This window comes from Hippocampus zosterae, chromosome 5, assembly GCF_025434085.1.
Source record: "Hippocampus zosterae strain Florida chromosome 5, ASM2543408v3, whole genome shotgun sequence".
Lineage (NCBI taxonomy): Eukaryota > Metazoa > Chordata > Actinopteri > Syngnathiformes > Syngnathidae > Hippocampus > Hippocampus zosterae.
The window spans coordinates 16,278,950-16,567,307 of record NC_067455.1 but is presented as its reverse complement, the minus strand read 5'-3'; the positions used below and the strand labels follow the sequence as shown (position 1 = coordinate 16,567,307).

The 288,358-nt window shown below is 41.3% G+C and overlaps 4 protein-coding genes across 7 annotated transcripts; 3 read left to right on the top strand and 1 right to left on the bottom strand.

The window, feature by feature from the left end:
• The first annotated feature begins 5,407 nt into the window (after nucleotides 1-5,407).
• Nucleotides 5,408-8,734, top strand: popdc3 (popeye domain containing 3). Its single transcript, XM_052066283.1, is given in 3 exon segments — nucleotides 5,408-6,103; nucleotides 8,195-8,303; nucleotides 8,465-8,734. Coding segments are annotated over 3 exon segments (885 nt in total). The 5' UTR covers nucleotides 5,408-5,597.
• Nucleotides 8,735-11,522: 2,788 nt separating this feature from the next.
• Nucleotides 11,523-17,077, top strand: bves (blood vessel epicardial substance). The gene is made up of 7 exons (XM_052066450.1): nucleotides 11,523-11,814; nucleotides 12,249-12,373; nucleotides 12,757-12,944; nucleotides 13,156-13,264; nucleotides 15,188-15,355; nucleotides 15,430-15,571; nucleotides 16,690-17,077. The coding sequence occupies exons 1-7, from the start codon at nucleotides 11,583-11,585 to the stop codon at nucleotides 16,818-16,820; spliced, it is 1,095 nt and encodes a 364-aa protein (XP_051922410.1). The 5' UTR covers nucleotides 11,523-11,582; the 3' UTR covers nucleotides 16,821-17,077.
• Nucleotides 17,078-18,635: 1,558 nt separating this feature from the next.
• Nucleotides 18,636-52,190, top strand: hace1 (HECT domain and ankyrin repeat containing E3 ubiquitin protein ligase 1). Of its 2 annotated transcripts, XM_052066426.1 has the most exons (25): nucleotides 18,636-18,949; nucleotides 21,064-21,118; nucleotides 21,327-21,416; nucleotides 22,562-22,666; nucleotides 23,818-23,893; nucleotides 27,721-27,852; nucleotides 28,315-28,397; nucleotides 28,539-28,635; nucleotides 28,732-28,833; nucleotides 28,937-29,043; nucleotides 30,602-30,752; nucleotides 33,049-33,111; nucleotides 35,652-35,953; nucleotides 37,967-38,035; nucleotides 38,204-38,291; nucleotides 41,134-41,245; nucleotides 41,618-41,715; nucleotides 41,847-41,934; nucleotides 42,014-42,163; nucleotides 42,656-42,852; nucleotides 43,623-43,754; nucleotides 45,834-45,932; nucleotides 48,348-48,418; nucleotides 48,513-48,626; nucleotides 50,229-52,190. In XM_052066426.1, the coding sequence occupies exons 1-25, from the start codon at nucleotides 18,859-18,861 to the stop codon at nucleotides 50,329-50,331; spliced, it is 2,775 nt and encodes a 924-aa protein (XP_051922386.1). In that variant the 5' UTR covers nucleotides 18,636-18,858; the 3' UTR covers nucleotides 50,332-52,190. The 2 variants fall into 2 exon arrangements, with proteins under 2 accessions (XP_051922386.1, XP_051922387.1); XM_052066427.1 differs by lacking the exon at nucleotides 33,049-33,111.
• Nucleotides 52,191-127,015: 74,825 nt separating this feature from the next.
• Nucleotides 127,016-280,360, bottom strand: grik2 (glutamate receptor, ionotropic, kainate 2). Of its 3 annotated transcripts, none has more exons than XM_052066424.1 (18): nucleotides 280,147-280,360; nucleotides 278,346-278,841; nucleotides 227,426-227,593; nucleotides 225,474-225,731; nucleotides 223,177-223,358; nucleotides 216,632-216,685; nucleotides 215,931-216,104; nucleotides 187,798-187,941; nucleotides 186,672-186,779; nucleotides 183,238-183,351; nucleotides 178,935-179,141; nucleotides 176,655-176,878; nucleotides 171,305-171,423; nucleotides 163,719-163,936; nucleotides 155,115-155,340; nucleotides 146,687-146,937; nucleotides 146,423-146,450; nucleotides 127,016-132,332 (listed from the first exon to the last, which is right to left on the bottom strand). In XM_052066424.1, the coding sequence occupies exons 2-18, from the start codon at nucleotides 278,443-278,445 to the stop codon at nucleotides 132,085-132,087; spliced, it is 2,823 nt and encodes a 940-aa protein (XP_051922384.1). In that variant the 5' UTR covers nucleotides 278,446-278,841; nucleotides 280,147-280,360; the 3' UTR covers nucleotides 127,016-132,084. The 3 variants fall into 3 exon arrangements, with proteins under 3 accessions (XP_051922384.1, XP_051922383.1, XP_051922385.1); XM_052066423.1 differs by having other exon boundaries at nucleotides 278,346-278,731; XM_052066425.1 differs by lacking the exon at nucleotides 146,423-146,450 and having other exon boundaries at nucleotides 278,346-278,731; nucleotides 280,147-280,359.
• Nucleotides 280,361-288,358: the final 7,998 nt, after the last annotated feature.

The window sequence follows — 288,358 nt, the reverse complement described above, 5'->3', positions numbered from 1 at the left end:
AACCGGTGGCTTTAAGTTTTAACTGAGCTTCGTAGGCATGTCTCTTTGTCGAATTTATTTTCAGGGGTTCTTAGAAACCAAAACTGGAGTTGTTTTGCAACAATGCACATTGCCACACGCTATACAAGTGTTGGTACTGGCTTGAGGCGTCCACTTACACGCCCACCCTTCACCATTGGCGGACTAGCTTGTCTGTCCTCTCTCTCCCTCTCTCTCTCTCTCTCCCTCTCCATATATGTATATATACACGCCCACCCTTCCCTGATTGGCCGACTTCTTTCACAGTCACTTCCGCCTTTTCTCTATATAAACAGCGTGTCGGCTGTCAGTCAGATTTTGGAACTCAGCGCATATAAAGGACGCTCCGCACCATAAGGCGTCCTGTCCATTTTGGAGAAAATTTAAGACTTTTAATGGCGCCTTAGAGTCGTGAAAATACGGTAATAACGTCAAAGCAAGGGGCGCGAACAGATGGAAGAAGGCTAGATTCAATCAGAATAAACAAATTGGGAACAAAGAGTTGTTGAATACCAAAAGACAGTTTGTGAACAGCTGTCGCGCCCAGGTGAACATTTGTCATCAGCAAAGTCTGTGACTTGTGTATTCGGGTAGATCAGATCACTACCGAGGGGCCGGACCGGGGGGCGCGGTATGCAAATCTCTGGGGCAGTGTCTTTCTTGTATTTTGCAATAAAAGTTCGAACCGGCGGAGAGGGAGGCGAGTGTGTGATCATCTAAGCAACTACCGTTGTTCGCTCTCAGAGATCCGCTCCTGCCGTAATTGAAGACAATTTTCCTGTGTGCCGAGTCATTTCTTTAACTTTGTCCGAGAAAATCTCTGACACGAGTACATATTCATGTCAAGCGGTGTTTTGAGTTACAAACAAACGATGTGGCATACACTTCTTATAGCCACAGATTTAAAGATAAACAAATACAAGGACATGCTATATACATCTATTATTTTGGTCCTCTCCGTGTGCTTTTATTTTAATTTAACCTGCATGTATTAGGAATCTGGAGGAAGCCGGAGATCCTGGAAAAAAGCCACGCAAGCACATTTGGAACATGCAAACTCCACACAAGAAGGATAATTTTAATTCTGCCCACAACTCTGATGAGGTTAAGCGTCTCAGAGAATGGATGGATTGATGGGTGGATGGATGTTAGTTACTTCAGCATCTTTTTTTACATTCAAATAGATACTTACATTTTTTACTTAGGATTTACATTGATGTGCTCATCAAGATGACCTTTTCACGGGATGTTGTTGTTATTTTATTATTTGTCAACTATAAGCATGTTAACCCTCCTGTTGTCCTCGGGTCAAAATGACCCGTCACTGTGTTAAAAACGCCCCAAAACACCCTAAATGATTTTTTTTAATTGAAATTTTATGACTTTTCCTAGATTGGCCCCCAACTGCAGAAACATTGAAATGTTGTTTTGATTCACATTACAAAAAAAAAAAAAGAACAAAGGTGGTCTTAGGGTCAAAATGACCCATGAGGCAAATAGGGTTGAAATGAAGGTCACAAAGTTATTTACACATCGTGGAATGTTTTAATGTTTTAGTTGTGTCTCTAGATCAATTAGTAGAACACGTGAACAAGACAGTAGCAGACATAAACAAGACAAGATAGGTGGCGTTCTCGTAGATGGCAGAACTCTTTTTTTTGTAGATTTCAAGGGGTTATAAAGGCCCTACAGATGGCAGTACTCCAAATTCTCTCTGTGCTGATGCCATGAGTGTGCGTTGTGACATTGAAGCGGCCCTCGAGCTGATTTTTTTCTGCTGTCCAGCAAGACAACTGATTCAGAAGAGGAAGTAGAGGATGTATCAGAAGAAGAGGGGGAGGAATATAACCCAGAGTCTTCAAAACAATCCCTGAAGCTGAAAGAGAGATTTTCCTTTCAAAAAATGGCACAATAACATGGTCCTCAGCAGCATACAACCAACAAGGTAGGCATGCAGTACAAAATGTACAGGAGCTCCTGAGAAACCTGATGATCCACCTTCCACGGCTACTTCCCCAGCGAGGACAAGTAAAAAGAAGAAATGCCAGTTCTGCCCTCAAAACAAGGACTGTAAAACACATACTGTGTGCTTTAGGTGAAAGAAATATATCTGCAAAGGCTGTGCACTTGCATACTGCGCAACATGTGCTAATTAGTTGAATGGGTTATCTTATTTTTCATATTTTTGTCTTGTATTGCCCTAAATAGTTTACTGGAGGAATAAAAAGAAAGAGACTTTAGTCATTGGAATGAATACAAATGCATCCATAACTCATTTTCCCACATTTTTTTCCTTTTCTTAAGCTATAGAAATCCAAGTGAAGAGGGAGAACTATATCACAAATAATGTGGTGAAGGACAAGTTGTTTCTTCAAGTAATATGAAATTTGGTGTTTAAAATTCTATTTCACTGCTTATTTGGGGGGTTTAGTGAAGATGGGTCATTTTGACCCGGAGGACACGGGGTGTGTACAGGAAATTAGGACAACAGGAGGGTTAAGATTTTGAGATGCTTTTCTGATTAAGAGCTATATGAAGAAATTTGACTTGACTTCAGATTGATACTGATTCTGTTTCAGTCAAGATATAGTAGAACTTCACCAAAACCACAAATGGAAATTGAATTCTTGGAAAATACTGACCCCCAGTGGAAAGTAAGACAAACAGTTATTTTTTCCCCCTTTTTTTCATCATGTAATAAATAAACCTTAAGCAGCACTAAGATTTTGGCTACCTACAGATACATGAAAAAGTAGTTCACACTGCATCTTCTGTTCACTGGGATTATATTTGTCAAACATTTACATTTATTTGAGTATCTTAAAATACTGTCAAAGAAAGGAAATGGTAAAAAAAAAGAGTTACAGCATGTACTGCGAAACTCGATAAGTGTTTTGGATAATGGATGGATGGACATTAGAGTACAGACTGGACATTCAATTGGCTCCACTTACCAAGCAACGTGATCCATGAGTTTTTCAAAGAATGAATCCGTTTTTAATTTATACTATTTGCCTGTATATATATTTTATACTCCTTCTGTGTTTGAACCTCATTTTAACCCACCACTGTGGCCCATGAGGGTGTACTTCCACTTAACGTTTGTTGCTATTTATACTGTACATAACGTGACCAGGGTAAACGTGCTATAAATAGTTGGTGTTGGGTGTCTGGTGTTATCAGAGGACTGTGAAGAGATCATTCCCAATCTATATATGCACACACCTGTGAACATACCGGTACATCATTCTCGAATTCTAACATGTTCCCTCGACCTTGTGAAAATCTGGAATTCCATTTTCTGTTGTTTTACATTGTCATGAAACCCCTGTCTGCAAAAAGGGGTCAGACAGAGAGTATGTATCCCTGCAACAGTGTCTTGCATTAAATGGGTTCACTGTCCTTCTTTTTTGCTCCAGATCTACAAGCTCCTCTTATTTTCTCCATGCAGAAAACAAAAAAAATCGGTCACCTTCATCAGATACACAATGCGGACATCTACTATTCACTCAATACCATTGAGTGATTCGTCACACCCCAAAAATATAAACAAGGTCATAGAGGCTAATATATCGCACATATAGAGTAAAATCGTGTCCCTTCTATTTTGGGTTATGCTATTTAGTTTACTATTGTTGTTGTTTTAAGCTTAAAATAAAACACATTTGATGACTAACATCAATCGCCCTGCCACAGGAAAACAACAGAACCAAGAGCTGTTATGCTGAACAATACCAATGAGAGAGAGACTGAGAGAGAGAGAGAGATTTCTCTTGTATGTGCATACTGCTTAACTCAAAATTAGGTTTTCCAAATGGTAAAAAAAAAAGTCAAAATAAATAAATTTCCGACATTGGTTTCATTGTGAGTAGTATTTTTGTAATCACGTGGACTTGCATTTTTACTCATCATTAATGTTGAGTGTGACACAACCACCTCCTCAAAGGAGACATTATGTCACAGGAGAGGTTTTGCTATGGCGGTGTGCACACAGAGGTCAGGTGGACCCAAGCACAGGGAAGCAGACGAAAAGGCAATAGAGCAGAGAAATGTCCAAAGGTATTTTCAAGGGTCATGGGTGTACTGGAGCCAATCCCAGATGACTTCAGGTGAGAGGAGGTGTACAACCGATCCTGCTCACCACCCATGGAAGGGCACAGAAACAACCATTCATACTTACGGACAATTTAGAGTATCCAACTGACCTATTGGCCGGCAACCGGTTCAAGGTGTACACCACCTACTGCCCGAAGAGAGCTGGGATTGGCTTCAGGACGCCCGTGACCCTTGCGGGGGTAAACAAATTAGAAAATGGATGGGTCGATGAATGGATGTATTCACTGCTATCTGCAGTAGTGATATTTGATTGACAGTTAACAGCTCAATGGGGCATGGTTTCAGCACATTCAACATTTCAGAGCAATGAACATGGATAGATTTTTCAAGATTTTGAAGCCATATTGTAAAGTGTGCCTTCTCTGGTGTTAAATCAAAATAAGAGCTCGTTAGCCTTTATTTTGAGCAGAAGCGCCCTTGGCTAAAGCTAAATTATGGCAGGGTTTTTACTCTCTGGACCTGGTTTTGACACCTCTGCATTCCGAGATTATTGTACATCTGTTTTGGATGTGTACTCATCCTCGAAATTGTGGGAATACATTTGCAGATTTTTTCTTGGCTGGCTGGGTACACCCTGATTTGGTTGCCAGCCAATCCCAAGGCACATGTAAACAGACATTGTATATGTATATTGTTGACAGATTATAACTAATTAATTCATTCATTCATTTTACAAACCGCTTTACCCTAACTAGGGTCGTGGGGGAGTGCTGGAGCCTATCCCAGCTGTCTTCGGGCAGTAAATGGGGGACACCCTGAACCTGTTGCCAGCCAATAGCAGGGCACACAGAAACAAACAACCATTCGCGCTCACATTCACACCTGGAGACAATTTGCAGTGTTCAATAAGTCTGCCATGAGTGTTTATTATTTTTTGAATTTGGGGGGGAAACTGGAGGACCCTGAGAAAACCCACGCAAGCACGGGAAAAACTCCTCACAGGGAGGCCTGAGCTGCAATTGAAACCGGTACCTCTGCAGTGTGAAGTCGACGTGCTCACCACTCGACTATCGGCCGACTAACTAAGATAAGATAAGATAAGATATCCTTTATTTGTCCCACACTGGGGAAATTTACAGTCTACGGCAGGAAGATTGTGGGTAGAAAGAAGATTAATTCATTGGAAAACAAAAAACAAACCAGAAAATATTTAGCAGAGTAAACTGGATAAAACAAACTCTTTTATTAAGCCCAAATATATTTGCCGTTTTTTCATGCTGCCAATGGAAAGTCTATGTCACATCTGCCCAACCTGGTGTATTATAATAGTATCCTTTTTGTTCTTTTCCCATTTAACCAATTTCCGGTTTTGCCGTTGTCAAATTCCGCTTTATTGACACCGACAGGTGTCGACTCTGAGTTTATCTGCCTTGCTGTGCGTGATTCGCGCTTGTCTGCCTCCGCGGAACACTTGACGTTGACGCTGTCATGCGTCGATAGTTGATATCATCATTTTGGAAAAGATGGAGCCTCCGGACTTTAAAGCTACGAACTTCACTGTGGAGCCCGAACAGCGCGCATACCCGTTATGTGACAAATGGATAGAGGGCTCCGAGAGTTCGGTGTACCAGCTCGCCAACATCTTCCTTCTCCTCGGCCTCATGGGTGGTAGCGGTGTTTTCGGACGTTTCTACATATTCACCTTCTTGACTCTGGGCTTCTTCTGCGCCACTCTCTGGGCTTGGACGGACTTGTGCACCATCGACGCGTTCCTGTGGTGTTTGGCGCTGTTCGCTGTGTGTCTCGGCCAGTTTCTCCGTGCTGCCTGCAGAATCAGGAACGTCTCATTCGAAAGGGACTTCCAGGACCTTTATATGTGCATGTTTAAGAAGATCGGAGTTTCACGCTCACAATTTGGGAAAATCGTTTCATGCTGTGACAGAAATATCCACACCATAGAGAAGGATCACTTCTTCGCCATAGAAGGAAAGACCTCCATCGATAAATTATCCTTGCTCATGTCCGGCAGGTGATGCATGAAACTTTTGATGTCATGAATCTGCACTTTTGAAAACTACTCGTTTATGAGCAATTTATTTTCTTGAGAATGCAAACGGACCGTACTTGATGTTATGATCATGTCATGGATAAAATTGGGTTGATGTGAATTCATTACAACGGTTAAACATTTACTTTATTCACTGTATTAATTTAACGTTCATTTATACAGGTAAGAAAATAGAAAACAAATTCTCTTTTCTACTGTTCATCTGGCAGCAGGCAGCCAAGTAAGAAAAAGATTTTTAAAAATGAAAAGAAATATACAGACAACAAGCTGTCCAATTACAATATTACATCAAATCACATAATGAATTAAAGGTTTAAAACACGCTTAAAACCCCCCTTAACTGTATGCAATTCAAAATTATGACACAGCAGAAGCACCCGCAGAACAATTGAACTGTAGGTGACGGAAGAAAATCGACTAAACCTGTGAGTCTAAAACCAATGTTGTAATTGAAGCAATACGATAGGCACTGTTACAATTTACAATTAACTACACCAAGTTTTTTTTTTCCTGTCATGAATGCAGTGTTGTGACATCTGACATTTTTTAGTATTGTTTCATGTGTTCAGTGATAGACCCAGTCCGCATTGGCTTAGAAAACACCAAACAATCAAAATGGCCGGGACCAAAATTAACAACAGCAGCGGCAACAAAAAAACTTTGTATCTTGTCTTCTTTTCCAAGCTTTAGATCTGAAATTCATCATTGCAAAAACATAAACATTGAAAAGCCATTTAATCTTCCTCATCATGTTCAATATCATTAAACATCTGTTGACTTAAAACATCATAAACTGCACACTACAAGAGAAAATGAAATTCACTTTTCACGTCATTGAAGTCACACATTTCACATAATCAGTTTTTGGGGATATTAATAAATTAACCGGTTTCAATGGCCAGAGAGAGAATACCAGATCTCAACTGAGCCATCAAAGAGCTTTGGTTTCTGCAAACAAGATACTGGTAGATATAAAAGATAGAGATAAAACATTTTCCCAGGAGTAAACCTTTTCCTGATCTCCCTGAGCACAACACTTTCAATTTGGGTTTTAACAAAATACTTTGAAACCAGGTTTCTTCAATCTTGAAAAGATTGTTTTTAACACAATTAATATTACAATCGCATATTCTAAGATTTTTAGGTTGTGAAAATGTGTTTCCATTTTCCTCCCCACTTCTATGACATGTTTCGGGTTTATGTTGCCTGATTATGCCACTCCTGGTATTTAAAGATCATTTGTGTCCTCAGTCCAGTTCCAAAACATGTTAACATTTGATTCCAGCTCCAGCCTTTCTGTGTGGAGTTTGCATGTTCTCCCCGTGCCAGCATGGGTTTTCTCCGGGCACTCTGGTTTCCGCCCACATTCCAAAAACATGCATGGCAGGATACTTGGGCACTTTAAATTGTCCCTAGGTGTGATTGTGAGCGCAAATGGTTGTTTGTCTTACGTGTGTACTGTGATTGATTGGCAACCAATTTAGAGTGTAGCTCGCCTCCTGCCCAAAGTCAGCTTGGATTGTCTCCAGCACCCCCGCGACACTTTTAACGATCAGCGGATTAGAAGATGGATGTATAAAACGAACAACTGTAGCATTCCGATTTCATCTCTAGAAACATTCGGTCAACAAATGAAAAGTGCCTTCTCTAGTTCTGGATGTCGTTCTGGATTCTGAAGTCGTTTACAATAATCTTTCAATCTGTTGGCCTCGAACTCTGCCATGATTTTGTTGACATTACCGATTCTCGAAATCATTGACTTTGCCAATTCGTAGTCTCGACTGAGCTTCGTCTGGGAGACTCCCTTTCGTAGGTGTGAGGCAATCTCCGCCTTCAAGAAGAGCAAGATTTGCTTCCTAGTCAATTCCCTTTGACAATTGCTTTGCAATTGACTGCTGATCAGTCTAGACTGGGTGTCAGTCTCACCATACTTCTGGGATTGAAAAATATCAAATAGGCCACAAAAAGGGCTGTAATTACATTTGTTTGAGAAGTGACAGAAATGTTGTCGAAAAATATTCATTTATCCGAAATCTTTGTGTTGTCCTACAGAATCCGAGTGACTGTTCGCGGCGAGTTTCTGCACTACATCTACCCATTCCAGTTTCTGGATTCACCAGAATGGGACTCTCTCAGACCATCAGAAGAGGGTGTATTCCAGGTCACCTCCCATTCACGTACACATGCAAAATCATATAAGTTGTGGTTAAGTCATAATGTCTTCACTGCCACTTTGTATTCTGGGTCAGAAATTTGACTGGTGCCAACCTTTCATGTTGCAATCACATTGCAATCAGTCACCGTGTATTTCTCTGTCTTTAGGTCACGCTGTCAGCTGATAACCCGTGTACATATGTGTCATGGAGGAGGAAGAAGCTCTATCTTCTTTTTGCTAAACACCGCTACATAGCCAGGATCTTTGCTCTGGTTGTGCGGAATGACATTGCAGAGAAGCTATACTCACTGAACGACAGCGCATTCAACTGCTCCGGACATCGCTATGATCTGCGCTTACCAAGTTACTGTCACATGCCAGGGACCGAATTAGAAGTCCCAATGAAAGTTCCAGTGCAGGTTTAAATGTCTGCTTGACCACACAAACACTCTTGCAGGCCAGACAGTTTCCTCATTGGGAATAGGAAGAGGTAATTGTCTGCTTCAACCATCTAGTTTTCATCCATTATCTTAATTTTAAATAAATCACTCTGAATGTAGAGTAGGCAACATAATGTCTCGCATAATGGGATCAAAATGGGATTAACTTCAGTGCTAATGCTAGCAGTCTTGGAGATCTTGGTTCGCTCATTTTTTCAAGCAAGTGTACCATCACATTTTTTTTTTTAGCTGTGGTTTTAAGGTGAATATTTGGGGTTTTTTTTAATGAGAAGTCTCAACATGACCACAGTTATTCATTACGCGGCAGTATTTCCTTGAAAGCACTCTTTGAAGAAGCACAAGTGTTTTTGTTCATGAATTTTTGGGTTCATCAATACAAATCAGATACTTACAAACAGAAGAAACTTTATGCACTTCTAATCATTTTCGTACTTGCCGGTAATTGTAACCTTTGCCAATAATTACCTTTGTTTATGTGTTGTTTGAACATTATGTAAAAACAACACTACCAAAACAGAAACTGATCCATACTGTGAGTGAGCTTATTTGACTACTTTTGTTCATTGTATTTCAATGTGATAAACTAATGATTATTTTGAGTATGTGCTCTCTGGTTGTTTTTAGCATTGAAAAGAAAAGCTTACAAAGTGATGTCAGATGTGCTTCAAGTCCTTTGGTTCGATTTGGTAAAAATGTCAGAAGCCCATGTTATATGAGCCTTTACAATATGGTGAGAGAACTGTACGAAATCAATACAAAATGCACCAATTTAATGCAGAATTTAATGTAATTGTATTGTGTTCGTTATGATACCCATGTTTTATTATTGTTTTTTAAGCCCTATATAAATAAAGACGTTTTGTATTGCATCAGTGACGGTTCACCTGTTTTCTGAAGCTGATCCATGATTGGTTGCTACCTGAGTCTCGAGCAACTGCGCTGTCATTTTCAGTCGACACTAAGTCGCAAAAAGGCTGCCTCCTCATATGGACAAAAACGGGTGAATTTTCACTGGTTAACCCCAATTCCACAAATGCAATATTAATCAGAATTACGTGTTTAGACAAATATGGCTGCATAGAACTTATTGTCAAGAATTTGGGGGGTTGACTTCTACTTTTTACGATCTCTGCAATATAATGAATGACTATCGGTTAAAACCTTAAGGCCATGTACAGTATGCACTTAACAATGTTGAACACAATTGTTGGCACAAAATTGTGTTTTGTAACTAAGAAAACACAATAATTAGGGTGCTTTACTTTCTTCAGCTATTAAGCCAACTGGCTGCTCACATCCACATCACCTGTTCTTGACTTTGCCATATTACAACCCAAACTGGCCCAAATACATTGAACAAAGATGGGCCACATGTGGTATGTGTTGTCCACTTGAGGCATACATCCATATCGTCAAGAATGACCATTGTCTACTCTGCCACATATCTGCCAAGGTGGACTGTATTTTTTATTTTATATTTATGCTAAATGTAGCATTTAGCACATGGGTCATTTTAGTTTCGCGTCGGCTTTGTGAATGGGTCACCAGTTTTAACCCATGCCGCCCACTTAGCCCATATATATACAGGTGTGTATATATATATATGTAAAACATATAATGTCAGTGTGGGATTTTCAAATGGAGGACCATCTAACTGTGTACAGTATCAGTTTTTCCCCCAAAATGTATGTTTAAATGTATTCTGGCTCCCCCTGGCGAATTTTCAGTCACCGCATATGCGCTCCTTGTCCATTTTAGTCTCTGCCTGTCAACCCAGTGGAATGTGCGACGTACATCATGCAGGCACCAGACACCCCAGCCCAGCCACCCCCTACCACACTCCCATCAGAGTGTTCTGCAAATGCTCTGCAGCTCGCTCTTCGTTTGACGTCGTCTTTCAAAGAAGTCTACCCTCCATCGTTGCTCCTCACAAATAACCAGGTCGCTGAATCGGTGAGTAACAAACACATTTTTTATTTTCTCAGCACAAACTCAGAAAGTTGTATGTGTGACAGATTTCACAATGGAAACTGAGCATGTTCGCACGGATCTATTTTTAAAAGCAGCTCTTCCACAGTGTCGGCCACATCAGCTCGAGCTAAGCTCATGCACAGCATCTGACAATACCGGGAAATTACTGTTGTCCATCTTCGGGAAAGATACCAAAACATTGTGAGATGTTCAATCATATTTCTTTTCAGTGCAGACTGACAAATATTGGCACTTCCTGCACATGCGTTCAGCTAACCATCCCTATTTGAACTTAACTCTAAATGAAAGAACATCCACGTACGTTTTAAAACAAACCCAACTTACATCAGTTGGAAATAATTTCACACATGAAAGTTAAACGGCACTTGTAGACATATATAGCGCATAATTTACTTTTTGTGTTTGGTTGATAATTGCATCCATTTAGAATGATTTACTTTCAAAAACATTTCTGTGAGCATTTCACAGTGGTAAAATGCTTATTCAACGTCACTCTGCAATGTAAATTTTACTCCTTTGTGTTTGTGGTGTACTTTTTGTGTCATACTTCAGAAAGGGAAACATGATCATTTCACTGTACTGTATTAACCTCAGAAGAAGATGACATAAATGTTGACACTGTGCATACAGAACAAAAGAACTGTTATTGAAATGCAAATGTTGGCAACTTTGATTTTTCAGCATTCCTGACATCCCAGATAAAATACCCTCTTTCTGAAAGTTATTTGAAAAGAAATCCACTGTGACAATGCTCAATGTTGGAACCCTAAGTGATTTTTCGCTTCCACTGGCATAGGTTTTGCCCTCTATTCCAAGGTGACCGTGCAGCAGGATGTCCTTGACCGTTGGGCCGTCCTCTCCCCTCCTCTTTACAACACCACCCCCATTCCACTCAGCCACCCCTATATTCTCATCTGTGGAGCCCAATGCTACTGCTTGCCAGGAGTGGGAGCACACCCACCATCTTCTCTTCCACCTAGGCAACATGTCTCTGCTGATGGGCCTGGTCATACCCACCACGATTGGTCTGCACATGATCCTGCTTCGCCTTCTTCTCGCGACAGGTCTGTCTGGAGCACCGCCTTCTGATGGCATACTCATTGGAATACTACAGATGTAAGATGCCTTTGTTTGATTCTTTTTCCCCAAGCTCTGCATTAATGGTACCTTGGGTAAACTTTCAACAAAGGAGAGATAAAGAAAGAATATAATGGCGGCTGGAAGATTTATTTACCGCATGTTTATCTTCCACTTGGAACCAGACAAGAGACAGGAAGCAGCAAGATTCATGGGAAATGGTCATTTATTTATAAAGTCTATTCAAAGAGCCATGTCTCAGAGGGATTGAAATAGGGATCAAGTAAGTTAAAGAGAAAATAAAAAGGACACAATGTTGCATAGCGGGATTTCATAGCCAGAGTTCATTTTGTATAGATATTTGATTTTTAAATGTGCTATTTCCCTATATCCTTAAACTGTGTTTCTTGCGCCCTGACAGGATGTGGCTTCTTCATTGCTTGGGCAACTTTGTACAGGTGTAACATGGACGTGATGGTTTGGAATGTGGTTTTCCTGGTGGTCAACTTCATGCACTTGTTGTTTCTCTTGTACAAACGTAGGCCGGTGAGTTATATGTTGCTGTTTCCTGAAAACTTCAGTTGGTGTGGGAAGTATGTCTGTTCATGCTGAGATTTAGGCTCCATTTTTTAGGCACAATTCATGCATTGTCTGGGAAGGAGGTCACAGATACTCCTGAATTTCTTTCTGTCTTGAAGTAATCTGATCCCAGGTTGATAAAACAGAAAGGTACCTCTGGGGGATTTGGAGGAAGTAATGTACCAAGTGACAGAATCAGACCAGAACTCAACAATCCATTACGAAACCTTTCCTCCTCAGCCAAAACGCCTTTCTTGACTCTTGGATGTGATTGTGCGATATATTTCCGTCACTTTGATAAGACCTTGTTATGCAAAGAATAAATGGAGACTGTTTTTCTGCTTTCTCAGATTAAGATCGACAGGGAGTTGAGGTCCGTGTATAAGCGGATGTTTGAACCCCTACATGTCCATGAGGCTCTGTTTCAGCGACTCACGGGTCAGTTCTGCACCATACAGGCACTGAAGAAAGGCCAGGCCTATGCTGCAGAGGACAAGACCTCTGTGGACGAACGACTCAGCATTCTTCTCAGAGGGAAGTATGTACTGTTTCATGGCTGACTTGGGTGTCTTAACCTTACCGAAGTACCGGTAGTCATAGATCAAACAAACATTTAAGAAAAAATAAAAACACTTCCTTTGAAAATGTTTATGAATATATTTAGAAGGAAACGGGGTAAGCTAAACATACTTTTGTACTGTCTTTTTTGTTTTTAGTATTCATTCTGACCGTAACTTTCCGTGTAACAGGATGAAAGTATCCTATCGAGGGCATTTTCTTCACAACATCTACACCAATGCATTTATTGATTCCCCAGAGTTTCGGTCCACTTTAATGCACAGAGGAGAGAAGTTCCAGGTATTCCATATTTTTCATTTTGATATGATGTACATAAAAAAGTAAATAAACATGGGTACAATTACCAATAACAATTTTTTTCAAGTCTATATTACATTATTTATAATAAAAGTGCCAACCGATTTTACATTTAAGTCTAACCCTTCACTTATGTAGTATGAAAAACACATAAGATGTACCGGTATTGTCCTCTATATAAAGAGTGCAACTTGTCAGTATTCATTCATTCATTCATTCATTCATTCATCTTCCGAGCCGCTTGATCCTCACTAGGGTCGCGGGGGGTGCTGGAGCCTATCCCAGCTGTCTTCGGGCAGTAGGCGGGGGACACCCGGAATCGGTTGCCAGCCAATCGCAGGGCACACATAGACGAACAACCATCCACGCTCACACTCACACCTAGGGACAATTTAGAGCAGCCATGTCCAAAGTCCGGCCCGCGGGCCAAATCCGGCCCGCGGTCGAATTTCATCCGGCCCTCGGCCCCTGTCATAAAATCAGTGCCGTCTGGCCCGCAGGTTGGGTGCAATGGAACACGTGTTGCATTGACTGAGGTCTCGTAGACTGGGGAGTGATGTTTCATAGAGTACTGCTTCCGTCTAGTGGCTAAATGAGTAATAGCATTCACTAAATGAGTAATAGCATTTAGACACTAGAGGGCATCACTCACGAGTTAACAAGACATCACTCCGTGTTTATATTGACTGATATGTCATATTTCAAATGATCCTTGCAGTTGTGGATATGTGTATTGCTTGTTCATTTCCCTGTTGTTCGAGTCAAAGGTTTTGTGACTATTGAAAAGTCATGGTGATACATTTTGTTTAAAATCAATCAATTTGCACTCAGGAGACTTCTGTTTAAGAAAAAGTCAAGTGAATAAGCAGTTGCATGTGATATACCTGTTTCAAATGAACCAAAAGAAATTCTTAAAATTGTTGAAATTAAAATAAAAATGGAAATGTGAAACAGACTGGCTTACTAAAATTTGTTGAACAATATTGTTGTTCAATGTAAAGAATGTCAGCCAAGTCGGCCCCCCGACATTTTACCACATAAAATCTGGCCCCCTTGGCAAAAAGTTTGGACACCCCTGATTTAGAGTGTTCAATCAGCCTGCCACGCATGTTTTTGGAATGTGGGAGGAAACCGGAGCACCCGGAGAAAACCCACTCAGGCCCGGGGAGAACATGCAAACTCCACACAGGGAGGCCGGAGCTGGAATCAAACCCGGTACCTCTGCACTGTGAAGCCGACGTGCTAACCACTGGACTACTGGGCCGCCCTGTCAGTATTCTAAATGTTCTATTTCCTTCAGTTATATACATGGTGTTCGACTGATTAGCACGTCTGCCTCGCAGTGCAGCAGTGCAGGGTTAGATTCCAGCGGAGTAGTTTGCATGTTCTCCCCGTGCCTGCTTGGGTTTTCTGTGGGTTATCCGGTTCACCCCCACATTTCAAAAAAATGCATGGCAGATTAATGAAACATCCGAAATTGCCAAGGTGTGATTCTGATGTGAATGATCTTTTGCTCATGTGTGCCATGACAAAGTTGGAGAGCCATATCTGTTGGTTATAAACTGCACATACATATACAAATGCATTATTATGACATATATCCTTGCATATATATATATATATACATATATATATATATATATATATATATATATATATATATATATATATATATATATATATATATATATATTGCTCAGGTTCAAGTCTCAATTGTTATTTCACAGAAACTTTGGTGAAACTGTCACTTCTCAACAATGCTGAAAGCGCATGCTAAGGAACAAATGTGTTTATAATAACAAGTGATGAATGAAGTTCTTTGATTTGTGTTCCTCTTTCCATCTAAATTAAGAATGGGTGAAACATTTATGAATTGTTCCATTGTTTCTATAATATGACTACTAGGTAACCATTGTGGCAGAGGACGACTGCAAATTTCTGTGTTGGTCTCGGGAGAGACTCACCTACTTCCTGGAATCAGATACATTCCTTAATGAGGTGTTTAGGTACCTCATTGGTAAAGATATTACCAACAAGCTCTACTCTCTCAATGACCCCACACTCAACGACAAGGTCGGTACAATAATATTGGGAACAATTCAACATTGTATGGCAGATGATAAAATGATTATTTTGTTGGTTCCCAGGCAGTGAAGAAGATGGACCGCCAGCCCAGTCTCTGTTCCCAGCTATCTATGATGCAAATGCGGAACAGCATGGCCAGCACCAGTGACAGTGATGATGTCCTTAATCAGATCCTAAGAGGAGGATCTACTGGAGCCTCCCTCCGTAAGTCACAGTGAGGTGTTCGTGGGACACCACCAGACACATAGAATATGGCTAATTGAAGATATTCCGCTTCGAAAAAAAATTCTTTCTGGTTCTCTGTAAGTCATATTATACAATTTAAGTGTTTGAATTAATAAGAGATACCGAATTAAACATTAAACGTTTTCCTAAATGTTTGCCCTGATTATCTCCCCCCTCCTGCACAATTCCCCACACCCCTCCACCACAATTTGTTTTTAGCTCAGTCATTTATTCATGAGTTCTTCTGAATCACTAATATTGTTCTGTGTTCTTTTCATTTTGTGCTTATTTTCATTACCTCTAACTTTGCGATTTTGGGCACTTGTTGCCTGATTTTGTTTACCAACATACTGACTAATATTCAGGGGTGGGTCTACGTGATGGCCAGGGGTGGCTAAAACCAAGATCAAGGTCATCTTTATTGTCAAATAAGCGCAATGTACAACATACAGCACAGATTAAATTTCTTTCCTCTCAATCCTCAGTGCAAACATGCTGTGCATTAAAATACACAAATCTAAAGATAAGGCACCGAAAATAGAATGTATAAAAAAGGCATACATATATAAATCAAAGCAATATAAACAACGGCACTTATGACTATTGTGGGTTAACGTGAAGTAGTGCATTGTGCGATAAACAGATCCACAGCCCTGGCGATCCCCACAATTACGGTAAATTTTGATATCCGCAATTTTCCTCTCATTTTTTAAAATGGATACATTATGCACTTTTTTATGCACTTACACACATTAAACCAAATATTTGTTTCAAGTGAAGCCACTCTGTCAAAAAGCACAGAGGATTATTGCCCTTCAAAAGCCTTTTTACAACTGAAGAGCTCTTTTTGTTTATCACAAAGGCTCTTAACGTTGTGATAAAGTAAACGTTGTGTTAATTGACGAATCAAACAGAATGTTCCAAGATCTAGAAGTGGACACATTGTCGATATTAATCCACTGAAATGTGAATTATTTGGTGTGTTGACAACGGGTTACCTTGTTTTGTGTTGTACTAAGATGTCATGCTCTTGCAACAAATGGTAAATTATGTTTTAATATCAAAATACGATTTTTTGTGTTGTTGTCTCTGTCTAGAAAAATCACCAGTTGTCAAGGACTCTGCAAAAATGAAGCCGATTGAAGAAGGTATGGAGGATGATGTTTTTGCTGATTCTCCTCCCAACAAGCCCTGCTGTCCTTCCAGCACATCCACTGAGGAAGTGTAACTGGGGGAAACAAACACACACACACACACACCAGCAAGAAAATAAGACAGCATCCAAGACAAATTACATTATCGATGCCAAGAATAAAAGATGAAAGAAACAATTTAGACTAGTCATTTTTGTTGTAAAATCGTAAATTGAAATGTATTTTGTTTTATATATCGGATGTCATCACTCTTTATGTTGTGGACATTTTTCAATAACTAGCAATATTTTGGTCAGTGCAGTGCCTGTTAATTAAAGTTGATTAAATTCTATTAGCTGTCTAATTTTTATGAAAATGTTTTCCTGACAAAGCTGTTCTGAATTTTGTGGGATTGTGACATAACAGTATGGGTATATAATAATTTCCCCCGCCCATCCGTACCCACCTATTTTCTCCACACATGATGTGGCAGCTAAATTGAATGAAGATTTTCTGCTTTTATCTCACGGCAGGACAACATTATCTTAAAAACAAGGCCAGTAAGTTAGCAGTTTCAATGTTTTTTGATGTCAGTCATCTCGGCACACTGTCCCCTCCCAAGAGGAAAATATTCCGTCATAACACTGGATACACAGATCAGTCATACCTAACCAAGTTAGCCTCTGGTAAGCGGCACATACTTGATTGTCGACTGAGGGAAGTGAGGGTTTTTTATGGTGGGCAAGCTATCCTCTGTGTGCGCCACATATGTTTCTCTCTCGCCCTTACCTTCCATATTCTCTGGCTTCATTCCAATCTCCTGCTGCATTTTCTTCCAAAAATTTAATAATGGAATTGATTAGCTGGTCTCTCAAGACAATTGATCTCTCATGACAATTTTCTGAATGAAAAGGGCAGAAAAGGGGAAAGCTGTTTGTTGCTGTTGTGTATACTTTGGACTTCTGGACGATAGTATACCTGTTGTTACTTTCTGTGCAGGATGGAGAAGATGCATAAATTATTGGAACAGATATCCTGTTGATTGGAGCTAGGAGTGTTTTTCTATTTATCACAAAATTCAGGGGCCGCGGCCAACTTCATTGGACATGGGCAAGTGGCCAGCCATGCTTGATGGTTCGTGGCGGGTGATCAACACTCAAACTCAGGCACAGGCAATGAGTGAAGTCATTCGCACCTTGAATGCGAGTCCCGAAACACTTTGCAAATGGGATTCCAACCTGTTTCCAAAACAACCATGATTTATCTCCTAGATGATGATGCTGAGAGGCTGGAGCCCCCCTTATCTCGCTACCCCCTTAACCTCCTGTACCCCGCATTCCTATTTGGGAGCCAACAGTGGGCACCTCCACGGGAACAATATGATGTGTTGGCATGGAGGTTGGGACAGGGGACACAGAATCACGCATATGCACTCATATGATATTTAATAAAAAAACAAAAAAATGCAATCCAAATGCTAGCTACCTTACACTTTCCATTGGCTTCCCCCCAACCCATGTCCATTCCTCTATTACAGCGCAATTGCAGAGGGGATGCGGTGGTAACTCCATGACTTGCGAAACCTGCGCACTGCATCTGGGCTGTAATGTTCCCCCCCACACTTCCCCATCCCACCTCCACAATCCACATATGCTTGTCTGTGTGTCATTTATTAATGTGGACATGTTTGGGAATATTTTTTAACACACACACACTTATACACGCACTTCACTTCAATTTGGAACATGAATAAATAGTTATAGGTCGTTTGAATTATGATTATTATTTTGATAAAGTTGGCAGCCATGAGAGGATGGAAGTTGGGAACACTGTACGGACACAAACGTTCAACCGAGGAACCATGAAAGACTACATTACCCAGGGAAGACTGCGAATGTTAAACGTCATCATAACAGGAAGTATGGAACTGGGCAGTAAACGTTGGTGTGAAGGAAGGCACCTCAGCAGGGATATAATGAGTTACTGTAAAGCACTGTACTGAAACAGGAAAAAGACCTGTCCCCGCAGCGCCCATGGGCGATGCCAAGGTACAACTTATTCGAATTTGGAATAGATAAATTTATCGGGCAACGCGGTGGTTCCCCGCAATTTCTCTGAGCGGACTGCCCACCTATGATGGAACGGGCGATGGAGCAGCTTAACGTACAGCTCAACCGACTGACCCGCTCCCTCCGCCGTGCCAGGACTGTGGAACTCCCCGAAGGTAACACACGCATTGGCGCTTTTGGCAATGGTCACCAGGCGGAGGTAGCGACGTCACTCTACTGCTTTCTTCTGTACACTATATGAATGCCGAGTGTATGTGCTCCGACCCAGTTGTACAGTATCATTAATTTTGCTTTTAGTCGCTATCATTGGCACCAAATGACGAGACAAAATAAATTTGTCCCTCCAAATGCAGTCCCCCCCCCCCAATATAGTTATTGCACCTATTGAAATGGCTCTTGAGAATATTTAATAGTATCGGGGTTTAAGCAGTGTGTGATGGACATTTGTTGACGTGTTTCCTCGAAAACGTGTACTCGTTTCTAATGACCAAAATAATCCAGTCTGCAGTATTGGCCATAGTATGCGTCATTTTGGACATTGCTCAATTTCCCATATCTTTTTTTCTTTTTATCACAAACTGGTTAGGACGCAATCACCTTTGTCACTGCCGGTTGTTGGCCATTTGACTGCGTCAGGACACGATGAGTCAACAATCATTTCGACACATTTTTTTTAACGAATCAATTTGTTTTGTCTCTCCCTCCACCTGATACAGAAAGGTGCTACGTAAGACCAACCGTAATGCATTCATCATATTGATCAAATATCCTTGACACCAGCGATCTCCAACCTTTTTTGCGCCATGGACCAGTTTCGGGTAGAGACATATTTTGATGGACTGGCATTGAGACCAAATAAAATTCACAACAAACATAGATATAAGGTGTGATACAAAAGGTTCACCACACACATTTAAAGAGCTCTGGCGACATTTGCTTCGTTCTGTGTCTAAGAACAGGGGAGTGTTGTGGCGGGACAACTTGTGACATCTTCATCATGACAATACGCCAACTCGCAATGCCCTGAGCGTCCAATTGTTCCTGGCCTAGAACAACAACAGCATCAGGAGCAACTGGCGGTTCAATATCTTGCCCCAGAACACTGACAAGGCTACAATGGGCTGTGTGCATGCACTGTAATGGATGCACTCCAAGAGAGTATTAGTTCGCATTGTATGAACAACAATTGAAGGTTAATGTAACTGCGTCAACAATACTGCTTTGCAGTAGCGTCTTCCACAAATAAGCATTTACAGTGCGCTGCTGGAGGAGCATAGATGTTAATAACATTGTACATTATGCATTATATATATGTACGTTCCTTGAGAAAAGATATTTTGAATAGTATTTTTCTTGATAGTTGTGTTTTAATTTAGTCATTAATCAATGTAATTGGTTTTCTTTTTTATAAATGTAAAAAAACAATTGTTTATAGACTAATATAAAATATGTACATTTGTGATTCGTCCAACCCTACTCAGCACATTGCTTATTTAATCTTTAAATTGACCAATTAATTTGCCTTTTTCATAGTTGTGTTGACCTCTTACTAAAAGGTTAACTACAGTATACTGAAAAATAAAATTACCGAAAGCTCTTATCCCACTGAGGAGCGAACATCTGTGAGTGGTGATGAAGACAGTGTTCGTTCAAGGTCGTAAACATTTGCCAGATGTTCTTCTATACTTTATTGACAGAACAAGAAAAAACTAAATTTTGGCGATTGCCTGGCAAACAGCAGGAGGAAGTTTGAATTGAAATACTGATATTGGCATGTACTTTTCAACAATATCAGCTTGCCCTACAGTTTATTTACCTATTACTCAAAGCAGAATTGATGCATGCATATTACCCTCGCAATAAATGTGCACCGACCGTGCTGATATTGTAAGGATGGAGTTTTCTTTTTCTTGGGAACTGTAGACTCTTTCTGTTTCATTTGACCCGTTCCCCTTTTTTAATTAGCTTTTTTACTCATGTAGGAAGTGTGTGGGCTTTTTTTAAACCCCTGTCTTGTGGCAGAAATGAGCGTTTTGATATCGGCACATATGGTTGCAAAATAAAACTCATGTCACTCTCTGTGCGACACAACCCCAAATGACCTGGGGACCAATCGATACTCGTCAGCACTCCCCTAGATTAGATTCATGCTGTCACACTGTGTCATCCATGGCAGAAAATAAACTTGGATGAGCAATGTTTGCATCGTTCTGATTTGAAGTGACATATCTACAATTCTCTCCTCCTTTCTTCATTTTTGCGTCCACAGATAATGAAACTGCAGTGTACACACTAATGCCGATGGTAATGGCTGACCAACACAGGTATGCAATTCACCAAATATAAAATCCATTGACAGCTTATTGTTGTGTTGACACATTTAATATAACCCATATGTTACATAACAGGTTTACCCACGATAGCTCCATTGTACAGTATCTCCACTATCTTTGGTCTCTTTATTCTGCACGTTGAAGTCGAGAGTCTGATGTTACCTCAGAAAACAAAATCTCTCCCCCCTCCTTCCTAAAGGTCAGTGTCAGAGTTGCTACTCAATTCCAAGTTTGATGTAAACTATGCCTTTGGACGTGTAAAGAGAAGCCTGCTTCACATTGCTGCCAAGTAAGGCCTTCTTTCTGTCAAATTGCACTTTTCCCACTGCTCAGCACATATTAGGCTCAATACGAGTCTTGGTACGAATGATTTACAATTGGTAGTTTGTGGATATGAAAGGGTTTTGAAAATTTCATGTCACAATTTCACGTCACGGACCAAAATTACCACGCCATTATCACAGTATCGATGCAAATTGAAACGTCAACAACAATACAGACGCACACTTGAATAATAGCAGAGTGTTTTGTTCAGAATTTTTTTTAAATGTAGATCTTCAGTGTTTAGTTTTCTCATTCATCTTCACAGTTTGAGTTGGGGTTCACCATTTTTTTTTTTTTTTTTTTTTTGCTGTTGTGGTGACAGTACACTGGGTGGGCGAAGCCAAAACGCTTTGACTCCTGTCAGAGATACGAAATAGGCCAGTGGTGATAATTAAAAATTGAAACTTCAATACTAGTCTTTTGGAGTTATGTCTTGGTTTATTGGAGCCAGGAAGCCATGTCTTTCCCCGTGTCAAAACTTAAAAATAATGAATGTACTGTTCAAATAGAATGCTATTCTGTAAATTTACAGTATATGATTACAAAAAAGCATTGGCGAGACACCGAAAACCGATGCTTAAAGAGTTTATGAATGGAAAGTTTACTTTTACAACGTTGCCAGATTGCTCCACTGACAAGTCCAAAGTTACCTGTATTATACAGGTATACGATGTATGCCACTGACACAATTGTTACTTGTTTAGAACTATTTTGTGTGGAAGGTTACAGTGTTCCGTGTCCATATAAATCGAGCAGCTGGAGCTTGTTTGTGTTCGTCTGACAGTGACAGTGCGCTGAGGCGGTGTCATAACAACGAAAGTTCAGCGGTGCAGTGACAGTTGTAGTTATGACAGTTGCATTTTTAATTAGATCAAATATTTTAATCGTTTTACAGGTCTAATATATATATCCAATATATATATATATATATATATATATATATATATATATATATATATATATATATATATATATATATATAAATGTATACTTTTTTTAGCATATGCATTTTTTAATTAGTTTAGTGCTTTTTGAATCTTCATGTTTGTTTGATCTTCTGCTGCCATTATTATTATTATTATTATTATTATTATTTTTGTCTCAACATAGCTGTGGATCAGTGGAGTGTCTTATTCTACTACTGAAGCGAGGTGCCAACCCAAACTACCAGGATATCTCAGGCTGTACCCCACTGCATCTTGCTGCCAGGAATGGGTAAGAGTCTGTCATTTGGCGTTTGAATGAAAATCCTGTGAATTCACTTATAAACGTCCCAGGATGAACAATAGCTGCAATTAAGAGCCAGATTATTCAAACCTCGGTCAAGATTTTATTTTTTTGGATTACCGGCACTTCTATTGGTTAAATAGGTACTTCTAGGTCCATGATTTTTCATACTCCATACTAATATTCAGAATTTAAGGAGGATGCTCTACATCATTGCTATCAAATTAAGGCCCCCGGGGGCCAGATTTGACCCGCCACGTCATTTTATATGGCCTGTGAAAACAAACGTCATCCATGCTTGATGCTTGCTCAAATCTTACAAAATCTAAAATTCTCATATGTAATAGATAATTTGTCAGCATTTTCTTGTTACCAAACCCCTCATTATAGTCACTTCAACAATAGTTGAATAAATCATTATTTTTTACTTTCTTATATCGTTTGATGGGCCTCCAAGAGAAACAATGGCGAAAACCGTGACAAAAACTAGTTTTACACCCCTGCTCTACATCCTAAGAATTGACATGAACTGTGTCCTTAATAATTGTTAAAATAAAATAAATAAATAAATAAAACAAACAAAGAAAAAACAACAACGACTAGTATACAGTCCAACAGTTAAATCTCAAAACAGAAAAAGACAACAGTTGGAGTACTGTAAATTTTGGACAGTAAAAAGAAAAACAGTGATTATAAGAGTAGAATCTGCCTGAGAACAAAAAAGCTGATAGCTTTTGATAAAAATATATTAATCAAGATTCAAAATATCAAACTGTATGGACAACTGCTATCCAGCATCAATAAGAAAATAGCAACTCATAACTGGGTTTGAATTCTTAGTTACATTCTAACATTCCTTCATTCTTAAAGTTTGAAGACAGAACGAATTCAAATAAATCTGTCTTGATCCTGAAGAATTAAATCCCAATTTTCAAAATCCATTTTATCTTGGCTTATACAAACTCTCATTTCCTGGTCCGACCAATCTTTGTATTTTTTTTTTAAAGAAAAAAATGGTGAGGTCAAGTGAGGCAAATCAGTGCTTGATTGAATGGTGTAAAAATATACTAAGTAGAGTAAATTGCTCTATTAAAAGCAGAGAACATTTTGGTAATCTGAACTCCAACTATTTCTTTCAGCCAGAAGAAATGTATGGGCAAACTACTGGAATATAATGCTGACGTCAACATATGCAACAATGAGGGACTGACTGCTGTGAGTGACCCATAATCATTTGGTTTATGTCAAAATCTGAGTAATCATCGCTGTTATTTAATTACCGTATTTTCTGCACTATAAGGGGTTTTGGATTATAAAGCGCACCTTCAATGAACCGCCTATTTCAAAACTTTTTTCAATTATAGGGCACAGTGCATTATACGGTGCATAGAATAGAAGCTACAATAATAGCATCCACTAGATCAGGGGTGCTCAAACCTTTTGATCGAAGATCTACTTTTCGATCAGCTAACCTCCTGGGATCTACCCTTAGCGGCACGCGCACGCACACACACGCACACACACACACGCACACACACACGCACACACACACGCACGCCCCGATGAGAAACAGCCTGAAACTGAGGCATGCGACGCACTTTTGCAGCCTGTTAACTATCGTAGCTCACACGTACCGTTTTAAAGTGCTTCCCTGGGCCCGCCTAGATTCCTATTCTTTGCTCGTGCCCTCGGTGAATTGTACACGAAGCAAACTCTGAATGAGAATAATTACGATCAAAGATAGAGCGCAACAGTTCTGATCACAAGCTGCAATTGCAGACTGCTGAGAGCTAACAACCTCCGGTGACATAATCCCGCGCCACCGTAAATTCAAGATTTACCTGCTTTATTTTAGTTTTTCATATTTTTTTGGTGAAAATGAGACTGATAAGATGATTAGGGTGCAGTGTACATAAACACAAAAATATATATTATTAACATGTACAAAGACGCATAAATGGTCGTTTGTTTTTTTTCTCCTCGACACTACTTGGATCTACTTGGGACCTGTCTTAGATCTACCGGTAGGATCTACCTAATGGGCACCCCTGCATTAGACAGACCTACGCTAAAGGGAATACAGTACAATACAATACAATACAGCTTTATTTACATAGAGCCTTCACAACTGCAGCTGTAATAAAGACATAACTAGTCACAAACACAGACATGAATATATATGGAATTACCGTATTTTCACGACTATTCGACGCATCGTACTAATGGCCGCAGTCTCATTAATGGGTGACATTTCTGTATTTTACACATACACGGGACGCATCGTACTAATGGCTGCAGTTTTACAGTGGTAAAACATATGCCAGCTTAAACATACGGCATGCATGCGCGCACTCTAACACGTTAGCTTGAAGCATACGGTAGCATGCCAAGACATACAGATAAGATAAAAACACGTTTTTAAAAAGGCAACGAAAGCAGAACTGAGTTCGGGTGTATTTTATTTAGCCATCGTACAATGTTCTCACGTTTTTCGATCAATCATCACCCAGAAATCCATCAAAGTCCTCATCCTCTGTATCAGAAGCAGAGGACTGCACATCTCAGTTGTCATTGAATGCATCACATGCCAGTGTGAGTTGCTACGCATTGCCGAGCGGAAAGAAGTAGTAACAGCAAAGTCAACATTTCTCTCGTGTGAAGCTTTCCCACATTTGAAAGTAAAGAACAGAGCGAAACATGGTGGCAGCGCGTGTGTGTGTAGAAAGAATTGAACAATTGTGCAAGTACCGTAATCCATCAAAAACGCCGCGTTCCCTCTCGTTGTTGCGTATTGTGGCGTAACTCGCCAAGCGCTGCCTCTCACTCTTTGTAAAGTTGTGTTTGCCACCGATCATCCATTGTTCCCATGCCGTTTGCAACTTTACTTTGAACGCCCGGTTGATGCCAATGTCCAGCGGTTGGAGTTCTTTAGTCAAGCCTCCGGGAATAACGGCAAGCTCATTTGCTTGAACTTGTTTTTTCACCACCGCTGCTATGAGATGGGCACGCATGCCAAAAGCATAACCGGTGGCTTTAAGTTTGAACTGAGCTTCGTAGGCGTGTCTTTTTGTCGAATTTATTTTCAGGGGTTCTTAGAAGTCAAGTCAAGTCAACAGTATTTATAGAGCACTTTCAAACAGCCATCGCTGCATACAAAGTGCTGTACATGGAGCGATTTAACATATACAATAAACAGTAAGACGAATCAGTAATAAGTAATAAGTAATAAGGCGGTAGAAAGCACCAAGCAGTAAAACCAATAGCAAATCTAAGTCATGCTGAGTCAAACGCCAAAGAATACAAGTGAGTTTTGAGGAGGGCTTTAAAGATGGGCAGCGAGGAGGCTTGCCGAATGTTCAGTGGGAGGTCATTCCAGAGAGATGGACCAGCAACAGAAAAGGCTCGATCCCCTCTGAGCCTCAGTTTAGCTCTTGGTACGTCTAGCAAAGACTGGTCCACAGACCTGAGGCGCCGGGCAGGGGTGTAGGGGCGTATGAGCTCAGAGAGGTAAGGTGGCGCGAGATTATTCAGAGATTTGAAAACAAAGAGGAGGATCTTAAAAATAATTCTAAAATGAATGGGGAGCCAGTGAAGGGATGCCAAAGTAGGAGTTATATGCTCCCTCTTACGAGTACCAGTCAAGAGGCGAGCAGCGGCATTCTGTACCAGCTGAAGGCGCTTGATGGAGGACTGGCTGACTCCAAAGTACAGGGCGTTGCAGTAATCGAGCCGGGATGTGACAAAGGCATGAATTACTGTCTCAAAGTGTTCATGTGAGAGGAAAGGTTTTATTTTGGCCAGCTGTCTAAGGTGAAAGAAGCTGGATTTAACAACGGCACCAATTTGCCGATCGAGTTTGAAATCACTGTCCAGTTTAAGTCCCAAGTTTGAGACCGTTGATTTCAGATAAGGAGATAGGGGGCCCAAGTCTACAGGATGGAATGTACAAGGTCCACTGGGGCCAAACAATATCACCTCTGTCTTCTTTTCGTTGAACTTCAAGAAATTTTGTGCCATCCAGGTTTTGATTTCTTCCAGACAGGATAGGAGTGGCCTTAATGAGAAGGTGTCTTTCTTGCTCAGTGGGACATAGATCTGGCAGTCATCTGCATAGCAGTGGAAAGGAATACCATGTTTCCTTAAGATGGAACCCAATGGGAGCAGATATAGCGAAACCAAAACCGGAGTTGTTTTGCAACAATGCACATTGCCACACGCTATACAAGTGTTGGTACTGGCTTGAGGCGTCCACTTACACGCCCACCCTTCACCATTGGCGGACTAGCTTGTCTGTCCTCTCTCTCCCTCTCTCTCTCTCTCCCTCTCCATATATGTATATATACACGCCCACCCTTCCCTGATTGGCCGACTTCTTTCACAGTCACTTCCGCCTTTTCTCTATATACACAGCGTGTCGGCAGTCAGTCAGATTTTGAAACTCAGCGCATATAAAGGACGCTCCGCACCATAAGGCGTCCTGTCCATTTTGGAGAAAATTTAAGACTTTTAATGGCGCCTTATAGTCGTGAAAATACGGTACATACAATAAATAAAAGACAAAAGTTATGAAGACAATTGATGAAACAAAAAGGCACACAAACGTTGTGGGCTCACATCCACAAAGGGCTAAATATTCTTAGAAGTCTTGCCTGTCTCCTTCTTCCTTCGTTATGTCAGTAATTAACTATGGTTTTGGTATTATCTTCTTCATAGTGTTTGAGTGTGTTCGCGAATGCACATGACAATTAGTGTTGGGAAGAACCCTTATTAGGTTACAGTTGTTTCCTGCTAATAATCACCACTGGGTGGCATAAGAACATGAACAGGGAAACAACTCAATGGGGACCGTAGAGAGATTGTACCTAACACCATATATAAGGTGCATCGGATTATCGAGTGCATCGGCTTTTGGGAAAATTGAATGCTTTTAGGTGCTCCTTATTGGGTAGAAAATGCGGTCACTGAAGTTGTTTTATTTTATCTACTCACCACTCGACAGATATCTCTCACTGTCTGTCTGTTCGTGCGCCTTTCTGATTTAGATTCATTGGTTGGCAGTGAATGGGCGGACTGAGCTGCTGTACGATCTTGTCCAGCATGTGTCCAACGTCGATGTTGAAGATGCCATGGGGCAAACTGCATTGCATGTAGCATGTCAGAATGGGCACAAAACTGTAAGCCACTTTCAAGTTTTAAATGTTTTCTGATAGCATTATTTTATATGCTATATATGTTTTCATAGGGTACATATTATAGAAATTCTAATTGCTTCATACATTTTTTTTGGAGTACCTACCCACCGATTAAGTGTGAAATAAATTACACAACTTGACTACATCTTTAATGAGATGCCTATTTCTCAATATGTGTCTGTGAACAAACCATTATGAATTTGGCCCCATCATGACGGTGATTAGTGATGTGCCGTTGCATAAACCGTACACACAGATCTGCACCCAAATTGGCAATTGTAATTCGGCAGCCTGCGAATCAGGGTGAGTGACTTTTTAAAAATAATCAAATTTTGATGCCTCCGCCCCCATATATATATTTTCCTTCCCAGCTTAAATGGCAATACTTCAGTTCTATCCTCCGAAATTCCCCACGTATGACTAATGTGTGTCATGTCCTGTCAGACGGTGTTATGCCTCCTGGACAGTGGAGCTAACATCAACCGACCAAACGTCTCAGGGGCCACACCTCTTTACTTTGCCTGCAGGTTTGCCAACAGTCAATTCATGTTCATGTTATGTATATGCACTGACAGAAATACTATCTTCGATTAAAATCCTTTTGTGAAAAAAAGAAGCATTTCAGTTTTGGTGAGTACACTAACCTTTATACTCAAATAACTGTGCAGTCATGGCCAAAGAGACACAGCACAGATCCTGCTTTCTCGTGGAGCCAAATACCTTGCTGACAAGAATGGAATAACTCCTCTCGATCTCTGTGTGCAGGTTAGCATTGCAACTTACCCAGCTCCCCATTTCCCTTGCTCTGTTCAGTTTTTGCGACAGTTTGTACATTTCTTTTTTTTTTTTTTTTTTTGGAAGGGTGGATATGGGGAGACCTGTGAAATCCTCATTCAGCACCACAGCAGACTCTTCCAGATACTCATTCAGATGACACAGAATGACGACATAAAAGAGAATATGGTTGGATAAATTTGGGACTGGGGAATTCTTTCATTCAACATTCTTCCCGAGTACATGTTAAAAGAAATTTGTGTGTGTGTGTGTGTGTGTGTGTGTGTTTTAGCTCAGGCAGGTTTTGGAGCATGTGTCTCAGCAGAGTGACAGTAATTATCAGAGAATCTTGACTAGTCTGGCTGAAGTTGCCACCACGAATGGACATAAGCTGCTCAGGTAGGATTTTAAAGTCATCTAAGTCAATAGCTTTGCGACTGTTGAACAAAATTATATACCTGTATATTCAGATTATTTTACAAATGCAGACAGTAAAATGCCTCTTCAACTAATGTCCTTTACTAGATGTCTCAGTTGATTCCAGAGCATCGACTTAAACAAACGACACCACCAAATACCGTTTTTTTTTACCCAAAGCATTAAAAAAACACACAAACCAACATAAAATTAATAAATACATTTTTAGCCACATTTTCACTTTGTGGTACAGTTTTGCATGAGTCAAGTGTGCCCTAATTGATATGCACACTCTAGTTTGCGTTTTCCGCTGCATGTGGGTCGGTACCACGCTAATATGTCCGTGAGTTCTGTAAATCATGTGACGTCATAGCAGCAATACAGCATGTGATTTGCCAGTCATTTATCCTTTTTTACCGCACTAATATGGTTGATGGGATTGTGGAAATAGTTTCTTGTAGTGTAAACCACGTGAAGTTCACTGCTTTTCATACCATCATTCAATTCATAATGAATACAACAAACTTGGCCTGTCATGATGACAATTTTTTCTGATTATATATTCCCAGACAGTAGCACAATAAAGAATAGTACCGTTGTTTTTTTAGTCACTGATATAGTGATTATTTTCGAGCAAATGTAATTGAAGTACATCCTTTTGAAGTGAATTTAAGTGCATTCGTGACTGAAATGAGAGTAGACAAGATCATTGTTTCAGTACAGTTTTCATATTTTTTTGATGTTTTTGTTTACTGGCTAACCGTGAGTTTTTATAATGAAAAATACATACCGTGGCTCAGCAATAGTTGTTTTCCAACTAATCTCATTAATGTTCACCTAAATCAAAACCCCAATAAATAAATCTGATACAATGCACATAAACGAACGTGTTTAACGCTCTCTTGACCCGCTACCATTGCAGAGATACAGACAAGTTACGCTGGCCACGCTGTCAATTCTGGCACTCGAATCAGATAGGTGCTGCCAGTCTTTTATTTCCTGGTGAGCGTCATGAATGTTTGCAGAACCAGTGGTGCATAAGCAAGCAATAAGCAAATGCGCATGTTCGTACCGGCTAGCATTAATGCTCCATGGCTATTATTGGTGCTACTTTTATACACTGCCTTGGTTCATTAATAAATGAGAAAAAGAGTTGCGTCTGCCTATGTACAGATGGGACACACACGCAAACCAAACTTTTTGTATAACCCACAGAATCAGCTGGGTCCTTATACGTCACCGTAGGAATTAAAAATACGGAATTGAGGTAGTGTAATTGGAGCCCTCTCATTTGCAGAAACAACATGTCGGGTTACAATTATTTGCAGAATAATAAGATACCTTCACAGAAGGGGTTATTGCAAGACAGATTCCAATCCCATAGTAATCTCGAGAGCAGCATACCTGGTTTCATGCCTGCACAATCATCTGCATCCATACAGGCACCCTTTCAGATAAACACATTTTCCAAGTAAATAATTGGCACTCTTTACAAATGAGTAAATTATCATGATATCTTCCTATCTCCTTCCTCCCACAGCCTATCCAGCAGCTATGATGCTCAGATGAAGAGTCTATTGAGGATTGTTCGCATTTTCTGCCATGTATTCCGCCTGGGGCCTTCGTCACCCAATAATGGCAATGATATGGGCTACAACGGAAACAAGACTCCCCGTAGTCAGGTCTTTAAGGTTGGTGCCTTGTACTGGTGGTGCAGAGTCCTGTAATCGGTAAAGTGTTACATGTCCTAAATGTATGCTCGCTATCACAGACATGCTGCTTCAAGGCCACTGTGTGTGTGTGTGTGCGCGCCCGTGCGTGCGCGCCCGTGCGTGCGTGTGTGTCTGTGCACATCAGTATACTTGTGACCGAGAGATGGCAGTAAAGCACTTTCATTTGGCAAGCCCTCATTGCCAAGTAGCAAAGCATGTTCATACTGAGGACGGCGAAAGATGACTTATTGCGTACCTCCAAGAATACTTGAAAAATCTAATGTTGGTGTAAGAGGACCGAATGATTGAGTTTCGGAATCTATAACAACCTGCAGATAAAATGTTGCCATTTTTAATCTAAGAGTATATTGTTCCTTATTTATATTACAAGTTTGACAATAACTGTACATGCTGTGATTATGAATGATCCACAGTTTCTTGATAAAAAACAAAAAAGTTGATCAGATCCCAGCAGACTACATAACATAGTTTGGAGGCACGTTACTGATGTTAACTGGTTGCTTAATAAGTGGTTCACAAAACACTTAAAACATTGTGTGTGTATATATTAGAGCTGTCAAACTATTAAAATATTTAATTTAATTTAATTAAAAATGCAACTGTCATAATTAACGCAAATGAACAAAAAAATTAATCGTGATTACTCACACATTTTTTATCGTTTCTGAATTTCCGTTTACGTTTTTTGTCCTGTATTTCCCAATTTTAATGCTCTCATCAACATAGGATCATGAATCAGTTTTCTATGTGCCAAATGCAAATATTTACTGAAATAACAATTTCGATTTTCAATTTTACATGAACATTTTTAACTTGGAGCAGTTATTCACACACACAATCTCTCCCACAATATTACTGTCCATCAACAACAGTGAAAAAAATATTTTGTCACACACCAGCTGCTTTAACAGCTTTTTTATGAAATCAAAACAGAGCAATATAACATTATAAAGTGCACATCTAAGGTAAACTAGTACTCAGCCTATAGTGGATTTAAACCATTGTTGCATACTTCGTTTTTCTCAAGTTTGCTTTGAACACAGCAGTCTGTTTCTGTATGTTTGTTGAAGAATATATGAGACACCGGACACCAGTGTTCGTTATGTGCCGCTGTATTCAAAACTGCCGGCCGTACAAACAAACGCAAGCACTGCTGGGGCAAACCATTCTGAAAGAGGGGGGTTTCACTCCCCCTAACACAGTCAGGCTATGTTGATTCTGTTCGTCCTTTGCGCGCAAGTCTCTCCACGGTTTTGTGTAGACCTCATTTCGGATAACTACACTTGGTTCGATGACAACACTGGAGACGTTTTATTTTCTCCAGGTCGCTACCACTGCATCGCACTGTCACTGTCAGACGAACACCGAGAAGCTCCACCCCCTCTATTTATTGTATGTTTTGCAATCGTAAACTGAGCTATCATCATAGCACATCGAGTCTGAAATACCACTTAATGGCCAAGCACACGTGAGTACTCCACCCCCTCGTCTCAGACAGACAGCTATGGATCATTTCAAATCGAAGAAAATGGATGACACGACGAAGAACAAATTTTTTGAAGCCATAGCTAAATATATGGCTACTGCATGCAAGCCTGTCACCATTGTCCACAGCTCGACCGACTCAAGCTGAAATCATTGCATCTAATCATCGCATTGCCAGCGAGAGCCTCCATGACAAGCTGTGTACAGAGATTGTACGTAGCCGAGAAGGCTAAGGGACACCAAGCGGGAGAAGACACTGTTTCGGGAGCGATATAAGAGACTAGGTTGATGAGCATCTGGTGAATAAAGAGCAGGTAGCCTGTCGAATATGATGTATGCCACTGACGCGATTGTTACTGGTTTGAGACTATTTTGTGTGGAAGGTTACAGTGTTCCGTGTCCATATAAATAAAGCGGGTGGAGCTTCTCTGTGTTCGTCTGACAGCGACGGTGCACTGATGCATGTCGAGAGTTCAGCGATACAGTGGTAGCGACCTAGCGAAAATAAAACGTCTCCAGTGTTGTCATCGAACCAAGTGGAGTCATCCGAAATGATTTCTACACAAAACCGTAGAGACTTCCGCATTCAAATACTCAATGCTTGTTAAACTGCCAGAGACCATTTTCAGATGGAAGCAAACATTTGAGCATCCAATATGTTTATTATAACATTACTAATACTGTATTAACAAATTTTTCATGTTATATACATTATGCATCAATATCCTCCAATAACTGTCATCTGGTTGCATTTTACTGCTGGTTGCAGATGCGTATGAGACCAGGGGAGGCTGTACCAAAAGACACTTGGACAGCTTCTGCTATATTAGATGTGAGCCATGGACATTTCCATTTCCTTCATTTTTATTTAATCGTTTTATGAATGGACCCTAATTGGGAGTTTTCATTTCATATAATCAATGAACTGGGCTTTTTGATTTAACCTCTTTTCTCTTGCATTGATTATTTTCAAATACAACCATTTGAAAATAAGATTTGGATTAGGCAATAAGGTCCATATTTGATCTTTTTACAGTACTAGCTCAAGTACAATCATTCAGCATTATTCCAAATTGAAATAAAACTGCAAGCCATCAGTCAAGAATAAAAAAAAAATAAGATGAAACAAATCTCATATTCCACTAAATGTTGTCCTATCGCCTAACCCAAAGCTTTGTCTTCCTTGATTTGTATGATTGCTTGATTCTATTCACAACTCTATCTGATTAAGAATTAAAATAGCGTTCAAAGAGCCTCCAAAAAAATACTTGTGAAGTCTTTGTGGCAATGCAAAGCTGTCAACTTTATAGCACCTTTCCGCACGTGTGAAGAAACATATGAAGTATCCATGTGCATTTTATAATCCAGTGGTGTCCAAAGTCTTTGTCCCTCAGGGGCAACATAGAGCATAATTTGAGGTCAAGTGGGCCAAATCAGTCAAATCAAAGCCTAATAACTGTTAATCACAATCTGTTTCCCCCTTTGTTTTAATGCTATCCACATACAATTGCAAAGCAACTCCCGGCACATTATGAAAAACTTTACATTTAATGAAGTATCCATTTACGAAATCTGAGGGACAACCTCCATTTTTTTTAAAATGAAAAATGTGCAATTTTCTTCAGTTCATCATCTACATCCATTGGTCTTTGTATTAACTGATCACAGTGATCTTGTACAGTATAACGGCATAATAATGTCCAGATTGAAACCGCGATACTCATTGACGGCAATTTGAGGAGTCACGTGCATTGGATTTTATTGACTGCACAATACAGTTGTGATCAGAGTTTTGGATTCACCAGATGAAACATTAATGTTCTGGAAAAGTTCAGCGTTTAGTGTCTCATGTGTTTTGGCATTTCTGCACAGAATGATTGCACAAAATGCATTGTAGCCAGTAACACAACAGGCATTCATAATGTAATAATTTATTGTTCTCAAATCAAGTTTTGTAGGTGAATGGCAGGTGCATATTGAGTGGACAACAAATGTAGTTCAAACTTAATGATAAGTCAAGTGTCAGTTTTCAGCCCTCATTTGGGTCAAAATTTGTTATGGTAAAAATACATACAACATACGTATTTGATGCCACATGGACGTTATGTTGGTGACCTAATGTCAGAACTTTGGTTTGGCTGTCTCTGGTGCCAGCACTCGTATCTTCTCCGTGTGAAGATACTAACAGACACCATTCGGCACGTGTGTGCAAACCTTGCAGAATATTTATAGACACAAACACATTCACGCAAATTGACAGTAAAAAAAATGTTGTGAAAAAAAAAAAAATGGGGGGGGGGGAGATGTGCTCTCATAGTACTCTGTTACACTCAAATGACAATTGCTTTTTTTCATCAGTATAGGAAATATAATGAATGAATTAAAACAATTAATTAAAAATTTGGGGGATGAAAGGTCAGAGGAGCACTCCTGTCATTATTTTAAGCTTTATTTACATGGATATGAATGTTAATGTGTCGTTATGATGTTATAAATCAGACATGGGTTTATTTATTTATTTATTTATTTATTTTTTTAGGAATAGAAGATAAGTTAAATCTAGCATGATTTTAATAGTCCCAAAATGTTGCGCAATACATAAACAGCCAATTGGCACTGAGTATGGTTGCCACAGTCTTGTTTCCTCAAAAATCACATCCATGTTCCATGTCAGCGGTATGTCAACGGTTGACATTTCGAGCCTCTCTCTCCTCAGTTGTAATCATGCGCCCTTTCAAAGGGAATTATACACTCCCGTTATATTAGTACTATTCATTGCAGCCTAATTGATGCAATATTTTTCAGGCATTGCTAAAACGCATTGGTGTTTAGTCTGGCTTTAAGTATCCCTGATAAGAATTTATATATACATGTTAGCATGCATTGAAAACAAACAAAAATAAATGATAAGACATCTATCAGAGGAACAGTGTGTTTTTATCCAGTTGTACGGCCCTGGATTAAATGAAACCAAAAGAGCAACATTGACTTTGTGTTCATTTTGAGTATGATTACAAATGTTCACAACATTAGGAATAAATGTGATTTTCTTTTTCTTTTCCCCTGTTTATTTGCAAAAATCTTGATTTTAAAATGTGTGGGGTGGTGCTGCATGACAGGTAATCTTCAGGACCTTGTTAGTATTGAAAATGTTTTAGCACTGGCCTTTAATGGAGAAAGAGCTTCCTTTGGAATGCTCTCAATTCAGATATTATGAAAAATGAACTCAAGGTTAGAATTCAGCTGTGATACCTGAAGATACCCTGAAAGCAAAATCAGTTCCTCTTTTATAATATTGTCATGAAACATTCCCTGTGCTTTTTTTTGGGGGGTTGATCCCATTCACCTCTCACATTTTGTTTGTGTTTACAGCCATTGGAGCTGCTTTGGCACTCCCTGGACGAGTGGCTCGTACTGATCTCCACCGAACTAGACAGAAACAGGAATCCTTCATCCAGCTCTTCCAACAGCGAGATAGCCTCCCTGCTTCTAAAACAGCGGGAAGTCGAACACTCTAGCACCACACCAAAGCTCCCCACCTCCCTGGACCATCAGATTGTCATGGAAACAGAAGTGTATGCTGATGGGGAAGACGTTATCTCCATGACCGCCAATCGGCTCAGCGCTGTGATCCAGGCCTTCTACATGTGCTGCTCTTGCCAGATGCCACAAGGGTTTGTCTCCTGCAATGACTACCAATCGACAGAGAAGGCATGGTTTTTACTGTAGGGGACTTGTATTGGTACAGAATTACACAGGGTAAAGGTGAAAGCCCCAGTCTAACGTAGGGGACACACTTTGGCCCACAGCATAACTACAAACACCAGCAATACTCATCAACCACTATAAATTAAACATTGTTTCCAAAACGTTTTCAACAGATACGGAACTTGATGTACTGAGTGCACCCAAGATTGCCTCTGCCAAACCAGCAGTATTGCCGTGCTCTCCATTTTGCGGATTACGTAATGGGGTGTATGCAAATTGATTCATTAAACATATGTAATGTGATCATCAAAATTATCGACGTGACTTAGTTTGTCTTTCACGAACACAATTCCAACACTTCAATCTTCAATTTGCCTTTTCAGGGCTCTCCCAAATGTTCACTGGTGAAAACAATTATCACGCCCAAAATTTAAATACAACAGTGGACACCACTTTTTCACCTCTTGCCAACAGTGCGCGATGTTTAGGCGGGCAGAGGTTTTGCTCGGTCTGACAGCTCAACATTGGTCAAAAAACAGATGTGACTTGAAGTCATTTTTCGTATGGGACAAGACCGGAACCAAAGAGCCGACTGAATGAGCACTTTTAAAACAAAAGCAAGGACATAGAATTTTAAACAGAACCCGAACAAAAGATTGTAGGGCAGACAGAGCTCCGGGCCTGAAGGGCGACCGTCCTGCCTGTTTTCCAGCTCTCCCGCCTGCAACACACCTGATTCAGATAATCATCTTATCACAACACACCTGATTCAGATGATCAGTTTATCAGCCGCTCTGAAGCAGCAGTAGAACGATGCTGATGATTTGAATCAGGTGTGTTGCTCCTGGGAGAGCTGGAAAACAGGTAAGACAGCGGCCCTTGAGGACCGACTTTGGACACCCCTGTTGTAAGGGCGTCCATCTGCCACAAAAGGTTGAGATGAGAGTGACAAAGAGGAGAGAGAGATGGAGAGGAAACAGACGTTTTGGCAAGCTTGAAAATAAATGATCAATAGTTGTCAGAGATGATATGTTAATACAAATACAATGCAAATTGTGCAGTGCGCAGAGAATACAGATAAAAGAACTGTGACTGACAAACACAACGCATGGGGCGGTTTGGAAGCGTATTAAGACCACAGTGCAGGCATTTCTTTTGTTATAAATGATCCAGTTGAGCAACAATGAATCTCTGAACTGGAGTCTTATCTAATTTATGTGGAATGATTTCATCCCATTTCAAAATGCTAATGAGTAGCTTTTCCATTATTTTTATTGGAAGGAGCTAACCTCCAACAATTACTGAATATTCACTGCTATGCCACAGGGGATGGTGAACTTGTGATGTAAAGACTGGACAGTTTTCACAATATAAGGAATTATATTGATTAATTAATTTATGGATTAATTAATGGAGTGCTGCTGTGGTCTTTAAAATTAAATGTTAAGCAGTCGGCCTCTTAGGGGATTGTAACAATTATATGATGGACAGTTTGAAGATTGTATTTAGTAAACTACCATTGATACTCTATTGCTATTATGAGAGGGGCACAGCTGCATCTTTGAATACTCTCAGGACTTGGAATATTTTTCCCCTCCCCTTGCCCTCTGTTTGAGTTGTCTTATCTATGTCCTTGTTTACCTCCACACAATATGACATTAAACTCTCCCCCAGTCTGTAATTACGCTCCATTAGATCATTACGTGTACTTAATTAACAGCCAATGGAATTCCAGTACTGACATGCCTGCCAGAATAAGATGCTTGTCTTCCTGTCTTTGATGTGTTTTTCACCCTGCTCTTGATTAGGAGTCTGGTCTTGTTTTGTCTGCAATGGCAATGCATCATATTCAGTGTAGACATTTGGCTTTTTCAGATGAGTAATATATCTCTAATTGGAAAGCAGAGGCTGCCAGAGAATTGTTGCTGCTGTCCATTTCGCTCCCCTTTTTCACTCATTTGTTCTCTTTCCTCACCCAGAATGACATCCCCCCACTTTATTGAGTTTGTCTGCAAGCATGATGAGGTGCTGAAATGTTTTGTAAACAGGTGAGTCAATGTAGGACCAAGTCACACATCAGGCTTTTTATCGTTGATTTAACGACCAAAAAAAGAAAAAAGTATATAACGTCAATTCGTTTACTTCAGCTATTGTCCTTTTGCCCACTGCTCACATCTTATTTCTGTCTTTGCTCATGTGTGCTTATCACTTCATAGAAATCCAAAGATAATCTTTAACCACTTCCACTTCCTGCTGGAATGTCCAGAGCTGATGTCACGGTTCATGCATATCATTAAGGGCCAGGTAAGAAAGACACGATAAACCGACATCTTTACTTATTCAATTTAATATACGTTGAACATGATTTGCAAATCCTTTGATTTTATTTTTATTTATGTTTAACACATCTCCACTTTATTGGAATTGGGGTTTGCCCAATCAGCCTGTGTATCATTTCATTATTCATACTTTTCAAAAACAATTGCTGGTAATCAATTCGCTTTTTCAAATGTAAAACAGATACCGTATTTTCCGCACTATAAGGTGCATTCAATTTTCTCAAAAGCCGACAGTACGCCTTAAAATCCGATGCACTTCATATATGGATCAATATTGTGATTTATTGAACATAGTATTTTAAATGGTCTGTAAAAATCTGGTTTAACTGTTCATCTCCTCGCCTACACTGATCACCTTCAGTTATACAAGACCGCACTCAACTCCAGCCGTTCCACCTACTACTCCAACCTAATCCACACCGACTCCAACAACCAAAAGGCTCTCTTCTCCACCGTCGACAAACTCCTCAAACCCAGCAACAATATTTCAACCTCTTTCACCGTTGACAAATGCAACTCATTCCTATCCCACTTTTTATCCAAAATCGACATCCTCTACAGTTCACTCACCACCTCACCTGTCCCCCCTCCCTTCCTACCAGCATCCATCACTCCAACTACTTCACCTCTCTCTGAATTCACACCTGTCTCCATAGCCGGACTCAACAATATCATTTCAACAATGAACTCCTCCACCTGCACACTGGATCCCATCCCATCTTCCTTCGTCAAGCACTGCTTTCCCACCTTCTCCCACCTCGTCATGAACATTGTCAACTCCTCCCTCAACTTTGCCTATGTCCCCTCCTCACTCAAACTGGCTGCCGTAACCCCCATCATCAAAAAACCCGGACTCAACCCTGACATCATGAGCAACTTTCGACCCATCTCCAACCTCCCCTTTCTGTCCAAAGTCATAGAACGTGCCGTCACATCTCAAATTAAAACCTACCTAAACAACCAAGTTTTTGAACAATTTCAATCTGGATTCCGTACACAACACAGCACTGAAACAGCCCTCCTTAAAATCACCAATGACCTCCTCCTCGCCTCTGTCTCCGGCCTACTCTCCATCCTCATCCTTCTTGACCTTACATCTGCCTTTTACACCATCAACCATTCCATCCTACTCTCTCGCCTACAATCCCTAAACATCACCGACAAAGTCCTTACCTGGCTACACTCATATCTCACAGACAGGAAACAATTCATACACATAAACAACTGCTCTTCCTACACTGCCCCACTGTCCCAAGGTGTCCCCCAGGGTTCTGTGCTTGGTCCTCTTCTCTTCATTCTCTATCTTTTACCCCTCGGCCAAATCATACGTCATCATGGTCTCCAGTTCCACTGCTACGCTGATGATGTCCAATTGTACATATCCACCAAATCATTTACCCCAACAACCCACTCCACCCTGTCTAACTGTCTCTCAGATGTCAAATCCTGGTTGCAAACAAACTTTCTCACTCTTAACTGTACTAAATCTCAACTGCTTATAATCGGTCCTCGGTCCCTCACCCAAACAACCACCAACTTTACCCTCACTATAGATAACTTCACCCTGTCCCCCTCCTCTCACTGTCGCAACCTCGGGGTCCTTTTTGATAATAACCTCTCTTTCAATCAACACATCAACCAAACACCAAAACTGCTTTCTTCCACCTCAAAAACATTGCTCGTCTCCGCCCATCACTTTCTTTCAACGCTGCTCAAACCCTCATCCACGCCTTCATCACCTCCCGCCTTGACTACTGCAATAGCATTCTCTATGGTACAACCTCCAAACTCCTCAATAAACTACAGTACATCCAGAATGCCACCGCCCGCCTACTCACCCATACCCGCACTCGCGATCACATCACCCCCGTCCTTAAAAACCTCCACTGGCTCCCTGTTCCCCAGCGTATTCAATTTAAACTGCTCCTACTCACCTATAAAGCCCTTCACAATCAGGTCCCCTCCTATCTTTCCGACGTTCTTTACCAATACACTCCTTCCCGCAATCTCCGCTCCTCAAACACAAACCTCCTCGCCATCCCCGTGACCAAGCTCAAAACCTGGGGGGACCGAGCCTTCTCTGTCGCCGCCCCCACCCTCTGGAACGCTCTACCACAACACATCCGCAACTGTACTGACCCCCAATCCTTCAAATTATCCCTAAAAACTCACCTGTTCCGCTATGCTTTTAATACCTTTTAATCTCTTTTACCAATTTTTCTTTTGTTCATCCAAATGTGCTTTTGTAAATTATGTATGCTTGTTTTAAATGCACATTTTTATCCTGTGTTTTTATGCTCTTGTAAAGTGTCTTTGAGTGAGATGAAAAGCGCTTTCAAATAAAATGTATTATTATTATTATTATTATTAAAGCGCTTTGTTACAGCTGCAGTAGTTGTGGAATATCTATATAAATAAAGTTGTATTGTAATCCCTTTACCGTAGGTCCATCTAGCAGATGCATAACGCAACAGCAGCCACTACGAAAGCTTCTATTCTACGCACCTTATAATGCGGTGCACTCTATATATGAAAACAGTTTTAAAATAGGCCATTCATTGAAGGTGTACCTTATACTCCAAAGTGCCTGCTAGTATATATATAGTGCCTTATAGTGCGGAAAATACGGTACATTGGCTTAACAAAGCATCCATCCATGAGTATTTCCCCGATGAAGTCCTTTTGGGCTTTTGGTTGAAACTAAAAGTTCAGAGTCTTAGATCTGAAAACAATTGGAAGTGGAAATACATTTAACAGGGGAAGTTGCTCTGTGATTTGTTGTGTTTTTATTTTTTTATTTACTGCAGCCATTTAAGGATCGCTGTGAGTGGTTCTACGAGCATCTTCTGGCCGGACAGCCAGACTCGGACATGGTTCATCGTCCGGTCAATGAGAGTGATATCCTTCTCATCCATCGAGGTGCATAGCCCAGACATTTTTATGGAAGAAACATCCCAACAAAATGAATGTGTTGCTTTTGGACTTATCTGTTCCAGCCACAACATTGAGAAAACAATAACAAATTTAATTCAAGAGTTTTAAACATTCTCATTCTCAGTTTTGGTTGATTCTTTGATTCTTGTGGTTGGAATTTGGAGAAGAACTGCACTGCATCACACTGATATGTTTCTCTCATCATTTTTTACCCTCGAAGAGAGGCAAATTACTAGAAATGTTATGAAAGTAGAATTTTTGTTTATGTTCTTGTTAGGCTTCAGCAATTGTTTGACGTGTGTATTTCCCCTATTTTTCCATTTCTTGTCAAATCCCCTTTTGGAATCCTGAAAGCAGACTCAATATTTCGGAGCAGCTGTGAGATGGTTTCAAAGTCTACCAACGAGAAACTAAAACAAGGGATTGCTGTCCGATTTCATGGCGAAGAGGGAATGGTGGGTTTTTAGATGGTGGCATTCATATATTTTTGTTTTTTGTTTGAGCAAGAAAATAAATGATTGATCGATAAATCATCACTGATGCTGCATGGTGAGAGATCTGTCTTGTCTATTTTGTCTTTTTACAGGGTCAGGGTGTTGTTCGGGAATGGTTTGACATACTGTCTAATGAGATCATCAATCCAGACTATGCTCTCTTCACTCAGTCAGCTGATGGTACACACTGTTCTGAATGACAATGAGACATATTTTGGGCTGAATGACGGAGTATATTTGTGTGCTTGTTTTGTTACAGGTACCACTTTCCAGCCCAACAGTAACTCATCAGTAAACCCAGACCACCTGAACTACTTCCGATTTGCTGGCCAGATCTTGGGTTTGGCTCTGTATCACAGGCAGCTGGTTAATATCTATTTCACCCGTTCCTTCTACAAACACATCCTGGGTAAAACAATTTCTACAGTATGAACATAAAAATATCTGTAGTCCATCAGACTTTTAGAATTGCAGGATCTCTCTGCATTGATTTGCTTCTTTCAAATCAACTACAAAGTTTAATCTGTTGTGAAGTGCGCTTGTGTGTATGGGTCGGGTCGGAGTTGGGGGTGTAAGGGATGATCTTAATCCCTGTACTGTTCAAATCGCCTCGTGTGAGTGCAACCTTAGGCCATCTCCAGATGAAACCAGATGCTATCATTGGACTTCACCTCCCTGTTGATGTCCCGCACTCCTGAGGCAGTTGACATTGTCAGGGAATGCCTGTGACTACAAGCTTCTGGACAGAACCGAATTCCCTCCAGTCCACCTCATACCAATAAAACGATAACAGAATTCTCCGCCATTTTTTCAGGGGTTGCAGTCTTACAAATGTCTAGCTTCTCTTAAATGACCGCTAATGTGACATATTTTGGGGCATGTGTGCATTTGGCTGTTTCAGGAATCCCAGTGAACTACCAGGATGTGGCTTCCATTGATCCCGAGTATGCAAAGAACCTGCAGTGGATCTTGGACAATGATATCAGTGATCTGGGTCTGGAGCTCACCTTTTCTGTGGAAACAGACGTGTTCGGTGCCATGGAGGAAGTTCCACTCAAACCAGGAGGCATAAGCATTCTTGTGACTCAGGACAATAAGGTACAGTAATGAACTGCATACACAAATAATAGTTAACCAATCTGCACACCAAATGCTAAATGTTCTTCATAAGACAAGGAATTTGTATTTTGGCAGTTACTGATACTGTCTATTAGTTTTCACCAGGAGGTTGGACTCTATGGGCAAGTGGCAGGACACTTGTTAATTAATATAACCGGTAGTTTTTTTGTTGTTGTTTTTGTAGCCCGCCACCAAATAAATTACATAAAAATGCTAAATGAGAGAAACTGTTGATTTTTTAAATTTTTTATTTTAAGCTTTGAGGAGGAAAAGGGAATTCAGCCATTCATAATTTATACAGTTGGGTATAACTCTAATTATCTGATGTATGTGAGGTGTTTGTTTTCCGTGTTTGAGTTCTTATAAAGGATTTGAGATAAAGAATTCAAGATTTGTACAATTTAATCTTCTATCAAATAATCACATGCAAATGTTTTGAAGGAGGTCTTTTGTCAATGTTGGTGTTCTTGTTATAGTTCATGAACACTTGAATACATAATTTTTAATTATAAAATCGGGCTATAAGAATGAAACTTGGAGGTGACGATCTAAGACTGTGTGAAGTTCCAATGGGAATTGGGTACATGGGCAGTACCTTTTTCTTTCTCTTGATGGCACTGTACTATAAAGTATGAGCTGTGAAAGTACAGGGTAACAATGAGCCTTGTGTCTTTCACCTGTCTATGTACATTTCCCAAAGACTTTCATCTTTGTATGTGCGTGTCTATCTGTATGTGCATGCATGCCAGGCTGAGTATGTCCAGCTGGTGACTGAGCTGAGAATGACACGGGCCATCCAGCCTCAGATAAACGCCTTCTTGCAAGGATTCCACACTTTCATCCCGCCCTCGCTAATTCAGCTTTTTGATGAATACGAATTGGTAAGTACTTGTCCTTGCCTCTTTTTTCTATTCTGCTCATCTGTTACAGTTGCCATTCTGCTTGTTCGAACCCCTTTGCTTTGCTGGCTTGGTCCACCTGCCTCTGATGTAGGGACTGATTAGCCATGCCTAGCTTGGGGGTGGAAACAGGAGACTGAGGTCACCTTGAAGCCCCTCCTCCTTATTTAGCTCTATCAGATGTTTGTGTGTCGGCAGATTTAGTGTTCCCACTCACAGATGGATCAATTGTATTATTCCACCCTGCGTTTGTTAGACACACCTCGGTCACGCTGTCATTTCTCCTCTTCAAAGTATTGACTGTAAAACCTGTTTTATATTTCCAGAGCACAAAATTATTCATGGCTACCCTGAATGCTACTGACATACGTCCATTTGAAACAAAACCCAAGGTCTTATTCGATATATTTGATGAATTCCGATTGCAAGCGACAAAATGCAACGGTGGATGTATATCCCGAATAACCATGAACACACACAGAAACTGCAGTTTATTTGTTATAGCTTCTTCATTTCACTGCACCGGCTAAATCTACAAGGTGCTTAAAATATTCATTCATTCATCTTCCTAACCGCTTTATCCTCACTAGGGTCGCAGGGGGTGCTGGAGCCTATCCCAGCTGACTTCGGGCAGTAGGCACCCTGAATCGGTTGTCGGCCAATCGCAGGGCACACAGAGACGAACAACCACGCACGCCCGCACTCACACCTAGGGACAATTTAGACATGCATGCATGGCAGGCTGATTGAACAAGCCTGCCATGCATGTTTTGGGAATGTGGGAGGAAACCGGAGTACCCTGAGAAAATCCACGCACGCCCGGGGAGAACATGCAAACTCCACACAGGGAGGCCGGAGCTGGAATTGAACCCGGTACCACTGCACTGTGAAGTCGATGTACACTGGACTACCGGGCCGCCCTGCTTAAAATATTATATCTGTTAAATTTTGGTCAAATTTAAATATTTTGTGGACAATTACTCGCCGTTTGGGTCACGTATGCCAGATGGTGCGAGAAAGGATTATTGGTCAGGAGAGAGCGTAATATCATGTGATGGATTTTTATTTGCTAAATTGTAAATGGATTATCACTTGCCGAGCGCTTTTCTACCTCGGGTACTCAAAGGGCTTCACACTGTTACCTCATTCACCTATTGAGGACATAGCATCAGGAGCAACTGGGAGTTGCTTGCTCAATATGTGTTATCTTGCTCAATAACACTTTGACATGGTTGCAATGGCCAGGGATCAAACCACCAACCTCTGGGTTGGGAAACGACCACTCTACCACTGAGCCCTGCCACCCCCGATTCGCCAAACCCTGCAATTGGCCGCCAACCATCTCAGGTTGTAGCCGCACGCTGCTCAAAGCCAGCTGGGATAGGCTGCAGCACGCCTGCGACCTTCATGAGGATTGGCGGTTTAGGTGTGCATGGATGGATGAATTCTCCAAATATACTACCTGATGCCTGCAGTCAGCTGCTTCCTGGCTGGTCTGAGAGCAGTTTCTTCATTTGACCAAAATGCGGTAACCCTGGCTTTCAGAAGAGATTTTACCCGTTCATTCAGGGTTTCTGATTGGACTGATGTCAGTCTTGGTGTAACATTCCATATTTACGTCGAGAAAAAGCTGAGAACATGTGAAGTATATTCATCCACCTCTCCTTCTCTCAGAGCAGATTCTCTGAATATGTTCCGCTCTGTGCATATGAAGCTGTCCTGCAGCATGGGATAGCATCACAGTGACGGGCCTCTGCTTTGGCCTGCGGTTCTTGTGTGCTTTCTCATATTAATCATCTTAATATTGTTTTGCGTTGCAACTGTTTGCGGCACAAAGCCTGAACGGCATAGCTGCACCTTATTGTTGCTTGTGTGAACAGAACAGCCGGATCAGATGTACAGCTTATTTTGATGATTCACATCCCTCTGATAGTGAATGCTGAATTGCTCCATAAATACATAGATGTCTGTGACATATTACTGGTGATAATACGTTCCGTACAAGCAACTAATCACCGTATAAAATAAATTTCCCTCACTGCATGTTGTGCTTGAGTGCAGGAGCTCCTCCTGTCAGGGATGCCAGAAATTGATGTGGAAGACTGGTGTAGGAACACTGAGTACACCAGCGGCTACGACCCTCAGGAGCCAGTCATCCAGGTGAGCTCTTTATTTACAACTGCATCTTGGACTGATTTGATTTGATGAAACAATCCTTTACTTCATCATGAAACCTACTTTTCTAGCCATACGCCCGCTGCCCGCTCACTTTCAAGCGAAATATACAGTCTATACAGTTAGACATACCGTATTTTCCACACTAAAAGGCGCACTGGGTTATGAGGCGCACCTTCAATGAATGGCCTATTTTTGATTTTTTTTCTTCATACATTGGGCTCATTCATTCATTCATTCATCTTCCGTACCGCTTGATCCTCATTAGGGTCGCGGGGGGTGCTGGAGCCTATCCCAGCCATCTCCGGGCAGTAGGCGGGGGACACCCTGAATCGGTTGCCAGCCAATCGCAGGGCACACAGAGACGAACAACCATTCGCACTCACAATCACACCTAGGGACAATTTAGAGCGTCCAATCAGCCTGCCACGCATGTTTTTGGAATGTGGGAGGAAACCGGAGCACCCGGAGAAAACCCACGCAGGCCCGGGGAGAACATGCAAACTCCACACAGGGAGGCCGGCGCTGGAATCGAACCCGGTACCTCTGCACTGTGAAGCCCACGTGCTAACCACTGGACTACCGGGCCGCCCACATTGGGCTCATGATAAGACATAATCTACAATGCATCCACAAGACTCAAGGAAATGCAGAGAGAACGATCAGATGTCAGTAAAACTTATTTAATAAAGCAGCGACACAGTCGACTTAACCAACAGCACGTTATAACATTGACTCTTTAACGTTGAACTCTCTTGCCGCTGTCCTATTTCTGTTTTCAACTGTGTAACCAGTCACCTTAAGTTTGAACTTTGCGTTGTAAGCATGTCTTTAGCAAGGAGCCATTTTGGGGTCGAAAAATTACCGTACACAAGGCTCATCGGAATTTCCGGCGCGCTGTGAGCGTTGAAGAAAATGGACGTGTTTTATGTGCGCCTTTTAGTGCAGAACGTATGGTATTTTGTGTTTTCATCAACATTTAACCATAGTTACAATTTCGTCTGCGTAGATGAAACGGTGCGATTGGGATTTTGCAAGCGGCACGCAAAGCTCGCCACCTGCACTCATTTATTCTGAATGGAGAGCTCAGTCTCATTCATTTGGCAACCTCTCCGTGACAGTGGCTCGTCGTCCTCACTGTCTGGCGCCCGAAGCCCTCCAGCGGTCGCCTAAAGCCGCCATCCGCGGGGCTGAAGGTACGACTGTTAAGCCAGAGGGGGCAAGGCTCCTGGCTGTGGCTGGAGAAGCGATTGGGACCTGGCCAGCAGTTCATACAATCGTAATAAAATGTACCCAAGCTTCATTCATTTGTACAGATGGCATTGTCAGTATGATTCACCGTTGTTGAAAAACACTATTATGTATATTACTGTATTTTTATGACTTTGGCGGGCTGCTCTGTCTTGCTCGTCTAAAATCAGGAAATTGGCATGTGGAACAGAGTTCCTTGCTGCATCACTGTCGGCCAATCAGATAACAGTGATGACACGGCCCCAGACAGCCTACGCCTTAGAACCATCTTCGAGATGGTTCTGAAAACTGGCTCATTTGCAACCGCTTGGCCCCGAAAAAGTCTAATGCAGGGGTGCCCATTAGGTAGATCCTGATCTACCGGTAGATCTAAGACAGGTTCCAAGTAGATCTGAAGAGTGTCAAGGAGAAAAAAAAAAACAAATCACCATTTGTGTGTCTTTGTACATGTTCGTAACATATTTTTTGTGTTCATGTACGCTGCACCCTAATCATCCTCGCAGTCTCATTTTGACAAAATAAATATTTAAAAAAATAAAATAAAGCAGGTAAATCTTGAATTTATGGTGGCGCCTAATTACGTCACCGGAAGTTGTTAGCGCTCAGCAGTCTGCAATTGCAGCTTGTGATCAGAGCTGTTGTGCTCTATCTTTTATCGTCATTCTTCTCATTCAGAGTTTGCTTCGTGTACAATTCACCGAGGGCACGGACAAAGAATAGGAATCTAGGAGGGTCCAGGGAAGCACTTTAAAATGGTACTTGTGAGCTACGATAGTTAACAGGCTGCAAAAGTGTGTCGCATGCCTCAGTTTCAGGCTGTTTCTCATCATGGTGTGTGTGTGTGTGTGCGTGTGTGCGTGCGTGTGTGCGCGTGTGTGTCACATTGCTGTTGTCAAAATCAACACACGGCTTTTAGCCCGCAAGCACAAAATCTGAAGTTTCCGCTAAAGAGGTACTGCAGCACAACCACTGAATGAAATAAAACATTTTATTTTAGCTCAGGGATTTTTCAACAATAGAGTATGAGGAACTATTTGAATGTATGAAATGTGGAGGATTGTTGGGGAAAACATGAACACATTTGACTTTAATTTACTATTTTTTTGTTAGCATTCAGCTTATGAAACTGTCTATTGTCATCATTCACAGTGGTTTTGGAAAGTTGTGCATCAACTAACTCAGGAGGAACGAGTTCTCATGCTTCAGTTTGTCACTGGAAGGTTTGTCTGCACCATTGACGCTTGTCTGTTCAGAAAATTGCTTTAGATTCTGATTCAGGAATGTCCTTGACCCACTTTCATCCTTCACTATCAGTTCCAGAGTTCCTCATGGTGGCTTTGCCTATTTGATGGGAGGCAGCGGCTTACAGAAATTCACTATTGCTGCAGTGCCATACACCTCGAACCTCCTGCCTACCTCCAGTACTTGGTAACCGCCTTCACTTCTTTTCAGCCCAGTCCACTTTTGTTTTTAATAATGTGTGGATCTGTGTTAGGAGGGTTATATTCCTACAATGACTGCAGATTTTTTTATACCAATTGTTCAATTCCCCTTTGAAATAAATGGCTTTTAAGGGAATCCCAGAGTAACAGTCAAGATGTGAACATTTTTTACCGTAATTTCCGGATTGCAAAACGGACCTGCGAGAACAGCTACTGTACATTTAGCCATAAAAACAAATATGTACAATTCTACATACATTGACCACAGGTCTCCACAATATAATGTGAGACATTTGCAAAGTAACACGTCATGCAGATGTATTTAAAAATACAAAAAAAAAAAAACATATTTTAAATTTCCATTCACACTGGCTAACTTTTTTTTTTTTGCCTCCAAACAAGCAGAACACTTCTAGTTGCATAGATGCCTTCCAGAAAAGTCACTGATTGCCACATCTGATCTGCGCATGCTTTGTCTTGACATAAGTGCGTAGTAATGTCGTCATTTACACACTTAAATTAATTTTGACCAAAGACTAAAAGTCAGGTAGTTGTCAGCTTTATTTTACACTTTTGTTAATTTATTACGAATGACTCCTGAATTTAGAGTTACAGTAGTTGTTTCTGTTTTATTTTGGACACAAATGCTCTTTTGCAGAATGACAAAATTCTACCTTTTGTCAAAAATAAAAGAAAAGTCTTTCTTTAAAAGTATCTGTTATTGATTTAATAGAAATTGTATTCATCAAAAATAGAAGTGATATCGTTTACTTACTTTCGGTATCATTGAGTACTCAATTCATCTAAAATAAAAAAAAAGATCGAACGTGCCGAGGAAATATCGGTTATGGTCTCTAAATTATGATAATAACATGATTTATTGGATTATGTTTGGCACTCTGTTAAATGTTATATTGATTTAATCATGAAAGTATTCCAGTTATATGTCCCTTCATAGTCTACAAATGCAAGATTTACCCTGTAGACAAATAAAAATTCAACTAATCCATTGAATCAAGTGGACCAACTAATCTCTTTTGGGACATCATGTAAAGATAGGGGAAGGAGCCATTTGATGGTGATGTCATTTTCAGCATCTTTCTTCAATTTGACATGTGCAGTTATTTGATTCCAAATAGATTATAAATGCATGTTGTATTCAATAAACATCCGTCTACATTAGGGGTGCCCAACTAATCGATCGCGATCGACCGGTAGAACGCGGACCGGGCCCAAGTTGATCGCAAAGAGTGTAGGGGGAAATGGAAAAAAAAAATTGTGTGACTGCGTGCATGTTATCCATCCATCCATCCATTTTCGACCGCTTATCCAGGGTGGGGTCGCGGGGGCAAGAGCTTGAGCAGGGAAGCCCAGACTTTCCCTCTTCCCCTCTACCCCCACAACCTGAACCCGGATAAGCAGCAGCTGTAGGCTTTTATTTTTAAATATCCATTGTAAAATGTGGACGCTTTTTCCCCCCCTTCTGGACAGATATGAGACACCAGCAGTCCTCCAGTTGCACATATGCTGCTATCATCTGAGTTTTACAATTCTGACCGTGTTTCCTTGATATGTCTCCCATTTCCAGTATCAACATGCTGAAACTGCCCGAATACCCCAGCCAGGAGATCCTGAGAGATCGCCTCCTGGTAGCGTTGCATTGTGGGAGCTACGGGTATACTATGGCATAAACATCAGTTGTGCTGCTCGAAGAGTCTGCAATGTCATGAACTCCTTCCCCTCCAGACATGTCTTTGAATTCACTTGCTATTTTTGCTGGACAAAAAAAAGGGAAATCCAAATTTGTTGAGAAACAAAAGTTAAGAGTCGCACATCAGATTGAAGAGAGAAGAGCTGAGTTGCCTCTGGAATCCCTCCATGCTGCCTGCCTGTCAACCCCTTTGGATCACGCCTTCTTGTCTGTTTTTGCTGTTTTGTTTTTTTTTACACATTTGACAATGATCCAAATGTTTTATGATAGAGTTATAATATAAAGCATTTATTGATGAGGCAGGATGATACTGCATATGTACTGTACATATTGAGAATACATGGTAAAAATAGTGTTTCAATATTTCAGTCATCTTTGTGTTTTAACTGAGATGCAATATTTTACGACCATAAGCAGCTCAAACGTTAGAGGAAAAGGGAGTGTAAAATTAATTTCCACATAGTTATGAACAGTCCCAGTCAAAATGCCCTGACATGGCATTCTGCAAGTTAACATTAACATGTTGATCAAGTCAAATTTATTTACATAGCCCTAAATCATGAAGGCTCAAAGGGCTTCATATATCCACAGTTGGCAAATATTAAAGACATCCCCTGATCTTAACTCCTAGGAGGACAAGGAAAAACAAAACAAGACAAAACAAAAAAAAAAAAAAACAACATTTCGGCAAAAATGAGTGAGAAACCTTGAGAAGGGGCCACAGATGGGGTAATCCCCTTTTCAGCATGACCAGGGTGCGAAGGATGCTGTTGGGCAACATATAATAAAAAAGGATGCTATACAATGTTAGTAAAAATGATGTAATGTAAGAGTCAATTAAATAAGATCAAGCGCTGCAAGAAGATGCCCTCGTACAAAATGGGTCCTCAAAGCCTGGCCTGGTTGGTCAGTGAGTAAATTTTCATAGCAGCGCCTCAGAGGAGGTGGTCCACCTCAGAGCTTCTCCGGATCAGTCAATGCAGTATCCGTACGGCGACATCAAATCGGGTCATCGTCACCTTGTCCCCACTCCAAGCTGGAGGGTGCTGGAGAAAGAAAAGCAGCGGCACTCAAACAGGCCAACATGTCGTTCAACCAAATGCAAATAATTCTTAAGTTGAGTAAATCATTTCCAATTAAATGGCGGCGTTCCAGTCCGTTGGTGCCCAAATTGAAAACGCTCTAGAACGTGCGGACTTTGGCACTTTGGATCACCAAAAGATGAGCGTGGTGTGAACGAAGGTTTTGGGACAGAACTTACTGTACCATAAAATCAACGAGATAGGAAGCTGCTAATATTTTATGGCTGCGTAGCAAAACCTTGAAATCACAAATCAAGTGGACCGGGAGCCAATGCAGTCAGGCAGATTGGACAAACCATCATACATTGTGCTACAATCATGTCATTTGGCCTAAGTATTCCTTATTATTCACTTTTTCAGAAAAGAGTGCCAGGGACGAAAAAAAAATCTATTTGGCAGGGATTTTTAGAGAAGGCCACCGAAGGGCCTATGCTGCATGGTTTTGTTCAAAAGAATCGTGTATAAACCAGAAATTTGCCAGGAGTGTTCCTTTTGAGTCAAAAAGTAATTAGCACATTTTACTGTTTCTATCAAAGCAACCAATAAAAACACAAGGAGCAGAAAAGAAACAAAGGCCTTTTCAAAAAAAAAAATCAACACTTAGTGTCTTACTCATTTGTTCTCGTCTACCATGAAACCAGACTTTTTTATTAGTTTCATTAGCACTCCCACTATTAATTTTGTTCTTATCTTGTTGAAAGCTGCTGAAGAAAGCAGGACCGATGAGAGCAAAGGAATAAAATGTGTTTGAATACGAGAGGTTGTTGCATTTTGCCTACAGCTACACTTATTCGATCCACTCAATGCTGTGGTGAGAAAAATTGTCTTTTTAACATTTTTTATCGCAAGTTTACACCACAGCCACATACTGATGCTTGCAGGAACATTAATCAGAAGCCTCTATCACCATCTGTAGGGAATACGCCAGTTATTGCCAGCCCACCCAGTACAATAAGTGTCTGTCGGGGTTCCCATGTATGAAGCATAATTGATAGACTGCATATAATAATGATATCTCCTCAAACGTTTACCACGAGTTAAAGGTGGCTGTAAAGCAACATACATCATCTTGATTTTCTCAAGAAATTGTTAATGGGGACGTTGTTTCCCCAGCATCATTCTGTTTTGGCTGCAGTTTCAAAACAAGAAATTGGATTGAAGTTCTCAAAGCCTTATGAAGAATGTTTAGGAAATGATTGCTGAAGAGTAAATGATTTATGCAGAACAAATGCAATAACAACATAGCCAGATATCTGCAAGCCACGTGGGAAGAAGGAAATTTGGCTTTGCAGGGTTAAACAGTATGAACATGCCGAAGAATTAGCTGGAAAAAGGTTGCTGCGAGATCAATCGGACATGTCAGCAGCCTGCAGGCCTTTTAAGGCACCCTCAGGGCCATCTCCAAAGACTGAAGTGTGAGAAGAGTGTTGGGGTGATTATGGCAGCCCTGCTTGCTCCATGAGGGGCAACATCACAGCCAATGTCAAACAGAGCTGGAGAGATTTCAAACCCAGAAACATGATTATCACTTTGAACTGCCGACCCCTCCAACAAGCTCCAATACTGATGTGTATTCATGACTCTGAGACAAGGCCAACACGGGATGGAATCCACACACACACACACAAAACACACTGTAGAGTAGTTAATCTACACTTTGATGGTTTTACTCTTTTATAATTCTCTAGGCAAAAAAAAGGAATATAAGGAGAATGACCCTGACCATCACAGTGACCTTTCCTTTGAGATCAAGTAACCTCGAAAGAAGAGGAGGTGGAGCCATGCATGAAGAACATAACCCGGGGCATTTGTTTTCCAAATCTATGCTGCCCTTGAAGGAGGGCAGCCACCAGGACACACATTGGATTGACACAGGCCTTTTTTTTAATCACGGAGTTTGTACATTATGCTCTAGAATTGTTCATTTAAATATTTGCACAAGTAATGTTGCATAAACTATCCAAGGCTAACCAACGCAGTGCGAGAAGACAATGTACTAATACTTACATCCATCCGGTTTCGAATCCACTTATCCTCACAAGGGTCGCGGGGCATGCCGGAGCCTATGCCAATCGTCTTGGGGCAATAGGCGGGGGACACCCTTAAATCGTCAACAACAATGATACATAAAGTACACTTTATAATGTTCTGCATGGTGGAAAATATATTTTTATTTATCATGCTATACAGTACATGTAGGTTTTGTTTACTTGTGGTTTAATGAAAAAAGAACGGTTCGGCTCTCTAGTACACTTAAAAATTGCAACACTTTCCTGCATCAAGTGGAACCTCGGTCCACAAGTTTAATTCATTCCAAGACCGTTGAATTGAATGGAAATGGAAATCATCCATTCCAGCCCCAGAGCCGAGCTATATTTACCTTGTTTTTATTAGCGTTTGGTTCAAAATGAATACAGTACATTATCGGAATAATTGAGAACATTTTATGATGAAGAAGTGGGGATCTCTACGAGCAAACTAGAAACTTTGGATTTCCCAACATCCGGGTCATTTCAGCACACCCAGAGCTGTTTTGTGCCCTCCCACGTTTGAAACGCGATATTATGCAAGATGGCTCGAGACATCCCAATGCCACACATTGAGAATTAAAACAAAACACATGTTGGGGGAGTTTAAAAAATCGATTATTGCTCAAAGCATGAGTCTTATTTTTGAATTGCACATCATTAAATGCAATACAGATTGGTTTACATAGTCAACCTCCATTTATACTACTGTATGTCTCCAAATCTGTTTCCTACACAGACCACAAAGGTCACTTCCTCGTGAAAATGTTTTTTAATGTGTTGTTGCTTTTTCCCTCAGCCAGACAGCTTGAGTTGACAGAACCGATTACACAGAAATCTTAGGATTTGAGAGGAGATTTGCAGCGGCACAGGGAACTGTGAGCACAAACAACTGCCTCTTAAACTGATAAAAAGAATTGTTTGTTTTGTTGAGCAAAACTCTACTGTGTGGCTATGGGATAAAGATGGCCTCGACAAACTTGAAGAACCAAGAAAACGGCCCGATGTTGGGAAATGCCACGAATGAAGGTTCACACTCCCGCAGCTACGTCACTGATGGTGTAGTGCTACATTCACCTGACTTCAATGAAGGGAGCGTGGCTTCACTTTCCACTGACAGTGTGAATGTAAGTGGGAATGGTTGTCCGTCTCTTGCGACCAACTGGCGACCAGTTCAGTATGCAGTCCAACTTTCACCCAAACTCCGCTGGGATAGGCTTCATCAATCCTTGGCCCGAATCAGTATAAGTGGCCTTGAGAGACTGGTTTGAGGAAGTCACATAATACACATGCACATCTTCAGCCTCATTGCTTTGAACTGCCTCAAGCAAATACAAACAGTCTGTGCAATGACTATCTGCCCTCAACATAAATCAGTCTTTTGGCTGAATAGCAACAATGTGGATTTACGATTTTGTATGTGTGCATGCGCGTGAAATGAAGGCAGAAAGTGAATGCAATGATAGGGAATGAACAGCATGAAACGGCACTGGGTCTTTTGCGGAATGAAACATGGCATTGTGCAGGAGAGCTACAATGAGTGAGAGAGCATTCAGTCAAACAGATGTAATCTGCCCGTGTGGATGCAGATGTAATAACTCGACAGGAAGAAGCCATAGAAGCGACTCTGTCAGTGTCGCAAATATGTGGTGCAAAGAAAAAAAGATATACCGGTATATAAAAACAAGCTGCATTAGTTGTTCAGGCAGCGCAAGGCACATTTTAGGAATTCAATGACCATGGTGAATTGCAAATATTACTGTCAAGTCACATATTTAGAGTGTTTTGTGTTTCTATACACAGTATGGAGAAATAACGTTTAAAATTTGAAATAAGATGAATATTCAGTCCTCCGTTGTATCAAGGACATTCGATATACAATTAAATGTTTATACAGTAAAGTTTTCAGAGAAATAAAGACGTGATTTTTTTTTCTACAACTAGCTGTGTACGGTTGTGTGCAAATTGTGCCAACAAAGGGTTAGCTAAACACCGAAGCGTGACTTCAAACATAACCTCAAAGAGGGAATTTGCAGCAAACTGCTCGCAAAATTTCACTTCACTAACCATGAGACTCTGACCAAAGACACGCTCCTCACCAGCGTGCACAAGCACGCTTACCCGGCTTGCAGATGTACGGTGGTCATTTATTACAGCAGAAACAACTTGATCCACTTTGTAACATCATTTTCACCAGTTAGTAAAAAAACAGATATTATCATAACTTTGGAGCAGACTAAAACGTGGCGTTATAGTTAGGAAGTTAGCGGCATGAATGTTACATTTGATTAGAAGCCGCTTACGTGGCACCAACTAGATTCAACTAAAGCTACAACTATCAACGCGCCACTTTTTAGCAGACTAGCCTGGACGAGACGCAAAACAGGTCCCCTGAGAGGCAACACCCTCGGGCCATGAATTTATATATGTGTGGAGTATCAAATAAGCCAGGAGCCAGCCATCTTGCTTTGCCACCATTCCTGACAACCTCTGTTTTTTGTTTGTTTGTTTTTATTTTTTTAGTTGAAACCACTAGAATGCCTGTATGGAATAATGAGAGCTTCTCAAAAAAAAAAAAAAAAACGAGGCTGATTGAACACTAAATCAGGGATGTGAAACTCATTTTTTTCGCAGGACAGATCTTAGTTGCAGTTTCCCTTTGGGGTCGTTATGACTGAAACTATACAAAGAAGTCAAGAATAACGGTTTATTCAGCTGTTGTTTGAGTTACTGAAATGTGGTGTCTGTTTACAAGAAAATGCTTACGATATCACTCTTATTTATTACAAATTAGAATTTTAAATGCTGGTAGACATTTTAGCAAGCATCATAAAAGTTGCCATCTTTGATTTGCTTTCGCGGGCCACATAAAATGATCTAAATTGTCACTTGGTGTGAATGTGAGTGCAGATGGTTGTTCGTTTCTTTGTGCCCTGTGATTGGCTGGCAACTGGTTCTGGGTTTCCCCAGCCGACTGCCCGAAGACAGCTAGCATAGGCTCCAGCATGCCAGCGACCCCCATGAGGATAAGCAAATGAGGAAAGTGGATGGGTGGATGGAAGATCCAACCACCATGAGATCTTGGAAGAGAAAATTGATAGACTGCATAGAGCTACGGATTTATTTGTACTTACAGTCGGTGTTTCCATGCCTTGACAGATGTATGTTGAATGAAATCCGGGCACCTTCCTGACCCCGGAGAGAGCAATGTCATTTTTTCTTATATGCAGTGTTGCAATACAGAGTCTTAAGACCTGGAAAAAAGGGTGGTTATCCAAAGCTGTGTAGCGTGGAAAACAAGGAATCACTACCCTGATCCCAAATGAAAGTACCGGTATATAGTATTAACACAAAACACTACAAATTACACACTTGAACCACATTCCAACTTGAAACTCACCTGCAGTTTCAAGATAAACAGATTTTTGAGAATTCCTGACAGTTGTTTTGTCTCTTTTCTGGTTTGCCAGCAGGAAACCGTTAAGTGACCATGGCAATGCCAGACTAATTGGATGACAAGTAGTTGCCACGGGAAACATCTTGAAAGTAGTGTACAGTCCATTATTTGTGAGGTGTTGCCATGGGGACCAGGTATTGTGTCAGAGAAAAAAAAAGTACAATAGATGATTTACCGGTTTAGTAGCATTTTATTACATATCAAATATGTTTTGTAGAGCATGTGTCTCTTGGGATTGTCTCTATGGAAATGACCCATCTGACATATTGAGTTAAATCTGTGTTTTATTGTTTGTTTATGTTCGCTACAAATATGCACTTTCATGCAGCAGCTTCAAGTATGTAAAGAGCTGGGTTGGAAGGGTTAATTTAAAAATGTATTCCAATTCAGTTACTTGTTCGATACCTGTGAGAGAATGTGGTATACTTAATAATGTAATCCAAGTACCATAATATTAAAATAATTCCACTTGATGACTTATATTTACTTTTGAATTACTTCAATTCCATGAATGTAATAAAATGAAAAGATCAATACCATGTTTATTTTATATATTTGTCTGGTCTTTTCTCTCTTATGGATGTTGAAGGTGGATGGTTTTGGAATGTGGCAAGAAGCCTGAGCACCCACAATTCAAATCCAAAGCACAAAAACTGTGAAGCAGACATGCAAAGCCAGAGGTGGGCAAATCCGGGGACCACAACCCTGCATGTTTTCCAATTTTTTCCTCCTCTAACACACCTAATTCTGCAGATTTTGCTGAAAACCTGATCACCTGAGTGTTGGGCGAGGGAAACATCGAAAACATGCAGGATAGTGGCCGTCGAAGGTTCTGACCGCTTCTGAACAATTCCGCAGAGATTAGACAGGCTGATAGGTGACCATTCCAAGAGATTATTTCATTTTCTCTGCGATTGGCTGGCAACCGGTTCAGGGTGCCCCCCGCCTACTGCCCGAAGATGGCTGGGATAGGCTCCAGCGCCACCCGCGACCCTAGCGAGGATGAATGAATATTTCATTTTCTAGCTTCCGAAAGTCTTTGAAACCTTTCCACATGACCAGTTTTTGTCATAACAAATGAAAGGTACAAAAAAAGTATTTGTCAACTGTGGGCATGTGGAGCACTTTGAGACTCTTCTGTGATTAACCCTTTCAGGGATGGCGGTTACCACAGTGGACAGTTTCATGTTCTCGAGTTACATAGTACATGAAAGGGTTACGTGCCATATAAATAAATTTGACTTGACTTGATTTTTTTTTTAAGTTTGTCATAGCTACGGTGAGAGACTTTCGATTCCATTGGTCTTTCAAAATGGTTTCCTGATAACTTGCGGCAACATCTAATGGCTACTATCTTTGCTCTGCTGAAACTTAAGTCTGCCGATAAGAAACCTCGTAGATTAATGAATGTGAATAGTTTAACCTTTCATTGCAGTCTCTGAGAGAAATGATTGTGGCTTCATAACCCCAGTCATCAATAAAGACTCAGCTCACAAGCCATTTCAGAAAGGTTAATAATAAGAAGTACCGGTAACCCTTTTTCATAGACTCCCTTGCCCATCTTATCCCTCTCGACATTAATGAATAACCTTTGGCGTTGATGTATGTGTTTTCATTACAAATGTGCCTTTTTTTTGAGTGTGCCTATAAAGTGACCACTGTATTTAGAAATCAGATAGGAAGCGAATGTCTGTCGAATATCCACTCTGTTTAATGAGACTACAGGGGACAAACAAGGTTGATTGGCAGTCAAGGATGTCTCTCTTAGGTTTCACATTGATTGGCCTTCCTCATCTGTGTTTTCCTGCTTGTGATCCCATGACTCAATGAAGCTTTTTGAACAGACAGCCCCAGGATCTTAAATGTTTTTGTGGATTTTCATTGCTTCTATAAACTGCACTAAGGTACTTGACGAGCATATCAAAATGTGTTCCTTTCCTTCTGACTGAGATGTGCGAGAATTGGGGAGAGTGTGCGAGGAAAAAGTAACATAGTCAACTCCCTGGCGAGATGGAATAGTATGACATTTGCAGTAAAAAGCTTGATGTCGGATCAACGTCTTAAGACAATCCTGGCATGTTTACAATTGTAGTTGATGTAAATGCACCATCTCTCTGGATTTACAATTGAGTTTGCCTTTATGGGCGCAACGTGTCGCAAGCCTCTCAATGTCAACAATGTGGTCCAGGTTGGTAGTTTACGTCGCTCTCAGAATTATGGTGCAGCCGTTCTTCATCTCATGTTTTCATGTTAGTTTCAACTGCAGACGATCTCATTTGCTCGACAGGGACAAAAGTTGGAGAGGAAGATGAAGATAAGTGCTTTTTTTTTTTTTTTTAGTTGTTAGCTATCGCCCACTAAACATAATTTAATCTTTGCAAGGTGCCCAGACTTTTGCAGTGGCCATATCCCCCCCCCCCCCCCCCCATTTCTGTTATTTTGAAAATGTAATGATGTGATTTTGTTAAAAATGTAAAGAATTGCATCATATGTAACCTAACAAGTTTTGGGATTCATTTAATTTTATTTCTGGTTATCTTCAGTATGATGAATGATAACGTTGCTTTAAAAAAACAAATCTTTTGGTGGCCCAAGTCTTTTGCGCAGTGCTGGATCTACAGTATAAACCTCTCAGTTCTTTAAAAATGTTAAATGAAATGTTAAAAGTGTTCATTTTTTAAAGTGTTTAGAACTGGTGACACGGTGGTTGACTGGTTAGCACGTCGGCCTCAAAGTGCAGAGGTGCAGAGTTCGATTCCGGGTCCGGCCTTCCTTTGTGGAGTTTGTTGTCACGTTCCGTATTTGACAGCAGGGGGCACGCGTTCTTGCTTGCCGCCTGCACACCTGCCACCCATTTGTTGGTGATTGCACCTGCTATATTTAGGCGCTCCGGCAGTTGACTCACTGCCTGAGTATTCCACGCCGTGCCATTGCTCTCACCTATTCATTCTCGCTTAGATACTACCTTAAATGACGATTGTGTATTATTGCGTTCCTAGATATTCCTCTCGTGAGTGATTATAGTATTTTGCTTAAGAACTTACTCCTTGCCGTTTTTTCGCAAGCGTTTTCTGTTGCCTCGTTATTATTTCCTGGTCCTCTTTTTGACCAGCGTTTTAAGTTGTCCGTTTAGACGGGGATTTTTGTGTTAAAATAAATCTCATCTTTTGTGACAAAATACCTTTCTGTGTCTGCTATTTCGGGGATCCACGTATCCAGTTAGTTGCGCACGAAGCTATTCTGTCGCTTCGGGCACAACGTGATATTTGTATGTTCTGCCTGTGCTTGTGTGGATGTTCTCCAGGTACTCTAGTTTCCTCCCACATTCCAAAAACATGCACCCTATGTAAAAAAATACTTGATAGTTATTGTTATGATTGTTATTATTATTTCCCTTCTATGTCTAACTTAAACGCATCTACAGAGAGTGAAGATGAATGCTTGTTTTTTTTTGTTTTGTTTTTAGCTGAGCATTGAACTTAAGCAGAGTGAAGTTTAAAGATTAATTCTGTGGAGATAACTCATTCTTCTTAAATGAATTAAATGACAAGACACAATTTTCCACCCCACTGGTTTGTTACTGTGACAGGAAGGTGAGGCAGATGGGAAGCCGTGAGGAATTGGGGGGGAGCTTTCAATCATCAAAAAATGTGCTATGGCCTCCAGTGAACATTGTCAGGAACCTAATTTGACAAAGCATCATCATAAGTCTTATTTTGGGACTTAATGTGCATGTATCATTTCCGCATTTAGGGTAGGAGGCTTGCTAACTTCCGGTTGCTAATTTAACACATATCGATAGCATGAAAAACTTTAAAATGTACTCACAGTCTGCTGAAATTCCGTCAAGTTACCGTAAATGACGTATTACCGTACTAAGTGCTCCAGTTATCCAAGTGTCGACTAAGTGATCATTTGCTTTTTCACAGTGCAATCAGGTCTGTGGATGTAAAAACATAAAAGACAACCAGTAATGAAACGATAATAATACAGTAATGACAATCATCTACGACGAACGGCAGGATGTGGATAAGTGCTCCCAAGCTTCATGACAGAGCGGCCGACATCAACGGGTGTGAGAAAGAGTGTTGCCAGGAAGCCAAGTATGGAGCCATATAGTCTTTTTTCAAACTCGTGTTATTGTTTGGACGTAACATCGAGTCTTGCTCTCTAGGAGTGTTCCCTTTGATTGGTCGGATGTTGAGTATCCTCATTGCTGCTCTCCTTCCTAAAATTCCGTGTTTATGAAGGGATGGCCCTGCTCATATGTATCCTCAAGAGTGAGCGGTTCTCTTTTCCTGCTCCAGACAATAACGTACAAGTCTGAACAAGGCACAAAAAAGTTAAAAAAATAAATAAATGGAGTTGGTGTAGATCTTTCACGGACATTCTCTTACAGTTCTGTAATGCTTTGCCTCCAGAGGGCTTTTGAGAACACTACATAGACATGACTGTGTAGTGGTCAAAGGTGAAGAAACACCTGGGAGGTAGGTCAGTGAGGTGCGGAGATTGTGGCAGAGACCAAACAATGGCATTTGCCTGAGTGTTAACATTGAGACCAATTAGTTGAATCACACATCTTGTTATGCTGTCTGCTGATCCTCCTCAGTTTAACTCCAAAGCTGAGGACTGCAGAACAGGCAGAAATTGGTCCCTTGGAGGTTCCCGTGGCCTTGTTGTATAGTAGAACTCACATTTTCTCATAGGCCAAAAATCCCCAGAACAAACTACTAGATTTATTTTGCTCTTTAAGTGCTGTTGCCAACTCTGTCTAAGCTTTGTTGTGTAACAACACACCCACCGGTAAGATCCTGTCTGGAGGCTTTCAGCCCTCTCCAGCCGCTCTGAGTGTTGCCAGCAAAGACTGTTGCCTAAGTGGTGACCTGTTATTAATTCACAACACACCACAAATTTCAGCAGATCGGGGAATTTACAATGAATACCTGAACTGACATTTTTATTAGGTTTGACTGCACATTCACATGAGCTGCAATTGTCCCACATGAAAAGACAGTGAATCAATTTAAATGTTCTATGATGGCAAGTTCACGCTGCAGGGCGTGATGCACAATTCAGGTATTTGGTTAAGCACAATATTTTTATGTACTCGTTCACGTGACAAAAACAAATGTGACTTCTAACGTGAATGAAACGCATCCGTTATGTGACATGCATGCGCACAAAGGATGATGTCGAGTGACAAGCAGAAAAGTCATCACACGGCACAGTGTTTACAAAGGTAAATATGGTCCAGCGTGTTGAGGCTCACCTTTTTAGCATTTTGTATGGACAGAGGAACGATGCAGGAGGAGGTAGAAATATTTTGGAGAAATGAAACTACGATCTCTTCATATTATATGTCTCCGAAAGATGACATCACGTCACAGACATCTGCTAAAGATGATATCACAAGTGTCAATTTTGTGTTTCATGTTTCAAGTTGGGTTAAAAAAAATGAATGTGAAGTCAACACTGTTACTTAAAACAATATAGATTAACGAAGGATTCAGTAATTAGTCTCATAAGCTAGTCTTTGGTGACGTATAGACTGGATGTGTGCGGATGGGTGTTCATAGTGCAGATGAATCTCATTGAGATTTATTTCCACATATGGAAGAGGACCAGGTTGAAATTGAAAAAAAAAAACATCTGAATTTTACTGTTGAGACTGCATGAAAAAAAAAAAAATCTGATGTGTGTTGCAAATGGGCAAATTTGTATTGAGCTGCAGAGTAAACATGGCCTGAATTCCACTGCGATAAATGCGATGCGATCGTTATATTACATATTTATGACAGGTTCTTTTTGAAATAACCCTTTATGTTGAAAAAGAAGAGCTAGTAGTTGTTTTTGAGATTGTCCAACAAAGGACAATGCCCTTGCTTGGGTATTATTGTTTTTTTTTCCTTTAATCCGACACCCACAATTAGTTTTGAAGCAATTATGCCAACTTGGAAATGTGCAGTCACGGTCTTCAAGGCCTTTTCTAATGGCCTACTGTAAAAATTATCAGACACTCTGACCAACAGTTACAACTTCAATGAAATTATATTTATTCATTTTCAACATTATGTTTTTGTTTCGGTTACATTTGGTTTTGTGCCCTCATGTGGCCTTTTCGTCTGCATGTGTTCTCGTCATCCGTGTCCCTTGTGTTTAACCAATCAGCTCCCTCACCCGTTTGTGTCTACTCCAGGTGTTTCTCGTTTTCTTGTCACTTTGCTTGTATTTCGTTCCCAGGGTTCTTCTTCGGATCATTGCGTGTGTCTATGTGCCCCTGTTGTGTTTTGTTTGTTACTTTGGTCTCCTTTGGTTTTCACGACTTTGTTTGTATACTTTAGTTAATTTTTTTTCCAGTGTACTCTTGTTTATATTTTTGTTAAATGGGCATCTTGGTCAGTCCACCCTACCACTCCTGCCTCCCTGCTTCTTGGGGTCCTTCCACCTACCACTTGGCTAAACGTGACAGAATGATCCAACACACTACCACCAAGCAAAACGTGACAAACAATCTCATCTTCAGGCTCCCCATCTTCTACTTCTGTGTGCTTTAGATTTTTTTTTTTTGCTGCACCACTCCTTCATGAAATCAACTGATGGACTGACTTGTGCAAGGCTGACTACCATTAGTTCACCAACAGTTCTGTATGGAAGATAGGAATAGTCTTCGGAAAAACTGGATTGAAATTGCAATTAGGAGTGCTTGAGATTTTTCCACTGACTCCAACTCCTTTGAATAATCTCTTTTCACTCCCGATATCATGTCTAAACCATTAAAAGAGATTGGAATTTTGGGCAATGCATTTTGGTGTTCCATAGAATTATTATAACCCTAAACCACTTCTAACACACCAGTCAAAAACTCTACACAGCTCTCCTACACCAATGACTGCCCCCCCAGCCCCGCCCGATTCACCCACAAGGGTGCTGACATGAGATGCAGATTTGTTTTCCTTTTCCAGTGAGGAAGGTCATCTCTACCCTACACACAATTTGAACACTGTTGTGGTGTCAGCTTTGATTTGAATGCTAGAGTTGGAGAAGGTATATTTGCACTGTCGGATTCCATCGAAATAGCCCGATGAATGCAGATTGTTCTCAAATGAGATGCAATCGCTTTTGTGCTTGGGTGGATAAATACCTCGCTTCACATAACCTACCCCTTCAGTGACCTCAAACATTGTCTGTTAAACCAACCTTCTCTCCATGATACAACAATAAAAGTGGAAACGCTACACCGAACAATCTAGGGAACTGCTTCTGAATGGAATACACCCTTTTGACTCGGATGGAGAAGATTCAATTTAGGTTTCCTGGCTATCTTTTATTTGAGAAGACAATTTAGACAATATTACGATACAAAAAAGTATATTTTGGATGTACAGTGGCCCCTCGACATATTGTGGTTCTTTTCCAGATGAGTCATCCGCAGCCACCCTGTGCAGCTCCGTGCAAATCAAATGGCGTACGACCGTGGCATATTACCACTATTAGATTGGATAAAACTTTATTGTCAAATGTGCTGTATGTATAACATACAGTACATACGGCAACATAACACCATAATATAAAGAATGCGTGAATTCATGTCGTAGTTTGACTTTCCATTTGCTCATATATTGTATTTGTTTATTTTGCAGATTAGGAGACGACTCATCAGCTTGTTTGGAGACTGCATGAACTGAGCCGACAGTTACAGCAAAAATGGTGGTGTGAGATCAAGAACATGTTTTCATTTCACCCGAACAGAGCCATATGATGCCGATGGTGAGCCAACATCTAATGGCAAGAGAAGTGTCTTGAGTCGTTTCCTGAGCTTTCTCTGTTTCGTCACTGTTGTTTGCAGCTCTAAAGGATGGCCTTTTCAGCACGCATGGCAAATGGGGCAGGTGGACTTGTTCGTGGGGGTTCCTGAACTGATGGCATTCATCGCTCTCCTCAACTTGTGGGGGGTGATGAAGCGTCTATCCCTGCGTAATAGCTGGTAAGCAAAAGTGGGAAATCCGCAGATCACTGAGATTATACCTCAAAACCACGACCAAGAGATCACGTGGCGCCTCCGCTTTGATGACAGATACACATGCAGTGAGTGAGGAGAGACCGTTAGACTTGCTGCAATTTCTGATGTGTGGGGATTGTTTGTCACCAATTGCATCAAATCCTACACATATCACCATTGATAAACGGCTGTATCCATCAAAGACCCGCTGCTTTTTTTTTTTTTGCAGTACATCAGAATGAAACAAGACCACGTTTAGAGCTAAAATCGGGGTGGTTTGAAATCAAAGAACATTTGCAATGACCTCTCAGCCTGGAACACCACCATTCTCGGCACAGTCAACAAGATTCGCCCGAAAATTCATCCCTCTGCCAGACAAGCGGACCGGGGGCGAGTACATCGTGCGGTTGAGACTGAGGGTACCTGGAAAAGGAAGTCAAACACTGTCATCTTATTCAACACCACAAAGTGGAGGTGATGGACCATATGGTGCAATCGTACAGTGTGCATACAGGAACACTGAGATGGGCAATGACCATGTACTGCAATAGGATCAACAGGGCAGCGCTGAATGCACATTTGGTGGTGCAAGCATGTACAGGGAAGCAGGAGAGGCGGTCGGACTTTCTGGTTGACCTCGCAGGAGAGTTGGCTAACGCTTATGTCGCTACGAAGATGGTGCATAAGGAGGAACTGCTTCAGCAACAATCTCCCTCACCGAGCCTTGGGAAATGTATTTGTGTTTTTGATTATTTATTAAAACTATTTGCAATTGTTTTTTTTTTCTCCAACCCAAAATGAAAAGCATTTTGAACACATCTGTGTCAGGGTCACACAAAGTATCTTCGGAGAGGGTATCCACTAAATGTTTTCAAGTCCTGCGATTGGCTGGCAACCAGTTCAGGGTGTATCCTGCCTAATGCCCGATGACAGCTGGGATAGGCTCCAGCACGCACCGCGACCCTTGTGAGGATAAGCGGATCAGAAAATGGATGGATAGATGGAGTCTGTTCAAGTCTGAATTACCTTCTCTGGGTGCCCACAGGGGGACAGGGCAAAATGGTCAAAATGGTATGAGGATGGGCATTATCATCCGTGGTTGTTGCAGCGTGGCGAAAAATTAAGTATTTGATTTACATGCCATGATGAATGACATTTATTGGACAGATTTGCCAGGTGCGGAAAAAATTATTATGCTTTCTATACAGAAAACTTTTTGGAAGCTTCCCCCGGGAAGTTAAGATGGGCAATTTTGGAAATATTCCAAATTGGAAAGTTTCTATGGGAATCTATGGGAATTTGGGAGAAATTATGAGAATTCACTGGAAATTGGAGGAATTTAAACTTAAATTTAACGAATCTCTGAAAAGTGCGTTAAACAAAAACAAAAAAAACATAGAAAATAATACGCTAAAAACCATAATATTTTAACAGATTTATTTGAGTAGACCTTTAGTTTTCAAAATTGAAAAATGAACAATTATTTTAATGAATCTCTGAAAAGTGCGTGAAACAAAAACCTTGCAAGCCTATAGTTTCCGTCTGTTCCGCAATATGGCCAAAGCCTTAGAAACCTGAGAAATTCCCACTAATAGTTCTCTCCCTTTCACCTTGCTGCATCTCTCTCCTCGCTTTTTCTGTCCTTCTCATTTTACCATCTATGACCCCTATTTCCCCCTTCATTTACTCTGTACTCCCCTTCTGCCACGAGCTCACCTCCTGGGAAGGACTTCTACACATCAAAGGTGTCCATCAAGGGTCATTTTGGTACTATCAGTAAACATTTAGATAATTGGGTGTCGTCTGAGGTTTCCCTCAAGCCCATAGTGCCTTTCTGACAGGGGAGAGCAGAACCAAAAGGAGAAGTGAATGACAGCCTCTTAGCTTGCAGCAGAAGCAAATTGAAGAAAGAGGAGGGCGGGGGGGGGGGGATGCCAGAAATAGTTTGATGCCACGCATATCAATGCTGCCCCTGCAAGGTAAACAATGACTTTTAATTATAAGGCTGAGTTTTAATGAAGACGATGGTAGCATAACCATTCCTTCTGACAGGGATGATTGAGTCAGGGAATCCATGTTATGATTAGGGACCTCATCTGCAATAATGGCAGCAGGCGTGCTTGTTGCAAGATGAAAGAAGATTTCAAAGTCTTCTTATAGACCCGGAACCCCAAAGAATCTTGCCAATCGCAGGGCACACATAAACTAACAACAATCTTTCACACTCACCATCACACAGAGGGACAATACGCGGTGTCCAATAAACCTATCATGTCCTTGGAATGTGGGAGAAAACGGGAGTACCCAGAGAGTGCACGGGAAGAACCTACAAATTCAAAGGAAGGCTGGAGCCCAGATTCAAACCAACTTTGTTAATTTACTTGACCTATTTCCATTTCCATATTATTTTTACACCGGTCATGGAAGCTGAGAAAAAAAATACAAGTCTGTACAAAGTACAAAGTACAGATATGTTTTCAAATTGACAAAGTCTTCAGAAAAGTAAGAAAGAAACACGCAGGTAAAGAACATATGCCACAAAAATATATTTCACGTAAGTACGGTTCTCACGAATGGCACTTTCTGTATTGGTGAAGATACGGATCAATAAGACCACCTTAAGGTTGAGAGGTTTCCGGCATCACTACTGATCATAAAATTGCAGCTCATCTTTTCAAGAGTTCAGTAAAGTTCTGCCCAACGTCTGCCTGACAAATAATATGATGTGCTCTTTTTGGTCTTGACCTTATAAAACACACTTGGGTGTGCACCTCACATATTGCACTGAGTGCTGTTGGTTCATACAACAGCTACAATACTTTTCCGTTAAAAATGTTCACATGGATGCCTTCAAGCTTCCTATTTGGAGCTATGTATTTTCAAGCAGAGGCTTATAAAAACATTCATGGAAATTTAGCTGAAAAAAAAGCCATTATTTAATGTCCCATAAATAATATTTTCAGTCAGCGACATGAGAGAACATGCTAATTGCCCCTGTCTGTCATACTGTCAGTGAGCTATTTTCTTTACAAGGAAGCATGCTGCGACAAAAAGCTAGCTGCTTGCTGCAAGACATCCTAAATTCAGAATATTAGCTTTTAATTTTCTTTGAACTATTCATTGACTTCCTCTGCAGGACACCCCCCCCCCCCTCCCCGATCTCCTGAAAGACATTTTTGACAGACCGATCACCTTGAAAGAATGTAATTAAATTGGATTACATGTGAAGGATATGTGTGTGTGTGTGTGTGTGTGTGTGTGTATATATATATATATATAGATAGATAGATAGATAGATAGATAGATAGATAGATAGATATTGAGAGAGAGACATTGATATATATATATATATATATATATATATATATATATATATATATATACTGTATCTATATAGCCATATCCTGTATATAGAGATATGCTGATGCTGACTGACCGATTAGAGAGTGGGAGGTATCAGAACCTTTGAGAACTGGCAGTTAAAGAAAGACATTCAGGTGTGTGTGTGTGTGGGGGGGGCACTGCCAGCTAGATTTGCATCATATAACAACATTAATAATTCATTCATTCATGTCCTCAAGCTTCAAATAGAGTTTTGATGCATACACTATACATAAAAAGGAAATCAATCCCTGTGGAAGGCTACCGACAGAAGAAAGCATGAGTTGATCAACTGTGGTTGCTTGTTCGTGCAAAGTGAGGCTTTTCAAATGATTGAACTGGATCCTTTTTTAGTCACACTCGAATTATTTGAACTTTCATTTATCTATTTGGTTAGTTTTAGCACTGGACCATAAATATACCAGGATTAAAATAAACTTGGTTCTGGGTATTGTTATTTCTGACAAACATGTCATGTTTTGTTACTTTGAATACTTCGGGGTTATAGTTTTTAGTATGTGAACATTTTAAACTATTGCGGCATATAGGTTTGTGGGGGTTTTGCGTCATCCTGTCATTAGAATATTGTATATGAGACAGACTTGGAATGCACATGCAGTGTGTATCATGTAGTTGTGAGTTCCTGGAGATATGCATCACCTCATCACGTGCTCCCAGGGAGGCAGATTGATTACAATGTCTGATGAGATCAGGATATGTTGAGGAAAGGCAGGGGGTAGAAGGATGATCCGACACTAGACTGAGTAAGCACGCATTCAGGTGACACTGGGGATAGATAAAAGGCTTTCACTCACACTGTATTGTTCCCTGTGGCATTGACTGTCACCCCTAGCCGCCATATCATTGTCCTCGTCCTAAAAATCTTAACAGGGTCAATGTTGTTTTTGGCACAAGAGTCGAGTTCATTGATCACACAAAAGTCATTGTTGTACAGTTATGATGCATTACGCTGATTGTGAATCGATGATTGGCACCATGGTCTTTATTGCTGGAATTATGCGGGTGCTAGGCGGTGTACACCCTGAACTGGTTGCTAGACAATCGCAGGGCACACATAGACGAACAACCATCCGCGCTCACAATCACACCAAGTGATTTAGAGCATTCAATCAACCGACCATGCATGTTTTTGCAATGTGCAAATTCAAGTACGGAGAACATGAAACTCCACACAGGAATGGCGGAGCCCAGAATCAAACTCATGACCTCTGGACTGTGAGGCAGATGTGCTAACCAGTCGACCTACCATTAGCAGATAATTCGAAAATGCTTAGAATTAAATACACCACCAGCAAAAATCACACACACATACTTGGAATGCTTTTAGGCTGTGATTGTACCAATGTTTGTTTGTTTCGGGAATTTGGTGAAGCTCATGACAGTGAAGGAGGAATGCATGTGCCTTTTATTTCAAAGTAAACACACACACTCTTCACTCCTCTACCTTTGACACAGGCACCATATCAGCACCGATTTCTGTCACTTAACTGTGCCAGCTCGAGCAATTACCTTGGGCCTCACCTGGATGAATGAACCGAGGCGATGGGATGGTGCTGGGCTTCAGCTGCTCATGTAATTCGCAATGACACTTCATTTTAGAAGCGTTCGCCTCCTCAGGCTCGCTGGGACTGGTAGAAGGCATCTGAGAAATGTAATGCAACCACAGGTTGAGGAACGAGGATCCTTTGTTTTTCTGCAGATCTTTATCTACTTTCCAATTTCAAATGAGATTTGCTATAACACAAGTTGTATTCCAATGTGCTCCATGCGTGTTTGTCTAACCATAATTCCTTCTCATTCGATGACTACATACCATCCCCTTCCATTTCCATGACCAAAGACTCACAGCACAGTCACTGTTACACATTATAGTCACAATAAAAGGAACAAACATTGTATTGTCTTCATAAATCAAGTACTGTGAAATAATTAACGTATTTTATCTCTCTCTCTCTCTCTCTCTCTCTCTCTCTCTCTCTCTCTCTCTCTCTCTCTCTCTCCCTATATATATATAGCGGCTGGATAGCTCAGTTGGTAAGGCATCGGTTTGGCATACGGGAGACGGTTCGAATCCCGCTTGGGGCAAAAATGAGCACATAACACCATCCAGTGTGGGTCCTTGGGTCCTTGGGCAAGATCCTTCACGCTAATGCCTACCTCATACAATGATGAGAGACAATAAAACGAATGACATGCCGGCTCAGACGTCGCCCGGCCAAACAAGGTCTGCGTCAGGTGCTGGGGAACCAGAACACCTTGATGAAAAATGGGCTACTGGAACAAAGCGGAGATGGGCGAGATGCGATAACATGGCTCTGTTGGAATGCTACTACTCAAGCAACCCTAGTCAGAGGGGTTACATGCAGAGAATGTGGGCTAAATGGTTACTTCGAAACCCACAGTCACGGTTGACCGCGAAACAACTAGTAGCTCAGTGTTCCAACATCCACAAACGGCAACTGCTGTCACAACTTGAGATTGATGAGGTACAACGCAGGTTCCATGGTGAAGGGCCCCAGGCTGCCAGATCAGAGGAGGAATTCATACAAGAGGCAACCCCCAATGAATGCAGATGATGAGATTGGGTGGCCAGCCCCAATGAATGAAATGCTGAGCGAGGCAGCAACTGACCTGAAAGCTAAGATCATGGCGAGAATGAAAGCGGGGCAACCTAGAAACCGATTACAACGGCTATGTGAAGTACCATCTGAAAGTCTCATAGAAAGTGTGAATGCAGCACTGAGGGCGATCCCTACCGTAACGATCACAGAAACCAATGAGCTGATATACGCTTCAGCATCAGTGATCCTGGAGACTCTGGGCTATAAGAGCAACCGTGGAAGCCATGAGATACGTTACCCACCATGGAAAAGACGGTTGGAGGCTAAGATCAAGGCGGCCCGGAAAGATGTGAGTCAATTAACGGAGGCCCAGAGAGGTGTGATGAAAAGGCCGATACCCGAGAGGTACATCCAGATGACCATACCTGAAGCACTCGAAACTGCCAAACAAAGGCTCCAAGCCTTGTCCAGTCGCCTAAAGCGGTACACGAAAGAGAATGAGGCCAGACAAATAAACAGGCTGTTCGCAACACAACCTGCGAAAGTGTATGCTCAGTGGCAGGGTCCTAACAACAGAGCTGACCCACCAAGACTGGAAACTGAAAGGTACTGGAAAGGCATATGGGAGAAGGAGGTTGCACATAACAGCAGTGCACAATGGCTGGTGACCCTGAGAGAGGAGCACAGCAACCTCCCTGAACAGAACCCGGTTACCATAACAGTGGCAGACATACAGGAAAGAGTCTCAGATATGAAGAACTGGACAGCACCAGGCCCGGACATGGTCCACACCTACTGGCTAAAGAAACTCACAGCACTCCATGAGCGCCTAGCAGTACAAATGAACCAGCTGCTGAGGGATGGGACTCACCCAGAATGGCTAACCGAAGGGCGAACCATCCTGATCATGAAGGATCCCTCAAAGGGTGCAGCCCCATCCAACTATCGGCCAATAACCTGTCTCTCCACAACATGGAAGCTCATGTCAGGCATCATTGCGGCTAAGATAAGTGGACACATGGATCAATACATGAACGAAGCACAGAAGGGCATTGGTATAGATACCAGAGGAGCCAAACATCAGCTCCTGGTTGACAGAACAGTCGCACAAGACTGCAGGTCCCGACGTACCAACCTGTGCACAGCTTGGATTGATTACAGGAAAGCCTATGACTCGATGCCACATACATGGATCACTGAATGCTTGGAGTTGTATAAGGTGAACAGGACCCTAAGAGCCTTCGTTGCGAACTCGATGAGGATGTGGAAAACCACACTTGAAGCCAATGGCAAGCCACTTACCCAAATGTCCATCAAATGTGGCATATACCAAGGTGACGCACTATCCCCACTGCTGTTCTGCATAGGACTGAACCCCCTAAGCCAAATAATCACCAAGACAGGCTATGGATACCGCCTCAGAAATGGAGCTACAATCAGTCACCTCCTCTACATGGATGACATAAAGCTGTATGCTAAGAGCGAAAGGGACATAGATTCCCTGATCCACACAACCAGGATCTACAGCAGCGACATCGGGATGTCATTCGGGCTTGAGAAATGTAGTCGGATGGTGACTAAGAGAGGAAAGGTAGTCCGCACTGAAGGAACAATAGCAGACATTGAGGACAGCTACAAGTACCTTGGTATACCACAAGCCAATGGCAACCTCGAACTGGCAACAAGGAAAGCGGCTACGGCCAAATACCTCCAGCGAGTGAGGCAAGTCCTAAGAAGCCAGCTCAATGGCAAGAATAAGACCCGGGCAATAAACAGCTATGCCCTGCCAGTGGTCAGATACCCTGCAGGAATAATAAGGTGGCCAAAGGAAGAGATTCAGACCACGGATGTTAAGACTCGAAAGCTCCTAACCATGCATGGAGGGTTCCATCCCAAATCCAGCACCCTGAGACTGTACGCAAGCCGAAAGGATGGAGGCCGGGGACTAGTGAGTGTGAGAGCCACTGTCCAGGATGAAACATCCAAGCTCCATGAATACATCAAGGAGAAGGCTCCAACGGATGACGTACTCAGAGAATGTCTCAGACAATGGGGAACAGAAGATGAGGCGCTGGAAGAGGGACCATCATGGGAGGACAAGCCCCTACACGGGATGTACCACCGGACCATAACTGAAGTGGCTGATCTCAAGAAGTCCTATCAGTGGCTAGAGAGGGCTGGCCTGAAGGACAGCACAGAGGCACTCATCCTGGCTGCTCAGGAGCAGGCCTTGAGCACCAGAGCCATCGAGGCCCAGATATACCACACCAGACAAGACCCAAGGTGTAGGTTGTGCAAAGAGGCACCTGAGACGATCCAACACATAACTGCAGGGTGTAAGATGCTGGCAGGGAAAGCCTACATGGAACGCCATAACCAGGTGGCTGGCATAGTCTACCGAAACATCTGTGCGGAGTATGGACTGGAAACCCCAAGGTCAAAATGGGAAACACCTCCTAAGGTGGTGGAGAATGACAGAGCGAAGATCCTGTGGGACTTCCAGATCCAGACTGACAAGATGGTAATGGCGAACCAACCAGATATCGTGATCATAGATATAGGGCAGAGGAAAGCCGTTGTAGTGGATGTAGCGGTCCCAAGTGATGGAAACATCAGGAAGAAGGAACATGAGAAACTCGAGAAATACCAAGGGCTCAGAGAGGAGCTGGAGGGAGCCTGGAAGGTAAAGGTGACAGTCGTGCCTGTGGTGGTCGGAGCACTCGGGGCAGTGACCCCCAAACTAGATGAGTGGTTGCAACAGATCCCGGGAACAACATCGGACATCTCAGTCCAGAAATGTGCAGTGCTGGGAACAGCAAGGATACTGCGCAGAACCCTCAAGCTTCCTGGCCTCTGGTAGAGGACCCGAGCTGAATGAGGGACGGACACCACCCGAGGGGTGAGATGAGGATTTTTTAATATATATATATATATATATATATATATATATATATATATATATATATATATATATATATATATATATATATATATATATATAAAACTCAATATCAGGCATAACTAAGTTACTTTCTAGTCAATGAATGTCACTCATTCTTTAGTCTAAGTATTAATCCACGTAGTGTCATGCAGCTGTGAGAAAAATTACCTGGATACCGCCTGCTTCTGGTCTTTTGGAACATGTTATTAAAACTCTACACAAACATTTGAACATAGATAGTCCAGCTTGTCAATTTACAACACTTTACACGAAAAACAATGTACTGTTTGAACATAAAACATATACAGTAATAATTTGACAGAAAATAAGGTAGATAAAAAAGTAAAAAGAAAGAAATCAGTCTTCATTCAACACAGTTATTATGTTCAAGGGAGTAGGATGAAGTAAAAAAATTTATCTAGTCCTACCCCGTTATGTGTTTATATCTACTAAATCATTTTTATATCAATCAGAAAAGAAAAAGTAAGAAGAAGTCTCCATTAAGGCTCATACTTTACCCTTAACCGTGATATTTTCACAACTTTTGGTTTGTATCGGGATTATATACATCCTCACCCTGGCACTCTTGTGTCAATTTTCTCTTGTATTAATAATGGATATTGCAATACCCGATTTATCATTATATTTAATGTTTAGAATTTATCATTTTAACTCTCATTGGTGTAGGTTGTTTGTACTATTTTTTTGAATTTGTTTTTGAACTCGGCAAGCGATTTACTCATTTTTAGGTCCGTTTCGAGATTATTCCACAGATTAACACCTTTGCTAGATACACTTCTTTGCTTGATGTTTGTTCTTGTTTTGAGTTTTTTGAATAAGTTGGTACATCTTAATTCATAGTTGCTTTCTCGAATTTCAAAAAACTTCTGAATGTTTTGGCAGAGCAGGTTATTGTGTGCTTTGTACATTAATTGGGCGATTTTAAAGTCGACCAGGTAATAAAATTTCATCGTATTTAATTTGATAAATAGTGGATTTGTGGGTTCCGTATATTTTGATCTATTAATAATTCGAATTGCTTTTTTTTGTAGTTTGAGAATAGGGAGTGTGTTTGTTTTGCAGGCATTTCCCCATATTTCCACACAGTAGGTCATGTATGGTAATAATAATGAAGTGTATAATGTGTACAAGGATCTCTTATTTAGCACTTCCTTGGTTTTGTAAAGAGGATCCCTACGGTCTTGGCTATTTTTCTTTTTACGTTATCGATATGTGGTTTCCAACATAGTTTTGAGTCTATTACTAATCCGAGAAACTTGGTTTCATACGCTCTTTCTATTTCAATTGAGTTTACCATAATTTTAGCTTGGTGTTTGATTGGTCTTGTGCCAAAAACAATTGACTTCGATTTTTTTCAGGTTAAGTGACAATTTATTTCTGTCGAACCAGTTTTTTAATTTGTTTAATTCGTTTTCTACGGTTGTCAGGAGCTGTTTCAGATTTATTCCAGAACAGTAGAAAGTTGTATCATCAGCAAATAGGACACATTTAAATAGTTTTGAGACCTTGCAGATATCATTTATATATAAGATGAATAGTTTTGGACCAAGCACTGACCCCTGAGGAACTCCGTGAGTGATTTTCAGTTGATTTGTTTTTTTATTGTTGATTTGCACGTACTGATATCTGTTTTCTAAATAACTTTTTATCCATTTATAAGCTACACCTCTAATGCCATATCTTTCTAGTTTTTTTAATAGTATACTGTGATCTATTGTGTCAAAAGCTTTTTTTAGATCTAGGAAAACCCCAACAGTAAATTCTTTGTTGTCTATATTAGTGGCTATTGCTTCCACAAACTCCATAACTGCCATTGAGGTGGTCCGTTTTTCCCTGAAGCCATATTGATTCTCACTTAACAGCGCATGCCTTTGTATAAAACTATCAAGTCTGCAAGAAAATAGTTTTTCTAATATTTTTGAAAATTGTGGTAGTAGTGATATTGGTCTATAATTTGTAAACAGTTGTTTTTCTCCACTTTTATAGATTGGAATAACTTTAGCAATTTTCATTTTTGATGGAAAGATACCAGCTTTGAATGACAGGTTGCATATGTGCGTGAAAGGTCGCACTACAAATTCTATAATCTGCTTGATTATTGTCATATCAATATTAAAGCAATCAGTTGACTTTTTATTTTTAAAAGTTTTTATAATATTTGATACTTCTTCTTGTTTTACTGCAGTAAGGAACATTGTGGAGGAGTTTTTTTCTACGTATCAATCTACTTCAAATAGGTCTGTTGGATCAGGAATTTGTTTTGCTAGGTTACTGCCGATGTTGACAAAATACTCATTAAATTCAGTTGCTATTTCTGCAGTTTTTTCCAAAATAGTATTTTTGCCTTTGATAAAATACTCTGGATAATCCATTTTTTTAGGACTATTTCTGATTACTTGGTTAAGTATTTTCCATATTTCTTGTGTGTTACCTTTATTCTGCTCTAATAGTGCATGATAATGATCTCTTTTACTGGTTCTTATAATATTTACTATTTTTATAGGTCTTATATTTTTTTCTGCTTCTTCAGTTCTGAATTTTAAAAACAATTTACCGGTATATAAATTGTTTTTCTTTTTACATGCGTTTTCTATGCCTTTCGTTATCCATGGCTTACTTGGGTCTTTATACTTTTTGGAGACTTTAGTTAATGGAAAATGTTTATCATATAAGGAGATTATGGTAGACTGAAATACTTCAAACGCTGTATTTGGGTCTTCGTTTGAGTAGACCTCGGTCCAGTTTTGTTTTTCTAGGTCTTGCTTAAAGGCATCGATGGAACGTTAGGTTCTTAGTCTTATTTCTGTTGGAAAAGTTAAATCAACAACTCGTATATCGAAATAATTATGAAAAACTGCAAAAACAGGCAGGTGGTCACTTATGTCATTAATGAGAAGTCCACTTTCCATTTTATGATCAATCTTATTTATAAATATGTTATCTATTAATGTGGCCGTGTCAACTGTTATTCTGCTAGGTTTCAGGATTACTGGGAAAAAGCTGTTGCTGTACATAGTATTTATGAAGTCAGTTGTTTTTTTGTGTCTATTTGGGTTTAATAAGTCAATGTTAAAGTCACCACATATTATTCGTGTTTTCTTATCGTTGTAGTAACTGAGCATATCTGTTAGTTTTTTATTGAATGTGTCAATACATGTTCCTGGTGTCCTATAGATGCAACTTATGATGACATTTGATGCCTTTTTATTGTGTATTTCAATGGTTAGACATTCCATTAGGTTTTCTATTGTGTTTGTCAATCTCTCGATTTTACTGCATTTAAGTGCTTTGTCTACATATATTGCAACCCCCCCCCCTCCTTTTTTGTTTCCTCTATTAGTTGCAAACATTTCATAACCTTCTATTTCCATTTCAGTTGTTTTATCTTCATCAAGCCAAGTTTCTGATATGGCAATTATTTTAAATTTATTGAATTTAGTCAGGTATTCTTTAATTTTTGTGAAGTTTTTATAGAGACTTCTACTGTTTAAGTGTATTACCAAAAGTGCATTTTCCAATTTTATATTAGTGTTGAATTGTTCATCCAGGTAATAGTCAGAGTTTGTTACCCTTTGTTTGTTGTTGAAGAAGTTATTGTCTGGGTCCAAATTGTTCTCGGGATAGAATGGCTTATAGTCAATATCTTCTAAGGGTTGGAAGTTCATGTTTTTGGGATGTGAATTTCCCGCTCCCACACGGTCGTCGATGGCTCCCTCACGGCCGTCGTTGGTTCCCTCGCTGTCGTCGCTCGCTCTCTCGCCGTCATCACTGGGTCCCTCGTGGTCACTGGCTCCCTTGCGGTCGTCGCCGACTCCCTCACGCTCGCCGGCTGGCTGCCTCCCGGCTCTCTCACGCGCGCTGGCTGGTTGTCTCCCGGCTGGCTCAGGCTCGCCGTCTCCCTCGCGGTCACTGGCTCCCCTGCAGTCGTCGCTGGTTTCCTCTCGGTCGTCGTTGGCTCCCTCACGGTGGTCGCAGGCTGGTTGTCTCCAGGCTTCCTCACGGTCGCTGGCTTCCCTGCAGTCGTCACTGGCTTCCTCGCGGTCATCACTGGCTCCCTCACGGTCGGTCGTCGCTGGCTGCCTCGCGGTCGGTCGGTCTTGAAAAAGTTATTGTCCGAGTCCAAGTTGTTCTCAGGGTCAAACGTCTTGTGGTCAGTAGGGTTGGAGGTCATCAAAGGGTTGGAAGGGTCATCAAAGGATTCGAAGTCCATGTTTTTTGGTATGTGAATTTCCTGCTTCAGTAGGGTCAGAGTTTTTATTGTCGGGTGGTGAAAAGTTCTCAGTATGCTGCTTGATGGTGCTGAACTCGAGCCTGTTGTGTTGGAGTACTGGTGCGGGGGTGGACGATAAGTTTGTTATGTCTTAAGTAGGCAGTTTCCCCTCTGTCACGTGCAGCTTTTAATTTTGGGAGGAGCTCTTTTCTTTTTTGTCGTACGGCATCTGTAAAGTCTTCGTTAATGTAGATGTTGGAGCCTTTTAAATATTTTGCTTTTTGTAGGATCCTTGATCTGTCCTTGTATCTTAGAAATTTCACCACAACTGGCCTTGGTCGAGGTCTTCCAGGGTCTTGTCTTCCTGTGCGGTGAGCTCTCTCCACCTCAATTTGCCCCTGTATTAGCAGTTTCTCCTTAAGGATTTTTTGAACTTTTTCCTCTGTTTCAGTCCATGTTTCTCCCGGTTTTTCCTCAATTCCATCAATTACTAAGTTGTTTCTTCTTGACTGTCCTTCCAAGTAGTTCTCCTTGTCCGTTAATACAAGCATGCCGTCACATACTTTGTAGAATTACGTTTGCATGTCTTTGGAATGGCCAGTTTGACAGATTAGATTTTTTTTTAATGTTGTCTACCTCTTTTTGGGTAAAGTTGATGCTGGTTTTTATTTCTTGGACTTCCCTGGTAAAAGTGTCAAGTCCTGAGTTTGTTGAGTCTATTATCATCATGACAAATCCTTTGAAATTTTCCTGTTGTTGTTGCAAGAGCACCGTAAAAAGTTCTTTTTGTTGCTGGAGTAATTCATTTACTTGAGTGAGGGTCAGGGAATCCTCTTCCTGCTTTGTGTCTTGCTTCTGTTTGGGTGGCATTTTGTCGGGTCTCGTTGCTAGCCGGTTGTATGCTAGTTTGTGACGTGTCCAGTAGGCTTGCTGCTGGGTGTTTCTAACGTGGCAAGTGGGTTTACCGGCTCCCTCACGCTCGCTGGCGTTTCGTTGGTTGGTCTCTGGTCGTGGGTTCCAGCTGCGTAGCGACTTTTCGCAGTTAGCTTCCGTGCTAACGTCCGCGGTTAGCTTCCGTGCTAACGAGCTGGCGTTTCGTCCACCCCCCTCTTCACGTCGCCAATTTCTACACTGCCACCGCTGCCACCATGTTTCGATCTGTTCTTTACTTTCAAATGTGGGAAAGCTTCACACGAGAGAAATGTTGACTTTACTGCTGCTGCTCCTTCTTTCCGCTCGGCAATGCGTAGCAACTCACGTGATACCGGTAGATGAAAAAAATGACGTGCATCCCACAATGACAGTGAACATATACAATAGTGCATTTCGGATTCCAAGTTGGTTAGATTTACTGTATTTCTTTTTGGACCAAATTAACTGTTGAAAATATGTGGTTTTCATGTACGATATTGTCATATTCTTCTGATAATTGATTCATTGTATGCTAATCCCACAGCACTTGTCACTGGTCAATGTTAAGATCAAGAAGGAAGATCACGCCAGTTTTGTGAGTTTCAAGAACTTCAAATAGGAGGAGCAAAAAGGGAAAGCAGCGGCCTCACAGTTCGATCCCAGCTCTGGCCTTCCTGTGTGGAGTCTGCATGTTCTCCTCATGCCTGCGTGGGTTTTCTCCGGATACGCCGGTTTCCGCCCACATTACAAAAATGTGCACAGATGGTTGGTTGAACACTCAAAATTGTCCCTAGGTGTGAGTGTGAGCGCAAATGGTTGTTTGTCTATGTATGCCCTGTGATTGGCTGGCAACCAGTTCAGGGTGTCCCCCGCCTACTGCCCGAAGACAGCTGGGATAGGCTCCAGCATGCCCTGCAAACCTTGTGTGAATGAAGTGGTTCAGAATAATGGATGGAAAAAATGAAAACATGCTTTAGCAAAATTACATTTTAACAAGTATCTTGAATAAAGTAACACGTTTTAGGCTCATTTGACCTTGACACGTTGGGCAAACACCTCCAAAACATGGTTGTCAGCTACAGTTTTTCTTTCATCTATTTTGTTGTCTGACATGTTTGCTCCGGTATGTCTGACAGAGTTGTGAATGAGCCCTGACAGCGACAGGCACTTAGTAAAATTGCCCCTGTGAATGTTGGAAGGATCGGGCGTGGAGGACAACAGCAGGCGTCGTTCCTCTATTTTGTTTTACAGAGGAATTAAGTTGTAATGTCAGATGCTCTTTTGCCGAAGCACCTGTTCCTAAGGATGGAATAAGTTGCAAATTCCTTTGCTCTCTTGTGTTTTTGAAAAAAAAAAAAATAATATTAAAATAAAAAAACTGGTGAATTGATTTTGCAATTTAGCTAAGTTAACTGCACATGCTGATGTGAGCATGATTTCAGGGGGTGAATAAGATAATGAACAGTTAATAGAACAAGCACAAATGACTCATTTCTTCAGAAGTGAAAAAAATTAATTGTTCTGTATTTGTTTTTTAATCAATTATAATTCTTACATGAAAGGGCACCCCATATTGATGTCATGTTTTTATTTCAAATGTAACCTCTCCTGAAGCTTTTATTTGAGTAGTTGACCAATCGAGAAAAAAGGCTGGTTTTCCAGGCATCTGATTAATTTACCAAGTTTGGGTGTTTAAAAATTGCTATAGTGTCACTTTGAAAACTGTCACATGATAAGATGGTTGCCACATCTTGATCTGTTTTTGTGTTTTGGTTTTTAGCTGCAGCTGGAGTGGCTGGCGTTCCCTTCAGTGACGCAGCTGTTTTGCATTCTGCAATCAACCTCTTGGACTACTTAAGGCCTGCCTTGCGCTCATGTCACTCTCTGATATTCGCCTTGCTGTCATTCTTCGTACTCAGTGCAATTGTCTTGACGCTCTCGTTCTTGCCGTCGACTTGGTTAGTTATTCTATTTTAGTTTCTTAATTATAGTGTAGTTTGTTTTATGTTTCATTCTTTTTCATTTTCTTTTGGATTTTCTTGTCCTTTCGACAAAGAATTTACGTTGTTCATTTGTCCCTTGCCTTGTTCATGCCCTTTTTTGTTATCCATTCTCTGGTGCAATCCTGAGCCAAAACCTGCGGGCATGACGTAGTGATGGGTCCATGAGGCCTCATGAGGCGTGTCGACACAATGACACACTGTGTTGATTCTGTACCGATACTGTGTCGCTGACCACTGCCACCTGCTAGACCTTCAAAATCCCTGCAACCCACTTGACAGACTGAACAAACTGATTTGATGATGACGTGTATACAATGCACTACCTCACTCTACCCAATGACTGGTACTGAATGAGTTAAAAGCTCAGTGTAGCCACAAGCACCATTGTTTATGTTGTTGTTTATGCTGTTTATATTGTCTATACTGTTCAGATTACATGTCTTTTTTTATATAGTTTAGCTGCTATCCTTTCTTAGCTGCGTGTGTTTAATGCACAGCATGTTTACATGCATGTATGCACTGAGGATTGAGAGGAAGAAATTTCATCTATGCTGCATATCATACATAAAGCATATTTGACAATAAAGATGACATTGGGCCTTGACAATATCATTCACATCCATGCATTCATATTGTATCATTCAATGTGTATCAATAATGTGAAATTCATGTGAATGAGGATGCTTGTGGGCTTTGTCTTCACAATTTTTGATTTAGAAAAATAAGATGCTCCAGTGTTTTAAATTCCAGTCTGTTGCGTTTAATGCATGCTATTTCCTCTGTTTCAGAGAAGACACACACATAATGGAATAAGACATGTCAAAAATCCGAGAGGCACTTGGTGAGACAAGGAGATTTTAATGAATACCTTATTCTCCAAAAGGAGATCAAAATGGCTCTACGCGGCGGACAATTTGTATTTGTCCGGAAGCTGCTCCATAATATGCACGTACTGTAGCAACGTCACTCGAGTGAAGCGCGTCTCAGCACTCAGCAGTCGATAGTCTGCTGCTCTCAGCTGTGCGCGCGAGCACGTACTTGCGGCGCCGACCCAACCCACGCCACATATTAAGCTTTGAACTACGACAACAGCTAAGCTAGCCTAGCCGATAATGATGGTCAGCAGACAAGGTTTACGTTTTATGTGACTTTTAATAGCAACGCGGCAGAGTCATCAAACATGCGGTGTGCTCACTCGCAGTCACTTTCTGGAACTCCCACTTAGAGGCGGGACCTCTCAATCAACTGGAGTATGACGTACAGTACAAACGTTCATAAAACACTTCTCATATAATAATAGCCTATTATATGACAGCCGGCATGACGCTAGAAGTCAGACGGACACATTTTTTCTGATAATCAGTGTGTTTTCCGTGTTGCCCAAACATATATTTTTATTCGAGCGAGCGTGGGGTCTAGCTTGTTTCGGCAATCGGCATCGTGTCGCCAGACGCACTTCCTTAGGATACACCGTGCGGGCTTTTGCTGCGTCAACGCCCCCTGGACTAAGTCCCGCAGCTTGGACTGTGCCAAGCAGCAGATGCAGTCCTAACTGCACCGGTGCAGTTCACGTGTCAATTAGCAGCCTGGACTGTGTCAACGCAGCCGATGTGTCAATTAGCAGCCTGGACTGTGTCAACGCAGCCGATGTGTCAATTAGCAGCCTGGACTGTGTCAACGCAGCCGATGCAGTCTAAACTGCGCCGTTATTCAACAATTCAACTGCGCATGTGTCAATCACGTGACGTAATGAAGCGGCACATGCACCGACACGTGGTTTGCTCTGTGAGCCGGCGCATGTATCATCAATGCATCGGTGTCGCTGGACCCATCACTACCATTTGTGCTTTGTTGGTGTTGCGACCTTCATTGGAAATAAACTTTCGTCAAAAGAGATTCTTATCCTTGTCTGCGTTTTTTGGGATCCACTCCATTCTGAATTGCTCCAAAATGTGACGATGGTTAAACCGTGTCAAAAACAAAAATCGAGTACAGTATTGACATTTCATGCTTGCCAGATCCACTAGCCATATTTAGATGACTTTTTCCAACTCAATTTGACAAAAAAAGCATCTGCATCCACACTTTTCAGCACTGTGTACAATAAAAGCATTTTGGGGTTGATTTGCATTTGGATGGTCTTTCAAAGTTTTCTCTCTCAGCAGTAAATTCCAAGTTTATTCAAATTAGAAAGGCAGCCATTTATCCATTTTCTGCAACTATCTCAGAAGACAAGGCCAGAATTTTCTATCACCAGAATCTTTGTGAAGCTCATACAGGGGGATCCCGAGGTCCGGTGTGTTCTGAGTCTTCCCGAGTTGGGCCCCCTCCTGCCTGGTATGATATGCCCTGAATACTTCATCAGGGAGGTGTCTTGTAAGCATGCTCAATCGATGCTCCTCTTGACGCAGCGGAGCAGTGGCTCAACATCATACTTTATCAAAGGGAGAGCCATCACACCCCTGTAGAAGAAACCCAGTTTGGCCACTTGTATACATAACCATGTTCTTTCCATCACAACCCAGAGCTTGTGACCACAGAGGGTAGAAATGTAGATATACAGGCAAATCGAGAGCCTTGCCTTTCAGATCAGCTCCTTCTTTAGCATGACAGACCAATCCATAATTTGCATCACTGCACACACTGTACCATTTTTGCTTGCTGATCTACAGCTTCAATATTCCCTCACTTGTGAAGACCCCGAGATAAATGAAGTCCTCCACTTTTTTTTCTTAACTCCTCCACTTGGGGCTCAAGCTCCGGAGAGGGCACTCCACCCTTTTCTGACTGAGAACCGTGGCCTTACAGTTGCAGCTCCCATCCCAACTGCTTTACACTTGGCTGAAATCAGCTTTTGTTTAAAATTCTGGTTTTGTGAAGCCAGCACAAACATCATTTACGCAATGCAGAAAATGCACCAAACCCAACCCCTTCAATGCCTCAGCGGTGCCTAGAAAGTCTGTATATATGTACACTCACACACTCTGTATATACAGTATATAACTAATTGCAGACATAGTCAGCAACTCATCAAAACTAGTTTTCAGAACCCAGCACTCTGCACGACATGACTGTGGCATTCAGCCGCTTCCATTGCTCACTGTGAGACTAGAAAGGCAGAACAACTAAAATAAACCGGTGTAGCCACCTGCTGCTATTCATATATATTTATATAGGCAGTGATCCCTCGCTCTAACGCAGTTCACTTTCCGTGGCTTTGCTGTTTCACGGATTTTTTAGTGCCGTTGTTTTTTAAATGCTTTTAACCCTTTACACCAGAATGCCGCGTGTCGACATAACAAATGACTATAATTTTTGGAAATATTGTAGAGAATGTTTTTTTTTTTAATTGGGCCTGAAAACAGGTTATGTTCTTTGATTTCATTGTATATATAGTTAAGTATTGTATAATAACTGTAAAAAAAAGTTCACAACTTCACGGATTTCACTTATCACTGATTGTTTTCGAATGTAACGCCCGCGATAAACGAGGGATTACTAATATATATATATATTAGAGCTGTCGGTTTAATGTGTTTTTATTGGCATTAATTTAAATGAATTTTAACGGGATTAAAATATTTCTCGCGAGATTAACGCGGCACACGTCACAAGCGGATGTTACGTTGCTCTATAAATACACCATAACAAAACAACAAGCGCGCTGCAGAAGTCCACGCCCATTTTTTGTACGGCGGGCAGTTGAATACAGCGGCACATAATGAACACTGGTGTCCGGTGTCTCGTTATTCAACAAACATACAGAAACAGACTGCTGTGTTCAAAGTAAACTTGAGAAAAACGAAGTATGCAACCATGGTTTAAATCTACTATAGGCTGAGTACTAGTTTACCTTAGATGTGCACTTTATAATGTTATATTGCTCTGTTTTGATTTTATTTTAAAAAAAGCTGTTAAAGCAGCTGTTGTGTGACAAAATATTGGTTCACTGTTGTTGATGGATAGTAATATTGTGTGAGAGATTATGTGTGAATAACTGCTCCAAGTGAAAAATGTAAAATTGAAAATCGAAATAGTTATTTCCGTAAATATTTGCATTTGGCACATAGAAAACGGATTCATGATTCCATGTTGATGAGAGCATTAAAATGGGGGGAAAATAGGACAAAAAATGTAAAAGGAAATTCAGAAACAATAAAAAATGTGTGCGTAATCACGATTAATTTTTTAGTCCATTTGAGTTAATTATTACAGTTGCATTTTTAATTAGATTAAATATTTTAATCGTTTGACAGCTCTAATATATATATACATATACACAGTGTATATATAAAATGTATGTAGGTATGTATGTGTGTGTGTGTATATATGAACATATGTACCTTCCACCTCCATGGCCCCCCACCATCTTATGTGTGTACATGTGTATTTGGTTATGGATAGAAAAGCTCATCAATCAACTAAGGTAAAACTCACATCTTTGTTCTATTAAGAATTATAGCATTAATCTGCTAATAGGGTCCACTTCTTGTAATATTGATGGATCTGCTGACCCAGTTTTATAGAATCCTCAAACCCAGTGGCAAACAGCAGGTTTAAAGCAGCATGAATGCCTTTGAGCTTGCCTCGGGCTCATACAGAGGAGCCAGGCATCTGACGCTGAGCCAAAACTTTATTAGAGACCCAGTAAATACCAGTCATAGTTGGTTTACCATCCTGCACATGGGATATAACAAATGTTAGTTCTCTGACAACACAAGCGGGATTTTTTCACAAAAAAAACATCTTTCGAAAACACATCATGATCAATAGCACAATTTTGCACAAACGACCAGTGGCTTCCTTTTCAGATTATTCCAAATTGTTGGACTGGCGACTGTTAAGGATTGATTGAATTTCCATCTTATCGCAGTCTTACAATTGCTTTCCAAAGTTTCCAACCATAGATAGCTTGACGATTGTCGTTGGGTTACTCAAAGCTGAAAGTGAGCATAGCCATTGAATAATCAATGTACCGTATTTTCCGGACTATAAGTTTTTTTTTTTTTTTTTTTTTTTATTGAGCATATATAGTACACACAATAACAGGTTGACAAAGGTCAAAAAAAATTATAAAAGGAAAATTAGAAATAGTTAAAAGAGAAAACACACATCATCACAGTTATATGCTCAAAGGAGTAGGAAGAAGTAAATAACTTATCTAGTCCTACCCCTTATTATGTAACTGAGTCACAGTTTTTTGTAGTTTGGCTGGGGGTGCAACTTATACACTGGAGTGATTTATGGGTGAAATTATTTACACATTATATATCATTTAACATGTTATTTTAACATTAAACCGCAAGAGGCCGCTCTAGACCTGTGTTGATAAAACCACGATGAGTCTGACGTAAGCAACGTAGAAGAGGAAGCGCTGCGTCTTCTACCTCCGGAGTTGGTGGAGTTGCTTTAAAGTGACACAGAGGATGAAGATTCCATTGGTTTTAGTGATTTGGAGTGACATTGATGGTTTGATGAACTCGTTAGCATGTTCTATAGTTATGCTATAGTTATCTGAATAACTCTTAATATGTTACTTGAACATACCAGGCACGTTCTCAGTTTGTCGTTTATGCGTCATGTAACGTTAGCATATTATACACTTATTCAGCGTATTGTTTTCCATTTTATTTTTTTTAATTGCCTTTCAAGATGACATGTCTATTCTTGGGGTTGGATTTTATCATATAAATTTCCCCCCAAAATGCAACTTATACTCCAGTGCAACTTATGTATGTTTTTTTTTTGTTGTTCTTTATTATGCATTTTATGGCTAGTGCGACTTATACTCAGGAGCGACTTATTGTCCGGAAAATACGGTAATAGAAAACATCCGGGAAAGAAAACGCAACCATCGATCACATAAGTGAGAATTGATGTATGGCTATGTTTAAACAAAAGGTGTTACAGTGCACTCCGCTTAATAGAACACCATTGGGCCGAAGCGCTTCTGTTCTACTAAGCGGAGTTTCTATTAACCGGAGACACTTTATTAGGTACACCTTCAGACACGTCGACGACCAAGTTATGCACGCAGAAAAACCCCTGCTGACGAGTTCGAAGAGATATTTCGACTGTGGACGTCCATATCTTTAATCAAACAACTGAACAACAACTTTAATCAACTTCAGTCAAACATCTCAAATCACGAGAAAAATTTCGTTACTTTTGTCTGGAAACAGGAGTCCGTAATTTTGCGGTTGACTTCCCTCTCAATGCGCTGGATAAGAGGGAAGTCCTGGAAACCGAGGGCGTACCTTCTGAGAATCCGGCAATGCATCGTATCGTCTGAGTATGTCCTTCTTATCCGCAGGTGATAGCCCTCGTCTCTTGAATGAAGTTGAAGCCATTGTGACGTGCGTGTGTCTATGTGTGGAGTGACGCGTGCTACCTGTTACTGTATACGGTTAGAACTACCGCGTTTTCTCGCGATAGTGGTACAGTATCGCGATAGCTACACTTCGTCTCTCTCTCGTCTCTTGAATGAAGTTGAAGCCATTGTGACGTTCGTGTGTCTATGTGTGGAGTGACGCGTGCTACCTGTTACTGTATACGGCTAGAACTACCGCGTTTTCTCGCGATAGTGGTACAGTATCGCGATAGCTACACTTCGTCTCTCTCTCGTCTCTTGAATGAAGTTGAAGCCATTGTGACGTGCGTGTGTCTATGTGTGGAGTGACGCGTGCTACCTGTTACTGTATACGGCTAGAACTACCGCGTTTTCTCGCGATAGTGGTACAGTATCGCGATAGCTACACTTCGAAAACCACTAGTTTACAATGTTCATTGCTTACGGCCTGTTCTATTAAGCGGAGATCTGTTCTACTAAGCGGAGTATCTTTATAGGAAATTGCATTAGGCAAATCCGTTCCAGAGCCTTTTGCTCTATTAAGCGGATTACTCTATTAACCGGTGTTCTATTAAGCGGAGTGCACTGTATTTTGTAAGTTGTGTATAAGATGACCTTTCTGAACCATTCCATCCTTACACTCCTCGCCGATGCCTCAATTCAGCGGACCAGACACTAGTGATGAAATCGGGCACTAAACGGAGCCTCTGATCGTGGATTCACCCCGAATACCTTTTAACTATTCCCTCTGAGCAATAATTGTACATTGTGATGGTCTGTAATTGCAATTGCTACGACTGGATAGCATTGTTTTCACCATCTACTAAACCTTGTGCACCTAACCTAAATGCCTCCGCAAACTTCCAGCACAGTGAGCCACCGACCATCACACTATTCGGTGTTAATTATAACACCCATTGTCACTCTGTATGAAACTCATCTACCTTGCAGAAAAATGCAATTACAATGGAATCAGCATGCAGCAGGACATTAAAAGACACATTTGTCACTGTCAGGATCTGAGCAGGTGTCTGATTGCACAGCTGATTGAAGAAGATGGCATCTTTCAGCTAATCCTCCCTCTTTCATTTCCAAGACAGAAATGTGTGCAGGGTCAAAAATGGGGGAAGTTAGACAATAACTTTCAAACTTTGACTGTAATGTACCCCTAACAACACTAATTACAACACTAACACTAACACTTAATTAGTATGTGGAGTGATGAGAAAATAATCAGTTTTCATGACTTCAGTGTGTTTCTAAGGAGCCCCCCCCCCCTACATTTGAAGTAGTTTTACCTGAATTTGACAAAATAATATTCAACAAAATTGAGTAATACAAGTGACCCCAAGGCAATGGCAAAAAAGGTTTCCCATGAGAAGGAGACAGATAAACCACTGGAGAGCAGCTATCCTTAATCAAACACGTCGCTAAATTTGGGTACATGGCACAGCAATAATAAGCAAGCTGGAAGTGGATTGGAACAGAATGGTTTCTTGTAGGGTTGGGCAAGAAGCCTTGAGAATCGATTGAAACCAGGATTAACATTCCAACTCTCCTGGGATTGTTCTTATTTTAAACTTTCTGGTTCCCCTTTTCAGTGCCCTCCACTCCAACCCAAAGAAGAATCCTGATATATCCAACGAAGAAGTGCACACACAGTGCCAATTTAAAATGAGCAAAATGTACAATAAGATAGTCTTGTAGTGTGCAAAGCAAATTGCACGACATGCTGACATTAAAAGAGTGCCAGGTCTGACCATCTTGGTGCTTCCTCTCGTTCTGAGCCTCAGCCTAGCTCACAGATTTTCCATGAAATAGTAAAATTGGCAGGGTTAAAAAAATATGCCTTGGCAATAATGATGCATCGATTAACTACACGTTAGCTCATCTCAAATGCAAATAATCAGCTAACATTAGCATATGTATTTTCTCGACCAAGCGAGCGTGGGTTCTCATCTGCAGTAAGACATACAACTATGTCCACAAAAAGGCACAATGTACACGTACACACATACACACGCACACACACACTTTACTTGCCGTTAATCTGAACTGAGTTGGCCAAATCACTCTGCTTTTGTCCATCTTCGCAGCAACTGTGACAATCAAAGAGATCTCAGTAACGTGCACGCTCAATTACACTTGTGTAAATTCATTTACAGGAGCTTTTGAAAAATGTGAACAAGAAATATCCATAACTTGTATAGTCAAATTTATAGGTTTGACAGTAATGGTTAAAAATACCTATGAACCATAATAAATGAAATTCATTGCAATGTTCACTGAAAGAAGAACACTTAAAAAGTGATATATTTAAAAATCGTAGGCAAGCTCAGATTAGTGCATCTATTAATAACTGGTTAGTTTCTTCATTGAAATCAGGGCATCCTGGAATCTAATGAAGACAGAATTTACCTGAAGGTCACTACAGTTAAAAAACAAACAAAAACACATCAAAAGCAGGACTAAAATTTGCAAACAAAACTCGGGCTTGAGCCTTGGGCTCTTCCAGATGTTTGCAGTTATCTGATGCACAGTAACAGCAGCGTCTTGCATGCTGCGACTCTCTCCCGAAACAGATGTCAGGGTAAGTACTGTAGTTGCATGGCATGGATAAACTACACCACCAAAATGTTGACAAGGAAAAGACCAAGTAGCCAGAATTAAAAGCAAAAGTGGATGGACAGAGGAAAAAAAGCACAAGGTAGACAAAATTGTGGCGTCTACGTCCTCTATGTCCAGCGCTTAAGAACCTGACTGTTGATTATCCAGAACCTGTGTGTGCAGGAGGCTTCCTCCATCCACACAACCAGGCAACAGAAAAAAAATGACACTGTTCGAGTGAACACACCATTTTGCTTTTTGGGAAAAGTCCCACACTTAGGTTACATGCAAAATACCCAACGGCAGTGCGCACCTTCTGTTGTGAACCCGTTAATTGAGTATCTGTTGAAATCAGGCCCTTAGCCTATTGACACTGCATGTGTTCAACACCATGAACAAAGCTGGAAATATATCAAATACACTGATGTCCTTAATTTGTGTATTTCATCCCACCGGGCTCAACTTTAGAATTAAAAAGAAACAAAACAACATTTAAGAAATGTGTTCATTAGCCAGAGCTGCCCCATCATTCAATGCTTATCAGTCTTTACTTACCCTCTCTGTTTGAATCGTTGAATAAATGAAACATCTGAGCGCTGAAAGGGTTCAGGTCCCATTGATGGCTGCGAGAAACAGATGAGCATTTGCATTGTATACATTATGATTTATGGAATATAGCCTGGGAATAGCACATGGTTGGAAATGTCTTCTCTCATTTTAAGGTAAGTCTCAAAAACAACGTGCGAGAGCCACTTATTTTTATTTGAGGGACTCAAAATAGATTTTCGTTTGAAACTACCTTCACATTAGCATAGAAATGAATACGATGACAGATAATGAATAGCTCCCTTTTGGTGCACTGTCAACATTCCAGAATATTTAACTATCGAAAGAAGAAAAGCAGGACCGACCGTATACTGTATTCTGTTTAAAGTATGTGGGGGATTGTCGGCAACTGCAAAAAAAAAAGAGACGGGAGTGTTTAAAAATATAGTATTTGATCACAGAAGAAAAAAAAGTCAAGGTCAGATGCAGATATGGTGCATGCAGCCTTCTGTGAACTGCCAAACCAATCTGTATTGCACACATGCACACATTTGTTCTAACGGTGGCACACGATTGTGCCTGTGGAATGAGGTGTCACATTTGGTTCCCTTGAATAAGATAAGCTCTTAACTAGTGGGTAAAGTGGGGGGGAAATATCTGCCCGCTGCATGCTTTTTTTAGTCACAAATGTACTGAGTATCTTGGTAAGCATTTTTCTTACTTTAGTATAGAAAGATGAAGCTCATGTTCACCACCAGTTTATATATACTGTATATATATATATATCCCCCGCCTCCCACCCTTCACTATCATTGTAATGAAATCTCAATTTGTATGTAATTGCAATAATGTTTTATTTCCATTCTGTTTTGTTTGAGTCTTTTTACTTATTGATTGCTCATCCATCCATTTTTCATTTGTAATGTATGTTAAAATAAAGAAAATAACAAATTATGACTGTGTGAAATCGCCAACCTCTCGAGTTTTGCGTTCCCTTTCTATTATCCAATATGTTCTTTTTACCGCATCAAGGCTGAATATACTTCTCAGTCAAGTCACATTTATTTATATTTTATTCATCTTGTCTTATATTGCCTTTCTTTTGATATCATATTTACTTCAGTTCGATAGAGAGACAAATCACTTTTGCATGGTCTTAAAAACCAAACATTTCACCAAGCCGACAAATCCGAAATAAAGGCGAAGCTGATGACAGATAAGGCAGCCCCAGACGATGACATATTTGCTCCTTCAAAATCACCTATATGGTCACCTGAAAACCCATTTCATAGCACTGATAAGAGACAAGTGATAGCAGATAACAATCTGTCAACACAAAGTAAATTAAAATTGTTGCGACTTAAAAGCTGATAGTATCTCGGAGCAAAATCCAATTTATTCGAACGTAACATTATGAACTCATTTGATGATGGGTGTGTGTGATGCTGTCGTGTGTTTTGCTGTTCATCGATACTTTTGGTGGAGCTCATTTATAATTTAATTTAGTGATCATAGTTTTTATTTTCATTCACAATCCTAATGTTAATTAATTCACAATATTAACATTAAAATAATGGCTCATTCTGTCAATTTGGCTAACAGTGTACTGACAATTATACCTTTTGAATTTAATCACACTAACACTTTTTATTCTTTGGCATTCGACTCAGCATGACTTAGTTTTGTTCTTGGTTTTACTGTTTGGTGCTTTCTACCGCCTTTATTACCTATTTGTCTTACTGTTTATTGTGCATGTTAAATTGCTCCATGTACAGCACTTTGTATGCAGTGATGGCTGTTTGAAAGTGCTCTGTAAATACTGTTGACTTGACTAGACTTCAAAGTGGAATGCGTTTGTTGAATAATGGTCACTATATTCAGATACAAAAGCAAAAACTGTTGCTAGTGGCAGATATACATGAAGAATGGAACAATTGGAACAAATGACTCATACTTGTTCTGATTCTGATATTATAAAACCTGAGCGTGTGGATTAATGAAAAGAACTCATGCAATGCTTTTCTTCCTGAAAACACAAGTTAGTAAATTGAAAAAAACTGAACTTTTTGTTGTTGTTATCCATTTCATTTTTTAAGCGTGATAGCTCGTTACCTACTAGCTAAATGAGCTGCTGGAGGGTGCTCTATTTCAAAGTTGCTTGCTCCTGCTGCTATGCTTGTCTCTGTTTGCTAGTTTGGAGCTGCAGCCATCCACAAACGGAATATGCAATGATGTTTGGCTCATGCTTGCCAAGTCAAGTCATTTACGCATTGTGTGGATGCAGCTTGTTTACAGCAGAGACACGAGAGAGCGGCTATGGTTAACGTGGCATTGCAAATTGATTCTTTTATTTTTATTTTCTCAGTGCATCAATTCATATTTTAAGCATTTGAAATAGATTTGAAGTCTTTTTTTTTTTCAATGAATCGTGACATCCTTACCATATGCATAAAAGTCGTACAACTTATGCTTGGACCATCTACGGCCTCAATTTCCTCTCAGTGCAATGTCGGTCACAGCGAGCAGCGCTACTAGTGAGACACATTGCCCACCCTTGATCCTCTCTTACAGCACAAAGACTGTAGACATTAAATGCCAATGTTGAATAGGACTTTGTCCCAGCTGACATCTGCTTTCCACTGATTGAATTGAATACAACTTTATTGTCAAACAGCATCAATTTCCTGTGTGCACGGTTGCTCGTGGACAGACGGGAATGGACAGTGTAACTTTGACACCTGCTTGTCCTGCCTCCAGGACAGACTGAATCTTGATTGAAGCAAGGAACGATTGGGCATGATGTGGTCAGTGATGGACTTGTAGTATGACGTTTGCCCGGTCCAAGACACAGAACGATAAGATGTTAGTAAAGGACCAGGACTGCTCAGTCTACTCAGAGATTGAAGAAAGACGAGTCAAAGGCCAGTCGCTCCGTGACACCGCGGCGCTCGCTCCACAGATTTGGCACAGAGCAGAGGCCAACGCACCAGCCATGTACTGTATGTATGTCCCTTTCCAATCGTTCCTTGTAACCCTTTTAAATCAACATTTGAAACACGGTTGAGTTTTTCCTTGTTGTGACTACGCCTTGTTTTTTCAGCATTTTGAATGCCACGCCAAGAGAATAAAGTGTCATGAAATTCTCTGTTCTACTGAACTGAAAACAAATTGCTGTTCCAATGGTCCATTAGGTTACTACTAATTAAAAGAAATTACTTCCTGCCGCCTCTGTTTTAACATTAAAAGGCTTTTATAGTGTACGCATTAATGCTATTGTTCACCATAAATAATGCAGCTTCAACTTTTTTTTTTCAGCTGTAAATATTGCAGGAAGGAAAAGAATCAGCAGAAACTCAATTATTCTCCACTGGTTAAGTGAGCTGTAGGCTAAATGCTCTTGCTGGGATTTGGAATAGTCAGCAAGCTACACAAGCGTGCATCATGTTTACTCTTTGCCTGGCAGTTATGTTGGATCAATCGCTTGTGCGTTTAAGAGCCTAAAAACTGACAGATGCCTTTAACGGCATAGGCTGTATATAGGTCTGTTGCTGACATATACGGTAATACATAAAAAATATGGCATCCTCGTCAATATATGTATCTATCTATCCTTCTCAGTGGCAGTCAGCATTTCTTGTATGGATGTTTCTGTTTTCAAATGCAAGTCAGTATGTATTCTATGAACATACCGTGTACTTGTAACACCAGTGAAAATAAAAAAGGATAGAAAAAGACATCACTCTCTTGTTTTTCTCACTGCTGAGCTGATTCCGCGACGAGAGGCAAGCAGTTGGCTGCCGCAAATACTCGTCTCTGAGTGGCAATGAGAACGTACCCATTGACTGTCCTGCTAAAGCTGGACTCGCCATTAGTGTAGCAGTACCGTATATATGATGGGATGACAGAAACACATCCGCTCCTAAAATAAGCAAATTTCACCACGGTAAGAAATATGCTGTAAAATATGTCTGTTTCTTTATCCTTGGGTTAATGTGGTGAAAACATCTGTCTATTTTGCATATCACGCTTTACAGTTGTGGGTATGCTGGAGTGTATCCCAGCTGACATTGGGTGAGAGAGGGGTATTCTCCCTTGACTGGTTGCCAGGCAATTAGACAAACAATTCAGGCTTGCTTTAACCTAACGTATGTCATTTGTTGTGTGTAGGAGCAATCCGGTCAACCCATGCAGGGATTGTGTAAACATGCAGACTCCATAGATGAAACAAACACAGAATCTCTCGACTATGAAGCAGACGTGCTGACTGCTAATGCACTGCGCTACACATGAATTGAGTTTCACAATTTCTATTGTACATACAAACTAAGTGAAATGGTTCATTACCAGCATGACATCGACCAATGAAACCAACAGTAACAAATGCACAGTGCTGCAAAGACGTATTGATCCTGATGATTTTCACGATCACTTTTAAACAGCACTTCGAAATAGAGCAACCACAAAGCTCAATATGGCTCCTTACGTTTCCTTCTAACAGACACAGAAAACAATAATTCCAGCAACATCCACAATCTGTTAGACACAAATAAGTGCTTTTTCTTTATGTAATGATTTGTTTAGAGGGCCAGTGGGAAGAAGTGACAGCCTGATGAGATCGTGCTGTCCACAAATCTTGTAGATTGGGCCTGGAGGCACTGGTACCATCTTTTTGAAGGCAGGAGACTGAAATGGGTGCGTGAGCAGATGGAGGTGTCGTGAGTAATGCTCATGGCCCTGCAGGTCACGTAGAAGTCTAAAATGTCTGTGAGGCTGCGCAGGGACAATGAAAATCTTGCCAGCTGTGTTGACGGTGTTGTCTTTCCCTGGGTGGCAACTGGCAATGCAGTTTCCATACCACAGAGTGATGCAACCAGTGATGACACACACACTGTGATTCCACGGGACTGTTGGTGACATCAATATATTTTGTGATGTATGCTGTCACATCCATCCATCCACCCATCAATTCTTGAATGAAGAAGTAAATGACATTCCATATCATTTGTCTGTGGTGGGTAGCGAAGCACTGTTACGTGTAAAGCCATTTTCACAGGAACATCCAACTGTATCTGTATCTTTTGTGTAACGTTTTAAAATGCCACTCCAGATTAAATTTCTTACAAATGCATTTTTTGATCACATTTTTTTGCGGATGTGAGAATGATAGGGCACATCCACTAGGCTGTGATGTAAACAAACCCAAACTATATAATACAAACACACACACACACACACACATTCCTGCACTTGTGGCACAGTGAGGACCAAGTAAAAAGGCCCACTAAGCGAGGACCACCCTTTCTGCTTGACAAAGGAATGAAAAAGACACATTTTTAGACACAGGAGGGCAATACATTGCTTTAGATTAAATCAAACCCTCAAAGGATTGTTTGCTTATTGTTATCATTGAAAAAAAGGTTCTGATTAAAGATGCCAGAGGCTGGACGGCAAAACTGGCATCAATTGGTGTCTAACTAAAAATTGTTGCAACTTAGAAGTGGGTCATTTGGTCAACATTACGTCTGACATTTGAATGTGATTAATTTGAAATTATTCAAGGTTTCTAAATTACTTCCAAGCATGAACGCTAAAGCATATATCAGCATCCCTCTTCCTGCTATGAGTACTAATGCTATTTTTATTACATACCATTTTGAGCTTCCTGTCATCTCCCTGGATCTGGTCTTCTCTTTTTGCCACCTTTCAGACCTTTGGTTGAGGTGGCTGCATGTCCTCTTCTAATTTCTGACTGAATATTTCAAAAGGAAAACATAATTTTACACTAAAATATGAAGGTAAAAGAAAATATGCTGATGAAGACATGCACACTGTAGCGGAAACAAAGACAGACTGAGAAAAGAATAAATGGAAGGGGATGACTTTAAAAATATATGAATTTACATACCAGTGATAACAGAGTCCAGGGTTTGCTGCCCCACGTTCCATCGCAAACAGTTTATGCCAATCTTGGCCACTTGGAAAGTTTTATCTGACTGCCGATAATACTCACAATGGACTCTAATGCCGTGTCCCATAAAACGAGCAACTTGCTCGAGTTCCTGATTATTCATGTCGAGAAGCTGACATAAGGTAGCAACACGCTTCCTTAATTTTGTTGACCTCAACAGTTCTGGGTTTTTGGCCTTGCTCTTTTGTACGTATCTTCTGAGGCAGAAACATTCCACGAAGATTGGTGGTAGTGCCAACTCTCCCAAAGAGAAATGGATTCTCCTCAAGTATGCCAACTTCCCTCCGTTTTTCAACCAGGAAGTCAAGTGAAGCTTTCGTTCGTTCAAGGAGGAGGATGGGGACCTTTCTCCCTCTCTTTCCTCGTGTCACCAAAAGCGTCAGTCTGTGGCTTAGCTGGTTTTCCACGGGTGTTAGTCTCATATATGTCCTTATTGACAGGGCCTGTGTCTCCTTTTAAATATGTTTTGAGGGTTAAACGTGATGCTTCACCTTCACGCTTCTTATTGAAAACAATTATTTGAGCGAGAAGGCTTTCACTTAATTTTTTGTATGCAGTGATGCTCACGCGCTCTGTAAGCTCTGCCTTCACCTCATCCTCAGCTTTCCTAAGGTAATTCTGGAGGGTGACTACATCCTCTGTAAGAGGTACGTCATCTTCTTTACCCCACTTGCGTTGCTCAATTGTACTATGGGCACTGGTTGACACGTAAGTGGACCAGGAGGTATCCAGCAACTCTTTAAACTTTTTGGCCTTTTTTTTCTGCTTTGACATTCGACGTCACCAAGCACTGGCCTATCCAGGCCTCAATTGCCCCTTTGAGGGAAAACCCAATCTTAACTGCTGTAGACGGCTTGCCATACTCATTCTTGGTTCCATCGTAGTTCGCCACATGCTTGGCTGCTTGAATTGCTGTCTGAAAATGTGCTGGATCCCACAGGTCTTTCAGACTTGTGACATGCTTGTTAATTTTCTTGGCAGCCAACGCAAACCGTCCCAGTTCTCTCATTTTCTGCACAATGTATCTGTGCTGAGATTGTTCGCGGCCCTTTCTTGCAAATAATACATCTCCATAAGCACAAATCATCTCATCACTTCTGAGATGAGATGTTACATCATCCTGTAGCATAGAATGAATGATTGTCTGCACTCCACTGGATGATTCTCCAACTGTAATCAGATGTGAGGAGGATTTTTGCACTCTTGCTCTTTTGTTTTCCTGTCTTTCCTCTTTCCGTTCTCGATATGCCTTTGCATGTCTCCAGAGTTCGGTCCTCTTGAACTTGCAAAACAGTATTGACATGGTAGGTATTTTCCGATGTCTACCTTTGTAGACGGCTGTTTCCATGTCACAATCTCACCATCTCCTTCTTTTAAAACAGTGAGATTGTGCTGCCAGTCACCCTTATTGCGTAGGCCTTCTAACAATGTTTGTTTGGAATGGACCGGGAAGCTAAATGCATAGGCGACATCATGTTTGTCACTGTGTTTTCTTTCAAGATGTCTAGATATCTTCATTTGAGCCTGTTTGCAGTAAATACAATAGTGAACTTTGTCCCAGACCCTGGCACCATGCTTTTTTTGTGCTAGTCTTAATTTAGTCGTAATTTTGTTCCTTTTTCGGCCATCATTTAACTTCTCTGTTCTTTTGGATTTCATACCTTTTTGTTTTGATTTACTTTTTGCCTTGAGGGCCTTAGCTTGTCCAACCTTAGTTTTATGAGATGCCAAATCAATGTTTTCCTTTTTTGCTCCACTGCTGTTGGACGACCGGGACCCCCTCCCTTCACTGGATGCTGGTTTGTAGTCAGCTCCACTTTGGGTGGGTGACACAGACTCCTCTGATGATGATGATGATGGTGTTGAGCTTGTGGAGCAGGCTCCGGGATGAGGCTCAGCACCGGGCCTCTCTCACACACCTCTTCTCAAAGGTGTCTGTTGCCCTGATGATTGGGCTTTACACATTTGAGCCTACACATTAGGGCAGAAGAGGGAAAAACAGGGAAAATTGTCAATTTTGTAGACAACTGAGATGGTGAAAAAGAGTTTTATGCTAGATCTCGGCAATTCTGTACAAAGTTTCTGTCTTAGCCAATGTTTTCAACACTTATCTTCCAACTTGCATTAATGAAAATACGACAACGTATTGTCGTCACACATTTTCACAGGATGGAAAGTAGACCAGATGGAACTAAAACCTCCATTAATAAAACAAAGTATGACTTAATCAGCATGCACTTTCTAGTCTAATGGAAAGAAGACAAATAATATTCATTCATTCATTCATCTTCCGAGCCGCTTGATCCTCACTAGGATCGCGGGGGGTGCTGGAGCCTATCCCAGCTGTCTTCGGGCAGTAGCCGGGGGACACCCTGAATCAGTTGCCAGCCAATCGCAGGGCACACAGAAATGAATAACCATTCGCACTCACACTCACACCTAGGGACAATTTAGAGTGTTCAATCGGCCTGCCACGCATGTTTTTGGAATGTGGGATGAAACCGGAGCACCCGGAGAAAACCCACGCAGGCCCGGGGAGAACATGCAAACTCCACACAGGGAGGACGTGAAGCCGACGTGCTTAAACCTCTGGACTACCGGGCTGTACTTCCAACATACTTAATGTATTTACAAATGCACAGAAATTACTTTAAAAGGTCTTTAATGTGCAACAAAATGGCTTATTTACAACTCACGCCTGGCTGCAAGAAATTGTAAACATAGTAAAAATATGATAGTAATAAATAAAATGGTACAGAGTAGTATTTGAACCTGTGATGATAAAACTCATGTTGGATACACGCTTCGCATGTTCTGTGAGCAACTGGCATTTAAAAAGACAGAAAAACAGCTCCCGTTGGCCTGCAATCCGCCTCATTCATTCAGTATTTAATTTTAAAAATAAAATTTTCACGAGAAAAAAATGGTTTCTGGCTAGACTAAACCTGTCTATTTTAATACAATACAGTGAGCCAGAGCACTGGTTCATTTGTCAACAACTAACAATCTTATTTTTGCCGAAATATAAACCACATAAATACAATGTGACGCGGCCTTGCCGTAACCGCCTGAGCGCAAGCCATGTGCGTAGTTGATAAATTGCTGCGTTCGTAGTTCGCCGTTGTTTCTTCGTGTCGAAAAAAAATATTGTTAATGAAAAACTTCTATCACTGCCTTCATTAACCAAATCCACACCGTCAAGGTCATTAGATTTCATTAGTCTACATAAAGCATCTTTAAATTAAAATCAATTGATGGCCTATAGTACAGTACAGTACAGTACAGTACGCCGCGAGTAACAAGTCCTTCGGTGCTCAGTACGCAGATTGTTACGAGGACAAGCTGGACACTCGCATTCGCGGGTACCCACCTCACGACAAAGAAGGATGATTACTTACCTGAGCATTCTTATTCTGTCGGTGGTGCTCCCGGTTAGGGGCGAGTCTTCTCCGTGTTTTCTCCATGTTGTCAAAAATCCAAGGAAACATTAGAATCAGAATCAGAATCATCTTTATTGGCCAAGTATGTAGAACACACAAGGAATTTGTCTCCAGTATAACACGCTGCATTTGTATCATCGTAAACAACAAAATCATTGAACCATTTTAGAGTAACGAGTAGTTTTGTAGTACCATTTTGTAGTGCAAGAAGAGTGACTACGTCAGTGACTGTTTAAGGAGTTAATGGCTAGAGGGAAGAACCTGTTTAAGTGTCTACTGGATTTGGTGCGCATGGATCAGTAGCGTCTGCCTGAGGGGAGTGGCTGGAAAAGGTGGTGGGCAGGGTGCGGGGGATCCAGGAGGATTTTCCGTGCCCTTGTATTGATTCTTGCAGTGTGCAAGTCCTCAAGAGCGGGTAGGGCGGTACCAACGATTTTCTCCGTCGTCCTAACTGTCCGTTGAAGTCGGATGTTGCTCTTTTTTGTGGCGGCCCCAAACCAAACTGTGATGGAAGAACACAGGATTGATTCGATGACTGCCGTGTAGAACTGTCATAGCACCTCCTGTGGCAGGCCATGCTTCCTCAGCAGCCTCAGGAAGTACATCCGCTGCTGGGCCCTTTTCAGGATGGAGATGGTGTTGACTTCCCACTTCATGTCCTGGGAGACTGTGATTCCCAGGAACTTGAAGGTCTCGACGGTTGGCACAGGGCAGTTGGATAGTGTGAGGGGCAACTGTGGAGAAGAATGTTTCCTGAAGTCCACGATCATCTCTACAGTCTTGAGCGTGTTCAGCCCGAGGTTGTGTCGGCTGCACCAGAGCTCCAGCTGCTCCACTTGTTGGCGGTACGCAGACTCATCGCCGTCTTTGATGAGACCGATGACCGTGGTGTCGTCTGCGAACTTTATGAGTTTGACAGCTGGATCTGTTGAGGTGCAATCGTTTGTGTATAGAGAGAAGAGCAGTGGAGAGAGGACACATCCCTGTGGGGCTCCAGTGATGGTGGTGCGTATTGATGATGTTGTTGCTCCCAGTCTCACCTGTAGTGTCCGTCCTGTCAGGAAGCTGAGGATCCACTGGCAGATCGTAGGGGAGGCAGATCATAGGGAAACATGGTATTCCCTTCCACTACTATGCTGATGACTGCCAGATCTGTGTCCCACTATGCAAAAAAGACACCTTCTCGTTAAGGCCACTTCTGTCCTGCCTGGAAGAAATCAAAACCTAGATGGCACAAAATTTCTTGAATTTCAATCGAAAGAAGACAGAGGTGATACTGTTTGATCCCAGTGGCCCTTGTACATCTCACCCTGTAGACTTGGGCCTTATCTTAAGTCAACAGTCTCAAACTTGGGCCTTAAACTGGACAGTGATTTCAAACTTGACTGGGCAAATTTGTGCCGTTGTTAAATCCAGCTTTTTTCACCTTAGACAGCTGGCCAAAGTAAAACCTCTCCTCTCTCATGAACACTTTGAGACAGTAATTCATGCCTTTGTCACATCCCGGCTCGATTACTGCAATGCCCTTTACTTTGGAGTCAGCCAGTCCTCCATTAACCACCTTCAGTTGGTCCAGAATGCCGCTGCTCGCCTCTTGACTGGTACTCCTAAAAGGGAGCACATAACTCCTACTCTGGCATCCCTTCACTGTCTCCCCATACATTATTTTCAAGATCCTCTTATTTGTTTTCATATCTCTAAATGACCTCGCGCCACCTTACCTCTCTGAGCTCATCCACCCCTACACACCTGCCCGCCGCCTCAGGTCTGCGGACCAGACATTATTAGAAGTATCAAGAACTAAACTGAGGCTCAGAGGGGATCGAGCCTTTTCTGTTGCTGGTCCCTCTCTCTGGAATGACCTCCCACTGAACATTCGGCAAGCCTCCTCACTGCCCATCTTCAAATCGCTCCTCAAAACTCACTTGTATTCTTTGGCATTCGACTCAGCATTACTTTGATTAGTTCTTGGTCTTACTGTTCGGTGCTTTCTACCGTCCTTGTTACAGATTTGTTTTACTCTTTATTGTATATGTTAAATTGCTCCATGCACAGCACTTTGTATGCAGCGATGGCTGTTCGAAAGTGCTCTATAAATACAATTGAATAGAATTGAGAACAATTTACAGTACCTTCCAAAGAAAAACGGCAAAATACATCTTTTACATTTGCATAAAATAAAATGATACATTTTCAGTAATTTTCCTCTTCACTCAACGATTGCTGCTCAACAAGAAAAAGTACTTATATTTGACAAAATTTACAATGCCTAGCATTCTAAGTAACATCAAAACGCTTCCATCTAATCACAGTCGAAATATGCTTCCTTCTAGCATGAGCAAATGGGGCACACACACACACACACACATAACTACTCTATCCAACAAGTAAGTTACTTCGAAAGTAACTAACGAGTGGGACCCGCAAATGCACACACATTTGACTCCTGATGAATGAATTTAAAACACATAAAATATTTACACAGTATTCTCTTTTACACTCAGGACTTGTATGTAGACTACAACAAACATTAAATGAAATACTAGCCCGCAACAAAGCTAAAAATGGGGAGATATAATTACCAGAGTAACTGTGTGCTATTTCCTCAACAGACTTTACTCGTGAGGAAACTCTCCTGCGGTCGCCTGTCAGGTGCATGAAGACGCAAACAATTGATCTCAGATTGCTCGATCACAAACTTTGGTGAGATCCCAGATAGATGCCGTCAATGGCATTATTGGCAAGGAAATATTGAAATTAAAATATAAATTGTTTAAGCTTTCTTAACAAATGTTTTGTTTTTCTATAGTACCGTATTTTCCACACTACTGTATACGACACTTTGGATTATAAGGCGCGCCTTCAATGAATGGCCTATTTTGAAACTGTTTTCATATATAGGGCGCACCACGTTGTAAGGCGCATATAATAGAAGCTACAATGGTGGCCGAGGTTGCATTGTGCATCCACTAGAGATGGAGCTATGCAAACGGGAATACAATCCAGTACAATTCATCTTTATTTATATCGGGCTTTCACAACCGCTACAGCTCTAACAAAGAGCTTTACAGAATATTTAAAATACTATGTCCAAAAAATATGAAATTGATCCACATATGCTTTTGGATGTGCCTTATCGTGCGGAAAATACAGTAGTAAAGTATTTATGCTTGTTATCCTCAGCAATACAGTATTAAATTTAATTATATCAGATTTCCTTCACATTACAAATAATACATTTGTAAGACTGTAATGTTTTAACTTGTTACAAATGCAACTGCATTTCTTTTATGAAGAATGACTCAAAATATCAAGGGGGGGGGGGACATCTGCATCGCTTTCAATGCTCAGTATATCCCATTTCTTTACAAATGTAATGTGCCAGTGTGTTATGTCCTAAATGTTCTTTTTGTTGTCGTTGCTGGTTGCCACGTGAGTGGCTCAGACTACCAGGGACAAATGTTTTGTATACTTTTACATACGTGCCCGATAAAGCTGATTCGGAAAACTTCATATGGATGATGTCTTTTCAGAGAACAACCCACCTTATGTAGCAAAGTGGATTTTGATTGAACACCGAACACAAAGGTGACCCTTCTATTTGAATGTTTTGGGCTTCTGGTTTGACTGGACTGTATTGAGCTGCCGCGCATGTCCTTTGTTTGTAATGCCTATTGATTTTCAACACAACCTGAGAAAGGAAGTTGGCTAAGTGACATTGAATCCGGAAAGAGGCAATCTGATTCTCGTTTCAGGATACTCAAACAAGTATTCATTTGCTGGCATCTTTCATCGCTGTACACATTTAAACTACAGCAATCTCCATGCAAACAAGGTCACATGATAAGAAGCCCACTGTTATTTATTAAAAGGAGCTGATTGATCAAGAAGGATCCACAATTTAAATACAACGTGGCACATTTTGAGCTCATGCTACCCCTCAGATATAGTGAGTGGGGAAGAAATATTGTTAGAGTTGTCCTTTTCAAATTAACACGTGAGGCGGGCCTCTTTTGTGACTTTGATGAAGAAACGAAGGCACTCGATTAGGTCTTTATATCTGTCAGAGCCCTTTTAAGTAAAATCACTCTCAGATGTATAACGGGTTTACGAATAATAAGAATAGTTCTGTATGCACCACTGCTTTACAGGTTTTTGGCCCAATTATATCAGGGACAAATACACAAGGAGCATCTTGTGCATATAAATGATTGGGAAACCAAATGGCCATTGCTTTATGTCTCATGATGGGGCGATCATGTTTTAATGAGGTGCAGGCTTTAAAAGTACAATTAGAGTAGAATTTGACACTTATCATCACTGTTCTTACTTGCAGTACTCGGTCTGTAAAGACGTTTTATGGTGTTGGTCAAACAAATCTTGAATTCAAAAACATTTTGAAAGAAAAACATTGTATTAAAGTGCCATCAAATTTCAGATGGTCATTCCCCACTTTATGATTAACTAGTGTGTGCCAAGGGATGGGTTTGGAGTTATCACACAAATGGACTGTATACATTTTGCATAACACTTGTTAAGAACAACAGAGATGCAGGAATCTATGCTAACTTCTTTTTTTTTCTTTTTAATTAAACTAAGCAGAGTGAGCGAAAAGCAGGTCGAAGTTGTGCCACACGATTTTGGTGTATTTAATCAAAGTGCAGGCAGACACACTTTGTATTCCACTGGTATTTTATTCACAAATATGACAACAGCATGCATCATTGTAGAAAGAAGTTAATGTGCTATTACTATTGTCTCTTTCATATAATTATAAAATCACCCCCTCACCGTGGTGTGTGTGTGTGTGTGTGGGGGGGGGGATTGGGGTCTGGGAGTCACAACTTTAAATCATCCCCAAGTGGGGATGTTTTTGCAGTTCCTTTATAAATATACTTTGCATATCCTGGTTCAATTCCAGCAAGTCAATAATGCTTCTGCCATATTGACTGTGCCCCGCTCCTGTGCTGAATTCAAAAGGAATGGGAAGAGCTGATTGAATTGAGGAATTAAGTCATCTGTGTCGACTCCAACACCAGTGCAGACACCCGTTTCTGCCCGTTCACATCGACGAAAATAACAAAAGAATGACAAAACAACCCATGCACACACTTAGGGCGCAGTTTGTGTTCGAGGTGTGATGGGCATGAAAAAATGTTTGGTTTGTTCAAGACCTATTTTGAATACAAAAGAGAAAATACATGTTTCACTTAATAATGAACGGCCAGTACATCATTATATGGGGAGGAAGAGGTGTTAAATCATTTGATTGAAGGTATTCGAAAGCAAAATACAGACAAGATGACAATACTTATTTTTATTGCATAAAAGAATCGATTTGTTCTCCCTGAAGGTACTTGTTTCTTGCCCTCTGAGCTGGGTGGACCTCACTGAACAAAATAAAGGTCCACTTTTATCTCAAACTCTATAGGTAATTATGGTGCAATCAAAAGATAATCTAATCTTATTCTACCCAAAGGACCCAGAGTGAGATTCAGACTATAGGAGAAAAACAAGGTGACTGACAAAGTCAAAAGAATAGTGCTCTTCTCTTGAAACTATCCCACTGTGGTATGGCGTCATCGGTGTAATCATGTCTTACATTCACATGCCAATAGTTCGATTTCACACATTTAAACAAACACACATTTATCGTTTCATTGTGAAGAACACCTCGGCGATGGGTTAACTATGAAGCGGCCCTAGTCAGCGCCCATTTTCAAAGGTATATTAAGCAACAGGATTTGAATCTTCAACCCCCTGGTCCCAAAGTCCAGGGTAATTACTCAACCCAATTTCGTATCATAACAATAGGACTACTCGTTTTAACGTGACTCGCTGATTACAGATAGCAGTAATGTTTCCTTTATGCATGATTTGAGCTGTCCTTCTTTCAACAATATTGACCTATGGCTGTTTCTTGTAGATCAAGCTCCATTTGGCGCAGTAGTCTAATTAGTTGTCCGAGTCATGCAGTATGTAAACAGTAAAGATGCAATGTTTTTCTTAACACAATTAAATGTGTTCCCTTTTTAATTTTTATGCTCCATTAACTAAATGAGTAAAAAGGAGTGTGGTGACTTTTTAATGATGTGAGGATTCACTCGTGGGTTGAAATTTACATATTAATGAGGGTATCAGGAAGAGCTTTTTACTTTTCATGTCAGCACAAGCGAAGCATTTTCCCCTAAGTGACTGTCACGAAAATAAGGCCGGTACCTATAAAATCTGCTTCTTAACCAAAGCCATTTGCGGCAATTGTAGCCCACAACTTGTTAAAATGAGCACCCTGATGATTGCCATCGCCGTTGAAGTGATTGAGCTTGCTGAATCGAAGGTAGCAAACGGTGTGGACGATGAGGGGGAAAATGAAATAAAGCGAGTGAATTGAAAAGAATTTCAAACGGGTAGAAAACGTGAAAGGAAATGTGAACAGAAATCAAATGGGGAACCATTACTTTCAAACGATGTTAAAACTCTATTTAAAATAAACCCATATTCTAACCCAAATAAATATATTTGTGTTCCTCATACGCCCGTTCTACTAGCACACACACACACGCACACACTGAGGCCTCCAGTAGTTTGACCAATAAGGGGTATGCTATGTAGTATGTGCGAGTTTTTCCTGTTCTTGAATGTTGCCAGTGGTTTTCACCCTGTTGTAAAAGCCTACTGCATTTTCATTTATGACTAATATTTCTGATGACAATATCGACCTAATACCTCTCCAGAGTATTTCGGACATTGTTAATATGATGGGGTTCTTTTTTCTTAACATGGAAGGGATCCTACAATCATCCACTTTGTCAGAATACAAGAAGCAAGTGCACTACATGACAAAGTCATACTTTTCATTTAGCAATTTCAGAAATGAATGAAGCATTTCAAATTGAAGCTTCAAATCTACATTTAAAAATATCCCAGAATCGTGTCCTGTGTTCTGATCGCTGTTATGGATGATTTGTAAACACTTGTACTGTAAAAAGGCACAAGAAGAACAATGTGCAGGTGTGCACAATGAGTCACATAAGCAGGACGCAATGCTGCTGTAATAAAAGTACATTGTTTCCCAGTACTAAATGACTCAAGCAGTCTACGCCATCCATCTCCCTCCGCAAACAAATGAAATAAGGAGGGCATGTTGTAAAGAACATTGGGAGACATCAACATAAAATGCACCACAGTCCATATAAATAACACTGCAGTCCCTGATGGGTTTTGCTGTTAAGACTAACATACCCACCTGGTTTGTCGTGCCAGTCCACGTAAAATCTGCTCTGACATGGAGAGACAGAACGTCGGACTGAAAATTGGAAAAAGATGAAGGAGCCTTGACAGAATAAGCACAAATTAATGATTTATTTTCATTGCCGAATGGCAGCAACCGCCGTTTAGATTTTGTATCTGTGGGTGATTAATGGCTGACTAAAATAGCATGTTTCCTTTTCTCCGTGAACAGAGACAAACAACCATGTAATGCATTTAAATACCGCCTCTTGCCAAGCAGTCAGCTGGAATACATTCCAGCTCACCTGTAACCCTTCAAAGGATGAGTAGTAGATAATACGTTTTAAAAATGTATCATCAAATTTGAATTTTAAATTAATATGTTTATCCAAATTGGACACACTGCAACTCCCCCCCCCCCCACACACACACACACACGCACACAAAATCTGGAGCTTGGCTACCCCATCAATTTTTGATTGATTTTAAGATTTTTTTTTTTCCTATGACCAGTATGTTTTGTTTAATCGTTGAAAGCTACACAAGCGATGGGAGAAACTAGTTCTGTGCATTTAAATATATTCTTGCTTGCTGCATGACTAGTATGCAGCCTCAGGAGTCGGAGCTATGCTTTAAGATCCTGAATAATTTACTGCACAATAATTAATATTTAAAGCAAATTTACAAGGGGGTTTGTCAGCAAAATGAAGAGTGGTCATGGTTTTGTTTCTCGTGAAGGTGTTCTGCAATATTTCAGAGGTTTAGCTTTGCATTTTAAAAAAAATAAAGATTTAAATTTTCTCTGTGCCTTTAAACCCAATAAAAACACTTCTAGGCATTTATGTGTGTCTGTTCCCCGCTCCCCCCCATGTTGAAGCTTTCACGGAGGTTATCCAACACCCATTCCTGTAGGTGATTTGTAAATTATGTTTAATGCTCCAAGATAATCACAAAAGTTGTTGTTGATGTGCATTTGTTATCGTTTTGGTCGAACCAGATCATAGGTGTAATCACTTTTTATAATTTTTTTAAAATCAAAATTGAAACATTTCTTACATTTAATTTATTACTATTCTTTCAAGGTTTCTGTTACCATTTTGAAGTATCAGATAATACATGGGTCTTAGTCACCAACCTTTTTAAAACTAAGTCACTTCTTGGTACAGATTGTAGCAGTTTGATACAGACGTCTAAACATAAATGCAATATAATAACATAAATAACATTCGCTCAAATAAGCTTGATATGTTGATCATTTCCCAATCATTAGGAAACAGACCAAGAGCAGAGGCAACGCATTTTCAGGAATCTTTGCCAGGCTTTACATGTTCAAATGATCATGTCAGCAACATTCCGAAAAAATAATCACCCATCACTCGTGAGCTATTTTTAGAAAAGACCCATGGGCTACCTATGTGGTGTTTGGGGGCTTCCTGGTGCACGCAGGCACCGCATGGTGAGCCCTGAAGTAACTTCTCTCTGTGTTGTAAACTGCTAATCCAGATTTCAGTTTCTATTTTAGAAATGCACATCTTCATATGGAGTAAAATGAAAAGGCTTGCACAGTACTGTTGCGTAAATTAAAGTGACCCAGTTATTCTAAAAAAAAAAAACCTGTTATGCGCTAAACTGATTTGTGGATTTCTCATTTGAAAACAAGGATTGTCGCTTGTTTACAGATTACGCTGGATCAGTTTTAAAAATCACCAATGTTTGCTAAGGCAGTAATCCAACATGTTATTCTGATGCCTCGAAGCGGTTGTGATGGCTGCCGGATTTGTTTTTGTTCAATTTCTTCTATTTTCGTCAGCTGCTTGTCATGAGACTCGCTTGTTTGAGGTTTGAAGAACTTCGGCCATCATCAGTGTGTTTTCCAGGTTCATTGTGTTGTAATCTGCTGGCAAATGCTGGAATTTGCTACTTGTATCTTAAGTTGATAATTCAGAAGAAAGAAAAAAAAAATCCATAGATTGTTGCTTCAGCCATTCATTTGTCTTATTCTGCTGGTCAGGTCTTGGGGGCTCTTTCAGGGGCGACAGGGCAACAATTGAATAAATGGTGGAGACCATATAAGAGGCATTTGCCCTCTCGGTAGCAGTGATGGTTTTCACTATGCAGAAGTATACTTAGCATAGTTTTAGAGACAAATGATATTACTTGGAGTTGCGGCAGAGAGTTCTGGGGAGGCTAAATGTTTTCTTCTTCCAAGTGGGGTATAACAGAAAAGAATTGTGAAGCACTGGCCTGGAAGGAGGTGCCTCTACCTGTTTAGAGCAAAACACACAACCCTGCTTTTTCATATCCCTTACCTGTCCCGCATGAGGAAATGGATGGTTGAGGAAATGTATTTCTTTGGGAAATACGTTTTTGGTCTGTTCTTTATACGAGAGGTCACTACCCTCTTTGAAAGTGATGTATGGAGGGATGGAATTATACACATATACACGAAATAGTGTGTGTGCATATATAGGGTGTGTTTTCTTTACAATTTAAAGCATGAAATACCCCAAATCACGTACAGTATGTATGTATGTACAGTGTGTGTGTATATATATATATATATATATATATATATATATATATATCCATCCATCCATCCATCATCTACCGCTTATCCGGGGCCGGGTCGCGGGGGCAACAGCTTTAGCAGGGAAGCCCAGACTTCCCTCTCCCTAGCTACTTCTTCCAGCTCTCCCCGGGGGATCCCGAGTCGTTCCCAGGCAAGCTGGGTGACATAGTCTCTCCAGCGTGTCCTGGGTCTTCCTCGGGGTCTCCTCCCGGTGGGACATGACCGGAACACCTCACCGGGGAGGCGCTCAGGAGGCATCCGAATCAGATGCCCAAGCCACCTCATCTGGCTCCTCTCGATGTGGAGGAGAAGCGGCTCGACTCCGAGCCCCTCCCGGATGACCGAGCTTCTCACCTTATCTCTAAGGGAGAGCCCGGACACCCTGCGGAGAAAACTCATTTCGGCCGCTTGTATCCGGGATCTCGTTCTTTCGGTCATGACCCATAGCTCGTGACCATAGGTGAGGGTTGGGACGTAGATCGACCGGTAAATTGAGAGCTTCGCCCTTTGGCTCAGCTCCTTCTTCACCACGACAGACCGATACAACGTCCGCATCACAGCAGACGCTGCACCGATCCGCCTGTCGTATATATATATATATATATATATATATATATATATATATATATATATATATATATATATATATATATATATATATATAATGTGGGGGTGGGGGTGTGGAGAGAGAGTAGGATCCCATTCTCCCCGGTAATGCTCAAATCATTGATTCTAAAAACTGTTTGAATTTTTGTGAACAATGTCGCAACACCCCCACCATTACTGTTACAATGCATAAATACAGGTTGCATGTAACAAGACTCCGGAAAACAATATTAAGATTAAAATCTTGGGTTAATTAGGTTTTTGTGTGTGTGTGTGCACGTGCGTGTTAATAGATAACATCAAAATGTGCTCTGATCCCCCCCCACATACTGCACAGCCTTGGGATTCCCAATAATAATCACCATGGCTCCATTACAAATTTACAGAAAGACAACCCTAGGCTTCAATAGAGATACAAGGAGTCCAGGTAGCACTTCTTATTGCTGCGGACCTCGCTCATTCTCCCCTACCCTGGCGGCTGATCAAAGAATTCTCAGGGCCCAACCTTTCAGAAAAAAAACAAGTCTTTACTGAGCAACTGAGCAGAGTATGCGTCGCGAAAAAAATAATTGCATAGGACTTAGAACCCCGTTAAGCTCTTGAAACACTGCAATTTACCTACGCTGGGTACCCACTTTCTAAATGTATGCAGACTTTCATCTTACTTGCTTACCCCTCCTCAGGATGGTCAAATTAAGACAAATGCCTGATTGAGTGCAGACAAATTAGGGACCCTCCTCCAAAACTGTGCTTCTCCTAGCCATCTGTTTAGCACTACACCTGATCTTCTTACAGTGGAGGTGTAGAAGGGGGCATGACGGATGTGAAATGCTGAGCGCTCTTACATATCTTGTAATATCGAGCTCAGCCTTTAAACAAGATTAAACATTTTAACAAAACCGGTGGGAGTCATTGTTGATTGTTAAGGATACATTTCACCCATCAAATACTGGCTGCAAGACTCTGATGTCTTGTACATGTGTTGTTGCGATGTTTGCCATTTCCTGCTAACATTCAATTTATTAGATTGCCGACCCCCCACCCACTAACTTTACTCACTGTCCATTTACACATATAAATGGTATAATTGAGTCGAGAAAATACATTTAATCCTGTAAATCTGGGGAAATTGATTCAAGAACTGACACTTGAGACCAATTACCCAAAGACAGTTGAGTGTAATTTACAATTTAGCTCAACAGACTCTATGTGTTGAATATCTCTGCATCATGTACACTGCCTGGGTTACCAATAAAGACATCATGGATGAGCAGCTGGTCGTCAACAACCACCTGGAGCACAATAGAAGGCCATCCCTGTTGATTCCCCTAATCCCAATAGCTGGAGCAAGTATTGAGATGTGCATCCCATCCACTGAGTCATACACCTGTGGTACATGGTGGAGTAGGTGGGTAGGTTCCATGATTTCTTAGGCTTTTGCCATGTCGGGGAATATTATGCGCTGGGCCACCATCTCCGATTTTATGACTCCACACGTGGCATACCTGCAACAATGGACAGTTTGACAGACAGTTACAAAGTCCACATCACAGCAAACGCTGCAACGCAATCACGTGATCATGAAAGTTTAGGGTTGTTTTTTGATCAGCGCTCTAGACTGACCCAGAATCTGTTTTATCAGCCACCTCTACTGCCAAGCTCATGAATCAGAACCGGCCTGCTACTCATGACAAGTCATGCACGGCAATCGGCTTCAAGATGCTCTGAGAAAATTGGGGGAAATAGTACACGCAATGGTGATGCTGCAAGCTGTGCTTGCTAGCGAGCACAACTCAGCTCAACATTATCTACCCGGGTGCAGATCCACTCCCTCAAGTAACTATTCCTTGCCCCTGTGACCGAGCATAAGCATTTTGGTGACATTTTTTTTAAATGTAACTAAAATTATAATCATCACAATTTGTAAAAGCAATTGTAATTTAATGCCATATTTTATCCCAGTAATATTACAGATTGCAGTGATGTAACTGTTGTAATTAGATTAAAAATAAAAGTATTTCCAGGTAATCTGTTCCTTCCCAACCCTGTTGCTTATATTATTCTCTTTATCCCTGGCCTTCTTTCAGTATCACACAAAAAAAATTGCAAGAAAAAAACAAATACTCACCAAGTTAATATGTTGATGCTGGCCTAAATAAAGTCTAGTGATGTGTGCTGACAGCGCTCATGATATGCTGACTTCAGTTGCTGACAGTTGCAGGCATTGTTAACATCAAAGGCATTTTTTTCATCAAATTGGTCAAGCTCCAAATTTTAGAGGCTCGAAGGTGTTTGGCTTTGGAGGTTCCATTGTATTTACACAGCACTTTCAAAGCTGACTTCAAGAAGACAAGGTGTCAGGAAGACGCGAGTCATTTGACAACAGCAACTGACGACAGAAACATTTTCCCCCCTTTGTATACACCTAACCACAATTGTAAAGTAAAAACGCAACAGGCAGGGTTCAAGGACATTCATTGGAAATCAAGTCTGCACAATGAAGTTACTACTTTTTTCTGAGTCTCATGATTCCCCCTTTTTTAGCAATGGTTTTGGACAGTCAAAATTTTAACCTGACAGCAACAGCATGTATACATGAAAAGTACACGCAACAGCAAACACAGTGTGCACACATACCGTTCAAACAAAAGCATCGGATGTATCTTCTTGCAGTGTAGCTTTATATTCCAAAATTGTGTTTAGTTTTGTTGTTATTTACTATATGTGTGTTGTAACAGGACTGTGGTTTCTCGAAAACAGCAGGAGAGGATTTATTTCATGACACATGCATTTGCATTTCACAATTCCATGCCTCTCAGAATCTAAATGGAAAATACGCCGGGTGCAGAACATTCACAACCAATTATAAGTAAGAAAAGCTCCATTCCATCATGCCTCCTCTTCTGCTTTTTAAACTGCCTCTAAACGTGATTGAGTGCTCCAGGGACCGAGTGATTATGCTAATCATTAGGTGCCTCCTGCATGGTTGAATCTTTGATCAGGGTAAAGACAAAGGCAAAGAGTTGTTTCAGCCTCCCTTTTACCCCGCTCGGTGCATCACATGCAAAAAGACCAAGATAAACAAAACAGTGCTTAACATGTAATACTGTATTTTGATGATTTAATTTTTAGCATTTACTAATATGTTGTCATTCTTCGGTGTGACTCTTGTGTAGCAATGTGCAATTTGGGCATCTGTCTTAGCTATTACACAGAGGGGCTGTATTAGTTTGATGCGGAGTTCTATACCAGTGCGATCTCAATTATAAACATACTGTTAAATTAATGCCTTTCTGACAGTGTCAATAATAAACATTTTGGACGTGCATCTAAGTGCTTCAAAATGTTTGACTGATGTAATATTAAAACATAAAAAAAAAATTAACAAAGCTGCGCAGAACTGAACTTCATGTACATCATGTGTTGTTTATTTTGATCATTTTTTTGTTAAACATAAATACATTTGGGAATCTGAAAATGCAGTCATTTCAACATAGCTCTCACAATGCAAAGTGCTTTTTAATCGTGCCAATAGTGCTTTTTTTAATTGGCCTAATTCAAATGGCAGGTTTTTCATTCATTCACTCTTATCTGAGGTAAGGTTGCCGAAGTCATAGCATAAGCAGGAAAGCCCAGACTTCCCATTGCCTTGCCACTTCGTCCAGCTCATCCTGGGGCATCTCGAGGTTTTCCCAAGTCAGCCTGGAGACATATAGTCTCTCCAGCGTGTCGTCAGTCATCCCTGGGGTCTCTTCCCAGGGGCCCAATTGTATTCAGGATCTTGTTCTTTTTTACGATATCTTGTTACCATAGGTGAAGATAAGAAAGTAGATTGACCGGAAAATCGAGAGCTTTGTCTTTTGGATCAACTCCTTCTTCACCACAAAAGACGGATACAGAGCCTGCAAGACTTGAATGCACCTTGAACTCCTCCACTTGGGACAGGATCTCATTCCTGACCTGGGGAGGGCATTCAAACCTATTCCGACTCAGTATCATGGTCTCAGATTTGGAGGTGCTGAACCAACCGCTTCACACTCAAATGCGAACCACTCCAGTTAGTTGAAGATTGCGAGTTGATGAAGCCAACACAACTGCATCAAGTGCAAAAAGCCAAGATGTAACAGTGTGGTCACCAAACTGAACTCCCTCAATGCTTTGGCTGTGCCTCAAAATTCTCTCCATAAAGGTTGTGAACGGAACTGTACAAATAATGATGACCTTGACTAGTCTTCTGTTTCATTACTATATCATAAATATGTAAATTCAAATGACAACACTCTTGATAACCGGCAAGCAGCAACAGAGATAGCATTCAAGTTGTTGATACAGATTTTTCAAGTGAATCGAATGCCTTTTTAAACTCTTTCATCAATCGTATTTTTCTGTACATTTTGTATCTTGATCGGGCACTCCTGTTCAAGATGTACATTTGTGCTGTCTTTTAAGGAGCCTCTCTCCCTGCTGACTTTGGGTGAAAGATGATTGATCTCCCGGAAGGATCACTCATAAATTTCACGCGTTACAAACTGTCCATTACCTGGAGCAATTCATGTGCGTTGGTTTGCTGGAGTTTCAGTGCTGTCATTTCCTTTTTTTTTTTCTTTTTTTTCTACACTGTGTAAAATTAAAGCTCTGTGCATGGGGCAAATTACATTGATTAAACTCCGTTTGATATCCGTATGAATTCATTTTAATTAGTCACTGTGGTGTAATTAAAAGGGCAATGATATTTCAGATTCAGAGCAGTCTCGGATAGTAGGATTTATCTGAAGGGTTAAGATTAACAACCTCACCGTTTTCTCGTAAAGAGCCTTTTGCAGATTAAAGATTGACCTTTCAAAACACTCCCAATGTATTCATCAATACTAGGCTGAAGACGAACAGATATAGTTCAAAAAGATTCACATGAACACGTGTATGGTGTTTTAATGACTAACTAGATATTTCAAAAGGTATCTCCACAAAATGTAATCATGAATGGATGTTGTCGTTATGTATAGGACATTAACGTAGAATAAAATGAAGCAAAACAATGAAGACAAACTGAACAGACCTTGGCTTTAGGTGACAATGATAGCATTTCTCTTTCCCTCTCTACGGTGTACTGCATTTTTACCCCGAGCTGTCAGATTTACTTCCAATTAACGTATATCTGTTCCACTCCAACAACTCAACACAAGCACTGCCGCTGTTCCCAACTAACAGCTTCTCAAACTCTCTGTTGTTGCTATGGCGTTGACCTTCATTCTCAGAGGGTTTGTACAGTCTTTTGTTAAATTTGGCATGATTCAAATAAAGAGCAGAACACACAAATGTGGCACACATTCAAACTTGTTCATTCATTACTTCTGCGGTCAAATATCAAATTGAAGTTAAAGGGCATTCATTAATAAAAGAAACAAACAAAAAAAGAAAACAGAAAAGCCCCTGCGAGCCATTGAGCAAAAGCAACATTTGAAGCAACACGCACTAATAATGGAGGTATATTTCAACTCTAATTATTACAGTAATCGTTTTACCAAAATAATTATTTTGCAGGGAATTGAAGCAATCACAACTGGACTGCTCTGTTTGTCTTAGAAGACATTTCACCTCTCATCCGAGAAGGAATCATCACTTCATGCAACAATTAGTTGAATCCTTGAAAACCCTTTTTACAAAGGCCCATTCTCTCTGATTACTGTTCATCGCACTCTGGCTGCGACTGTTGTCCAGATGGTTGGTGATCAAACTGTTTAATTACAATTCCATACAGTTACATCTTCTTCAAGGTTGATTTTGAATTTCCATTCATCCATTTTCTTATCCTCATATCCCCACAAGGGTCACCGGCATGCTGGTTCCTATCCCAGCTGTCTTCGGGCAGAAGGCGGGGGACACCCTGAACTGGTTGCCAGCCAATCACAGGGAACACGCAGACGAATAACCATCCACGCTCACATTCACACCGAGGAACAATTTAGAATGTTTCATTAACATGTCGTGCATGTTTTCGGAATGTGGGAGGAAACCAGAGTACCCAGAGGAAATCCACGTCGGCACGGAGAGAACAATCAAACTTCATATAGGTAGGCCGGAGCCGGAATCCAACCCTGGTGGATGTGGACGCGCTAACCAGTCGAGCACTGTGCCGCTTGGTTGTTGTACTTATCCTGTATGTACCTTAACTGGCTTTAAAGGGACCTTTCAATTATTATTGTGTTCTGTGATTACTCTGACTTGGTGAGTATTCAGCTCACATTAAGATTTTCATTCAAGGTTGTCTGTATTTATGTGTGTGTGTGTGTGTGTGTGTGTGTGTGTGTGTGTCCACCCCATGTTGTTAGTTAGCCTCAGAGAAAATAAATCTCGTCGTGTAAATGTTGAAAAACATCACGATTGAAATAAAAAAAGTGTATTCTTTGGTCATTTTGAGACATAGACAGCATGAAGAAGAATTCCGCCATTCATGCATTGAGAAAAAGTTACAAGGTCATCTTTGCATACTTTTTTTCCCTTATGCAATGGGTGCTTCGGGACAAAACACTCAAAGGCTTTATTTAGTTTTTTTTTTCCTTTGTACCGCATTATATGTCCACATTCTTTTTCAGATGCTCGTACATCAGAATGAAACAAACTTGGCTTTTGGAAAACATTGTCAGACTGTGACTGCAGTTACCATGGTTTCATGGCCGACTGCAGTGTTTGCAGTATGAGGCAGTGGGTGTGAGTCGAGCTTTGGCTGGATATTAGAGGAAGGGCTTTAGTGAAGGGCAAGAATGATTCATTATTTGAAATCGATGGAATCGTGTAGAGTGGGGTTGCCACCTTTGAGATATGGAAACAAGAGACACGCGGCACGGCGTCGTGGCAAAATGACCCGGGGGAAAGAAATTTGAGGGTTTGGCTCCTCAAAACGCTGAAATCAAAGAATCACATGTATTTTTATTTTATTTTTTGTACAACAAAAAAAAACAAAATGCTTTGAATTGGAATTCAGATAACAAAGTATTTTGCTCTTTGGAGTTTGCTGCTTTATTGCGAGGTTTGGAAGATGCTGGCAACACATTTGGAAATGGAGAGACTGCCCATCATGACTGAAGGTCAGTCGCGGGCTGGATGCATTTCGGGAGCTCCTCTGCAAAATGGATGCCAAACTGAAGAAGTTGACAACTTGTCTAAAAAAAACAAACAAACAAAAAAAACCCAAACAAAACAACCCCCCCCCCACACACACACACACAAATTTGGGTAATTGACGCCCATGAGCGTCCAGCAAAAGACTGACGGCTGGCAGAAAGCTAAAGTTGGTTTGCCCGACAATACCTGTTGTCTTAACTGAGGTTTGGCCGTGGAAAAGCCTCTATCTCCTTGATCTTCTCTAGACCTGATTGGGAGTTGCTTTTTCTCCCCCTCCACTTTCCTTTTGTTTGTCTTTCATTTCAAGTTTGTTGCTCTGTGACATGAGCAATAACAAATTATATTACTTGTGAGCAGGCAATTTACTGTTTGGCATCAAAAATGCTTTTGTGAACCGATAAATTTGTACAAAGTCCTCAGCTCATTTCACAGAATTACTCTGTGAAAGGATTTATTTAGGCTTTTACAGTTGCCACAACCCAAGTACCCTGAATAATTCCAAGCATTACATTTTCAGGGAGCTTTGAAACACAGCATTTTGTTTTATTTTAGAAAGACTAACAATGAAGAATTTGCAGAGCTCAGTGATTTCAGTGAAACTCATTTCCTCACATGGGAGAACAAAAACAAAATATCCCTGACATGTTTAACAGCAACCCACGTTTTCCATTGCCTCATAATCCACTTGTCTACAGTAAGTAGCTGCTGAAGTTGGTTTTTGAGGTCTGGAATACTTACTGGAACATCTTGTACTACTGAAAGGAATGACATATAAACAACGACAACACAAATCATCCAGACCTTCCAGCAACATTTCATGTTCATGTTTCCATTTTTTTAGCGCATTTTATTAATTATAACAAACACAGGCATCTCCAGATGTGCAGCCTGCAGCTCAGTTTCTACCTGCTGAATTAAGGGTTAGCAATGAGGGAATACTGTGTATTATTTCTTTAGACTGACTAACATCTTTGACCGGCATTTATTACTTATTACTTACTTATTAAATTATAAAGTGGAAACCAGGGGTAATGTTTCATTAAAATTGAATCATATTATTATTTTTTTTAAGTTACTGTTTTGTGGACAACACCACTCATGGCCTAATGCATGCTCCAGAGTCCAAGCAACTCGAGAGAAAAATTTTCCGATCATCTGCAATATTTTCCCCAAAATCAGAACCACAAATGACTTGGGGCGTCAGGGTGGGGGGCATTTTCTGCATTCTGATGAAAGTGGATATAAAAGATATATTTTATAGGAGGCCTTTTGTCAACTCTCAAATCATTCTCAGTCGATGAAAACATTGAACCTGATTTAATTTTCTTACCTTTGGGCTACAAACTGAGTTGATTTTTTTATCCCACTTTATTTGCATATATTAACGCTAATGTTTTTCCATGAGGATGAGAGGCTCATCAGCATAATAAAATCACTCTAGCGGGAAAGAGACTCACATGCATTTGGTAATGATCACAGATGGTCTTGAACCAGTAATTCAGGATTATCTGAACTTGATTGCCCTCCATTACACAAAGAATAGGTAGGGATACATTGTGCTACACTTAATGAAAAAATGCAATGATTTAAAAAAAAAAATAAACAAAAAATGTAAAAGTCAACGATGAAAGCAACAACATTTCAAATGTCACTCTCAGAGACACGACCAAAGTGTTTTTCACATTCCTAGCCCACCATAATTTCCCAAGAATAAGATGTAATACAGCCCTCCAAAATAGCAACAATAATAATGTAAATACATGGTAGTTTGATGGACAGAAATAATAATAATAAAGTTATACATACATTTATACGAGGCTTTATGCAATCTCTCTCTCTCTTTCGCTCTGTCTCTGTCTCTCAATAAAATTCAGTTTTTGTAAACCACATTTTGCTTTGAACGCATAATATGCAGTGTTTTTGTAACATTGTTAGAAGCAGCATTGGTTATATTCCTGGCAGTAAAAACACAAATTATGAAAATCTACTGATGTAAAAACATAATAGCAAACAACACCGCCCTACTGTAAAAAAAAAAAAAAACATCCCTCGTCAACGTTTCTCTCAGCAGGACGTCAGTAGCAAGTTGTACAAATTATTAACGGCACTAAAGTATGTTCAAATTGTAAATGTGGGCATTAAAAAAAGCATGCAAAATGTGTCCTGTAAACAAAGGACCATTGTCTTTTGACAAAGGAGCAATAAGCAAGGCAACTGAGATGAATTGGGTGCAGGCAGTGATCAAATGCGCAGGCATAGATTGTGCTGTGACTGAGAATGTGCAATTGATAAATGTTGCACTCAGCCACAATGCTGTGTGCGCCCTCAGAAAGCCGCCTGTGACACTTTGTAAATAGAATGGATGGCCGCACGCACCGTCGTATTTTGTTCTCACTCTTTGCATGTGTGGAGAATAAATTTCATAAATGTAGTCCATTTTAGCCTGATATTAATACACTACAACACTCCACAGTCTGCAAAGCGAGACGCTCAACTCAACTTTATTTATAGGACACTAAAAATAAGCAACTGCACCTGTCACAAAGTGCTGTACAAAAAACATCAAATACAACAAAAATAATAACAATCATGATCAGTAAATGAATAAACAGTCTTATCTCATTAAAGTCCTGTATGAAAGAAGAGCTCCATCATTGTATTCCCTCATGTTCAACAATCTACATGTTGTGAGGTGTTTGTCGATGAGCGAGGAACATAATGGAAATCTCCACTGACCGCTGTCAAATGATCGTGAATGACGTGACCTTGCGATGGCTGCAAGCTGAAATTAGAACGGAAACAAGCAACGGTATTTTTCTAACAGCCGTTGGTTTGTCCGTTTGTGAGTAAAACACTTGCAGAAGGAACAGTTCAAAACCCCTCTCAGTTCATCCTCTTGCCTAACTTCATTTTAGAGCAGGCTCTCATCCGTTTCCACATCTCTCTGCAACTGGTTCCTCTATTTAATTGTCTTCTGAACTGCCTCACCAATGTAACCCAGGCTGCACATGTGAACAACAACATATCCAGTTTCATCATCTTGGACAACGGCTCCCCGCAAGGCTGTGTCCTTAGCCCCTTGCTGTTCCCCAACCCTTCCTGAAGTACACAGACAAAATAACTGTTGTGGGCCTAATGTCAAGACAAAGGAGTGCATCTACATATATATTGCGCGTCGTCCCGCACGCGGTCTGTCCTTCCGTCTGTCCCTTTTCAAAACGTACCTACTTCACCGCGCCGCTGCGCGCCGCCACTGCGCGCCGCCACTGCGCCGCTCAGGCAGTGACTCACTACGATCACGCGGGCATCTTAGCGAAAAAATGTTGTCTACCCACAAGCATTGCAATGAAATTGTTAGCTATTTAGTAGAGCTAAACATCTCTTTATTTTCGCGATAAGCAATGAAGATGAACAAAAAGTTGAACCAAGCAACAACACTTTTGTGGGCTGAAGGCCCACCTTACCAGCCTTCCGCAGGAACTAGCTGATGAGCCGCCCGGAGGGCGGCGAACCAGCTAGTTGTCTATAAACGACACCGCAATGGAAGTCGTTAGCAGCACCAAGTTCTGGGAGTGCAGATCACCAGTGAACTAACTTGGTCAAATGCACACCTCCTGCCAGGTGAAAAAGGCACAACAATGCCTGCTCTCCCGATGAAAGAAGAAGAATGTCCCACTACCCCATTCTATCCTGACCATCTTCCACAGAGGCATCATCGGGTCTTTTAATCTTCCGCATCTCAGTCTGATTTGAGCCCTGTAGTGCCTCATACTGGAACTCCCTCCTTCCAAGACACTGGACAGAAACGTTGCCTGACCAGAGAGCAACACACCTTCTCCGATGAAACACCCCTCCCCCACCATGGACTCTTTTCCATGTTGACCGCTGTACTCAGAGAGCTGTCATCAAGAGTGGAACAGAGGACACTGTCCAATTGTTTTTACATCTGACAAGGTGCTGATGGAATTTTGTGAAGTCGCTCTAGCAATTTGCAGGCTATTGGGCACAAAAGTAGATGAGATGAACTTTAAGTTTGAAAATGTGAAAGGCCATCCGTTTCGACTGAAAGCCTACGTATGTTAAAATAGCCTTTCACACTTCCTATTTCAAATTTGTCATAAAAAATCGGTCAGAAAATGCATAAATTAATGAAATATACAGCATGTTTCAGCAATGTGTGCAAGAGGTAATTCTGAATTCTCTCCTTCATGTCTCAAGTCTAAAGTAACCGTGCTGCTAAGGAGCAGGAATAGAGCCCTTGGTCACAGTGCACACTTCTGAGGAACTTTTCTGGAGGAACACCACATCGTTGGCCAAGAATGTTCAAAACATGCTTCTATGTTCTCTGCAAAATGAGTAAAGCTCATGCACCACCCCTCAGCATGTGCACTTTCTAAAGAGCCTTAATGAAAATGCCATCGCTGGCTGCATCGCTGTGTGGTACAGAGGCTGCACTTCCTCCTGCTGAAAGCCTCCACAAGACTCACAAATAGCTTCATACATTAGGCTGTCAGGATGCTGAACTCGGTCCACTACCTCCCACCTTCTGCCTCCTGCCCTTGTGCTCTCATCCACTTAAACTACCTCTGATATTTTGCATATCCACATTCCATATATAATGACACACATGTCTGCTGCTGACATTTTGCACTTTTGCATTTAAAATACCCTTCGTCACCAGGTTACATCAACTACCTTTGGTCATCTACATTTGCAACTGTTGAATAAAACTGCTCTATTATGCACCGTTTTTAACTTCTAATCCTGAATATGCAATTACACGGTTATGTAGTAAAATGGTGAGCACTTTGGTATGTCTATCCTTTGAGTGGAATTAGATGTTTAATTCCTGCTCTCTCAAGAAAGAAATCCATCTGTTACATGTTTCAGTGGAAATTTTATTCCTGGTTAGGATGTCTGACCGACACTTTTGCCCTTTTCCAAAACACAGTTCTTGAAAATCCCAAATTGGTGTTGGGTTTTCTAGTTTTATGAAATTTTAATAGGGTGAGATGGGTCCCAGGTTCGAATCCTGAATGCATGTCTCTCATTTCATTTGTATTATTGTCGTTCATGTCTTCATACCTGTTTTTTGTGATGATTCGGTTTAGGGACCAACAGGTGGCACTGTAGTGCTCACCCGGCAGCTGCACACCTGTTGGTCATAGGTGATTAGGGCTTTAAAAGGACTCCCATCCCAAACACTCAGTGTCGAGTCATTGTTTGCTTTTGCTACTGCCATGTTTGTTCGAGTAGTGTTTTAGTTATTGATAGTCTTTGTTTAAGTTATGTTTTTTGTTTGTTATTTTGGACTTTGTTTTGGATTTAGTGTTCTTTGTTTTAAATTTGTCAAGTACACCCTGCTCCTCCCTCCTGCCTGCTTTTTGGGGTCCACCAACATGCAACGTGACAGTTTTAAACAATATGCATATCAGGATACAATATCGTTGCTGTAGGTTTCATTTTGTAGATTAATTGTCAATCCACTGATCAAGATGGGGATGGCTATGCCTCAAAACATTTGTCTGCAGATGTACAAAGTAAATGGCATCCCAGAAATGCCATTGGTTGGGATAAGCAAATAACACTATTATGTTGAAGACAGTATTGTATATCAGGGCAATTATTAAATAAAGATTCGAGTGACACCCAGGCTTGACTCTAGTCTAGCTAGATAGAAATGGGACTGCCATGAAAATTTTGGGGAGGGCAATCCAGAGTCTGCATATCTATGCAGCACCAACATTATTATCATGGGAATACAATACTCTTTGTCTGGTGACATTTTACACAAATACTGTATGATCCTTGAGGGGTCGTGTGTGAATGTGTAGTAAATGACCGTAAAGTGTATGGTGAGTGGCTATAATGTCAGAGCTGCTTGAGTATTTACAGTACAATTGGTTTTGGTATCAGTTGGTGTGGGAAAACAAAGAGACTTATCTGGTGATGCAGCAGGTACTCTCGCTTTGACACATTGTAATAATACCGAATAAATGAATGCATTAATGTATGCTTTATTGGCATGGCCGACTGGTTAGCACATCCGCCTTACAGTACAGAGGTCCAGGGTTGGAGTGAGGCTGCAGCCTTCCTGTGTGGCGTTTGCATGTTCTCGTCGTGCCTGTGTGGCTTTTCTCCAGTTACGGGTTCCTCCCACATTCCCAAAACATGCATGGCAGGGTGATTGAACATTCTATATTGTCCCTAGGTGTGATTGTGAGCGTGAATGGTTGTTTGTCGAAATGTGCTCTGCAATTGGCTGCCAACCAGTTCAGGGCAGACCCCAACTATTTGAGCGAGAACAGGCACAAGCATGCAAAATATAAATATATATACTAGTATATATTTATCTCCCTCATGTTGGGGTCCTCCACCAGAGGCCTGCAAGCTTGAGGGTTCTGTATAGGATCTTAGCTGCTCGCATGATTGCCCTCTTCTGCATGGAGCTGTGGGATCTTCCACGTATCTGAGCCATCCATTCATCTTGGGGGTTACTGCCTCCAATCCCCCAATCACTCCTTGCACCCCTGTTGCCTTTTCTTTCCACATCTTCCGTCGTTCTTCCTTGGTATTTCTGCAGCTTTTCATGTTCCATTTTCCGGATGTTGCTGTACAGGATTGTGATATTTATCACAAGTGCAGGGTTTTTTTTTCATGTTTATACGCCACCACTTTGTCAGGCTGGTCGTGATCATCAATTTGTTTGTCTGGCGTGGTAGTTCTGAACCACCTCGTGAGATGTCTGCCATTTTGTTTCTGGGACCTTGTGTTTATATATTATACATTATTCCTGCGACCAATCTATGTTTGCATTGCTTCTCAGCATCTTTCTCTGGCAAAAGAATAGAAAATAGATGATAAATATATGAATATTATTAATAAACATTCTTTGTTGTTGTTGTTGTTATTATTGTGTTATTATATACATAGGTCAAGAGTGTTTTTGTATTAAACAGCTATAAAAGAAATGTTCACTCTATTCGTGATAATTGATTTTATTTTATTTTATTTTTGTCCCCAACTTTCTGATCATCTCAAATTTGTGGTGCTTCACTCTGTTTAAATGAAATGTTAACAGTTAGGCTGCCCTACCAAATGTTTTGTCTCCGCTGTGAATTTGAGCTTAGCCCCTGCAGAGTTATTGGATTCTTGGAGCATATGAGACCTTTGGGGTATTTTTTTTTTCTTATAAGGAGATGGAGGCAAGGTAGTGGAAAGACAACAAGACTACAACGCCTCAAGAAAGTCAGCAACCACAGAGAGGAAAAAGGCCAGATCCTCAAGCTACATTTCTCCACCTGTATGAATAACCCATGCAGAATTCATAATGCATGATCAAAGTTACGAGGGATATCCTGCCTGTCAGTTTTGGTTACTTTTATTTTACTGACTGGTGAGGATTCAGCAAATTCGTGCTTCAATTGACTGACGAGAGTGTGCTACTATGTTTTTGTGTGGAGCTACTGTCAATAAATGTTGAAATAACACACTCATTAATTTGATTAGAAATTCCTATTTATTTCATTCTTGTGTTGTGATGCACACGTAAATTTGTATACCAAGGTCCAAAATAATCCCAGTCGACACTCCTGTAGTGCCGGAATTTATTCAACCTCTCCTATGGATTACGGATAACAGCAGAATAGTTTTGCAGACAAGGGTAACTTTTTGGCCAAATAATCAAAACACTTGTGAGGTTTTCGCTAAACTGCATTGATAATCGAATCTAAATCATAATCTTATTAATTCCCATCCCTATTCAAAAGCTCTATAACTGCAAGAAAATTACCTCTGTGTTATCTAGATCTTCATCATCCCACAAAAAGACTCGCCAACTCGCTTTCCGAAGTAACTATAACAATTCACCTGAGATCCACTCACTGCTGTCTTGCAAATGCTATCAACTAACAAAAAGCTTTCACTTGCAATGAATACTGACCAAACTATCACAATTGATATTTTTGCCACTCTACATGAGAAGGATTCAAGTCAAGGAATATTTTCACCAGTTTTCAAAACAGCTGTGATGAAATGTTCACTTCTGCGTACAAAAACAATCTCGTGAGTAGCCCTTCAGCTCTGACTGTCCAGGCCTTATGTCTGTGTCACCTAAATCAAACCCTACAGTATAGCAGAGTGAAGTGCTGCAGCTGCCTCATTATTTGTCCTTACTTACTGTGTTTGTTCTATTTCTCTCACTGTATACTAGAACCTGAAATGGGTAGGGTAGCTACAAATTACATGATATTTGATCATTTTTATTAGTCCCACAATGAGGAGATTTGCGTCGTTTCAGCAGCAACAGTGGTTGCAGGAAACGAAAAAGAACAAAGGAATAGCATCCTGACTGGGGTGGCTCCCGGTGAAGGATGCTCTGCACAGTGAGAAGTCCACCCTATCTCTGTTGTGGTGGTCTCTGTGGCAGCATCATCTGTGACTGTGGGCTGTAGCACCTCTCGGTGCCAATGATTTCCCACAGGTTGTCTTTCATCGCAAGGATCTTTATTGCCTTTCCATGTCTGTACGCCAGGGGTGCCCAAACTTTTTGGATCGAAGATCTACTTTTTGATCAACTAACCTCACGGGATCTACCCTTACCGGCGCGCGCACGCACACACACACACACACACACACACAAATTTAAGATTTACCTGCTTTATTTTATTTTTTAAATATTTTTTTGGGTGAAAATGAGACTGATTAGTGTGCAGTGTATATTAACACAAAAAATATATTACTAACATGTACAAAGACACACAAATGGTTGTTTGTTTTTTTTTCTTCTCGACACTCCTCGGATTTACTTGGGACCTGTCTTAGATCTACCGGTAGATCAGGATCTACCTAATGGGCACCCCTGCTGTACGCTCACTTAACGCGTGTGTGTGTGTGTGTGTGTGTGTGTGTGTGTGTGTGTGTGTGTGTGTGTGTGTGTGTGTATTGTCATAAGTATCCATATGGGTGTGTTTGAGTGGGATAGGGGAGGTGGGTGTCTTGTGTTTTAAATGTTCTATTTTTTATCACTGTAACACACTATGTGTTGCACTTTTAATCAAGGTAATCATGCGACATTCAAAACTTGGCTCAGTCAAAACTTGAACAATTGAGTTCGTGCAGCTTTCAAACACTGGCCGGACGTGTCTGTTGTGATCAATCAATGCTGTTTTTACATGATTGTGGAATGCCTTACTGCCAATTCGATCCCCCATAGCTATTGGTCTCAAAGTTCTATAGATTCTCAGCAGTCTGTACACCACTGGTTTCTGAGACCAATTTACCGCCCTCAAAAACGAACATCATTCTTGAATGTTTCCAGCCACCAAGTGACCAGAGATTGCAGCCATGTTCATTTGATTTTGCGGCACCGTCTGTATTTTTGTGTTCATTGAAAATGATGACCTTGTCTTGCTTCGCGATGACACAGTGATCTTTTTTGCATACCGTTTTGCATCCAATGGCACTGTAACAATATTTTGATTGCTTTCTCCAGCCATAAAACCCAGTGATGTTCCTGTCAAGGATAACTTTAAGTGGGTGCAGTAACTTTTGCTAAGCATTAGAATTAGGCTCATGTTGAATCCATACCCATCCAGTCAAAAAGAAAGCAAATTAGGTGAACATTGTACTTTATTTGCTTTGAACTTGTGCATCAACTTCAAAGGGTAAACAGTGCACTGAATTTAGTTTTCACAACAAATCGATGTTTTCTTGAATACATTAAAAAAAAATCACGTTGGCTTAACTCTGAATCGTAACTATCATGAATTAGGCTCACAAAATGATTAGGCATCTTGTTGAGACTTTCATCTTTTGTGGAAATACATCCTGTTTTTTTTCCAACTATGTTCTCGATATTCATCTGTCATGTGAAGTAAAAATATTTCTATTTGTAGTTTTTTCTTTTTTTTAACACGATAAAAAAGGTTTTCTTCTTCAAAACATCAATGGGTCACTCTGTGGTAAAAAGAGAGCATCCCAAAGTGAGGAAATTTACTGCAACTCTCATCCTTGAAAGACTGAAAGTCAGCTCAGTGTTTAGGATAGCCTTTTGACTGCCAGTCTGGAGTACCATTCAGCAGGGGCGTAGATGGGGAGGTTTACAGATTTAGTTCCTTTTTCAAGTCGTAACATTTTTTTTTTTTTTTACAACACAGGCCTTGACATTAACACCCAACAACACGTCAATGCGTTTGAATTTCTGCAGTGGCAGCCGACGATTTACTTTTCTGCGTTTGGTATTTGGATACACATTATAGTGCTAAAATGGATCCTCTTTGATCTGTGAGAAATATGAATAACTCTGCATGCTTCACCGTGCATGGTTGGTGAATTTAAAAACAAAACGAAACGGTGTGTTCACGCAAAGGCAGCATTTTTAGTCAACACTCACGAGTCAAGCACTGGAAAGCAGCAGAGGAACTTGAAACCCCTCCTGTGAACTGTCAGTACTAGAGCACTTTTGCGCAGCACACGCACGCATACACAATCGCACGCACACAAACCTTCTAAAAGCGATATGCCACGATAGCTACACACGCTCACACACATTCATTCATTCATTCATTCATTCATTCATTCATCTTCTGAGCCGCTTGATCCTCAATAGGGTCGCGGGGGGTGCTGGAGCCTATCCCAGCCGTCTTCGGGCAGTAGGCGGGGGACACCCTGAATTGGTTGCCAGCCAATAGCAGGGCACACAGAAACGAACAACCATTCACACTCACACTCACACCTAGGGACAATTTACAGTGTTCAATCAGCCTGCCACGCAAGTTTTTGGAATGTGGGAGGAAACCGGAGCACCCGGAGAAAACACACGCAGGCCCGGGGAGAACATGCAAACTCCACACAGGGAGGCTGGAATCGAACCCGGTACCTCTGCACTGTGAAACCGACGTGCTAACCACTGGACTACCGGGCCGCCCACACACATTCAATATTAAACAATTATTTCCACAGGAGACATTAGTTAAAATTTAAACTCATGCTTTAGAAGAGTTGAGATGGTATTCTGGGCATTTTCCTGTGTGTGACGGCAATGTTGGTGTCCATCCACTCGGTTAGGTCACATCCCTCAAACAGCAGCTGAACGAACCGGTCCTTTTATTTTATGGAGCATTGTATGCCTGTGGTCAAAAAACGCATTTCTCACACTGGAGAATGAATGCTCGCATATTGCTGCGGAGGTGCCAAATGCTAACTTTTTAAGCAGTTAGTCTACTGATTATCAGATGCATGATTGGTACTTGGACAGGAAATTTTTCCACTTTCATTTTGTTTTCAGTTGTCTTTTTATTTTTATGTCAGATCTGTTAGACCGAATATGGAACTTAATTGTGCAAAACCCTTATCCTCCCACAACAAAATTGTGGCTGGTGAAAATGTCAAGTGAGTAGTAACTCTGGAAAACCTTGAGCCATGGTGGCTGTTGAGCAAAGTTAATGTCAAGCCCTGCTTGAATGTATCCTCAACATTTGTCACAGACGATTAATCATGTGGACAGCAGGTGAGACAAACAGATTGCTTGCTGCCGGTCAAAAAACCTTGTTGTATTTTTCATGCTGGCATGCACTTATTCTGGGTATGTTGATCCTAGTTTCTCGTGTTGTGGTATTAGTGTTTCCTATTTCAAATTGTCAAAAATGTCAGCTGATGTTGATCAGTTTTCAGTCTAAGCTGATGGCCATGAAAGTTTTGCTTTGCTAAAAGTCATTTGGTTGATTTCATGTAGGACTAAACCATTCAGTATTCACATGGGGGAAAACAGCCTCAAAACCTTTTCATTCATTTTTACTTTGAGTGCAATAAATTTGTTGGATAGATTTTTAACTAACCAAAGTTTTTTGTGTTCAGTCTTGCCATTAGACATTTAGGGCCATATCCCCCCGCCCCCCTTGTGCTCAAATATATTTTTTAAATAGATGCTTACACATTTTCAAGGCATGCCGATTCTCCTGTCCAGACCTCTGACAATGCATAACCACCAAAGAGGTACAGATTGCTGAAGTCTAAAAGTCCGCGGTGGCCCCAATTTCGGGAGCGTGGCGCTTTCATGAGACGTGAATTCCATAGGGATCTATTTGGATAATGTGAAACTATATTGTTTAGTGGATCCGAACGTGATACTAATCGTCGCCAGGAATGTGTGCAAGACTCATTGAATAATAATAATAATAATGTGCATCACTTTCATATTTTGCTTTTCTGGCACACGTAAAGACGCTTCACCGTGAGTACACCAATATGTGTGATACCGAAGGCAAGGTTAGCAAAGTGTCTTGCCCAAGACACGACGACGCGACACGGATACCGGATGACCCGCTTTTCCTTCTAAGTCACGGTCGCCTCATCTAACTGGTTACTTTGATAAGATAAGATATCCTTTATTTGTCCCACAATGGGGAAATTTACAAAGCATGAAGGAGCATGTGTGTTTTTTTGCACTCTGTATTTAATAAATCGAAACAAAGTAATTCATCTGAGTATTATGCTCAAGACTGAATGTCTGTTTGGAGCCAGTACAAAGCAATTGGGAGTTTATCAGATTGCCTAATGATGCGTCCATGTGGTCAAACACACATAAGCAAATCCTAACACACCACACCAGATCAAATAATAAATAACAGAAGATTAAAAATCTATTACTCGATTACAATGACTGTAGTTGTGATCCCCAAACTCCAACCCACCTTCAAGCATTCGGAAATGCTCCTTGCAGGTGAAAAAAAAAAAGCTGCTGGCACTGACTGCTTTTTCACCAATTAAATCTTTCAGGGACATCTTCTCATATTGGGTTACAGGGTGCACGAAAGGGTTAATAGAATCGAATATCAAAGTTTCAGCCGTCGGGGGAATGCAGTAGGGATACATTATGGCCATTGGACAGTCGGTGAGCATATAATGGCCAGGTGTGCCCCCCTCAACCCCTCCCTACCTCCGCATCAGCACAAGGATGCCAATTGACAGAAACGTTGCAGATGAAATCAATCAAAATGTGCAATATGACTGATCGTACTTCAGCCTCTGGAGTGCTTAAAAGGAAAAGGTGCTTCAGTCGTTAGGAGAAAAAGCACTTGACGAAATTTGACAGGCTGAATTTGCCCTGATTTGACGGTCGTTCCACCAAGTGTGCGTCCATTCCATGACGGTGCATTCGTGACATAATTGGTATGGCGGGAGCATGCGGTGCTACGGCCCTTTCTGACTTGAGCACAATTGATACAATATGTCCTTTAGTTATTTAGCTATTCAATATTTACTGTCGTTGTGTTTTACCTTATCCAGTTTGGTTATTTTTAATAAGTGGAACCTTGGGAGAATTATCATTTGCTCATAGAGGTTGCCTTAAGATATGTTTGCACTACTTTTCTGGTGCTCACAACAGCCCCATTTATCCGAAATTTAGTGTGTTGTGGGATTTTAGCCTTTTTTTTTGTTATACGACCATCCCGTTTAGTCTACTGTGGCCTGAAAACTGCCATAGCCACCAAGAACACTGTAAACATAGCTTGACTCCTGAACAATCTGTCCCCACACTTGTGAAATGAGGGCTACGCCCCTGCCCTACGACCATGAATGACACTCCTTATAGTGATGTTCATGATGGTAAAAACCAAGACAAAATGATGGTTCCCTTTGTACAAAACATATTTTCTTACAAATTGTAAATGCACATAAATATTAGATTTGTCGTAAAGAAAATGAAAAAAAGCCACAAGAGACATTACACAGAGCATATTGTCAGAAACTTTAGCATACTCATACACACGTGAGCTTGAGATTTGCTGCCGCAGTGAAAATCCTGTCTTTATAAACCAAGAATTTCATAAATAAAACAATAAATACCTGAATAAATACAATTTCCTAGCGTGTGATTTCCGTGGATCAATGGAGCTGTGCCAATCACATCCTACGATTCCTCTAAATTGAAGATAATGGTGTATGCGCTTCATTTAATCCCGAGTTACGACGACAGGTGGATACAATACATGGAACTCGACAGCTTGCTATATCAGCGCTAAACCATGCATCCTTTGGTTATATTTCTGCATCTTTCCCATACACTACATTTAAAGACTAAAAGTTGTAGTACTCTGAAACAAATAAAACATCACTTATTGCCCGATGGATGAGATCTTTTTTTTTCCTCAATTAATTACACGTTATGTGACAAAGAAATACAGTGCTTCCCCCACACAAATAGAAATCAGCTGCACTCGTTGCAGTCTTTGAGGCTTGGGGCTAACGTGAGTTGAGAGCCTTTTTGCTCCTTCTATCTATGTTTCAAAATAGACAAAACATTTGTTGCTCGTTTCCAGTTCTCTCTATGTAATTTACCTATGGCCATAGCAAAGAAATCTGTGATTAAGATGTTCACGTTGCCGCTGCAGTTTTTAAGTAACTTAATATGACGATGACAGGGTCCATTCCACCATTGTTAAAAATGGAAAATTCCAACCTCTGCCATTAAAACTCCACTACCTGTACTTTGCGCCTTATTATTGTGATAGGAGTCGTGAGGTAACTAGCTGAAATTTCTCCTCGGCTCAAGTTATTTCCACAGGAAATATTATTGAATCCAAGTTAATCTTTAATACGAATGACTTTTTGTCAATGCACTCTCAAGCAACTCTCTCTGCTCAATGTCAAAAATAACCCAAAGTGTACTTCCCTCCCTTTTACCAGTTTCCCCCACGGTTGTTCCAAGTGTCTCTACATGCCTCCTCATTGCGGAGGTGAGGGTGAGAAAGTGATTCCCATTTCATGCCATGGTCTCTTTCCCTGGCAGTCTGCGGTCGTTGAAGGTGTGCATGTTGATAACCTCCTCCGTTTTCACCATGACGGGCGGCTGAGGCTTGTGTTTGAGCCTGCGCTGGCACTTCAGTGACACCCTCAGTTCGTCCACCATGACTCTGCAGAGGGACCTCTGAAGTTGAAAAAAAGGGAAAAAAGGAGGGGGAGACAATAGAATAGAATTGACTTGAGACTTTGCCGCTGTTAACGTCCTATGATCAATCAAATTATTGAGTGTATCCTAATTTTATAAATGTTGAGAATGAGGATGTGTTTGGATGACTCAATGTTATGATCTTGAGTGTATTGGTGTTTGGTGTATTGGTGTTTGGTGGGGGGTTGGATTTGATATGGATGGCAGAATCATGGGTGGATTGAATGGTAATTTATTTTTCTTTGATCATTTCATGAAGAGGGTCAAAATACAGGGCACAGGTATTCACATGTTTATGTTGTATACACATAACACCCCTTGACATGATTTTTTTTGGTTTTCTTTTGGGGGGTTTGACCCCAAAAACTTTTAAGATTTATTGACACGCATGAAGTATTCACAGCCTTTGTTCAGTATTTTGTTGATACACCTTTAGCAGGAATTAGAGCTTCACTTATTTTTGAATATGATGCTATAATCTTGGCACACTTATATTTGGGCAGTCCTACCCATTAATTTTTGCAGCACCTCTGAAGCGCCATCGGGTTGGTTGGGGAGCATTCTTGCAAATTTCTTCAGAGATGTTTGATCTGATTCAAGTGCAGGCTCTGGTTTGGCCACCAAAGAACATTCACAGAGTTGTCTTGAAGCTGCACTTTCGTTGTTTTGGTGAAGTGCTAAAGATTATTGTCCTTTTGGAAGGTATACTTTGCCCCAGTCTGAGGTCCTTAACACACTTGAACAGGTTTTCATTGCTGCGTTCATCTTACCCTCGATCTTGACCAGTCTCCCAGTTTCTACTGCTGAAAACATCTTCATCACATGATGCTGCCATCACCAGGGTTCACTGTCAGGATAGTAGTGCTCAGGTGATGAGCAGTGTCTGGTTTCCTCCAAACATGAGTTCAATCTTGAGCTCATCAGGCCAGAGAATTTTCTTTCTCATTGTTTGAGAGTCCGACAGGTGCCTTTTGGCAAACTTCAGGCAGGATGCCATGTGCCTTTTACGAAGGAGTGGCCTTTATCTGGCTACTCTTCCAGACAGACTTGATTGGTAGAGTGCTACAGAGATGGTTGTCATTCTCAAGGTTCACCTCTCTCAACAGAGGACCACTGGAACTCTGACAGAGTGAACATCCGGTTATCAGTCACCTCCCTAATTTCAACTCCGTCCTCCACTCCAATTGCTCAGTTTAGACTGGCAACCGGCTCTCTGAACTTCTTCCATTTACGGATGATGGAGGCCACTGTGCTCATTGTAAGCGTCAAAGCAGCATGAATGTTTCCGCATCCTTCCCCAGATTTGTACCTCGAGGCAATCTAGTCTTTGATGACTACAGACAATTCATTTCATTCTCTGTTCATGCTCTGACGTAAACTGTAAACTATGGGACCTTATACAGGTCTGTGCCTTTCCAAATCATGTCCAATCAAGTGAATTTACCTCGGGTGGACCCCAATCCATTTCAGCTGGAAGAACTGAAGGATGATCAGTGGGAACATGATGCACTTGAGCACAATTGTGAGTTGAGAAGCAAAGGCTGTGAAAACCGTACATGGGATTCATTCATTCATTCATCTTCAGAGCCGCTTGATCCTTACTAGGGTCGCGGGGGGTGCTGGAGCCTATCCCAGCTGTCTCCGGGCAGTAGGCGGGGGACACCCTGAATCGGTTGCCAGCCAATCGCAGGATACACAGAAACGAACAACCATCCACGCTCACACTCACACATAGGGACAAATTTAGAGCCTCCAATCAGCCTGCCACGCATGTTTTTGGAATGTGGGAGGAAACCGGAGCACCCGGAGAAAACCCACGCAGGCCCGGGGAGAACATGCAAACTCCACACAGGGAGGCCGGAGCTGGAATCGAACCCGGTACCTCTGCACTGTGAAGCCGACGTGCTAACCATTGGGCTACCGGGCCGCTACATGGGATTTCTTCTTATTTTTTATTTTTTATAATTTGTAATGAATTTGAAAAAATATATATACACATGGGTGGATGGCTCAGACACGAGGAACAACATCCGACAGCTCCGTGCAGAAGAGCGCAATACTGAGAACAGCTAAGATCCTACGCAGAACCCTCAAGCAACCAGGCCTCTTGTAGAAGATCCTATGCTATATATATATATATATATATACTGTATATATATATATATATTAGTATATGAAACAATTTTATTTAGGTTAAAAAAAACAATTAGCTACTGTATGTGTTTTATGTATTTAATTTTAATATCTCTTTTAATTCCAAATAGCTTTCATCACTCAGTGTGGCCACGCAAATTCAGCCAGTCACAGATGCCAGGAATCAGGCGTGTTATTTGTTAGCTCTGTTGTTGACCACGGACACACTCAACTTTTGCTAAACGTTGATAGGAGATATACTGCGGTCATTCTCAACCTGTGTTGAGCTATTCTCGTGCTGTGATTTCATATTAAGTCAATCCAGTTTGTGTCGATAAGGCAGAATTTGGACAGCATACATGCCAAACAAAAGTGGACGAACAATGTGAGACAAAATAATTATTGCAGTCTGTGGGCACGGGAACTTCAGCAGGAGCACAATGTGAAGTGAGGAACTTGTAGCTGGGAAGTAAGACGTACCAACATAGCAATAGTTTGAGCATAAGACCCAGCCAGCTGAATGACGGGCAGTCATACATTTTTTTATTCATTAATGTCAGATAAGAAGATGTTATATTTATATTTTATTTGTACAATTTTTGGGGGGTTTAAATTATTTTGTCCAATGAATTTTAGCTCGACCCAGGACACGCTGAAAAGTCTATGTCACCCAGCTGGCCTGGGAACGCCTCGGGATCCGCCAGGAAGAGCTCGAAGAAGTGGCTGGGGAGAGGGAAGTCTGGGCTTCACTCCTAAAGCTGCTGCCCCCGCGACCCGACCCCGGATAAACGGTGGAAAATGGATGGATGGATGGAATTTTAGCTCTGTTGGGTGTCAACTATAAATATACAAGTTGAAGTATTTTGCACCGTGAGTACTGAATGAATTTCCCTTTTTTAGTCAACTACACAAATAAAATGCCCTCCCTCCCACCACAGTATTTCAATTTATTGAGATGTATCTGTACATACTTACATATACCCATTTATGCACAAATGCGTCATCATGTGTGGTCATAGATGAAAACCGGAACCACACTGTAGCCATTCATTTATCCCCACTCCCCATCTGTAAAATTAAATGGCACTGCAGTGGTTTCGCAGTAAAAGCTATACAGGCTCCAGGCTTTGTAGTGCGCTGGGCCCTCTGTGCTCAGGCTCAGGGGACACATTGCCATCAAATCTGCCTGCTGGTGGTTTGTTGGATTGATAGCAGCAGCTTAGGGTCATTGGATTACAGAGTTTTTATGATGCTCAACAATCAGCAGCTGTGCCACAGCTCTGAGGAAGAGCCCGTTTCCACGGTGGAGAATGGCAACGTAATGTGATTCAGGAAGTGGGAATTGAAAAGCAAAAAGCTGCATGTAGGCACCATTATACAAACGAATAAAAGGTAATAAATCACTATATCTAAGCATTTACTGATATTTCATCACTCTCAGTTTAAGATATAACAGTATCACTAATCAGAAAATGTTTTTGTTTTCTCAACAGTAAATCCCGTGAATTGTGAGGTATCTTTGTTTGTTTTAAGCGCACCAACAATAATTGCAAATATACAATTGAGATAGTAGTAATAGTTTGAATGCTATTTGGCACGATTGCCAGTCATGGTAGAGACAACCATAACCACCCTGAGATATTTTAGTTTATTTTTCTTGGTTTATATATTTTGGTTTGTTTACCATTCCCCGAAAAATCAATGTCTACATGTCGTGGATATAAGAGACACAGGTGGTGAATGTTGGATGTTATTTTGTTTGTTAGTTTTTTTTTTAATTTATTTTTTATTTTAATTCTCTGATAACGTGTGAGTTCTGTCCAGGCAACTTCATTTCCTAATGATGAGGGTGACAGTATGTAGTTAGAGTTAAATGAAATGTTTTAATTAGACCCCTGGTCAGTTTTGACCTTTAGATAGCTAGATAGGTCGGTAGAAAGGTCCTTAATGTTATGCAGAAGTATCGCATTTTTATTCAACAGTATCAGTGACTCGCCTGTGACCATGGTGAGGACAAGCAGTTCGGAAAATAGATGACTGGTTTAAGTGACTCGGTTTATTCTTCTCTGTGTGTGCCTGCTGTGATATGACTTGATAGCATGGACAATATCCTCCGATGCAAATCATGGCACAATCATTAACTGCCAAGGCAATTCATGATTCATGAAGCTTATGCAGCTTCGGGTGAGATTGCATGTGTTTAATATGTCAGAACTGGGAACAAAAAATATCAAACTAATTCGACATATTTGATAGATTTACAAATACATGCACCTCATGAACAGCAGTGAAATGCCAAATGTAGAAACACATAACATGAAAAGCAGCCTCTGGTAGAAACCAACAACTTGGCTGTCGCATTCAAGCACTACTCCTAACACGTGAATGTTATCATAGTCCATCTTTTTCAAACAGCCTTAACATTCAAATTTGATGCTTGAGGGGTTTTTGCAGTTAAATGGTTTTGTATACAAAGCATCACTAGTCAGTATCGAAAGAGTTCAGAGACCAGCTCTCACTGTGACAGGAACAGAAAAAAAAAAGAATATCTGTTCACATGTTGACTCCGAAAGGAGGTTTGCGGAAGTTGTAGGCGTAGGCAAAAATCAGTACGGCAGGATTACTTGAATTATCATAGGGAGCTTTGTTACTCCATTGCCCGTCACGACACCTCATGTAGAGGCTAACATGAGTTACTTGTCATCTCCAGTTTTGTTAAGCTTAGTTTACTGACACAAAACTTTACACGTGCATATGTGCGCATCCACAAACATGCAAATGTGCAGTCGTGTTGGTGCATCTGTGTGCGTGTGTGCCTGCATGCACAATGGGGGATGATAACATGGGTTCCTCACAGCCGTCCCAATGCCAGTCTGGTCCCTGCGCCCCCAAAGCCAGGTTAGTCTGCAGCAGCCTCAGCAGTAGGAAAGAAGAGAAGGAAAAAGAAGCAAGAGGAGGAAGAGGGGGAGGAGGAGTAGCGGGAGTAGAAAGCAGAGGAGGAGCTAAGGGAGGGAGACAAAAGAGGGCAGGGCAGGAGTGGAGCAGGAAGTGGATCAGGAGAGGGACGAAGGGGATAATTATGGTAATCATGGAAATCTGACAAACTAGCATGGAGATGATAATCCATTTTAAATCAATGATGCATTTAAATGAGTAGATAGACTTAAGAATAGTGGGTGGGGTTATGTTTTATGCATTTGTTGCAATGTACATTCATCCATCCAACCAGCCATTCATTTTCAACACCGCTTATCTTGAACAGGGTTGCGGGGAGTTGCTGGAGCCTATCACAGCTGATTTAGGGCAGAAGGCAGGCTACACCCTCAACTGGTCGCCAGTCAGTCGCAGGGAAGTTGGGATGTATATTGTTCCTTAATTTATGTTGTATATAGTATAAGCTATGAAGAAAAATTCTAATTTTAAAAACAATTGAACCACTGTACATGGAAAAAGTACAGTTTAGAGCTAAAATATATATTTTTTCAATATTTTGCATCGCATGCATAAAATGTCTGCCGTTTCCTGGCGCACTCCGACAGGATTTTCTTTTGGCGAGAGCTTCAAAAATCAAGAGTAAAAACTCTAAACAGATGACAATGGGAATTCATATGACTATTAACAGAAACCCTTTCAAAGTTATGACAAGAGCACTGACAAAAAAACCAACAAAAAAACATGCAAATGGTGACATCCAGATCAATTTCTTACATTGCTCATGTAAGCATTTCTTGTAAAAATCAAAATTTGGTTTTGTTTTGAATGACAGGCCCATAGAATGACCGTAACAGCAAATTTCATTATTTAATTTTAAGGATACGAGGTTATTGTGTAATAAATAACGAGACAGTGTTTCTTGTGTACAAATTCTGAAAATGGTTAGAGGACATAAATGTAAAAACAATCGGCAAACATTATTAAATTTATTTCAACCCATGTTAATGCTCCTTATTTATTTTCTCAAGAGAATTGCTAGGATAGCTTGTGCAAACTTGTGTTTGTATGACCAAACATTTTGGGACCTTGCTATCGTTGAATTTGAAACAACTCAATACTCAAGTGAATATAATTTGAAAGCAAAAAGCATATAACTTAATAAAAAGTAATAAAGGACAATAAGAATAAACTATAATAATAATTAAAAAAAAACAATGAAGAAAAACAGAGAAAAAAAACATGGTTTATTCCTGCTGTGCATGCCTTGGCCCCTTAGGGCAGTGTGGTGCCGTGCATGCATCGAGTGCACACTTATAATGAGATAAGAAAAAAGTTGCGATCGAAATATATAACAATTTTTTTTAATAACACATTTTTCATTTGGAAGAATGGTTGCGTTTGAGTATTTTTATATATTTCATGTGTGTATGTGTCTCTAAAACGTTTGAGTGCCAATATTCGTTATTTGAAGGGATATCACTCCCGAAAACTATGCTAATTTCCTGTTAGCAAGTCAATAGAATTTTACATTGGCTTTGTCATGTTTCGGTTTGTGACCAATAGGTGGCACTGTAGGGCTCTCCCTGAAGCTACACACCTGTTGGTCATTAGGACGTTAGCTTTTTAAAAGGACTCCTGACATGACCACTCGGTGTCGGGTCATTGTTTGTCTGTTCCTGTCATGTTTTGGTCACTGCTAGGTTTTAGCTTCAGTCATGATTTTTGTTTGATACTTTGGATTCATTGTGTTCTTAGAACTTTGTTTGTTTAGGATTTAGTTTCTTTGTGTTTTTATCAATTCACCCTGCTCCTCCCTCCTGCCTGCTTTTTGGGGTCCACCACCTCCTTGCAACCTGACAGACTTAGGTTGGCGCTTAGATTATACTCAATTATTTTTAGTTTTATGTTTCATAATCTCCAACCAGATGTCATTACATTTTACAGCATGCTCAGAGATGGCAGGTTCACATATCCGTTGCACACTTGCTATGCAAGCGACCTCGTGCATGTCACTTATATTCATGTTTGCTTATAACGTTTTAAAAATCGAAAGAAGTCTAACTCGAAACAATTACATTTTGACTATTTTGCCATTCGTAGCAAAAACATAATACCTTGAAAAAATGAAACGGTTTATCGTTTATGGTACATACCATGAGTGTAGTGAATTAGTGTGTGAATGAATGAATGAATGAATGAATGTAAAGCTTCGTAAAGAATTTGGGCACCGTATTGCGTTGCTAAAGCTCTATATAAATGCACTCCACTTACCATCAGTTTAAAAGAGTGTGTAAGGCTCATCCCCAGTACTAAAATGAGGCGATGCTTCTGTCTAATGTCACAGAACAGAAGTAATTATAAAATGCAAATTGTCGTGTGCGCTATCAAGCATGTGGAAAACAACAGATACTCAACATTACATTTTTTAAGTCGACACTTTTAGTTACTTAGTTAAAAACAAACAACACATTCAAAATTCTATGTCAGCACCCTGAAGCATAAAAAGTATAGATTTATGTTGATAGTTTATTTTCACAGATAAGCTTCATGCTGACTGGAACATCAATGTGAATCACTTGCTTGGCGTCTGTGCGGGCATCATATGTTCAATTCTCAATTTGTGTGGACTAACTATAATGGCTGTCTGCTGTGCCTTTCTAAAAGAGAGCAAAAGGCGAGATGAAAGGAGAGATTCACTACATACTTTTTTATGATGACATCTTTTGCATGTGAAAAAGTACCGGTAATTGTTCCACCCTAGTTTAATCATAAATTTAATTATTCACTACACTTTTGGAAAATGAATTACATGTTAATGGCCATGCCTGATTACCACCGGCTTTGTCGAATCAAGAATTCACTTAAATAGTGCTGGTCAGAAAATTGAAGAAGGCTACATGATCTGAATAAACAAAACAAAAGAAAAAAATCTTCAAAGCTAGTAGAAATACAAGAACCAATTTGAAAAAGGTTACAATGTCATTTCCGAGGCACGCTGCGTGGGGCAATTGGATTGTTCAGCGGCATTTGGTTATGTTGCTCTGTGGCTGGTTTTACAAACCCAGCGATTTGCAACAATCCAAAGAGATAATGAAAAGGTCGTTTAAAGAAGAATCCAAGAAGTTAAAGAATATGTTCTTTTTCTTCCTCACAGAGGTGTCTAACAGGGTTTTTTTTGCACACAACCTTGAATGCCACCTTCAGAAAATCTCTTTTTGTGACTTGATGAGTTTGAAAATTAACATTGATTATCTGCTTATGTTGATAATAATAAGAGACCTGAAAATGCCAGTGCATTAATGTCCTGGTAAATAAGAATAAAACGTTTTCTGTTGTGTCCTCAACTGAACTGGGGAAAGAGAGAAGGGCTCCCGTTCTTCCATAAAATTCCAGTCTTGTGTGTTAATATGCTGTTATCCATCCATCCATCCATCCATCGAATTTCCGATCCGCTTATCCTCACAAGGGTTGTGGGGGTGCTGGAGCCTATCCCAGCTGTCTTCGGGCACTAGGCAGGGGACACTCTAAACCGGCTGCCACCCAATCGCAGGTCACACATAGACGAACAATCATCCGCACTCACACTCACACCGAGGGACAATTTTGAGTGTTCAATCAGCCTGCCATGCATGTTTTTTGGAATGTGGGAGGAAACCGGAGTACCCAGAGAAAACCCACACAGGCCCGGGGAGAACACACAAACTCCACACAGGGAGGCTGGAGCTAAAATTGAACCCAGTACCTCTGCACTGTGAGGTTGACGCGCTAACCACTGGACCTCCGGGTCGCCAATATGCTGTCAATGTTCATTATTTTAGTAATTTGCTCAAGTCCTATTGTTTGCTCAGTGATGCTTCTGAATGTCATTAGCTGTTGTGTTTGTAAACGCGTTTCGGTGCTGTGTTTTTGCACATTGAGTTACTTTCTGTATGTAAATAAAGCTACTTTGCCTTCCCTTGCCTGAAATAACCTTGTGGCATCTTGAGCAACTATACCAGAATCAGAATCAGAATCATCTTTATTGGGCAAGTATGTAGAACACACAAGGAATTTGTCTCCAGTATAACACTCTGCACTAGTATCATCGTAAATAACAAAATCATTGAACCATTTTAGAGTAACCAGTAGTTTTGTAGTACCATTTTGTAGTACAAGAAGAGTGACTACGTCAGTGACTGTTTAAGGAGTTAATGGCTAGAGGGAAGAAGTTGTTTAAGTGTCTACTGGATTTGGTGCGCATGGATCTGTAGCGTGTGCCTGAGGGGAGTGGCTTGAAAAGGGAGTGGGCAGGGTGCGAGGGATACAGGAGGATTTTCTGTGACCTTGTCTTGATTCTTGCAGTGTGCAAGTCCTTAAGAGTGGGTAGGGCGGTGCCAACAATTTTCTCCGCCGTCCTAACTGTCCGTTGAAGTCGGATTTTGTCCTTTTTTGTGGCGGCCCCAAACCAAACCGTGATGGAAGAACACAGGATTGATTCGATGACTGCTGTGTATACACTGAAAAATGTTTTTTCTGGCTTGGAATGATTTGGATTGGGTGATATAGTCGGTATGGTTCTTACCCAGAGATGATGGGGCTCTGACCTGAGCCTTGTCCACCTGGTCAGCCGAACAGCTACTTTTAGGATCCAGTGTGTGTGTGTGTGTGTGTGTGTGTTTTGGAGGACAGTGGGGGGTGGAGTGGACCCTGTATCTCTGGAGGGGAAAACTGTCTGCAGCAGAGATGTTACCTCCACTTGCAAGTAGTTTAAGGAAGACGCTCAACCTTACCACCAAATATGACTTTCCTGATCTCTACCTGATGCCTGATTTCAAGGATCTTGGTGAATGTACCTGTATGCTGACAGACTGGAAGGCAACCCCAACAGCCCCGTAGAAGACTTTGTTCAAGCCACTATGGTCTGTTTTGGAGGGTTTTGCGACACATCCATCCATTTTCTGGCCTGCGTTATCCTCACAAGGGTCGCGGGGCATGTTGGAGCCTATCCCAGCTGTCTTTGGGCAGCAGGCGGGGCACCCTGAACCGGTTGCCAGCCAATCGCAGGGCACACAGAGAACAACTAACCACTGTCATGATTCGGTTTAGGGACCAACAGGTGGCACTGTAGGGCTCCCCTGGCAGCTGCACACCTGTTGGTCATAGGTAATTTGGGCCTTAAAAGGACTCCCAACCCGAACACTCAGTGTCGGGTCATTGTTGCTTCTTGCTACTGTCATGTTTGTTTCAGTCATGTTTAGCTCATTGTTATGTTTTCGCTTCAGTCATGTTTTGGTCATGTTTTTGTTATTGAGAGTTTTTAGTTTCTGCCATGGTGTTTGTTTGTTACTTTGGATTCGTTTTGTTTTCATTACTTTGTTTAGGATTTAGTTTTCTGTGTTTTATCAATACACTTCTTCAAGTTCACCATGCATGTTTTTTGGAATGTGGGAGAAAACCGGAGTACACGGAGAAAACCTACGCAGGCACGGGGAGAACATGCAACCTCCACACAGGGAGCTGGAATCGAACCTGGTACCTCTGCTCTGTGAAGCCTACGTGCTCAATCACTCATACACCGGGCCATCTATTGCAACACTTTCTATTTTTAAATCTGATGTTACTGTTTTGTTTTTTATAAGCGTTCAGTGGTAAGTGTTCAAGACTAATGGCCAAACCCCACGGCTTTTTTGTCGTTCATGACGGCTACTGTGTCAGACTATCAGATAAATATCGTTCAGTAATTTGCACCGGGGTCGATGTCACACTACAAGCCTGTCACCACCCAATTGTTACGTGCTTCCATCAAAATTCAGTCTATCAGCCAGATCTGTTGGGGAGGCGGGACAAGTATCTTTCAAAATCATGTCAACGGACGCATTATGTGCCTGTGTGTTCAGAAAAGTCCCCCATTAAAAATAAAGTTTAAAAAAAAGTATGGATCCATTCCTGGATGGTGGGGAGAGGATGGGATGGACCTTTGCTAATCAGCTACTAGCTCTGCAATGAGCAAATGTCAGATGAGGTGAGATGCTATGGATACTTTCCAATGTTTCCCATTTTGTTTGTCACTTTATAACACCACATTGTGATTGTGTGAGCCTTGTCAGTTTCTCGTCATAAGTAGGACGGATCTGTCTTTCTCTTGGTCAATGCCGAAGGACCAATAGAAGGACGACATTGCACATGTGGACTATGCGGAAAGATACTGACATGCCATACTTTCCTCATGGTAGTCATGAAGCATCCCATACATCAGCCGAACAATTATTGAGTATGTCACACTGGCTATAAGACACTCCATTTGTCCGCGACATGTCTGTCGGCTCAAAATCGACAATATTTTGAACCTCTTTGGCCACCGTTTTCATCTGGTCCAGTGTTATTTAAGGCCAAAGATGTTGAATGTGCCCACTCTGTTTTTGTAGTAGGACTTGCCTTTTAGGCAATATAGTGGAACTCGAAGGAAGCCGTGGCTTTATTGGGCACCACAAAATCAAAACTTTAATACACTGCAATGATTAGAAATTAAGTATTACTAACAACTCATCAAATGTAAGCACTAAAATCGATTCGGATGAAAACCAATGCCTGTCATCACTCTTACAAATGACAATAGATTAAAGTAATTTTAAAGACACTGTCACTTTTTTTGTTTTTAAAAGAAAAAATTATTTTCTTTTTTTTCTTTAATAGTGCACATCATAAACCCGACAACCCACCATAATGATGCTGTGACATAGAGTGCAGAGGCCAGCCACATACGATGGAAGGAGATCCTAAAATGATTATGTGTGGATTCAAGGATTATGTTTTTGATCAAATCAGGAGAAAGCGAATGGCAACATGCAACTCAAAGCAAATTTTGATTGTGATGGGGGAAAACTGTTTGTGACCATTAAAACTTTGAACGTCCGGCGAACGTCTTTGCGACCTTTTTCACTCTTTAACGAACCCTGACGATAAAACAACCTTCACTACATTGGCAATCATACACAAGCCTCGGCTGCTCAGTGTAATACCGCCTCAAGAAGCCTGACATTCTATCACTTACCATGACTTGATGTCTTAGTCACTGACCTTGAACCTTGCTCAGATCTGTTTAGCTGTCAGTTTTATGACAGAAAAGTCTGGATGAAACATTTTCCCACATTTTTTAAGACCTTTTTGCGGTGGATCAAATCGTCAGAGGCTGCCTCGCCATCAGCTACTATTACTACTTTTCATGCAACTACATTTTCTTGATAACCGGCTGTCTAAAAAAATGTTTTATTGGTTAATGAGCAGAGAAGTTTAGCTGAGTGGTCTGCAACACTACTGGTGCAGGGTGAGTAGAGAGAAGAATAGGATTTTGTGACTTTTGAAATGGATCATGTAGCATGAAAATCTTCGTGCATGTGCCTGGTTTTAACCTGCTGACTGTGTACTACCAGCACTATTATGTTTTATTTCATATTTTTTGAATCTCTTTGCAAATACAATTCCAGTGAAGTTGGAACGTTGTGCAAAATGTAAATTAAAATGGAACTCATTGCTTTGCAAATCATCTCCAACCTATTTACAATTGAATACACTCCAAAGACAAGACACTGAATATTCAAATTGTTGAAAATCGTCCTCCACCCACCTCCCAAATACCACATTCTGTCGATTTGATGCCTGCAACACATTCCCAAAAAGCTGGGACAGAGGCAACAAAGCCCAAAAATTGAGGAATGCTCCAAAAAATATCTTTGTGGAACATCCCACAGGTGAACGTGTTAATTTGAAGAAGGTGAGTGTCATGATTCGGTATAATGCTCACTTTTCCACAAGAAGGGAGGGAGCGGGCTTAACCACTTTGTGAACAACTGTGTGAGAAAATAGTTTCACAATAGAGAAAATTGTGATTTCATCATCTACGGTCCATTATATCATCATAAGATTCAGAGAATCTGGAGAAATCTCTGCACTTAAAGGGCACTGCATTCAAAAGCCGCGTCATTGTGAAAATAATATTGGCACGTGGCCTTTGGAACACTTTGGGAAACCATCACAGCTAACACAGTTGTTCGCCACATCGCCACATCGCCACATCTACATATTGTGTAAAGTAAAAGCCACCCAGAAAAGCCACCGGCGCTCTGGACCCAAGCTCATCTGAGATGGACTGAAGCCAAGTGGAAAAGTGTGTTCCTTTGAAATTGTTTTGGGAGTCATGGATGTCATGTCCTCTGGACCACCCGGATTGATATCAGGGCAACGTTGAAAAGACAGCATCTGTGATGGTATGGGGTTGTGTTGGAGTTCATGGCTTGGGCAACTTGCACATCTGTGAAGACACCGTTCATTCTGAAACGTACACAGTGTCCAGGTTTTGGAGCAGAATATGTTGCCAACCAAGCGACACCTTTTTCTGGTCTGTTCCTGCTTATTTCAACAAGACAATACCATTTCAACATGTGTCAACAAACATGGCTCGTAGTAAAAGAGTGCAAGTACTAGACCGGCCTGCCTGCAGTCCAGCCCTGTCCACCACTGAAAATGTGATGCACAATATCAAGCGTAAAACATGAAACACCATGAGGTGCCAAACTGTTGAGTGAGTTTTCCATCAATCAAGAATGGGAAAAGAATTCCACCTACGAAGCTTCAACAGTTACTGTCCTCAGTTCCTAACCGTTCATTGAATCTTGTTAAAATAAAAAGTGATGTCAGATGTCGTAAACATGCCCCTGTCCCAGTTTATGGGGAAATTTGTTGTTAAAAAAAATAAGTTTATCATTAGCTCTCACCCGTCTTTGTCGTGCATTCAATTGGTTGGAAATTATTTGCAAATGATTGTATTCTGTTTCTATCCACGGTTGACATAACACGTCAACTCCACTAGAATTGGGGTTTGCATGTTTGTACTACATCATCTAAAGTGTGACAATCAATGTGTGGCAGTTTTAGATATTGTCAAAGTTTCTTGAGTGTATCTTGAGGTCATTTGCGATGGTGGTTAAAGTCTAGCTTGGATCCATGGTGACAGCAGAATTCCTCACGTTTCTTATCTCGTTGTCGCCATTGGGCCTAAGTGAATAAATGCAAAAAAACCAACCCTTATCTTCCTGCATATTGTAGAGCACTGGAATGATCATGTGAACAATAACAGAGAGTCATGTGCTATTCATTTTGCAAACTTGTGGAATTAGCATTACCATACGTTTCACTTCATTTTGTTGAGATATTTCTGCCATGAAAGTCATTCAAGGCACACTGGGTAAGAAAATGTTGCTCTTATTCGTTGATATAACAAATGGTCCTACCTTTTCGAGTTCGGCGCTTTGCTTGGACTTGTAAAGAAACTCTCCCACTGCCACGAACACGGAGAGCACAAGTCCGGCGGCTAAAACTATGAAGATTCCGCCAATGTTCTGCACCCCGAGGGCACTGGCCTCCTTACTTTCCTCTTCCGGGCAGCCGTTTCCTCGCCACCACCTCTCCTTCATCATGTGCAGCTTGCCTTCCTCCTGAAGCTGCAGGATGGCAATAGTGATCTTGTCTCTGTATGGAGAGCCTGGAGAGACAGAAGACTGTCTCAGAAATCATGGCATTGCAATCTTAGCTCTTTTTCAAAACTGAAGGAGTGAGGTAGATGCAAACTTGCGAGACAAATCGACTCACATATACCGGTTTGCAATCTCTTCAGTCCTTCTTGCCAAGCTTCACATTTCCAAAAACGATCACAATTTATTGTCCCTCGAGACAATAAAAACAGCAGCTATGACAGCAAGGTTGAAAACTGAGATAAAGGAGCTGCTGCATAGATGCCTGTGGATACTCCTGATCTCTGTGGTGACTTCTTCACTTTAGAAATTCCACCATAGATTCGAAAATTATTTCCCTCAACCAAGCTGCAAAGGGTTTATTTCACTTTTTCAATCAGATTTGAAAGCCACGCCAAGAACACTGAATCTCTGACATTAAAATGGGAGGCAAAGCCATCAACCAACAACACCCCCTCCGTTGAGCCCTCTTTTAAGTTGCCGACAAGAAAAAACGGGGCCATTTTGTCTTGTTGACACTTAAATCCCATTTTCACCTTATCCCATTGGCAAAACATTACAATCGTTATTTAATGTCCAACAATTTAACATATGGATGGTACACAGTGTATTTTTCATGTGTGAACAAAGTGTCCAGTGTTGTCTGGTAGTTATTCTTGTTGTAATGTATATCGAATACTGTATGTATGTATGTATGTTGTGTTACTTAGTTTGCCTCATAGGAGAAATATGATGTATCCGATTGAGGGTACCAGTTATTCAAGGACCAGCTCCCCAATTACAAACAAATGCACTTAAATGCTTATATGACACTGACAGATGTTCTATAGGCTTTTCTTGCCATGTTTTTCTTTCTGGCACAGGGGTGTCAAACTCATTTTTTGTCGTGGGCTACTTTGTAGTCACAGTTTCCCTCGGAGGGCCATTGTGACTGTGAAACCATTTCAGTGTTTAATCACCTTCTCGTATTATTACATATCCAGTACACAATTAATAGATAACTCATTTTGAAATCAATCAGTCTAGGAGAGTAGTTTGTTCTACTGTTGTTCAAGTTTCTGTAATAATGTAAAACAAGAAAATGTTTGCAGTAGCTCAACAAGATGATTTATTGCACATGACAATTTGAAATTCTTCATAGATTTTAGCATGTGTCATGGAAGTTGACCTGGTTGAATTGCTTTTCGCAGGCCACATAAAATGATGTGGCAGACTCGATTTGGGCCCGGGGCCTTGAGTTTGACACTTGTGTTTTAGTAGAATCCTATACAATACAAATATCGGCCGCTATTTCAAACTGTTCAGAAGTCCTTCAACCTTGTCTAAAGATGTAGAAAAGCACCTCCTTTTGTTGATGACCCTTGTTCTATTTGCGCCAACCTCGGTTTAGTCGGACCATAAGAAATCTCTCCCAAATCTATGTGAGAAAACCGATGAAACCAATGTTGAACTTTATTCACACGCTTTTTTATGTTTTTCTTCTGAAATTAAATTGAATCCATCTGTCCGTCCAGCCATATATCGGTCAAGGCTCTTTACAAAAACAGAGATAAATCAACCTTGTCTTGTAAGCGACCCGAATTCTCTCATCAATGATTCCTGTCCCACCGGAATGGTTTCTGACCCAAACAGAACCACCACTGCAATAGGGGTTATGCGCAACCAACAAACCAGATTAAGCGATTCGAGGACAAGAGAATGGGACTAACCACCTGTTTTTCATCATCATCTACTCATCACTACGCAAAGATTATTATTAAAATATTGATCCGATCATTGTTGTCAACACTTCAGTAAAACAATTACCATATTGGCCCGAATATAAGACAGTGTTTTTTGCATTGCAATAAGACTGAAAAAGTGGGCGTCGTCTTATATTCGGGGTCTAAATGGCGCCAGATATCATTGAAGCGAATGTTGAATTTGACTCTCCGAGCCAAAGTGAACCCCTGTCACGTGGAATAAAAATAAAATAGCGGTAGCACGAAGACGAAAAATAAATAGCGGTATGAAAGAAAAGAGAAGAAAATAACAGAAGAGATAACAGAAAATGGAGAAACTTAGCGACAATCTAGAGAAAAGTGGGTCGAAGATCGCCCAGGTTAACCGGCAGCTGAGGAGAAGTTATGATGTAATTTACGTTTCAAAAACCAGAAGCCATTCATTTACGAATGTGATTGCACTTTAGTTTACGTATTTAAATGTTCAGATATTAAGACTTGAATGAGACAAAATAACATGCTTTTTCTCTCAAATATATTATAATCATTTTATTTAAATGAACTGTAATTATTTTCTGTATAAAAATTAATTTGGTGTTCAAAAAGTATTTTTTCAAACTTGAGTCTTGAAAAAGAGGGGGTCGTCTTATAATCAGGGCCCTCTTATCTTCGGGCCAATACGGTATAGAACATTACATGTCATGTGTATGCCATTGCGGTTGTATCAAAAAGGTTTCAACTTCCCTTGTTAATGGGGCAAAAAGGTGCCTTGAGATGCCTCGGTCTGTCTGTGTGCACTTTCTGCGAGGAGATTAATCCCCTCGCTCTGCTTTCTTTTGTGTCTGTGATCTGCATCTTCTGGCCCTACGTGTCTAAACATACTGTAGTAGCCGCTGATGTGATGAATTTCAAAGGGTGCGAGCGCATCCGATGCAGAGTGAGGACGAGGAAGAGCAGGGGAAATTATCAGTGAAGGTGTGAAGGAGGGGAGACAAACAAAAGAGAGAAGGAAGGGGAAGGAGGAGAGGAACAACTGAGGAAGGAGAGCAAGAAAAGAAGGAGGCCCGAGTCGTGTTTTATACTTTACCTGATTGAATATTGAGGGTGTTGGGCAAAGTTGATATGTTTGCATTTTATTTTGTGAAATCAGGACTGTGGATGGTATATGAAACAATAACTGTCGGCCTTGGTTGGTGACTGTTCAGGTTCATGGCAACCTCTTTCAATGCATATTTTTGTGCGTGTGCAAGCTTTGTTGAGACACTAATATGAGGGAGTTACATTGACATATATTTAAATGGAGTATCTGTACTGTGGGGAACTGCGTGAGTGTGTGTGTATCTGTGCCCGTGCGTGTGATTGAGAATGAGAGAGAGAGAGAGAGGAAGAGCAAGATGAAAGGGGAGGTGGTGACGTTTGGACCACCTGATGGGCTGGTTCCGGCCCTAATCCAATTATATTGCAGTAATAATGACACAGCCTTAAAGACAATAAAGAAAAATTACATGAGTTCAGTTCACTCTGACCAGGAACGCAAGAATTTTGTTTCAGCTCTGGAAAAAAATAACAGACAATTTTTAAAGATTATTTTGGAAGACAAATTGACAAAAGTCCGTGTGTCTCAATTAACCCTTTGCTGACAGCCTACACCAACATAGAGATTTTTTTTATTTTATTTTTTTAATTTTTAGACCCTGATACCGTGTTCATTCATGTTTGCTTTACCCTCTTTATTTGACTTTTTACTATTCAGATTTTTGCGATTCTCAGTCTGGTCCAATGCCTATAGCCCCCAAACAGCAGGGGTCCGCTGTATTTGCATTTCATCCGGGCTCTTTGTCACAATTCCACTCTCCGTGGTTCCCGCTCTGCATTCGCACATATCTCTGAACAAAGGTAGAAGACACTTCTCCACTAAAGACATCCTTTAAATATGATGCTCCCTTTCTTCGTATCTGCTTCTGCTTGCACAGCAACATCAGCCCAACTCGAGAACAACCTCCAAGAGTTGTTGGGCGTGCCTTTGGGCTACGAACAGTTCCCAGTCAACGGCCGACAACTGGGTCTGCAGGTACCCGGGTCGCTGTGGCTTTAGGAGCCGCTTTGGGACCCAGTTGGAGGTCGCTCAACAACAACAGCAACATCAATAGAGATCTGCAGGTTTTCGGGTGGTGGGGTTGTGGGGATCTATATATACAAATAAATGGACATAAAAGAGAGTCAAGCAAAGCTTGTAGATTTGTGTACTCATAGCAAAGTGAAGTGACATCATCTGGTTCAGCCTCCTTTGACAATCACAGCCGGCCATTACAGTCCCTTGCAGAAATCCGACTGAAAACATATCAACTAACACATGTGATACAGTTAGGGCGTGTTTCTGTCAGTCGTCAGCAAAACGAGCGTCTGTCGGTGATGGACTGAGAGGTCTGTCGGTTCTTGACCCGACTGGTAACGACTACACCGACGGACAAAAACCCACTCCTGGTGCTTAGTCTGTCTTTTTTGTGCCTCCCATCATTCGTCAATCACCAGCAAAATGGGTGTCCGTCAGCACTAATGGAATGCCCACTTCTCTGTGTATCAGACAACCCCCATTTCCTACTTTGACACTTGCTCCATCCTCTTAAGTCATGCTGACACAAGACCACAAACAGCTCTGGTTAAAATATCAGAATACACTTTTGAACAATGTTGTAATGATGATGTATCTTAAACTATGAAGGCTAACTGATGCATTCTTCTTAATTATTTTTATTATTAATAATATTATTCATGCATTTGTTGAGTTGTCTTTTGACTTTTTAGAATTGTGATCATTGTATTTATAAATGAAGGAAATGTAGGTGTCCAAAGTCTGTCCTCAAGGGCCGCTGTCCTGCCTGTTTTCCAGCTCTCCCAGGAGCAACACACCTGATACAAAAAAATCAGGATCATTCTAATGCTGCTTCAAAGCTGGCTGATGAGCTGATCATCCGAATCAGAGAGATGGAAAACAGGCAGGACAGTGGCCCTCCAGGCCCAGAGCTGGACATGCCTGATTTGGAGTGTTCAGTCAGCCTGCCATGCATGTTTTTGGAATGTGGGAGGAAAGTGGAGTACCCAGAGAAAATCCGGTACATGGAGAACGTGCAAACTCCAGACAGGAAGGCCAATGCTAAATGGTCAGGTCTTTTCATGTGTTCTATTGTCAAAAAATTGTCCAAATATAGTCATTGGTACTGAATCAAAATTGTTTAATAATGCCCACCACTACTCTGATATGCTAAAGATGCTCATGTGATCTACCTTTAAAAAATGCCTACATTATGTCATTGCAAATATAGGCATTATCAACTACACATTTGTATGCTTCTTTTTAGCTAAGTACTAAATCTAATCATGCATTAACAACAATATTAGGCAGTAAAGATTGCACGAAGTAAACACACTTTTATAAAGTCAATTTCAGACATCTGGGATGTAAAAGTGTATCCATTAGACAACTGAGGAAGTTGTTAAGGGGACTGTCAACTGTGGCTCTCCCAAGGCCTTAGTACTAATGCAGTTTGACCTCAAGTCAATGAGATATATGCAAAATGACCAGGCTATATGGGAATACAGTACAGTTTGCAGATGGTCAAGGCGACTAAAAGGGTAGGATTAGCAATTTAAATACCTTGTTCTTTCTGGATGTGAACGAGCCACCTGGGAGCAGTGAAGCTAGCACCTTTCGTTTCTACATCACACGCGCTGGCCTATAGAGAAACTGTTTTCAAGCCTTCACTCACTTTGCTTACCTGCCTATCACTCGCATACGCTTTATTTCAATAACACACATTTAAGAGTACTACATAAACAGCTATACACAGCACACTAATGATGCTCGGTTGAAAAAAATAGACAAAAATACATTTTTATATTGTTTGTTTTACAACTCACTAGATTTTACATTCACATCGGGATTGTTGGGCAAGCTACTTGGAAAATGTCGTGAGCTCGTCCTCAACCTATTCTACGTTAAATGTATCGTAACAACAAGGAAGCGAACCACCAGAAAAATGCAGCCAGAATAAAATGACTCAAATGACTAAACTACTTCAGAGCTATGTCAGTTGGGTGGAGCCTCTAAAAAACAAACACACACACACACACACACACAAAAAAAAACATTTTCAAGTTTTGTAATTGTATGATGAAGGTATAAATGGACAGTTTTACTGTTTACAATTTTTGGATAATGTATACTTCAATTTATGTGGTGGACAAAAGTAATATATTAAACAAATAAGGTATCACAGTTGCAGATGCGGTCACCATTTTAATAGGGATGGGTGAGTACCAATAGGCACCGCTGCGTCTGATCGCTTGCTGATGCTCACAGCTGGTCGCCGTAAAATCACAATTCATGACCATGGCATCACAGAGCCCGTTTTATAGTTATATTGTCGACATCGACCGGTACTGGGTCGAGGACCTGTGCAATCAGGTGTGTTAAGCAGAACATGTCCAATGATGCAGTCTGATATTTCATGACATGATGCTATTATGTATTACAGTCTATATATATATTGCGCGTCGTCCCGCACGCGGTCTGTCCTTCCGTCTGTCCCTTTTCAAAACGTACGTACTTCACCGCGCCGCTGCGCGCCGCCACTGCGCCGCTCAGGCAGTGGCTCACTATGATCGCGCAGGCATCTTAGCGAAAAAATGTTCTCTACCCACAAGCATTGCAATAAAATTGTTAGTTATTTAGTAGAGCTAAACATCTCTTTATTTTCGCAATAAGCAATGAAGATGAACAAAAAGTTGAACCAAGCAACAACACTTTTGTGGGCCGAAGGCCCACCTTACCTGCCTTCCGCAGGAACTAGCTGATGAGCCGCCCGCAGGGCGGCGAACCAGCTAGTTTATATATAATAGCCTGTGACATTTCAATACATTTGATTGTAACACCAACACACGTTTGCACGATACAGCACAAAATACGGTACCCGAGGAACTGCTTTAGTTGAGTTAGTCCAAAGACTGATTAAATATGATAACAATATAACATACATATGACCAGGAAGATAAAGGAAATTATTCATCGTTTGACCGTGTGCAATGTTGCTCATGCAGCAAAAGTGTGGATACAGCGGAATGAAAATTTGTACTTGACAAAAAGATTGTTCAAGAACAAAGTCTCGAACATGCATGAAGGAGCTGATGTCGGGGCGATAGAGCACCATTTGAGCTTAACGTTTGAAAAGCTTGAGGAAAGAAGTTGCTCTTCAGCATGGTGGTCCTGCTATGGATGGTCCGTAATCTCCTGCCAGAGGGGCAAGGAGATGGAAGAGGGTTTGTGGAGATTTAGGTGGGTCCTCTGATGCAGAGAGCCCTCTTTTTACATCTTCTGGAGAAGATGTCTGTTGTTGTGGGGAGTTGAACCTGCTCCTCACAATCTTTACATGGTCTTTACCATCATTTGAAGAGCCTGTCTTTGTGCAGTGTGCCACACCGCAATGCTGGTGCTAAGGACTCTCTCCACCACACATGTGCAGAAGCTCCTCAAGCAAGAAACCCGCAGTCCGGTATGTCATAGCTTCTGGAGGAAGTAGAGACGATCTTTAGCAGACGGGAAGTGTTTCGGCTCCTGATAAAGTCACCGGGAAGGTGGATCATAAGGTACTCGTAGCTCGAGACCATTTCCATTGTTGCTCCACCAACGTGCAGTGTTCTGAGGCTGTTCCACCAATATCTCCTCGGTCTTCTCCAAATTAATACAAAGGTTGTTACTTTTGCACCGGTCAACAACATGTTCTGTCTCCTCTCTGTACTCGGACACATCGTTAAAAGTCATGCGCCCCACTATTACTGTTGTCTGCAAACTTCGCTCGATAACAGCTTGTGAATTTCACTGAGCAGTCCGAGTTGAGTAGTGTGAACAGGAGGAGGCTCAGTACACTGACCTTGGCATGGCACGTCCGGAGGATAATGCAGGAGGAGACAACATTATGGATCCTGACAGTCTGTGGTCAAGGACTGAGGCCTTGCGGCATGTCATCTTTTAGCCACATTTCCAACAGGCGACGCATGTAAAAGTTTCTCATTTTTCTGGAACCACATAACCTCGGGCAAAGTCCATTTTATGAAAGTGATGGTATAGGTAGTTTGTTAGCCTTGAGCTAAGACAGACAAGCTGCCTGCTTGCCTTGCTTTTGTTTACGTGAACAGCACTCCCTTTTGCTGGCATATACTGAAGTTGTGTACCTTATTTTTATTCCACACACAAGGAGTGAAGCGCGCCCAAGGAATGAACAGTATGTACACAATTGTAAAACACTCAAAGGAAACATAGGATTACTTTTCACTTTACACTGTATCCAGTGCAACACAGAAAAACACAGCATTATGGAAGCATAGCAGCATCAGTGTTACTATGCATAGAATAAAATGACTCAAAAAATGGTACATAATGTTTACTCAGCAATGCAACATACAGTACATACCCATTGGAGTGCCAACCCCATAGGCTTGTGAGTCAATAAGGCCTCCAATCTGGGTGAGGTTGCAGTTGCGTTGTGTGGCAAACTCAATGCTTGTCGACTCCATGAGGAAAGCATAATCTGATGTGAGTACTCTGTGAATCCCCTCTTCAACATTCTTCACCATCACTGAATGCCGCCGACTGCTCATGAATTCCCACATTTTATCATAAGTGGAGATCTTGGTTTTCTGTGAGGAGACATAATAAGATTGTGAAAGTAAATAGCCAAAAACGTTTGTGTACGGTAGTCTTTCTAGGGCAATATACAAGATGTGCTAACTTGTGTGGAAATAAACACCACTTGTCTCACTACATACAGCGGTAGAAGCATATAGTTCCACTCTGCCCTTTGCTGCATTAATATTTAAATGGTAATGGAAACATACACATACAATACAATGCATATTGTTCAACCATGATTAACAACAGAAAGCCATTTTCAACATTTTACATCGTCAGTAGTTTGTAAAAATAGCACACTGTGCAGACTGACCAAGAGTATAGATTTGTGAATTAAAAAATATATATAGTGTATATAGTGTTGCAAGATCGGGCCCAATGGCAGCGGATATAGAACAGTAATGTAGGCTAGCAAGTCATCTGAGGAGCAGTCTCTCAACAGCAGGCAGCCCAACTACACTTCAGCTAGATACTGATACTAATGGCTCCTGATGCACTTTTGAGTACCTTTGAGGCAGAAGAGCACACAATAAGAAAGCTCATGTACAACAGAATATGTAGATCTTAGATCAGGTGGTGTGAAAACTGTTTTCACTCATGAGATACTGTATTTCATAAACGTTCTGCTCCTGTCATTTGCACTGAGGAGAACCAGCTTGGGCATAAGCAGTGTGCTTCAAATTGCATACTCGCTATCCCACAGTTTGATGACAAGGGAACGTTTCTTTCTTAAGAAGCGGAATTGAAGGCAGTTTTGAAGCCATTCGGAACCTAATTAAGTCACATCTTCAAGGTCCCACCCGCCATTATTGTGTGTAATGACTTTTTGTGGCTGGTCGATATTTTAGATCAACCGGGTGATTTGCGGAGTGCCTATCAGAATCTTTTGAAGTCACCCTTGACAAATCAGGCGATTAAGCATGCAAGCTTCTGACTGCTGATAAGAAGAAAGCAGTGGCGATGAATACATTGACAGACAGATAACTCCTACATGCCAAAACCAACTGACAGCAGTGGTGCATCACCAAACATGTATACCCAAGCACTACAACAGATTTGCGATGTTGGAAATGGAAAGGTACAAATCACAACCAAGCCTCGCCATTGCATAATTCTACAGAAGACAAGTGATTTGAAAAACTGAATTGAAATACTGTTAAATTCTTCTAAACTGTTCTTAAATACACAATCCTATCTTTCTGCAAGTGCCAGTGCCACCGACGAAGCCAACGATCATCAATTCCCATAGTCACGACTGAGTTTCCTTTCGAAAGTGACGGACAATTTCAGCCTTTACAGACAGCGAGTTTTGCTTCCGTTGGCCAGACATGTCTACAGACCATGTGCTCAGGACCGCGCCGTGCCTCCGAGAGTTACGGCAAAAACTACAACAATGTACCGAGTCAATCAGCAGCGTGACTAAGCAACAGAGGGGAATCCCATGTCATACATTTTGTTCAAAAGCAAGCTCGCGGCGACAGTGAGATTCCCACAGTTCATTGTCACAAAATCTGGTTGTTATAATGAAGTTTACGTAATAAAAGTGTTCATTGTCAGCAAAATCGGTAAATGGAAAATGAGTTGCGTGAAATCGGGACTTTCAAATGTGAACGTTATAGAGGTGAACAGGTAAAATGGGCTACGTTGAAAGGAGATTCAACTGTATTATGTATGTATGTAATGTATATTATTAGGTATGTCATAATATTCATGACATCGCAGTATTAAAGTGTGTTGACATCATCATGTTGTTCTTTTTCCAGGTTAAAATAATGAGCCCTTTGTGCTTCAAATTTGGTTTCGGGTTGACAGATGCGCACATCGTTTAATTGGGCTGTAACATCACTCTCCCCACTTCCTTGTTACGGTATACGAGCACCGCCAGTTTGCCCGCTCACCCACGTGGCTTACTGGCCCATGTGAGCGCAATGCTCCAGTTAAATGTGGTCGTCATGTAGACAAAATGGCAGCTGCGGAGGCTGTGATCGGGTTCACAAGGAACCTAGGTTAATCGCATGATTAAAATAATAATAATAAAGCCTCCGCTCCCCTCAAGTGCAGACCCGTGGGCCCAACGTGCCCCCATTGTGCTGAGAACTGCTGCCAGTGGACATCTGCTAATTGAATTTTTAAGTGTATTGCTTGTGGCGCTGGTATACACAGCATGGCATCTTATACTGTGTTTGAATGGTCTTCACTTTCAGTGTTTATAAGAATGAGTAAAACGGACAAAATTCAACAAGTACCATGTGTAAATTGTACCTTAAGTTTATCTCTATACAGTAAATGTTTTTGTTGTGTTTAGAGCACACAACCTTGGAAAGTGAATGCTAGTAACGCGGTTTACGCCATTCAGCATATGGGTTGATGTAGCCTTGATTTGAGTGCAATAGCACACGCTGGTCCTTGTCGTCAAGAATCTCTTCGGTGCTTGTCAAAATGTTTTGCATATTTTTCAAAGGCCCTTAATCAAAAGAATCGAGAGAGTGGAGGGGGATCGTGCATGGTTTTTGTCTGCACAAACAGCAGTGTTTTTATATTATGCAGCCTTCTCTCCTTTGCACAGACACCGTTTATGATACAGGGAAGCCGTGAAACAAAATGGCTGTAGTAGATAAAATATTTCTGCAATACAAGTGCAGGATATAAAGTCACATTTGTGCTTCGACTACCCAGCCAGCAGAAGGGTTGAATATAAGAGCTGCAGACCAAACCTGAAAATAGCGATGACTTTTGTAAATGTACGTTGCTGTTTGTTTTTTTTTACCCACTGAGATGGATAATTTACCTGAAGTGGAATAAAACGTATACAGTACCAGTGTGTAAAATGAATCAAAAGAAAAATACAGTACTACATTAATGTGACATGGTGGGATATTACAAATGTTGACTGCAAGTGATAATTCCTCCAAGCATACATGCTTAAATTTACATTTTAATTCGATGGGCGTTTTATTTTAATTTGGTGACTGTGAACTGCACCTGGGACAGTGAAATTGTTTACCTAATGGCTACATTGCATGCTGTTTAATTTTATTTTGGCCATATAATCATTCACGTTTACTGTGACAATAGTACACAATATGTAAAAACTCATGAGACAATGGTATTTTAAATTCTATATAATTTTTATTGGTATATTGTAAGTACATGTCTTCTTAATATTATTAAGTTATCCATCCATTCATTCATTTTCCGATCGTTTTTATTCTCACAAGGGTCACGGGGGGTGCTGGAGATGATCCCATCCCAGCTGTCTTTGCACATTGTATTTTATTTCTTGATTAACTTATAACTTCTCAAAGAAGCTTAAATTTATTTATTAGAGGGTAATTCCGTTTGATATCCCGTGTACTGTAGTAATGCATTTTCACCCAATGTTTTTAGGTTTTTGGCATATATACCACCTCTCTCTCGCTCTCTTCAACTCTCTCTCTCTGTACACACACACACACATATATTTGACGTCCAATATAAACTAGACTGGATTAGTAGATTTCATTTGATGCAAGTGTAGTGAGAACTGTGACCCATGCCTGCATTGTAACCGCTTTACTGAATTTTATACAGCATATGTCCACTTTATTTTGTTGCCATTGTTATAATTCTTCCATAATTATACATACAAAATGAACAATAAATAAATATGTTTCAATTACTACTGCTACAAGTGGTATTTATATGACAGCTTCAAGAGCATTGGAAGATCTCGACATAACACTGGTGTTATTTAAAGCTCTCCACCAGGCATATCCTATTAACTAGGAGATTTCACCACTCATCAGTGGATAGGATCATTCTGGAAAGCGTTTTGATATCAAAGTACTACAATTAATTATGTAACCAAACAGGCCTCAAGCTTTTCTGCACTGTTTGATTAAACATTTTCAAAATGCAGATTAATTAGGATATTACCCGCCGTATATTTATTCTGCAATGGCAAGCCATTATTGTGATTTTCATGGTCTGCTCTATCTTGTTACCTTCTCTCCCCACCACCATCTCCATGAGTTCCCCCTGATTTAATAATCAGACTGCCTGCTATTATTTTTTTGCAAAATAATCTGCATTTGTGAAGACTGAAGATTTGGAGAGGGGCTCTGTTTTAAACATTAACCGGCATCTCCCAATTATACCCACAAGGTAAAAAAAAAAAAAAAAAAATCCAGCCCACCCTTTAACAAGATGTGATTTTATTAGCTAACAAGCAAGTCTCTACAGCAGTGGGTGTTTGCTATTAAATTATTCAGTGTTGGTGTAGCAGAGGTCCACGGGGAGTTCTGCTTGAGAGACGAGTGAAACGCCTCTATGCTTCAGAGACCATCCTAGGCAGACATTTACATAATTAGGCACCATTATACTATTTTCCAGCACGAGTCACTAATTACCTAAACAGTATTTTGTAAATGTTATTCCGGGATGTGAATTGTGTTGTCTGGGCATATTATTTGTGTGTAACGCCACTACACTAAACATCATGATAACCATGTGCCATTAACACCTTGATAAGGACATTAAGAGCGGTTGCCCTCTGCATTGGTCTGGCTTTGTTAACACTCAACTGAGAAAAGTAAAGTGAATTTTTTGCTTTGAATTGTTGTATCTGTTTTTTATTGATATGTTCTGTTTTGGTTTTCATATGGATCTTTATCAGTTTCAAGATCAATTGTGTTTGACCATTTGCCACTCGTCAAAAAGGTCTCAGTCAAACAGTACCTTTACAATTCGAATACATAGCTCTATTGATTTATTGTGCCGTAAACCTAATGAGGTACGCCAAGTACTCACTTTCTACCAATCACTTATAAGTTGTAGGAGTGCAAAACATACTGTGCATTCTGGTGAGTTAACCAAATGTCAGGTCCACAATAGATACTTGAATGCTCTGGAAATACACTCTCCTCACTAAATTTTGGCCAGTGAGCTAAATTCTTTCTCCGTTTGCTCCGTTTTTACCGGTTAGCACTCTGCAAAAGCCATGCAATCCTTTCGTGAATTCGCCCCGGAATTCCTTAAGACTCTGGATGTTGTGGGGCCATATTAGTTGACATACGTCTGCAAAACTGCATAGACATCGGTGGAATGTGTCTCTGGATGCAAACCAGGGGTGTGGACCCCGGATTCACAGAAGTGGAACCAGAGCGTATGTATTTACCATGGAGCATTACACTCCTCAGCCTGCATGGTAAGACCAGTACGTGGGTTCTGGAGAGGTGGTCTTTCAGGAAGTCAAACCTCAGATTAAGGAGGTGCAGTGTGGTTTTAATCTTGTTCAAGGTCTCCCTTAGGGATAGTGTGACAAGCTTGGTCAGTCAGGAGGGCATCCGAGGAGAGCCGCTGCTCCTCCCCCTTGAAAGGAGCTAGATAAGGCGGTACAGGCATCTGTTTCAAAAGGCCTCCTGGATGACTCCCTGGTGAGGTGTTACGGGCACCTCTCACCAGTTGTTGTCCGAGGACACTTGCCAGAACGTGACTCCCAAGCGGCCCTGGGATTTCCATGAACAAACTGATTGAAGTGGATGGTGACAGGAAGGTCTGGGCTTACCTGCTGAGGTTGATGATGTAAGCAGAAGAAAGATCGATGGGTTAAACTTAGAAGCACTTACAAACTGTTTGTTTGGATACAAATGGCCACATTTCTGGAGTCTCTGCCCACGAATTTGTGTGAAATTATAGCCCCCATGCCCCCTCCAAAGAAGGATTAAATGCTTTTGTAGGAGAAGGTGTCTGAAGTATTTGTTTTTGGCATCGTGTCCTAATGCTTCACATGCATGGATCCTCACACTCCTTGACTTGGTGCTCAAGTGATGCCTGTATGACTAAAAATAAAATACATATTTTTACTTCTTGGTATCTCAGGTGCAAAAACACAGCTCCTCCAAAACAGTCTGATTTTAACAGGGTTGTTAAAAAATAGGGTGTTAAGTGTATTGTGGTATTTTCAACGCCCCTCCCCCCCAAAAAAGAAAAGTTTTCAGACAGGTTATTACAATATATGGTAATTGTTCTTATTTATGGAGAACTGGCATATGTGGTTTGTGAGGAGCACCTGGGAACATATCTTAATGCACACTTGGGGGGGAAAAAAAAGTGTGTTCTAACAGCAGTTAGCTTGCAGAAACAAATTAATTTTAAATAATTAACACCCTATGACAACACCTATGAGAAAAGTGTCTGTATACTAGATAAATGGAGGAATGCATGACTGGAGGTTTATAATAGAAGACCAACTCGAGGGCACGGCAAATCATCTTTTTTTTTAAACTTTTTTTTTTACTACCACTCTGTCATGATCACTGTTTTTGTGGACTTTTGTATTCTATTGAGTAGCTTTAGTCTTATTTCACATTATGTCACCTTTCCCGATGTCCCTTGTTTCATCTCTTCCTGTTCTTGCCCACAATGTTCCTTGTGTCAACTCTAACCACTTGTGTCTTGCTGTTTCATCAGTTTGTTCATCAAGTGTTTAAAACACACACATCAAAAAAATATTAATCACGGTTTTCAATCGGCTATCAGGGACATGTCTAAGTACCGCTTTTTCTGTATTTTTCGGATTATAAATCGCACAAGCCAAAAAAATGCACCATGCAACAACATATATATATATATACATATATATATATCCTCATTACAGAAGGGGATGATCGGGAGTACAGGGGACTGACAAAGGACTTTGTGGACTGGTGCCAGCAGAATCTCCTCCAGATCAACCCGAGCAAAACTAAGGAGTTGGTTGTGGATTTCTGCAGGAAAAAGTCCTCACCAGCACCGATGAACATCCAGGGTATGGACATAGAGAGGGTGACCTCCTACAAGTATCTTGGTGTTCTTCTCAACGACAAACTGGACTGGTCCACAAACACGGACACCCTGATTAGGAAAGGACAGAGCCGACTCTTCCTACTCAGGAAACTGAGGTCTTTTGGGGTTCCGGGGTCACTCCTTAAGACGTTCTATAACTCGGTGGTGGCCTCGGCCATCTATTATGGCATTGTCTGCTGGTCAGGCAGCATCTCGGCCCGGGACAGAAAGAGACTGGAGCGACTGGTCAGGAAGGCCAGTTCTGTCCTGGGTTGCTCCCTTGACACTCTGGAGGAGGTGGGCAACAGAAGGATGCTAACTAAGCTAAAAGCTATGATGGCCAGTCCCTCCCACCCCCTCCAGCCCGCCCTGACAGCACTTGGTAGCTCCTTCAGCCAGAGACTGTTACACCCGCGCTGCAAGAAGGAGAGATACCGACGCTCGTTCCTACCGACTGCTGCCAGGCTGATGAATAAAAAATAACAATCATAATAATAATAATAATTAAATGATGTGAAGGTAAATTGTAAATAGTACTGCGATTTATCCATTTGTGTTCATATTGTATTTAATTGAAAGATGTTTGTTGTTGTTTTTTTTTTCTCTTCTTCTTTCTACATACATTCTTGCTGCTGGAGGCTGTAAATTTCCCCATTGTGGGACAAATAAAGGCTATCTTATCTCATCATATATATATATATATATATATATATATATATATATATATATATATATATATATAAAGTCGCACTGGGGAAATGTATTTGATAAATTCCAACACCAAAAACATACATGTCATCTTGATAGGCAATTTAAAATTAAAATAAAACTAGAGAACAACAGGCTGAATAAGTGTACGATATGCTAACGTTACATGACCCTTAAACAAATGAACTGTGAATGTGTCTGGTATGTTCACGTAACATACTAAGAGTTATTTAGACAACTATAGCTGTTTGAAAGTGCTCTATAAATACTGTTGACTTGACTTGACTGTAGCACAGAGAACATGCTAACAAATTTAGCAAACCATCAGCATCACTCCAAATCACGAAATCCAATGACATCTTCATGCTCTGTGTCACTTTTAAACAACACCGCCAACTCCGGAGATAGAAGATGCAGTGCTTCTTCTTCTACATTGCTTATGTTATTGTTTTTCTCAGTTACCGCCAACGTGGAAAGTATCAACAAAGTCCGGGTTTTAAGTCTTGCGGTTTAATGTGAAAATAACGTGTGATGTGTACAATGTGTTAACTATTTCACACATAAATTGCTCCAGAGTATAAGTCGCGCCCCTGGCCAAACTATGAAAAAACTACGACTTATACTCTGTAAAATACGGTACTGTAACAAGACACGGTCTTTAGTACATTACATGATGTTATAACAAAAACACAAATCCAAGCTGAGTGTTATGATGACGCGGACTACACACCCTTTTGTTAACCTTGAGAAACTTTGTAAGCATTTTTTAGCTTCAAATTTGAATAAGTCATGCAAAATAGTCTGACTCAAGTGGAGAAAGTTTTATCTGTAGACGATATTACTAAATATACAGTATAATATGGCTATTACTGACCTTGAAGAAAGTCATCGTAGCACCATCCTCGACCACTCCATACTCTATCTTGGTCTGCTTGGCAAGGTCATCAGCAGAGTCAATAGGCGACTCCATCCTCTCCACAGTGAGGAAGGCTGCAAGGTTTGCCGTGTAGGAGGAAATGATGATGAGAGTAAAAAACCACCAGATTCCTCCGACAATTCTGGTGGAGAGGGCTTTCGGCATGAGTTCAGATCCTGAGTGAAAGGAGCAAAGGGAGGTCATGAGACTGAGATGTGCAGTCAATGAGAGAGTGGGGCAGCATCCTCGACAGCTGAGGCCTGGCTGGTCCTCCGCACCAGCTACCAAGCTCAAACAAAAAGAAATAAAGTCAAATCATTATCTTTCCGTTGTTGGCGCAGAGGTTGCTCAGTGTCACACCTTGTGCCATATTACCCGGAACAGTTAACCAGAGTGTGGAACCAGACTAGGACCTCATAATATTTGCATATATGTTTCATCGTTTTATTTATTTAGTTTAATCGATTGGCCACTTGAAACATTTCTGCAAAGTAAAGCACAGGTACATATATGTGCAATTTGTGGTCAGCATACACATAGACCGTATGCGAGGGAGTGAAACTGCTCTGTTGAAAGAAGAAGAGCCTGAGTTCTATGTAATCTGTTTTACCCAAGCAGCTTAAGCTATTGAAAGCTGGGTTTTTGGACAGTCATTCACAGCTGATAAAAAGCCATAAAGATAGGGGGTTAAGAACTGCATGCTCCACATCCTCTGTGAGAAAACTCAATCTGCATTCAAAAGGGAGGGAATGAGGGGGGACTATGGCTCAAAGCGAATTGCTATTGATACAGCAGTGACAAGGGAACCTTTTATTCAATCACACTAAAATCTTAAGTCTATTTAACGAGCGCTGTATTGGTGTATAAAAAAAATTGGACATGAACAGGAAGCTTTATATTACAGGATGACCCCGTGGCATGCAAAAGGTAGAGCCGACGGGGCGGGGGGCCCCGATTATCCATTTGAGGGCGGCATCCACAGAAACCCTCTGTCCATGACCACTTAGGGAGGCAAATCCGTCTGTAATTGATATGTGATGAAAAGTTGAAGTAGCGTTTAAGGTTTAAAGCATGTGTGTCCTAGTCAAGGCCCGCGGGCCAGATTTGGCCTGTCAGATTGATTTGCTTTTGCGGGCCACATAAAATAAACATGTCAACTTCGATGACGCTTGCTCGAATCTGTACCAATGTTTCAAATTCTCATATGTATTAAATAAGACAGATATTGTAAGCATTTTCTTGTGACCTCTCATTACAGTCACTGAAACAATAGTTTAGTTAAACCATTATTCTTGACTTCTGTATATGGCCGGTAAGTTAGTTTTGCCCAGGTAGCAATTGAAATTGAACTTCCTTCCAAGTTTTGACTATGCAAGATTTAAATGGCCTGGCGTGAAATAGCTTAGTTGTCCAAAGCATTTGTTATTCCATCCCAAAATGTGATGAATGGCACTATTAAACAAACGGATGGATCACCCATTGGGTGGGTTAAAATCACTTCAGGTCACGGTCTATTTGTAATAATCATAACAATCTTGTTAGTGAACTGATTGCTGTGGAATAATTTAAACTAACATATCTAGAGAACTTGGGAGTAGCAGTACACCAAAAGGAAGAAAAAAGAGATTGAATAAGAATGAAGAGGAACAAATGAAGGTCCATCATGCATTTCCAAAGGATGGATGGAGTTGTGATGTGATGGCAAATACAACCTTTTGGCCTGATTTATTAAGGGTTTGTGTGTATGTGCAAAAACTGGCGCTCACACAAACAGATGTGGAAGCTGGTTTTATAGCGGGGCGCATAGAGGATTCTGTCTGCCAATTATGCTGCGCAATTCATTTTGCAAGGAGAAAACCATCAGAGCGACCTGGAGCACCAACCGCTCTTTTAAATACTACACGCTCCACCATTTTTACACTTGTTGCTTACTGTGCATGCCGTCCATTATCGTGAGTGAACATGCTATTTAGCGCCTGCTCTTTGAGATCTTGGAAAAAGGTTACAATCTTAGTTGCTTATGTGTGACACACCCACCAACTGTACATGCAATCTGGTGAGTGACAACCAATTGTGTGCCTGCTCTTTGGTGTCTTGATAAATCAGGACCTTTGTGTATTCAGAACCAATGTCAAATTAGGGGGGGAAACAACAAAGGATTCAATATGTTTTAGACGTCCAGCTATAGGATGTGGTTTCTTTAAAAATCAACAGTTTATTATTCAGAGCAGAATCTTACCCTCCAGCAGTAACTGGCACAGAAAAAAAGGTGATCCATGAGATTTGTCAAACTTGGTTGGGGCTGACTGTCATGTACCCAAGGTAACGTCATGACCGAACAGCACTTCCCACAATTTTCTGGGGGCGGGGCAAGCCACCGGGCAGGGGGGCATCTCTACATTGTGATCCAACACGGTTCCGCATAGTCATTGTCTGGTCTTCGAATCGAAACGAGCAGAGCAGCCTTCGGGCCAGATGCCACATCTTCTCAACCAGGTGAATCAGATTACACACGCGCGCGCGCGCGCACACACACACACACACACACACACACACACACTGTATTTTCCGCACTATATGGTGTTTCGGAGTATAAGGCGCACCTTCAGTGAATGGCCTGTTTTAAAACAATTTCATGTATTGGCACACCACATTCATTATGAGGCGCATAGAACAGAAGCCACAACAGTAATAATAATAATAATACATTTTATTTATAAGCGCCTTGGAGCTACTCTAAAGGAATACATTACAATACAAAACAGCTTTCTTTACAGAGAGCTTTCACAACTGCTGCAGCTGTAACAAAGCGCTTTACAGAACATTTAAAATGCTACATCCAAGAAATCTGAATATTGATCCCTATATTAGGCGCATCAGATTATAAGGCTTTTGAGAAAATGTCATGCTTTTTTTAGTGTGGAAAATACGGTGTGTGTGTGTGTATATATTTATAGTTTTCTTTGATACTAGATACAAAATAAAACCTCTCCTCTCACATGAATACTTTGAGACAGTAATTCATGCCTTTGTCACATCCCGGCTGGATTACTGCAATGCCCTGTACTGTAGAGTTATTTTCAAGATCCTCCTCTTTGTTTTCAAATCTCTGAATAATCTCGCGCCACCTTACCTCTCTGAGCTCATCCGCCACTACACCTGCCCGGCGCCTCAGGTCTGTGGACCAGTCTTTGTTAGAAGTACCAAGAACTAAACTGAGGCTCAGAGGGGATCGAGCCTTTTCTGTTGCTGGTCCCTCTCTCTGGAATGACCTCCCACTGAACATTCGGCAAGCCTCCTCGCTGCCCATCTTTAAAGCCATCCTCAAAACTTACTTGTATTCTTTGGCGTTCGACTCAGCATGACTTAGATTTGTTCTTGATTTTAATGCTTGGTGCTTTCTACCGGCTTTATTACCGATTCGTCTTACTGTTTATTGTGTTATGTTAAATCGCTCCACGTACAGCACTTTGTATGCAGCGATGGCTGTTTGAAAGTGCTCTATAAATACTGTTGACTTGACTTGACTTGTTGAACAGAACAATCAAAACTGATGCAGCTTTACAGGCATCTTTCTTTTAAACCTTCTCATGCAAACAATTCTCAAATCTTTACGCGGTTTTGTTCTCCCCAAGAGGACCACACTTCACAAGCACTGATTTGTGAGGCCTCGTGGAGGTAATTCTGTCACGTCGCGTGCTCGCCAGCAGGTGGCGGGTTCTCCCGCCGCCTGTTCGGCACACCTGCCCGTTATTTCGGGCTGATTACGTGCCTTTGTTAGGCGACTCCGGCAGTCATCTCACTGCCGGAGAATGCCTTACCGTGCCATTGCTCTCTATTTGCTATTCTCGTCGTTTGACAATTTCTCGCTGCCCTATTGCCTTACGGCCTCAATCTTCGCGTACTCCTTATTGTGATCAAATTGTTATCTCGGTAGTTCCTCGCCCTTTATCGTTTCGCGAGCGTTTTCGGTTATCTTCCTTATTGTCCTGGTCCTTAATTGACCAGCGTTTTCTGTTTCCGTTTTCCCTGTTCGGGCTCTTTTTGTTCTTTATTAAAAACCCTTTATTTCTTACAAGATTCCTTCGTTGTCTGCTTTTTCCGGGGATCCACCTCGTCTCTTTTTTTCTGTTGTGCACGAGGCGATTCCTCATCGCCTCGGGCTCAACGTGACAAATTCGAGCAGGGCATTTTGCTCAAAGATGATACAAATAATGGCTTCATCAAACCACAACATATTTTGGGGCGATTACAAATATGTTTTCTTCCCTTGTAAAATCAGGACTACATTTCGCCACTCTAGGTAATGTCCCAGACCAGTTCTCTTCTTGTTTTTTCATACCGTATTTTCACGACTATTCGACGCATCGTACTAATGGCCGCAGTCTCAGTAATGCGTGACATTTCTGTATTTTACACATACACAGGACGCATCGTACGAATGGCCGCAGTTTTACAGTGGTAAAACATACGTCGGCTTAAACATACGGCATGCATGCGCGCACTCTAACACGTTAGCTTGAAGCATACGGTAGCATGCCAAGACATACAGATAAGATAAAAACACGTTTTTAAAAAGGCAACGAAAGCAGAACTGAGTTTGGGTGTATTTTATTTAGCCATTGTACAATGTTCTCACGTTTTTCGATCAATCATCACCCAGAAATCCATCAAAGTCCTCATCCTCTGTATCAGAAGCAGAGGACTGCACATCTCAGTTGTCATTGAATGCATCACATGCTAGTGTGAGTTGCTACGCATTGCCGAGCGGAAAGAAGGAGTAGCAACAGCAAAGTCAACATTTCTCTCGTGTGAAGCTTTCCCACATTTGAAAGTAAAGAACAGAGCGAAACATGGTGGCAGCGCGTGTGTGTGTAGAAAGAATAGAACAATTGTGCAAGTACCGTAATCCATCAAAAACGCCGCGTTCCCTCTCGTTGTTGCGTATTGTGGCGTAACTCGCCAAGCGCTGCCTCTCACTCTTTGTAAAGTTGTGTTTGCCACCGATCATCCATTGTTCCCATGCCGTTTGCAACTTTACATTGAACGCCCGGTTGATGCCAATGTCCAGCGGTTGGAGTTCTTTAGTCAAGCCTCCGGGAATAACGGCAAGCTCAGAGTTCATTTGCTTGACTTGTTTTTTCACCGCTGCTGTGAGATGGGCACGCATGCCAAAAGCATAACCGGTGGCTTTAAGTTTGAACTGAGCTTCGTAGGCGTGTCTTTTTGTCGAATTTATTTTCAGGGGTTCTTAGAAACCAAAACCGGAGTTGTTTTGCAACAATGCACATTGCCACACTCTATACAAGTGTTGGTACTGGCTTGAGGTGTCCACTTACACGCCCACCCTTCACCATTGGCGGACTAGCTTGCCTGTCCTCTCTCTCCCTCTCTCTCTCTCTCTCTCTCTCTCTCTCCCTCTCCATATATGTATATATACACGCCCACCCTTCCCTGATTGGCCGAATTCTCTCCCGCATGCCTGGCCACAGTCACTTCCGCCTTTTCTCTATATAAACAGCGTGTCGGCTGTCAGTCAGATTTTGGAACTCAGCGCATATAAAGGACGCTCCGCACCATAAGGCGTCCTGTCCATTTTGGAGAAAATTTAAGACTTTTAATGGCGCCTTATAGTCGTGAAAATACGGTAGTTTTTTTTTTTCACAACGACCAGACCAGAGTAATGTTTGGTAATGAAAATATTATCAAAGTAATGTTTTCAACGTTTTTTGTTTTCAGCGTATATTTCTGTAAAGCCATGGACATTTTTTGTACCCTTCTCCTAACTGATATAATTATACAATGAGATCCCTCTGGTGCTGTGAAAGCTCTCTTCGGGTCATATGACTTGTACTGTAAGATGTGACTACAAAAAGGTCAGGAAAAGACGACTAGAACAACGGAACTTTATTTAGGGCTTATCAGAGGTACTTTAAATAATGGCAGGTGTGATTGCTCCCTTTAAACATGAGTTTGAAAGTGGTTGGTTCATTCTGAACATGGTCGTACACTCCTGAAACTGCATTATCTCAGTTATTAATTTGTACTTTCCCTTCCTAAATGGAATGTTTTTTCTCAGTTGAGTTGTACAGATTGAAGGTCTCATTAATGGTGTTCATCTTAGTCATAACAGTTATAGTAACTATACTATAGATATCCATCTAGACTATAGATGGATAGTAACTATCCATCTATCACTTATCCGGGTGTGCTGGAGCTTATCCTCGCTGTCTTTGGGAAAACATCAAACCATGAAAAAAAAATCATGGCTTTCAAAGTTGTTCAAATATCTCTTCCTATCAGTTTGTATAGAAACTCAAAAAGTCCTTATTTAAAGAAATTAGACAATTTCTAACGATTTAAAACACTCCCATTTGCACCCAGATCAACTATTTTCATAAAAGTAGTTGGATAAGCTAAACCTGATCACTCCGGTCTTAGAATCAGGCATTGTAATTCACCATCTAGGGCAACGTATTGTTTCTGCAAATACACTTGCAGATGTTGTCATAACTTATCCTTGTTTATGACCCATAAGAAACCTTATACAATACGATCCATTTTTATTTATGTAGCACTTTCACAACAGTGGCAGCTGTAACAAAGCGCCTTGCAGCAGAACGCATAACATAAAACCTTGCACGCAACTTCCTTCAAATGAAAAGAAGACACAACATCTGTACATGAATCAATTTCACTTTGGATAGAAACTATTTTGCATGGTGGGTAAACCACGTTCTCATTCCTCTGACAAAATGCAAGGCAGGCATAGAGACCATGCATTGCAGGCCCCAAGAGCCTGTTCTCGTATCTGTTTCAAACACATTGAAGTGTCTCTGGCTTAGAAATAATTCCTCATTTAAAAATCCATCCATCCATTTTCTCTGCCGCTTATCCTCATGCGGGTTCCGGATCAGCTGTAGCCTATTTCGGCTGTTTTTTAGGCAAGGGTGGGGTCCTCCACCCCTGTGCTGGTTAATCACATGATACATATAGAACAGCAATTGTTTTCGAGTATGGGCAATTTAGAGTCTTCAACTAATTTAAGTAGAAGTTAAAACCGGGATCTGCTTACTGAGGCAAACATGCTAAACACTATCTACCATGCGGTTTGATGAAGAGGTGATTTTGGTACGTGCATCTTCAGTGTTTTACGGTGATATTATTCAACATTGAAACATAAAGAGTTGCACCTTCCGCATTTTAAAGATGTTGACTAGTTGAGAAGATGTGGTACAAAAAGTAAGATATCAAACAGGCAGGGTGAGTGATCTCACTTAATGTTAATCGTTAGGGGTCTCAGTATTTAAATTAAGCATATGCAAACACAGATCATGCAGGATAATAATTTACATAAAAAATAAATAAATCCTTTGCTGAGACCCCAAAGCACGCTCTGATTAATTAGACACTGCCAATGAACCATCTAACTCCATGCACAGAGGCCCCCATGCATGGTCATGGCCCTGGGATAAGTGCAAGATTGACCCCCAGCAAAAAGTGGGACATGTGCTTGAAAAAAAGGGGGAGGCAGAGGCGTCTACCTTGCTGCATGAGAGCTCCAACTCCGAACCAGAAACTATTAAGCAGGGTGAAATTGTTTTCCACTACATCCGAGTCAGGGTTGCAAGGGTGCGGGTTATACCACTCGTAGGGACTAAACCTGTGACAATTGACAAAGAACACACGCACAGAGTTTTAATGCAGTTGCATAAATACACATTTGAAAAAGGGCAGATGCTTTTTAAGGCCATCAGACCTACGGAAGACGGGAGAAAAACAAACAATTAGTCATTTTCAGTGATGATTTCCTGCATATATAGTGCTAGTCATGTAACCTGACTTCAATTACAGCCTTGATGATTCTCAGATTGCAAGGCAACTACTGTACTGTATAATGTTTTGTGTAAATCAGATTGCAATTTCTTCAAATTGCTATGAGATTTTGAATAGGATTGTGTCACTCACTAACTCCGGGGTGGGCAACTCTGATCTTCATGGGCCACTATCCTGCATTTTTGGGACGTGTCCCTCCTCGAGCACACCGATTCAAGCTCATTTGAATGCAAGATAGTGGTCCTCGAGGAAGACCGTAGCGTTGCCCAACCCTGCTCTAATCCTAATACAACACAATTTGGGTAATAGGTTTGAACTGATACTCCTCATACCATATCAAAGCCAAGTCCTGGAACTAATCCAATCAATGCATTCAGAAAATAAATTCATTGTCATACCAGCAGATCAAAATGTTCATTCCCATTATAGCAACTTTGACATTTGTGATTTCAACACTGAACACGGTCCGCAAGCAAATACATTTTTCATTTATTCGCGTTGAATAAATGTGACACTACATAGGCAAAGGTTGATTGGTCTACAATTAAATATACTAACCAGGTTTGATTTGTTCTGGGGATCGAAACTCAGAGCTATCTTAACACACACACACATGGATGACTGATCAAATGCTAATGCATGGCATACACTTATCTCACTCTGTTCCTCTTACTTTGCATTTCAATTTAAATTAAATCTGTTGCAATTATAAACCACAATACAATATAATGACATGTAGCCCTGTATCCTAACGGCAGGCCGTAATCAAGTCCCAATGAGGTTTGCGACGCTTTCTTTTACACCCCATGGCACTCACAAATATTGGCAAGTGGAGTTCAATGTTCTATTAATTTTCTGATGATTGTCAGTAAATCTGCTCATTCAATTGGTCGAAGATCCGCTTCTTTGTCAACTTCTAAACTAACATGAACTTAACTGTCCCCGCATGTCGTGACGTGACCCAGTTCCTCTCGCAAATGTCAGCGTGTTTGCTCCTCATCATGTTGTCAACAGACAATTACCATGTTCCGTGACAATGGATGAGCAAATTTGTCATCTGCACCATGCGCAGGGTGGACTGCGAATGAACTGTTTTGCTATGTTGTCCCAAAAAAGAAATGCCATTTATAGGAGGCAACACAACTAGACCCTTCTTTCATAGTGGCATTGTTTATCCCCTCTGCTGTCATTTTAATTAAACTGTCCTTGCATTATCTGAGGTCATCTGCTGTGCAGTGAGAGTAATTTAGTGCAAGGTCAGATAAGCACGGATGGAAAGAAATCACTTGCAGTATGTGTGGAATGTCCAACTTTCATCCCTTCATAGGGGCAGGGTCATCCCATAGAAATGTCAAGGTCGATGAATCAAGATCGTTCTATTGCTTTGTCACATGACAAGAGCCTTTATTTTCTCAATGTGAAATTGGGACCACGAGCCTGGATTCTGCAATGTGCATCGAGCCATTACGATTGTATCCTCTTTTTGTGATTTCAAAAGGTGTATAATAGCCTTGACTCTGAAAATAACACATTGGTTTTCCCTACATCAAGTCAAGTCAACGTTTTTGTCAAATGTGCGACATGTGCAAAATACAGCACAGTTGAAATGACATTCCTCAGGAGAGAGAGGAGCCGCTGTGGGTGCCCGCGCCACCATAAAAAAAAAAGATCACATAAAATGACACAATCCAGATGTATTTGTATTCTATGCATTTGTAAAGGCAATCGTGACGCAACATAAAAGGTGATTATTGTGTCATATTTTAAAAGCGCATGAGTGGTCGAGGTGAAATTTGGGGACAAAACAATGTGTCACTCCCAATACTATATGGCTGTCGCTCGGAGAAAAATGTACCGGTAATTGAGTGTTGAATGCCTCCACTCAATCCATCCATTTCCAATTGAGTTTCTTCATTAGGGTTGCGGGAGCACTGGATTTTGTCCCAGCAAACCTCAATCCTGTTAATACAAGCAAAAGCGGACTCACCAGACACATGGACAATTTAGAGTCTTCTTTTAACTTATTTAATGTGTTTTTCATGCGTGTGTAATTTTGTGAGGCAAATATGCTCTCGACTATTGCACGTTGCTGTCCAAAAAAAAATATTCATCTTGTACTACTCTGTCTAATGTAGACAATGGGGAAAATTGAATTCAGTCGTGTAGTTAAATGTGCAACCGTGGACTGCAAAGACTTGAAAAGAAATTGCCGCACTTTCATTTTGATTCTGATTATTCTTTGTCTCATTCATAAAATCAGTCACACAAGACAGCACAGACAAAACCAGGTGTGATTCGCATATATACGTGGATTTGTATCAATGACTAATTATTAAGTGCGGCCTCACAATTTTGTGTTTTGGCACATGAGCAGACGTTCATAGTGGTCCTTGAACCACATGAATTAAAATTCATATTTGCCCATGAGAAAATTAGTCAAGGCATGGGGTAAGGCAGCTGTTGCTGGGTGAGCAGTTTCTGATATGAATTACAAAACGGTTCTCTTGTGATTTCTTTTTTTTGGGGAGGAGTGGGGGGGGGGGGCGTTCTGTTTTATTTTGAATCCTTTGCTGCTCTGTTTCCTGGGTTGTTGCAGATTTTGTTCAGCTGTTGGCTGTGGTCAGGTGTTCTGAGTTCCTCACGCAGCTGTCTCCTATCTCTCATCACCCTCAGTATTTTAGCACCGATCCGACCTCTGTTCCCCTGCCAGACAACTCTTTACGTTCAGGGTATCGCTTGTGACTGACTCCGAGTAGTTTCCTGATGCTGTCCTTTACCTTGATTGTATTTCTGTCTTGCTCCTAATTTTGCTCATGATTTTTCATTATTCCTTTGTTCTTGTTGGAGAGTTTTTCCTGGAATTTTCCACGTGTCTGTAGTCTGAACTGATTGCCTCTTTATTTTTTGTCCTTTTTCAGCCTCTTCATGTTGGGAGCTCAGGCTCTGTCTGACACATCCGACCCTCAGTCGGTTTGGTACTTAAAGTTAAAGTTAACTGTTAAAGTTTCATTTGATACTTTTGAGTTTGTGCCTGATTCTGGGTTCAACTTCCACCTATCCGGTCACGGTTTCTCAAGGATTCTGCATGAGCAACGTTGTTGTTTTTAATCACTTCTAGCATGTCCTGTGAACTTGGGTTGTGACAAAAAATGAAAATAAAATGTTGCATTGAAATCTTTCACTGAAGCATGATAAATGTGCGTTTTTAAATTATGTATGTTTGATGTGCAAGAAGACTGGGTTTTGGAATTTGTTTTATTTTTTTCAATTACATAGATATAGATGGTGTGATGTATTGCATTTTTTGTGTCGTTGAAAATGCTCACGGTATCTACAGAAAGCTGAAATTTAAAAATGTTTTCATGACAAAATATACATGCGCGGTGCATTACAGTGTGTGGGTGGGTTTTTTTGTTTGTTTTTGTGTTTTGTGTTGCACTGAATTCAAACATTAAGCAGTTACACTTTGCTTGCTGCTAGACTAACTACTAGTTGAACACATTTCTTTCATCATGGGGAAACAAACTCTCTTCATCCAAGTCCAAGTTGATACATTATTCATACTGTATCTAACGTATGACATAAAATGTTATGACACTCTCATTTGCATCTCGGTAACAAAATTTTGCAACTGCCCATCATGTATTCGTCTTTCGGAACAAAAGACTTTCGGAAAGCGGAGTGCGTGCACTTACCTAAACCCTTATTAAATACAGTAGGTGCATATTCTGAGCCAACTTAGATGACAGTTGCTGCCTTTTATTTTTGGTGTAATCATAATGCCAGTAACATCAGCAAACAGACGTGTTAACAGTAAAACTGTGCAGTCATGCCTGCAGGCTTGCCAATGTGCGCTGGAAGTTTTACAGTTAACATGGACTTTTCTTTAAATCTACATGCTTCGAACTATTGCTTCACAGCCACACACCCCAGAACCCAAAAATACATGGTGCACTGTAATTGTGTTCATGTCCGTTTGTGATAACCCGTGAAGCAGAAAGTCTCCCAATTCTCCAACATAAGTGTTTTAAATACTGGAGCTACTAAAGTGCTTATAAAGCATCACTACTCTTAACTACAACGTTCACACCGATATGCGATATGATGCCAAGATGCGATTCATTTTTAAATAATACACCGATTACTACTGCTTTATTCAAAATGTTCTACTTTATTTGGTTGACATTTTGTCTGGTGGTGTAAATCATTGTGGGGCGTTTGTGCAACTATATGACCAATGGGATACCCCGTAAATACAAAAAGCTAACTTAAATGGAAAACGACTTTTCACTACCTGGTAGTTAAGTGACTTGTTACACTCCTGCTCACTCATTTGTGTGTTTCCATTGTCAAATTCAGGTACTACGAGATACTACAAGACGAATGCCCTGGCCGGTAAACGTTTCCACAGTCATTGCTCTTTTGCTTGCCATTATTTTTGGGGTCACAAGGCACATTTTCTCTGTCCCTTTATATCTACAATATGTTCAAGGCCCGGTGAAAGAGAGCGAAAAGACGGTAAATCCACTGAGAGACTGGTAGTCGAGCAGGGAAGGTTGGGAGAAGTGCAGCATCCCACAAACATCCATATGAGTGCACAACTTTCCTATCACACTCTGACACGTACACACAACCCTAGTGTGTGCGCAAATTCAGTGTAAGAGCAGTGTTTCTCTGTTTGTCAGGGTATACAAGGTTTTCATCTTTCTGGTACCATTGTGAATAGAAATAGGCCAGGAGTTCACCTTGCAGTCTCGCTCAGAGTCAAAATCAGAAAAACGGATTCTTGAAAGAAATAATTTTCCAAGCAATGCAGATTCCATATGATGGTTGAGTTGCGTGAAACACATTATGCGCGACAATGATGTAGCATCTGAGACTGTACACATGACCATCAGTTTTACTCAATTCATGGATGCTTCACCAAGTCGGCATGCTCAGGATACTGCTTCTGGAATTACTGAGAGTAGCCTGATGTTAGTCATAAAGGCAATAGTGAGCGGCAGCATTGAAGCAACATACTGTTCTGATGTGTGATCGCTGACGGTGACATGTTACCTGGCTATGACAAACAGCACACAACTGACACCCAAGTAAGCCAGCAGAATATACATCCAGATATCGGGCGAGAGGGGGTTGAGGAAGGAGAAGACCCCTGGGTTGGTCCCGTTTGGCTTGCGGTAGAGTATACTTATACCCAATGTCATGAAGGGCTTGGAGAAGTCAATAACCTTCTCACGCACGAATGTGATGGCAAGAGGCGCCACTGCCAGATCAGCTCTCTGTCGATAAACATAAAAAGGAAGAGGGACAGGCCATTAGTTAAGGGCACAGGAAATGTTTAGAGGCAATTAAATTAAGAAAACAGGATCTTTAGATTGTCCATTTTCATTTTCAATGCACTCTGATTTCAAGGAGAAATTGTTTTGTTTTAGTACATTTTTGGGAACCCTGTACTCTTGCAATGTTGGTCTTCGCTGGGAGCTGAATTTCTGTGTATATACTCACACTGTTTGAACAAATATGCAAATATCTAATCACACGACAGTCATTTTATTTACTGCACTCGTGAAATGACGACACAGTTTATTTCACAAATTGCCTCTCGTCTGGCTCGTTGAGAGCTCAGTGGTCCTGCTCCGGCTCCCCAGCATCTCGGTGCCGAGGCGAGCAACCAACCGTATGCGGCAGGAGTACAGGAGTCAAAGGGACTGGAGGAGTGCTAGATAGGAACAGGTGAGTGGGGCGTTGAGCTACCATGGAACTGTAACGGAGGCCTTCAGTTGCCGGCATTGCTACCATTCCAAAAGAAACCAAGGAAACTGAAGGTAGCCGCACTAGGGAATGCGAGACAACTGGCTCTAAGTAGACACGATAAGTGTCATGTCTAGCACATGACGATGGCATACGGTTCCATTTGGGGCTGTTTGTTTGGTCTTATTTTCTGCTGATTTAGGCTGATGTCATTGTTTGGTGTTGCCTCATATGTCATCCAGTTCACCTCGGTCTGCTCCTTGTGTTGTCAGGCAATCAGATGCTACTAGTGTCTGGCGCATCCACGTTATCGAGTGTATGTGTATTTAGTTCCCCTGTTTTCTTTTTTGTTTGTTTGTTTGTTTATTTTTTACGTTTGCCTCCTGAGTTGTTGTACTTGCATTATGAGAAATTACTTAATATTTTTTTAAATCTGAACCAGCCACTCTTTTTTTTAAATGTTACAGCAACTGTGATACACACAATTTGTACTGTGTATTGATCAAGGGCAGACGTCCGAGTTAAGAAGCACTTGACAGCTATTGGGTGTTACTTCTAACGGGTCAGATATTGACTGTGCAGTGGTTGCAATTTTTCTATTTTTGCAGTTTATCCTATTTGGGTTGTTGGGAGCAATTACTGGTAACTGCGATCAGATTGTGTATGTTTTAATAGGGTCTACAGGGGAAACACCTCATGACAGGATCTATGCTCTCCTTGCAGCACTTGACTCTTCTTTCATCTCTACCATAGGTGTGCTTGGAAAACATGCAGGACAGTGGTCCACCAGGACCTGAGTTTGACACCCCTGATTTCTATACAGTCGCTACCAGTTACCTTTAATTCCCTTGTGTTTGGCTCTGACAATGCATCCCGGAATATTTTTGCTGATTCTTAGCGTAGATCTAATGTTTTATGTTAAGATTTGTCTAAGATTTATGTTTGGTCGCTCCATCATTTAGTTGTGGACAACGTTGGTAATCACAAGGGATACCATTAATTAAAGAACAGATTAAAAGTTTCCACAGAGGTGAAACTTGTACAATTAAAAGTAAAAACAAATAAGCTATACTGAGGAGATCAATTTCAATAAATCATCATACGATACAATTCAAATAAACGTCCAGTAGCTTTAAATAGGAGTACCTGGCTCCCTTAACGATAAATTAATAACAGTAACTACAGTCTGAATAAAAGTATGCTAATGTTTTTTTCTGAATGAGTAGAGTGGTGCAAATAAGCGATTGAGCACACGGGACTGCTGCTGCTTGGCCTGACCTGATCGTGAACACATTTGTATTCTGTTCTTACAGCATGTGCTACAGTTGATATACAGTAAATTAGCCTAGGTATGTTAATTCTCATTGAATTTGTCTTGGAGAGTGTCCAGCTTTGCATAATTGTGAACATTCCTCTGCTAAACGTCACATGGAGCTTTCCCACGTCTTTGCAAAGATACACTCAAAACGTTTTTGGGTTTTTTTTCTCGATTTGTTTATTCGAATAACATCATATAACTAACATATTAGGTAAAATTGCATAAATCATAGGTTGGTGGTTACTGAAAATGCGGGTAAAACTTACATGTTCCATTAGCTCCTTAACCATGCCATTCCACTGGCCTGTGCTTTCTTCCTGGGCACCATATTTTCCATCTTCTACTAAGCGGATTTCATAGGTAAAGCCCAAGATGTTGGAAAGCTCCCTCAGCAGGTCGATGCAGTAGCCCTCAAAGCGGTCATTCCCATACAGAGGCTTATCAGACTTCTTGAACATCACATACGGCTCCTCCTGTGAAATATGGGAGAAAGTATCTGCATTGCCTGGCGTCTTATACCACCTCATAATAATTGGAGATTGTGTGTATTGTATGACATTTGTGTCAGCCTACTGTATTGTGTTTGCATGGAAATTGTTTTCACGTAATGAGGTTCCCACATGAAATGAGTTTGGGAGTGCAGAATGGCCACAAAAACATATAACGTAGTACTCCCACACTACCAGTTTTCCTTTTTTTATTAATATTGTGTATTTTATCTGGACCAAAACATTTGTTGTTGTTTTTCGTTAAATCGATCAGAAGTAGCCCATTAGTGTGTAATTGACGATGAGACCACATGAACTGACTCATTGAAATGACTCATTTTAATTTTTTTCTCAAGGGGCCACCACCATGAGCTACATCTTGCTCCCATAGTTAAGGTTCTGCAGGTTCAACGGCATCAAGGTTGGGTATGTGATGATGGGGAGCTGGATTTTATCAGCAAAAGAGTGAAAGGTCGGTGTATTTTAGGGAATAATCTGACCAAGGAAGAGCATGTACTGTACCTAGTGAAAGGAGGGGTCCAAGTACAGAACCTTTTGGTATGTCTTGGCTAACTGCAGTAGGAGTCGATGAAGAGTGAAGGATAGGGACAAACAGTTCTGTTGGACAGGTAGGCTGCAGTGGGGTCTGATGCCACATTTAAAGGGTTCATAGAGTTCCTTGTTGGATAAAGATTGGAGAAGTTGGTCACCGACTGCTCTTTCTCGGATCTTGCTGAGGAAAGGAATGTTGGAAATTGTACAGGGGGTGGGGGGATGGGGTTACCAGGCTTTTGAGGATGGATGTGACTAAGGCTGTTTTTAAATTTAAAGGTAAAATGCCAGAATCAAGGGGGGACTTGATGATACTGACAATAGTTTTGCAAAAGACGGTATGCTTGACTTAACGAGGCAGTGTGCGGAGGGCACGGAGTTGGTGAAGGCCTTGGCCCTTGTGATAAAATTGGGGCATCTACCATAAAGAAGGAAGAATGATAAATCTGAGATCACTGAGCAAAGCAGGTGGTGACCAGAGTCTGCGGGTTGGGAGGTTGCGGTGTTCAGAGCTATTATTGGAAGGAGACTTTGACTCGGAAGGAATCCATGAATGTGGTGCAGATGCCGGGGTCGATTGAGGAATGAGCAAGGTGAGTTGAGTGGAGAAAGAGGTTAATGGTTTGAAATGGCTCCTTGGGTTCCTTTGCCAGTCACATAAGAACAGTGAGTAGTATATTTTGGTGTGTCAAAGGGCATCCTGGCTGGCCTGCAGGTAGACAGTAAAGTGAGACCTTCTGTTTCTAGTTTCCATCAATAGGTCTTCATCTCCCATAACTTTGAGGTCAACAAGGAGAGAGGAGACATCCAAATGGCAAGGGAGTTAAGGCAAAGAGATATTCCGTGCTGGAATGCGCTCTAAGACACTGCCGTTTATCTTGGAGCTGAAGTATCTGAAGGTTTGAATGATAGTCGACTTGGCAGGATTTTGGTTAGGGCTGTTTTAATCGTTTTGGTGTTCTGAAGGTCATTGAGCGTTTAATACAAAGTCTGGTGTGGGCAATGTGAACAGGGAAAAGAATATGGTTTGATGCGTACAGTCAGTGGGGTTGAGCTACTGTAGATCGGAGGGAGTAATGCTGGTAGAGCAGATCAAATCCAATGTGTGGCTAAGGCCATTGATATATTCTGCAGTGTTGAAGTCACCCAGTGGTGAGAAAAATTCAATGGCTGATGCAATGTTGTTTTAAAAACCTAGCAGAAAGCTCAAAATGGGGATGAAGTGAAGATGGAGCGCAAGAGCTCCTGTGGAAAGTGGAAGAGGCTTTAAGAGTTAGTGCATATGTGTCACTTGGAAGCCACAATGAAAGCAAGGTCTTCCGTCGGGGTGGTCTTTGGTGTTGACAGATCTTTAATAACAAAGTATGTATTGTGAATCATAGCCAACCCACCAACACGATCGACAGAACGAGGTTTAGAAGTTACGCAAAATCTGGTGGTGTGGCTGGTTATGCATTAGGACATCCATCTGTTTTGCCAAGCTGCTATGAGGCAAGAGCAAATGTTTTTTTTTTTTATATAGCCATGAAGGATGACATGGATAAAACAAGCATATTGTTAATGAGGCGGGCATTTCGCAACAAAGTGCTATGGGCCGAGTGTGGTCGAAGGAGGGGCAATCAATGATCAGTACCGAATTAATACATTTTAATTCATTTAAATGTTGAAGATGGATTTGTTACACAAGTAAACTGAGTGTCACAAATTTAGTTCCAGCAAACCTACAGTTATATTTTATCTTGTATTATCTTACATCACCCTTCCCTCCCCATTTTTGTGTTAAAGGAGGTTGCATTGTCCGTGTTCCAAGAAGATATTGCACACTGTAATCTCCACTACATAAGGTTTCACCCCATTACAGTAGTGATTTCGAAAGTTCATAAAATGTTGCACAGCAAAGACCTTAACAGTAATTACATCATGTTTTATAGTACATAATTCTTGTGAACATGAGGAGAAGCTGCATGAAAGTAGGCATCAATCAAATGTAACCAACCCAATTATTGTCAGCCCTCCCTGCTTTCCTCGGTGTTCACAACCCATCAAACGCCTCCCTATGACTTCATCCTAATATGGCAATTACTTCCTCAAAGTTGTTAATAATGGCAATCCAATCACTTCACAGCATGCTCAGGAGGAAAGAAGGCCAATGAGAATAACAACCCACAACTGACGTGATATAGCTATTTTTACACTTGCCTCACAAAAAACAAAAAATATATATATATATATTTTTTAAATTATTATTTAAACACTCAATTCCCACAGCTTGTTAGCTGTAGCTTATGTACAGGGACAATGTTACCAAAAATTATAGAAAAAATAACTACAATTGGTGGTCAAACAGCTGTTTCACGGAGAGAAGATTGAAGAATGTGGATTCACTCTCATCTTATTGTGGTATAATATTGCTGTTTCAAATATCAAACATTACTACCGACAAATGATGATGCTGCTTGTTGGCACCTATCACAATACGGCTGATGAATTAATGGACGGAAAGCAGAACCATAAACTATGCATTCAATTCCAACCGTCTGAAGTTGAAACCTTAACTCCCAATCAAACTGGCAATTTGAGAGCACTGCGTGTCATCTTCTGAAACGGACAGCACAATCCCCCAAAGCTGCTCTGAAACTGAAAGGCATCTTAAGTAAAAGCAGTGGGAGATTTTTTCAAGTGGGAAAGCTATAAAATAATGACATCTATGGATGAAGTTTGTCATGGCTGAGGATCTTTCTTTCCAGTCACCAACCCAAATCACCCAAAAGCAAAGAGGAGTAAATTGAAATGAACAACATAATAAAGTGAAAGTAACAAGTCTCAATTTATGTCTCAATTTATGATGACGGTAGTAGTGGTGCCAAAGGGATTTGAAAATAAAAGGATTCCATGGTTGAGTAACAAATTTGAATGTAAAAAAATCAAAAGAAAATCATCAAAACCATATAAAAGAGCAGTAAGAACATGAAAACGCCCTCAATTATTTAATGTTAAAATGAAGCAGGAAAGCCCCTTTTTTCTGTGGAGAAAAGTTAAACATTACCCATGTTTCACTTTTGACTCTGGCCGTTATAGAAATAAAAAAAATCTGTTTTATGTCACACCTTACACTCATTTACAAATTACGTATTTTCTTGTGATATTTATTTATCGGGGTTATTCTCAGAATCCTAAACTGAATTCATACGCAAATGCCAATGCATTCAAGGCACCTCATTGTCAGCGACGAACGAAAGGAAATAGGATGAGTGACATTTCTTGATGAACTGTCAAACTACTGAACACTAAAATAAAAAGGGGCCAAAGGAAACGATCGCTTGATCATTGAGTAAAATCCAGATACAATCTTGTCGGTCATGGGAGGAAGCTGCGCATATTTAGAATTGACAAACATAGAACAGCAAACATTGATTGAAATTGAAATCAATGCCTGCTCTGTGTCTGTGTGTGGAGGGATAGATTTATTGATGTCACCTGAGAGAACTTTGTAAACATGTCATACTGAGAAATGAACAAGATCAAATACCAGGATAGTTGAGATGATGAGGGACCGGTTGGATAAGGAATCTGATACGTTAGTCGTCTTCCCTCTCTGGTTATCCGTCATGTTCAGGCCACTTGGAGGGTCCCATGTGCCAATCTATAGAAAGCCATTCATTACTTGTGAGTTTGCTCATATAAAATCTTCCACCAAGAACAACTCCAAGCACAAGTTCAGTGGAAAACAAATTGTTCCCACACCCCGATAATGAGGGGGTGGTCACAAGAAAATGCTTACAATATCTCTTATTTTAGTGAGCATCATAGAAGTTGACATGCTTGATTTACTCTCGCAAAATAAATGAACAAAACAACACAAAACAAAACACCCAAAATAGTGCACCATTTTGGAATTATCCAGGGGTAAATCCCTTTTCACAAGTGTAGGGGAGCCTAAGAGCACATAAAAAAATGATCCCATGCCTTTGCCTAACATGTTGCTGTAATTACACAGATATATAGCACGTACGTACGTAGATATATTGCATAGCACGGAGTCAGCCCTGTTACGTGTTTCTAATGACATGCCATTAAGGCCACTCCTATCTTGTCTGGAGGAAATCAAAACCTGGATGGCACAAAATTTCTTGAAATTCAACTAAAAGAAGACAGAGGTGATATTGTTTGGTCCTGGTGGCCCTTGTAAATTGCATCCTGTAGACTTGGGCCCCCTGTCTCCTTATCTGAAATCAACGGTCTCAAACTTGGGCCTTAAACTGGACAGTGATTTCAAACTCGATCGGCAAAATGGTGCCGTTGTTAAATCCAGCTTCTTTCACCTTAGACAGCTGGCCAAAATAAAACCTCTCCTCTCACATGAACACTTTGAGACAGTAATTCATGCCTTTGTCACATCCCGGCTGGATTACTGCAATGCCCTGTACTTTGGAGTCAGCCAGTCCTCCATTAAGCACCTTCAGCTGGTCCAGAATGCCGTTGCTCGCCTCTTGACTAGTACTCGTAAGAGGGAGCACATAACTCCTACTCTGGCATCCCTTCACTGGCTCCCCATTCATTTTAGAGTCATTTTCAAGATCCTCCCCTTTGTTTTCAAATCTCTGAATAATCTTGCGCCACCTTACCTCTCTGACCCTATCCGCCCCTACACACCTGCCCGGCGCCTCAGGTCTGTGGACCAGTCTTTGTTAGAAGTACCAAGAACTAAACTGAGGCTCAGAGGGGATCGAGCCTTTTCTGTTGCTGGTCCCTCTCTCTGGAATGACCTCCCACTGAACATTCGGCAAGCCTCCTCGCTGCCCATCTTCAAAGCCCTCCTCAAAACTCACTTGTATTCTTTGGCATTCTACTCAGCATGACTTAGATTTGTTCTTCATTTGACTGTTTGGTGCTTTCTACCGCCTTTTATTACCGATTTGTCTTACTGTTTATTGTACATGTTAAATTACCGGTACTCCATGTACAGCACTTTGTATGCAGCGATGGCTGTTTGAAAGTGCTCTATAAATACTGTTGACTTGACTTGATATAACAAAGAACTGCAAAATTCTATTAATTCTTGTTGTTAACGTACTTTTTTACAATTCTATTTATATATATTTATACATATTCAAACTGCACTTAGTTTGCACAACACCCACTGCAGTGTAAGGCAATGTTGCACTCTGCTGCCAATGAGCCTGCGCCATGCTGTGCCCTGTCAAACTTGGCCCGGTTGCTAAGCGACTGAACAGGAAGTGTTTTTCTCTAGCCTGGTGTCTTATTCCGCTGGTTTGGACCAAAAAAAAAGCAGGCCACGCAATATGTATTAGTCAGCTTTTCAACGGAAATCCCTAACTTTTCTTCTTCTGATCTTGTAATAAAATGTTATGAGTCTATCCCAATATAATGACACAGTAGGATCTCGGGGAGTTGAGGCTCCTGCGTGAACTACAGCTCCAGTAAGACAGCTTTGAGGCATACTTCAGGCTAAATGGGGAGCAGGGTGACAAACTGTTTGATATGCTATATTTCATTTGAAGCTAATTAGGTGAATGGAAATGTGATTTCGAATAACCCCAACAAGAGTCACACTATGAACCAACAGTAATAATAATAAAATAAGAGTTCAACAGTTTTATCTGTTGCTTTTCTGGACAGTATAAGATGTTTCACAACGGACACTTGCACGTTCACAACTGTGGCAGGCTGACAGAAGTAGAGCACCGACCGGTACCAAACATTTACACCTGGCTGGAGGCAAGGCGCATGAAGCGTCTTGCTCAAGTACACAAAGACTTGGACAGAGTGGGATTCAAACGGCCAACCTTGTGGTTACCGGATGACTCACTCTACTTCCTGAGCTCCGGCCGGCTCTAAGATTTCTTTTTCCTCCCTGGATACATTGCATTAGAAAATGCGTTGAAGCCTGAGGACAGTTGACAGGATGTCACGCTGCCTTCCGGCGCACCATGGGGAGCAAAGTTAAAGATTAAATTGGAGCTAAATTGGCTTTGTGGTTTTTGTGTGGTTAGTCAAAGAAAATAGTGATAAAGATCAAAGGTGAAAAAAGAATTGGTGTGGCTCTTAATTATCCTCAGGCCTCTTATGTCCTTTCTCAAAAATGAAAAACCCTCCCATCGCTAACCCTTTGTCCTGTCAAACCTACCTGCACATAGTGTCATGACGAAGGAGCACAAACACTCCAAACCGCATCCGCCAAAGTCCCCTTGGGGCTCTTCTTATTTGACTGACTCGAGATAGGCTTTGTAATTGCAAATCAACTCTTTAATTCAGACTTCATGAGGGTGGAGGGCTTCTGAAGGGTTTTCTAATAATGGACTAAATAATTCATCGAGGTGCACGCACACGCAGGCCACAGGTCGAGCACTGCTGCAGTGTCGATGCTTAAGTGTGAAGTGTTTTTTAGTTTTGTTTGAGTATATTATTTTTATCAAATATCTCAGCTGGGTGCCCGCTTGTTGATAATCTGGATCGTGATAAAACGGGAAGAAAATGTACTTCTACTTGTTCTAATCAGTAATTTATCGCAACATCTCTGTAGAAAGCCATGAATTGTTGTTTATTTTAATTTGATTTTCTGAACTTGCAAACCGAAAACTGTTTGGTTTTTTTTCTTTTGCCATAATGAAACTTAACCCTTGGCTTACTTCATGTTGTGTGGTCTGTTTTATCCTCATGTTAATTCCTGGATAGCTAAATCCAATTAACTTTTATTTCCACTGAGGTGAAAGCTGTCATTGAGGTATAGTATCATATCGTAGCCCCTCGCAACTGAGCGATGAAGTATTAGGTGCATTCAGTTTTTTTCAATACAAATTTCACAGTGTATACGAAGTTCTTACGACACTCTCCAAGTTGTCAGACTTCAACCTCAAGTCTTGTGCATTAACACAAATATCTGCTTACTGACTAGTTAGCCATCCACTTTATGAATGTGTGGATAAATTAGACGGAAATTACCTTCTCCAACCCCGCCTCCTTCAGGCTGATAACATCAAGGTCGAAGTCTGTCCTCAAGCCATTGGTCCGGTTGAAAGTTATTCTCCCAGTCAGGCCGTCCCAGTGGGCCTAAAGATGAAAGAAAATTGCAACAAAGGCAGACATTTGATAAGACATCAGGCCTTAATGTGTTGTTGAAATGTTCTTTGTGTCTGTTGGAAAAGAGATACAGTAGCTGAAAGATGGATGCTGATTATGTTACCCTTCACATTTTTCTAAGCGAGAGAGATAATTTACTACAACGTGACATTTGCAGAGGAGGAAATCACTTATCCTTAGACAGAACAAGCAAGGAAGTTGGGAACTACAGGATTTATTGTAAAGTTTATCCAAAAGAATAGCTGGCCATGTAGACGGACTTTGTGTACTGTATTTCAAATGTGACAATTGATGTGAAATGGAATAAGCGATATTTTTAGCTGAGGCCGTGGCACGGGTAACATTCTCTAGCTTTCATCAAAGATTTCTGCCTAATATTTTGAAAACAAGAAATTGTAATATCTTTCAAGGATCACTAGTCAATTTAGTCAGTAATCTCACATTTATTTACAAAAAACACAGCTATTGTGTAACCATAGCGATGCCAGAACAAGAATGCCACAAAAAGCATGCGTACAACTTTTGTTTCCTAGCTCGTCTTTCTTTCTGTCTCTCTGTCTCTCCTCCTTCCCCCAACCTACCAAGAAAGTAATGCATTCAAGGAGTCTGAAAAAAGCGACAAAAGAGCATGACGTGTTCGGCACAATCTTTTTACAGCGACACACAGCAATAAAACATTGTGTAGTGATAACCTTCCACGCAAAATTTAAGGCGTATCCTCACTGTGCGCTCCACGCTGGTCGCTTATTACAGTTTTGAGTTCTTTGTTTTAGTTTTCTGATTTCTGTTTGGGAGAACAAACTAAAAATGTTTTCCGCCCTCTGTGCAACTGTGATACATTAATTGGAAATGCGGTAAATAAACAGTCATGCCATTTGATCGCTGTTTGTTCCATGACATGAATTCTACACCTCATTTAAATTCAGTCTCCACCTACTTTCTTAAAAGCATGGACGAGAGAACAGGAATCAGATAATGAAACATCTACCTCTTTGATGAGGGCCATGAAGCGGTTCCCAAAGCGCCAAGGCTTATGTCGGTTACACTGTAATGAGCTGACGGTGATCTGCTGAGACTGCTGCACAGCCACGGCCACCACATGCACGGCATCATACATTAGGGCTGCATCCGTCTGCAAGAGGAGAGAGTGGAGGGAATGGACTATCATTCATATAAAATAAACATTGCCTGGCAGCAGAAATCTGTACCTATAATATATATATATATATATATATATATATATATATATATATATATATATGAATGAATCATCTCAATTACATGGGTGCGGCTGAAGATGCCTGTTTGATGCTCAAGAGCCACTATTCTGGATTCTTAGATGTTTCCCTCCTCCAACATGCCTTATTCAAATGATCAGGGCCGTTACTAGGCTCCTGCAGAGCTTGCTGAGGAGCTGATCACTTGAATCAGGTGTGCTGGAGCGGGACGACATCTAAAACGTGACGGAGAGTGGCCCTCGAGGCCCGGAGTTTGACACCCGTCTTGTAGACAGTCCACTGCGTCGGCGCAGAAAGTAATCAATGACATTTGCCATCCCATAACATTTGATTGCAGCTTAACCGAGACGGGGGAATGAGATTGATGATGAGTTTTACAGATATAATAAACAAGAATCAATTTCGCTATTATTTCCACCTCATTTGCATCTTCAGGAGCAGTGTTGATTTTCTACTTGTGTATGTAGAAAGGAAGGTCGTATAAATTCTCTTGAGATGACTGATCAAATCTGGAGAGGCTTACCAGTGCTACACACAGTGGAGTTTGTGTTTACACGACAGTGCCGATGCCCGGGGCAGTCTCGTTAGAAGCCACCGTGGATCGTGGTGAGACTGTGCCGGGGGGCAGGATGGGTAAAAGACAGTCCGGCGGATTCCCAGACAATTTTTTAAACTGTCAAAAAATGAGCCAATTTGGTCACGTGTTCATGAAAAATCTACGCTAAGAAAAAAGGCCTTTTGGATTAACTTAATCTGAACAATTACTGTACATCAGTTGCATGTGTGTCATGATGACAAAAGACATGTTAAAATTTCAGGTTTTTTTTGTGGATTTTGGATAGAAGAAAGATGCACATGTCTTGCCATCCAAAACTGTTGTACTTCATGCACTTTGTAGAATGCTAAGTATTTCAGATGAGGTAATTGCAACCACCTGCGAAGGGCCAATTGTTGCTTGGACCTGATTGGTCTAAAGCTCAAGTGAACTCCCTTTATAAGAGGAATGAGGAAATCACTGGGGGGCCGGACAACTTGGAGAGCAGTGCTACACGTGGGCTCCTCAAAACTGCTCAACTGTCACTCCTGAAAATAAAGAAAACTGGAAAATCTCCTGCATGAATCCTGGCTGAATTGCCTTTTTATTCTTTTTTCACCTGGCCTGCTGTTTCGCCGCAGAACAATGTGATTAAAATGTTTTCCCATGCGTTCATCAAAACTAAGTACCTTTTTACAGTGTGATTTGCCATTGAAAAACCAGATGAACGCCACACAAAACCTGACAGTATGTAGCAGGACGGATCAAAACTTGGAGACTTAGAAATCTGCGGACCGCTACCAGGTCGCGGACAACTTGAGTAGTAAAATAGTTGTTGAAAGAAAACTAATATGATCTAATTTACACAGATTCTAGAATCAGGCCCGGCAGAATAATTTCACTCCATTCTGCCGGTGCTACAAATGTGCTCCAAAGTTTTATGTCACGCCACGTTTCATTTGCATAAAGTCTTGAAAGAACAAGAGATGTGAGGAACCACACGAGAACATACTGCATGTCATCCGTGGTAAACCATTCCTTTGAGCCTCCGGGAGTCAGCAGCCCTGTCCCCACACAGCCAGTCATGATATCGTGATGATAGACCGAGAGACAATTTAGATATGAATACAGTGGGGGGAAAAAAAAATCTTAAATCCAATGCCACGCCGCACTGCGTTTCGAGCATACGGGACTGCTGTGACCGCCAGGAGTTACCACAGACAGCCAATTAATATTTTGTATTGTCTTAGTTGAAAGAAATGATGCTGCTGTCTTTGGAAGAGCTTTAATTTGTAACATCAGTCTGTTCCACCATGTCTGCACAGCAGTTCACACTGCAAAGTCCAAAATAGCGTGGATGAAAAACTTTGGTGTGGATAAGCTTGACTGGCCTGCAGTCTTGACTTTAACACATTCGTATACCTTTGGTATGAATTAGAGCGGAAACTGGCAGCCAGGCCTCCTCGCCTAACAAAAGTGTGACCTCCCCCAAATGCGTTTGTCAACATAATCCAAAATTCCAATAAACATACTTCTTAGAAAGCCCAGAAGAGCTGAAGTTGTCATCGCTGCAAAAAGCAGGACCGGTGTCATCTTAAATCAATTAATTTAGAATGGCACGTCACTCAACTTCATATTATGCAGGTCAAGGTAGACCGAGAGAGAGAGAGAATATTTTGGCAATGTCGTGAAGATCATATCACAAAGCGCTAATTTGATGACTGAATATGCTCTTTAATACAACGGGGAAAAAAAAAACGTACTCAGCAGTGTCAAAAATTATGTGAAATTCCATCCTGCTCGATGAGTTCTGGCAGTCAGACTGTGCGCCTCATTGCTTGTCCCCAGTGCGAGCTTTATAGAGAGCTGTCAGGCAGTCTCAATACTGATTTAGCAACACCGACACTTCACTCTCTAAATATCTCATTAAGACCAAATATGTCACTCCCGAATGAAATTAAAGCAAAATGCTTTTCGCTTGTGTTAACTGATATTGCACTGCTCTTCCTTTTTGTCTATTACATGTAACACGGGTATATGTTTTTCAAGGAAAAGCCCACTTTTATTCCTCTTTGTGCAAAAATGACACATCCTACCTACACGCAAACAGAATCAATTACTTAACAATTGCGATTGTTTTCGAGGGCAGTGAATTTCCCGTTCAGGTCAGAGTTCACCAGGGTTCGTTTTCAACGTCACAAATGTTCAACAGTCGTTCGCTGAACGTTTTCGTGAGTTTTCTTATTGCAAGGAAATTTTGAAAGTTTTCAAAATTTCTGAACATCTGATGACCTTATGGCAAACATTTGAGACCTTTTAATGAACTGACGTATTTTTCTACCTACACCATCAGTCGGAAACGCTCGCCTCTCAGTGGGATAGGATCCCTGCAATATGTTTCACGTGTGCATTCAGTGGAGATCAAAACTTGTATTATGATTTTGGTGAAAGCAGTTCAAAGTGCATCATCTGCAGAGTCACTGCTTTTTGTCATCCGAGGGCCTCCTTGCAAAAACCATTTAGAAAGAAAATATAATTCTTGTTTACTCTTTGCAACACATCTCAGATCAAAGTTCTGACGTATATCTTCTACATATCTCAACTTACCAAGGACGTGCGGGACTATTAAAAACACAGTACAACAAGATATAAGGCAAAAGCAACTGCCAGTGAAGATTTATTTCGATTTTCATTTGTATTTCAAATGCAACATTTGTACCCAAGTCAAGTGTGTTAAGCGCTGCGTAAAGAGTGTTAAAATTGTATTCCATGGCTGATTCTAAAGTAGGTGAAAGCTCTGCTGGTCCTACAGAAAGCTGTTGTCACACAGCTGTTGCTGTTTGGATCGGAATGTAAGCCCCTTGAGAGATGAGACTGCGCTTAGGGGGAAAAAAAAGTCAATGAAAGTGAGTACATGAGGACGGTGTATGTGAGAGTCTTCATTTGGAAAAAAAAGGTTCAGCACCAGAACCATTCCACAAAGCAACCCAGTGACCTGCCTCCCTGACTGCTTCAGCACCTCCTGCCTGCTGCTCGGAGAGATTAAAAGCTGAGCCTGTTTTGTAGTCTTCTGGGATCTGACTGAGGTCTTACTCATGACGAGGTCAGTCACTGCCATCAGCTCTTCTTGCTATTCTCAGCAGTGCAATGAGCTCACCAGTCACAGAACTGATATGCGCATGAAATAAATGTGCGGCACTTTCTCGGATGTCAGGAAAGACGGAGGGGGAATAGGCTCAACAGGATGCCTTTTACGTTTTTGAGATGAGTCGTGATATTGTTTGCGACTACTTTACTTTTTAAATTATTGGTCCTATTGTATGTTGTACGACTGAAACTTTATAAAGGGCTCTTTATTTGTGAGCTGGTGTATCCTGATTTTCGTGCTGATGCAAGCCTCGAGACGGCTTCACACAGACGCGTATGATCTGGGATGAAGGCAGTCTCTCAGTGCCCTTTTCACAGATCTGTGAGCTCCCTGGCCAGCTTTGAATCATGCGCCCTTGGAGGTCTGCTTGCAGTTCCTTCTAAATGTGCCTCGACCTGCCGCAGGGCATGAGCTTATCAGTGATCGGGAAAAATCAGTCAGTATCTGATGTGACTGGCATTGGCCTCCCACAATAAAACATACTGCATGTCCTTTCACATCGAGTTGATCAGGTTGTTGATTGCTGCCTGTGGAATGTTGGTCAACTCCTCTTTATCAATGGCTGTAGGAAGTTTCGGGAATTAAACACGCCACTGTAGTGTGGATTCCTCGTTGAACAGGATGATTGCCCCGAAAGTGCCCTCTTTCAGGCTGCCTATCTCTCAGTGGCATCTTGTATCAATTATTGATTAAAAATATAACAACCCCAAATCTCATCCAGGAACCTCAACCAGTCGGCCAATCAAAGCTGGTTTGCCTCAAAATGTGACAATAATTATCCACAGGATGTCGCAGGAAGGACAATTTTCACTTCCCACTCTACTCCCTGCAATAGTATTTCCTGCAAATTCCTGACAGTAAATAAAGTGTCAATATAAGCAGATGGGGGCACATGAAAATTTTACTCTGGTTCTCCGAGATTTTCGGTCATGAAGCGACACTACCTGTCCCCGGGCAGTTCGAAACTCAAAAGCACCTCTTGAGTTTGACATCACATCACGTAACTCCTACTAATGTCCGCCTTAGACAGTGACTTCAAATTGTGCATAAAGTCAAGTCAAGTCAACAGTATTTATAGAGCACTTTCAAACAGCCATCGCTGCATACAAAGTGCTGTACATGGAGCGATTTAACACAATAAACAGTAAGATGAATCGGTAATAAAGGCGGTAGAAAGCACCAAGCAGTAAAATCAAGAACAAATCTAAGTCATGCTGAGTCGAACGCCAAAGAATACAAGTGAGTTTTGAGGAGGGCTTTAATGATGGGCAGCGAGGAGGCTTGCCGAATGTTCAGTGGGAGGTCATTCCAGAGAGATGGACCAGCAACAGAAAAGGCTCGATCCCCTCTGAGCCTCAGTTTAGTTCTTGGTACGTCTAGCAAAGACTGGTCCACAGACCTGAGGCGCCGGGCAGGTGTGTAGGGGCGGATGACTCGGAGAGGTAAGGTGGCGCGAGATTATTCAGAGATTTGAAAACAAAGAGGAGGATCTTGAAAATAACTCTAAAATGAATGGGGAGCCAGTGAAGGGATGCCAGAGTAGGAGTTATATGCTCCCTCTTACGAATACCAGTCAAGAGGCGAGCAGCGGCATTCTGGACCAGCTGAAGGCGCTTAATGGAGGACTGGCTGACTCCAAAGTACAGGGCATCGCAGTAATCCAGCCGGGATGTGACAAAGGCATGAATTACTGTCTCAAAGTGTTCATGTGAGAGGAGAGGTTTTATTTTGGCTAGCTGTCTAAGGTGAAAGAAGCTTGATTTTTACAACGGCACCAATTTGCCGATCGAGTTGCCTCTTATAGGCAAATAAATATCTTTATTTGCCTATATATACATAAATAAATATCTTTATTTGCCTATAAATATAGGGATCACGAAAAGCTTGCAAATTAATACAATGTCAGAAAAACAGCAGATGTGTCCATATGATCTTATCAATCCCCGAGGACATATTTCAACAAATTAAGGTTACTTATTGAGTTTTCACAGTCACAGTTGCAAGTAGCTTGTACCGAAAAAGAAATTAATCTCAACAGTTTGGCCACACTTTGGATACAATAAGGATGACATTGACTAAAAAGTAGTGAAGCGCAAACACAGCGTGAAAAATTGTTTCTTTAATCTCTTTTAACCATTGAAGCACCATCCATCATGATATTAAATATTAGCACTACATGGCGTACACACACACATACACAAATTGACTACTGGACTGATAAACAGACAAGTGCCGCCATAAGCAGATGTCCCTATCGGAAGCACTTAAGAATGCCACACAATGTGAAAAGTATGCAAGCTCGTGGCTGCCAATGAGGAGTAAACATTTTTGACATTCAAATACATTTGAAAGTATTTGCAGGTACGGTCCATAATATTTGCGAGTGCGTGCGAACTAAAAATGTATGTTTACGAATAAGCGTATAACAAGTAATGGTGATGTAAAAACTTTTTCAGTGATGTAGGAGTCAGCAAATGAGAGTCGACTGAGAGTTTTTCAGCACGTTGAGCAGTAGCAGCGAGTGTAGTAAATGGCGTAGCTGGGCTGTATTCCACACAAGGATTTTGAGGTCAAAGGACCCCAACACTGCATACGCAAATAGAAGACAGAAAAAAAGTCAGGAATAAGTAAGCTAAGAATGGACCATGACAGTGATTAGAATTGCAAAAGCTGTCTTGTTTTATTGCCATCCATTCCCACCCTTTCACCAGCCCCTTACCAAGCAGGAAAAGTAAATAAATAAATAAATGCCATGACCACCATAACATAAATAACAACGCATCATTTTCCAAACACAATCCTGAAACAAATAAATACACAAAATAATATCACAATAAAATAGCTTAAGGTCCCATTGCAGGCATAGAACGCTAAGCATAAATTCAGTTTGCAACATTGGTTAACATCAAAGTTGCAGCTGCATAGCAGCAAAAAAGGCGATTGAAAAAATACTGTCGATGAGCTCAGTTTGGAACTTTTTGCCATGATGTCTGCTGTGTTTCAGATTTGAATGCGTTGTGTAAATAACTCTAATTTTGCCAACGCCACTGTGTCCAAATGACACCTATTAAAGAAAAACAGCACAGATTGTAGCCTGGGCGCCGTTCAGGATGGTAACACTGTTGAATTCCATCTGGTTGATTATTTATTGCTGCGGAAGTTGTGTGAAACTTAAAAAAAAATGCAAAATTGGAACTCTCGCACTTCAAAAACATTCACAAACAGACCAACCTACCCAATTTGCCATTATAAGATTTTATATGGCACCTCCCTCCATTGCAAATGTACATACTTACAAAATAAATCGAATAGCATTTGCGTTTAACATTTTTATTTCAAGTCAAGTCACGTTCATCCATATAACCCTTAATCACAAACAGTCTCAAGACATCCCCTGATCTTAACCCCGAGGAGGGCAAGGAAAAACTCCAAACACCCTGTCTGGAGAAAAATGGGATATCTTGAGAAAGGGGCAGCAGATGAGAAAATCCCCTTTCCAGGATGTTTTTAAGGATTATTTTTCTTCCACTAACTTGGCGCGCACTGAATAAAATGAGCGGGAGTATTACCTAAATAGCTGCCAGCAATAATTCCATATATCTATTTATATTAACATGTAACGTCCATATCATAAAATAACATGCGAGGTACAAAGACAGCGAGACCACCACGAAGGTGACACGAGTGACAGCGAAGGAGCGAAGAAAGAGCATGTCACTTATTCCCTCCATTAGCTTCATCAGTGCGGGAGGATGAAGCAGATTAAGACCGCGGCGGGTTGGATGATAATGTGATTTGGCAGGGTTATCTGTTATTTCAGGCCCAACCATTTTGGGGCCTCTATTTGGGCGAGGTTATAACGTGATGTGATGCCCGGAGCCCTCAGGGGTCACTGCTGTTGCGACCAGCCTCTCTGATTAAAATTTGCTTTCACCAGCCAGCCTGAGTGTGGATACCCTCCCACTCCCATCTCATTATCATCGACCAAAGTGCAGTTTTCACTTCTCATCCCACATGATATTTCAGCATCAGGGCTTCAAGCGTTTAAGGTCAGACACTTCACTCGAACACTTCATGATAAAAATGGAAGGAAGGTGGGGTGGGGGGGGGGGGGGTTATTATGCTTGCCTTTAAACATGCGTTTGCTTAAAAATATACATTAGTTGCATTCGCTGTGGTAATTTAAATGTGTAGTGCATGTTTTTGTGTGGGTGTGTGGCACGTGTGGGCAAAGCATTCCTGTGGTATCATGTTAACTTGGAAAAAAAAAAAGATCTGGATGAAGTTAACAAGTTCACTTCGTGTTCAGTTCATGACCGGAATGAACAAAAGAATGGTCTAATGGATTCAGAATGTGAAAGGATTATACTTTTAAACAGCAGTATTTAATCAGAAATGGCTTCTTTGTTTTATATGTCCCTATATGGGATTTTTTTAAAAAATCCCATATTTGTCTTTACTTTTTTTCCGAACACAGCGTGTTTTTTTAAGATATATTTTTGTTTTCAAATTTGAACGATAAAAGCTTGTACTACACAGATTTTACCATGCCTTGTAATTTATAGCTGTGACATTTCAGAAAAAAAAATCCACCTATTATTAAATTTAACCCCCTGCATATTTGCATGTCGTCATTCGCAAATTTGCTCTTTTTTTGTGCTTGGGAACTTGCCTGATTTTGAACGACGCTTGCTGGTTGTATTTGCTGTGATGGATTATTTTAAAAAATCATGCATGCACGTACATGAAATTAAATAGGGTCTGTGTTTTTACGCGAGAAGCTATGCTACATTATCATGTTGAAACATCATGTTGAAACATCTTGTCATGTCTTCATTGGCCCACCTTTGAAAAACATGTCACCAAAAGATTTGAAATGTGAACTTATTTATTCAGAGGGAAAGACAACAAACAGACAATATTTTTAGCAGTGACCACAAATGAACAGACGACCGCCGTTCGGCTTTAATTTGCAGTACTGTCTGCAACAGAGACTGCAACTGCTTTTAGGGTATTTCTATCATAGAAACCAACTATTTTCCCCCAGCAACCATTTTTTTCACCTAGCTCCAGGGACTATGCACTTGACAGATGTAAAAACAAAAAATGAAAAATAAATGAACATTGGTCATGTTACATATGTAATATGACTTGGGCTTAGGCACCAGGAACTTGACATCAAAGAAGAAAAAAAAAGCTTTCAGCATCTTTGCTGCAACCTTGTGTGACATTAAAGTGCCTCAAATAGCGAGGACACTGACTGTGTAAAATTGAATCATTACAATGGCTGGCTTTCCTTTGTAATGATGATATGTTTCTCTCCACATCCCACCAGTGTATATGTTCCCAAAATGAGGGTCGGAAATGAGACCTGAAGATGACTGCTGGTTGCCAGTGAGAGTAACACAGATCACAGCTTGAGGATATAGCTACAAACCATGAGCAGCATTGATATGAGTATTGTGTTGAGATACTTCACAGAAATCGGGACACAAAAAGACAAGAGCTGATGGGATTCAAGATGAGCTACGGAATCGAGAAAACCACCAGATATAATCAGCATATCCAAGCAACAGGCATTATTTGTGAACATGTTTGAAAGAAGGTTCTGAGGAGATGCCGGATGAAAGTCGGAATCTTTGGCAGTTCCTTAACCGTGGGAAAGCATATTTAGGCCTCGTCAGATTTACAGCACCATGGACAAAATGCACACACACGAGCAAATAGCAATATAATCAACAACTTGAGACTTGCTGAAAACCACCAAAACCGGATGATGTCATTTTTTCTTTAGATTTGAACCCTTTAAAGAATTAACAGTTTTATCATTCGAATTGAAATTATATTACATTTTTATAATAAGTAATAATGGAAACTAGTTTCTTAGATATGTCACAATGAATGTCACAATGAATGTGATATATATGTCACAATTAATCTGATTGCATTAGGATTTTTTTTATGTCCCGCAGTTCAAATTACTCCCTCTGGACACATCTGTGGCCAAAAATGCCTCACTGCCTAGCATTAAAAGCCTGGTTTCAGGCATTCTGTAATGTCAGCATTTCATTTCAAAGGAAAGTAGTGATACTACATCCTACTTTTGCCAGTTAAATTATGGAGCTGTGCAACTACTAGCCTGTGTGTGTGTGTGTGAGTGTGTGTGTGTGTGTGTGTGTGTGTGTGTGTGTGTGTGTGTGTGTGTGTGTGTGCGCGCGTATGTGTGTTTTGGGGGACTGTACAGTAGCTTATTTTTATGCACCTGGCTGCTTTCACCCATTGCTAAAAAAAAAAAAAGAAGCTTGGTTGATGTGTCGTTTCATTGGAAAGCAGAGGAGGTGAAGCAAAAGAATCAAAAACGATGAGGCATTTCTGCGCAGAAGACAACAAACAAAAGGCAAGGCTGCATATAGGGAAAAAAATTTACGGATTTTATCTGCTGGTTGGATATCGGATTTTAAAAGGCAAGGCCTTTTGGGGTGTGTCACTGGATAGCAGGAGTGAGTCTTTGTGAGTGTCTGGGCATGAATAGTGGCTGACAGCAGCTCCTGCATGAGTGTGCACTTGTGTTTTACTTTTATCCTGTGATATGCACTAGACAAGTAGATGCATTCGACTCTCTCTCTCTCTCTCTCTCTCTCTCTCTCTCTCTCTCTCTCTCTCTCTCTCTCTCTCTCTCTCTCTCTCTCTCTCTCTCTCTCTCTCTCTCTCTCTCTCTCTCTCTCTCTCTCTCTCTCTCTCTCTCTCTCACATTTATCCCACAATGCAGCGGGGGCTTGGTAGGGCATCTATTATATTGCAGGGGAATGAATGTATGCATTTTTCATTTGTTGTTTTTCTCATAACACAAAAGGGCACATCCAAAGTCCAATGAAGTGTATCCACCTAGCAGTGAACTCAGAAAGAGGAAAATCATACAGCTCACCGCTTCACTCTGGTAACAGAAAAATCGTATCCACAGGACAACATCCACTGCCAAGCGTTTAACAAGGGCATCTTTTGAGATAACATGGATTTTGGCACCGGGCAAAAACATTTTTTTTCAGACTCGGAAACATAATAGGGATGCGGTCCTTGAAAAAATAAAATTATTGAAATTGTGTGATTGGAAAACTTAAACACCAGCAAAAGAAAGCAGAGAGCAGAGAAACCAATTGAGATTTGGCCATTGAATGGATCATTGGAAAAAGTGACTTTGTATTTTGGCATAAAAGTGTCTCTTTCATTGATCTTGCGCTGCCTATGTGCATATTATATATACGCCGGTGTGTGTGTGTGTGTGTGTACATACATACATACATACATACATATATATATATATATATATATATATATATATATATAAGGTACTTGTAGCTGTCCTCAATGTCTGCTATTGTTCCTTCAGGGAGTGAGACCCCTTCAGTGCGGACTACCTTTCCTCTCTTAGTCACCATCCGACTACATTTCTAAAGCCCGAATGACATCCCGATGTCGCTGCTGTAGATCCTGGTTGTGTGGATCAGGGAATCTATGTCCCTTTCGCTCTTCAGTGATCCATGTATGTGGCATCGAATCATAGGCTTTCTTGTAATCAATCCAAGCTGTGCACAGGTTGGTACGTCTGGACCTGCAGTCTTGTGCGACTGTTCTGTCAACCAGGAGCTGATGTTTGGCTCATCTGGTATCTCTACCAATGCCCTTCTGTGCTTCGTTCATGTATTGATCCGTGTGTGCATTTATCTTAGCCGCAACATGAGCTTCCATGTTGTGGAGAGACAGGTTATTGGCCCATAGTTGGAAGGGGCTGCACCCTTCGAGGGATCCTTCATGATCAGAATCGTTCGCCCTTCAGTTAGCCATTCTGGGTGAGTCCCATCCCTCAGCAGCTGGTTAATTTGTACTGCTCGGCGCTCATGGAGTGCTGTGAGTTTCTTTAGCCAGTAGGTGTGGACCATGTCCGGGCCTGGTGCTGTCCAGTTTTTCATATCTGAGACTCTTTCCTGTGTATCTGCCACTGTTATGGTAACTGGGTTCTGGTCAGGGAGGTTGCTGTGCTCCACTCTCAGGGTCACCAGCCATTGTGCACTGCTGTTATGTGCAACCTCGTTCTCCCATATGCCTTTCCAGTACCTTTTAGGACCCTGCCACTGAGCGTACACTTTCGCAGGTTGTGTTGCGAACAGCCTGTTTATTCGTCTGGCCTCATTCTCTTTCGTGTCCCGCTTTAGGCGGCTGGACCAGGCTTGGAGCCTTTGTTTGGCAGTTTCTAGTGGTTCAGGTATGGTCATCTGGATGTACTTCTCGGGTATCGGCCTTTTCATCACACCTGTCTGGGCATCCGTCAATTGACTCACATCTTTCCGGGCCGCCTTGATCTTAGCCTCCAACCATCTTTTCCATGGTGGGTAACGTATCTCATGATCTTATAGGCCAGAGTCTACAGGATCACTGATGCTGAAGCGTATATCAGTTCCGTGATCGTTACGGTAGGGATCGCCCTCAGTGCTGCATTCACACTTTCTATGAGACTTTCAGATGGTACTTCACATAGCCGTTGTAATCGGTTTCTAGGTTGCCCAGCTTTCATTCTCGCCATGATCTTCGCTTTCAGGTCAGTTGCTGCCTGGCTCAGCATTTCATTCATTGGGGCTGGCCACCCAATCTCTTGTATGACCTCCTCCTCTGATCTGGCAGCCTGGGGCCCTTCGCCATGGAACCTGCGTTGTACCTCATCAATCTCAAGTTGTGACAGCAGTTGCCGTTTGTGGATGTTGGAACACTGAGCTACTAGTTGTTTCGTGGTCAACCGTGACTGTGGGTTTCGACGTAACCATTTAGCCCACATTCTCTGCATGTAACCCCTCTGACTAGGGTTGCTTGAATAGTAGCATTCCAACAGAGCCATGTTATCGCATCTCGCCCATCTCCGCTTTGTTCCAGTAGCCCATTTTTCATCAAGGTGCTCTGGTTCCCCAGCACCTGACGCAGACCTTGTTTGGCCGGGCGACGTCTGAGCCGGCATGTCATTCGTTTTATTGTCTCTCATCATTGTATGAGGTAGGCATTAGCGTGAAGGATCTTGCCCGAGGACCCACACTGGATGGTGTTATGTGCTCATTTTTGCCCCAAGCGGGATTCGAACCACCGTCTCCCGTATGCCAAACCGATGCCTTACCAACTGAGCTATCCAGCTCTCTCTCTCTCTCTCTATATATATATATATATCTGGATGTACTTCTTTTGTTTTCTTATATATATATATATATATATATATATATATATATATACATACCGATCTCTCCGCTGAACAAAGCGGGGCTGTGAAAAATGCTGCCCATTACAGGCGCAAGACACAAGCGCCCCGGGACTGTCCAGCAACGACAGTCAAATGGCGCCGACATTCCTCCAGTCAAAAACAGTGCTGGTATACCCATGCTGCCGAGAAGGCGCAACCACCAAGCACAGAGTCTCCTCCTTGATGAATGTCGTGGCCAAAAAATGCTGAAAAAGGTCCAAATCAAGTCGACACGACGTAACAACAAACACAAAGTGACAAAATAAACACAAGAACAACAAAAAAAAGCAAGGCTCATGAGAGCACTTGCTGACGGCTGCCTACTCGGGCGCCATCTTGACTTCAAAGTCAATTAATCGTGATTACTCACATTTTTTATCGTTTCAGAATTTCATTTTACATTTTTTGTCCTATTTTTCCCCCATTTTAATGCTCTCATCTACTTGGAATCATGAATCAGTTTTCTATGTGCCAAATGCAAATATTTACTGAAATAACAATTTAAATTTTCAATTTTACATGAACATTTTTCACTTGGAGCAGTTTTTCACACATACTCTCACACAATATTACTGTCCATCAACAACAGTAAAAAAAAATCTGTCACACAACAGCTGCTTTAGCAGCTTTTTAAATGAAATCAAAACAGAGCAATATAACATTATAAAGTACACATCTAAGGTAAACTAGTACTCCGCGTATAATGGATTTAAACCCTTGTTGCATACTTCGTTTTTCTCAAGTTTGCTTTGAACACAGCAGTCCGTTTCTGTATGGTTGTTGGAGAATAACGAGACCCCGGACACCAGTGTTCGTTATGTGCCGCTGTATTCAGAACTGTTGGCCGTACCAACAAGCGCAAGCACTTCCCCCGTGCTGCTGGGGCAAACCATTCTGAAAGAGGGGGGTTTCACTCCCCCTAACACAGTCAGGCTGTTGATTGTGTTGGTCATTCTTGCGCGGAAGTCTCTCTACGGTCTTTGTGTAGACCTCATTTCGGATGACTACACTTGGATCGATGACAACACTGGAGACGTTTGATTTTCGCTAGGTCGCTACCACAGCAGTGCACTGTCACTGTCAGACAAGCACAGAGAAGCTCCACCCGCTCTAATTATATGGACACGGAACGCTGTAACCTTCCACACAAAATAGTTCCAAACAAGTAACAATCGCGTCAGTGGCATACATCGTATACCCGTATGATACACACAGAGAGAAGTACAGGTAACTTTGGTCTTGTCAGTGGAGCAATCTGGCAGCTTTTTAAAAGTAAACTTTCCATTCAGAAACTCTTTAAGTATCCGTTTTAGGTGTCTCACCCTGCCGTGGCTGGCAAAACAGACATGGGCGTGGACTTCTGCGGCGTGCTTGTTGTTTTGTTTCCGGTGTATATATAGAGCAACGTAACATCCGCTTGTGACGTGTGCCGCGTTAATCTCGCTCAAAAAAATTGAATCCCGTTAAAATTCATTTAAATTAATGCCAATAAAAACGCGATAAATTGACAGCTCTAATATATATACAGTATATATATAAAATATGTAGACACGCACACACATCCGTCTTTATCCTTATCTGCCAGATTATTACTGTTGATGTGCTATTATTATTGTAAATCAATATTTCAGTACAGGGCGGCCCGGTAGTCCAGTGGTTAGCGCGTCGGCTTCACAGTGCAGAGGTACCGGTTCGTTTCCAGCTCCGGCCTCCCTGTGTGGAGTTTGCATGTTCTCCCCGGGCCTGCGTGGGTTTTCACCGGGTGCTCCGGTTTCCTCCCACATTCCAAAAACATGCGTGGCAGGCTGATTGAACACTCTAAATTGTCCCTAGGTGTGAGTGTGAGTGTGAGTTCGAATGGTTGTTCGTTTCTGTGTGCCCTGCGATTGGCTGGCAACCGATTCAGGGTGTCCCCCGCCTACTGCCCGAAGACAGCTGGGATAGGCTCCAGCACCCCCCGGGACCCTAGTGAGGATCAAGCGGCTCGGAAGATGAATGAATGAATATTTCAGTACAGAACCCCCATAGAGTGACATGTCCCGCCCATCCCACACAATGCAGGTTTTCTGTTGTCATTTTAACTAGTGCCTGAATTAGAGGAGATGATGATGATGTTTTTGATTCACAAATTGGACAAAATAATCATTTGCATTAAATTACCTTGGGATTGAAGATTGCAGAGGGAGTAAATTAGGATTGTGTTGCATGAATTTCCTGAACAAATATATATTTTTAATGCAGTGATTAAAGTGATTCAGTACAGTCAAACGAATTAGCGTTGTCATCAAGAGACCGATTCCTGTCTAAGTATATCCAATCTCATGTGGGTTTATCCTCATATTTTCAGTTACAATAAATTGTTGTCCTTTAATTGTTATGAGTTTACACTCATAAAACAGAACAATAAACTCATCAAGTGGATTAGCTGTTAGCTGTTGTTTCTGCCATGCTTCACGTAAATGAGTCACTTTTAAACCTTTAGTATGGGGCAGCGGTGACTTTGTGCAGTCATGTGGCTCCATTTCATTTGTGAAATCGAGTCAAATGTGAAAGGTTATGTTGTATTGTTGAAACAGTCATGTGACGGTGCCTGAATGCTAATGGACCAGGAAGGCAGTACCAGTAATATATTTAAAAATAAATAAATAATAATAAGTGTTTTGATTGGATTTTAGCTCAATGCAAGGGGGTTCACAAAAAATACTATAGAAATGGTAAAAGGTATAATATGTTGCGTTCAAACTACACTGACGTGAAAAAAAATGGCTTTGCATTTGTTGTTACTGCCATTTTCTGTAATTTAATGTACAACTTCACCTTACCACCGCTCCTATTGGCTCTGCTGTCCTCCACCACAGTGTGCCAATGTGGTGGCATATGCCATCGCAACATCACCCTGGCAAACGGCCACCTTGTGTGCCACCAACACGACGCGACACGGTGTTTCGTCGCTGCACCCAAGTATAGACAATGAATGGGGTTGTTCGAAGGTGCATGGCTTAAAGTTGTATGAAAAATAAAAATCTGTTTACATACTTTGAGATATGAACTACAATTGTTGATCGAGGCAAGTGTCGCCATGCTTTTTTCAGATTCAGAGATACAGTAAGTAAGTTGACCAGCCGAACAATCACCAAACCTCTCAGTTATTCGTGCATTCATTTTATGCACGAATAAAGAGGAAAGTAAAGAGGAAGCTAAAGAGGAAACTGAAGACAATACCACCCCCGAAAATAACAACTGAAAGACCCTGGTGGTGAATTGGGCCATGTCAGTCGGCGACAGGCTTGATGTCATTATTGCAAGCAAAGGATTTGGAGCTACACGTCATGTCTTATTAACGCTTTCATCGAAGTCTACCTGTTTCAATAGTTTTGCCAAACTAAAAATGTCGTATTCATTATGCCTACTTGTCAAGTAGGCATAATACCTGTCAAGTGGTGCAATTACCTAGAAATGAAAGATGATGTCCATATTCATCTTTTGAACACAAATCCAACATTTCCAGTCTACAGCAAAATCAGTATTTGGCATCACTGCTTCCATAGGTTTACGGGAGAGTAAAGTGTCGTAATGACGGAATCAATGACACTGATGAGGCTGTTTGAATGGCAGGCTCAAAGGCAGAAGGAGTGGAGAGAGCTGCTTTTTTCCTTTGCCACCTTCAGCTCGACAGAATACAGGCAGATGTAGACAGAAAAACAATTAGCCTCGGGGTCCCTGTGATAATCAGTAATCATTAGAGATAAATGAAATTGTAGCTTACAAGCAGGGAGGATATGACTTTCACCTTCTTTGTGGTGGAACTCGGACCTTTAATTGTCTTCCAAATTGTATTTGTCGAACACTCAAAATGCAAGCCAAAGCCATACCTCGTCCAAAATTTGCGTCAGTGCACAATGAACTGCTTTGTTATTAGCTGGCCTCCTGCCTTCTGCCTAAGCATACAGTCTGCTTAGGCAGACTGTATGCTGTTATAATCAAGCTGCTGTTATAATCAAGTCCCTATTTACTCTGTGCATTAAGGTCATACAATATTTAGCATTTTTGTTGTTGTTGCCTGACCTTAAAGACCTCCTGTTGATCAATGACTGCATCTACAGAGAAGCGTCATGGGAGATTGTTGCAATTTGGACACCCAGCAGACCCTCCTTTGCCTCGCCCACCTACTACTTGGCACCTGCTGGCTGGACAATATTGTCCCAGAAGCCCTGCTGTACTATGGGTGAACAATGTGGAATACATGTGCATGTGTGTCAGGAAAGAGGTTTGAGGGGTAGTTATTATGGAACAAAAGGAAAGTAGTGATCTTTTCAGTGCCAAGATGAATCCAGGAAACCAGAATAATCAATTGAGTGTGTTAAATGGTTGTTCTCAGTTTACAATTTAATGTCATCGCTGGTCTTACTCTGTCATGGGACAATTTCAGTTGGAGCTGACATTCTCCTCTCTTTTTTTTTTTTTGTCTTACCCCAAATGTGCCTAGCCAACTTTTTGTACAGTTTGTTTTCCCATCAGCCATTGCTCCTTCTTGTCCACCGTTCACATAAAGCTCACTCGACTTTGCAATGTCAATCGGATGTCACATCGTCTCCTGCAGCAAAACACTGACGATGTCTCTCTATTACTTAAGATGGCCAAAGAGACCCATCATTCCAGTCTCTGTTGTAGCCTTAGAGCCACTCAGGGATGAACTCATTAATTTACAAGCTTCTTTATTGTCTCAACTGATTAGGAAAGTCATCAAGCAGTATAGCTTTTAAAGTGTTGGAGCGGATTGATAAATGATCACTGAAAGTGATTCTTGCTCTTGTTTTTACTTCACTGTGTTCAATTAAACTGACAACCGGTGAAAAATAGATCACCATCAACACAATGTATATGAATGCTGTATAATACAGTCAGCCAAAATAATGCACGTCAGTAAAACAAAACTGGCATAAATATTTTAAGACCAAATTTATTCAGCCATCACAAGATTAAACACAAGTTACCTTTGGCCACGACAATGTTGCTCAAAGTCGTGGTCATGCCCTACCAGGCATTTACGTGTACGGCAATCTACTGCTTGGGTAACATGGGCGTAAGTGTCCAATGGTATTGTTGCACATGCATTTTCATGTGTTCAACTTCTCCCTTAGGTACCCTAAAGGCTGTTGTGTATGGCAAGATGCTAACTACATTGGTGGCCCTTAGACATGAAAGTAACTTGACTCAAAAGTTGGCAACACTGAAAACAACTCGCTCCTCTTGTTTCCTTGCACCTCTGGTCAATCGGGAGAAAAAAAATGAGAATCAAACTGCAACATGTGGTGCTCCTAGCGGAAGTGAAGATATTTGGTTGACAGCATGGACAGAGGGCAAAAGTGTGGGAGCTTTTCATATTGCGATTCAAAGCCAGCACCATGGTGTTTAATCATTGTAACACGGACCTTGCTCTTTGCCGAAGATGGCCGGTGTGAACTTGCGTGCCCATTGTGTCGTTTGTGAGATTCATGTTAATGTACAGTACCTTACTAGCATAACATGAGCGGTGTGGTCGGTTAGGTCTCTGTTCATTTGGGCTACTCTAGAATGTGTGCCTTGTTTATTTCCAAAGTGACAAGTACCATAATTACATCATACATGGGCACCTATTAGTTTTGCCTATACTGTACATGGGTGTATTTGCGGCCACTGTATTAATCCAAGCAGTGAAATTTTGAGGATTTTTTTTTCTTCGTTTTAGTTGTAACACTTCCAAAATGTCTACTGGTATTAAGAATATTTGTCTCATTCCTTTTCACCCGGTCAAAGCTCCTAAACACACACTACTGAACCTACAGTATAAATGTCACACGCGAAATTGCTTGCTACTTCAACGAAGTTGCATAAATACTTCCCATGCTTCTTTTTTTTTAATGCTATTAAAGCCTTGTTTTTGGTACAATAAAGGCCTGACGTGTCTGCAAAGTTATGTGGGTTTGCGTTCATGTTTTGTGTCCCTCAAAATGCAATTAAAAATGGATGCTGCTGCTACTAATGATAATAACTACAAAAACAATAGGAACCTTGCAGCTGTCACTGCTAGGACCGTAATTACAAGACAGTATCAATTATGATAACGTGTCTATTTATACATGGCCACAATATGCAATATACTTTTAAAATGTTGTCCCATACAGTTACTAGCTACCTGTCAAAATATCTAATTAGTAACTTAATCCAATTACCACAATATTAATGTAACTTTATTAATTTTACCTTGGATTAATCCTACACCAAATATGCTAATAAAGATTTATAATAATTAAAGACTAATATTCTCCAATATATATTGAAAACAGTGGGCCCTCATCTATTAGCAGGGGATGGAGACCAGGCTGGCCTCCAAATAGCAAAAATCCATGTGTAACGCTCGTTGAAGAGCATATATTTATGCTTCATATATCAGGGGTAGATGGCACAGCGGTTGGCTGGTTAGAATATCCACCTCACAATGCTAGGAATTGTGGCTTCGAATCTGGCCCTGGCCTCCCTTTATGTAGTTTGCATCTTCTCCATTTGCATGTTGGCTTATTTTGCCCTGCGATTGGTTAGCTGTCGTGTCCAGGGAAACCAAGACAGAAAGTATTATAAAAAATGATGAGATTTATTTCAGAAAGGGAAAAAAAACATGGAGAGACACCATACAGAGATCTGTCAAGGGAGCCCCCAACCCCCAGCGTCGGGTACTCTCTTTATCTTGTTTTCTCTTTGGGAGGGGTTAAGGTCAGCACAATCAGCATTTTGAGCAACTACGCAGAATGCAGTCGAGTGCATGAGCAGGCAACTTTGCTTATCTGCAAATTAGCTGGTCAGCATTCAATGGTATGAATCATTACTTACATTTTAGCACTGTTATAAATTTCCATTACAGGCAACCAGTTCAGGATGTACCCTGCCTACTGGCCGAAGATAACTGGGATACGCTGGAGCACACCCATGACCTTCGTGAGGATAAGTGGCTCAAATAATGGATGAAAGGATAAAAGGGTGCCCATTTCGTCATTTGTCGCATGGCATTAACTCAGTCACAACCAGCCCTTCCAGTGTCATGATCGTGATATCCTGGAGCTGTCTGTCGATGTCAATGAGTGAGTTTAAAAAAATGTCACTCTCTCCTTAAATCCATTGTAAAATTTGTCGCTTGTGTGACAAACAGGGCAGCCAGTCATAGGCCTGCTATGTGCCTTACCACGCATGTGCATACAAGGGCGCTCACCGGCAAAACTAGCAGTTTCCATTTTGTTCCCTCTCCTCTAAATGCAATAATAAAGTATAAACGATCAAGGGACCAAATGCACCAAGTATTAAGTAAAAAGAGGATTTATTTTTCATTTTTTATTTTGTAGTGGGCTCTATGGCTCCACTGTGATCAGCCAGAGCAACAGGGCACAATCCACACAGGGATAGAAAATGTGAATATGTAACCTCCACGCAGAAAGGTCGAACCCACAATCTGAATCTAGGGTTCAACCAACACATTCTTGCTGAGAGGCAGCTGTGCTCACCATTGTTTCACTGTGATGATGCTAAAATCACCATATCAATATGTTGGGATCTGTATTAGCAACAGATGTGTTCATCTGATAAGTGTGCTGTAGTTCATTTGTACTTTTGAGTAAATGATCCCTCGAAGAGGGACTCCACACCTAATAAAAAGAACAAGTGACACCCAGAGCATTATCATCGTATCTAATCTCAAAGCAACATCAACTAGTTAATTCTCTAAACGGAGTTCTGCTAATTAAAAAGACTGCTGGTCTGTCAAGCACAGTAATGGCCAGCCTTGAATGGACTGCAAACATGACTGCAAGCTTTCCCATATTGCTTTTGTAACAGAATCCACTGTCCCGTGAATTAGACACACTGTCAGTAGAACTAATAGTCTTAACACTCAAGTGAATCTGATGAGTTTTTCCCAGCAAGCAGATAATGAGCAGAGGAAAATAATCCCCTTTAAAACCTTCAAGGCCTGCTTCGTACAACTACAAATATGAGCATTGCAGGATTTAACATCAAATCGCGTGTGTGTGTGTGTGTGTGTGATATATATATATATAGAGAGAGAGAGAGAGAGGGAGAGAGAGAGAGAGAGAGAAACAAAGATTATAAAAAAAGCACATTTTTCTTCAACACATCTGCACAAAAACAATTTCTCTCGTGTTTGTTTTTTCTGTAAATCATTATGCATTGGCTGTATTTAGCAACACTAATAGTAAAGAAGAAAGGAGAGCTCAGACGAGTACCCCAAATCCCCGTTCCTTGATAATGTTGACAGCAGCAACAGGGTTCCGGGGCATTCCAAAGTCCTGCCTCTACCTATGGAAAAGTTTTTCTTAAAATGGCTTACTTTAACTAGACTTCAGTGTGGCCAAAGATGTAATCCTGGTCGGCTATTGCGCCCTTTGGTGCTTTAAATTTAATCCTATTGTGGTGGCTTCTGCATGCCAAACTGCTAGCTGGGGACAAACTATGGGGGGGGGGGGGGGGGGGGGGGGGACACCTTTAGCAGAGCGAAATTGTGGCAGCAGTCATGTGATAAAGTTTTAGGAAAGTGACATATAATAAAGTGTTGACTCATGTTTCCAAATAAGTTAAAACCACAATATATCATTGTAACCTATTTATAAGGCACACATAGCAGGAAGGGTTCGCTCAATCCATATTTGTTCCTTGGTCAGTGCCAAAGAGAGATTACATACTGTATACTTTTTATCTCGTCCAGGGTCACAGGGAAGTGGGAGTCAATCCCACCTGACTGAACCAGCACCAAAACTGATTACCAGTTGATCACAAGGAAACTGGCATTCATTCATAATAATGCAGTTGTGAGACCCAAAACATCTATTTGTGTTCTTATAATTCTTCCCATCATCAACAGTGATCAATATTAATACGAGCATGATTGCAAAAATTGTCGAGCTCAGTCACAGAAGAAAATGTGTCACGTCTGTCCGTGTTTGTTTTTGTTTCAACTCCAGCTGGAGTGGAGGGCGTTTCCCTCCAGCATGTGTTCCCAATCATCATCACGTCTTCTACTTAAGGACTACGACTTCTGTCACTCCTTGCCGGATTATTGAGCTTGCTTGCTGTTTATGCTCAAGTGTTGTTTTCTAGACCTCTCGATCTCTTTCAGAATCATTTTGTTGTCTTTGTTCCTCGTTTTTTATTTATTTTCATTATTTAGTCATTTGATCCTGCTCTTGTTGTTTTCGTGTAAATCGGACTCTTGGGATTTTGTTTGTATTCTTGGTGTGACTATTACCTTGTCTTTGGTTGATTCCTTGTTTTTCCCAAGATCCTAGTGACCAGCGTGTTCTGTTTCAGACTTTGTTGATTTTATGTTTTTGAGAATAAACATTTGTATTAATCGCATTTTTGTCTGGGTCTGCATTTCTGTGATCCAGAATTTTATTGGGTTTGTTCCTGAACATGTCAATGTGGATTGTTCAGTATGTGTGAGCTAATTGTCCATCCTTGAGTACTTATAATTTCGGTAATTTGTATTTATTTATTATCTTGCGAGATTAAAGGCGAAATCATGGCATGCAAGCAAGCAACAGCATCCATTGCGATGGCTGTTTCATGTCACTAAACCATTCATAACATTAAACTTCATATTTCCCTTGCATGAGTGAGATTATCATTACAATTGTATTGTATCAAACTGTGAGGTATTCCGAGCATTTGATTTCTTTAATTGGATTTGCACAAGAGGCCAGATATTCAAAACACATTTCCGTTTTCCATTGCAGCAATAAAGACCAAAATCATGAGCTCAATGTACAACAGATTCGAGATCTGGTGACAACAAACGTACATTTCAAATAGCTTGCTAAAGAGTCTACTCGAGTCACAGTTTGATGTCTTTACTAGCTTTGCCCTGCCAGCCTCTGCACATGGAGTGCCAGCTGCCCCCCAACATGTCACAGCCAAGTTCCAAATTCTCTAGCATGTGCACAATTGCAGAACCAGATCCAACTCTATGAGACACAACTTGACGCATACAGGGAAACAGATGGACTAATACTAGATGAGAAAAGACGTCTCTGGGAGACAGCAAATGACATTATTCAACAGGATTCTTTTCAATTACAGCATGTGTGGGTTTTAGAACAGCTATGCATAAACAGGCTCATGGTCTTTGCTGTGTCCTTTGACAGCTTTAGTATCCCCTGTTGCCTCATACCTGAACAATGCCAAGGGTCAGCACCAGACAAGGCCTCCATCGCCAATCAGCATGAACCCCTCAAACATATTCACCCCTTAAAACAGTGCAAAACATGTGTCCTAGTCCGCTCTGCCATTCATGATGGTCTATAGTGAAAGGAATGACTGACAGTTTAAAAACAGTAACAGGTGGAAAGAGAAGAAAATCCATCCATCAATTCAACAGGCATGTGCTACTGCTGCAAGCCACTTAATAACCCCTCTTCACATCAACACAAAGAATCTGTCCAGTCACCTTTTCTTACATTTTTTCTTATTTTCATTTTTTAATGTAAATGTAAACGGTTCATCTCACTGCCAAGTACAGTATACTACATAAGGAAATCTCATACAAAGTAAATGTTTGTAAAAACTTAAATACATAATGATACATATTCCAAAGCAATCTATAGTTTTGGAGCACAATAAACAAATAGGCAAATATAATGTAAACCTGTGTTTGTTGCTAAGAATGACCATCAGTCACATAGAGTCCTGAATGCAAGCAGATTTATTGACTAGAATACACAACCTGCAAAGTGTACATATATTTTGGCCACAAGATTTCAGCGGGCGCTTTTGCTGTTTGAAAACACATTTTCTAATATGATTCATTTAATCATTTCCTGGCGCTCACCATTTGTCGGTTCCAATGATTCTGTGAAAATATGAATCCCGGAAAATGTCAGATTTTTCTCATAAATCTGTTTAGATCAGACGATAAATGATATCTGTCAAAAACGAAATAGCTTTCCTTCTGTGTCCCATTTAACTGTACCCACAGATATGGCATTTTAATGGTAATGTGTGAACAGAAAGGACAGTGGAGCAATGGAGTTGCTCTGAATACCAAGTGTGCTTTCAAGCGGCAAAAAAGAACATGACCTTGATGTCGAAAAGGTCAGTCCATAAGCTTGGACAAGGGGAGAAGTTGACGTGGTGTTCCCTCCAAACACATGGGAGCGAGTGCAGAAATTACAGTGATGTCGATATTTTTCTTTAAACCTCCGTCAATATTCATGTTTGTGTCCTGGGGAACATGCTTGTGTACAGGCATTGCCAGCAGCGGTGTCCAGATTTGCCGTGCAGGAACAATGAGGATGGAGGAGCCAAACGCACTCTTGACCTCATGCCAATTACTTGGGATGCAGCTGGACCAGTGGTCCACCAGCTCCACTGGCACTTCCAGACAGGAACGCAGGATGAGGATGCAGGGACCCAACCAAACATACCAATTCTCAGATCCCTGACCTACCAATAATTATTGTCCGTCTGTCCACTGTATAAGTGTGCTTTTCTATTCTATTCTAAAATTGTGACTGATCTAGTATAGCAATTAGGATACCTTTCAGACAGTGTTCTGTCGTGACTAAAAACAACCCCCCGCCCCAAAAAATATTCAACAATATTAGCCACGCCTCCAAGCAAAAAGCAACCTCCCTTCCTTGAGCCGTCACCCTATTGTAGTGGAGGGGTTTTTATGTCCCAATGATTCCAGTAGCTATGTCGTCAAGGGCTTTATTACCCTTGACAGGGTCACACAAGGTATCCTTATACAAGGTGAGGGACCAGACAAATCATGGCTTTGGGTGCTATAATTGGACCTCGTTTTCCATTTCCCAAACACGGGTCACCGGGGCCCCCCTCTGGCATGGAGGAGGGGTTCGATACCCAGCGCCCGGTGGCCGGGACTGCAGCCATGGGGCCCAGCTGGGCACAGCCCGAAAAGGCAACGTGGATTCCATTCCTATGGGCCCACCACCTGTGAGAGGGGCCAAAGGGGCCGAGTGCACTGTGAGCTGGGCAGCAACCAAAGTCTGAGAACTTGGCGGTCTGTTCCCTGGACGGATTCTCTTGGGACGCAGAATCACCTCTCTGGCAGGGAAGGACATAGTTGTGCTTGCCTCCACACACAGCCTCGGGCTCTGGTACCAGTCTTCTTGAGAGGGGTTGGACTCTCTTCTACTCTGGAGATGCCCACAGTGAGAGATGCTGAGCAGATGTGGATATAGTTATTGCCCCCTGTATTTTGTTTTGTTTCTTTGTTACATTGTTGAATATTGTGGAATGTACGTTCTGATGACAGAATAAACAATCATCAATCAGAAAGAATGGTGACTGAATGGCACAGGCAAAAGCCAAAGGTTATTTAAGCCTGGCCAATTTTGCTTTTAATTTTTTCTCTTGAAAGGTTCAGATAGTTGGTCAAGTTATTAGTTTACAATGTCTGCAAATACAAAAAAAATCAAATAAAATAACAATAGACATTTTCTTGGTATTCAAATAATTATTTACAACCTTCAAAAATAACTTCAAAAAGGTACTCAGAGCAACTCAATTGCTCCTCTGTCATTTCTGTCCACACATCGTCATATTAATGCTATACCTGTTGGTATAGGGAAAGGGAAAATGTCTTTTTTGACATCTATCATTTAAAGTCTGAACCCAAGAGAGAATCTGTCGTTTTCCAGCATTCAATTTAGCACATAATCACTCAAAGAAAGGATCAAATGAATCATATCAGAAAATATCTTTTCAAACAGCGAAAACCTCTGCTGAGGGCTTGATACCAAAATATGTGTGCACTTTGCAGTTTGTGTTTGCTGGCCAAAAACTGATTGCATTCAGATGTTGGGTCCGTCGGGAAGACAAATCTCAGATGTAGGATGAAGAGTGTGATTTCTGTTTCGGTCGTGAAATGAAAAACTTCAAAGACATTTCAGAGTCTCTTTACTCCCATATACATGTGTAAAGAGATAAAGACAGAGAGAGAATGTAAACATCATGAACTTGACATGTACATATATGTTGTGTTGTTTTTCCCTTCTATTTTGGCAATTTATTGCAAGTCAGTGGTACTGAGGGGAGCCCAATGAACTAAAGTAAGTACCACTCACAAGTATGTTACATTAACAACTCACCACTCAAGCACCAAAAACTGTAAATGCAGCACACAAATGCAACCGTTAATCAGACCTGTACATCCCCTTGCACTCTGTCAATAAGCATTAGCTTCTGACTGATTGCCATTTGTGTAATGACTCAATCTCCACTTCTAATTCATACACCACTCACATACTGATGGACGGGGTCGCAGCACAGTCCTTTCAGGCATTCATCTTCTGTCAATGATTTTAAAAAGTAATCCTAAATTCTACTTTCTGTTTGGCTGTCACATCATTGAAAATATCTCCACATTACAGGCGCATTATGCATTTTTCAAATATTTATGTAGCTTTCGCATCATAATCAACATTTTGTGTACTCTGTGGAGTACATTTGATCGAAAAGGTCATACTTTATCTGAGCTTTTTATTTTGTTGTTGTTAAAAGACAGTTATATACAGTATATATAATACATGGTCCAGTTCAGGTCTCGAGCGGGGAACATTGACTGAGCCACAAATGCAACAAAAATGACGTAAATTGAGCAACTAAGCTCACAACACAATTCCATAAAGACATTCTTGTTCAGAAAGAAAAAAACAACAAAAACAGTGTTGAATAGTTATGAATCAGCCAGACTGTTATTGCTTCCACTTACATTGCATCACAACAGCAATAAGAACAAGCTACTACATCAAATCAAGTCTGTCTGAGTCCTTCTGGGAATTAAGGAAAACTACAACAATGACCTTTTAACTTCTATCTCTCCTTTATCCACCCAGAGTCATTCTTAATGTTGTCTGTTCAGTTTCTCACATTTCTATTTCGATTCCATTCTCTGTCTATCTAGGGTCAATGGTTTTTTTGGCAGCGATCTTAGATAACAGTGTGGTATGAAAGAAGCATGAGGCACAGTTTAGTTTATGACAGGCTGCATGCCCCCCTGATCAGAACCAATAACTCAGTTCTCTTTTCACTTCTAGGACTCACAAGATGGGCACCAGTGGCTTCCACCAAACAGCCTAGACAACTGGAAAATGATGCAAGAAAGGCAAATGCTTGTCTAACCTGACAAGTTTATTCTCTTTTACATACCTACATAGATCTACAAAGATTTGAGTGGCAAATATATGAAGTGCAAAGGCTGTTTGATGGTGCAGTTTATCAATTGGATGTCACATTCACAGTTACAGTATGTTTCTAAATTGCATTGATACTGAATTTTAAAAATTCTCCATGTTCATCATAGGTTCATCCATACTGTATTCATTCAATACTCGGGTCAGCAAAGCACAAAAATGCTTGAGGCTTATGTCTCCACCAAATAAGTCTGTTACACTGTACCATTACCAGTTTTGTGTGCAAGAAAAGCATCTCTCGCTTGTCAAGGGCATAGTGAGACAACTATCGGCAATAGTGGTTTCCTAAAACATTATGATTTTGGAGATAAAAGGATTCCACAATATGCAGGTCAATTAACAGTGACGTGAATTACGTACTTCCAAATACTGCATATCATTTCTGAACACCCATCCATCCATTCTCTGTACCGCTCATCGTCACTCGAATCACGGGTATGCTGGAGTCTATCCTAGCTGATTTTAGCAAAGAGGAATTGTAAACCTGGGACTGGTCACTAGCATTTTAATTCATTCCACAGCATTTCAAAATTATTTTTTTTCGAAACATTTCAAAAAGACTATCTTTTTTCGAAACATTTCAAAAAGACTATTTTGAAATGCTGTGGAATGAATAATATAATCTAAAATAATCTTTTTTTCGAAACATGATTGAAGAAGCTTACTGTCATGAAGCCATCCAGTAGACCAGATTCAGGTTTAGGGGGAGCCTGAAGTCGTTCCATGGACCACTTCTCTATGATGGAAGCCACCTGGCTGTTCTCGGTGTTGAGAATCCGAAAGCCAGTCATATTTACACCACTGTACCGATATGGCTCCAAATCAAGGGCAAACAGATCCTGAGAGGACAACCAAAGTAATTAGATCCAATTTATAATATACTAAAAACTAAAAACAAATGATTCAGCTGTTGATGAAGTGGATGAAACGTCACTCGACATCACTCAGTTACTGACTGAACTTAATTGTTTTTCACTTGATTATGGCCTATAAGGATTTGTTTTCCATATTTGCAGTTATAACATTTTGACGTTACGGGTGACACGGATGAACTTAAAACATTCATGAGAAATTAAAGTCAACTATGGGGAACAGTCAAAGCAAAAGGACCAGGATGAAGCTATTAGGTTTTAATAATAGTTGGATAACACCGAACATCTCTCTCTCTTTTTTAAATGATATCTCCTGGCAAGCACCTATTTTCGTCAATGATAAAGATCACAGTGAAATGGGGTGGGGGGGTGGGGGGGAATCAAACAGATAAAATATAGATACATAAATTAAGGGGAAAGAGAGACATCATGCTCTGTTTTGGGATACAAATACCAGGTCTCTATGTAAAGTAGGTAGAGACAGTTTTACTTACCAGTGTGGTAAAAATATAATGATAGTATTCTGTCATCATCCCCATAGCAAGAGCCTGAGAAGTTGACAGAAGGACAGAGTGAGACAGCTACAAAGCTAAGATATTCAAGATTGAATATTCACACACATAAGCATTTCTTTGATGATTGTAAATCATCTATCGTGACAAGGCAGACATTTTGCTTCACTGCTGGATGCTTGAGCAAAGATGGAAATGAATAAGAACACAGTTGGCATGCTGAAGATAACAAAACATAGTCAATTCAAAACATTTCTCCGTTCAAAATGTTTCATGCACAAGGTAGAACAGCTGTATGAAGTCAATGGTCAACCATGTTTCTTATCATATCATTTGAATCAAAGGCGAGTATTTTCTTTGTTGCAAAGTTTCTTCATCGTTTTTCTCCTCACAAGCCGCTACCTGAGGTCTGATCTTATGTTGGATTATGTTAGATTCAGAGCAATTTGTGTTGGCCCTGATTGCTGGCACCCTGGTGATTTTCTTGTGCCTTTCGGTGCCCAGTCTAGTCTCTGGAGAGTGGCCAGGTTGGAGGAAAATATCAAACCGTGTATGCAGGTGAAATAGGCAACTGGTTCCTTCCGGATAGTCACAACATAGAAGAGTTCAAGGTTACAAAACCAAACCAAAAAAAAAAAAAAAAAGCTAGCTGCGGTTGTGCAGCACAACAAGACATACTCAATTACTGCCGACACGCATTTTCTATGTGTCGTTTCATATTTACATGCAAATATTTTTGTAATTATGACTACAGTTCTACATTTGCATCGGTGAGTTTGACTCTGGTTCCTGTCTGACGTATGGTTGCGCTGTAAACTGAGGACCACTTCAAAGATCGGAAAAGGAAGAAGTGGCGTTGAAAATAAAATTCTGTGTATCTGCATTTGTTTTTTGATTTTTTTTTAAAATAAATTTGGGGTTCAGGGATCAAGTCAAATCAAGTCAAGTACAACTTTATTGACAAATGTACAGCAGAGATTAAATTTCTTCCCTCTCAAGACAACATGCAACAAGAGGAGCCGCTGCGGGAGATCCTTTTTACATTGGATTCAAGCACACAGGATACTAACAAAAACCAATGAAAGCACTGATGAAGAATCTACATTTGTAGTTGCTAACCCTGCCAGTAACGTGTTGTTCCAAACCACTGTTTCGGCCCATGATGTTTGGTGGCCGTGAAATTGTGTTTGGGTTAATCTCTCTGTGTGATGGAGATCTCCACCTGCTCCTCTCAGATTGGCAGCCTTCATCCCCGATGTAAACAACCAATCGGTGTAGGGGAGAGTGGCCTGATTTGTCAATTGGTTTCAGAAGTGCTACCAGCTGCACTGGTTAAGTCCACAGTTTAAAAAGGACTCTGTTGGCTTCAGAGCTGGCTGGCTGTGATGTGTATCTTGTCATGGCTGTCAGTCAGTCGGTCCCCATACTGGCTGTGTGTTTTGTACCAATGTTTTTTTTTCTTTAATGATGTGTTTTAGTGCCATTTTGTCATAGCTATTTCATTCATTCATTTGTTCGTTCGTTCGTTCATTCATTTTTTTTTCTTCAGCCTGTTTTTTTCAGGTGTAGTTCCAGGATCTTCACCATAATTTAATTCATTCGCTTAGTCATTTCATTCTTATGTTATACCAAAGGTATTTAGGATTTGGGACTTGGTACTGTTAACTCTGTTTTTGAGGTATAGTGTCGTGTTCTTGTTGTGTTGCGCCCCTGTTTTCCCAGTTTTTGTGTGGTTATGTGTTTAACAGTCAAAACCTTAATATACCGCTTTTCTTGATTCCCATCTCCTACAACCATTTTCAACCCTTCAGTTGCCATTATGTGGAAGGATTGTAACACTGCTCACAGCCTTTTGCAGTTTATTTTTTATTTTTATGGTCTTGCATTGTGCTAGTGAGTGCTTTAGAACGATGAAACTACAGAGAATGTCTCGAAAGAGCAAAAACGTATCGACACTGTAACATCTGTAGTGGAGGTAAAGAAATTACATTCAATAAATAATCCTACATTAACATTCTCTCAGGTTCACTTTAGCCCTGGAAATATATGCCTATACACCCAAAAGCACAACAGAACAATACTTTCTCCTCAAAGACATGCAAGTATGTGTAGGATTTGGTCTCGAGTTTTATAAATACAGCAAATGTTCAAGCCGAAAGACTTGCGGAAAGCACACAATCAAAGACTTGAGAGTGGGAAGGAAACTTGAATTGAAATTAAATGAAACTCTACACATCCCACAAATGAAAACATGAGCTAATACCGCAGGGCATGTGGCACGTTGTTGTGCTTTGGAGGAAGTGTTTGAGTAGGTGGTGATGCAGGAAAAATGTGGGCAGGTGCACCAGATGCTTGACTATACAGGGTCGACAAGCATTTAAGAGAATCGGAGGGACAGGGTTACATTCTAGAAGAGTGAAGGTGATAAATACTAAAGTGGCTGTTAGCTGCATCGTCAAATGATTCAGACATGTGTCAAATTGGGAGACACAGGTGTTTGATCTGTAGCATATCCCTTACGATGATGGGGTTATACCTTTGTATTAACAGCGCAGAAATCAGCAAGCACAACGCAGGTTTATTCATTTCTTTTTAACATAGGTTAACCACAGTTTATCCGAGAAAGACATTTCTTGCTCCAGAAACTCACACGTGGATAATAAAAATAATAATAATCTATCCATCCATCCATTTTTTGATCCGCTTTATCCTCACAAGGGTCACGGAGCGTACTGGAGCCTATCCCAGGTGTCTTTGGGCAGTACGCGGGGGACACCCTGGATCAGTTGTCAACCAATCGCGGGGTAAATAGTAATAATAAAGAAAACCTTTATTTGTCCCACAATGGGGAAAATTGCAAATTTATAATCATTATTATCATAATAATAGTTTTATCATAGAAAATAGACAGAATAAAGAGTGTGCATGGAATAGAGCATTCATTACAAAAGACGCACAATGCTTGCAGTTGGCAGGCTAAATGAGGAATTATTGCAAATAGCTGTGACATTAAATGCCTGGCCAGAACAAAAAACAGGTTTGGTCCTTTCTCTGTTCATGCGGAGTTTGTATCGTCTTGAGTGTTAGTATGTCCTAGCCAGTGTCTGCTTGAGGTGTCTGGAGTAAACTTTCAATTTATCACCTTGTCACTTGCGCTCCTCACCCTGTGGCAGTGAAATTTGGATCGTGATCAAAACAATGAGACCATCGAAGAAGAAAGACCAATCCCTTTCTGTCTGGGCTCAACCTTGAATTCCTACATTGCAATCTATCACTAAAAGCACCTTGGAGATGAGTTTTCAAAGTAGAATCCCTGGTTTTCGATAATTCTATTCTCATTCTGTGTGTGTGTGTGTGTGTGTGTGTGTGTGTGTGTGTGTGTGTGTGTGTGTGTGTGTGTGTGTGATGGCTAAATGCCAATCCATTTCAACAGTGTGGTGCTATAATCTGGTGTCAGGGTCCTGCCTGCTATGCTAAGACTCACAAAAACAATAAATATTACAGATTAGTATTGTATGGAGCATGATTAATCATAGAGGAAGGGTGAATGGATGCCGCTATCTGGTGCGAAACTTTGAGGGAACGTACAGTGTTGAGAATATTTTTTTTTCCTGTAGTTCCACGTTGCCTGTAAGCATCTTTCCAAAAAGAAAGCTTTGTCTATGAGTTCACAGAGGGGTAGACAATACTGTAATACTGTATCTGTTATCAAAACAGGTCATTAATTATCTGGCCCACATTGCAAGGCAAAACTGGGAGTTTAGGTTACCATAGCACCTCAACTTCATTTGGGCTTCATCACTCAATTGTGTCAGGTTTGTAGTTTGTAGATAAATGACTCCCATTTATCATGAGCTTGATTTGATTGGTTCATTGTGAACACAGCCACATCTCTAGTTATGAGAGTATGCACACTGCACAGTTGTGCAATTTTAAATGATCTCTTTCAATTATTTTTGTAATTGATTTAAAAGTGGTAAAAAGTGGTAGAAGTTTGGAAGTGTGGTAAAAGTTTGGAAATTATTTAGATTGGTCTTTTTGTTGTTGTTTTTGTAGGTAATACAGCATCACAAAAATTTGACAGTTGACCAGGGGTGTGTAGATTTTTTTTATAACCCCTGTAAGGGGGTCAGCCATCATATCAGAAGTGGAAGTGTAGGATTGTTCATGAGTAAGCAAACTTTAATTAGAAAATAATCATCCTTTGGATTCCACTACTCCTTTCTAATTGTCACACGGTGGGTTCTAAAATGTCCAATGGCAACACTTAATGCAAAAATTGTGTTCTCGCGAGCCATCTCATTGCAAACAAAAATGCGAATGAAGTGAAAGGTTTTTGAACCTTGGAAAATCACTGAGTTCACGCTCTCAAAAATTAAGTGTCAGATTTTCTTTGTCCTCCATAAAAGCAAACAAAAATATCATTGTTGACATTCCAGGGCATCACCTTGGACTGAGAACTTCTGAACTTCTTTTTTATATTTTTGGAAATAAAATTAAACACTACCCAGGCAGTAATTCCGAAACATAAAAATGTCGTGGACCAACGTGAAATCTGAGAAGGATCTGAACCCACCAAAATGTCAACATTTGAGGGTCAATCATTTCTAAATACGAATACAGTTTTCATAACCAGAACATGGTTATCCAAAATACAAATGAATATTCGCTCCAATTTACTATTTCGGAACTTTAATCGTGGGTTTTATCCATAAACATTAGTATCCTATTTTCATTTTCTGACAAGTGTAAAAAATAAAAAAACAAAACAAAACAAAAAAACTAAAGAGAAGCCTAACGGTTTGCAATTTTTATTTTCACACGTAGAGTACAAAAATTACCAACTTAGTCAACATAATGCCTGAGCGTTGACATTCACTATTAATGTCATTTATTGTCTCCGTTAACATCAAACAATTTTACTCAACCTACCTCTTCTTTTTTTTTTTTAACATGATCAGCGGGGGGGGTCATCACCTCAACTAAGCCCCTGTCCACTGTATACAATTTTCTTCCGGTGTACTTTCAACCCTAGCCCAGCTCCCCTCCAGAGGCATTGTTAATGAAAAGAGTCCTTGACCTTCTCCAGCAACACTTTGGCCCTGATTAAAACCCCTGAGAGGGCGATAGTGTTGGGAGTGAATCATTTGTCAAGTCCTTAATATTTGATCAGTCCTGTAAGCAAGAAAAACATGATCATTTTTTAAATGAGAATCTCATCACAATGCATTTCTTGTGACAAAGTGATGGAATCTAAAACTGACGCAATAGATGTATCGACTGCACACGCAGAAGGTATCATACATTAAACTTGATCAGCGAGATCAAATGCCAACCGCATTGCAGCATGATCTCTTTTCTCATCCATTTGTTTTGACCTTATGAAGGTGATGTACTGTGACTTGTCCTGAAAGGTGTGTTGAAAGAAATCTATCATGAATGACTATCCTTCAAATAATAATTATAAATGAAGTAAAACTGAATAATATGCCGCACCACTGATGATCCCTCCTAGCACACTTAGCGCGCAACATCACCTGGAAAAATAGAAATGTTTGATGATCAAATTTGGTCATTAATAAGTCGTCAAGGCTAGAAAAAAAATGTGACAATTAAATGCCAACCCTTTGGGGAACTTTGTGCCCTGCCACTGACAAGAAAGATGACAAAGATCCTGATATACTACTTTGTGGTTTGAGCGTTGACGCTTACCAGTTTGAGAGACTTTGCCTGAGATGTGTTTCTCTTGTCATGTTACATGAGCAAACATTTGCAAGGTTAAGTTGAATGCAATGTATAGCCAATTATTTTGTCCTACCTTGGAGAGCAGCTGCTAAAATGGATTGCAATTGTTGTTTTTGAGAGGAATTAGAGAGGAAGCATGTACATTAAAAAAAACAAATTAAAAACGGTGGGTTGAATGAATGCAATTTGAATTTGTGAAGTGTTTGCATGAAATAAAAGAAAAAGTCGACTATTCATTTACTGCAGATTTTTTTTTTTTATCTAGATCCAAATTATTTTTGTTATTATTGTGTGCAACTTCTTGACATCATAAAATGTAGTAGTTTCAACACACAATGGTTTTCAGTGCAATTTGGATGATTTTGAATTGGGTCTCATGTAGACACAAGCAAGAAGTGCACACTTGGTGTGAAACTTGCGGTTGAGAGACTTTCTTTTTCTAGCTGCTTTATTTGCTGAGCAAGAGATTGGTTTCGCTATCCCTCCTCTGGAATCTGATCTGAAAGGACACATGGACTGCGTTTCTTCATTTGTCACTGGTCCTTCGCCCCAAAGGTAGCTTTATCTTCCAAGTGCATGTTTATGCCTATTACCAGACCCATGTTTTTTTTCTTTTTCAGAATTCAGTCGTTTTCTTGGTGTCCTGAAACAAGTGACTTCATAACATAGAGTATCTAAGTTCCAGATCAATAACAAGTGTACATCCTGCTCAATGGCAATTGTGTGTTTTCCATATTAACCAACACACACACACACACACGCACATCCAAACAGATGCACACCTGTTTTAGGATCCCAGCAGCCATTTCATGTCCACAGTCAAAGATGATGTGAAACTCCTTCCCTCTCTTCATCTCCTTTAAAAGCGGTTTGGCATCTTTGGTCTCTGCTGGAAGCTGCCGGATCTTTAATCGAATGTTGTACCGTGATGGGGCCTTGATAAGTTCTTGTAATCGAATTAGACCTTGTAAAACAGCAGGAAAAAAATGCCATAGCATGTTTTTCTCTTTTTTTTTTAAGCAAATACAATGGGTTCAGCATACTGGGACATTTTCAAAAATGCACCTGTCCACAGAAACAAGAAAGAAGTTTGTAAAGAAGCTTGAGCCAGCAATTGCATTGTAGTCCTTGTTTGATATGAGCATCCATTCAACCCACTTTAAATGGTAACTGCGTAATTACTCTTTCAAACTCAGACAAATTCACCTCATTTCATTTTTGTGAAAAACAATGTACAGATTGCATTTGGACAGTTATTTTTTTTAAACGCTGCTTGCGTTCTAGACCAGGGGTGAGCAACTATGGTCCGTGGGGGCCGCTGTCCTGCCTGTTGTAGATGTCTGCCTCCTCCAACACCACGTTATGTCAATCTTTCTTTACTTCAAGCGAAAACAAATAATCTATACAAAAAAAGAAGGCTGTCAGTGTTATGGATACAGCATATGTATGGAACAAATTATCTTTCTAAGCCAGTGTTTTGGTTCATAGTCTCTTCTCCCTTATGGCCTCATCAAAACTCTCTCTTGCCACAGCTGCTGTAGCAGCAGTTTTCTCGGGAGTTGTAAGGATGTCATGCCTGGCTAGCAGAGCTGTAACACATGCTGCTGCCATCTCTGTTATGCCATTACAACTTTGAACTATTAGACAAGTCCCATTGTGGTTATTGATTTGCTTGTTTGCTCCCCGCTTTGCGGAAAAACTGCTCATACAGAGAATGTTCGACCACTTTTAAATTCCATTCCTGAAACAATGCCGTTGTTCAAAACAACACGCATGTGATTTTAGAGTGTGATTGCTGCACTGAATTTGCCCATTCAGAATCTCAATACGGTGTCTATGCTGAAAGAACAAATACAAATATTGTACTTATAAGGATTGATTTACAATTGGTCACAAAGTGATCTCGTGTTTGGAACGTCTGCCTCACAGGATCTCTTTTTGAATTTCAGTTCCGGTATTCTTGTTTGGGATATGCATGTCTCTCTTCATAATGTTGTGGTTAATAAAGTTAATTCATTTTTAGAAGCAAAAATGGTTTCCTGCGTGGCTCTGTGTCAAGGTCTGCTTTGTGAATGCATCATATGACATTAATTTTGATCCTCAAGTATCCGCTTTCAAATCGGCCATTTTACTACAGATTGCTCTTGTGTTGATTCTGAATGTGGAGATGCCATTTAGCTGCTGTTCAGCTCAAGGGTGGATATTTTCAAGTGGAATCCAGGGGTGGCCACCCCTAATATAAATGTAATTGTAATTGATTGAGTTTAGCATGTTTAATTAATTAATGTTGAAGAATTTTAAGTGACCCTTGCATCCTTCGATTTTCTGTATGCTGCCCTTGTAGAAAGAAGTTCGGAGACCTCTGTACTAAGAGTTTCCATTGAAGTTGGAAAGTGAATTTGTAACTCTGCAAATGCACAACTAACCTTCCTATGTGACTTCATTGAACTACAATGTTCAAGACACTGCAATATTTACTGTTTGTTTATGTAGCAGATGCCTTGGCCTTAGGATATAAATAAAAACAGCAACAGCCTAATTTGTAGCCGATGCGAAGTTGCCCTTTTAATCAGAACAAGACGCATTAAAGAATGTTGTCTTAGGACTCCGAGCAGGGCAATACTCAGTTGTGTTGGAGAGAGTTCAGGGCAGTCTGGAAGCTTGTCTCTCAGGCTGGCATCCAACTCTGTCCCTGCCATATGTTACTGTACAGAGCCTGATTGGCTTACTCGTGACACCTGCTTTACAGTTATGCATTTCCCTTTTTAATTCACAAAAAAATTAAGATCACTGAATGAATTATCTATCTATCTATCTCGTGTTCACCATGTGGATAAAGCTGCCGTTTTTGCACAATTCTTGTCTGAGCATGAACGGGAATAATCATTTGCCAGTGAAGCTTCACTTTGTGTGGCTGCACGTGTTTCTTGCTACTGATATTGGAGACAAAAAAAGTTCTTAAGTTACATTTAGCTTGAACAAAGGGAACAAGTACCTTCAAGTACCACGCTGGGGTCTGTGCATGGCAACCAACCGGTAAACTTTTTTTAGTGTCCGTAAATAAGAAATAAAAGCTCACCAGTGCTGTCATCATAAACAACTGTAACTGTTTTCCACTTGAAGAAGTAGACCAAATCCAGGATTGCTCTGCTCAAGGATGAGAAGTCTGGATATAGGCTGACATAGAAGATGTCTCTGTTGTCTGAAACCTGGTGCTTCCACTTAGTCTGGATGTGAGGCACCCCCAGTGCATTACAGATGGACTGGACAGCATTAGCTGAGGAACTGTGAGAAGGCCCAAATATAGCTGCCACTCCGAGCGAAAGTTGGTCACAGGCTGGAGCATAGGAAAAAATATATTAATAAGCACACCAACCTATGCAAAACAAGATTCACATTGTAGAAATACAGGGCATATAGTGAAACAACAGGCTGTATTATAAAACGTATTATGTAAAATCTTTGGAAAATTCTGAACAGCAAAAACGTCTTAAGTCGACTTATGACCGATCTGATCGCGTGGATGGAATTTCGATATTTTGCATTTTATGCGAAATTGCAGATCGACTGCAATGTCATTATGGTGTCATTCATCAGATCCACAAAAGCACATCTTATAGCAAACACAACCTCATTCACTCCGGTGTCATTCTGTGGTGCAATAGTGTATATGTGAGCACAAAAGGTAATCTATTTTTAGCCTTGTCACAGGTCATTGCGAGTGAAAACCCTTTGCGCTGGGAGCCGGAAGTGGAGGACAAAATAATCATTGTGATCTGTCGGCACCGGGACATGTACAGGCAGGTGTTGAGAGTAAATACGTTGTTTAAACAGATTTATTGCACCATCTTCTGATGGAATCAGTGATCGCGTATCTTTTTTTTCAAGCCTTTTGATTAATTGATTGATTTGCTGATTGTTGACCAAAACCCTGATCACGTAAAACCTACTCTTAAGGTACTCTACAACTCTGTGTTGATATGACCGAGGTGCTACTTGTGCCGTACCTTTTCTATTCACACTTGTTTGGTCATGCTTGGTCTGGTCAAAACAAACACAAATGGGATTGATCTGGTAGTGTGGTTCATTATCAAATCCATGATGTGCACCAAACAAGCAGACCAAGACCGCTAGAAGAATCAATCCCTGTTTACCTCCAAGTGTGCTCAAATTTTTATCTCTGGTGGATGCCTTTTGGAAAACTGCGTCAATGAGTTCCTTCATACTTTTAGTACTTTGCAATTATTTGAGTGGCACGAAAGACAAGAAGCTCGGCCCGGTGGTCCATTGGTTCGCACGTAGACCTCACAGTTTAGAAGTACCGGGTTCAATTCCAGCTCCGGCCTCCCTGTGTGGAGTTAGCATGTTCCCCGCTGGCCTGCGTTTTCTCCGGGTACTCCGGTGTCTTCCCACATTCCAAAAACATGCATGGCAGGCTGATTGAATACTCTAAATTGTCCCTAGGTGTGGGTGTGAGCGTGGACGGTTGATTGTCTCTGCGTGCCCTGCGATTGACTGGCAACCGGTTAAGGGTGTCCCTTGCCTACTGCCCGAAGACGGCTGGGATAGTCTCCACCCCCCCCCCTCTCGCGGCCCTTGTCAGGATTAAAATGGATGGATGGAAAGACAAGAAGCTGCAAAACATTTCCCTCCTAAACCTTGCAGTCTTAAACATTATTTTAGATGATGAAGTCATCTCAGTCTCTTAGCCACAATCTAATGGCCTGTAATTGATGAGAGAGGTAAAATTCCCACTTGATGCACATTCAAAGTAGACAGATTATAGCTCTTTATTGTCCAGCTCTGGGGGACAAAACACGTCTTTGAATTACTCCTCCTGAGTCATTACATGGAAACAATCAATCGTAGCTGTTTATACTTGAAATATTCAGCCATTTCCTCCTGATACGTTTTCAATTGTCACAAGCTATATAACTGAGGGTCAAAATTCTTTGACTAGGCATGTGAAATTGTCATCTGCACACATACATACAGACATACATATAGGCTCCACAATAAAAATCATAATACCTTTTCTGGAGGCCTCGAAGCTGTCATAGATGTTTATCCTTTGGATGTCATATGTCAGAGTGGTGTTTGGCAGTAGAGTTCGGTTTCTGTTGATTGTGTTTAAAGCAAATTTAAAGGCTAGTTCTTCAGCACCCGACGGTCCACTTTCGATGGACTCAAATATCCCTCCTGTGAAATGCAAAAGAATTTTTTCATCAGACAACATTGGCAACACAATGTGAATGGAGAGTGATGCATCATAAAATGACTCTAAACACCACCAATTTAATACTTTTGAAATAAAGGGGATGTCCTATTTCAAACCTTGGAAACCTTTTATTTTGATTGACTGATACCTTTGTCGAAATAATGCTTGTTTACATTTCTAATGTCTGTCTAACAGTTCAGCAGCTCTACACACTCCTTCTCCTGAGTTGTGTTGCGGAGCAGCAGCCTAAGGAGCCAGGCTTCCCTGTTTCCAGCAATTCATTTTGCTCCTCCATGGGGTTACTGAGGTGTCCTATAAAAACAATAAATACTAAATACCCAATTCAATAAAACACTATGACCAGTACACTTGTCTTCCGCTCCAAAATGATACATAACTGCGCATCTTGTCCATGAATCACTTCTTTGCAAAAATCGCTTGAATTGAACATTTTATGTTAACTGTATTAATCTAAAAAAGGATAAGTCTCTCTTTTGTATTTAAAGTTTTTTTTTTGTTAAAACAAACACAAGACACATATGGATTCAATCAGACACCTAGACAACATGGGTGCAGTGTGTGACTGACAATTAAGTTGTACTTGACTTGACTTGAAAGACTGAAACTGCCTGAGAGCAACCGGCTTCTCTTTGAAATGTACTCATCATAGTCCTTCATAAAGCCAATGAAAAAAACAGAGAAATAAGGGCTTCAGTGTAAGGAAAAATGGATGGAATGGAAAAGTGTGTTTAACATATGGACCCCCCGCAGCAATAGCCCTCCAGTGAATACTCCTGCCAGTCAGCAAACGAATTGACAGAGATAAGGCCTGAGGAGTTGGGGGGGTAGGGGGGGTACTCTGACTGACCCGTGATTCAATCAATGGAGACCATAGGGAGCTGTAGAGAGTATCCGTGAGGGATTGAAGTGTTTTGTTTGGGTTAACCCTTGGCCTGGCCCTGCTGACTTGATGTCAGTCACCAGGAGCTCAGGCTTTTTTTTCTCCCCTTCAACAACCACCTTTGAACCACCACAGCAGGACCAACCTCAAGCCTCGATTCCATCCAAACACTTTATTGAAAATAACTGCAGGATCGGTGATGTTGTGCAAGATGTCCGATCATTGTTTTATTGTGGTGATTTCAAATGTTTGCTTCGCTTCTTCCCGAAGTTTGCTCTCTGCAGCCTAAAGCCAAGATTTAAATAAAGATAACACTGACGAGCAACACTGTATCTCAATTTTAATTTGTATTCATCTCATGGGGTGGGGGGTTATTTTGCATACCATAATGAGCCTGCAGGAATGAATAAGTATCAGCCAAAGTGCTTGCACTGTCATAGGAAAGCTGCCTTTAAATTCATCTGCTCTCATTTGAGACGCATTGTTTGACTTCTCCCCATCAAAAGAAGCTGTCCACTGTGGTGAGATTCAGGGATAATGGTCTATGGTAGTGATGGGTCCATGAGGCCTCATGAGGCGTGTCCACACACTGACACACTGTGTTGATACTGTGCTGATACTGTGTCACTGACCACTGCCACCTGCTGGACCTTCGAGATCCAGCCAACCCACTTAACAGACTGAACTGACTGATACATTTATTTGTATATTGAACATATAAACATACAATTCGGTAATAAATTGGCAAAAAGTGAAGGTAAGATATAAAAAAAGGAAAAGAAAATAGTCATCATCACAAATATGTGTTCAAAGGAGTAGAAAGAAGTAAAAAACCTACCCCGAGTCCTACCCCTTCTTATATATGAATTGATAATTTTTCAAAATAGGAAAGAAAGTCTACATATCAACAAATGCTTTTACCCTTATGTATGCTGTACTTATACATTTTTACAACTTTAGGTTTGTATATACAGTACATACTCATTGGAGCACATGTATATGTCAATTTTCTCATATTCATAATGGATGCTACATTTCATTAATATATTAAATCTCATCAATGTATTTCTGATGTATTGCTATATTTCATGAGTGTATCGAATTTATCAATTTAAATCTGATTTGTGTAGTTGTCTTGTACTACTCTCGAATTCATTTTTAATCTCAGCAAAAGAGTTACTCATTTTACTGGTCCGTTTCAGAATCATTCCACAGATTTACACCTATTACAGATACACTCCTTTGCGTGATGTTTGTTCGTGTTTTGGATTTTTTTGTATAGATTAGTACCCCCTAAATTATGACAACTTTCTCGAATTTTAAAAAGCTTCTGGATGTTTTGGCAAAGGAGGTTGTTGTGTGCTTTGTACATTAATTGAAGTCATTGTTCTGATTGGCATTTCCCCATATTTCCACACAATAGGTCAAATATGGAAGTAATAAAAGTATGTGTACAAGGATCTCTTATTCAGCACACCCTTAGTTTTTGGGAGGATCCCTATGGTTTGGGATATTTTTCTTTTATTATCCATTATGTAGCTGCCAGCACGGTTTTGCATCTACAACTGTTCCAAGACATTTTCATAAGGTCATTCATCGATTTGATGATGAAGTGTATACAATATCATTCACATCCATGCATTCATTTTGCAACATTCAATGTGTTCAAATAATGTGAAGATCATTTGAATGAGGATGCTTGTGGGCTTTGATTTCACAAATTTTTATTGAGAAAAATAAGATGCTCCAATGTTTTAAACTTCAGCCTGTTGCATCTTTTACAAGCAATTTCTCCTGCTGTGGAGAAAACACGCTCACAAGGGACGGATGAGGCTGGCGTACAAAGGAACTCCTTTGCGAGGTGGGAGAGGTTTGGGAAAGAAGTGTGTTGGTCCTTCCAGTACAGCTGCTTCCTGGAAACTTGATTGTCAAACATGGAGTGGAGAGTCAACCAATAATAATTACTGATTGTCAATTAATCATCAACATAGCAACCGTGAAAAGATGAGTGAACGTTTGTATACCTGGCGTAATACTGGGTGTATCGCGAACTTAATTCTCATGCTTGGCCCGATAATGCCTCAGCATGGTGGAGGTGCTTCTGTTGGTGTATGACAATTCGACTTGGCAAATTCGACATTTCACCTGTAATGAAATGTGAATAAGAACTAAGAGTTACCTTGAAATCTATTCGGATTAGAATGGTACAACACATGTCAATAATCTGAGAGGCACTCGGCGAGTGCCTCTCGCCGAGAGGCTCTCGGCGACAGAAGGCGATTTGAATAAATAAATAAATAAATACCTTATTCTCCAGGACATCAAAATGGTCCCACACGGCGGATGATTTGCGTCTCTGCTCCATAATCGGCAAGGAAGGCAAGGCACGAACACGAAGTCTGCACTGACACGAACTTCGACAAGCGAGCGTGAGTGAGGTCTGGCTTGTTTCGGCAGGTGGCATTGTGTGGCCAAACGCACTTCCTTATAAACACTGTGCGGCGGGCTTTTGCTGCGTCAACGCCCTCTGGACTAAGTGGCGCAGCCTGTACTGTGCCAAGCAGCCGATGCAGTCTAAACTGCACCGGTGCAGTTCACGTGTCAATTAGCAGCCTGGACTGTGTCAACGCAGCCGATGTGTCAATTAGCAGCCTGGACTGTGTCAACACAGTCGATGTGTCAATTAGCAGCCTGGACTGTGTCAACGCAGCCGGTGTGTCAATTAGAAGCCTGGACTGTGTCAATGCAGTTCACGTGTCAATCATGTGACGTAATGAAGCAGCACATGCATCGACACGTGGTTTGCTCTGTGAGCCCGGCGCATGTGTCAATGCATCGGTGTCGCTGGACCCATCACTAGTCTATGGATTTATCACAGTTGGTTTCCTGGTTTAAACCAAACTCAAGAACAAATATTACACACAGGATTATTGTTCTATAATTTACCAGAGCTGGCGGTAACGGTGGTAATAATCCTCACCAAGCTTCATAAAATGCAACTCTAAAGACCAGTTCACTTCTGTTTGGTTGTCACATGTGAGTTTATGACAATGGCATTGATTTTGATGCAAAAGAAAAAAGATTTTCTCTGAAAACCAGTGTCTTTAATTGAGCCGAGTTCTTGAGAGAGGAAAATACTGCAAAGACAACTTATGTGTCTCTAGGGACAGACAGTAACCGCGTTCTATTTTATGATGACATTTTGCAGTGACAGCAACTGTATCACACTGAACAATAACTACAAGTCCCATTCATGTCACTCACTGTTACGAACTCGGATAAACCGAGTTAGGGACGGGGATCCAAAAAACAGACAAAAACAAGGTCTCCGATGTAAAGACAATTTAATGTCTTAATCGAACCGAAAATAAGCGAGAACATAAAGCACTGGTCCACAATGAGGACCATGAGGTAAATCAAAAACGACTAACAAAAGGTGCTTGCACAAAAGAGCAAGAAAGGAAAGTAAAGCCCACAAACTACGAACGAAAAACAAGGTAACACTTTGTACACGCATGAAAAGCCAGATCATCAAAATAAAATAGTACTTACACAAAAACTAACAAAGACTATACGCGAAAACTAGTGATGGGTCCAGCGACACCGATGCATTGACACATGCGCCGGGCTCACAGAGCGAACCACGTGTCGATGCATGTGCTGGCTCATTATGTCACGTGATTGACACGTGAACTGCGTTGACACAGTCCAGGCTTCTAATTGACACACCGGCTGCGTTGACACAGTCCAGGCTGCTAATTGACACATCGACTGTGTTGACACAGTCCAGGCTGCTAATTGACACATCGGCTGCGTTGACACAGTCCAGGCTGCTAATTGACACGTGAACTGCACCGGTGCAGTTTAGACCGTATCGGCTGCTTGGCACAGTACAGGCTGCGCCACTTAGTCCAGGGGGCGTCGACTCAGTGCAGAGGGCGTTGACGCAGCAAAAGCCCGCCGCACAGTGTTTATAAGGAAGTGGGTTTGGCGACACAATGCCACTTGCCGAAACAAGCCAGACCTCACTCACGCTCGCTTGTCGAAGTTCGTGTCAGTGCAGACTTCGTGTTCGTGCCTTGCCTTCCTTGCCGATTATGGAGCAGAGACGCAAATCATCCGCCGTGTGGGACCATTTTGATGTCCCGGAGAATAAGGTATTATTTATTTATTTATTTATTCAAATCGCCTTCTGTCGCCGAGAGCCTCTCGGTGAGAGGCACTCGCCGAGTGCCTGTCAGATTATTGACATGTGTTGTACCATTCTAATCCGAATACATTTCAAAGTAACTCTTAGTTACTTCTTATTCACATTTCATTACAGGTGAAATGTCGAATTTGCCGGGTCGAATTGTCATACACCAACAGAAGCACCTCCACCATGCTGAGGCATTATCGGGCCAAGCATGAGAATGAAGTTCGCGATACACCCAGTATTACGCCAGGTATACAAACGTTCACTCATCTTTTCACGGTTACTATGTTGATGATTTAATTGACAATCAGTAATTATTATTGGTTGACTCTCCACTCCATGTTTGACAATCAAGGTTCCAGGAAGCAGCTGTACTGGAAAGAACAACACACTTCTTTCCCAAACCTCTCCCACCTCGCAAAGGAGTTCCTTTGTACGCCAGCCTCATCCGTCCCTTGTGAGCGTGTGTTCTCCACAGCAGGAGAAATCGCTTGTAAAAGACGCAACAGGCTGAAGTTTAAAACATTGGAGCATCTTATTTTTCTCAATAAAAATTTGTGAAATCAAAGCCCACAAGCATCCTCATTCAAATGATCTTCACATTATTTGAACACATTGAATGTTGCAAAATGAATGCATGGATGTGAATGATATTGTATACACTTCATCATCAAATCGATGAATGACCTTATGAGAATGTTTTGCAACAGTTGTAGATGCAAAACCGTGCTGGCAGCTACATAATAGATAATAAAAGAAAAACATCCCAAACCATAGGGATCCTCCCAAAAACTAAGGATGTGCTGAATAAGAGATCCTTGTACACATACTTTTATTACTTCCATATTTGACCTATTGTGTGGGAATATGGGGAAATGCCAGTAAAACACTGTTTTAAAACTACAATACAAAGCAATCGGAACAATCACTGGTTCCAAATGGACGGAACCCACAAATCCACTGTTTATCAAATTAAACAATGAAATCTCATGACCTGATTGACTTCAAAATCGCCCAATTAATGTACAAAGCACACAATAATAACCTTTGCCAAAAGATCCAGAAGCTTTTTAAAATTCGAGAAAGTTGTCATAATTTAGGGGGTACTAATCTATACAAAAAAATCCAAAACACGAACGAACATCACACAAAGGAGTGTATCTGTAATAGGTGTAAATCTGTGGAATGATTCTGAAACGGACCAGTAAAATGAGGAACTCTCTTGCTGAGATTAAAAATGAATTCGAGAGTAGTACAAGACAACTACACAAATCAGAATTAAGATGATAAATTCGATGCACTCATGAAATATAGCAATACATCAGAAATACATTGATGAGATTATTTAATATATTAATGAAATGTAGCATCCATTATGAATATGAGAAAATCGACATATACATGTGCTCTAAAGAGTATGTACTGTATATACAAACCTAATGTAAAAATGTATTAGTACAGCATACATAAGGGTAAAAGCATTTGTTGATATTTAGACTTTCTTTCCTATTTAGAAAAATGATCAATTCATATATAAGAAGGGGTAGGACTCGGGGTAGGTTTTTTGCTTCTTTCTACTCCTTTGAACACATATTTGTGATGATGACTATTTTCTTTTCCTTTTTTTATATCTTACCTTCACCTTTTGCCAATTTATTACCGAATTGTATATTTTATATGTTCAATATACAAAACAATTTATCAGTCAGTTCAGTCTGTTAAGTGGGTTGGCTGCAGGGATCTTGAAGGTCCAGCAGGTGGCAGTGGTCAGTGACACAGTATCAGCACAGTATCAACACAGTGTGTCAGTGTGCCGACACGCCTCATGAGGCCTCATGGACCCATCACTAGCGAAAACACGACGAGGTCAAACGCCACTAAGTCAATGAGCAATGCCAAAAACAATACTCCCACAACAGGTGTAGAACATTGGAGTCCTTAAATAGTGTCTCTATTGATTAACGATTGCCAGCAGGTGTGCTAGGAAGACCGCTCATGCCACCTGCTGGCCAGACCGAAAACCGAAACGTGACACTCACCTTGAAACTGCTAATGAAAAGGATGTTTTCTAGTTATGACTAATTGGCCGAAGAGCAAACAACTATATAAGTGTCTGCAGGTATGGCATTTCTTGAGGATGTGATTCATGAGTCATTTATTTCCTTACTTAACATTGCGTTAGGTCAAATAAACATCAAACAAATGAGGCCAACAGATGATCTTATTATCAATGTAATTCTCTGTTTCCGCCTATCTTATTGGCAGCATGATTGGAATCACACAAGTCTTTAAATGCCTCAGTTGTTCTTGTTCCTTCTTTATTGCTCTCCTTTTTCTTGTAAGTCGTCAGTTTTGGGAAGTTATTCTCGGTTGGTATTTGTCATCATTTGATTGTATTGTCCTTTCGAGACAAGACAATTTCTGGCGATTTTTGCTTCTCTTGTTTTATCCTGGTGTGTTGACCAGTGTCATTATTTGTGCTTTGTCCATCTTGCGTTTGTTAATAACCCTTTTTTGAACCATAATCTTATCCTTGTCTGCATTTGTGGGATCTACCCCTATCTAGATAGTTACGGAACATTACGATTCAATAAACGAACACTGTAAGACAAATATTGCTTGAGTTGGCAAATATTTCTGTTCACAAACAAAGTCTCTGAAGAGTCTGACTTAAAGCTTCCACTGTATTAGTTCGTGTCTTTTCACTGTAGATTGATGTTTTGTTTCCCCTCCAGGTGTCTATGATCAGATTTCGAGAGGAGTACGTAATAGCTCTTTAAATCCGTTCAAATCTTGCACAAGCCGTAATTGTTTGGAAGAGCGGTGGCGTTATTTTTTAATGGTCTGTTTGTGCAGAACAGTTTGTACCTTTTCATGCAAGATCAACAGCAGAAGGCTGTATACTTCAGGGAGCTGTATGTAGCAGTTGGTGGAGATTTAGAGGGAAAAGACTGAAGATGCTTCTACAAAGTGAGCCACTTGAGAATTGCAGATCCGCTGTTGTATTTATTCATCTGCCTTTTTAGACTGCACTTTCTCTCTCTATTCATCCATCTCTGCTTTTATTTAATCTGACGTACCCTGAGTACAGATTATTGCTCTAAATATAAGTACGTAATGAGTAATTTCCCTTTATTTCTTCTCAGTGCCTCTCAATCTTGGCACAGAAGTACAAAACGTGACCCTCTTTCCTCAGTCGGCGCCTTTGTGAACTACTCACATCAGGAAATGTCAGTGAGCATTGCACAGTTGGTGGTGGTGGTGGTGGGGTTGATTGGGTGGCAGAAAACAAACTCACACTTACTGTCCAGATGTATAATAGGTGAGTCAGAGATGGAAATATCCACTTTGTGGCATCACGTGTGATCCAAGATTTAAGTAATGCAAAGAGTTTCTCAGCCAATTAGGCCATGTTGAAGACTTGTAAGTCCCATCCATTTTCTGATCCGCTTTATGCTCACAAGGGTCGCGGGGGGCGCTGGAGCCTATCCCAGCTGTCTTCGGGCAGTAGGCGGGGGACACCCTGAACCGGTTGCCAGCCAATCGCAGGGCACACAGAGACGAACAACCATCCGCACTCACACTCACACTTTTAAGTCTTTGAAAATTAATTACAGTGACCATGTTTTGGCTCCGTTTTTGCTTTACACAGTGAATAAGTAGTAAAAGGATTTTAGATCTGTGTTTTTTAAATAATACAGGGAAATAATTGGAGAAATTCTTGCAAATTAACATTTATATCTTTTTTATATTATTGATTTAATTATATTTGATCTAACTGTAGTGATTGTTTATATATAACAAATGAAAAGTTTATCTCAGTTTTGAGTACACAAACTGTTCTCAACAGTACACAGAAGGAAATGCCAGCACAAATGCCAAAACAACAAGACTCTTTGCCCCTGCATTGACTTGAAAGGTCTCATTGAGATGACTATTGTTGCTCTCATAAAGATCCTCTTTCCAACTCTTCAGTCAGCCCACTGTTTTCACCATGTTTGATTTGAGGAGTGCTTATAGTCTGATCCGCATTCATGAAGGGGATGATTGGAAAAGGTTCCGAATCCCCATCAGTCATTTTGCGTATTTGGTGATGTCGTTCGGTCTGACTGATGCCCCTGTTGTTTTCAAGGATCTCATAAATGACACACTTCCAAAAAGGATTTAAACATGTTGTTCGTGTTTATTTAAATGACTTCCTAATCTTTTCTCAGAGCCATCAGCATGATTGTCAGATTTTCAGGGTCGTTCTGCGAACACCGTTACAACTCAGACTTGTCTTTAACTAACAGTTAATTCATTCATTCATTAATCTTCCGAGCCGCTTGATCCTCACTAGGGTCGCGGAGAGTGCTGGAGCCTATCCCAGCTGTCTTCGGGCAGTAGGCGGGGGACACCCTGAATCGGTTGCCAGCCAATCGCAGGGCACACAGAAACGTACAACCATTCGCACTCACACCCACACAATTTGGAGTGTTCAATCAGCCTGCCACGCATGTTTTTGGAATGTGGGAGGAAACCGGAGCACCCGGAGAAAACCCACGCAGGCCCGGGGAGAACATGAAAACTCCACACAGGGAGGCCGGAGCTGGAATCGAACCCGGTACCTCTGCACTGTGAAACCAACATGCTAACCACTGGACTACCGGGCCGCCTCTAACATTTAATGCTCAGATATATAAGATGGTTCGTTAAGTAGCTTTCGGTTTTCTTTGGGAAAAAAAAGCGTTGTTTTGGACCATAGTCACGTTCCTGGCTGGAAGTAAGAGACAAAACTCGTACTACACACAGATCTAAAGGTTAATCGTGTCATTAACGTACGTTTACAGATGGCATTCGCCTTTACTGTGGCCAGCTCCTATGCCCAAGTGTCCAGTCCTTAGCACATTATGTTTTCTTCACAGTCGAAAGATTATGGGTTCTTTTCTCATCTTGTGGGACCTGCTCATTCTTGTGTGATTTATCGGTGAGGATTACTCTCGAGTAAAGGCTTTAATCTGTGAGCATCTTACGGTTCCAATTGTGGGCTCAGACATTTGTTCCCACTACTATCAATTCACAGCTAGATTTGGCGCTGCTATCAACCTGAAAAAAACAAAATAGAACTGATCCCATACTGTAAAGGTCTGAAGCCTGCCAGTTCTTCCCAAATGACTGGGTTCCCACTGAGAGTTAGGTGTTAAGACAGCATTACAGAGCATTTTGCCTCTTGCAAGAGCTGCAGTTATGGTTGTTAAATCCCTGGATGCTGATGTGAGGCTTGAGTCGCTTATTGAGGGTAATTTCCCTCCAAGTCAGAGAGAAAATACAGTTTGTTTCAAAGTCGAGTATTATCATTTGCTAAACCCTGAAAACAATGCCTTTATCTAAAATGAGTAGCTTTGCTTTGGAACTAAGCAGAGGCGTATTGATTTTCTGTTCTGAGGCAAGTGGGTGATATTATCTTAAGTAATGGTTGAAAATGAGGAAAATGAAAGGTTAGGCAAATTCCTTCAGAGGTGATATTACTCCGCTGCGACAACATGACCTCACTGATGTGACATAATCATAGTCTACTTTGGGGAACAGCCACGCTCCTGATAAGATTGCTGGTTAATTGGTTGGTGAAATGAGAAAATAGGAGCAAATGATCACCCTTTGACACAAACACAACCTTTTTTCCCCATCCATTATTCGGTTTAATGAAGTTATATTGTTCCTGATGGCGATGAAAGAGACGTCTATAAAGTCTCACAGTGTTAATGGGATCAATAGTGGATCTTTACTACTCAGATTAAAGGGTTTGCAGGTCACAGGAGTCTTGCACTTTACAAGTCCCCCATTTCTATCCTGCTGTTCTCTCCAGTAAAGGTTCCCCTCGGTAATATGATACAGTTATGCCCGACTGTTTCGGAATGTCTATAAATTCACCCATTCATACATTTACCCACCATCTATACAACAATCCTGTGCATGTTATGTATGTATTAAAGTGGGCCATAAACTTCGGATGTCACAATTCAGGGGCAATGGAGGAAGGAGGATGGAGAGCAATATGTGAGCTGAAGCAACTTTATATTTAGGATTACTTTTCACACATTTATCATCCTGGCCTGGGTTCAGTTTTCTGCGTCCCTTGACTTGCAAACAACCCATTAGTTGTATGACTCAGCTAGAAATGTAGGAAAGGGTACATTTTAAGCATGCTCTATTCATAATGAAGATGAGTGATATTGTCATTCTTATTTTATATACACATTTTTGGAAACAGCGAGAATACAATAAAACACATGTTTAAAAAGTTAGCTAGTGAAAATTGTAGACACTTTGAAAAGACTAAAATGTCAGAACATCTTACCTTGGTTGCCGGTAACACTACATGAAAGAAATCTTTTGTCGGCGGCCTCATTTATTGCTCGCAAGGTCAGACAGCAAGTACATTCAAGGAGGCGTTTGCATAAATAAATGTGAGAAAGGCATTTTGATTTGCTCAGTATAATACTTGAATTCAGATATTCTGCCCTGCTTTTGTTAGTCTTTCCTTGGACGTGTGTGGGCACATTTTTAACAGCTTTTTTCCCCCTTTTTTTAAATTTTTATTTTTAAATAACCACATTTAGAAAGTGTCGTATCAATACCACTGGTCAGTGTGGAATAAAACAGAAAATGATCCCCTGTGGGTTACACAGCTGCTAGAAGCTACATGAACCATTGCTCTACCAATGGCTCAAATGTTTAAAATCTAATAATTCTGCTCACAAAGGAAGCATTTTCTCACATTGATTAGGATCTTTTATCAGTGAAACCGTTCTAAACAACTGAAAATCGCATTTGCTTTATCTGCCTGCTACTTTTGATCTGTTCAACGTGGATGGCTGTCAAGAATAAATGTACCGGTAGATGTGAACCAGTGGAATTTGAAGTTTTGAATGTATTACAATTTTGTGGTATCAAGGGGAAATTGACCTCACACACCGATTTTTGTTGCATACCACGCATAGAACCACATCACACACATGCAGACATACAAGGAAGGATTGAAAGTGAAAGCGGTGCGCAAAGACTGCACCAGTTCATTCGCGGGGATGATGCCTTGCTCAACCGCACCACAACAGTAGCCAGGAAGCAGACTAGCATCTCTCCAACAATTAAAGCAACTGACATTCGTGCTTGTTGTGTCCTCTGACTCCATTGACAAAGTCTTTTCAGAATGTGCTACTGCCACCCCAGTAATTGTTCACATCACCATATTAAGATGCTGTCAATTTCAGACTGAATCACGGGGTCAAAGGTCAGGTATCCCGTCGGTTTCTTTAAGGCATCTGTTAAGATTAAGATATCCTTTATTTGTCCCGCAATGGGGAAATTAAAATCAGAATTCAGAAAGGAAAAACGCTGGGTCGGGAGAGGGAATAAATTACATGTAAATTATGACATGCAAATCCAATCTACTCCTGGATGAATTCGTAGTCACTTCCAGTCACCCAAAATATGCTTCCACATTCCCATCCACATCTCTTGCAGCTCAACCGTTTCCTCCAATGCCAATAATAATATGTCTCCCCTGCTGTCACATCCATTGTTCATCCTATCTCTACAGCTCTAAAACACTGCACTGCAAAACAGAAAAGGGAAGCAGAGAGAATGTTGTGTGACGGTGCGTATGTGTCAAAGTAAAAGTCAAATTGGAAGAGGGAAGCACCAAAGACAGAAATGTTGAGATAATGGTTCCATTTAGAGAGATTGTGATGAAAATGCATGGACAAATGAATTTGCTCCGAGATCATGTTGGCCGTAAAGCCATGAGAACATTGGGCACTCTGCCTTTAACAAGCCCTGACAATCAGAGCTTCGGGGAAAGAGAAAGTATCACACACTTCACGCCTGCAGGTTCCTTTCCAACATAAGACACTCTCACAGAAGATGCGCAGGCAGGCTCATAGTTTATGCACCCAAAAGACAATTATGCAATTTTAATCAGTATTCTGAGGTTATCTTTTCATGTTAAGGCAAAGGATTAAAAAGCATTGGTTGGTTGAAACGGTGAGAAGAATGTGATTCGTTAAAAATGTGCAGCACAGACAGTTTATAAATATTCATAAAAGCTTTCAAAAGTGGTCGTTACTTTTGCTTTATGCATATTGTACCGTTTTTAAATCGCCATGCATTTGCTGCAAATGATTTCCCATTTGAAGGAAACTGTATTTGTGACTTGTATTCTTCAACATACACAAGCTGTCACGAAAGTAAACAATCTTATAGTGTGTGTGTGTTAATGAGAATCAGTCCTTTTTTCTTCTTTAAATTGTCTTTTTGTCTGAGTTGTTTTTTTATCATTTGGTGATACGTATGCCAGGGATTCATTTTTTCATAATTCATTTTTTTATATACTGTACGTTTTTACCAGTAGCATTTTGAGGTTTGCCATTCCCTAGTCAACAAATATTAGCATCTCAAATCTGGGGACTTGGATATCAAATCTCTTCTAAGCTCTACCAGTTATATACTGTGTATATTGAACCTTTTTTACGATTTGAGTGTACATTAAGGCTTTTCTGCAAAATGTCTCATCTCACATTATTACGGCTATAAGTTTGTTCTACACAAAACAAACAGTCCGCAGTCCTATTAAAATGTCATGTCTGAAGCTTGTAAAAGCTGCATTTATGGTGAACCAAGCTTCCTCACCTAAAAATATTGCACTTGTTAAATATCATCCCACACGGTATTCTTTAGACAGTGAAGCTCATCATCAACTTGAAAAAAGGTTAAATTCATGTTAGATCATGTCATTCCTTCGATTTCTTGTCATGCCGTCTTTGCAGCAGCTGAGTTGTTTTGGTTTGAACAATATTAGTCTCCATCAAATCAAGCATGATAACGCTGTGAATACCAAAACTTAGTTCAACTTTTGAGATCTTTTTTTTTTTTAAGTGCACAGATCACCGACCGCATTGATGAAGGTGGCTTAAGAAAAACTGTGGCTGCACGCTGTTGTTATTCAGATTCGGGTTGAGGTCGCAATGATAGATACAGATGAATGAGGGCTTTCCAAACCAAAACCTAATGCTATTTGTGTCAGTCAGTTCAAGTTACAATTATTTATGTAACTTGAATCACAAAGAGTCTGACAAGGATTCCTGACATCCCCTGACCTTAACCTCCCAGAGGGCAAGGAAAAACGACAAAAGAACAAAACATCACATTCTGAGACTACTAGCAGCTCATTTATAATCAATATACGCATGCGATATGTGATGTTAATTCAATAAAATGCATTTCATGTTGTTTTTTGGTTTTGTTTTTTCCAAATTGTATTAATTCATTCATTCATAGCACCAGTAACCTGCCCAAGGATAAGAAGCCCATCTGGCAGATAATAAATGCCAAAAAATATTCAATCCCCTTGTTAAACAGGCTTCCAGACAGTAAATGCACTTCTGCAGCAATACTAAACATGGCCCAGACCCAGGTCTATCACATCCGCCCACATGGGCCACCAACAACTACACCTGCTGAGGTCCAAAACAATCCCACACACACTCCACGCAATCACCACCACCGCTTTCCATTACTGCTCCACAGACCCATCACGCTCCAGCCGCCTCCGCTTACATTCGCACACTTGTCTACGTGCAACACTATGTGTGCAGACACACGTTTCCGCTTCGTGGCAAATTAACACTTGTGCACATACTCGTTCCAAACAGAGCATGTGCAAAATGGCATAAACCCATTGAGAGTTGTAAGCATTGCAACGATGGATGTGGAACTATGCAGGGGATAATTCTCACATTCTCTACTTCAAATGCCTGAGTGTGAAGTGAATGTGGTGAGAGTATCCACAGGTAGTGTAATCAGAGCAGTGAAGTCTAAAGACACAATGCATGAGCTCCTTGGAGCAGGAGGTACATGGAAGGGAGATTACTGAAAGAAAGCGGAGCACTTCAACAATGAAGCGATGGGGAACACAGTGATGGAGCCACTGGTTGAAAAATTGAAGCAAAGGTTTGACACTTATTGTAACGGCACACAACGTGTGATGAGTAACAGGCATAAAATGAATGCATCCATAGTTTAAAGTTGCTTCATTTGAAAACCATGTGTGTGTGTGTGTGTGTGTGTGTGTGTGTGTACCGGCGGCAAGGTTGTCGAGTGGTTAGCACGTTGACTTCACAGTGCAGACAGAGGTACCGGCTTCAATTCCAGCTCCGGAATTGTTTGCATGTCCCCTCCCTGTACTTGTGAGGGTTTTATCCGGGTCCTCCGGTTTCTTCCCACATTCCAAAAACAAACACCGCAGGCTGATTGAACACTCCAAATTGTCCTTAGGTGTGATTGTGAGCACGAATGATTGTTTGTTTCTGTGTGCCCTGCAATTGGCTGACAACCGGTTCAGGTGATCCCCCGCCGACTGCCCGGAGACAGCTGGGATAGGCTCCAGCATCCTGCACGACCCTAGTGAGGATAAAGCGGTTCGGAAAATGAATGAATGTATATACCGTATTTTTCGGAGGTAGAAGATGCAGCGCTTCCTCTTCTACGTCGCTTACGTCAGAGGCATCGTCTGTTGTTTTTCTCAGTTACGTCCAACGTGGAAAGTATCAACAGAGGCCGAGAGCACCCTCTTGCAGTTTAATGTGAAAATAACGTGATGTGTGCAATGTGTTAACCATTTCACACATAAATTGTATAAGTACAGAGTATAAGTCGCACCCCCGGCCAAACTGTGAAAAACACTGTGACTTATACTCGGGAAAATACGGTATCCTGTATGTATGTATATATATATATATAAGTATATATATATCAGTACAACGGAAGTGCGTGGCATATACCCAATTTTGAGACAATGAACGGTTATTGCGTGGCATATACAAAATTTTGAGACAATGAACAGTTTTTGCTCGCCATAAATACACCAAGATGACATCAAACGAATTGTCCAGTCAACCAGATTTCCAAAATGGTAGGCAGAAGGCTACGGTGTGCGAAGGCGGAAGTTCTGCCTATCGACACTCGCACATCCAATTGCGAAAGTAACAGCAGCCAGGAATGGATAGATACAGAAAGAGAGGGCGGCCTTGCCAGTGGCGAAACACCGGTCAGCACGTCAACGCTAAACCCCCTGCCGCTTTCCTTCTCTTATCTCTTACTTCTTCTTTTTCTCTGTGGCCCTGGCAGAATCACACCACAGAATGAGATGCTTCAAAGCGGTCACGCCAGCGGCAAAAGCCGGGTCACTGCACTGGCTCTCAGCGCTTTGTCTTCCTCCTCCTCTCTCCCCCTACATTTTCTCCATGGCATTGTCAGAATCATGCCCGAGAATGCGGCACTTCAAAGAGCTTCAACGAAAAAGTATTTGTTTCAGCCAGTATTTGGCATAGCATACAAAAATGAGCAAGTCATCACAATGGTACCATCTCTCCCTCAATTTGAACAAAAAATCTCTGTAGTAATCATAGTTGAAGGATCACTGTGACAAGTGCATATGAATAATGGTATTCAGCATTATTCATCCAGTGATTGTGCCCCAACATAAACAACACGGGCCTAATTTCATCTCCACAGAGGGCAATACTCCAGCTCATCGAGGTTGCATCATCAGGCAATGGCTGTTGGAGACTGTGTGTACCTCAAATGGAATGGCCTGCACTTTCACCAGACCTATTGAAAACCTCTGGGATCAGCCGAGTCGCCATGTAGAGGCTCGAAACTCTGCAACAGAAAACGCCAACGACCTGAGGGCTGCCCTTCAAGAAGAGTGGATGCCATGCCAAGTCGACGAGCGAACATCATGAGATGTCATTGTCAAGCTGCAACTGATACTCAAGGGCACATGACGAGTTCTTGAGGCGTTGACATTTTTTGTTGTGGTGTACCCACCATTGTTGATCAATTTTGTTTTTATGAATCTTTTGATATGAGGAAATCACTTGTGCATCCTTCTATTCAAATGTCCAACTTTCATGATATGGAGCGTGAACTTTTTACATTTTCCATAAATTTCCCCGGAAAACCAAATATCCCTAACTTTTTATGAGTGTGCGTGTGTGTATATATACAGGTATAAATACACACTCATACTTATGATAACAAAATTGTTTTGATAGTTTTATCATGGTTTTAGACATACTATATAGACATCTGTTCCGATAACTATCATTGTTGGTGTAGTGGTTCACAGTTTTGACTTTCATGTACCTCATGTGTTTGATTCCTGCTACATGAACAATAAACAGCAGTACGGCAGTTGACTGGTGCGGTCCAGTCCAGGCTGTACACCACACTCACAAAATTAGTAGTTTTTAGCCAGTTAAGTTGTGTTCAGACAGATTTGGCTTCCTCAAGTTGTTAAAGGTTCACTTAGCAAAGCAAGCGCCACAACAACTCCAAAAGTTATCAAACATTAAATGGCTGTTACAGCTCAGAAGTTAAATGATCACCGTTGTAAGGTGTGAAAAATCTGCCCTTTTTTGTCTGTGTCAGGCTGAAAACGTGGCAGACAACTAACATTAGAGGTGTACCTTATAAATGGATAAAAAGTTATTTAGAAAACAGACATCAGTACGTGCAACTCAACAATAAAAAAACAAATCAACTGAAAATCACTCACTGAGTTCCTCAGGGGTCAGTGCTTGGTCCAAAACTATTCATCTTATATATATAAATGATATCTGCAAGGTCTCAAAACAATTTAAATGTGTCCTATTTGCTGATGCTACAACTTTCTACTGTTCTGGAATAAATCTGAAACAGCTCCTGACAACCGTAGAAAACGAATTAAACAAATTAAAAAACTGGTTCGACAGAAATAAATTGTCACTTAACCTAAAAAAATCGAAGTTAATTGTTTTTGGCACAAGACCAATCAAACACCAAGTGAAAATTATGGTAAACTCAATTGAAATAGAAAGAGCGTATGAAACCAAGTTTCTCGGATTAGTAATAGACTCAAAACTATGTTGGAAACCACATATCGATAACGTAAAAAGAAAAATAGCCAACACCGTAGGGATCCTCTACAAAACTATGGAAGTGCTAAATAGAGATCCTTGTACACATTATACACTTCATTATTATTACCATATATGACCTACTTAGAGGAAATATGGGGAAATGCCTGCAAAACAAACACACTCCCTATTCTCAAACTACAAAAAAAAGCAATTCGAATTATTAATAGATCAAAATATACGGAACCCACAAATCCACTATTTATCAAATTAAATACGATGACATTTTATGACCTGGTTGACTTTAAAATCGCCCAATTAATGTACAAAGCACACAATAACCTGCTCTGCCAAAACATTCAGAAGTTTTTTGAAATTCGAGAAAGCAACCATGAATTAAGAGGTACCAACTTATTCAAAAAACTCAAAACAAGAACAAACATCAAGCAAAGAAGTGTATCTAGCAAAGGTGTTAATCTGTGGAATAATCTCGAAACGGACCTGAAAATGAGTAAATCGCTTGCTGAGTTCAAAAACAAATTCAAAAAAATAGTACAAACAACCTACATCAATCAGAGTTAAAATGATAAATTCTAAACATTAAATATAATGATAAATCAGAACTAAGTTGATAAATAGAGAAAGGTTTTGAAATATCCATTATGAATACAACAGAAAATTGATACAAGAGTGCCAGGGTGTGGATGTTGTCACGTCCCGTGCCGGCCAGTAGGTGGCGGGGTTGTCCCTCTACCTACTGCACACCTGTTTTCAATCTCGGGGTGATGTTTATCCCTTTATTAAGAGACTCCGGCAGTCCTCTCACTGCCGGAGAATTCCACGCCGAGCCATTACTCTCTCGTACTCTATTTTCGCTATTGCTATTTGCCTCGTTGCATACTTGCCTTACGGCCTATACTTGTTGCCCACTTATTTCGACTTTCGATATTTCGCATTTTCTACTATTACCACCAGCGCGATTATCTCCTCGCGTTTGTTTTAGCCGCGAGCGTTTTCTGTTTGTTTCCTGATCCTTATTTGATCAGCGTTTTCTGTTAATTTCCTGATCCTTATTTGATCAGCGTTTTCTGTTACCGTTTTTCCCTGTCGGGCTCTTTCTGTTGTTTTTTCGTTCTGTCATTAAAGACACCTTATTTGTGACAATACTCTCTCTTGTCTGCTTTACCTGGGATCCAACTTATTTAATTCATTGTTCTGCTCGGAGCGACTTTTTCCCCTCGAGCAGAACGTGACAGAATTCTCCGGCCTCATGGATCCCGCGGATGTAGAGAGAATATTGTCCGCTCTTACCCGAAAAGAGCAGCAAATGAGTCAGCAGGGCCAAGCCATTTCGGAACTCCAAGGCACGGTCTCCATGCTGGCTCATCGGTTCGATGAACTCGAACCTCGTTTGGTGCGGGTGGAGGAACGGAGACTCCCTCCCTCAGGGAGCTATCCAACCACTCCGGAGGCACCCCTCTCTCAGACCACTATGTCGAGGGAACCCTCGCTCCCACACCCCCCTCGTTACGGGGGTGAGCATGGGCAGTGTGGTCACTTCCTCCACCAATGCTCGCTCATTTTTTGCCAGCATCCGTCTGCCTACGCTAATGATGCCGCCAAGGTGGCCTACGTTATGAGTTTGTTGACAGGTCCGGCGGCGTCATGGGCGATTGCGACCAGCGATGCCAAGCCAAATCTCCGATCATCGTACCCGGAGTTTGTGACAGCATTCCGCCGGGTGTTTCACCATCCCGTGAGGGGTCGAGAGGCAGAGGGTCGGCTACTCGCCCTCCACCAGGGGAGACGATCGATCGCCGATTACTCCATCGAGTTCCGGATCCTGGCGGCGCAAAGCGGCTACGAGGATCGAGCGTTGTGTGGGCTGTTTCGCCGAGGATTAAACTCCCAACTCAAGGACGAGCTGGCGACCCGTGATCACAGCACCGACCTGGAAGAACTGATCGATCTCGCTCTACTCATGGACAATCGCCTGAGGGAGCGAAGCCGGGAGCGTGGGGGTGAGCGGGATCTGTTCCGACGCATGCCACACCGTGAGGAACGTGGGGGAGTATTCCGGGAGACAGCACCAGCGGAGGAGCCTATGCAGCTGGGAAGCGAGAACGTTGGTGGCGAGGAGAGAGATCCCCGTTTCAACCATCGATCGACAAATTACAAGACCCAAACATCCCCTTCAACCATCACCAGTCAGCCGGGATCATCTGTTTCCTTCCAACAAGAGTACTGTGAGTCACCGTCACGCGCGTTAAACCCCAAGTCTGATCGAGTCGACACGCGACCGAACAGACTAGTACTTGAGGGAACGATATCTGGGGAATCCCGGGCTAAGCGGGTTCGGGCCCTGGTGGACTCAGGAGCGGACGTATGCCTGATTGACACCGAGCTCGCTTCCGAGCTAGGTTGTGCGTTAGAGAGACTGATCGATAGGAAGCGGGTTCGTGATCTCGATGGGCGTCTCCTGGCGGTCGTAACCCACAGAACGGAGCCACTGAAGCTCCAACTTTCGGGTAATCACATCGAGCTGCGGCGCTTTCTGGTCATGCGGTCTCGCAACGCTCCCCTCGTCCTCGGGTTACCATGGTTAAGAGTACACAACCCCGTAATCTCCTGGGCGCGTCCAGCAATCAACAGCTGGAGCCCTTACTGCTATAGACACTGTCTACAGTCGGCCGTCGGGGGGTACGAACATGTCACCCCCTCCGTGGAAATCTGCCTTGACGGAGTGCCGGATTGCTATCGGGACCTCGGGGAGGTATTTAGTGAGGATCGAGCCCGTTCTTTACCTCCACACCGCCCCTACGATTGCGCTATTGACCTGCAGGCGGGCGCTCCGTGACCGTCCTCGCGGCTGTACCAGGTGTCTCAACCTGAGCGCGAGGCGTTGACGGAATACATAAACAGCTCGCTCGCCGCAGGTCTCATCAGACCGTCGCGTTCACCGTTAGGGGCGGGTTTTTTCTTTGTGGGCAAAAAAGATAAGACCCTGCGACCCTGCGTCGACTACCGTGGATTAAACGACATCACCATAAAGAATCGCTACCCACTACCCTTGCTAGACTCCGCCTTTGCCCCATTGCAATCCGCCACTATATTCTCTAAGTTGGATTTACGCAGCGCTTACCACCTGGTCCGTATCAGAGAGGGAGATGAGTGGAAGACCGCTTTTAAGACCCCTCTGGGCCATTTTGAGTATCTGGTCATGCCCTTCGGACTCACTAACGCCCCCGCTGTCTTTCAAAACCTCATTAATGACGTTTTAAGGGATATGATCAACATTTTTTGTTTCGTTTACTTGGACGATATTTTGATTTTCTCCCGGTCAGAAGAGGAACACCAGCAACATGTCAGGCGGGTGTTGCAGCGCTTATTAGAAAACCGTCTCTTCGTCAAGGCGGAGAAGTGTGAGTTTCATGTTCCCGTCATCTCCTTTCTGGGGTTTATTATCGAGCGGGGTAGAATACGAGCGGACCACATCAAGACGCTGGCAGTCAGGAACTGGCCAGTCCCGTCTAACCGCAAGGAACTGCAGCGCTTTTTGGGGTTCGCAAACTTCTATAGACGATTCATCCGCGGCTATAGTCAGAAGGCGCTCCCCCTGACCCGCCTTACGTCAACTAAGACTACCTTTAAGTGGGACTCTGCCGCGGAGGCCGCATTCGTTAGCCTAAAGGCGGCGTTTACCAGTCCCCCCGTCCTTCAACATCCTGACCCTGATCTTCCCTTCGTTGTAGAAGTGGACGCCTCGGATTCAGGGGTGGGGGCGGTACTGTCCCAACGCTCTCCAGTCGACCAGAAGCTGCACCCCTGTGCCTTCTTCTCCCGTCGACTCTCTGCGGCCGAAGCCAATTATGACGTTGGCAACCGTGAACTGTTGGCGGTTGTCTCGGCTCTGCAGGAATGGAGACACTCGCTCAAAGGGGCAAAAGAACAATTCACGGTTTACACGGACCACAAGAACCTCGCTTACCTCCGTACCGCCAAGAGGCTCAACTCCCGTCAAGCCCGGTGGGCCTTGTTCCTGACCCGATTCAACTTCTTACTCACATACTCCCCAGCCTCCAAGAACACCAAGCCCGACGCTCTTTCCCGTCTCCACGACCCCCCGGAAGTGGACCGACCCCCAGAGACCATCCTCCCGGCTCAGTGCATCGTGGGGGTCGTTCAATGGGAGGTGGAGCAGCGGATCCAGACCGCCCTGGAGGGGGTGCAGGTACCGGCGGGGTGTCCGGCGGGGAGACTGTTCGTGCCTCCGTCCCTGCGGTCGGAGGTTCTTCAGTGGGGACACGGGTCCAAGGTGGCATGCCATCCAGGGGTGAACCGGACGGCACAACTTGTCGCCCAGCGATTCTGGTGGCCGGAACTCCGGAACGACGTGACGGAGTTCGTCAGGGCCTGCACCTCCTGCGCATGCGGCAAGTCCTCCCATCGACCCCCGGCCGGATTGCTCCAGCCGCTGCCCATTCCACCTCGCCCCTGGTCACACATCGCGCTGGACTTCGTGACGGGTCTTCCCTCCTCCCGAGGTCGCACAGTCGTGCTCACTATCGTGGACCGCTTCTCCAAAGCGGCCCACTTCGTGCCATTGTCCGGGTTGCCGTCGGCATTGGAGACCGCCGACCTCCTGGTTAAACACGTTTTTCGTCTCCACGGCCTCCCTACAGATATTGTGTCGGACCGGGGGCCCCAGTTTGTGTCGCGCGTCTGGAAGCGGTTCTACCGGTCCCTCGGAGCCACGGCCAGCCTGACGTCCGGCTACCACCCCCAGTCCAACGGACAGGCCGAGCGCGCCAACCAAGATCTGGGGTCGGCCCTCCGCTGTGTGTGCCTCCACCAACCCGCAACATGGGTCGACCACTTACCATGGGTGGAGTACGCACACAACACCCTCGTATCCTCCGCAACCGGCCGATCCCCGTTCATGACGGCGTACGGTTACCAGCCGCCGCTGTTCCCGTCGCAGGAGGGGCAGGTAGAGGTCCCTTCCGTTCAACACCACCTCAAGCGGGCCCATCGCATGTGGAGGGAGGCCCGGGCGGCATTGTCCCGCACGGCGTCCCGAAATCGTCAAATCGCGGATCGTCGTCGGCCCCCTCCTATGTGGTGGGGCAGAAGGTATGGCTGGCTACTCGAGACCTTCGCCTGGCCGGCTCCTCGGCGAAACTGGGACCTCGATTCACTGGTCCCTTCGAGGTCGAGGCCGTCATCAACCCGGCTGCTGTCAGGCTCCGTCTACCTCCTACCATGAAGGTTCATCCCGTCTTCCACGTCTCCCTTCTCAAACCCGTTTCTTCCGGTGACTTGGCACCCTCTCCCACACCGCCGCCCCCCCCCCGCGGGAGGTCGACGGTGGTCAGGCATACACGGTACGGGCCATCCTGGACTCTCGGCGCAGGGGCAAGGGTTTCCAGTACCTGGTCGACTGGGAGGGCTACGGGCCGGAGGAGCGGCAGTGGGTGCCTCGCTCCTGGATCCTTGATCCGTCCCTCCTGCGCGACTTCCACACTTCCCATCCATCCAAACCGGGGGGTCCGCCGGGAGGCGTCCGTTGAGGGGGGGGTACTGTCACGTCCCGTGCCGGCCAGTAGGTGGCGGGGTTGTCCCTCTACCTACTGCACACCTGTTTTCAATCTCGGGGTGATGTTTATCCCTTTATTAAGAGACTCCGGCAGTCCTCTCACTGCCGGAGAATTCCACGCCGAGCCATTACTCTCTCGTACTCTATTTTCGCTATTGCTATTTGCCTCGTTGCATACTTGCCTTACGGCCTATACTTGTTGCCCACTTATTTCGACTTTCGATATTTCGCATTTTCTACTATTACCACCAGCGCGATTATCTCCTCGCGTTTGTTTTAGCCGCGAGCGTTTTCTGTTTGTTTCCTGATCCTTATTTGATCAGCGTTTTCTGTTAATTTCCTGATCCTTATTTGATCAGCGTTTTCTGTTAATTTCCTGATCCTTATTTGATCAGCGTTTTCTGTTACCGTTTTTCCCTGTCGGGCTCTTTCTGTTGTTTTTTCGTTCTGTCATTAAAGACACCTTATTTGTGACAATACTCTCTCTTGTCTGCTTTACCTGGGATCCAACTTATTTAATTCATTGTTCTGCTCGGAGCGACTTTTTCCCCTCGAGCAGAACGTGACAGATGTATATAATCCCGATACAAACCAAAAGTTGTAAAAATATCACGGTTAAGGGTAAAGTATGAGCCTTAATGGAGACTTCTTCTTACTTTTTTCTGTTCTGATTGATATAAAAATGAATTAGTAGGTAAACGCATAACGGGGTAGGACTAGATAAGTTATTTACTTCATCCTACTCTCTTGAACATAATAACTGTGTTGAATGAAGACTGATTTCTTTCTTTTTACTTTTTTATCTACCTTATCTTCTGTCAAACTATTACTGTATATGTTTTATGTTCAATAAACAAAACAAAACAAACAAACACCAGTAACAACACCAATCACCTGTCTGACCCTGTACATATCAAATGCTGAATGGTAAAATAAAATCTTAATCTTGACCAAATTTTTTGCCATCAAATGTGTTAGCTTGATTTGATTTGAAGCGTAGGAATAGAATTATTATTTCAAGTCCCATTTGTGCTGTCTCAACTGACCTCATCAAACGTTGCAGACAGAAACGGAGCAAGACACTGTATCTTTTAATCAATGACGAAGACCTCCCAGAGGAGTCGTTTAAGACATATGTAGGACACAGGAAAGACTATAAATAGAGGAGTTAAAAATATTCCACAAAAACAGTTTACGACACAACTCAGGCAAGACAGATTTTCTTCTGTTTTAGAGTCCCATCACTGGATAGAGAGAATTTGTGCTTTTGCTTTCGAACAGGAAAAGACAAGCAGCATGTGGTGCAAGAGGAGGAAGAAGATTTTGTCATGTCTTGAATATTTGAAGTTACTTTTATACCCGAGCTCTGTTATATGAAGTTTTTGGAACGGTGCACAGTGTCGACATTTTACTACAGGTATAGTCAATGCTAGATTTTAAAATATGACCTCAGTAAATTAGATCAAATGTATCGTGTTACTTTTTTTACAATGCTTTTTTATGGCATTTTAAAATACAGAGACCCAGGACTAAAAGATTTACATGCTGACACTTCCAAAACAACGGTTATCTTACATAACCGTTGAGTACAGCAACATTAAATTAAAATGATCCAGATGAGAACAAAGCAACAATAAGAAAAAAAGACCTTATTTTGTAGCTCCCATTGATAGATTAAAAAGATCTTCAGGAATTGTGTCCCCATGCTGCTGACACTGATCATGAGAGACACACAGTTGTTAGGGCTTTTATGGTCCCCATTGCTAACACATCTGTCTCATTACGGTAATGAACCTTAACATGAGAGTGGGGGGGTTTTTTTGCCCTCATCAGTTAAAATATGCCCCCCCTAATTCGTGGTATTATACAGACAATAGCTCCTATGGGTCAGTCACCAGTCAGCCATAAGTCTGTCTTTTAATTAGTAGCTGATTAATATGGCCAATGCGGACTACCGTATGTCCCCATTTCTCAGCACAGTTTCCCTTCAGCCTGCCTCAACGGACAACAAGTACAAGAAAGGTGGTGGTGTTATAAAACGATGAAGAAAAAAAACACATCAGTACCGGTTGGCAGGTAGAATATTTGACTAAATTACACCGAGCCACTGTAGTTCATGAATAAGAGTTTAATTTTCAGCTGTCCACCTTAAATTCTCTCTTCAATCCAAGATGAATTCTGCAATGCTTTTAACCCTGATAAATAAACAGGAGGCACTTAAGTAACTTGAATTAAGACATTTAGATTCTGTTTAAACATCACAAAGCATCCTGTACAATCGTGAAGTGAAACACAAGCGACAATAAAAACACAAAACACAGTTAAAACGTCCAAATGCTGCATCGCACAGATAGTCTGGCACAAACAGCAAATAATGTTTGCTTGTTTAGTCCCCTCATTGCACATCTGCAAACTAGGAAACACTCAACACTGCCACATTGACCTGAATAAGTGCACTTGTGACGAGTGACTCTGGTGTCAGCTGCACTGTGGAGGCTCTGGTGGAGCACACGACTCGATCTAATGCCAAATCGTATGGTCTAAAGCAGGGGTGCCCAAACTTTTTGGACCGAATATCTACTTTTCGATCAACTAACCTCCCCGGATCTACCCTTATCGGCACGCGCGCGCACACACACACACACACACACTCACACACACATGCCATGATGAGAAACAGCCTGAAACTGAGGCATGCGATGCACTTTTGTAGCCTGTTAACTATCGTAGCTCACACGTAGCGTTTTAAAGTGCTTCCCTGGGCCCTCCTAGATTCCTATTCTTTGCCCGTGCGCTCTGTGAATTGGACACGAAGCAAACTCTGAATGACAATAATGACGATAAAAGATATAGCGCAACAGCTAAGATCACAAGCTGCAATTGCAGACTGCTGAGCGCTAACAACTTCCGCTGACGTAATCCCGCGCCACCGTAAATTCAAGATTTGCCTGCTTTATTTTATTTTTAAATATTTTTTGGGTGAAAATGGGACTGGTAGGATGATTAGGGTGTAGTGTACATTAACACAAAAAATATATTACAAACATGTACAAAAACATACAAATGGTTGTTTGTTTTTTTTCTCTCCTCGACACTCCTCGGATCTACTTGGGACCTGTCTTAGATCTACCGGTAGATCAGGATCCATGTAATGGGCACCCCTGGTCTAAAGAAATATTACTCATAGCTAATAATGTTTAAATCCATTGTCGCATGGATAAAAGATGGAATGGAACATCATAGTAGAAATAGAATTTTATTATGTCGTGTATGATTTGATCAATGGCCATGTCAGACTTGAGGGATTTGATGTATGTGTATGTATCTATGTATGCAAGTATGTACGTACAGTATGTATGGATGTAAATTAAAATGATGATGAGTGAAGGGTTTTAGTCAGGTGACCCCAAGTTCCAAAATAAGTCAGGATCCCATCTTGAACGTGCAGTAGACATGGACATTTTGTCTGATTAAAAAAGCAGGCATAGTGTACTCAAGGAAAGACTTGGTTTACAACCATGTGTTTTATATCAAGACCTCCAAAGCCACATCATTGTCCAAAAGCCAGGGTTTTTGGAGTAGAGTAGCACATAGAGGACAAAACCAAAGATGGCATTGCTAAATTCCAATTTTAGAGGCTATTCATAGCATGAATGTAAATTTCTGATGCACACTCAAGTTTGGAACACATCCCTTCATTCGGGATGCTTTGAAGAGGTGGACCATGACCAAGCAAAATTTTAAATGTCCATGCAAATGAGCAGGATCACAATGTGTCATTCAATTACTGCAATGATTGTTCCTTGCCAGTTATTAATGATAACAGACACCTTGCATAATATGAATTAATATTACTTCTTGAAATGCACGGACACATACACGGCTCAAAAAGAATACGGGATGCTTGGTCGCACACGGAGGCATGTGCATATGCAATATAGCATCAACTAATTAAACTTTTTAAAGTCACTTCTCGAGCCAGTTATTCATTATAACCACAACATAACTGCTACAGTGCGCAATAGAAATAAATAGGACAAGAAATAACTTTAAAAAAATGGCCACAGGCTGTAGTGTGACGTGATCACACATCTGGCTCGTTATTGATTATCATAGCCACTTTACACAAAAGAAATCAACAGAATGCAGTGTTGTATTATGAAGTGGTCGGAGCACAAATGTTAGGTGTAAAGAGCAGTGAGATTACAAGACCGGGGAGGGTTGGAAAGGGATGATGAATCCCAACCAAGGTTCAAATAATGTCCTGTCAGATTTTCTTGATATGTCTGTGTTGAGTTGAGGCGGAAATTGATTGAAATGTACAATCAATGTTGTTCACGTACATGCTCCTCTAGCAGAATTGTAAACATATAATTGCAGGCTTAACATTGCTGCAGTTATGTTAACCATCATTCAACTTTCATTCAGCGTTAGTATAGCATCTGAAGTGTAAGTGTCTAATGTTAGTCTTGTCACACAAAAACTCAAAGAAGCCATTGTGTCTCGTTGCGCCTGCGTGACCGACCCAAGGGTTGGACACACTTTACCTTCCCACCGTCTCCCGGGTTGAAAGTCAAATGCACTAACCAGCAGGTTCAGAGTCCAGGCTGTGAAACAATCCATTCCGTTGTAATTTAGATTACATTTTACTCTGCTTTTTTTCCCCTTAGAACAGCCACAAGCTTTGAAAACGATCTTAGCATATTATTTACATATATATTCAATTTGTTCACCTTTTTTTAAAGAAAATAGTGATCGTATGGCTCAAAATGGATGGTATCGATGAAAAAGTGAGATCAATGTTGAGTTCTGCACCCAAAACTGAGTTGATACCAGCTGTCAGACTTAATTCGCCAAAAATTGTTTTCCCTCGCTTTATTCATTTCACATTAGGCATTTTGTCACAAGAGGAATTTGTCATGATTTTATTCTTGTATTTCTAAATGAAAAAAACAGAAAGGTTTAATGCAGGGCACAGCTGCTGCTTGACAAGGAACTCCAGTTTCATGGGTGAAAATACTGGGAGAATAATTTGAATATCATTTTACTTGCTTTTTACCTGATCATTTGAATGTGAAGATCATTCCACACCTCCAAACAGAAGGCACACTTCTGAGATGACCGCTGTAGTAGAATTGCAAATAGTTTTGGGGGTTTTTCCCACTCCTTAAATGTATCGCTTGGACGGTCTAAATTGCACCAGGAAATCTGCTGTTGATTTATGTATAATCAATTCTGCTGCTATGCCACTTTCATGCATAGAGGCCCACAAGAATTTGAGGGCTCATTTTTTTTCATGCGTATTTTGGCTATGTTCCCATTACTTGAATATCAGCTTGACACTATAATGTATATATATATCATCATACCATCACTATAATGATGGTATGATGAAGAGTTTATACATTTAGATTTGAGCTGTTATAACTGGCCCTCTATGTTAAAAGCATAACTTGGAGTTGGCCTGTGAAGAAAATGAGTATTACACCGCTGACACTTTTTATCATGTTCTGTGGAATCTGTGCGTGGCTTTAAGTCGCTGAAGTCACTGCATGTGTCTTTTTTCAGTGGGCCACCATCACACTTCTCATAATAGGCAGCCAGGCATTGATAGGGTGCTCCATAAAGTCTGCCAGAAGACTCACTGAATAAAAGAGGAGAAATGTTCCATGTGCTTAATCAATACACCTGCCATAAAGATGTGGAAGTGTGGGTGTAGGTCTGCGCTCATGTTGGTCTGAGCATTCATGTTTGAAAGGCAGACCAGCAGAGCATGGCAGTGTTTACACTTTGTTCTCATTTCTTATGTCAACGGAAAGCTTAATTGGAGACTCCAATACTGCCGGGTCAAAAACAAGAACATTTTGTGGTCATTACTGTTCAAAAATATTTTCACATTCTTTCATCTGACAAACCTGCTTTCCTCCACAATAGCTTGGATACTCCTTTCAGATAAACAGACCCTTACCCTTAAAAGAATTATTGTTGGTGTTCCCCGTTTTATTAACAGCAATTGATGTTTAATACAATGCAAGCAATTCTGAGGAAACTGTTTATTACATTTTCAATAAGAAAGGCTTATCTCAAAGCTAAACAATTCAATTTTTCTCATCGCCTGTGCAATATTGCAAAACCAATGAATACATTTTCAGGGAGCAGCTTGAGAAGCAAACCCAGTTTCCTTTTTTTGTGTTACCAAGAAGAAAATGGAAAGCAATTTCAGAGGATCAGCATTGCCCAGCTTTCAGATCTTTCAGTCCTTTCAAGGACAACCAGAGCAAAAAATTATCGTTTAATAAAGCTTAAGAAAATTATTTCGCAATGACAGAAGCATGGTTAAAACAATGATCATCGACTGACATTGACGGAGGGGCTGCTGGCAAATGACAAATGACGGACTGGCAAAATGTTGATTATGCTTCAATTAATTTCACACTGTTCAACAATGTGATAGCAAGAAAAACAAGAGTACCGGTATATAATATAACAGTGGTCCTCAACTAGAAATGCTGTTGGTCCACTTTTTTTTTTTAAAGACCAAGGTCCGGTCCCATGCACAACGGTCATGGGGAGCAGGGCAATATGCCCATTTAGTATGGTCAAGCTAAGCTTATACAAATCAACACTCCTCACAACCAACCGATAATGGGGTGCATGAAAATAACAATTATTCACTTTGCCAGTACACAGCAAATAATGAGGGGTATTGTGTTGAGGCACAGGAACTCTTTTATTTTGTTAAGTTGTGCCTGCTTAATAATAAAAATGTCTTATTTCTCTAAAAGGGCTATTTCTATTTTAACTTTGTTAAACAGTAGTTGTAATTTTCCCATTAATTTAACAAAAACAAAACAAAATACTAATTTTATCAAAATAGATACTAAACATAAAAACAAAAATATCATTTTCATTTGTACAATTCCCCTTTTCACATCCCTTCTGAAATCACTTAAAAAATATATCAGAAGAGGAGTTAAGAACCATTTAAAATACTGACACAAGGGAGCACAGGAATGTGCAGTGCTTTTCTTCCACTATAGGTGAATGCAATGTCTGAGGCATGCAAATATTATTTGAGGACACCATTGGGATGTTCATTTACCATGTTGCGGTGTTCTGCTATTAAACAGCTGCAAAGTAGACGGCAGCAGAACTGCACACAATCGAAACCTCCTGCGATTTGTTTTGTCTAATTGTCTGTGTGCGGCTCTCCTGGGCTGAACCTGTGAGCACAATGTGGCGTCGCGGATGCGTCTGTTTCCTGACACAATCATCCATTTTGAATGCGTGCTGACGCTTATGTATGGACACACCTTAAGTTCGGAGGAGCCAATCAGCGCATCGTTATCGCCGACATGCCCTGCTCGAGTGAGTCAAATATTATACACACAAAGTCGCGCTGCCGCGTTCCTCTGCATTACATCTGTTAGTGCACGCAAAGAATACAACGGATAAATTTAACAAGCGATCGCGGTAATGCGCAGATTATAGTCCACAAATATAAAATGTATAACGTAAAAATGAATTTATAAATTATTTTATTCAATTTGCCGAGGGTCCGGACAGAGGAGGTCGGCGGTCCGGACAGAGGAGGTCGGCGGTCCGGTCGTGGACCGCGGTCCGCCAGTTGAGGAAGAGGGTAATATAAGATCAAGTTCGTTGTTGTTGCAGTTTTATGGTGGGGTTGGTTCTGATGAAAGTAGCCACCTGTTTAAAAGCTTTGGAACAAACTCTTGATTATAAACACATTATTCATTCTTTAACATATTTTTCAATCATCGACTCATCCCACAGGTTACAGGCTAGGGTCAACCACCGCCATCTTCTGAAACAAGCAAAAAAAAAAAAAAAGAAATCCAAACAGTTTAGAAATAAATAGGTCTGCTAATTTTAGACGGCTGTTTGTTAAAGAGGCACTTTTAACTCACAAGAGCACACGGCCCTGTGTGCTTTTGGGATGTTTTCCAGCTTCATCCTTATTGCTGGGGTAAGAAAAGTTAGCAGGTAACAGATGGTAGCCTGATCGCAGCTCTCAGATGATTCTTCATTACCTATGAGCATGCATACGGCGATGTCCTGCAGCAAGTACTATGCTAATTAGACTTCCTGCTGAATCCGAGGCCTCCGGCTCAGACATATGGAACCAGAGACCCCTCTCATCATTTCATAAATCTCACTGGTTTTACATACCCACTAATCCTGACTATAATTATTTTTTCATTTTACTGTTTTCTGTGTTCAAATCCGCTTTTACACATCGCACCTCATAATGACAACTTGAAACATTTTTTTTATAATGGAATCTAAGATCTGGTCTCTCCGATCATCCCTAATCATCTTTGAGATGTTTCTTCATCTTAATTGGAGTCCACCTCTGTTTAATTAAGTGTATTTAATTTGACTTAGCAAGAAACACACCTAACAATGGAAGATTTCGCATTTGTTGTTGCAGGCAGAACACAAATTGAGCATAAAGCCAAAAGATATTTTGATAGTCCTCAGGAATGACTCGAGACAGTCCTGGGAAGAATTCAGGGAAAAGGGCCTTCGTCAGAGGGGCCACGAGAAACTGATTGTCACGAAGCGGCATATTCTCCCGTTAATGCTGAAGGCAATTCCGAACGCACATTTCTCATGCACTTTCAAAGCGTGGCAATTCTCTGACAAATACAGCTGCGGAAACAGTGAAAATCCGTGCAACCACCGAAGAGGTGTGACCCATTGAATTCTTTGGTCACCTGTAAGTCCCGGACTGTGGAGTTTTCCTGAGACATGTGAATTCCATCGAGATCAATTTAGTATACACTGTATTCCACACCTTAAATGTAAAATTGACTTGCTTATAGATCCGGAAGTTATATCGCCACTCGATTGTCCTCAGTGACATACGCGTCCCATTTAATGGACTACTGTCAAGGAGCAAGTGTATTTGCCTTCTGTTTAATAAATATGATTGTATTTAATCACAAGTCATGATCCACTCTGTATTTGGAGCTGTTCAATTAGTTGAAAAAGTGAGTAGTTTAAGAGCTGCAACTTACACGAGCGCGGCATTTCCATGGCTTCCACAGGACCAGCATGTCAAATAAAAACAAATGAGTAAAAATGTATCTCACTAATTCCACCATGAGAAGAACCAAATTGTTTGTGAGCTGTGCTTTCGGACAAACGCGAAAGGCATCAGCTTGAGTCAGCAGCTGCTCGGTGACTCAGTCGTCCCCAGTGAAGCATGGAATTAAAACAAAACGTGTGATATGATGTTTCACCTTCAATAGGCGCTAGTGCTTAGTACAGCCTCCTGACCGCGCGAGAGGAAAGACGCTTAAGCTCGTGAGAAAATGCATGCATGGCTAGATTCGAGAGGGGATGCCTGAATTTAAATGTCACTCCACCCAGAGTGCGTACATTTCATGAAGGTGAGCAACTGGTACAGATAATTCTGATAATCTGCATTGCCCAAAGAGTGAATAGCAGCGCACACCTTCTGATTTAAGCACCCAGGAGAATATGTTAAAGCTCCGGTGGTCCTCTGCAGAAAGAGGAGAACCTTCCAAAAGGACAACCACTTTTTCGGCAATTCACCAATCAAGCCTGAATGGTAGAGTAGCCAAATAGAAACCACTCCTTCCTAAAATGTGCAGGGAAACCTGTCTGAAGTTTGTCCAAAGGCACCTGAAGAACTCACATTCTATGACAGAAATATTCCCTAGTACAAGCATCCTATTTTTCCCATTTTAAATTGTGAAAAGAAGAAACATCAGTAAATGATTAGCCTCTCTGTCATTTTCTCACCATTGATGTTGATCTTTTCCTTCACAGTATCTTGCCTCTTTGGCTCTGTCTGGATTAGACATACTTTTTTTTTTTAATCCGCTATCTCCCTATTCCCACAGCAGTTAAAAGGCAAAGGAGGAGATGACAAAATGGTAACACCCACCCCCACTCATACTCCCACTCCATCATTCAAGTGTGCAGACATTATCTCGGTTTGAAGCCTTCAAGTCAAGCACTATTTTTTTGCACTGGAGTTCTTAAGGTTTCCTGGCATTTATTATGAAGTAAGAGGGAAAGGGCTTGGCAATAATTAGACAGCAGGAGGAAAGACATTTTAACTGAACATTCAATGGTTATTACAGAAGAGGTGAGTGACAGAGAGATTATAGAGCGAAAATGCTGGCAAAGAGATGGCAGCTGCATTTGCCCTGTGAGAATAAATCCTCAACGGTCTCAAAATAACATCATTAGCAACAGGGCATTTTGGAGCCCGTCACTGAATTTGCATGAGCTCATTCCCATGTTAAGGGTCAAATATTTTGTGTGAAATTAGAGCCAGGCATTTTCTCAGAGACAACGGTGCGAATTGCGAGTGTAAACCAATTGTATTTGTTTCGTGCCTTTTTGCTTTTTTGGGGGGGTGGGATGCCACCACAAAAGGGAACAGCAGAGAGAAGACAAGTGTCAAAATGGACGCGCAATAATGGAAAGTTGTGCACACTTTTCTGTTTTTGAGGCTCAGTACAATATTGATGAAAGGATGATATCACTGATTACCGGTATTTCAATGACAATCAATATATACAAGCATAAAAGCTTAGCATGGGAGGTTCCACTGCAATATTTAGGACACTGAATTACATGGTGGTAAAATATAAATAAGTAAAAAAGATCTGTGATTATGATTTCAAGAGTTAATTGTACTGCATTGTCAGTCGTTTTTTATTCCATATCAATTTCACATGAAGTATTTTGTGAGTAGTAGTCTAACATTTGCTTATACTAAAAAAATACGATTTTTTTGAAGCCTTTAAGGTGTAGCGGCAAACCAGAGTTTCTACTCTTTAGGCTACTTCCTTCAATTTCATTTGGCTCCAAGACAAGCTAAGGTGGATATTGTTGGCTTTATATTGACAATAAAATATTTAAGATGCTCATAACCTTTGCAGAAGTCAAAGCCAAAAGACCTGACATGAATGTCTAATGGACTCTTTCTGTCGTTCAAGATGGTCACCCCGTCAGACTACCAGATAAATATTGTTCTGTGCTTTGGACCGGACGAGACGTTACACTGCAACTATGTCACCACCCAGACCTTGCCCAATCATTGGCGCCTCCATCAAGATTCAGTCATTCGGCGCAGGTCCGTCGGGGAGGCGGGACAAGCAGCCGCAGTCATGTCGGCGAAGGCATTATGTGCACGTGTGTTGTTTCTTAATTCAGAAAAAGCAAGACACGTTTTTTGAATCGTTTTTGAATCTATTTGGGACACGTCTGTCGGCTCAAAATTGTGTAGTCTGACATTGGCATAAGATATTTACTATCCACGAGGTAAGGGAAAGGGTGGCACACACAAAATATGTGGTTACATTTTGTTTTTGTTTGAATTTCAGTTTGTATAGTCAATCTCCACTATTTATAGTGGGGTATTTTATGGTTAGCGCGTAAGCCTCACAGTGCAGAGGTGCAGGGTTAAATTCCGGCTTCAGCCTTCCTGTGTGGAGTTTGCATGTTCTCCTCTAAATAGTTCCAAGATGTGAGTGTGAGCGCGGATGGTTTTTCATCTATGTGTGCCATGCGATTGGTTGGTTCAGGGTGTACACCACCTACTGCCCGAAGACAGCTGGGATAGGCTCCAACGACCCTTGTGAGCGATCAAAACATTGATTGATGGATGTTCTACTTTGCAATAAAAAAGACGTTTGCTTTGAGATCTTTTTATCCTTTATTCTGCCGCTATCCCGGCCTTACGTCACTTCTATCACGAACCATCCTTATTTAGCCAATCACCACATTCCTGTCTTTTCCACTTGCGCTAAAGCATTACGTGAGGGACACACACATCTAAAATATAACAAATTGCAAAATGATTTTCTTTGTAAAGCACTTGGAGTTACACATGCATGATAAGGTGCTAGACAAATAAAATTTTGTTGTGCAATAAGTACTCATTTAAAGGACCAATTTTGCTGCACTCATATTTGCTTATGTGCAAAATGCACAACATTTGGATGAGCACTTCTGTCTCAGGATGGGCCAACTCATGTTCAGGTCGCCCTACAAATCCATCATTCACCTGCATCAAATTGCTTTGTTTGGCAAACCCAGACACAATCATCATGGCAAATGACCTCCAGGGCATTGGAAAACAGAACTCGAATGACGCGAGAAATACAGGATTCTCATTGATGCATTTTTCAGCAAAAGGAGCCTCAATGGTCAATTAAAAGGCTGAGAAATTAGTAGTCTTTTTACAGTTCAAACAAAGTTTTGGTGAACCGAGCTCGTGGGTTGATCTCATGTTCAAGAGTGTCAGGAACATTACTCTCTTCAGTATGGTAGGTAAATCAGGTATGATATATGAAATACAGAAGTGTGTTTTGCTTTTTCGTTGGCATTCTGGAGCTTAGAAAAGTTATGTCATTAAACGTTGAAACCTCTTTTTTTTTGCAAATATCTCATATGGGCACCTTCGGCTGAGAGTGAGGTGCGGCTTGTGTGTGAACAAAATGTTTTTTCCTTAAAAAAATGTAGTGGGTGCGGCTCATTATCAGGTGCGCTCTATAGTCCGGAAATTACGGTACATCATAAGGATTCACATTTGCAGACGCGGACATCAACAAAAGCAAGTTCCAAGTTACTTACTTTTAACTTATTTTTCACCTGTGAGACAGTTACAGTCTTAGAATTTGAGCGGCATGAGGGACATTTAATGAAGACATGACTTGGCATTTTGTCATTCACCACGACTGAGTATTGCAATATTATTATGTTTTACTAATAGTTTGTAACTTTTAAAATTTGTACAAATGTCCAAAGCTTATTTAAAATATGCCTTTTCACCCACCCACTCAAGCTCTGGCAGTTTTGCTTTGCATCATACCACTCAGGAGCAGAACGGATTGCTCCAGGAGCTCCTTTTTTGTCCTCCGCCATCAAATGTAACAATAGCAAATGACTGACCCATCACCACCAACTTCAATCAAACAAGGCCTGCCAAGGAAAGGCTCAATGCTATTTTCCATTCTGCTGCAACCAAACACTTTTTCCAACTCACTTTTTATTTACGAAATGTACTTTTTTAAGTGAGCGAAAGTATTGGAACAGCGCTTTGTGATATCTTCACTCCTGCCCTCTGGATGTTGTTGCCGATGTTCTTTTAGGGTCTTTCTTTTTAAGATCTCACAAAACGTTTGTCATTAACTGCTGTTGTGTCCCTTTGGCTACCTGTTTAATGGCTGTTGTTGGACACCAGTGGTTTCTTTCTATTTGGGGGCATTCTAAATGTTCGTAATAAGCTGTGGCTAATGTTTGTGCAATAGGTGATCGATTTTTCATCATCTCTCAGCCTCACAATTGCTTTTTTTTAATTTTTACCCATAGATTTTCATGTCGCCTGCACCCCTAACTAGTATAAATGTGGTCTTCACAAGCAAAAAAATAAATTTGAAATGGAATAGACATTCAGCACTATTTATTGTAATCAAGCACACAATACAACATAACACGCATGTGCCGCAAGTTCCGTTACTTTGCTTCACAATAAAATGAAAGTTGTTCATGAAATTTGGATATGCAGACCTAGGAATAAAAGATGAAATGCGTGTGTGTGTGTGTGTGTGTGTGTGTGTGTGTGTGCGTGTGTGTGTGTGTGTGTGTGTGTGTGTGTGTGTATAAGATAAGATAAGATATCCCTTTATTTGTCCCGCAATGGCGAAATTACAGTCAGAATTCAGAAAGGAAAACGCTGGATAGGGAAAGGGAAAAAAAACACTCTTGAACTATCCTCTTCTGAGGGTAATTTAAGTCCAGGATAAAAAAAGGACATGAATAAGCATATGACAGTTACAACATGTCAGAAGGTATAACGGAATAAGGGGGAGGATGAATGGGAAGGGGGGGGGGGGTGTGACCGCGACGCGGCAGTCCTGGCCAGCTGCACGGACGCGCTCTGCAGGTCGAACCACGTCACGGGGGAAAAGAATCGGAATATAATAATAATATAATAATAAATATATGTACTGTATATATAATTTTATTTTATTTTGTGACTTTGGCGAAGCAATCATCTATGAAGTCATACTTAAAGTTTTTACATTCCTTCATTATCAACCACTGCTGGATTGACATATTCACAACACAACCACTTTGACTAACTGAGCATAACCACCTTAAATTACAAAGTAAGACGAAAGGGAACACTACAATTCAACAATAATACAATGAATCATATATTCCATTATACACCTGACTCCTTAAAATTGACCTTTCCGAGTTCTTTTCCCCTCCATGCTTTTCACTGCCTGGCAATGCCTTCTCCTCCTTTCAAACTGGCTAAATGGGAAGAACACTAGGCCTGAGAACTGAGACTGTTGATGATATGTGCAGAAGGTGGTGATCAAGTTGGACTCATGCCTGCACAGCATGGAAGGACCAATAAAAGACAAAAGAGCCAAACCATCAGCTTGTTTCTTTGATTTACAATCTATGTTTGGCTTTCCATTTGGGGCAGCAATAGCTGGGTTGCTTCAGCTTTTTGGACCAAATGCGGCCCCTGGACTCTTTGTTTTTAGGAAGGGGTCGGGGAGTACTGACAGATCGCTTGTGTAGTTTACTTTCCATCTAACAGTTTTTAAAACTCTTTCTTTTTGTCTTGTGATGTTTATCATTACCTATCACCTGGCTCTCTGATCACTAAGTCAAATTTTTGTCCCTATAGGCAACTGTATACAGATCTTAATCCAACCTGCTGTTTGGTAGACTGTTCAATTCGCAGTACATGATATGGCTGTCTCACATTCTTCAAGACAAGACACCTCCCAACACCTGAGTTTCCCAGAAGAACCTCTCTCAATTTTTGCACAGGAATGAGATCCCTAATGCACACTCAACAGTGTCATCCAGGCTGCTTTGAGACTGCAGCCATATATAGAAGAACTCTTGTCGACATGGTGTAATGACATATAATGGATAGAAAAAAAGAGCTAATGTGAAAGGTAGTCACTTTTTTTGTGCTAACTTTCATCATTCAGAGTGTCAGTCAGGTCCCTAACTAATTATGCTCCCATGTGTTATGACCTGTGCCGAACTACACTTTCTGATTTATTGGATGACATAGATGGGAGGGCAGAGACCTATGGATCCAGTCAAGTGAAGTCAATTTTATTTATGAAGTGTCAATTCACATAAGATATTGGCCTCTATCTTCATGCCCAGTGTATGTCTAGCGTAGTGAGCGGAGATCGGGGTTTGACCAAGTGTTGGGATTTTCACAGCAGTTTGCAAACTGGTGCATTTAAAAAAAGAAAGATGTACCATTGTGGCCATGAATACCTGCAACTTGATTCACTAATTCACTAATTGAATCAGAATTTCCACCATGTTATTATGGAACAAGACTCTTATTAAATGGAGTAGCAGGAAGTGGGTTTTTTTTTGTCAGCCTGATCCCTTGTGCCACCCACTCAGCTACCTCAGCGGCTCGTGTGTTGTCCGGCTGGACCTTGTTGTCTCATCACTTTGCTTGCATTTAATTCTCTGGTTGCTCTCTGTCATTGTTGGTTCATTGTTTCTGTGGTTGTGTTTCTTTGATATGTTGATTTTCGACTTGTTGGACTGTTATTTTAACTGAGTTCGTTTTGAATATGAATTATTTTTTTAGTTATGGCTAGGTGGTGAACTGGTTAGCGTGTCGACCTCACAGAGCAGAGGTGCAGGGTTCGATTCCGGCTCCGGCCTCGCTGTGTGGAGTTCACATGTTCTCCCTGTGCCTTTTCTCCAGGCACTCTGGTTTCCTCCCACATTCCAAAAACATGCATGGTAGATTAATGGAACACTCAAAATTGTCCCGAGGTGTGAATGTGAGTGCGGATGGTTGCTTGTCTCTGTGTGCCCTGCAATTTGCTGGCAACCAGTTCAGGGTTTCCCCCGCCTACTGCCTGAAGACAGCTGGAATAGGCCTCGGCACGTCCGCGACCCTTGTGAGGATAAGCGGATCAGAAAATGGATGGATGGATGGATGAATTACTTTTTGAGACTACTCCTGCTCCCTGGTCTAGAAAACTAAGAAAATATGGAATGCATTCATGACTTACTTTAGAACCAACTATGTGTACATGTATTATGTAGACCAAAGGGTACTTTGGAGGCTTGGAGGAAAAAAAAAAACCATTCATTCGACTACGAGTTTCAATCCATGGGCGGCTTTTTCTATTAGGGTAATTGCAACCCTCACAGGGAAATGGCCAATTTGCCTGTTAAATTAGACCCGTTCCATTTATTTTTCTGTTGGACAACTGTTATTGAATAAATAATTGAATCCATGGTTAAATGCGACAATTCTTCTCCTATGAGGTATTTATCATGTTGGCAAATAGTGTAAAACGTTAAGCTAAGTCAATTAACATTAAAAATGTCTTGACACGTGTTCATGCAGAAACGACTACATTAAATAATAGTCACTTTCACGAAAACAAGAAAGAAGCTTTTCAAATAAATGCACCTTGAAAAAAGGCTTTTTTTTTCCTGGGTCAAATTTTCTATTGTTTCAATGTTTTTAACTGCCCTGTTCAGCCTGTCCCATGCAAAATGTAGTATACAATGACTGGTTCCAGTTAATCATAAGGCACATACTGTTAAGACCCAAACAACCATTCACCACTCCATGAAAGCCCTGTTTGAATACATGCTACATAGAGCAGAGGTTTCCGACCTTTTGAAGGATGCAAAGGCCACGATTACATTCAATATTCATAAATAGTACACTCTTAAACCATTTCCAAATTTCGAACCAAATCAAGTGCCAGTTGTAGTCCGCGGACACATTTTAAGACAGTTATTTATTATTAGGATCATTAATGTGACAGGAACGGGAACGAGACATTGAATGCAAAGCAGAGGAAAAGATTATTGCTTCTGAAACAGGATTAACTTTATTCACCGTGATGAAAAGAAATGCTATTTCTACTTTACTTGTAAATGGTTTCTTTGTGTCTACATTTTTGGCAAAGCTGAAATGTAGAGCCAATTCATTAGCCATAGTGGAAATCATAGTAGTTGTCAAGCATCGCACACATGAGGAAGTGGGTGTTGCATCCAAACACACGCACACACTTTTTTGACATCCACACTCAACCCCATTTTTTCTTTTTTAATCACGTTGTGTCAAATGTGATTTTTTGAATAAGCACGAGCGTCCCAATAAAAGGACAGTGGGCCACATATGGCTTCAAGGCTATGCTTTGGACACTGCTACGTTTCAACCATCGTGTCTCATCGTTATGGTCGGAGCAGGAATTGTCTCTATGCATGAGAGTAAGATGGACGTACCACTCCATTTCCAAAAACCACAAGGTTACACATCCTACAGTTTATTGTGAGGAAAACACAGTGGAGGTAGTTTCCAGATCACCTGTGACCATGATGAAGACAATTGATGTATAAAAATCGATGGACAGACGGATGGATAACAGAGTGGTACGGTGGTTTCACACTGTCACAGTCAAATTTTGGTTCGTATCTGGATTATTTATTTTTTGTTGTGCCATTAAAACTGCAAGACAGCTATCTGATGTGCCGAGCTAAAGCATATTTTTCTGGAATACTCGAATAGGGTGAAATTGAAAATCATGTACTCATGAGTCCGAATGATATGAGGTCAGATCCATAATTGTTATCCTGTTCTGGTTCAAGATGTGCACGGAAACAAAGCTCAACAAAAGCTGGACTTCCCCCCCTGGTCTGGTTTGCAGTCAGTTGCGGGGCAATGATGGAAACCATGACACTCTGAACCATTTCATAAGACGAAGTACACATAGAGATGAAAAGATTCTTTAGTATCCCAACAGGCTAATTGTTGAGCGGTAGTGTTGAGTGTGCCATGCGGCTGTTGTGTGTATGACAAGCTGTTTCAAACTACAAGCGTGATGTCTCTATCCTTACGACCGTTTACAGTCATGTTTTATTCACTGAAAGCATCCTTTATTTATTTGCTCCCTCCTCTCTAACGTGTCTTCATATTTTTTTAGCAAGTGTTCCCCAACTGACCTGCATGCCATCTTCTCTCGCTGTCTCTAACACATGCTAGATTGCACACACTTTCTTTTTCTTGCTCTCCCTGCTCACCATGTTCTTCTTCTTTCACTGGTTTGCTGTCTAAATGCAATGAGACCTGACTGAGATGTCCTGGGAAATCAAAACGACTCCCCTTGCTGTACCAATTTCACCCTGCATGAAAACACACCAGCAAACACACACATTGCAAAAAGCCTACCCGCAGCAGAAGTTGCAGTTCACTACTGAGGTGTTTGAGATGTCCAGATTTCCCCTCTGAATTACAATGGGTAGTTTGAGAAACAAACATCAGAAAAGTCACGCACACAAACTTTCACAGAATGAAGACAACAGAAGGAAAGAGCGCACACACACACAAGCATGCCTCTAGAGTCAAAGTAAAAAAGATCACCCACGGCCAGATGCTGTGTTGGTTGTAAGGCCAGAGCGACTTCAAGAAGTGTCTCTTTTTTCGCCAGACAGCAATGACTTTCCTACGTGACAGACTCTAAACGATGTGAAAAAATGTCATCTTGGCAGATAAAAATAACGACGTTCAAATTGAATTCCCAATGTAGGATTTCCTTTACGAACATGTCAAGGCCCTAATTTTTAGATCAAATCTGTCATATTCAATCTTTAGTTGGCTTTTTTTTCCCATCTTCTGTAGGAGGATTTACAAAATACGGAACTTGATATGAAGTCATGGTTGCAACATAAAAGTAAATGAGTTACTGTATAAGCCGTGTGCATTTGTCATAACTCAAAAAGTAATTTGTCATAACGTCAAAACTAAAAATAATCTATTGCTCTGATATTACAGCTGCAGTTAGACGGCCTCATTCCAAGAGAACCTGTTAAACGATTCTGTTTCATTCTTTACTTGAGCTGCACGTCTTAGTAAGTCACACTCGTCCCTCACAAATCTCACACACATTGTTGTATTGTATAATAAGCCACTCCCCCTCCTCTGCAGTCCTCGGTTAGAGCACACTCTAGCTCGCCAAAGGGCTACTGGTGAGATTGAATCATATTTTTGTTGTTTGTGTGTGATGACCTCCAGTGTGATCAAACCAGACAAGGTGAAGGTAAGGGGCGTGTTTTAGAGCAACAGATAACTTGCAGATGAAAGCACATACACAACTTACATCCTGTGTCCTGGAAGTGCAAATCAAAAGTCACGTGTCATAACTTAGCTGTGTTCCAGGATATTCTTCGTTATCGCACTTTTCAGTCCCAACAACTGGCAGTAGCATCAACATTGCATTCAAGGACTGTAAGACAGCTTCACTTTACAATAACTCTTCAATTAAATAATTATTATCAACTTTAAAAAAAAAACATTGACAGATTTCATATTTGATTTAGAAGCATAGGGATTCAAGTTGTGACTCCAACCCACTAATCGTTTGCCCTGACAATACATCTGCTGCTACGGTCTGTTTCCATCTCATTTGTTCAGCAGCATACCCACCTGTGTGGAAACTACAAATGACCATTCACCAGTGTAAAATAGTCATGCAAGCTGAAATAGAATAACATTCTATGGAACAAAAGTGATACATTGATCGTATCCATATTTGTCAATTAGCGGATTTTTGCCTTGCTCAGCAGGGCTATTGTAACAAAACAGCATCATCCAAACGCAACTGAGGGCTAATTTACTCATGACTCCAGCAAGAACTAAGTCTTCTATTTTTACTCGTGTTCCATCTAAAATAGATTGCTTCGACAAGTGCTTCTTTGAAGGATGATGATGGCCTTGTTTACTATGTTTCTCTTTTGAGTAGATGTGTTTGGGGGTTTCACTCCTGTCTAAGTGTTACCACTGATGAAGGGCTCCACAGACATTCATATGATAGTACCCACAAAGCAAGAGATGTTTTGAAGCTGGAGCTGTCCTCTTGTAGCTGATTTAGGGAGGGAGGTGGTTTACACTCTGGACAGACTATCATTACCAGACAATCAAATTAAGATTATTTTTAAAAATAACAAAACACAAGCAAAAAAAAACCATATTTCAATTAACCCAACATACACAAATTATAAAGCTCATACAGGTTCACCAACTAAGGATAGTTCCTTTTTTTTTCTTTTTTTTTTTTTTTGCTCAGATTAAGAACATTTGGATGGAAAGATCACATGAGACTAAATATGTCAGATTTCACACTACTTTGCTTTAATATGAGCCACATTATGACTGGCAAGTGTATTATATTGCCAGGGCGTTTTGCTATTATATTGAATATCCAATCATCTATCCAATTTTTGATCCGCTTTATCCTCACAAGGGTCGCAGGGTGTGCTGGAGCCTATCCCAGCAACATATATCATTTATACATTATATATACAATTTAGAGTGTTCCATTAACCTGTCATGCATGTTTATGGAATGTGGGAGGAAACCGGAGTTTATATTGAAAATTTAAACACTAAATGGTGCTGAATACCTATTCAATTCAAGTCCACATTTATACTTGCTGGAAGTGTAAATCACCTGAAAACCAGAGAGTTGAAAATAGGTGGGAGAAAAAAATCTAGTGAATTATAAAATGAGAGAAGATCAAGAAGCAGTCAGCGGACTGCACCAACATTGAAGTACAACAATTTGGAATGTCCTGAAAGCTGATGTAGACGTGACATCGGTGTACTACATAACACATGTTGAGTAGATAGTTCAAGGAAAAACAGCTGCAGGTGATGAAACTGAAATATTGTGAGAACTGCACAGAAGGTCCAAAACAACTGTGAGTAGTATCAGCAACAACCATCCAGGGATAAGCCTCAAATGTTTTTTGAGTTTTATGGACTACTAACGTTAATATTCACCGAAGTGATTATTTAAAGCCAACAGTTTTGAGAAAGAAAGGGTTTGCTCATGATATCAAACATGGATTGTCATTTGCAACACAGTGACTCGGATTGGGTTTGCATGGCTTCCACAGAATGGTTATTAATCAGCCATTGTCAGCCAAAATGGCAGCAGCCAGACGCATTAACATGTCTACAGAAACATTTTGGCTTCCAGTTTAAAGTAATATGTCACCACACTGGTTGGTGGCTGGTCCCGTCATCATAAAGAAAGACAACCAACCAAAGCACAATGCAAAATCCCACTTTTTACCCGCTTCAGAGGACACTAAACGGAGAAACCACAAAGTCAAACGGAATGAAAAGCAACAGTGGTGGAAAGCAGCGCAAAACAACTCGCAGGGTTGAAGGAGTTTGGAAATTTGAAACTAAATAGGAATTCTTATACACTTCTGTGATATGACAATGACTTAAGCTGTGCTTGTTTATTTTTGTGACCGAAAGGCTTTCATCCTCCAATTATTTGCACTTTTTCCCACACTTAGACCGGTTGAAACCAGTTAAACAGTGGAGTCAGACGTAGGAAAAATAAAGATATTGTTTAGGTTATGCTGCTCTCCTGGGTGTGTGTGTGTGTGTGTGTGTGTGTGTGTGTGTGTGTGTGTGTGTGTGTGTGTGTGTGTGTGTGTGTGTGTGTGTGTGTGTGTGTGTGTCAGACAGTACAACCACAAGAATAATTTTGGACAAAGGGGACCTACTTCTGCACCTATGTGGCTGATAATATTACACCGGCCTGTGCACCCGATCTTTCGGGTGTTTTCTGGCATTAGAACATCTCAACTGAGAAACTACAGTTTTGTTGTAGGTAATGTAGGTGAGTGCAGTCGGCATTCAAGAAGAGGCGGAATTTAACAATCTGTTGAGGTCATGTCGGTTTCAAATACTTTTGCCAACAAAAATTTTAAAAATTGTGAAAAGATAATCTCATAAATTGTGTATCAGACTGTGGATCACTAGAAATGAGATTGCATTGGTGATTTCTCATCATCAGAATTTGATGCCAAATCCAAATGTTTTCAACTGAAATAAAAATTAAAGGAATTAGTCTCACTCTTCCAAAACTTGTTGAGTGGGAGTCTACCTGCTATGGGGCAATTATGTTAACCTGTGTGCCGCCATTCATGAAATAATAATGAAAATTTGAAATATTCACATAGAAATGTTTTCCTTATCCCTGTAGTTGAACGTATTGCTCTGTATATGTGATGCCATCAAAGTCTGCCTTGTTCAATTCAGAGACACGAATGAACATTCGGCAAGACAAAACCACAAAGACACATACGCAAACACTGTGAAGATGCAGCAGCAGGCACTGACAATATACTGTCCATGACACTTTAGTCTAAATACAAGCTAATGAAAGAACCGTGCTGGCATTATTGACATTTAATCCCTGCCCATGGGAGAAGGAAACCATCATCTTCCATCCATAAACCAATCTTAATGGCCCAAAATTTTAATATGACATTTCTGAGAATTGGATTTATGGCATGCAAAGGAAGATTCTAATAACTGAGCACCGTGATGCTGATATATATATATATATATATATATATATATATATATATATATATATATATATATATATATATATATATTTTTTTTGTCGGTGGCAAAGCATTCTGCCATAGATTTCTTCTTGAGGATTATTATTCTTTCTTCTGTGACATGGGTGAGAGGGAACCTTCCCCTCAGCAAGATCATTTGGATTCATAACCCCTTCCAAATAAGTTATTGACTTGTAGAGGCTTCACCGCCATTTTTAATCAGAAGATTATACTCACAATACAGCTGTGGTGTTTGAACACATCTCTCTGACAGTGGAAACATGAGCAATATCTAATAGTATACACACACACACACACACACACACACACAATTCCTCAAATGACTGATGTACAAAAACTATCAATCTTTTGATTTGAAAATCGATTTTAGAGCATTTCACTAGCAAATCACTAACAACGATAAGTTTAAGGGCAGAGAACAGTACGTTATGAGGATTTGGATCATGTTCGTGTCACATTGATCCAGGTATCACACTTTGGTGTCCTTTCTTTGTTCAGCTTACAACCACACCAGAATAGTAGTGTCACCTCAACCTCTAATACAGACAGCATGGAAAGCCCAAGTCACAAAAGATGAATTTAAAATTATCAACAGAAGAGCAGACACTCATGAGGTGAGGGAGGATTAAAAGAAAAAAAGAAGCCAATTCCAGCCAATTCTGGACCAAGTCTGAAAAGACGTTTAAAAACGTCATTGGGAGTGAATGAGTTAAGGTACAACTGTGTTTGTGGCTAAAGGTGTTGGCCTAATTATTCTGAAGTCACAAATGACCAATAGATAAAGTTTCCCATCTAATAATATGGTGTATTCATAATGTGTAGGTAGCTTTGTTTTGTGCTTCTATCTGAACTAAAGATTGCATTTTACATTTCATCTCTTACTTCACAACAAACTGATCTGCTGCAGCTTCAGCTGACTAGAAATGCCACTCTTCAACACACACCCACAGGGGAAACAATCTCTGCTGGAACGGTCCAAAATACCATTCAAAATCAACAACCGCACACACACACACACACACACACATACACACACACACACACACACACACACACACACACACACACACACACACACACACACACACACACACACACACTAGTGCTCTGAAAGCTGCTTGCTCACATCTCGTTTCAATTCATCCCCAGACAGAAAAGCTTGTTTTCAGCCATGGATAACCACTGGGCTTGTTGGCAGTTGATTGTACGAATGATCACACATTCATTCTGTATTCAGTGTTTTTTTAATCTGCTGTTCAACATGTAAATATCCGTATTTCTTCTCTTAATACAAGTAAGTGGAGTTTCCAGGATGTTCAGATTTTCCACATCAAAGAGCAGTGAGAGGTTTGGCACCAACGGTGTTATTCTGGTTCTTATTTTTTTCTTCATATGTTTTAATCTTGGGCCTTCACTCACATCCGATCGGGGGTGTCTAAATAGGGTGCAGAATGTAATGGTGTACGAAGGCCACAAGCACAGGTGGTAGGTGAGCTGTTTGCAAGACTCAAAATTAGCACTTCCACATTGCAGTTTGTGAGACAAACTTTGCATTTCACTAAAACACATAGACTGTCAAAACTGAGAATCAACCGCAGACATGCATGTAGTTGGACGTCGAGGAAAGCTCTTTTCTACTTACACCGCACATCTAATAGGTGCAATAAAAGTCTACCAGTGGACAAAAAAAGCATACATACTTCAATTTCATCCCCCCCAAAATGATCAAAAAGAAAAGTGGAAGTAGGAATTTTTAAAAAAGTGAAAAAAGTATTTAATAAAGATAAATTACTAGAAACAGGATATAGAATATTATATTCTTAAAACAAGACAAAAATGAAATGTCCTTTCCTTTCCAGATTCTGATACTGGCTATTTTTTGACCAGCAACATAGCGGAATATAATTCACTCAACAACAGACCGAAAGGGGGAATAGGGAGGCATTATTAAGTGGCACTCAGTATTCCATACAGTATCACTGAAAGGACAACAGTTTGTGCAGCATTTTGTTTTGGCTCTGATCAGAAGGTCAGCAGTGAGGACTCTGACAAATGCACTCAGAGATTGTTCTGGGGCAAAAAGACTGATTTAAAAAGGCAGCGAATCAAAATAGCCTTTTCTTCCTTTCTGCTCATCCAGTCCCACCCTTTTGCATCAGTATCTGACATGTGGGCGGTCAACTGCTTTAGGAATCAGGTTTAATAAAGAAGACTTCATGTTATTTTTGAAGCCCGACCCCCTCAATCCCTTCTCAGAACTCTGTCTGTATTGGAGTGGAAAAATATGTTTCAGTCTATGCTACTGTCTAACTTTGTGACCACTTTTATCCTCAGCGTCTTGTCACAGAAAACCCAATCAAAGAGCAAAACTATTACCAAAGTATTCAGTGATCTTAAAGTGTGATGTTTTTATCAAGGCACAGTAAAAAAAAGGTTACCTGAAACACAAACGAAATAACCACAAAATTTAACGTATTTCGTGTTAACTGGACTGGAATATCAGAGATTTCACTCAATTACAGCAGTCATTGCCAGTGTGTACTTCTGTATCTGGAGATCAGCCAGAGTGGCGTGGTAAGGAAAACAGTAAGGACAGACACAGTGCAAAGACTGCTGCATGTTGGATGCACCAAGCTCAACCATTCAAACCATCATATTTCTCTCACAGCTGAAATGAGAAATGAAGTCATACTGTTCGTCCAAGAAAAAAAATTGAAGCTGAAAACTAAAATTTATGCAGAAGAGAAGGAGGGAGCTACTGAGTAACAGAGAACTTTCATGCTTAAGTGTTTATATTTTGTGTTCTTGAACATATCACAACCAAAACCCGATTTTTTTTTCAGGTGTTGCTTGTAGACCTGACGTACATAATCTCACATGCATTCCTTCATTGTATTCCGGGAATATTGTTGTTTTGTTGTTGGCATATGCTGTCATAACAATAATTTGTCAAATGTTTTCATCGGAGTAAAAAGAATCACACAACATAAGAGACTTTAAAGTCATTCAAAGAACAAAATCAAGGCAGGGCCACAGTCGGCTGTCGAGCATCTGGATGATAAGGTCAACTATTATCGTGATGTTTAACAGATCGACTTCCCAGAGATAATCGTGATAGCAGCCGCCGACAATTACCTCACCCACACCATTATACGATCACCTTCATACCAGTACTGATAGATCAGCGGGACTATCTATTAAAAGTGGAATTGGATGTCATTCCCAAGTCTAAGACTCCTGTAAATCGATCTAAATGGAGTCATGGAAATAAAGTTCTGTGTACTGTATATTGTACGATATCAAAATTTGGACGTCTGTATGTCTTTTTTAAATAGGAGGTTGTTGATATTTGTTGTAGCAAGGATGCATTTCAGGTGGTCAGAGACAGCACCACTGTCATCATTTTGAAATGGAAATGAGAGAACCATTTGCTACTGACAAGCTCAAAGGCTTGGGGCCCTATTTTGGAAGACAGACACAGTAAAAACTGGCACAACATTTGGCAAATTAGAGAATATAATAACATTTCAATAGCTGGGTTCAGAGGAGGACCCACCTCTCGGAATGCATCTCCCTGCAGCATTTTCATTTTGTTAAATGGACATTTATATCATTCCAACTAACATTTTATAGTCGTATAGTGTGTCAAATTTTGCCCACTCGCCATCCGGGTTAAATTCCAGCTCCGTCCTCCCTGTGTGGAGTTTGCATGTTCTCCCCGGGCCTGCGTGGGTTTTCACCGGGTACTCTGGTTTCCTCCCACATTCCAAAAACATGCATTGCAGGCTGATTGAAAACTCTAAATTGTCCCTAGGTATGTGAGCGTGTTGTTCATCTGTGTGTGCCCTGCGATTGGCTGGCAGCCGGTTCAGGGTGTCCCCTGCCTACTGCCCGAAGACGGCTGGCATAGGCTCCAGCATCCCCCCTTGTGGGGATAAGTGGATCAGAAAATGGATGGATGGATGGATGGATGGACATCAAAACAAAGAACAAGTAAAAGTCAAATCCACACTTCGGACAAAGTTGGCAATTTCGAGCTTCACAAATTACAGTATGTCATTAAAATTACAAAAAAGGTAGAGACGCATAACTGTGACTCGCTCTGGAAATACACACACGCTGAGATGGAAATCTGCTTGGTAGGAAAGGATTTTATCACACCTAAAATGTAATCATCTAGTGTGAAATCTTCAAAATAGCAACAGGTTGCAGACTTCCAAGCATTACTATACAGTTCAACTGAACGTATGGTGTACTCCATTTACTCATACCCATGTGGCATGAGTAAATACAGTAGTAGTGATACAGTATCTGCATCCCAAGAGACCTCGAGGAAGCATTTTTGAAGACCAATTGGATTTAAGGGATTTAACTTTATCTGCATCTAATTTATACACTCCTATACCCAATTTCGATCTTTCTTGATGCCCAAGATTCACAGGATAAAATCCTCTGACAGCATTGTGAAAAACTCTGTGTCATAACTTCTACAGTGCCTCACATGTGAAAGAAAAGTAAATATGTGGAAAGGTGGTCACGTCACCATGAGGGGTGGAAGACGATGGCACAAAACATCAAGCAAACTTTTTAGGTAATAGGAGAGTTAATATGAAATAGCTCACCGAATCTCAAGACATGTGGCATCCCATGAGAATATCCCACACATTGTAATAGCAGCAGTAGCAGCCTGCAGCTCGACATCAACTGGGAAATAATCTTCATGTTGCTTGTGCGCCGCACAGTATTGTTACTCCCAGAATCCGTATATTTCCCAGGTGTATGTTTTTTCTCTTTCACTCCGGCAGGTTGGTCGACTGCCTCCTTACATCCATGAGGCAAAAAGAAAAAGAAAAAGACTGCGTGTCCGGCTCACTGCACCAAGAAGAAAATATAATAGTCCTAGGCTGAAGAAGAAAATGATGGTGATGATGATGATGATGATGGAGGAGATGGTGTGGGACCTGAAGGGGAATCCATGCTAGGCAGGGCGCAGTTTGAAAAAATCCATCTGGGGGGAGAGACACAGGCAGCTTTAGGAGAAGGGGGGATACTTGGAGCGAGTCAAGCGGCGGTGTGAGCTGCCGTCGCACTGCCGCGCAGCATTTGAAGTGGAGATCGCTAATTGTGGCAGAAGGCATGTCAAGAAAGAAAAGCTCGGGTATATTTCGCGCCTGCCGCTGACCACGCTTCACACTCTCACGCGCACTGTTATAACCTCTATTTGTTTTCTCTCAAATTGTTCGCACGGTTCGCCGAGTCGCCGCTCCAGTCAATGAATTAGACAAGATTGCTATTTAATTGCCGTCGCCAAGCTTTACACTGGAAACCGGTCAGCGGTCGGAATGATGAACAGCCCGCCCGATATCAAACGGCATATTTTCTTTTTGCTCCTTTTACGCTTTCCATGAAGAAACCCTCTAATATATTCAAGCTGCTTCTTCGGCTAATATTGAGTACAAGAGACACATTTTGCTAAAGGGAGACATAAATGGGACCGCACAAATTAGAAAAGTTACCCAAAAGTATAAATGCGTTCATGACATTGCTGATTTAGCTATTGTGGGAAGTTGGAAGCTTATCATGACCACGGAAGCCTCGTTGGCCCTATTTATTTATGTGCCCTGCATGTTTACCTATTCGCTGTCGGTATATTTTTGGTTGTCTTAACCAGTTGCTACGTTTTATTTGTTTTCTCCAAAAACATGAATGCAAATGATGTGTAGGACACAATATAAATTTCAAATAATTCATTCAACTTATGCAAAACTTTTCATTGGTTGAAAAAAATAGCAATTATTAAGATATACGTCTAACAAAGTGGAAAATGCCTGTACGCAAAGCAGTGCGGGCTACATTTTAGCTCCACTGTGTTTTGTATTATAATAGAAAGGTCAATTACATGACAGTGTGCCCGTAGAGTGTTTAAGATACGCCCAGGTGTATTGTGTGGATAAAGTTTATTTAAAGGTATTGCGCTCGGGAGTTATTGAATTCAGGACTCGTCTCACGTGTACTATAAAGAACCAGGGTCATTATCTACGGATCATTCATGAAGCAGACCTGCAGGAAGCATTTATACCCACACATTGTCCTTCTACCTTACAAATGAAAAGCGGCAGTGAACGATTAAATTTATCTAAGTAGCGGGCAGGCAAATACACTGTAGGTTATAATCTGTCAAGAAAAAAAATTAACACAAATGTGAAGACTTTTTAGTAACCTACTTCAATATTTTTGTGTGCTACGCGTGTGCTGAATCCTCAACCATCTTTGCGAGTCTGTAATTATTTCAAAATTATCCAGTACTTGCAATTATTGTTCCAAAAAAGGTAAACGTGCTTTAAAAGGTGTGGCACCAGGGTTAAAGAAACGACGTGCCCAAACATTGTACAGTATAGTTGAAGTTTGCAGTCTTTGACTTACCTTGGTCAGCGTGAAAGAGTCACAGGAACAGCACAAAGAAGTTGCTTGTTTCTCGATGAGAGAGCAGAGCCGTTTCAGAACCAGTCGCCTCTGGAAAGCAGCGCTTGACCCGGCCGTGGGTAAGACACGCCCCCTGTCGGACGCTGGGATTTAGTGCTTAAATCACACTTGTTCACCTGAGCGCTGCGCAAACCCGGCGTGCACCAGTGAGTGTCCGGTCCTTTCAGCGATATTACAATGTGGTTTTATCTGCTGTGTGGGTCGATCATGACAACTCTTGAATGAATCCCTGTCACATTGCAAACTTGGCTCATCAGCAGCACGCGACGTTGTGGGTCCTTTTGTCCATGAAGTTGAAAATAAACAATCAATGCTGACTTGTGTCAAATAACAGTTGAATGATTGTTCCAAAGAATACAACAACCCCCACAGCTATTAAGCATAAACCAGATTCTCTTTTTCTTTTTATCAAAAAAGTACCAGCAATAGCCTATTGCAGGGCTATGCAGGGCCTATGAAGGATATTAACTTAGGTAAAATGACAGCCATATATGACTGCAATTGTGAATACCCTTTTGCAATTTTTACACTATATCCACACACTGACACATTATAATGTCATTTAATCAACATTATAATATAAATATTTTTCAGAATGCAAGAGTGGTATTGGGGCTAAAAATGCATGCTAAGTCGTGTAACTACAGTCTTCACTTAGCAGGATTATGGTTAGATAGCCTTTATGTTTAATGGAGGAAGTTTAGCATATGCCCTTGGATATTTACAATTTGTATTATAAATGCAGAAATGCGATAAAATACATTATTCAGCTATCTAAATTCTAAATACTGTTCCAAATTAGACAATTAAAATGCATCTACTGGAGTGAGATTGAGGCTTGGGGCCTTATGAAAAAAAATCACTTTTGGCAAGGCAACACTACTTCAAATGCAAAACAAAAATATTATTCTCAGGGTCCCTCTCAGCCAGTGCGCCTGCCGAATCAGCCTCATTTTAATCACTCTTATGGCATTGTTGGGGATTAGTTTTGTTTATTTTGGTGATTTGTTAGGAACCAGGTGATATGCTGTAAATCAGGAAGAAAGTATTATTTGCATTGTTAGTTAATACAAGTTACTTAAAATAATGTGTACACATGTTTCATTTTAAAACAAATGTTGTCAACCTGAACAAGTTACTTTGATTAAGGTTTTCTTGTTTTCTTGTTCCAGCTCCGGCCTCCCTGTGTGGAGTTTGCATGGTCTCCCCGGGCCTGCGTGGGTTTTCTCCGGGTGCTCCGGTTTCCTCCCACATTACAAAAACATGCAAGGCAGGCTGATTGGACGCTCTAAATTGTCCCTAGGTGTGAGTGTGGGCGTGGATGGTTGTTCGTCTCTGTGTGCCCTGCGATTGGCTGGCAACCAGTTCAGGGTGTCCCTCGCCTACTGCCCGAAGACGGCTGGGATAGGCTCCAGCACCCCCAGCGACCCTAGTGAGGATCAAGCGGTTAGGAAAATGGATGGATGTTTTATTGTTTTGTGTTCATCAAATAGGATTTTCCTCTCGGATGCTGGCAGAGAATATTAATATTGCATTTGTCACGTTGAGCAGCAACAGAATAATCGCTTTGTGCACAACTACTAGAGGTAAGTGGATCCCCGAAATAGCAGACACAGAAAAGGAATTTTGTCATAAAAAAAAAAGAGATTTATTATAACACAAAATCCCCGTCTAAATGGACAACAGAAAACACTGGTCAAAAGAGGGCTAGGAAATAGTAACGAGGCAACAGAAAACACTGGTCAGAAAGAGGACCAGGAAATAACAACGAGGCATCAGAAAACGCTTGCGAAACAAAAACGGCAAGGAGAAAGTTCTTAAGTAAAATACTAATCAAACACGAGAGGAATATCAAGGCACGCAATAATAGTCACTAGTCATTTAAGTCAGAGTTTTAACCGAGAAGGAATAGACGATAGCAAATGGCACGGCGTGGAATACTCCGGCAGTGAGTCGAATGCCGGAGCGCCCAAATATAGCAGGTGCAATTACCAACAAATGGTTGGCAGGTGTGCACTGTGCAGGCGGCAAGCAAGAACGCCTGTCCCCTGCTGTCAAATCTGGAACGTGACAGCATTCTTTGGTCTCAAAATGATTTTTAAACTTCTAAAGAACTTTAAAAAAAACATCCCCAAAATGACATTGATCTCTGTATTTTCTTTATTAGGATGGTCAACAGAAAGTTGGAACAGAAAAAGTGTTAAAAATGATTGTAACTTATGCTCATGAAGTACACATGTAGGACACTCAAAAAACAGACATCTTTTGTGAACAAAATGTTTTAAAAAGATTCTGTACTTATCAAATACTTTGGTGAAAAAACTGGACCAAATGTCTACAGGTACTATGTGTCTGTATTGGAGTCTCTCACACAAACTCTTCTTTGTAGTGTGCAGCTGCTGGATATTTCTGTGTTTTATGAAGTCAGAAGTCGTAATCACTGCATATACAGATTGTAAGAATAAAGATAATTACTGTAATATGTTCAATTAAATATCACCCACATTTTCTTTTCACTACTATCGCGAGTCCATTCACAACTTTCAGTCCTGTTTTTAGTTTTAGTTTTTAACATTTCTTACCAATATCCTCCCTGAAGTGCCTACAGGTAAATAACATAAAGATATATTAAATATATATATATATATGTATATGTATACATTATATATATATATATATATATATATATATATATATATATATACGCACACACACACACACACAGTAACATTTTATTTTGAATGTTTTGAAGAATCAGACAGTTGAAAAGTCTTCATCTCTGATGTTTGTAGGTTTTGATCCACCGTTTTCTACCAGCATTCTAATTACCCTTGCTCTCAGAACTGTCACCCGTATGTTTATCTTCAGTCCTCTTAGTCGTGTTAATCCACAAAAGTTCAACTGGGGGGTTCTTTGTTGTTATAGAAGATGGCCTTTATTGAAACCTTAATACAAAAGGCTTCTTAAATTCAAAATGTTAAGTGCAGAATCCCCTTTGTATGTCTCTGGTGGGCGTGGGTCCTGGGAGTGGTCACATGAGTGTTGTTGTTGTTGAATGACCATTTTGTGTTGAACTGTCATTCACCGGCCTGTTCAAACAGCTTGTTGGTGCCCACACTATCAAAGGCTGACAATCTTTGGGGTATGAATGTCAGGATTTATTTCTAAGCTTGACGACAAGTACTGGGGCGAAGCTACTCTTTTTAGAGAGGGCCTTTCTCGTTTGCGTTTCTCCCTTCTTCTACAACTCTCTCAAATCAGCAACCTTGTTGGTCTAATTTTGACAATTTTATCTTCAAAAGAATGACCCATGTTCCTAGGGCTTGACCCTAAGAGGCTACCCTCCTATGTTCTGCCGTGTGTTTATGTAGGGGTTGTTTGTTTTGCCCACTGAAGAGGTCTTTGCATTCCTCACTACACTGCAGTGGATAACCAACATTGCTGAGTTTGCCTGAAGGGATTTTGTCCTTTGGGCAAACCAGCTTTTATCTCAGGGTGTTGCAGGGTTTAGTCTGAATTGCTTTGAAAAACCAGCCAAGTAAGGGCCTTTTGTTCATTGACCTTCACCACTCAACAAGAGGAATTGAGTTTTAGCATATTCAGCCAATCAATTGAAATAATTTAAAAAAGGACAACAAAGTAAGAGCATCAGACAGCAATAACAACATCAAGCTATACAATTTAAAGGTGAAGGAGAATATCCCTACAGTGATGAAGGAGTGATCTAAAGGCACATTCTGGAGCTGAAATGAAAGGGAGCTTTGATTGCCCCCAGTCTCTCTGATACCCTCCTGTGAGCTGCATGAAAAGTTGAATTGTGAGGTTGACAAATAAAGAGTCAAAGACATCTCTGTAATCCAGCAAGCGCTACTATCTCAGCTATTGGTAAGTGAAGCCCCTGGAACACACAACACACAATATACAGGTGGAGTCTTAATAGAACAACACTTGTGGCTTATTTTAATTTAAAAATATACATTGCACTGCATAATAAAACCTCATTGCACTGTAGCTGTCACAAATGTTTTAAGATACCCAACAAAGTATAGAATAATAATAAGATAAGACAAGATAAGATAAGATATCCTTTATTTGTCCCACACTGGGGAAATTTACAGCCTCTAGCAGCAAGAATGTGGGTGGAAAAAAGAAAGAAGAAAAAACAAACACTGTTCAATTAAGTGCAATATAAATACAAAATGGATAAATCGCAGTGCTATTTACAATTGTTTTTCACATCATTTAATTATTGTTATTATTATTATTATTATTATTGTTGTTGTTATTTTTATTCATCAGCCTGACAGCAGTCGGTAGGAACAAGCGTCGGTATCTCTCCTTCTTGCAGCGCGGGTGTAACAGTCTCTGACTGCAGGAGCTACCAAGTGCTGTCAGGGCGGGCTGGAGAGGGTGGGAGGGACTGTCCATCATAGCTTTTAGCTTAGTTAGCATCCTTCTGTTGCCCCCCTCCTCCTCCAGAGGGTCATCGGAGCAGCCCAGGACAGAATTGGCCTTACTGACTAGTCGCTCCAGTCTCTTTCTGTCCCGGGCTAAGATGCTGCCTAACCAGCAGACAATGCCATAATGGATGGCCGAGGCCACCACCGAGTTATAGAAAGTCTTAAGAACCGACCCCTGAACCCCAAAAGACCTCATTTTCCTGTGTAGGAAGAGTCGGCTCTGTCCTTTCCTAATCAGGGTGTCCGTGTATAATAATAATAATAATAATAATAACCCCTCCGTGAGTCGTCACCTTACCGTGGTGGAGGGGTTTGTGTGTCCCAATGATCCTAGGAGCTAAGTTGTCTGGGGCTTTTATGCCCCTGGCAGGGTCACCCATGACAAACAGGTTCTAGGTGAGGGGCCAGACAAAGCACGGCTCAAAGACCCCTGATGAAGATTAAAATAAATGCATCTAAGTTTCCCTTGCCCAGACGCGGGTCACCGGGGCCGCCCTCCGGAGCCAGGCCTGGAGGTGGGGCTCGTTGGCAAGCGCCTGGTGGCCGGGCCTACACCCATGGGGCCCGGTCGGGCACAGCCCGAAGAGGCAACGTGGGTCCCCCTTCCCATGGGCTCACCACCCATGAGAGGGGCCAAAGGGGTCGGGTGCAATGTGAGCTGGGCGGCAGCCAAAGGCGGGGACCCTGGCGGTCCGATCCTCGGCTGCAGAAACTAGCTCTTGGGACATGGAATGTCACCTCTCTGGCAGGGAAGGAGCCTGAGCTGGTGTGTGAGGCAGAGAATTTCCGACTGGATATAGTCGGACTTGCCTCCACACACAGCCTGGGTTCTGGTACCAGTTCTCTCGAGAGGGGTTGGACTCTCTTCCACTCTGGAGTTGCTCACGGTGAAAGGCGCAGAGCAGGTGTGGGCATACTCATTGCCCCACGGCTCAGTGCCTGTACATTGGGGTTCACACCGGTAGACGAGAGGGTTGCCTCCCTCCGCCTTCGGGTGGGTGGACAGGTCCTGACTGTTGTTTGTGCATATGCACCAAACAGCAGCTCAGCATACCCACCCTTTTTGGAGTCCTTGGAGGGTGTGCTGGAGAGTACTCCTGCTGGGGACTCCCTTGTTCTGCTGGGGGAATTCAATGCTCACGTGGACAATGACAGTGAGACCTGGAGGGGCGTGATTGGGAGGAACAGCCCCCCCGATCAGAACCCGAGTGGTGTTTTGTTATTGGACTTCTGTCCTCGTCACGGATTGTCCATAACGAACACCTTGTTCAGACATAAGGGTGTCCATATGTGCACTTGGCACCAGGACACCCTAGGCCACAGTTCGATGATCGACTTCGTAGTTGTATCATCGGATTTGCGGCCGCATGTTCTGGACACTCGGGTGAAGAGAGGGGCGGAGCTGTCAACTGATCACCACCTGGTGGTGAGGAGGCTCCGATGGTGGGGGAAGATGCCGGTCCGTCCTGGCAGACCCAAACGTATCGTGAGGGTTTGTTGGGAGCCTCTGGCGGAATCCCCTGTCAGAAGGAGTTTCAACTCCCACCTCTGACAGAGCTTTTCCCATGTTCCGGGGGAGGCGGGATACATTGAGCCCAAGTGGACCATGTTCCGTGCCTCTATTGTTGAGGCGGCCAATCTGAGTTGTGGCCGTAAGGTGGTTGGTGCCTGTCGTGGCGGCAACCCCCGTACTCGCTGGTGGACACCAGCAGTAAGGGATGCCGTCAAGCTGAAGAAGGAGTCCTATCGAGCCTTTATGGCCTGTGGGACCCCAGAGGCAGCTGACGGGTATCTACTGGCCAAGCGGAACGCAGCTTCGGTGGTCGCCGAGGCAAAAACCCGAGCGTGGGAAGAGTTCGGTGAGGCCATGGAAGCCGACTTCCGGACGGCTTCGAGGAAATTCTGGTCCACCATCCGACGTCTCGGGAGGGGGAAGCAGTGCACCACTAACACTGTGTACAGTGGGCATGGGGCGCTGCTGACTTCGACCCGGGACGTTGTGAACCGGTGGGCAGAGTACTTCGAAGACCTCCTCAACTCCACCAACACGCCTTCCTTAGAGGAAGCAGAGCCTGGGGACTCTGAGGTGGGCTCTCCTATCTCTGTGGTTGAAGTCACCGATGTGGTTAACAAGCTCCTCGGTGGCAAGGCCCCAGGGGTGGATGAGATCCGCCCGGAGTTCCTCAAGGCTCTGGATGTTGTGGGGCTGTCCTGGTTGACACGCCTCTGCAACATCGCGTGGTCAACAGGGAGAGTGCCTCTGGATTGGCAGACCGGGGTGGTAGTCCTTCTTTTTAAAAAGGGGGACCGAAGGGTGTGTTCTAACTACAGAGGTATCACACTCCTCAGCCTCCCTGGTAAGGTCTATTCAGGGGTGCTGGAGAGGAGGGTCCGTCGGGAAGTCGAGCCTCAGATTGAGGAGGAGCAGTGTGGTTTTCGTCCCGGCCGTGGAACAGTGGACCAGCTCTACACCCTTAGCAGGGTCCTTGAGGGTATGTGGGAATTCGCCCAACCAGTCTACATGTGTTTTGTGGACTTGGAGAAGGCGTTTGACCGTGTCCCTCGGGGAGTTCTGTGGGGGGTGCTTCGTGGGTATGGGGTACCGAATCCCCTGATACGGGCTGTTCGGTCACTATACCACCGATGTCAGAGTTTGGTTCGCATTGCCGGCAGTAAGTCGGAATCATTTCCAGTGGGGATAGGACTCCGCCAAGGCTGCCCTTTGTCGCCGATTCTGTTCATAACTTTTATGGACAGAATTTCTAGGCGCAGCCGAAGCGTTGAGGGGGTCCGTTTTGGGGGCTTCAGTATTGCATCCCTGCTTTTTGCAGATGCAGATGTGCTGCTGGCTCCTTCAAACGGGGCTGTCCAACTCTAACTGGAGCGTTTCGCAGCCGAGTGTGAAGCGGTTGGGATGAAAATCAGCACCTCCAAATCTGAAACCATGGTCCTCAGTCGGAAAAGGGTGGAGTGCCCCCTCCGGGTCGGGGAGGAGATCTTGCCCCAAGTGGAGGAGTTCAAGTATCTTGGGGTCTTGTTCACGAGTGGGGGCAGGAGGGAGCGGGAGATCGACAGGCGGATCGGTGCAGCGTCTGCTGTGATGCGGACGTTGTATCGGTCTGTCGTGGTGAAGAAGGAGCTGAGCCAAAGGGCGAAGCTCTCAATTTACCGGTCGATCTACGTCCCAACCCTCATCTATGGTCACGAGCTATGGGTCGTGACCGAAAGAACGAGATCCCGGTTACAAGCGGCCGAAATGAGTTTTCTCCGCAGGGTGTCCGGGCTGTCCCTTAGAGATAAGGTGAGAAGCTCGGTCATCCGGGAGGGGCTCAGAGTCGAGTCGCTTCTCCTCCACATCGAGAGGAGCCAGGTGAGGTGGCTTGGGCATCTGATTCGGATGCCTCCTGAGCGCCTCCCTGGTGAGGTGTTCCGGGCATGTCCCACCGGGAGGAGACCCCGAGGAAGACCCAGGACACGCTGGAGAGACTATGTCACCCAGCTGGCCTGGGAACGTCTCGGGATCCCCCGGGGAGAGCTGGAAGAAGTAGCTAGGGAGAGGGAAGTCTGGGCTTCCCTGCTAAAGCTGTTGCCCCCGTGACCCGGCCCCGGATAAGCGGTAGATGATGGATGGATGGATAATAATAATAACATTACCGGTAATAATAATAGAGACAGGCAGGATGGTGGACAAA

Coding starts and splice junctions, on each gene's coding strand:
- bves (XM_052066450.1), top strand. CDS start 11,583: ATGTCCTTGACCGTTGGGCCGTCCTCTCCCCTCCTCTTTACAACACCA. Junction 11,815..12,248: donor TCGCCTTCTTCTCGCGACAG/GTCTGTCTGGAG, acceptor GCGCCCTGACAG/GATGTGGCTTCTTCATTGCT. Junction 12,374..12,756: donor TCTTGTACAAACGTAGGCCG/GTGAGTTATATG, acceptor CTGCTTTCTCAG/ATTAAGATCGACAGGGAGTT.
- hace1 (XM_052066426.1), top strand. CDS start 18,859: ATGATGGAACGGGCGATGGAGCAGCTTAACGTACAGCTCAACCGACTG. Junction 18,950..21,063: donor GACTGTGGAACTCCCCGAAG/GTAACACACGCA, acceptor TTGCGTCCACAG/ATAATGAAACTGCAGTGTAC. Junction 38,036..38,203: donor CTGAAATGTTTTGTAAACAG/GTGAGTCAATGT, acceptor ATCACTTCATAG/AAATCCAAAGATAATCTTTA.
- grik2 (XM_052066424.1), bottom strand. CDS start 278,445: ATGAAGATTATTTCCCAGTTGATGTCGAGCTGCAGGCTGCTACTGCTG. Junction 186,780..187,797: donor TCATGGCCCTCATCAAAGAG/GTAGATGTTTCA, acceptor TTTCATCTTTAG/GCCCACTGGGACGGCCTGAC. Junction 146,451..146,686: donor AAAGCGCCGAACTCGAAAAG/GTAGGACCATTT, acceptor TTATTCACTTAG/GCCCAATGGCGACAACGAGA.